This window comes from Choloepus didactylus, chromosome 6 (assembly GCF_015220235.1).
Source record: "Choloepus didactylus isolate mChoDid1 chromosome 6, mChoDid1.pri, whole genome shotgun sequence".
Taxonomy (NCBI): domain Eukaryota; kingdom Metazoa; phylum Chordata; class Mammalia; order Pilosa; family Megalonychidae; genus Choloepus; species Choloepus didactylus.
In genome coordinates this window covers 111,513,635-111,801,992 of record NC_051312.1, presented here as the reverse complement: position 1 = coordinate 111,801,992, position 288,358 = coordinate 111,513,635, and the positions used below count along the sequence as shown (strand labels likewise).

The 288,358-nt window shown below is 37.0% G+C and overlaps 3 protein-coding genes and 1 pseudogene across 7 annotated transcripts in view; 2 read left to right on the top strand and 2 right to left on the bottom strand.

Moving 5' to 3' along the window:
* The first annotated feature begins 48,471 nt into the window (after nt 1–48,471).
* MTMR2 (myotubularin related protein 2) lies at nt 48,472–191,836 on the top strand. 3 transcript variants are annotated; one of them, XM_037841181.1, is made up of 16 exons: nt 48,473–48,807; nt 60,569–60,639; nt 87,261–87,366; nt 131,881–131,956; nt 136,658–136,752; nt 136,928–137,038; nt 141,410–141,511; nt 142,593–142,676; nt 164,246–164,395; nt 165,196–165,384; nt 178,799–178,984; nt 181,413–181,619; nt 184,711–184,803; nt 187,741–187,854; nt 189,631–189,807; nt 190,527–191,836. In XM_037841181.1, the coding sequence occupies exons 4-16, from the start codon at nt 131,911–131,913 to the stop codon at nt 190,686–190,688; spliced, it is 1,716 nt and encodes a 571-aa protein (XP_037697109.1). In that variant the 5' UTR covers nt 48,473–48,807; nt 60,569–60,639; nt 87,261–87,366; nt 131,881–131,910; the 3' UTR covers nt 190,689–191,836. The 3 variants fall into 3 exon arrangements, with proteins under 3 accessions (XP_037697108.1, XP_037697109.1, XP_037697110.1); XM_037841182.1 differs by lacking the exon at nt 48,473–48,807 and adding an exon at nt 48,964–48,988; XM_037841180.1 differs by lacking the exon at nt 60,569–60,639 and having other exon boundaries at nt 48,472–48,807.
* On the bottom strand, nt 145,148–145,243 carry LOC119538889 (annotated as a pseudogene).
* A 1,655-nt stretch (nt 191,837–193,491) lies between the features above and the next one.
* Nucleotides 193,492–236,086, bottom strand: CEP57 (centrosomal protein 57; the record flags this gene model as incomplete). The annotated part of the gene is made up of 10 exons (XM_037839781.1): nt 193,492–196,453; nt 198,130–198,274; nt 198,865–199,106; nt 204,693–204,770; nt 205,287–205,394; nt 208,985–209,062; nt 209,660–209,776; nt 218,224–218,345; nt 218,682–218,861; nt 235,897–236,086. Coding segments are annotated over 10 exons (1,494 nt in total), but the record flags the coding sequence as incomplete, so codon positions are not given.
* Nucleotides 236,087–272,688: 36,602 nt separating this feature from the next.
* FAM76B (family with sequence similarity 76 member B) overlaps nt 272,689–288,358 on the top strand; it is a 17,418-nt gene continuing 1,748 nt past the window's right edge. The window contains exons 1-10 of one of the 3 annotated variants that reach the window (XM_037841172.1): nt 272,689–272,850; nt 273,661–273,725; nt 274,606–274,660; nt 275,683–275,838; nt 276,995–277,179; nt 280,215–280,262; nt 280,448–280,528; nt 281,170–281,305; nt 283,989–284,090; nt 285,794–288,026. In XM_037841172.1, coding sequence (XP_037697100.1) covers nt 272,764–272,850; nt 273,661–273,725; nt 274,606–274,660; nt 275,683–275,838; nt 276,995–277,179; nt 280,215–280,262; nt 280,448–280,528; nt 281,170–281,305; nt 283,989–284,090; nt 285,794–285,808 — 930 coding nt within the window. In that variant the 5' untranslated portion in view covers nt 272,689–272,763 and the 3' untranslated portion in view covers nt 285,809–288,026. The other 2 variants (XM_037841170.1, XM_037841169.1) reach the window with 2 other exon arrangements.

The window sequence follows — 288,358 nt, the reverse complement described above, 5'->3', positions numbered from 1 at the left end:
CAAAGTTGTTTGCACTCATCTCTTTTTCCCCTTCATTTCCCTATGCAAGTTTCCTTTATGTAAACTTTGCTGACCCCAAAACATATATGTGAATTCTACATATTTTGAAACTATAAACCTGAAATAGAAAAAAAAAGTATTTTTGCTGGTGTTTCTTCTCTGCTATTAAATTACTGCTAAGCATGTCCTGTTGTTTTGTTTTGTTTTGTTTTGTTTTTCGAGATTTCTTCTTCTCTTCTCAGTTAAAAAAATCATTATTTAATTAACCCTGAGAGCTTCGGAGTGTATGAACAGCATTTAACAACATAGCATTGTGTTGATAGAGTCCAAGATTTGGAATTTAAACACTCAGATCCAAATATCTCTATTATACAGAGATTCAAAGATCTCTTGTGGTAATTCAAAGAATGTTGTTAATTTTTCATCCTTGTCCTCCTACACAGATGCTTTGTTTTGGACTATTAAGGTATTGGAAATCACAAATTATGTGAAAGCATTGAAAGAAATGAACATGCCTTTTAGAAATAAGCCTAGACATGAACAGATTGCTTGGAAAGGGAAGGAATACGAGTATATCCTGCCAGGAGAACACATTCTTCAGGAAGTCATTCCTCGTCCAAAACACAGTTTGCAGTGAATACCATTTTTCCATGTGATTAGGTAGTGTTCTCAAGAGCACCATCAAATCAAATCAAGAATTTTCTTATATAGCATTCATTCATTGTAATATATATTTATTGAATGCCTACTTTGTGCCAAAAACTTTTCTAGATGTTTAGGACATGTCAGGAGACAAAACAGACAAGGATTCCTCTATGGAGCTTACATCCAACTGTGGTGACAGATAAGTAATAGGTATAATAAATAAGTAAATTGTATGAAAAAATTAGAAGAAATGAGGAAGATGTAAGTGCAGGGGTATATGTGCAATCTTTAATAGGATATTCAAGGTATGCCTCCAGAAGGAGACACTTGAGCAAAGATTTGAAGGTGGCGTGAGAGCATTAATATTAGGTTGGGAAAGTTGTCAGCAAGAATGTGTCATAATCATTTCGCTATGATGAGAGAAAGAACAAAAAGCAGCTTCAAGTTATTTTGACTCAATTTTATCTTCAATTCTGAATGTTTCGAAGTGATCACAACTCTAAATGAAGTTATGTGGGTTTTTTATTTGTTTTCAGTCCAAAACGTAAGTTTCATTTAAGGTGAAAGAGATGTGGCTGCCTCTTATAACCCCTTTAGTTATCGTGCATTGGAGCAGAACTGCAGTAGGTGACCTTGAAAGTATAAGCAACTCACACCATATAAATGTGATAAACGTTAGATATCCAACATTAGACCATGAAAACTGAGGTGCCAAAGCTTGACAGTTCATACACTTTCCAGGAGATTCAATAACAATATATTAGGATGTAATCTCTTCCAAGACAAATTCATCCTTCCCAAGATGCCAGAAATCTTTTATCTGCTTCCCAATGCCTGAAGCAATATATCAAGCAGTCATGAAAATGCCATGAATGTGAAAGTAATTTTAATGAATCAAAGAAGGAAGGAAACGTCCACAGCTGTGTAGTTTAGGGACTGTGATCAAACTGAGACAAACAAACATACGCAATGCAAAATGACAACTGCTAGATTAAATAACAATCATAGAGATCGTATTACTTGAATAAATGAAGTTAATAGATTCAAACAGAGAAAGTTTTTTAAAAATTATTTCAGATAGTTCAATATGTTGATATTATTTAACATGTCCCTGAGGGCACTAGAGAAAAAAACTAGTAGCCATGGTCTTCAGTTACCATCAAACTTTTAACAATGCTTAGTTGTCTGTCCTTCATCTGACTTATACCATATGCCTCTTCTATTCTTTTAATTAATTAGATAGAGAACTACCATTCATAGGACATGTATAATGTGCCAGGCACTGTACTAGATTGTTTTACATGTATCATCTCAATCCTCACATCCCAATTTGTGTGATATATATGCATGTGCCATTGTGTGCATGTGGTAGGAGATGGACTGGAGAAGAAGGTGAATTAGCCACATTTTGCAGGAGCTCAATGTGGTTAAATGACTGCTGTAAATTCACATACCCAGGAAGTATAGAACCAGGATTTTGCTCAGGGTTTCTGGCTCTATTAAGCCATCTCTTACTTGACAGAAGTCACTATGATAACTACTATTTGCATAGCATTTTATTGTTCAAAAAGTACATTGATATATTACTTAATTATATCATGATCCTAAGATAGTTCTAATTATTTTGGTCTTCTTCAAAAGTATCGATGTATGGTATTGTTACGGCTCTGCTGATTCTGCGAACTCTGCAGAATGAACTAAAGCCACATACCTAACTTTTTGTGTGTGAACTTTCATATACTACACTTATATGAAAAATTTCTTACATTGACCTCTTATCTCATGATGAGGAAAGAAATTGCATTTTCAGTAAATACAATAATACAGATGATAGCAAATTACATAAATTCTTTCAGAGTATTTCCTCAATTATAAAATGAGGATAATAATACCTATTTATCTAGTTCACAGGATTACTGTAAAGATAAAGTGATAAAATTGCATATATAAAAGAGCTTTGAAAATTCCTTGTCATAATATTTTATATTATCTAATTATTGTTACTAAAGATCATTTTTGGGTACCTTTATAGTACGTTTGCTTCTTGATTTTCATTTTTATTTTTTATAGCTTTTCAACTTACATAAATATATGTTCGATATTAAGGGTTTATAAAGTACAAAAATATATGGAGTAGAAAGTTAAAATTCCACTCTTGTATTCCTTGATCCAAATAACTTCCTTTCAAAAAGGTAATAATGATTGCTATTAGATACTTGTTCTTACAGTATGCATTTAAATGGATTTAAATGTACTTAATTTTTTCTAAATAGATATGAATCTAACATATTTTATTTGACTTTTGGTTTTTGCTAACATTTCTTGGAGATCTTGAATAGCTGGGTAGTGGTACCTTATAATGGACAAACTACTTCCTATTTTTGTGTGTGTGTGGCTACAATGAACAACCTTGCATATACATCTTCATGCACACATAAGCAAATTTTACTAAGCTAGAATCCTAGAAATGGAATAGCTGTATCAAAGTGCATATTATCAATTTTCGTAGATAATACCAAAATATCTCTAAAAGGTGCTATGCCAGATTATACACCCTTCAACAGCAAACATCTCTTCCAAATATTATTAGCCATAAGATGTCCAGTGAATGAAAATTAGCCATTGATATTTTAATTGTCATCTTTCCTACTACCAGTTAGACATATTATTGGCCAATTGCATTTTTTTTGCTCATGAAATATCTTTTCATGTCCTTTGTCCATTTTCCTACTGGGTTTTAGCCTTTATGGTTTATAGGCACCTTCTCTATATTATGGCCATTTTGCCCCTTTTTACTTTATATGTAGCACATATTTTCTTCCAGTTTGTCACTTGTCTTTTATTTTTGTTTATGTATCATTCAACAAATCAAAATTTTGTATGTTTATACAGTCAAATTTATTAGTCCTTTCCATTTTGGTTTCTGGGTTTTCTGTCTTGCTTAAGAAGGTCTTTCCCATCCAATAATTATAAAACATAGTCTCCTATATTTTCTACTAGTACTTTTACTTTTACTGTCCATTGTGAGAAACATACAGTTAGATTTCTATTTCAAGCATATATAAAAACATAGTTCTGATGCATGAAAGCTCTATCTCTATCCATCTATTATCTATTATCTATCATATTTCTTTAATGTTTCCCACAATGGATAGCCAGTTGTATTAAGACAATTTTTTGAAGAGTCCATCCTTTCCCTACTGATTTGAAATCATTTGTATTATATAACTAATCTCTCTGTATATTTAAGTCTGCTTTTGGATGACTCTTCTATTTCATTCATTTTGCATTCTAATATTTTCTCTTATTATCATCTATCTCATAGATAGATAGATAGATAGATAGATAGATAGATAGACAGATAGACAGACATGATAGATAAGTATGCTGTAGTTGTAATAGTGGAGTACATGTTCTTTTTGCTTAAAATATCATAAACATCTTTCCATCTTTCTATACAGTTTTTCTAATTGTTTGAATGGCCATAATATTTTATTTAGATGTGTCTTATTTCTCCCCTATTACTGGACATTTCTATTGTTTCTTTCTAAACATAATGCTGAAATTAAATCTTTTCTCTCTCTATTCCTCTCTGTTTCTCTCTCTCTCTCTTAATTTTAGGCTAACTCCTTAGTAAAGGAATTACTGGATAGTTGGTATGAATATCTTTATGGATCTTGCTAAGTCATGCCGTATTACTAACAGAATTGCTTCAGTTTTCAGTGTTTTCAGTAATACATGAATGCTCTGGTTTCACTGTACTCTTGTCAGCGTTGGTATTCTTTTTCAATAATAATAATCCTATCAGAGCTGGTCAGCTGTCCCATTCCAAAGCAGCTTTATTAATCTATAAAACTATATGGAAATTTTTCATTAAACAATAACAAACAATTTACTCTGTATTGTGAGTTTGAAAATGATATACAATTTTTATAGCTTTGTGCTTCTAATTGTCAAATCGTCATACTAGACAGTGCATTGTGGACTTTGGGATAATTGAGTACCAGTCCAATGAAGACAATTTTAGATATTTACCTTTTTGGTTATCTATGGCTGTGTAATAAATCACCCCAAAATTTAGTAGTATAAAACCATTTATTATGCTCACATATTCTGAACAAGGGCACTGAGATTATTTGTCTCTGGCCCACTATATTTGGGGCTCCAGCTGGTTAACTCAAAGGCTAGGGGCGACTTAATGACTGGGGGCTGGAACTATATAAATGCTTATTTGCTCACATGTCAGGCAGATGATGCTTGTTGATGTCTATCAGCTGTAACAGTCATACATGACTTCTCTAAGTGACCTGGGATTTCTCATGACATGGTGGCTGGGTTCCAAAGGCAAGCACCCAGAGACAGTCAGGTGAAAACCATATCTTTTATCACCTGGCCTTGGAAGTTACAAAATTTCACTTCTTCTATAGTCACAGACTCACCCAGATTCAAGGGGAGAGAACATAGACCCCACCCACCTCTTGATGGAAGAGTTCAAGATCTTATTGTAAGAAGAGGATGTTGGATAGGATGTATTTATGTAAATCTCTTTGGAACATACAATCTGCTGTATTTATCATTGTACTTCAAATTTATGCTATTCTTTTTTGGCTGATATTGCAAAATATTTATGCTTGTCTTTGAAATATACAGATGCACATTTGTACTGCAGTTCTGTTTACTGTTTATGATATTATTCTGAGCTATTCTACTGTCTTTTACTCTCTATTCAAAATAACATTAAACAATATTCAGATGTTATTCTAGATTCTGTTCTTTGCTAGTGTTATCTCTTTTTGTAAGTCTGGTTTATAGATGGTTCTGCATGATATGCTGGCATAAGTCAAAAGTGGACTGATACAGCATAACAGTTCTACAAAAAAGTGGCTCTGAAGGATACTGAAGGAGGAAAATCATTCTCAGTGCCAGATTTTGAATGATACATCAGATTGTTCACTTTGCATGTAAGGAGACATGGCCAGAATTCTAATTCTATACCAGTTTATGGCTACTGCCTGTTTGGTCAAATATTCAAGTAAGTGGAAGGAATTCAGTTGGAAGACTGGTGACAAGGAAATTTGAGGAAAAGTTTATAAATACACATTTAGGAATGGGTCAAGAGTGTGAGACATTTGTGTTCCATGTGAATGTACATATAAAAGCATCCCCTAGAGAAGAGGCTTCTGATAGTCTGGTAGACAAGATGACCTATATTTTTGTTATGTCAGCAAGACTCTTTCCCAGGCACTCTGGTAGTAAAACATAGTGGAAGACGACAGCAATGCAAAATAGATGGAAACTCGATGGGTCGTATCTCTCAGTAACAAAGATTTGGATCACCCCAAATGGCAAAGAACTCCAACTAGCTGAGATGCTAGAAGAGGTCAAAGGAAACATGGAATGGGTTGTAGAAGGAATAATTATAAATCCAGTCAAAGGCTTTATGATAAATTGTGAAAATAAAGACTGTAATAGCTCCCCATACTTTCTTCCTTGCTCTCTTCTGTCTATATTTTCTTTATCCATTCATCTCCTTTTCCCTTACTACTTTATAAACTATGAGTGGTTAATTTTATTATTTAATCTTTGGTTTACAGTATATTATGGTGGGGTTGTGATTTAAATAGAGAAAGAATAAACATCACTGAGAAATAGATACAGACTGATGAGACTTTGGGTCTCCCCTTTTGGATATAAATGTGTTTTCTTCTGTATAAAGGCAGTTTCATTATAGCTGGAGGCATGTTTTTGTTGCAAATGTTATTTGGGAGTTTAAGTATCAATAGAAGGATGTTTATGAAAGTGAATAGCCAAAGGGATGAATTGTAGAAGATACAGTGTATAGGCACCCAGCCTCTTATTAGTGTGTTTTCTTGAACTGCAGAGGGTGGAAAGCTACAAAATGCATTTTTCAGACTTCCTTGTATGTAGGATTCAGGGTATCAGTTTAGTTGCAACAACAAGATACATTCATAAAAGGCTTGGAAATTGGAAGTGAAGCAGAGGCCATCAATATGCTATTGTGGCTGATTGCTAGCCTTGCAGTTATCAGTCCTTTTATCCCTGCATTGTGGCTTCCTTATAGTAATTGCTGAAGTTACAATGGCAGCATCCCAATCCCCAACTTCCCTGATTTTAGCACACATAGTAGTTTCCCTGGAAAACCTATTTATTTGTATCATTCTGAGAATCATTCCTGAAGGCCCCACCTAGAATCTATTCCTTCATCCCTTCCATGATTTTATAGGCATTTAATTCTTGTTTTAACTGTGTTGCTGTTTAAACTAGCCAGCAGAGTACAGAGGCCAGGGAAGAGATTACCAGATTTCTCAGGCATTAAATTATTCTAAAAGAGATCTTAGGTTGTTATTTTTATCTAGAACTGTCCATATGTATATAGACTAGAAGCCTAAGTTTTTGAGGAAATCATACTGACAAAGAAGCCCCAAGTACGTTCTACAAAAGCCTATGATTATCTGACAGCTAAAACAACCTGAAGGCTTACAAACCCACAACAGGAACATGGCTGCAGAACACTGTGAGTGTAATTGACATCATTGAATTATATATTTGATTGTGGTTAAAAGGAAATTTTAGGTCATACCTATGTTATCAGAATTAATTTTTTTAAAAAAAGCATAGGCCTGTACAACACAAATTGGGAATCCTAATGTCAACCATGTGTGATGATTAGGGTCATGTGTCAATTTGGCCAGGTGATGGTGTCCAGGTGTCTGGTCAAGCAAGCACTGGCCTAACGGTTATAGCAAGGACACTGTGGCTGGTTAATAAACCAGAAGGCTGGATTATTAAATCATCAGTCAATTGGCTGCAGCTGTGACTGATTACATCAATGAAAGGCTTGTCTTCCACAATGAGAGAATTCAGTCAGTTGGATTTAATTCAATCAGTTGAAGATTTTTAAGTGAGAAAGATAGAGGACCTTCACTTTGGCTACCCGGCAAAACGTTTCTTGAGGAGTTCGTCAAATACCTTCATTGGAATTGTCAGTTCACTGCCTGACCTATGGAATTTGGACTTGTACATCCCCACAGTTGTGTGAGACACTTTTATAAAATCTTATATTTATAGATATCTCTTGTTGATTCTGTTTCCCTAGAGAATGCTAACTAATACAACTTGGTACCAGGAGTGGTTCTTGAGAAACAGAATCTTAAAATGGGCTTTTACAATTGTTTTTCTACTCTGATTAGATTCAAAGGAGCTAATGGCTCCATTTCCAATAATCAAGATAGCACTGACAGTCCATGGCATGAGTTGGCAATGGAGATACACAAAATATCACTGTTTGATTCTCCTAATCATATTCTTGTAAGAAGCAAGGCTCTGGGTGACAGAGTTTTTGACACCTTCACAGAGTTTTGCAGAGTTAAGAGGTATAATGATGTTGGCTGGTTGCTCTTAAATAGGCTGGTAAAGTTATAAGAGAAAGGGATGAGCTAAAGGCTTCAAATTTGAAACTTCAGTGCTGTATGACAGATGTGAAAGTTTCTATGTGGGACCTGAAAGAAAATCTTATTTCCTATGACTACAGACTTGAGATTTCTGAAAACCAGACCCAGAGTCTCATTGCGCAAGTAGCAGATTTGCAACGTGAACTAAAATCTCAAACTTGCAGGGTGTCACTATTGAAGTAAAGGCATTGATTGGAAAAGAATGGGATCCTGAAACTTGGGATGGGGACATGTGGATTGATAATAATGGCAGTGAGGACACTGGAACCTGGATTCTGCTGACTCCTTATTAGATACATCTGTAGTGGTCTCCCCTGAGGAAACAGACCTCCCACCTCCAGTCTACCCTGAGAAGACAGCTACCCAACCTCCAGCCTGCTTTGAGAAAACAGCTTCCCCACCTCCAGTATGCCCTGAGGAGCCTGCCATCCAACCTCCACCTGAAGAGATTAACCCTTCAGTGACTGCTAAACCTGTAATCACCTCCCCTGAGGAAGCAGCCCCCCCTTCTCTGTCTGGAGAGATTAATCCTGTTTCACAAGATGAAACTGCAACAGAATGTCTTGAGGTAAATGGCTTGAGGGATACTTCTAATTCTCCTGACCCACCCCCACCACCAGTTTGCTTCAAGACCTATAACTAGACTAAAGTCCCAACGTGCCCCAAAGGGTGAGGTACGAAGTGTGACCCATGAGGAAGTATGCTATACTCCAAAAGAAATGTATGAGTTTTCCAGTTTGTACAGACAGAAATCACTGAAATACGTGTGGAAATGCATATTAAGGGTGTGGGATAACAGTGGAAGGAATATAAAGTAGGATCAGGCTGAATTTAGTGATATGGGCTCACTAAGCAGATATTCTGCATTCAGTGTTGCAGCTCAAGGGGTTAGAAAGGGCGTTAACAGTCTGTGTGGGTGGTTGGCTGAAACATGGATCAACAGGTGGCCGACATTACCTGAGGTCAAAATGCCAGAAATACCCTGGTTTAATGCAGAGGAGTGGATTCAAAGACTTAGAGAGATTGAAATGTTAGAGTGGACTTATCATGGAAGACCTGCTCACACAACCCTGGAATGTCCAGAGGACACACCTTTTACCAGGACTGTGAGGAATAAATTTGTGAGACTGGATGCATCATCCCTGAAGAGCTCTGTAGTCGACCTTCTCTGTAGGTCAGATATTACTGTGGGAACTGCTGTCACTGAGATGGAATCGTTAAACACAATGGGGATAATTGGATTCTGAGTCAGCAGAAGCCAAATGGCAGCAGTTAATCACCAAAAACAATATGGGCATGGCAACCATAATGGAAAACAGGCTCAAAGCAGCAATCAAAATAATCTGACTCTCAGAGACTTATGGCATTGGCTAGTGGATCATAGAATTCCTGTAAGTAAAATAGATGGGCAGTCTACTAAATTCTTGTTTGATTGGTATAAACAGAAGAATTCTAAGTAAAGTGAACAAAAGTCTACCTTGAATTACAAATACAGAGAGTCATGGCTCCTTATTCAATTCCCAGAGTTGAGATTGTTTACAGATCCACAGCCCCTTGAATGATGGGAAGGCTGGGGCCCTGGGGAAGGACCCTATTACAATGACAAAAATTTATACTGTTAGTTTTCCTCTCAACCTTCTCCAGGGGGATCTACAGCATTTTACCAGGGTAACTGTGCATTGGGGAAAGGAAATGATCAGATATTTCAGCGATTATTAGACACTGGTTCAGAAGTGACATTAGTTCCAGGAGATCCAAAATGTCACTCTGGTCCAGCAATCAGAGTTGGGACTTATGAAGGTCAGCTGATCAATGGAATTTTAGCTAGGTCTGTCCCACAGTGGGCACAGTGGGTCCCTGGACCCATTCTTATTACCCACTTCTGAATGCATAATTGGAGTAGACATAGTAAGCAACTGGCAGAATCCTCACATAGGTTCCCTGACTCATGGAGTGAGGGCTATTGTGGTGGGAAAGGCCAAGTGGAAGCCCCTAGAACTGCCCCTGCCTGGCAAAATAGTAAACCAGAAGCAATACCAGATTCCTGGGGGGATTTCAGAGATTAATTCCACTCCTAAGGACTTGAAGGATGCAGGGGTAGTGATTCCCACCACATCCCCATTCAACTCTCCTGTTTGGCCTGTGCAGAGAACAGATGGGTCTTGGAGGATGACAGTGGATTACTGTAACCTTCACCAGGTGGTGACTCCAATTGCAGCTGCTATTCCAGTTCTGGTATCATTGCTTGAGCAAATCAGTACATCCTTTGGTACCTGGTATGCAGGTATGGCTCTGGCAAATGCACTTTTCTCAATAGCTTTTAGTAAGGACCACCAGAAACAGTTTGCATTCAGCAGGCAATGCCAGCAGTATACATTCATTGTGCTACCTCAGGGGTATATCAACTCTCCAGCCCTGTGTCATAGTATTGTCCACAAGGATCTTGATCATTTCTCCCTCCCACAAAACATCACACTGGTCCATTATATTGATCATATCATGTTGATTGGACCTAGTGAGTAAGAAATAGCAACTACTATAAATTGTTTGGCGTTCTAGTTTGCTAATGCTGCTGGAATGTAAAACACCAGAGATGGATTGGCTTTTGTAAAAGGGGGTTTATTTGATTGCACAGTTACAGTCTTAAGGCCATAAAGTGTCCAAGGTAACACATCAGCAATCAGGTACCTTCACTGGAGGACAGCCAACAGCATCTGGAGAACCTCTGTTAGCTGGGAAGGCACGTGGGTGGTGTCTGCTCCAAAGTTCTGGGTTCAAAATAGCTTTCTCCCAGGACATCCCTCTCTAGGCTGCAGTTCCTCAAAAATGTTGCTCTTGGGGCATTTGTCCTCTCTTAGCTTCTCAGGAGCAAATCTGCTTTCAACAGCCATCTTCAAACTGTCTCTCATCTGCAGCTACTCTCTCAGCTTCTGTGCATTCTTCAAAGTGTCCCTCTTGGCTGTAGCTCCTCTTCAGAATGTCACTCTCAGCTGCACTGAGTTCCTTCTGTTTGCCAGCTCATTTATATGGCTCCAGTGATTTAATTTTGGCCCACCCTGAATGGGTGTGGTAAACCTCCATGGAAATTATCCAATCAGAATCATCATCCACAGTTGGTTGGGGTGCATTTCCATGCAAATAACCTAATCCAAATATTCCAACTTAATCCCCACTAATATGTCTGCCCCACAAGATTGAATCAAAGAATATGGCTTTTTCTGGGGGACATAATACATTCAAACCGGCACATTTGGTAAGGTATTTGCATGTGAGGAGATGGGAGATAAATCCAACAGAAATACAGGGGCCTTCCACCTCAGTAAAATATCTAGGCGTACAGTAGTGTGGGGCTTGTCAAGCTATCCCTCCTAAGGTGAAGGACAATCTGTTGCATCTGGCCTCTCCTACAACCAGAAAAAGAGACACAATGCCTAGCTGGCCTCTTTGGATTTTGGAGACAACATATTCCTCATTTGGGTGTGCTCCTCCAGCCCTTTACCAAGTGACCAGAAAGCCTAGTTTTGAGTGAGGACCAGAAAAGGATGATGCTCTGCAACAAGTCCAGGCTATTGTGCAAGCTGCTCTGCCACTTGGACCATATGATCCAGGTGATCCAGTGGTGCTGGAAGTGTCAGAGGCAAATAGAGATGCTCTTTGGAGCCTTTGGCAGGATCCTATAGGAGAATCACAAATCAGGCCCTTAGGATTTTGGAGTAAAGCCTTGCCATCCTCTGCAGATAACTACTCTCCATTTGAGAAACAGCTCTTGGCCTATTGGACCTTAGTAGAGCCAAAATGCTTAACCATGGTCCATCAAGTTACCATGAAGCCTAAGTTACCTATCATGAACAAGGTGTTGTCTGACCTGCCAAGCCATAAAGTTGGGTGTGCACAGCAGCACTCCATCATAAAATGGAAATGGTATATATAAGATAGGGCTCGAGTGGGTGCTGAAGGCACAAGTAATTTACATGAGGAAGTGGCCCAAATGCCCATGATCTCCAGTATTTCCACTTTACCTTCTCTTTTCCAGCCCACAGCTATGTCATCTTGGGGAGTTCCTTACAATCAGTTGACTGAGGAAGAGAAAACTCGGTTCTGCATGATATGCAAGCACCACCTGAAAGTGGATAGCTGCAGCACTGCAGCCCCTTTCTGGGATGTCCCTGAAGAACAGTGGTGAGGGGAAATCTTCTCAGTGGGTGGAAGTTTGAGGAGCACACCTGGTTTTTCATTTTGCTTTGAAGGAGAACTGTCCAGAGGTGCATTTGTATACTGATACATGGGCTGTTGCAAATGGTTTGGCTGAATAGTCAGGGACTTAGAAGGATCATGACTGGAAAATTGGTGACAAAGAAGTCTGGGGAAGAGTCCCCAGCTACTCCTGCCATTGCTTAATGAGCTCATGAACAAAGTGGTCATGGTGGTAGGGGTGGAGGTTATGCATGGGCTCAGCAACATGGACTTCTACTCACCAAGGCTGACCTGGCCACAGCCACTGCTGAGTGCCTAATCTGCCAGCAGCAGAGACCCACACTCAGTCCCCGATATGGCACCATTCCCCAAGGTCATCAGCCTGCTACCTGGTGGCAGGTTGATTACTGTAGACCACTTCCATCATGGAAGTGGCAGCGATTTATTCTCACTGGAATAGACAAATACTCCAGATAGGGATTTGTCTTCCCTGCATGCAATGCTTCTGCCAAAACTACCCTCCATGGACTTACGGAATGCCTTATCCAGCATCATGGTATTCCACACAGCATTGTTTCTGACCAAGGAACCTACTTCACAGCAAATGAAGTGAGGCAATGGGAACATGCTCATGGAATTTTCTGGTCTTACCTTTTCCCCAACATCCAGAGGCAGCTGGGTTGATAGAACATTGGAATGGCCTGTTGAAGACTCAATAACAGAGCCAACTAGGTGGCAATACCTTGCAGGGCTGGGGCAGTGTTCTCCAGGAGGCTGTGTATGCTCTGAATCATCATCCACTCTGTGGGGCTGTTTCTCCCATAGTCAGCATTCATGGGTCCAGGAATCAAGGGGTGGAAACAGGAGTGGCACCACTCACTATCACTCCTAGTGATCCACTATAAAAATTTTTGCTTCCTGTCCCTGCAACTTTAAGCTCTGCTGGTCTACAAGTCTTAATTCAAAAAGGAGGAGTGCTTCCACCAGGAAACACAACGATAATTCCATTGAACTGGAAGTTAAGACTGCCACCTGGCCACTTTGGGCTTCTTATGCCTCTGAATCAACAGGCAAGCAAGGGGATTTCTGTACTGGCTGGAGTGAATGTTCCTGACTATCAAGGAGAAATAGCACTGCAACTACACAGTGGAGGTAAAGAAGAGTTTTCCTGGAATACAGGAGATCCCCTAGGGCATCTCTTAGTACTACCATGCCCTGTGATTAAAGTCAATGGAAAACTGCAACAGCCCAATCCAGGCAGGACTACCAATGGCCAAGAAACTTCAGGAAAGAAGGTTTGGGTCACCCCACCAGGCAAAGAACCAAGGACAGCTGAAGTGCTTGCTGACGGTAAAAGGAATGTGGAATGGGTAGTGGAAGAATGTAGTGATAAATATGAACTATGACCACATGACCAATTTCAGAAATGAGGACTATTTTGGCATGAATATTTCCTCCTTGTTTTGTTATGAGTGTGTCTGTATTTATCTGTAAAGCAGATATCTTGGTTTTCTTCTCTATCTTATCTGTTTATCATGTGACATAAGCTGTATTATTCATTGCACAGTATTTAAGTTAAAGGAAATCAAGTTTAAGAGTTAATGTCACCCAAGGACTTGCACCCTATTCTGGAGAGATTTAGTGTGTTTCTGGTTGTATGCACTACAGCTGAGTACTGTTAGGCAAAATATATGTCTGTTATTGTTCTCCACTTAGAGATAAAGTATGGTTTAAGGTAATGTATGTAACTACCAAGTTGACAAGGAGTGGACTGTGATGGTTAGTTTCATGTGTCAACTTGGTCAGGTGATGGTGTCCAGGTGTCTGGTCAAGCAAGCACTGACCTACCCATTACTGCAAGGACATTTGTGGCTGGTTAATAAACCAGAAGGCTGGGTTATTAAATCATCAGTTGGCTACAGCTGTGACTGATTACATCAATGAAGGGTGTGTCTTCCCCAATGAGAGAGTTCAATCAACTGGATTTAATCCAGTCAGTTGAACAATTTTAAGTGAAAAAAATAGAGGACCTTCACTTCTTCTTTGACTAGCCAGCAAAGTGTTTCCTAAGGAGGTCATCAAACACCTTCACTGGAGTTGCTAGTTCACTGCCTGAGGAGTTCATTGAACACCTTCATCAGAGTTGCCAGTTCGCTGCCTGCCCTACAGAATTTGGACTCGTGCATCCCCACCGTTGCATGAGACACTTTTATAAAATCTTATGCTTATAGATATCTCTTTTTGATTCTGTTTCCCTAGAGAACTCTAACCAATACACCATGGATTATAGTTTTCTTTTTAATTAACTTTATTTATCAAAAAAAATTTTCCAAATAAAACATAGCAAAGGAATAAGAAAAAGAAATATCCTGAAATAACTTCATTGTTTCCAATATGCTCCTACCATACCACAAGAAAATTAATGAACCGTAGTCATTCTTGAGCATTCCCATATCATTAAGATTACCCTCAATATCTTATCTGTTCTTAATAGATTATTGTTCCCCCTTCACTAGATGCTGTTCCCTATATTCTACAGTATAATGCATTTTCACAAAGTTCACATTAGTGGTAACATACAATATCTCTCCTTTTGTAACTGACTTATTTCACTCAGTTAATAGTACAATTATAGTTACTAGTACAATTATAATAATATTCTTTCATTAATTATAACAAATATACCACTAATGCAAGGTGTTAATAATGGGAGGGAGATACGGGAACTCTTTATTTACTGCATGAATTTTCTGTAAACCCACAACTTCTATAATTTAAAACAAGAAAAAAGTATCTATAGAGCCCTTAAAGTTCTAAATTTTAGATCATCTAAAAAAAATAATATGCATGTCATTTAATGAACACCGTAGTTCTTTGTAACTTAAACCATAATCTGGTGATGATTAATTTCTGCAAAAAAGCACATTAAATGTTATGTATCTCATATTGTACCAAAATTAACAAAATATACATATGTATTTTAAGTTGTGAAGAACTGTCCCCTCCCTGCTCCTCACCCATAATGAATTCTCTTCAATGCCCATCTCAAATGTGTCATAGATAATAAAGGTCAAAGAAAAATCCCAGAGGGCAAAGCTAAGGGCCATAGAGGACAATGAACAAAGGTGTTCCTCCCACAAAGGAAACCAGTTGGCTACCACAGGAAATTAATAAGAAACTTACTCCATTGCTAAAACAGGAAACTTCACAATTCCTACCCACCAGTGTTTTATGATTTCTGTAGATTGGTGACTATTTCCCATTCTTCCCTTTTCTGAATCTGAATTTTGGTTATAGTTATCCTGTTTCTGATCCACTAATATCTTGTATTTGGCTATGTGAGCATATGTGTGAGTGGGAAAGAGTGTGTATATGTATATACATGTGTGTGTGTGTGTGTGTGTGTGTAGGTATATAGATAGATATGAATATTTTTTAATCTTACAGAATGCCAGACCACAAGAAGTCATGTCTGGAACTGAAGAAAAAGACTGGGCTGAGCTATATGGAGTTACTAGATGAGATTTCTAGTCTTTGACCTTGGGGAAGTAAGGTCTTTTTGTTATGAGAAAAGGGCACACAGGTTTTTGGGTGGCCACAGGGGTAGATTATATCAGAGATTATTAGTTATTCCCCAATATCCATTTCCTACATCTTATATACAGGATTTTTTGTTGGGCAAATGGCCCCTGTGGTCAGCAGAATTCTAATATCACCCTAAAGATTCTCACCTCTTGTATATGCATCCAGTATAATTGTTTGTGAATGGGATGGGCTTTCATTCTCATGATTAGGTTATGTTCTATGGCAAAGGCACAGAGATTTTGCAGAGGTAATTAAGTCCCCTGATTAGTTAACTTGGAGTTAATCAAAAGGGAGATTATCATGGGGAGGCCTGACCTCATATGAGCCCTTTAAGAGAAGGTCCATCTAGTCCCTAAAGAGAGAGATTTAAAGCAAAGGGGATTCTTCTGTTGGTCGAGAAGCAGCAGACATTTTGTGAACTGCCTGTGGAGACAGCCACGTGGCAAGGACCTGAGGGTGGCCTCCAGGAACCGAGAATGTATTCTTCCACAGTAACACCTCCAGATAAGAACACAATCTGGCCTACATCTCAGTTTCAGCCTGGTGAGACCTGGAGCAGGGGATCCAGCAAAGCCTTGCCCAGACTTCTGATCCAGAGAAACTGTGAGATAATAAGTGTGTGTCATGTTAAGCTGCTAAATTTGTAGTAATTTGTTACAAAGCAATCGAAAACTAATACAGCAACACTAAAGGTTGTGTTTCCAAGCCTCTCTTACAGTTAGGAATGTCTTGTGACTAAGTTCTGGCCAATCACACAGGAACTGAATTGAAGTGTGCAGTGTCTTGATAATTCCCTTAAAGGAAGTGATGACAGTGCTACTCACTTCTCCCATATCCCTTTCTGTGGATGGATTAGTAGTGATGTTAAGAGTTGGATGAGCCATTTTAAGCCAAGAAATAGAAATTAGAAATTGAAATCATCGATTAATAAATTAGAAGGAGACCAGAACCCTGAAGATGTCACAGAGAAATGCCATACTAGATTACAGTAACAAATGCAAAAGAAATAAACTTCAGTACTGTTTGAGCCTCTGCTAATTAGGAGTCGCTGTTGTAGAACCAATCCAACATCCCCTTTTCCTAGTGTTCTGAGAATTTTGGCCATACATTGATGTAGAATTTATCAAATGCTTTTCAATTAACATCTATTAAGATAGTTGTCTTATCTTAATAAGTTTTTTTTTGTTTTTTTTGTTTTTTTAACATTAAACCAACATTGCATTCCTGGGATAATCCCTAAGTGATCATGACGCATTATAATTTTTTACTATCCTGTAGATTTATAGTTTTTGCCCTTGGGGAATGAGTAAAGATTAGTTGTTATTTATTTTAAATTTATTTTGTCTTAACTAATATTTTGTTTAGGATTTTACTTATGTTCTTGCATATTCACAATTGAAAGATTCATATGTGAAACAAGCATCCTAAAATGAATTAGACAGTTTTCTTTCTCTTTCTATTTAATTCCTTGGAAATTTGTTAGAATTGATCCATAAAAATGTTTGTGAGAGAGGTCTTTGATTACTATTTGTGATGGTTGGGTTCATGTGCCAACTTGGCCAGGTGATAGTGTCCAGGTATCTGGTCAAGCAAGCACTGGCCTAAGCTTTACTGCAAGGACACTTGTGGCTGGTTAATGAACCAGAAGTCTCGGTTATTAAATCATCAGTCAGTTGGCTGCAGCTGTGACTGATTATATCAATGAAGGGCATGTCTTCCACAATGAGAGAATTTAGTCAGCTGGATTTAATCCAATCAGTTGAAGACTTTTAAGGAAGAAAGGCAGAGTTCCTTCATTTCTTCTTCAGCTAGCCAGCATCTCCTGAGGAGTTCACTGAACAACTTCATTGGAGTTGCCAGTTTGCTGCCTGCCCTATGGAATTTGGACTCGTGCATACCCACAGTTGCATGAGACACTTTTTTATTTTTTATTTAATTAAATTTTATTGAGATTGTTCACACGCCATGCAATCATCCAATGTGCACAATCAATTTCCCATGGTACCATCATACAGCTGTGCATCCATTATTCCAGAAAGGAAATAAAAACTAAAAAGAAAACTCAAATTCTCCCATACCCCTAACCCCCACCCCCTCCATTATTGACTCATGATATTAGTATAGTACCTTTGTTACTGTTGATGAAAGAAAGTTAAAATACTACTAACTGTAGTACATAGTTTGCAATAGGTATATTTTTCCCTATAAACCTCTCTATTATTAACTTCTAGTTATAGTGTCATACATTTGTTCTAGTTCATGAAAGATATTTCTGAAATTTGTACAGTTACTCATGAACATTGTCCACCACAGGATTCACTGTTTTATACATTCCCACATTTTAACCTCCAACTTTCCTTCTGGTGACATACATGACTTTAAGCTTCCCCTTTCCACCACATTCACACACTGGTCAGGACTGTTAGTTATTCTCAAAATAACATACTACCATCACCTCTGTCCATTTCCAAACACTAAGGTTAAACCTAGTTAAACATTCTGTTCATAATATGCAACTGTGCCCCATTCTTTAGCCTCATTCTATATCCTGGTAACTTATATTACATGTCTATGAGTTTACATATTATTAGTTCATATCAGTGAGACCATACAATATTTGTCCTTTTGTGTTTTACTTATTTTACTCAATATAGTGCCCTCAGGTTTTCTTCATAATCCTGTTTTTTTTAAGACTGTTTTGTTCACCCACCATACTTTCCATCCTTAGTAAACAATTGATGGTTCCCTGTATAATCATATATTTATGCATTCACCACCATCACCACTATCTATGTAAGGAAATCTCCATTTCTTCCACAAAGGAGGAGGAAGAGTCAAAGAAAGTAGAGAGACAAAAGAAAAAGAAAAAGAAATTTAAAAAATGACAGTTAAAAAAGCAACCAAAGGAAAGACAGAATTAAACTAAAGTAGAATAAAAGAGTCAAACAACATCACCAATGCCAAGAATCCCTTACCCCTCTCTTATATCCCCCTCTTAAATGCATTTAGCTTTAGCATATTGCCTTAGTTGTATTAAAGGAAGCATAATACAATGTTTCTATTAACTATAGACTCTAGTTTGCATTGATTGTATTTTTTTCCCCAATACCACCCCATTTTTAACACCTTGCAAGGTTGACATTCATTTGTTCTCCCTCATGAAAAAACATATTTGTACATTTTATCACAATTGTTGAGTACTCTAGGTTTCACTGAATTATACAGTCCCAGGCTTTATCTTTCCTCTTTCTTTCTGGAGTCCCACATGCTCCTAACTTTCCTCTTTCAACCATACTCACAGTCATCTTTGTTCAGTGTACTTATATTGTTGTTCTGCCATCACCCAAAACTGTGTTCCAAACCTCTCACTCCTGTCTTTTCCTGTCTATCTGTAGTGCTCCCTTTAGTATTTCCTGTAGAGCAGGTATCTTGTTCACAAACTCTCTCATTGTCTGTTTGTCAGAGAATATTTTAAACTCTCCCTCATATTCAAAGGACAGATTTGCCAGATACAGGATTCTTTTTATTTTTTTATTTTTAATTAATTTTTTGTGTATATATATATATGTGTGAGAATGTGTGTGTGTGTGTGTGTGTGTATATAATTGAGATTGTTCACATACAACTATGCAAAGATCCAAAGTGTACAATAAATTGCCCATGGTACCATCATACAGCTGTGCATCCATCACCACAATTTTTTTTCAATTTTTAGAACATTTTCATTACTCCAGAAAAGAAAGACAAAAAAAGAAACTCAAATCCTCCCATACCCCTAACCACCCTCCCCCTCCATTATTGATTCATAGTTTTGGTATAGTGCATTTGATGAAAGAATGTTAAAATACTACTAACTGTAGTATATAGTTTGCAATGGTATATATTTTTTCCTATATGCCTCTCTATTATTAACTTCTAGTAATAGTGTCATATATTTGTTCTAGTTTGTGAGAGAGATTTCTAATATTTGTATAATCATGGACATTGTCCACCACAAGATTCATGGTTTTATACATTCCCATATTTTAACCTCTAACTTTCCTTTTGGGGACACATGTGACTCTGAGCTTACCCTTTCCACCACCTTCACACACCGTTCAGCACTGTTAGTTATTTTTACAATATGCTACCATCAACTCTGTCCATTTCCAAATGTTTAAGTTCACCCTAGTTGAACATTCTGCTCATAATAAGCAACTGCTCCCTATTCTTTAGCCTCATTCTATATCCTGGTAACTTATATTTCATGTCTATGATTTTACATATTATAATTAGTTCTTATCAGTGAGACCTTGAAATATTTGCCTTTATGTTTCTGTCTTATTTCACTCAATATAGTGCCCTCAAGTTTTATTCATCAACCCATTTCTTTTAGGATGGTTTTTTTCACACACTATACATTCCATCCTAAGTAAACAATCATTGGTTCCCTATATAGTCATGTATTTATGTATTCAGCACCATCACCACTATCTATATAAGGACATCTCCATTTCTTCCACAAAGAAGGAGGAAGAGTCAAAGAATGCAGAGAGACAAAAGAAAAAGAAAAGAGGAAGAGAGAGAAAAAATGATAGCTAGAAAGCAACAAAAGGAAAGATAGCATTAACCCAAAGTAGAATAAATAGTCAGACAACATCACCAATGCCAGGAGTCCCATAGCCTTTCCCTATCCGCCCCCTATATGCATTTAGCTTTGGTATATTGCCTTTGTTATATTAAAGGAAGCATAATACAATGTTTCTGTTAATTATAGTCTCTAGTTTGCATTGATTGTATTTACCTGAAATCCCACCCTATTTTTAATGCCTTGCAATATTGACATTCATTTTTTCCCCATGTAAAAATATATTTGTGAGAGGAGGCGGGGCAAGATGGCAGACTGGTGAGCTGTATGTTTTAGTTACTCCTCCAGGAAAGTAGGTAAAAAGCCAGGAACTGCGTGGACTGGACACCACAGAGCAATCTGACTTTGGGAATACTTCATACAACACTCATGAAAATGTGGAACTGCTGAGATCAGCGAAATCTGTAAGTTTTTGCGGCCAGGGGACCCACGCCCCTCCCTGCCAGGCTCAGTCCCGGGGGAGGAGGGGCTGTCAGCTCCGGGAAGGAGAAGGGAGAACTGCAGTGGCAGCTCTTATCAGAAACTCATTCTACTGATCCAAACTCCAAACATAGATAGACTGAGACCAGACACCAGAGAATCTGAGAGCAGCCAGCCCAGCAGAGAGGAGACAGGCATAGAAAAAAAACAACACGAAAAACTCCAAAATAAAAGCGGAGGATTTTTGGAGTTCTGGTGAACATAGAAAGGGGAAGGGCCCTGAGGCGCATATGCAAATCCCGAAGAAAAGCTGATCTCTCTGCCCTGTGGACCTTTCCTTAATGGCCCTGGTTGCTTTGTCTCTTAGCATTTCAATAACCCATTAGATCTCTGAGGAGGGCCCGTTTTTTTTTTGTTGTTTTTGTTTTTGTTTTTTTAATCCTTTTTTCTTTTTCTAAAACAACTACTCTAAGAAGCCCAATACAGAAAGATTCAAAGACTTACTATTTGGGCAGGTCAAGTCAAGAGCAGAACTAGGAGAGCTCTGAGACAAAACGCAATAATCCAGTGGCTGAGAAAATTCACTAAACACTACAACTTCCCAAGAAAAGGGGGGTGTCCACTCACAGCCATCATCCTGGTGGACAGGAAACACTCCTGCCCATCGCCAGCCTCATAGCCCAGAACTGCCCCAGACAACCCAGTGTGACGGAAGTGCTTCAAATAACAGGCACACACCACAAAACTGGGCGTGGACATTAGCCTTCCCTGCAACTTCAGCTGATTGTCCCAGAGTTGGGAAGGTAGAGCAGTGTGAATTAACAAAGCCCCATTCAGCCATCATTTCAGCAGACTGGGAGCCTCCCTACACAGCCCAGCAGCCCAGAACTGCCCTGGGGGGGACGGCACTCACCTGTGACATAGCACAGTCATCCCTCAACAGAGGACCCGGGGTGCACGGCCTGGAAGAGGGGCCCACTTGCAAGTCTCAGGAGCCATACGCCAATACCAAGGACTTGTGGATCAGCGGCAGAGACAAACTGTGGCAGGACTGAACTGAAGGATTAGACTATTGCAGCAGCTTTAAAACTCTAGGATCACCAGGGAGATTTGATTGTTAGAGCCACCCCCCCCCTCCCTGACTGCCCAGAAACACGTCCCATATACAGGGCAGGCAACACCAACTACACACGTAAGCTTGGTACACAAATTGGACCCCACAAGACTCACTCCCCCACTCACCAAAAAGGCTAAGCAGGGGAGAACTGGCTTGTGGAGAACAGGTGGCTCGTGGACGCCACCTGCTGGTTAGTTAGAGAAAGTGTACTCCACGAAGCTGTAGATCTGATAAATTAGAGATAAGGACTTCAATTGGTCTACAAATCCTAAAAGAACCCTATCAAGTTCAGCAAATGCCAGGAGGCCAAAAACAACAGAAAATTATAAAGCATATGAAAAAAACAGACGATATGGATAACCCAAGCCCAAGCACCCAAATCAAAAGACCAGAAGAGACACAGCACCTAGAGCACCTACTCAAAGAACTAAAGATGAACAATGAGACCATAGTATGGGAGATAAAGGAAATCAAGAAGACCCTAGAAGAGCATAAAGAAGACATTGCAAGACTAAATAAAAAAATGGATGATCTTATGGAAATTAAAGAAACTGTTGACCAAATTAAAAAGATTCTGGACACTCATAGTACAAGACTAGAGGAAGTTGAACAACGAATCAGTGACCTCGAAGATGACAGAATGGAAAATGAAAGCATAAAAGAAAGAATGGGGAAAAAAATTGAAAAAATCGAAATGGACCTCAGGGATATGATAGATAATATGAAACGTCCGAATATAAGACTCATTGGTGTCCCAGAAGGGGAAGAAAAGGGTAAAGGTCTAGGAAGAGTATTCAAAGAAATTGTTGGGGAAAACTTCCCAAATCTTCTAAACAACATAAATACACAAATCATAAATGCTCAGCGAACTCCAAATAGAATAAATCCAAATAAACCCACTCCGAGACATATACTGATCACACTGTCAAACACAGAAGAGAAGGAGCAAGTTCTGAAAGCAGCAAGAGAAAAGCAATTCACCACATACAAAGGAAACAGCATAAGACTAAGTAGTGACTACTCAGCAGCCACCATGGAGTCAAGAAGGCAGTGGCACGATATATTTAAAATTCTGAGTGAGAAAAATTTCCAGCCAAGAATACTTTATCCAGCAAAGCTCTCCTTCAAATTTGAGGGAGAGCTTAAATTTTTCACAGACAAACAAATGCTGAGAGAATTTGCTAACAAGAGACCTGCCCTACTGGAGATACTCAAGGGAGCCCTACAGACAGAGAAACAAAGAAAGGACAGAGAGACTTGGAGAAAGGTTCAGTACTAAAGAGATTCGGTATGGGTACAATAAAGGATATTAATAGACAGAGGGGAAAAATATAACAAACATAAACCAAAGGATAAGATGGCTGATTCAAGAAATGCCTTCATGGTTTTAACGTTGAATGTAAATGGATTAAACTCCCCAATTAAAAGATATAGATTCGCAGAATGGATCAAAAAAAATGAACCATCAATATGTTGCATACAAGAGACTCATCTTAGACACAGGGACACAAAGAAACTGAAAGTGAAAGGATGGAAAAAAATATTTCATGCAAGCTACAGCCAAAAGAAAGCAGGTGTAGCAATATTAATCTCAGATAAAATAGACTTCAAATGCAGGGATGTTTTGAGAGACAAAGAAGGCCACTACGTACTAATAAAAGGGGCAATTCAACAAGAAGAAATAACAATCGTAAATGTCTATGCACCCAATCAAGGTGCCACAAAATACATGAGAGAAACACTGGCAAAACTAAAGGAAGCAATTGATGTTTCCACAATAATTGTGGGAGACTTCAACACATCACTCTCTCCTATAGATAGATCAACCAGACAGAAGACCAATAAGGAAATTGAAAACCTAAACAATCTGATAAATGAATTAGATTTAACAGACATATACAGGACATTACATCCCAAATCACCAGGATACACATACTTTTCTAGTGCTCATGGAACTTTCTCCAGAATAGATCATATGCTGGGACATAAAACAAGCCTCAATAAATTTAAAAAGATTGAAATTATTCAAAGCACATTCTCTGACCACAATGGAATACAATTAGAAGTCAATAACCATCAGAGACTTAGAAAATTCACAAATACCTGGAGGTTAAACAACACACTCCTAAACAATCAGTGGGTTAAAGAAGAAATAGCAAGAGAAATTGCTAAATATATGGAGACGAATGAAAATGAGAACACAACATACCAAAACCTATGGGATGCAGCAAAAGCAGTGCTAAGGGGGTAATTTATAGCACTAAACGCATATATTAAAAAGGAAGAAAGAGCCAAAATCAAAGAACTAATGGATCAACTGAAGAAGCTAGAAAATGAACAGCAAACCAATCCTAAACCAAATACAAGAAAAGAAATAACAAGGATTAAAGCAGAAATAAATGACATAGAGAACAAAAAAACAATAGAGAGGATAAATATCACCAAAAGTTGGTTCTTTGAGAAGATCAACAAGATTGACAAGCCCCTAGCTAGACTGACAAAATCAAAAAGAGAGAAGACCCATATAAACAAAATAATGAATGAAAAAGGTGACATAACTGCAGATCCTGAAGAAATTAAAAAAATTATAAGAGGATACTGTGAACAACTTTGTGGCAACAAACTGGATAATGTAGAGGAAATGGACAATTTCCTGGAAACACATGAACAACCTAGACTGACCAGAGAAGAAATAGAAGACCTCAACCAACCCATCACAAGCAAAGAGATCCAATCAGTCATCAAAAATCTTCCCACAAATAAATGCCCAGGGCCAGATGGCTTCACAGGGGAATTCTACCAAACTTTCCAGAAAGAACTGACACCAATCTTACTCAAACTCTTTCAAAACATTGAAGAAAATGGAAAACTACCTAACTCATTTTATGAAGCTAACATCAATCTAATACCAAAACCAGGCAAAGATGCTACAAAAAAGGAAAACTACCGGCCAATCTCCCTAATGAATATAGATGCAAAAATCCTCAACAAAATACTTGCAAATCGAATCCAAAGACACATTAAAAAAATCATACACCATGACCAAGTGGGGTTCATTCCAGGCATGCAAGGATGGTTCAACATAAGAAAATCAATCAATGTATTACAACACATTAACAAGTCAAAAGGGAAAAATCAATTGATCATCTCAATAGATGCTGAAAAAGCATTTGACAAAATCCAACATCCCTTTTTGATAAAAACACTTCAAAAGGTAGGAATTGAAGGAAACTTCCTCAACATGATAAAGAGCATATATGAAAAACCCACAGCCAGCATAGTACTCAATGGTGAGAGACTGAAAGCCTTCCCTCTAAGATCAGGAACAAGACAAGGATGCCCGCTGTCACCACTGTTATTCAACATTGTGCTGGAAGTGCTAGCCAGGGCAATCCGGCAAGACAAAGAAATAAAAGGCATCCAAATTGGAAAAGAAAAAGTAAAACTGTCATTGTTTGCAGATGATATGATCTTATATCTAGAAAACCCTGAGAAATCGACGATACAGCTACTAGAGCTAATAAACAAATTTAGCAAAGTAGCAGGATACAAGGTTAATGCACATAAGTCAGTAATGTTTCTATATGCTAGAAATGAACAAACTGAAGAGACACTCAAGAAAAAGATACCATTTTCAATAGCAACTAAGAAAATCAAGTACCTAGGAATAAACTTAACCAAAGATGTAAAAGACCTATACAAAGAAAACTACATAACTCTACTAAAAGAAATAGAAGGGGACCTTAAAAGATGGAAAAATATTCCATGTTCATGGATAGGAAGACTAAATGTCATTAAGATGTCAATTCTACCCAAACTCATCTACAGATTCAATGCAATCCCAATCAAAATTCCAACAACCTACTTTGCAGACTTGGAAAAGCTAGTTATCAAATTTATTTGGAAAGGGAAGATGCCTCGAATTGCTAAAGACACTCTAAAAAAGAAAAACGAAGTGGGAGGACTTACACTCCCTGACTTTGAAGCTTATTATAAAGCCACAGTTGCCAAAACAGCATGGTACTGGCACAAAGATAGACATATAGATCAATGGAATCGAATTGAGAATTCGGAGATAGACCCTCAGATCTATGGCCGACTGATCTTTGATAAGGCCCCCAAAGTCACTGAACTGAGTCATAATGGTCTTTTCAACAAATGGGGCTGGGAGAGTTGGATATCCATATCCAAAAGAATGAAAGAGGACCCCTACCTTACCCCCTACACAAAAATTAACTCAAAATGGACCAAAGATCTCAATATAAAAGAAAGTACCATAAAACTCCTAGAAGATAATGTAGGAAAACATCTTCAAGACCTTGTATTAGGCGGCCACTTCCTAGACTTTACACCCAAAGCACAAGCAACAAAAGAGAAAATAGATAAATGGGAACTCCTCAAGCTTAGAAGTTTCTGCACCTCAAAGGAATTTCTCAAAAAGGTAAAGAGGCAGCCAACTCAATGGCAAAAAATTTTTGGAAACCATGTATCTGACAAAAGACTGATATCTTGCATATACAAAGAAATCCTACAACTCAATGACAAAAGTACAGTCGGCCCAATTATAAAATGGGCAAAAGATATGAAAAGACAGTTCTCTGAAGAGGAAATACAAATGGCCAAGAAACACATGAAAAAATGTTCAGCTTCACTAGCTATTAGAGAGATGCAAATTAAGACCACAATGAGATACCATCTAACACCGGTTAGAATGGCTGCCATTAAACAAACAGGAAACTACAAATGCTGGAGGGGATGTGGAGAAATTGGAACTCTTATTCACTGTTGGTGGGACTGTATAATGGTTCAGCCACTCTGGAAGTCAGTCTGGCAGTTCCTTAGAAAAGTAGATATAGAGTTACCATTCGATCCAGTGATTGCACTTCTCGGTATATACCCGGAAGATCGGAAAGCAGTGACACGAACAGATATCTGCACGCCAATGTTCATAGCAGCATTATTCACAGTTGCCAAAAGATGGAAACAACCCAAATGTCCTTCAACAGATGAGTGGATAAATAAAATGTGGTATATACACACGATGGAATACTACACGGCAGTAAGAAGGAACGATCTCGTGAAACATATGACAACATGGATGAACCTTGAAGACATAATGCTGAGCGAAATAAGCCAGGCACAAAAAGAGAAATATTATATGCTACCACTAATGTGAACTTTGAAAAATGTAAAACAAATGGTTTATAATGTAGAATGTAGGGGAACTAGCAATAGAGAGCAATTAAGGAAGGGGGAACAATAATCCAAGAAGAACAGATAAGCTATTTAACGTTCTGGGGATGCCCAGGAATGACTATGGTCTGTTAATTTCTGATGGATATAGTAGGAGCAAGTTCACAGAAATGTTGCTATATTAGGTAACTTTCTTGGGGTAAAGTAGGAACATGTTGGAAGTTAAGCAGTTATCTTAGGTTAGTTGTCTTTTTCTTACTCCCTTGTTATAGTCTCTTTGAAATGTTCTTTTATTGTATGTTTGTTTTCTTTTTAACTTTTTTTTCATACAGTTGATTTAAAAAAGAAGGGAAAGTTAAAAAAAAAAAAAAGAAAAAAAAATATATTTGTATGTTTTATTACAATCTTCGAGTACCCTATGTTTCCCTGAGTTATGCAGTCCCAGTCTTTATCCTTCATCTTTTGTTCTGATGTCTCACATGGTCCCAGCCTTCCTCTTTCAACCATATTCACAGTCATCTTTGTTGAGTGTACTTACATTGCTGTGCTACTATCTCCCAAAATTGTTTTCCAAACTTCTGACTCCTGTTTTCCTTTCTGTATCCAGTGCTTCTTTTAGTGTTTCCTGTAGAGCAGGTATCTGTTTCACAATCTCTGTTATTGTCTGTTTGAGAATATTTTAAGCTCTCTCTCATATTTGAAGGACAGTTTTGCCGGATACAGGATTCATGGTTGGTGGTTTTTCTCTTTCTGTATCTTAAATATATCACATACTTCCTTCTTGCCGCCATGGTTTCTATTGAGAAATCCACACATAGTCTTCTTATCAAGCTTCCTTTGTATGTGATGGATCACTTTTCTCTTGCTGCTTTCAGGATTCTCTCTTTATCTTTGACATTTGATAATTTGATTATTAAGTGTTTTGGTGTAGGCCTATTCAGATCTATTCTGTTTGGGGTATGCTGCGCTTCTTGGATATGTAATTTTATGTCTTTCATAAGAGATGGGAAATATTCATTGATTATTTCCTCTATTACTGCTTCTGCACCTTTTCCCTTCTCTTCTCTTTCTGGGACACCCATGACATGTACCTTCATGCACTTCATGTTGTCATTCAATTCCCTGAGCCATTGCTCATATTTTTCCATTCTTTTCCCTATCTGTTCTTTTGTGTGTAGGATTTCAGGTGTCTTGTTCCCCAGTTCCTGAGTGTTTTCTGCTGCCTCTTGAATTCTGCTGTTGTATGTCTCCATTGTGTTTTTTCATCTCTTGTGTTGTTCCCTTCATTTCCATAGATTCTGCCAGTAGTTTTTTCAAACTTTTGATTTCTACCCTATGTTCACCAAGTGTTTTCTTTATATCCTTCATCTCTTTTGCCATAACTTCCCTGAATTTGTTGATTTGGTTTTTTATTTGATTTAGCATATTTCTTTGAAAATCTTTAATAGATTGTTTCATTAAAGGGAAACAATATCTCAACTGTATCTTGATTGAGGTGTAGGTTTGTTCCTTTGGGGTTTATCTCCGCCCTTCCCAGTGGAGTTTGTAGTCCTCTGTTGTCTAGGCATCTGGCTTCCCCGGTTATCCCAGATTTGCCCAGACCAGAACAGGTTCAGATCTCAGAATGTGGTTATATTCAGTTTCAAGTCTCCCTGAGAGTATATCTTCGAGTTTGAGAGACTTTCCTGTGAAGTCTCTAGTTGCTGTGCTTTTCCTAAACTGCCCAGCAGGTAGCTCCTGTCAGCCTTTCACTCCTGACTGGTGCAAAAAGTCATGGCCCCTTTAATTCTTTCATTGTTTCTGTTTTGGCTGCAGTCCCTGGTGTCTGATTTCTGAGGGAGGGGCAGACCCTTGAGCTGGGCCACACCTCCTTCCTCTTGGGGAAGATACACCCCCTAGGGAGCTATCTTCTGCATTTCAATAGTTTCTTTGTCTCTCTGGCTCTGTCAACTCAACCCCTATTTGGGTCAGAGCGCTGTGAACTGAAAATGGCTGTGGCTCCACTTAGCTACTCAGGTTGAGAGAGAGAAAAAGGGGAAGAAAGCCCCCTTTAGAGCCCATTCATGGCCTCCCAGTTTCACCTGTTGGTCAGATAGAACACTTGGTTTTCTGGGCCCCCTCTCCTGGGGCATAGCTGTTTTCCTGCTCTCTAAGGTCAGTCTCTAAAAGTGTCTGTATTTTTTTTTTCTTTTTTAATTTTTTTCCTATCCATGAGCCCCACCTCCTCTCCACTGGGACTGAACTCAGAGTACTTTGCTGCTTGTCTGTGTTTGTAGTTTGTACTCAGCAGTCTGCATTTGTTAATTAAAAGCCCAGTTGGAGCTGGTCTGAGCTATATTTGCTCACTCAGAGAATGCTGGTTTCTGCCACAGGGAGGTCCTGCCACTCAGTCTGCCATGGGGGGAGGGGTTCATGGCACAGGTATGCATTTTTTACTTACAGATTTTATGCCGTGATCTCAGACTTTCCAACCAATCCAAGTTGGTGTATGATGTGTGGACAGTCACAGTTGTCCCACAGCAGTTGTTCCAGATTATTTACTAGTTGTTCCTGGTTGTTTATTAGTTGTTCAACACCTTAACAGAGTTTTGCAGAGTTAAGAGGTATAATGATTTGACTGGTTGCTCTTAGATAGGCTGGATAAAGTTATAAGAGACAGGAATGAGCTAAAGGTTTCAAATTTGAAACTTAAGCACTGTATGACAGATGAAAAGGTTTCTATGTGTGCCCTGAAAGAAAATCTTATTTCCTGTGCTTGCAGACTAGAGATTTCTGAAAACCAGGCCTAGAGTCTCATTGTGTGAGTAGCAGATTTGCAATGTAAACTAAAATCTCAACCTTGCAGGGTATCTGGTATTAAAGTAAAGGCATTGATTGTAAAAGAATGGGATCCTGAAACTTGGGATGGGGACATATGGATTGATAATAATGGCAGTGAGGACACTGGAACCTGAATTCTGCTGAGTCTGTGTTAGATATACCTGTAGTGGTCTGCTCTGAGGAAACAGCCCCCCCACCTCCACTCTGCCCTCAGGAGATAGTTACCCAACTTCCAGCCTGCTTTCAGGAAACAGCTTCACAACCTGCAGTCTGCCCTGAGGAACCTGCCATCCAACCTCCACCTAAGGAGATTAACCCTTCAGTGCCTGCTAAACCTATAATCATATACCCTGAGGAAGCAGCCCTCACTCCTCTGTCCGGAAAGGTTAATCCTGTTTCACAAGATGAAACTGCAACAGTGTCCTGAGGTAAATGGCTTGGGGGATACTTCTAATTCTTTTCATGACCCACCCCCACCACCAGTCTGCTTCAAGACCTATAACTAGACTAAAGTCCCAACAGGCCCCAAAGGGTGAGGTATAAAGTGTTGTCAATAAAAGGAAGTATGCTGTACTCCAAAAGAAATGTATGAGTTTTCCAATTTATACAGACAGAAATCAGTGGAATATGTGCGGGAGTGGAGTGTATACTAAGGGTGTGGGATAATGGTGGAAGAAATATAAATTTACTGATATGGACCCACTAAGAGATTCTACATTCAGTGTTGTAGCTTAAGGGGTTAGAAAGGATGTTAACCATTTGTTTGGGTGGTTGGCTGAAACATGGATGAAAAGGTGGCTGACATTACCTGAGGTCAAAATGCCAGAAATGCCCTGGTATAATGTAGATGAGGGGATTCAAAGGCTTAGAGAGATTGGAATGTTAGAGTGGATTTATCATGGAAGACCTGCTCTCATACCCCTGCTCTCCAGAGGACACACCTTTTACCAGGACTGTGAGGAATAAATTTGTGAGATTAGCTCCATCATCTCTAAAAAGCTCTGTAGTCACCCTTCTCTGTAGGTCAGATATTACTGTGGGAACTGCTGTCACTGAGCTGGAATCCTTAAACACAAAGGAGATAACTGGATCTTGAGTCAGCAAAAGACATGTGGCAACAGATAATCACCAAAGTCGAGGTGGGCATGGCTACCATAATAGAAAACAGGCTCAAAGCAGCAGTCAAAATAATCTGACTTGGCAAAGGCTTACAGCATTGGCTAGTAGATCATGGAGGACCTAGTAGTAAAATAGATGGGCAGTGTGCCGGTTTGAGTGTATTGTGTCCCCCAAATGCCATTATCTTTGTGGTCTTGTGTGGGGCAGAAGTTTTGGTGCTGGTTAGATTTGCTTGGAGTGTGCCCCACCCAGCTGTGGGAGATAATTTTGATGAGATGTTCCCATGGAGGCGTGGCCCCACCCATTCGGGGTGGGCCTTGATCAGTGGAGCTATATAAATGAGCTGACTCAAAGAGGAAAGAGAGTGCAGCTGGGAGTGATGTTTTGAAGAGAAGCAAGCTTGCTAGAAAGGAACGTCCTGGGAGAAAGCCGTTTTGAGGCCGGAGCTTTGGAGCAGACGCTGGCTGCCTTCCCAGCTAACAGAGGTTTTCCGGACGCCATTGGCCATCCTCCGGTGAAGGTGCCCGATTGCTGATGTGTTGTCTTGGATGCTTTGTGGCCTTAAGACTGTAACTGTGTAGTGAAATAAACCCCCGTTTTATAAAAGCTTATCCATCTCTGGTGTTTTGCATTCTGCAGCATTAGCAAACTAGAACAGGCAGTCTACTAAATTCTTGTTTGATCTGTTTAAGCAGAGGAATTCTAGGTCATGTGAACAAAAGTCTACATTGAACTACAAAAACACAGAGTCACAGCCTGTTAATCAATTCCCAGACTTGAAACAGTTTATAGATCCAGAGCACATTGAATGAGGGAAAGGTGGGTACCCTTGGGGAAGGACCCTGTTACAATGACAAAAATTTATACTATTAATCTTCCTTCCATCCTTCCCCAGGGGGACCTGTGGCCTTTTGCCAGGGTAAATGTGCCTTGGGGAAAAGGAGATGATCAGATATTTCAGGGATTATTAGACACTGATTCAGAAGTGGCATTCATTCCAGGAGACCCAAAATGTCACTCTGGTTCACCAGTCAGAGTTGGGGCTTATGGAACTGAGGTGATTTATGGAGTTTAACTCAGATCCATCTCAAGTGGGCCCAGTGGGTCCCTGGACTGATTCTGTGGTTATTTCCCTGGTTTTTAAATGCATAATTGGAATAGATGTAGTCAGCAACTGGTAGAATCCTCACATTGGTTCCCTGACTCATAGAGTGAGGGCTGTTATGGTGGGAGAGGCCAAGTGGAAGCCCCTAGAACTACCCCTGCCTAGCAAAATAGTAAAACAGAAGCAATACTGGATTCCTGGAGGGATTGTAGAGATTAATGCCACTCTTAAGGACTTGAAGGATGCAGGGGTGGTGATTCCAACCACATCCCCATTCAACTCTCCTATTTGGCCTGTGCAGAAAACAGATGGGTCTTGGAGGAGATAGTGGATTATTGTAACCTTTACCAGGTGGTGACTCCAATTGCAGCTGCTGTTCCAGATGTGGTATCACTGCATGAACAAATCAGCCATCCCCTGGTACCTGGTATGCAACTATGGAATTGGCAAATGCATTTTTCTCAATAACTTTTAGTAAGGACCATCAGAAACATTTGAATTCAGCTGGCAAAACCAGAAGTATACATTTACTTTGCTACCTCAGGGGTATACCAACTCTCCAGCCCTATGTCATAATATTGTCCACAGGGATCTTGATCATTTTTCCCTCCCACAAGACATCACACTAGTCCATTATATTGATGATATCATGTTGATTGGACCTAGTGAGCAAGAAGTAGCAACTACTCAAGATTTGTTGGAAAGGTATTTGCGTGTCAGAGGATGGGAGATAAATCCAACAAAAATACAGGGGACTTCCACCTCAGTAAAATATCTAGGTATCCAGTGGTGCGGGGCTTGTCAAGATATCCCTTCTAAGGTGAAGGATAAGCTGCTGCATCTGGCCCCTCCTGCGACCAAAAAAGAGGCACAATGCTTAGTTGGCTTCTTTGGATTTTGGGGACAACATATTCCTCATTTGGGTGTGCTATTCTGGCCCATTTACTGAGTGACCAGAAAAGCTTCAAGTTTTGAGTGGGGACTGGAAAAAGGTGAGGCTCTGCGACAGGTCTAACCTGCTGTTCAAGCTGCTCTGCCACTTGGACCATATGGACCATATGATCCAACTGACCCAGTTGTGCTGGAAGTGTCAGTGGCAAATAGAGATGCTGTTTGGAGCATTTGGCAGGCTCCTATAGGAGAATCACAACTCAGGCCCTTAGGATTTTGGAGTAAAGCCTTATCATCCTCTGCAGATATCTACTCTCCATTTGAGAAACAGCTTTTGGTCCTCTATTGGGCCTTAGTAGAGGCAGAACACTTAACCATGGGCCACCAAGTTACCATGAGACCTGAGTTACCTATCATGTGTTGGGTGTTGTCTGACCCACCAAGCCATAAAGTTGGGCGTGCACAGGAGCACTCCATCATAAAATGGAAATGGTATATAGGTGATAGAGCTCAAGCAGATCCTCAAGGCACAACTAAATTACATTAGGAAGTTGCCAAAATGCCTGTTGCCCCCCACTCCTTCCACCTTACCTTGTCTTTCCCAGCCCACAGCTTGGCATCTTGGGGAGTTCCTTATAATAGTTGACTGAGGAAGAGAAAACTCAGGCCTGGTTTAAATGAGGACTATGATGGCATGAATATTTCCTCCTTGTTTTGTTATGAGTATGCTTGCATTTATCTCTAAAGCAAATATCTTTGTTTTATTCTCTATCTTATCCCTTTATCATGTGACATAAGCTGTATTGTTCATTTTGCAGTATTTAAGTTTAAGGAAATCAAGTTTAAGAGTCAATGTCACCCAAGGGCTTGCATCCTATTCTGGAGAGATGTAGTGTGTTTCTGGTTGTACACAGGTATTGTTAGGCCAAATGTATGTCTGTTATTATTCTCTATTTAGAGATAAAGTGTGGTTTAAGGTGATGTGTATATCTGCCAAGTTGACAAGAGTTGGACTGTGATGCTTAGGTTCATGTGCCAACTTGGCCAGGTGATGGTGTCCAGGTGTCTGGTCAGCAAGCACTGGCCTAACCACTACTGCAAGGACATTTGTGGCTGGTTAATAAACCAGAAGGCTGGGTTATTAAATCATCAACCAGTTGACTGCAGCTGTGACTGATTATATCAATGAAGGGCATGTCTTCTGCAATGAGAGAATTTAATCAGCTGGATTTAATCCAATCATTTGAAGACTTTTAAGAGAGGGAGAGGACCTTCACTTCTTTGGCTCACCAGTGAAGTGTTTCCTGTCACTCACTGAACACCTTCATCAGAGTCGTCAGTTCACTGCCTGAGGATTTCATCGAACACCTTCATCAGAGTTGCCAGTTTGCTACCTGAGAAGTACAATGAACACTTTCATTGGAGTTGCCAGCTTTCTGCCTCATCTATGGAATTTGGACTTGTGCATACCCACAGTTGCCTGAGACACTTTTATAAAGTCTTATATTTATAGATATCTCTTGTTGATTCTGTTTCCCTAGAGAACCCTAACTAATACACTATTTTAATTTGTATATTTTCCATTTCTTATTTAGCAATTTTAGCACTTTTTAAAAATTTCCAATTTTTTTTTAAGATTCAAAATGTTTGGTGTGGAGATGTCCATAAAATTCTTTTATTATATTTAATCCACGGTTATTTCTCCTTGGTCATTTTCTTTATAGATCATTTCCATCTTCTCTCTGGTTTTCTTGCTAGAAGATTATTTTATTAACTTTTTGCAATATCTAGCTTTTAGTTTTGGATTGTTGCTATATTATATTATAATATCTTTATATTAAACTCTACATTTATCTTTATTATTTCTTACCAATTTGTTTCTATGGTTTTACTCTATTCTTCTTCTAATTTCTGTAATTGAATAGTACATTTGTTTTGAGATTTTCTTATTTTCCAATAATTAATTTCTATGTATTTTTTCTAAGTGTTTCAGAAGTTTTTACCCACAGTTTTTTTGGGAGGGGGGTTCTTTTTTGACCCCCTTGTTCCAACCCCTGGTAGCCATTAATCTCCTTTCTGTGTCTACAGATTTTTTTCTATTAGAGAAGTTGTAGGTTTACAGAAAAATCAAGCATAAATTACAGAGTTCACATAAATAACCCTGTTATTTACACTTTGCTTTTGTGTGGTACAGTTGTTATAATTCATGAAAGAACATTTTTATAATTATACTTTTAACTATAGACCCATAGTGTTCTCATTGTCATTAAGGTTTTTTGTTGTCGTTTATTAGAGAAATTGTGGGTTTACAGAATAATCATGCATAAAATACAGGATTCCCATATAACACCCTATTATTAACATTGGTGTGGAACATCTGTTAGAATTGATGGTAACACATTTTTATAATAGTACTATTAACTATAGTTCATGGTTTAACTTAGTGTAGTGTTTGTATAATGTAGTTCCATGTGTTTTTATCAAATTTATTCTGTTACTATATATATATATATTCTACCATTTCCCCTTTAAATCACATTCAGATATATATTTCAGTGTTGACAATTACATTCACAATGTTGTGCTACCATCATCAACCATCCATTGTCAGAACATTTCCATCACTCCAAATAGGAATCTTGTACACTTTAAGACTTAACTTTCCATTCTCTATCCCCACACTATATTCTAAATTCTGACTCCATCAGTTCGCTTATTCTAAGTATTTCAAATCAGTGAACTTATGTAATATTTGTCCTTTTTTCTGGCTTATTTAAATTAACATGGTGTCTTTAAGCTTCATTCATACTGTCAATGTATCAGGACTTCATTCCTTTTAAAGCCTGAATAATATTCCATTATATGTAATTACCACATTTTATTTGCCCATTCATCAGTTGAAGGACACTTGAGTTTCTTCTATTCTTTTGGCAATTTTGAGTTATGCCACTCGTCTGGTTTGCTAATGCTGCCATTATGCAAAATACCGGAAATGGACTGGCTTTTTTTAAGGGCAGGGTGTTATTTGGTGACAGAGTTATAGTCTTAAGGCCATAAAAATGTCCAAGCTAAGGCATCAGCAATAGTGTACCTTCACAGAAGAATGGCCAGTGGCATCGGGAACACCTCTGTTGTCTGGGAAGGCATGTGCCTGGCATCTTCTTCCTTTGCTCCCAGGCTGTGTTTCAAAACGGCATTCTCCAAAATGTCTGTCTTAGCTGCAGCTTCTTGGGGCAAACTCTGGGCTAGTATCTCCAAAGCATCAGCAAAAGTTTGCTTTCAATGGCCATTCCAAAATGTCTCTCTAAGCTGCAGCCAGTGTCAGGGTTCGGCAATTCCAAGCATCTCTGAGCTAAGCCAGCAGGCGTCTGGGCCTGTACCAGTGTTTTTAAAGGACTCTAGTAAACTAATCAAGTCTCACACTGAGTGAGCAGGGCCACACCTCCATGGAAATAATCTACTCAAAGTTATCACTCACAATTGGGCATGTCACATCTCCATGGAAACAACCTAATCCAAATATCCCATAAGACTGGATTAAAAGAGCATGGCTTTTTCTTGGGAGATATAATATATCCAAACTGGCACAACCACTTTGGGTAAATATCTGTTTGAGACTCTGCTTTCAGTTCTTCGGGTATATCTAGTAGTGGGATTGCTGGGTCATATGGTAAATATATATTAGGTTTCTGAGGAACTGTCTTCCATAGTGGCTGCACCATTTTACATTGCCAAGAGCAATGAATGAATGCTTCTAATACTTGTATCCTCTCCAACACTTATTTTCTGTGTTTAAAATAGCAGCCATTCTAATGGGTGTGAAATGGTACCTCATTGTGGTTTTGATTTGCATTTCCCTAATGGCTACTGAGGTTGAGCAACTTTTCACATGCTTTCTGCCATTTGTATATTCAAGTCTTTTGTCCATTTTTAAATTAGATTGTTTTTCTTTTTGTTGCTAAGTTGAAGGATTTCTTATATATTCTGGATATGAAACCTTTGTTGGATCTGTGGTTTCCAAATATTGTCCCCCATTGTGTAGTTTGTCAGTTTACTTTCATGGTAAATTTCTTTGAGGTACAAAAGTTTTTAACTTTGATGGGTCCCATTCATCTGTATTTTCTTTTGTTGCTTGTGCTTGGGTATAATGTCTAAGAAAGCATTGCCTAACACAAAGTCCTGAAGATGCTTCCCTACATTTTCTTCTATGAGTGTGATAGTTCTGGCCCTTATATTTAGGTTTTTGAATGATTTTGAGTTGAATTTTGTATAAGCTGTGAGGTAGGGGTCCTCCTTTTTTTGCAAATGGAGATCCAGTTTTCCCAACACCATTTATTGAAGATACTATTCTTTCCCAATTTAGTGGTCTTTGCCACCTTTGAATTAAAAAATCAGTTGGCCATAAATGTAAGGGTTGACTTCTGAGCTTTCAATTAAATTCCATTGGCCTATATGTCTGTCCTTTTGCCAGTACCATGCTGTTTTGATTACCATGCTGTGGCTTAATAAAAAGTTTTCAGATTGGCAAATCTGAGTCCTCAAACTTCATTCTTCTTTTTCAAATGGCTTTAGCTATTTGGGACTCCCTACCCTTACATATATATTTGACTATTGGCTTTTCCATTTCTGAAAAGAAGGTTGTTGGAATTTTGATTGGGATTGCATTGAATCTATAAATTGCTTTGTGTAGTATTGGCATCTTAACAATATTTAGTCTTCCAATCCATGAACACAGAATGCCCTTCCATTTATTTAGGTCTTCTTTGATTTCTTTTAGCAATGTTTTGTAGTTTTCTTTGTACAAGCCCTTTAACTCCTTGGTTATATTTACAACTAAATATTTGATTCTTTTAATTGCTATTGTGCATGGAATTTTTTTCTTGATTTCTTCTTCTGTTTGTTCATTGCTTGTGTATATAAACATTAACGATTTTGGATGTTGATCTTTAACCCTTCCACTTTGCTGAATTCACTTATTAGCTTTAGGAGTTTTGTTGTGGATTTTTTCTTCCATTCTGTTAATTTCGTGTATTACATTAATTGATTTTCTTGTGTTGAACACTCTGGCATACCAGGGATAAATCCTGCTTGATCATGGTGTATAATATATTGCTATTTTTTTAAGGATTTTTGCATCTATACTCATAAGAGATATTGGTCTGTAATTTTCTTTTCTTTTGGCATCTTTATCTGGCTTTGGTATGAGGGTGATGTTGGCTTCATAGAATGTATTAAGGGGTGTTCCCTCCTCTTAAAATTTTTGAAAGGGCTTGAGAAGAATTGGAGTTAAGTATTGTTGGAATTTTGGGTAAAATTTCCCTTTGAAGCCAAATGGTCCTGGGTTTTTCTTTGTTGGAAGGCTTTGGATTACTGATTCAATCTCAGTAATAGCAATTGGTTTCTTGAGATCTTCTATTTCCTAAGTCAGTGGAGGTTGTTGCTGTGTTCCTTTTCATCTAGATTATCTAATTCATTGATGTACAGTTGTTCATAGCATCCTCTTATATTCCTTTTCATTTCATCAGAGTTGGTAATAATGTCCCCCTTTCCACTGCTGGTTTTTGTTGTTTGTATTCTCTCTCTCTTTTTCTTCATCAGTCTAGCTAAAGGTTTGTCAATTTCATTGATCTTTTCAGAGACCAAGTTTTTGGTTTTGTTGATTCTCTCTATTGTTTTTTTGCTTGTTTGTTTTGTTTTGGTCTCTATCTCTGCTCTAATATTTGTTATTTCCTTCCTTCTGCTTGCTTTGGATTTAATTTGATATTCTTATTCTTCCAGTTTTGAGATTAGGTCTCTGATTTGAAGTCTTTCTTCTTTTTAATGTCAGAATTTAGAGCTATAGATTTGTCTCTCAGCACTTCCTTTGCTGGATCTCATAAGTTTTGATATGTTGTATTTTCATTTTCAGTTGCCTCAAGGTATTTCCTTATTTACCTTGTGATTTCCTCTTTAACACATTTATTTTTAAAGAGTATGTTGTTTAATTTCTACAAATTTTGAATTTCCCTTTTCTCCCTCTGTTATTGATTTCTAGCTTTCTTCCATCATGGTCAGAGAAAACCCATCAAATGATTTCAGTATTTTTTAACATATTGAGACTTGTTTTGTGACCTAAGATATGGTCTATCTTGGAGAATTATCCATGTGTACTCAAGAAAAATGTGCATTCTGTTGTTGTTGGGTGATTTGTTCTATATATGTCTGTTAGGTCTATTTGGTTTAGAGTATCATTCAAGTCTTATATTTCCTTACTGATCTTCTGACAAGATGTTCTGTCCATTACTGAAAGTAGTGTATTAATGTAGAACCATCAATATCTCTCTTCAATTCCATCAGTATTTGCTTCATATATTTTGAGGCTCTTCCATTAGGTGCATATATATTTATAATTGTTACACCTTGTTGAATTGGCCCCTTTATCAGTATATAATGACCATCTTTGTCCCTTATAACAGTTTTTTAAAGTCTATTTTATTATATATTAGTTTAGCTAGTCCAGGTCTCTTTTGGTTACTAACTACATAGTATATTTTTTCCATCCTCTAACTTTCAACCTACATGTGTCTTTGAATATGAGATGTGTCTTACAGACAGCATATAGTTCAGTCACGCTTTTTTATTCATTATGCCAATCTCTGCCTTTTGACTGGAGAGTTTAACCTATTTACATTTAAAGTCCATCATGGGACAGCAATTTGTTCTCACTGGAATAGACACATACTCCAGATATGGGTTTGCTTTCCCTGCATGGAATGCTTCTGCCAAAACTACCATCCATGGACTTATGGAATGTCTTATCCACCATCATTGTATTCCACACAGTGTTGCTTCTGACTAATCAACCCACTTCACAGCAAATGAAGTGAGGCAATGGGAGCACGCTCATGGAATTCTCTGGTCTTACCATGTTCCCCATCATCCAGAGGAACCTGAGTTGATAGAATGGTGGAATGACCTGTTGAAGACTCAATTACAGTGCCAACTAGATGGCAATACCTTGCAGGGCTGGGCAGTGTTCTCCAGGACGCTGTGTATGCTCTGAATCATCACCCACTCTATGGAGAAAATTTCTCCCATAGTCAGGATTTGTGGGTCCAGGAATCAAGGGGTAGAAACAGGAGTGGCACCACTCACTATCACTCCTAGTGATCCACTATAAAAATTTTTGCTTCCTGTCCCTGCAACTTTAAGCTCTGCTGGTCTACAAGTCTTAATTCAAAAAGGAGGAGTCCTTCCACCAGGAAACACAACAATAATTCCATTGAACTGGAAGTTAAGACTGCCACCTGGCCAGTTTGGGATTCTTATGCCTCTGAATCAACAGTCAAGGAAGGGGATTATTGTACTGGTTGTGGTGATTGATACTGACTATCAAGGAGAAATAGCACTGCATCTTCACAATGGAGATAAAAAAGAGTTTTTCTGGAATACAGGAGATTCCCTAGGGCGTCCCTTAGTACTACCATGCCCTGTGATTTAAGTCAATGGAAAACTGCAACAACCCAATCCAAGCAGGACTACCAGTGGCCAAGAGACTTCAGGAATGAAGGTTTGGGTTATGCCACCAGGCAAAGAACCATGGTCAGCTGAAGTGCTTGCTGAGGGTAAAGGGAATATGGAATGGGTAGTGGAAGAGGGTAGTGATAAATATGAACTATGACCATGTGACCAGTTACAAAAATGAGGACTATGATGGCGTGAATATTTCCTCCTTGTTTTATTATGGGTATGATTGTATTTGTCTGTAAAAGAAATGTCTTTGTTTTCTTTTCTGTCTTATACCCTTGTCATATGACATAAGTTGTATTATTCATTTCACAGTATTTAAGTTAAAGGAAATCAAGTTTAAGAGTTATTGTCACTCAAGGACTTGCACCCTATTCTGGAGAAATTTAGTGTATTTGAGGTTGTATGCAAGACAACTAAGTATTGTTAGGTGAAATATATGTATGTTATTGTTCTCTATTTAGAGATAAAGTATGGTTTAAGGTGATGTATATAACTGCCAAGTTGACAATGGTTGGACTGTGATGGTTAGGTTCATGTGTCAGCTTGTCCAGGTGATGGTACCAGCTGTCTGGTCAAGCAAGCACTGGCCTAACCATTTCTGCAAGGACATTTGTGGCTGGTTAATAAACCAGAAGACTGGTTTATTAAATCATCAGTGAATTGACTGCAACTGTGACTGATTATATCAATGAAGGATGTGTCTTCTTCAATGAGAGAATTCAATCAGCTGAGTTTAATCCAATCAGTTGAAGATTTTTAAGGAAGAGCAGGAGAGGACCTTCACTTCTTCTTCAGCTAGCCAGTGAAGGATTTCCTGAGGAGTTCATTGAATACTTTCATTGGATTTGCTAGCTCACTGCCTGAGGATTTCATCGAACACCTTCTTTGGAATTGCCAATTCAGTGCCTGAAGAGCTCACCAAATACCTTCATTGGAGTTGCCAGTTAGCTGCCTCCCCTATGGAATTTGGAATCGTGCATCCCCACAGTTGTGTGAGACACTTTCCTAAAATCTTATATTCATAGATATCTTTTCTTAATTCTATTTCCCTAGAGAACCCTAACTAATAAAGAGTGTTAGTTTGTTCCTTTGATTGTGCCATATCTTCCTGTTTCCTGATGTGGCTTGTGACTTTTGTTGTCTTGGCATGCAATTTTCTTGATTAGTTTATTCTGGATGTTTCTGTCTCTCTTTTACCTAGGGTTGTCTTGTTGGTTGTCTTTGATTTATATATTTTCTTTGTTTCTTTTGCTTGTCAGTTGTCGGATTGGCTGCGCTCACTCAGTATTCCCCCCAAATCAGGCAACCGATGTGGCCTGCCACAGGAATGGGAGGTAGGCACTGGGCACCCAAGCAAATTCCCTGTGTGTTATAATATAAATCTGCTGGCCTCCAGTGGTGCTCTATTTTCCACCGTCCAGGAAGACCTGTATTTGTTTAGATCCTTGCTTTTACTGTTGGGTCTTCAGTATTCCTCAGCCAAAATAGGGCTGGATTTCCTTACAGGATGTGTAGACCAGCTACTGTCATCCTATGAAAGGGTGTGGAACATCTTTTTAAAGGTGTTGTTACTCCCTTGCACTTTTCAGACTGTCCAGTAGATGGCGCTGTTTGGTAACTTACTAGTCCTCAGAAGCTGCTTTGCTTCCAAGTACAGGCTATGTCTACACAGGTGTGCTAAAGCTGCAGGTTTCCTATGTCCTCACTTTGCCAGCCAAAATCTGGCTTGATGTGGTGTTCCACCTGTGACAAAGTAGTCCCTCAACTGACTCAGTACTCCAGCCTTCCCCAAGACAAAGAAACAGCCACCAGCTACTGCTTCCCTCAGGGTGGGGGAAGGGCTTTCAGACCCAGGGCTGTAAACAGTCTTTGTCCATGTTTTCTCAGTCTCTTTTGCCTTCACTGACATGGACCTGATAATGTCATCCCCTGTCCCCTGGGTCTTCAAACAGTGGAGGTATGTCTCACTGCTGTGAGAGCTTTTATATTCTGTGTCTGTGGTGGAAGGGGTCCTGTGTGCTGATTCTGTGCCTTTCCCACACTGAAAGTGAGTGAGGAGGAGGGAAGAGGACTGGCTGGTCTGGGAAGGAAGCTTCTTACCTGATATTTCTTCTTTCTTCAATTCGGCATTTGCAGGGTCCTTCTCCAGTCTATATCCTCCCCCATAGTTTCAAACAATTCAGAATTGTCCTTTTTTTCATTGAATCTCTGGAGAGGAGTTTTCAGTAGCTATTTATGTCGCCATGTTGATGATGTCCCATATTGTACATTTTAATATTTTAAAATGTTACTTCTGGGATTTATTCCTTGAGAAGTCTGTTTCTTGATTTTGTAATCAGTTGGTGCTAAGGCAGAGATTTTCTTGAGCTCCGGCCCTCCTACCAGGAAGGTCTACCATGGGCAAATGTAGAGTGCAGGTTCCTACCTGTCTTTTCTGGGCTTGTATCTTTTCCTGGGCTTGCGCTTGTTAGCTGTTTTGGGTTTCCACTGTTTATGGGAGTTTGAATGCCCCCTCTATTTCCCAGGAATCAGACCTCCCTCTCCTCAGTGTTTGATGCAGGCAAACCTTTGCCTCAGGCTGTCTGCCTTTATAATTTCTTACATTCCTTTCCTTGTCTCAAGCTGCTTTTACTTGGAGGGCAAATTCTGGAAGGTGGAGCCCACTGGAACTCTAGAGAGGAGTTTCCCAAGTCAGTCTTTCCTAGCTGAAACAGGGCTAGGGACCCATGAAAGGGGCATGACTGGCTCCAAACTACCCTGGTGAGAGGTTCTGGAAAGGTATCGGGAGCTTCTTCTAGGTCTCCCCAAAGCTGAGCTTTTTTGACTTGCCCAGCAAATGCAGCCCTTGCACTTTTCCCTTGGAGCCCTGAGGAAGCATAGCATCTTTAAGTCTCTTCCACCACTGCCTTTGTCTGGGGTGGGTTGGAAAAATGACTGCCCCCAAAGCTGAGACCCTAGTGATCCAAAGATGCTTATCAAAAGCTGTGATCATCAATCACCTATGACTACCCCTGGTCTTGGGGAAGAGGATTTTTAAGTTTCTTTGTGTCACCAGGGAATTAGCCAGGGGCTGGACACCATGGAGGCCTGCTGCAAGAGTGAGGGATGGGTGTTGTTAACTGCTGTGCAGAAAGAGAAATTTACTAATCTTTACCGTAATTTGCAAGACTCTTTCTGTTCTTCCCCCTCTTCCCTGGATGCTGTACAGTGTTTTTCTGGCCTCGTAAGTTTCAAAATAGTTATTTCAGACAGATCCTGCCTTTTAAATAGTTGTTCTGGTGAAAGGACTGAAACCTGTAGCTTCCTAGTTTTCCTTCTTCCCACAATCCTTGGATCTTTTTTATATGTTTGATTTCTCTGCTGAGTTTCATTATCTTTTCATTGATGACAATGTATTTACCTCTGTCTCATTGAACATAGTTATATTAGCTTCTTTAGAGTCATTGTCTGGTAATTGCAATATCTGCGTCATTTAAGTTTAGCCTCTCTGATTATTTTTTCCTTTGGAATGGGTCCCCTTTTCTTGGTACACTGTATATCAACTAATTTTGGATTGTGTCCTGAACATTATGAATGTTATGTTGTAAAGTCTTTGGATTCTGGTATGTTACTCTGGAAAGTGCTGATGCTTTTGTTTTAGCAGGAAATTAACTTGGTTAGAGACAAAATGAAAACTCTCCCTTGCTCACAGAGGGTAATAACTCAAATGTCACTTCAGTTCTTTTATCTGGGCTATTTTTGTGTTTTCTTTTTTTTATCTTGGCTTCTTACATTCTACCTTTGTATTTTATTCAAATCAAAGTAAGGTTTAGGCAGGTGTTCAGGCAGAATTAATATACAGAATGTGGGGCTCCCCTTTTCTGCCTTTCTTTTTTGGAATACTTGCCTCCCTCTCTAGCTGCCCTGGGCTGCCCTCCCTGGTTCTTCAGGCCAGAAAGATAGCAGGCTTTCTATGCGGGTTCGTACCACCCTGCACTGCACTGTGATTTTGGCCTGCCCATAGGTCAAAGCCACCAAATATGGGAAACTCACTCTGTGTTGGTTGCTTCCTCCAAATTTTGACTCCTCTCAAAAATATGCCTGCTTCTGTTCACTCTCCAAAGCCCTCAGGTAGTTGTTTTTTTTTGTGTCTTGTCTAGAGTTTATAGTTGGAACTCCCAAAACCAAAGTAATAAAAAAATTACATTTTTGGATAGATTAATTCATTCAAATTCATGCATGTCTGATATTTCTAAGGCTCATGTTTTTGGCATACTAGTTTTAAGAGAAGCAGGTGTATTCCTCTACTTATCTATTCATAACTCACAAACTTACTGTTTATTTCCCTATTATGATTCAGATCTTCTAATAAGTAGCCTCTGATAAGCTGATGGGTAGTAAACCCATAGATAAAAATCAGTGGTATTCAAATTTTGATCCACCAACCTGTACCAGTCCATGAACTGTTTGTTGCCAGTTCATGATTAGATAAGGAGAGAAACTTATGCAACTTTTACAAGAGTAATTTTATATGTTAAATCTACTAAAAAAAGGCCTTGTATTTTGTAAGCCTTTGCTTTTTAAAAATTCCATTTTTTCTATTAATTAGTTTTTCTTATATTTTAAACAATATTGGTTGTTAACATTTTAGAAATTAAAAACAGAACAAGACAAAATAGTTTGAGAAATACTGGCCTAAATTACAAATAAGAAAATTACTTTTTAAGGAAGGCTTCAAGTTAACCATTTAATGGGAGAGATGGGTCTAAACTGAAATTTTTTTCAGCAGTTTTATTGAGATATATTCACATATCATATAATCCATCCAAAGTTTAACAATCAGTGGTTCACAGTATCATCACATTAGATTAATCTGAATATAGCAACAGTGCCTGCATTACCTAGGTAGGATAGGTTGAAATGCAGAAAGCCCTAAGAAAGTTGATTTATCTTGGGTATATGTCATAGTAGCCAACACAGAAGTAAAGGAATTCAGCATTAATTTAACTTTCAGTTGAGATTAAAGTATACTTTGCTTGTTTTTCACTCGGAGAATTTGCTGTTTTACCATTTAGGTTAGAAGTAAAGCAGTGAGTTCAGCAGAAGAACAAGTGATGATAGTAATGGACCCATTTGCTGAGAGTCTACTATGCAACAGACTCTGCATAGAGATAAACAACCCATTATGTAGATATTTTTAATCCCTTTTTTAGAGACAAAAAACTGAGAAGCCACTTAACCAAAGTCATAGAGCAAGAAAGCGACAGAACCAGGATTCCAGTGCAGGTTTGTCTGGTTCTATACTGCTGTCTGTTAATCACTAGATAGACTGTATACAAATTATTATACTATCTGGCAGATGGTTTCAAGTGCTCTATTACCAATGCTAGAGACAAACTGGGGAGGAGAAAGTACATGGGTCTCCCATTCAAAGGTTCATCAGAGTTTATACTTTGGTAATCTACGTCAAAGTATCAGGTTATAATGAGTTAGTACTTCAGAAGACAGGTAGAGATGGGGAAGAAATAGGCAATTTCGTTTATGAATCACTGCAGATGTTTTTGTTTGCTAAAGTGTCTCTTTCTGACTACCTAATTTCTTTGCCTATCAGAAGAGTATAATTAAGGGCTCACTGAAAATCATAGAAATAAAAATGATTGATTGCTATCCTGTCCCTACCAAGCTGGATAATGAGATAGAAAGGGTAAGCCTTTATGCTGAAACATGTATTTGTTAATAAGTATTTCTAGCTTAGGCTGAGCACAACTATGCTAAGTTGTTCTGGGAATGAACTTGTATGTTATTATTTCACCGATCCTATATACTTTAAGATTTTCTTACAACACCAATTGTTCAGTGTATATTAAATCTAGCTTAAACTGATACGATAATTCTATTTATCCTGAGAAGGAGGTTTTCAAGGATTCATTGTCTAATATTTTATAGAAATAATCTTTGCATAATTTTACACCCCATACATGAGGTGACTGGGATTCAGTCTTAATCAGAAAAATTCCTTTATGGTGTCCTTTCTATGTCCTTCCTGTGTCTTCCATAACAGAAAATTACTGCTGAAGCATTTCCCCTTTACCCAATTCCTGCTTTCTTATCACAGTTCTATCTCTCTACCCTCCCTTCCTGCTCTGCATGGGAATTTGAGAGGGCAGGGAAAGAGCACTAAAAATTTGCCCTCTAACACCTCTACATTTGGTAGTATATGTGTCTAATTCTTTTTGCACATTTATTAATTCCCTTTCCATTTCCTCTTCCATAGCTCTTTGCCTGGATAATGGATTAACGCCAAATTGTTTTTTGTCCACAGACACTTCTTGACCAGATAAATCCCTCCAATCCAAATCTCAGTAGGACTGAAAGTTTGAGCTTCTTCTTTAGTTACTCAACAATGCTGGGCCAGCAGGAAATATATACCTGTGACATACTTTTTCCATTACCTTTTCCCTACCAACCACTTCTTACTTCTCTGCCACCATTCCTGTATCTTTTCCCTCAAAAAAGCAGCCATTTATCAAGGTTCTGTTTGAAATTATGTACATTAGTCCATTCCATCCTAATTTAACCAAGAAATTAAGCTTTAACAGATGATTATGATAACTGAATCATTATATAGATGCCTTTTTCTTTCTAGTATATTGTAGAATATCCAAAAGGAAATACCTGAAATTACTGAAACCAAATGAATTGCAAATTGTAAGAACCTCTTGACTGGTCCTGCTTGTACTCCCTTATCCTGTTTTACAACTTTAGGGTCTTATGATGTCAAAGACAACCCCCTAATGACAGAAGTTGAGTCAGCCCAGAACTAACTGCTGACTACAGTGTAGTTATTTGTTATTATGGCTATTCTAGCTTAGTTCTAGCTTAGCTCTACTCCTTTACATTTGTACGGTGTAGTTACTTGTTATTGTAATGGTTATTCCAACTTAGTTCTAGCATCTCCTTTAGCTCCACTCCTTTACATTTGTAAATTATAGTTGCTTATACTTACTATTGTAATGGTAACAAATCCATCTCCCCTTTTTTTGAATCCATAAAAACCTAAACTCCTTAGACTGAGGGAGACAGATTTTAGGCCGATAGGTCAGATGTTCTCCTTACTTCACTTAGCAATAAACGTTCCTTTTGAAACCCAGGTGTCATATATCGACTTTTCTGTACATGGGGCAGAGAACCCTACCTTTGACTGGTATCACTAACAGCCCTATGAAGTAGGTACTAACAGTAGCTAATATTAACTGGGTGCTTACTATGTGCCTAACAATGTTTTAAGCACTTTACACGTATCCAGTAATCTAATCTGTGAGGCTATTTGACAGATAAGGAAGTTGATGACCATCATGCCCTGGGTTACAGTGCAGGTAACTGGTAGTCAGAATTTGAATCCATGTCTGACTGGCTCTAAAGCAGCCTTCAAATACTCCATTCTCACCCCCAAAATAATTATTTTCAGCCCCACATTTGGTAACCTTTCACCCTATCATCTCCCATCCTTATCCTTCAAGCCTCCTTATAGTTTTTCTCCCTCTCTGTTCCTCCACGTCCTTTCCTTTCATTCTACTGCACGTCCTCTATTCCTATCCTCTCATTTTCCTTGACCTCCTACATTCCCGCGCTCTCAGATCCTTGTTTTTTCCTTCTCTCGAGACCCTCGTCTCTAGCATTCCTTATTCCTCACTCGTTTTCCCAAGGTTTCCCTTTCTCGCACAGGGTCCATATCCCTCCCGCCTCACGGGACGCTATCACCCCAAGAGCCTACACCTGGCTGTCACAGAGCCCTAAGGCCGCGCCGAGGAACGTAACGAACGTAGCACGTGCCGGCCAGTATCTAAGAAGCGCCGCGGGGTCCTCCAGCTCCCCGGTAGCCCCTGAGCGCGGTGCAGTCTGGGGAAACATGGCCGCTTCCGGTCTCCCTCTCGGGCTGGCGCTCGTCTAACAGCTGCCCCTGTCCGGCGTACTCCGCCCTCCGTTCCTCCCGCCCGGTCACCGCGGAGGTCGTTTCAGCCTTTCCCTTTTGCTGCCCTCGCCGCGCCATGGAGAAGAGCTCGAGTTGCGAGAGTCTTGGCTCTCAGCTGGCTGCGGCTGCACGGCCGCCCAGCGTGGATTCCCTGTCCAGGTAACCCGGACCCGGGCCCCGCCCCGCTTTTCATCCCAGGGAAATGGCGAGGGGCTGTAGATCGGCCGTATGGCGCCCCAACTCTCAGATGCCAGCTTTTGAAGATTGCGCCGGAATTTCTTTCCAGGGAGTTGGGAACCACTTATTCTCTCTGTTCTGGGCCATAGAGGCTGTGTAAAAGGTTAAAAATGCGCTGCTTCTTTACGGGCTCCTCTACCTTTCGTATTCCGATACAGTTTTCTCAGGCGTCGAGGTAGCCTCAGTTCATTACTTTCCCTTTCTCTTATTCTTTCTCAAATATTTTTTTTTTGTTTAGTCTTTCCCCTACTCTTTTTCTCGCCATTTCCTCCCTGCCTTTCTCATTCTTTACCCCTCTTTCCAGTCCCATCATCCAGTCTTTCTTCTTCCATATTTTATTTCTTTGGTTTTTGGTTTCTTGCCCAACCCTTTCTTCTCGTTCCTTTTCCTTCCTTCCTTTTCCCCCTTTTCCCTTCACTCTGATTCATTCTTCTCTTCCCAACTTTGTTTAAATGTGCTTCTCTTTTCTAAATCCCGCAGCTGAAAGTCAGTGTCTAGGAATCTTGAGTAGTCCTTACTACCGAGTGATGGGTTTAAGAACGCAAATTGAGTGATGGTTTTCTTCCTTCTGGGCTACCGGTTCTCCAGGTTGCCATTTCTCTTGTACCAGACGGAATTTTTATCCTGGAATTTTGAGGAGGACGTTAGTTTATGCAGTCCTGCAGAAAGCTTTTATGAATATTAGGTAGACATGTTTTGGATGCAGTCTTTTTCTTTGATTTTAAAATAGTCGTTTAAAATTTTTAGGGAGTGTTAGAAGACTTGTTATACAGCCATAATGAAAGCAGGCTCTTTTTCATTGAAAAGTAATCTAATTGTTATTATACGGCTGTCAGATACTAAACTGCCGTGTGAAGAATAATACAGTTTTCATTTTTTCCCTTGAATAAATTGAAGTTGCTGTTTTTTAATTCAATTTGGGCTCTGCTAAATATGGGCAGTGCTGCCATTTTTTTTTCCTGTGGGTATTAAGTACCTTCATGGGGAATCATTGGCTGATCCCATCATTCTAAGTAGATTCTCTTTGTAAGCAGTCATAGCCCCCTGCCCACCCCTTTTTTCAGAGTCCTTACCAAGCACACTGCAATTGTTGGTTTGTCTTCTCTGTTAGGCTATAAACTACTTAAGGCAAGGACATGTAATCATTTTCGTATCTCCAGCACTTATCATAGAATTGGCGGGTCATAGGTGCACAGTAAGTGGTATTTAAAATTTGTAGATTGAATTATCCAGGAGAGAAAGATTTTTTTGCATTTGGTTATGTATGTGATACATTTATTTCAAGTATTTTTAAAAATTCTGTATTTATTGCCATGAAATTTAGAAAGCCTAGTATTTACATGCTCAGCTGTAAAATCCCCCATTTAGAAAGCAGGTTGGAAAAATTAAGATTTTATGGGAAGGTTACAAATGACAACTATGGTTCAGAATAGAATATGAAGAAAGCAAATGAGGCAATCAGTGATCTCATCCAAGGGCAGAACCCTTAGAACCACCGGAGGCAGCATAATACATTAGAACTGGAGTACTGGAAGTCAGGAGGCTCAGCTTCTGAAGTCCCTGACTCAGCTAGCTATGTGGCCTGTATTACTTCACCTTTGTAGTCTACAGATTCCTCATCTTTTAAGATAAGGGGGTTGATGTAGAAAATCTGTAAGATCTTTGCAGTTCTGAAATTCTATCACTCTTCATCTTATTGAAATACTTATTAAGATGAATGCACTTACCAATGACTAAGCTATTTCCTTTACAAATAACCTTTGTTATAGATTTTTGAAATTAACAGTCAATAAGTGTTATCTAGTATTATTACAGACTAATGTACCTACTTGACTTTGTCACTTTAACATTTCCTAAAAAATATTAGGAAGCAGTTTTTTATTAAATGTTTATTTCCTAGAAAAAGAGGAAACCCAGCAACTTTAGGTAGATGCTTCTGTATGTATTTTTAACTTACTATTGAAAAGTTATGTAAATGACATGAATTTGAGAAAATTCAAAACTTTTTGAAATAACTTTGACTAAACTAGTCTCATTTTCTATGGACAAAAATATAAGTGTGACCCCTGTTTTCCACCGGGGAATGCCAGCTTTCCTTACTCTTCTCTGGAAGAGTGATAATATTTATTGAATGTCTCCTCTATAGAAGTTATCCCGCTAAATCTTTTCATAACTTTTATTTCATTAATCACCATACTCGTTTGTGGCACTCTTTAACACTGTAGAATAACTGCATCCTAAGCACTACTTAGAAAGGCTAGGTGACTATCACAGGTGATTCTAATACATGCTCAGGTTTGAGAACCATGGCTAAGTTCTCTAGATTGCTTTTACTTTTATTCTGTTAGCCTATGAAAAAGCAAAATATAAATGTTTAAACTGTATTGTCTGAGCCTTTTGCAGAAATGCCATCCTTAAATTGTAGTTCATTTTTATGCTTTCTGTTTTTATACAGTGACTGGATTAGGAAACTACCTTAAGAATTTGATTTGATATCTCCAGCAAAATAATGGTTAATTATACTGTTCAGTGTGTCCCAGAATGTCTTTTACACAGTAAATTGACATAAATTTTTGCTGAGTTTAGCTCCAAGAAAAATGTTTATATAAAAAATTATGTGTTTCCTGGTTGTTAGAAAATGAAAATTATGTAACTGCAGCTTTCCTTTCACCTTAGCAAAAAATGTCAGATTATAGCTGAAACTTGTAATCTACTCATCCCTAGTTTTTCCAAGTACTTAAATTAGATGAACTCAGTTTAAATATGTGTACTGTTTAAATGTGTATTTTTAAGTTGCTTTAAGCCCTCTGGGAAGTAGGAAGGATATAAATTTGAAAAATAATGCATTAGCCCGTATTGTTGATGCCCATTGTTTTTATTTTTTATTTTTTTTTAATGAAAGAAGTAGGTTTACAGAAAATTCATGCATAAAATACAGAGTTCCTATATACTACCCTATTATTAACATCTTTCATTAGTGTGGTACATTTGTTGCAATGCCCATTGTTTTTGAAAATGACACTATTGAAGTTGGATGAATGCTGTAGTTCATATAATGTGAACTATGTATGTCTGCAGTCATTTCAGAGTTGCTCTTGCTATTAGCTTTGCCTCCTAGATTATGATGGGCCTGCCTTTGATCACAAAAGAGCATTTCCATTCTTTATATGATACCCAGGCAGCAGTTTCTTAATCACCTATAGTTCTCACCTTGTATCCTTATAAAAAGTTGTTTTCCTTAGTGAGTTCTGCTTAGTATTGCCTGACTTCAGTGAACTGCTTAGCAGTTCTTGTATATTTTGCTATCGTTCATTCTTCATATGTGTCTAGCCCTGCAAAGAGAGTTCTAAAAAATAAAAAAATTCTCTTCAGCAAACAGTCTGGTTATATTCCATAATTTTGTTCTTGATGTAAGTGTAACATGTTAGAATACAGATAAAACAATGCTGTAGGCTAGATGTGACAGCTGTGGTAGGACTGAGCCTCAAAACTGTATTTATACAGCAGAATTTTACCCTGTGTTAGTATGCCTTCTTAGTCTGGTTTTTCATTATTCAGTTTGAATTTTCTGCTTGAGAGGGTTTCATTGATCACTTTTGACTATGCATAATCAAATGCTAAGATATCTAGTGGCTAATAGGTGTCAGTGAGTATTTGAATAAAGGAATGTTAACTAAATGATCACCACCTTTTTATATGTTGTTCTCACTCAAAGGATTAAAAAGGGTTTTCCTCTATTGAATTTGGCTTTACCAGTCGCAGTCTCCAGGTTCAAGCTGGTTATTCTTGAAACCTCTTGACATGCTTATCTGATTTTATAGACTTTGTTATCTTTTCTGGGCCCAGTTCTCTATATAATAATCTTGAAGATATTATGTCCCCTTCGCCTACCTGTTTTTCCAGCTGCTACTCTTGATTATTTTGGTCCATTTCTTTCTAACTTATCTTGTCATCATTTTATTTAATGTGTATTTCTTTCATTCTTCATATATACTCATGCTGTTATTATTACAGGCACCACTTGTTTGTCTTAGATAATTTTGGTTATATGAGTTGATTTCTAGTCCATGAGTTCTAAAAAATGCCCGTTGTTTTTATTTTTTATTTTTTAGCATCTTATTTTTACATTTAGCTTATGTAAAAAAAAAAAAAAATCAGAGAGGACCATCTATATACTCAAGTAGTCCCCAACCAACAGCATTTTAAAATTTCATGTGTTCTTCAGATTATCATTTGAAAGCAGCAAATCCTGTATTGTTTCCATGATTTTCTTCTTTTGCAGTTTTATTGAGATATATTCGCATACCATACAAACCATCTGAAGTGTATAATCACTGGCTCATAGTATCATCACATAGTTGAACATTCATCACCACAATCAATTTTAGAACATTTTCTTTACCACCTCCCCCCCAAAAAAAACCCAAAAAACAAAAAACATCCCGTACCCTTAACCCCTCACCCCCAATATTGATCCTTAGTGTTGGTGTGGTACATTTGTTACTGTTGATGAAAGAATATTAAAATGCTACTGTTAACTATAGTCCATAGATTGCAATAGGTGCATTTTCCCCATATAAAACTCTAACTCCTTGAACATTTGTTCTAGATCATGAAGGAACTTTTTATATTTGTGCTGTTAATCATAGTCATTGTACACCACAGGGTTCACTGTTATACAGTCCCATGTTTTAATCTCTAGCTTTCCTTCTCATGATATGTATGAGTCTAAACTTCCCGTTTAAATCATAATCACACACATAATTCAGTGTTGTTAATTACACTCACCATATTGTGGTACCATGACCTCTATCCATTTCCAAACATTTAAATTCAACCTAGCTGAAAATGCTGAATATATTCAGCACCCATTCCCCATTCTCGAGCCTCATTCTATCTTCTGGTAACCTGTATTCTAGATTTTATCTCTATGAGTTTACATATTATAATTAGTTCATATTAGTGAGATCATACAATATTTGTCCTTTTGTGTCTGACTTATTTCATTCAACATGTCTTCAGTGATCATCCGTGTTGTCACATGCTTTAGGACATCATTCTTATTGTTGAATAATATTCCATCGTATGTGTATACCATACTTTGTTTATCCATTTATCAGTTGATGGACACTTGGGTTGTTTCCATCTTTTGGCACTTGTGAATGATGCCTCTAGGAACATCAGTGTGCAAATGTTTGAACACGTCCCTGCTTTCAGTTCTTCTGGGTGTATACCTAGTAGCAGGATTGCCAGATCATATGGCAACTCTATAATTAGCTTCCTGAGGAACTGCCAGACCGTATTCCACAGTGGCTGCACCATTTTACATCCCCGCCAGCTTGAATAAGTGTTCCTATTCCTCCATATCCTCTCCAACACTTGTAGTTTTCTGTTTGTTTAATAGCCGCCATTCTAGTAGGTGTGAGATGATATCTCATTGTGGTTTTGATTTGCATTTCCCTAATAGCTAGTGAAGATGAGCATCTTCCCATGTGCTTTTTAGCCATTTGTATTTCCTCTTTGGAAAAATGTCCATTCATGTCTTTTGCCCATTTTTTAATTGGGCTGTTTGTCTTTTCATTGTTTTGTTGCAGGATTTCTTTATATATTCTGGTTGTCAAACCCTTATCAGATATGTGGTTTCCAAATATTTTCTCCCATTGAATCGGCTGCCTTTTCACAAAGTCCTTTGAAAATACAGAAGTATTCAATTTTGAGAGTTTCCATAATTTTTGATGATACTTATAGCCAGAAGAGGCCAAAGAGTTTCCAGTATTTCTAAAACACATTTTGTTGCAAGGTCTCATCTCTAGTTTTAGCCTCAAGGTCACTGTGAGATATGTCAGTAGGAAATGTGTACTTGGGTTGTTTTTTCCAGTAGAAGTGATGGATTTGTGTCCGTTCACACATTCTTACCCATTCCCCTTGTGATTCTTGGCATGCCTTCTGCGGCAGCTGGCCAAGATTAATGATAGAAACTATAGCTGTGGAACAAAGTGAAGCTAACATTGAAGCTTCAGTCTTGCCCTTATTAGCATCTTGCATCAGAAATTGAATATTGATGGACTAAAAATTGGTTATCTTTGATACCATTATTCTGGGACCCTAAAAGAACTTTTAAGTTCTGTTAGAGAAGACTCAACATTATTGTGAACTAATCTCTGATTATTGTCTGGATTTTTCAGAAGAAACATTTAAAGAGATTAGTTACTAATCAAAGGTATTCAGATTAGTACTGAAACTGAGATTGAGTCCTGTATACTTTTTCTGCTTTTCTCCTTATGCTATCATCAGTGATCTTCTAGTAATGTAGATCACTGGTTTTGAATGTGGTCCCCAAACCAGTAGCATTAGCATCCCTTGGAAATTTGTTTAAAACGCAAATTCTCAGGCACCACTTCAGACCCAACTGAATCAAAAACTCTGGGGGTGGGGCTGATAGTTTGTGTTTTGAAGAGCCCTACAGGTGATTCTGAAGCATGCTAAAGTTTGAGAACCATCGCCTTGCATCTTTTACTAGTTGGTGCCTAGTAATTCCGTCAACGGTTATTTGAAATGGTTTAAGTTAAGTTAGGTCTGTCTTGTTAGAGCTTTTATAAGCCTGTTACTTGGTAGCTTTTTTGTGAAAATGCTGACTGAAGTAGTGGAAGGTAAAAGTCATCTCTTGTAGATTTATTATATCTGATTTTTTGGAAATTTTCTGAGGCCTTGTGTGTTTCAGCCATCAGTAACATAAATCAGAAATACATGTTTTAGACTTTTTCTTAATAATGGAGCCTAGGCAAGATCCATGAGTGGTATCATGCATTTTTTAAAAAGTACTGTGAAGAAGAACTTCCAGGAGGCAATCAACTGAACTAGTAAAGTCTTGATTATGCCCAAAGGAAGGAAATAAGCTGGATACAGATGTCCAGAGAGCAGTATGTTTATTTTGGAAAGCTGCCAAGTTAATACTATTGTATTTGAAATCACTAGGGCCAAAGGTTACATGTGACTCAGGATTTGACCAGTTGAAGTCCTCCAGATTTTAGTGAGGAATACTTTCCCTTTTTAAGGAAATTGGTTTTGACCCTGTAGAACATATTTTTGTGCGTAGTATAATGTTAGTAAAATTGGTGGATAGAATTAAAAACTGTTAGAGAGGTGATAGGATAAGGAGTGATTTTTATAAACCTGCTTTCCATAGGAAATCAGTTTAAAAATGGAACTTTGAAAAAAGAAAATATTTGGTGTACAAAGTTATTAAAATAAAAGGGACAATGGGAGATGCCCTTTTAATGAAAATAACCTCAATTCCCTTTCCTATAGCTTTATTACAGAACTAATTGTGCTTACCCCTCCTAATGTGTTTCTATATATGTACCAATATTATCATCATGGTAGACCATTAATGAGCAAGCTTCCTCTTTCCCAACCCAAGTAAATAGGACCCATGAGCAGTAATCACTGATGAATTTTCTTTCTTTCAAAGACTCTTTTGAGAGTATGTGATGTGACTGACTCTTAGATTCTTTATATACATTTTTTTGTCTAGATTAAATAAGAGCAGATACTATGTTTAAATATAATTTAAAAGATAACTTAAAATATGTTTTAGTTTATATACTTCAAAAAAATCTAAATCCTGGTATTTGGAAAACCTTTTCTTATTTTATTTTTTAAACTTAAGGTTTAGGTTAAGCATCGTATAACAGAAAATCCAAACTAACAGTGGCTTAAAACAAGACATAATTTTATTTTTTCTCCACAGAAATCCTGGAGATAGTCAGTACATGTCTGGTATGATGGATCTGAAGTACTGAGGACATAGACTCTAGTTTAAGTCTCTTTCGTTCCTAAGATTACCTTATGAACCATAATTGCTGTTGAATCTCTAGCCATTGCGTATTCATTCCAGTCAAAAGGAAGGAGGAATTGAAGAAGAATATACCCCCTCTCTTTAAAGGAAACTTTTTTAGAAGTCATATATAGTTTTTAGCTTACATCCAGTTGGCCATACTAGCCACAGTGAAAGCTAGAATACGTAGTCTATTCTGGTGGGCATTGTACCATGCTAATAATGGGGAGTTTTGTCACTAAGGAATAAAGAGATAATGGGAACTGGAGATAATCTGCCAGTTAACTTCTCCCATGAAATACAAACAAATAATTTAAAATGGAGAAAGAAAATTTCCAGTTAAAGTCAGTAACACTTCATATATGCTAGAGAGACTCTTAGATTTGCAAATGCAGTGTACAAAATAGAAAATACACTAAAAGAGAGAGGTGATATATTTTAGCAGACCAAAAGAAAGAATTGTGTCTTGAAATACTCTAAACTCTAATTTTTAAAATTTTCTACTTTTTTGCATATTATCTTGGGCCACATTTTTATAATCCTAAGTTAGGACCATAAAATGAAAATGATAACATTTAATAACTGCTAGATCATTCAGTGAAGGGCAAATAGAAATCAAATGAAGAATTTTCAGCTGTGCTATCTTTTTTATTTCATTTGAAGAGCTCAAGAAATTGGATGGTAAAGTAGCAGTGGTGTTAAGGATGATGGCCTGCCATCATCTTCTTTAGTTTGGAGTATATTTTAAAGCCAAATATCCAGGTGTTTTATCTCACTCCTACCCCCCTCTTACCCCCCCCCCCCCCCCCCAGAATTTTGCATGAGGTTTTATTTAGGTATTTTCTCTCATTTCAGTTCTAAACGTATGGTCTCTTTAAGGGAAACAAAGCTGGTTATTTTAGGCCAGGCTAGTTTATGATTGCTTTTGTCAATATTTTCTGTTGGTTTTTATATCCTTGACCTAACATTTTCATTGAAATATGCATTCTTTTCAGCTAACTTAATATTGGTATTTTAGGCATATAATTTCAAACATAAGGAGTTTAATCATTTGGGAGTGAGTAGAGGAGGATGGATAGACCTCTTCTGGATTGATACAGCTTGTATTAATTGGACTTATGGGATTAATAGACATGAGTCATAACTATATCTCCCTTTTCAACAGAATTGCTTTTTTTTGTATTTTCTATTGTGAAATATAACATATGCAGAAAAGTGATAGATTCAAAGTACAGTTTGACAAGTAGTTATAGAGCAAATTTCAAAGTATAGTTTGACTTACAGTTCCACAATTTCAGATATTTCCTTCTGACTGTTTTAATACACTAGAAGCTAAAAAGAAATATTATATGATGATTCAGTAGTCATAATCATTTGTTGAATCCTGACTTCTCAGTTACAACTCCTTCCTCTCATATGATCATTCTCTCAATCTACAGGGATATTTGGTCAATGACCATTCTAACTTCATGTTGAAAGGGGTGTCAACATTATGGGGTAGGGGAGTGCCATTGGTTGATGTTCTGGGAGAAAGTTTCAGGCCTTATCTGGCATAGGGACGATCTGGAGAGTTTAAGTTTCTGAATAATAAACTTAATAAGTAAAACTTCTAGAGAGTCTTAAATAGAGCTGGGTTTTTTTAGGGTTTTCAGGAATACTGTTGGTTGGGGCTTGACATAACTGTGGGAATTTGCAATATCTGGTTGAAGCTTGCATAGGAGTAACTCCGAAATGACTTCTTGACTATATGTGAAATCTCTTAGCCACTGAAACCTCATTTTGTAACTTTTGTTTTCACCCTTTTGGTCAAGAAGGCATTGTCAATCCCATGATGCCAGGGCAAGGCTCATCCCTGGGAGTTATGTTCCATGTTGTCAGGGAGGCTTACACCCCTGGGAGTCATGTCCCATGTAGGGGGGAGGGTAATGAGTTAATTTGCAGAGTTGTTTTAGAGAGAGAGGCCACATCTGAGCAACAAAAGAGGTTTGTTGGGGGTGAATCTTAGGCATAGTTATAAGTAGGCTTAGCTTCGCCATTGGAGAGATAAGTTTCATAAGGGCAAGCCTCTAGATTGAGGGCTTGGCTTATTAAATTGGGAGCCCTATTGCTTAAGAGAATAGCAGGAATTTCCCAGGTGGGGAAGTTTAATAGTTCCACGTGTTTCCCTAGTCCCTCAAGGGAACTTTGAAAATACTTTTTTATTTTCTGCCCAAAATATTCTGGGATGTATTGGGGTATTACATAAGACTACAGAATAACAGGATTTCTTTCCCTATTCTAGGTTCCATGTAATTATGTTATTTAACTAAACTGACCAGAAAGGTTAAATTAGATAGCATGCAACAGAAAATATAAATTGTGTACCAAATAAACCTCTCTTCCTTTGGTCTCACATGGAATTTGGAGTTTTAAAATACAATCAGTCATTCTTTACCGTGTATTCTAATTTACCTTAGTCTTAACCATGTCCGTTTCATTCTTATCTCTAATGTAGTCTGATCTCTTTTACTTCTTTAACTGTTACTGTATGGAGTAATGCGGACTTTCAGAGCTGCAGAACCTCAAAGGACTTTGCAAATACTTTTTTATTATCTGCCTAAAATACTCTGGAATGTATCAGGGTTTTACTTTAAGCTATACGGAATCACCTGTTCTCATTCTGTATTCTGGGTGCCATCTATTTAGGCTGTTTAATTAACCTGGCCAGAGAGGTTAAGTTAGATAGTGTGTTACAGAAAATTTAAATTTGGGCAAAATAAACATCTATTCTTTTGGTCCCACCCAGAAGTTGAAATTTTAAAAGACAGACAATATCATCCTTAACCCTGTATAACAGAATTGATTTTAATGATAGCAGCAGGTGAACAATTGTTCAAGTAGGGCTTTTGTTGGGGAATAACTTTGCCTGATGATGGTCTATGCCTTAATTTTTGTGAGCTGAGCCAAGATGTCCAGCAAAGGTCACAAATAAAACTTCATATGATACTGATGTCTTCTGTTATTGATATTGGGCAACATTCTTCCATTATAATCAAAGGCAGTACCTAAAAATAGAAACACCTGAGATAAGAGTGACTATCATATATATGGGGGTCCTGTATTGGAGTTTTGCTTTTCAAGTGGTAGGTTGTTGTAATAGTAAATTAACAGTATTAATATTAATAAAAATAACAATATTATAAACAATAGCATTTCATGTGTAGTGAGTGTTTGCTATGTGCTGGTATGGTGCTTAATCCCGCATATGCATTTTCTTATATAATTGTCACCACAGCCATGTACAGTAGTAAGTATTATTGTTTCCATTTTACACACAAGGAAACTGAAGATTAGAGAGAGCAGTTTGACATTTGAACCCAGGTCTGTTTGACTTCAGAGTGTATGCTGTAAAGAACTGATCATGCCTGAAAAATGGCACTGCAGATCCAGACCAAAGAAGTCCTATTACAGGTTGATTGAGTGGTAGGGATAAGAACCTGACTTTCCTTGGCCAGCTGTCCTGCTAAGCTGGAAAGGGCTAAGAAAGATAATACATTATTAAGTTGAGAGTGTTTCTCTATGGAGATGATTTTCTCTTGCTTTGAATGTTTTATTCTTCTGACAGAAGGAAGGATGATTTTTTTCTTTGCCTAATTATTAAGAAGGTAGTATCATTTTCATGAAAAAACGATACAGTTTTACCTTTTGAAGATCAGATAAATTGTGAAGGAAGTAAACATGATTCCAGAGGCCCCTCCCCCCACCCACTTACCCTTCCCATAGGCTTTACAGAATAATTTAGTATAATTTATTGTAGGGTTCCTTAAATATCTGAATTCCCCTAAGTTCCTTTGTGTTTGTTTACAGTTAATGTGTTAAGAGCCATTGACATTTGAAGATCATCAGAAGTGAAGATAAAACATCTCAAAAATTATAATGTAAGTGAATGGGAAACATGGAAATAAAAACGGACAAAAGTTAATATTGCCAACAGTATTTCTGGAAATCCATATATTATTCCTAATGAAATTTAAGTATATGAGTGATCAGTGATTTCAAACTTCAGTCCTAATTCCAAGTCCCAGTCCTTAAAATTCTGTGTTCTCCTCTACCTGGGGGTAGCATTCATGAAGTTTTCTTCATCTGATAATTTTCCATTAGAATTCTTTTGGTTTCAACTTACCACTTTTTTCCTTTTCTGCCTTAATATTTTGCAGTTTGGCTTGGGAAGAAGGTGACAAATGATCGTGTTCTATTTAAAATTGTATAGAGACTAAGGTCTTCTCTTTCCAGCTGCTGATGTACATTATATATTTTAACCAGTTTTAATTTTACTACCTTTTATATGTCTCTTACAAAAAATACGCTCAGTTAGCTAGTTAGCCTTCTTCCTTCCTCACATCCTCACCTCCTTCCTTTCTTCCCTCCCTGTCTCCCTCCTTTCCTTCCTCAAATATTTGTTTCAAATTTTAAATATTTGTTTAGCATCAACTCCACCCTGCACATTATGCTATATCCTGAATTCCTAAGAGCTTGGTGCTGAGACCAGTTATATCATCTGTTTTTATACCATTAGGGACATTAGAGATCATCTAATTAGTGTTTTCTCAACTGTGTCTGAGGACCACTTCAGTAACTGGTGGTGCTTGGTGAGAATTGAGCTTCCTAGGTCCCAGCCCAGACATTCTGAATCACTGGGAGTGGGCCCAAGAATCTACTTAAAGTTTGAGAACCACTGATCTGGATGCTTTTCAGATTCTAGTCTGCTCCATAAGTTTACACATGAGGGAACTGACCTAAAGAAGTTCTCATTCAAAGACATATTGTTAGAAGGCCAGGAAAGGTTGTTTTTGTTTCCACCAAGATCACGGAGCTATTTAGTACCAGAGCTGGTCTCCTGACCCCCAGTTCTAGACTTTACCAAGTCACTTCATGATTTTTGTTAGGCTAGACAGCCTTACTATGTTTCATGTCTGTAGACCCCTCTCCTGATACCATATATAAAATCATAACCAATTCATTACAGGTCCTGGAAAAAATATCTAAAAGCACGTATGGGTTATGTGTGTGAAGAACATGTACTGTTTCTTCAACTTTTAGTCAGATATGTGACAAATTCTGATTTTGAAATCACTGGTGGGCTGAAGGGGAAACTGGTAGTCCAGGTAGAAGAAAAAACATGTTTTGCTTTGCCTTGTTTTGTTTCCACAGCTCTCTGCCTACCTGAAATTTAAGCTTTATGATTCAGAAAAGCATAATCTGGTTTTATTTTTGAATGACTGTAGCTAGAATAGTATTTTTAAAATAGTTACTTGATAAACTCTACTATGAATAGTTTCCTGTTTAAAGTTGGGCTTTTCCTTTGGATTCTGTGAAGTATACCTTTAGGGAGTGATTGTATTCACTTTGTATACAATCTGATATTTTATATACTGAGCCAGAGGGCTTAAATAGTTGAAGTTATTTTACATTTATAATACCACATAGTGATAACTGATACTCACAATGTTCTGAAGGACTGAGATTCTAAAGTATTTTCAAAACTAAAAGAGTTTGAATTAATTTTAGTATGATTTTAGTATTGTGTGTATTTTATATTGTATTATATATATTATATTGATAGTTACTGAATTTTAACCCTACATTATTAAATGTAACTCTCCTCATTTATTTGAAATATTGTGCAGTTCTCAAATTACTAGTACATTTGACCATAAAATGTTATTACCCATTTTTTTCTGGATATTTTGGGCCACATTTTAAATTATAATAATTTAATAAATGATATCCTTAAATAGCATATTCATTTCTCATAAGCTTGTTTTATTTTGTGATTATATATTTTCTTTTAAATGCTTTTCTTGTTCTTTTTGTAACCATAGACTCAGAATCATAAAGATAATAGCTCTGTTAAGGAATCTCAGCTGTTATGTTGGCTAATTACCTCTTTTTTTTATGTTGGGACACTAAGGTTAAGGAACTTGCCAGCAGTTGGAAGTTTTAGGAATGTTAAACTTGTGAATAAACAATGACAGTTATTATAATTCTATGATGGTTTTTGTGAACTGCTTTGAAACTGTGAAGTGCCACACAAATGTAAATTTTATTATTACTGCTGTGATATGTCCATTGAGGTTCCTTAGGATTTAATTGAGAATGCTTACTGTTGTTTAATTTAAAATCAGAAAAAAGTACATTTACTTGTCACTTGGTATGTTTTCTCATTTCTTTGTGCTCAGATTTTATTGTAGTCTCTAAGTACATGGTACTAAAATAGATACAGATTACCTAAAATTTCTCTTTGACTGCACTAGTCCAGATTGCCACTCTGTGTAATTACATGAAATACTCAGCATAGTATGTCTATGTTGGAAGACTTTGTCAATAATTTTCTGTCGAAGAAAATGGTGAATGATTGAATCTGAGTGTTCAGTATTATTCCTCAATGTAATCAATGGGGATAATGGTAATGTTGACATATTTTGGTGTACTTTTTAGTTACAAACCTGTTTTACTTATGTCATCTCAGTTTTTTCTCAGTCCTGTGAGGGAGGTGGGTGTTATAGGGCCTTGCTGGATAGATGAGTAACTGAGACCCAGATAGTTGACACAGTTGTTCAGGGTCCCCTGCTTATAGGAGATGAAACTGGAATTCAGAATTTGTTTCTATATGCCATGCTGTTTCTGCTGCCCAGTATAGATCATAGTATGGAAGTGTTAAAAGTTTTATGGGGTATGCATTTTGTTATTTGGAAGAAATTCTAACTACTGGAAAATTGATGATAATTCCAACTTGTCCACCCAGCCTAATTATTTAGTACATACTTCTCTTTAGAAGATTGACTCCTTCTGCTACTCTTAAGATACTTAAAAGAGATGCAGGTATGTTTTGGATAAAGGATATATTCTCAGCATGGCTACCATCATGTGGTACCTTGGTTCCTTTATCTTGAAAAAGAGAAAAATGATACCTGCTCTCCTACCTTTAAAAGATTGTTGTGAAGCTCAAATACAATAATTGATGATAATGATGACAATAATAAAAATTTTCGTAATAGTTATCCCCTATGTCGTGTTTAGTATGTGCTAGGCTCTGTTTTAAGTGTTTTACATATTTTCATATAATCCTCATGACAGTCCTGCCAGCTCTAAGAATTATCATCACCCCCATTTTATGAATGAGGAAAATGAGCCAGAGAGAGGAAAATGAGCCACAGAGAGGATAGGTAACTTTCTTAGGTCACACAACTGGTAGGTGGTGGAACCAGAATTCAGGAACAGGCAGTCTAGCCTGAGAGTTGGTAATATGTATGGAATAAAATGTGTATGATGGCACTTTGACATTTGTGAAGCATTTGACAATGCTAATGTAAAGTATTGTTATTTGAAAACTTTAAAAAAATAGATGTTCATCCTCGTCGTGCAGATAGAAAAGCAGGAAAAGACAACAGCAAGCAAGGAAAAAACACCTCTCTGTTGTTTATGCTTTCTAACAGTCAGCTAATCTGGTAAATAAGAAACAGTGTTCAGTATTACGGATGGAAGCCCATGGCAGGTATGACGCATGGAGTGATGCCAGCACATTAGATTTTTGATTTCATATCTTTGAGTTAGAGAGAGAAAGAGACTTTTCTTTTCCTACTAAATGTTCTAACTCAGTGTCTGGAAATAACACTTGTGTTAACTTCCCTTATATAACTTTGAAACTTATGCAAAATATTATGTCATTAGACTGAAAGGGTAGTGACAGATTAATAATAATAATTAGTTTTGCTCTGTCTTGCATAAACAAAAACAGATCTATCTACATGGCCCACAGAATGGTTATGTAACATTCTGATTTTAATAATGAATTCATATTTGCATTGTGCGGTGAGAAAATTGCGTGAGATCATTTATCAAGACATGAATTCTCTGTGTGTTCTCTATAATTGTGCTAAAAGAACAGACATTGATTGAATGGATCAACTCCCCTTTTTTAGTGTTTCTGTCCTTATACTTAATTTGGGATGGAAGTGTTTGTTTCTAAAAGGAAATGCAGCTTCCAGGTATTGTTCTTTGAGCTATAATAATCTGACCAGTTTTCAGACTAGTGAGATATTTCTTTCAGCTAACCTGATAAACAAAGAACTTTTTCCTTCTAGGCTACTTATAAAGCCCTAAGTTTTAACTTCTACTAATTATCATCTGAGCTTGAATCAGATTTTTGAAGGGATTCTGAGATGCCCCTTTAAGGAGCTGCTGGGGGTGTTAGTATTGGTACTGGGACTCAAGGTCCCTCAATGTCCTCAAATCCTTACCCCAGAGCCCCATGGATGCACTCATTTCTGCTAGAATACTTTGGCTTTTATCTGTTGTATTTATTTACATTTCTGATAAGATCTTCTTTGAAGAAATGATTCTCTGAAGAAAACAAAGACTTATGCAAACCATTTTCCATACAACCTGTGTTTTCAGATTTGCTGCTGCATTATAAAATAACATCCTGATTTTTAGTTTGGGAAATACAGTTGATAGACCTGGAAATAAAATAAAACAAATTAAAGTGTATCCAGGGTCATGTGTACCTTAGAATCTTGGGATGTTCCAAACCAAGTGCCAACATGTGCCTGTTTGAAGGCTGTCCCAAAGCTCAAATCCCCTTTGTTTCTCTGAAGAAGACAAATGAAATCTCTTATTTCTGTCAATCAGATGCTATGATAATAAGGCCATTTATGCCATCTCATTTATCCTGTACATTTATTAAGTTAAAAAACACAGGGCATTGCTTTTTAAAAATAATTATATTCTGTAAATAAATTTGTCTTTGGGGTTGTATTTCTCTTTTGGGGATCCTGCAAATATTCTGACAGTAAGTCTTTTGTGTCCAAAATACTTTATAAACACTGCAGGCCTTTTATTATTTTTAAAAAATAAAATCTACAACAGAATGACTAATTGAATGTGAACCGTGCTTATGACACTAGTCCATTGTGTTAGTATTGAGAGCAAAATTTGCATTCCTAGAAAAGCTTGTTTACAATCAAAATATAGAATGCATTCTTTAATGTTCTTGAGCAAATGCTTATATATGTGCTTAGGACATTACTTACAGGAAAATGCTTTTTATAAAGAACCCTTTCTTTCCATGGAATACTGAAGTAAAATTGAATTGGCAGTAGGAGAGACAGCGTTTAAATAAGGCAAGTGGTTTAGATCTTATTGTAATAACCAGAGCTAAAAATCTACGGGAAAGCAAAAGATACACAACTCTCAAATCCTCTGGAGTCATTTGTTTACTAGGATATATGAAAAGATAATTGACTTGTTTTCCAGGTATTTTGAATTAAGAATATATAATGCTGTTCTTTGTTTATCCTGCATCTTTACCTTTCAGAAGTTTTTATTTTTGTAAGAAATGTTTTTATTGGATTTTGCGATACTAGATCAGGAGAATGAAAAGGTATATAATTATATTTATGGTAGCTGTTAATGCTTGGATTTTATTTTTTGTTCATTATTGTGAAGTGCCTTCAAGTATCAGTGTGATTGACAATCAAGTAGTGGTAATTCTATTAACAGTCCAGCAATCCATGAACAAGCCAGCAAATTAGTATAGGTGGAAAAAAGGTCATGCTTTGCTAAAGGTTATGCTGAAAAATAGTGGTGGTGGAATTGGTTTTGTGAATAAAATTTGGGTCATTCTTCTGCTTGAATATAGCAGAAGTTATGTGTGTGTGTATATATATGTGTATGTGTATTATATATAAAAGTAGTATAATATGTATATATAAGTACATACATACTTATTTGTTTTTTTCCCTCTAATGTTTATGCTTTTTGTTAAGTGGTTAATCAGTTAATTAAAACTTTATTTTTTAAAGTTGAAAAATTTGTGTATTTAGTTTTCTTAGTGCAAATGATTTTATTGTTCAAATCTGATTAAAAAGTACTTTTATGGCCAAGTGTTTTGCCTCATTTTAATTTAATTAGTAGACTCCTTCTTAGAAAGAGACCTTTATTTCTTATTTCTTCCTACTGTAATACCTTCTAAAAGAGGATGCTATTTTATTTTCATGGTGCTATTTGTTGACCACTTTCTACCGGCTAACTGTTAGCACCGAACTTTCCATAGATCATCTTCTTTGAACCTTTTTACAATTTTATAAGGTATCGTCCTCATTTCAGACATACAGTAAGAAATTCAATTGAGTAACTTGCCTGAGTTATTTGGTAAGTGATGGAACTGAGTCTGTGTGACTCTGAAGCCCATGTTTTTAACCACTAAGCTCTTGGCTGCATTTTCTGTTCTCTTCGGACTTTCCATTGCAGCCTTTCTCACACTGTATTATTTTTATGAGGTACTACATATCTGGCATTCATTAGACTGTAAGTCTCTTAATGCACTGAATGTGTTTTCAACTCTCTTCTAGTGCATTGTGATGTCAGTAAATGTTTGTGAAAGGGAGGGGAGGGTAAGAAAAAGATTTAGGAGGTCCCTGCTCCCCAAATGGGGGGGAAGACTGGGAAAAGTCAGAGGGAAGGTGGCTAAGAGGCCTTTAGTTTGAGGTGGAAGGTCTTTGTTTCCATCTTTTAAAGGAAGCTGAGGAAGTGCTTTGCAGCATGGGAATATTTGGGAGTGATAAGTGAACATCCTGCCATCTGGAGACAGGTTCTCTACCATCATAGCATTAACAGATCCAGTAGTATTGAGAAAAGGAGTACTTCTAAAATAGGTACCAAAATTTGTTTGTTTATGCATAGTTTTCTTAATTTACAAGTATTTACCCTCATTAATACTCAAGCATAACTAAAAAATCCCAAATCTAAATAAAACAAAAAATAGAAAAATGGAGAGTGGTTTCTTATTTAATGATGCTACTTTGAAAAGCATTTAGAGGAGTAATCCCTCTCACTCCCCCTGACCCCCCATTATTAGTTTGTATAACTGTTAAACTGTATGCTACACTTTGAAACAGTAGAGCTCTTGAGACCAAAAGGGTAGAGCATTGCTCTTAGAAACAGTGTAGCAAAGGAAAAAGACATTCTGTTATAATAACAGCTAACCAATAAATGTGTGGAAATGACTAAGAGTCAGATGATGGTATTTCTGTTTTGATCTTGTGGTGGCAAGAAAACTCTGTCACTCTTGCTGAGATAGGGCAGGCTTGTGTTTATGTGTATTCATTTGGTTATTTTTTGGATCCAGAGGTTAACATTTTAATAATATTGGCTTGATTCTTTTAAATTAGAATAAAGAGAATAATATAGTTTAAGGTGGAATGAGTAAGTAAAAGAGAGGCAAAGTTTAGTAAGAGTGATTTCCCATTTACAAGGGCCATGGTTCTGTGAATTTGTATTTGTGAATGTAAATAGTTTGCATTTTCATATAATTTTTATCTGTGCTTCCTAAGGGTTGATAATAAATCAGGATTTAGTACATTAGAATACTTTTAGTAGAATATAATTACAGTTTTTTTTGAAGAGGTATTTTGAGCCTCTAGGGTAAAGGAGTTGATATAAACATGAATAAGTATATATGTATAAAGTATAATTGGTATTATTAGCGAGAACAGTCAAGGGTGCTGGTTATACTGTGATCAGATTTGTTGCTTTGAAAAATATTCTCTTTAGAATAACTTTGTTAATTTACAATATGTGTGTTTTGTTTGTAAATATTTTTTGACATAGCATTCTTGACTTAGCTGGATAAAGATGCTTTTGAGGGGAGGGATTATGTATTATAATTGTTTTTGTTTCAAAGTACATTTAACTCACCATTTTTCTGAATCTTATTACTTGAAGATTATCCAGGGCCTGGAAAATTTCTATTTATTTTTGATTTAGATATGTGAGCCATGTCAGTACTATTTTGCAGATCCATTAAAGGATTTCTAGGAGCAGAATGGAATCATGATTATAATTTATTAAGAACTATTCTGGTGAAACGTTTGGGCAGAAAAAGTACCCATATAATTGGGGATGAGGAACAAATTTCCATGATGCTACACGTGTGAGAGACCTTTCTGTGGGGAAAGTTTATGCAGGAAAACTAGGAAACAACGTTGAAGGATGAGTCTTTGAATCACATTTTCAAATGAAACAATTGTGTGTGTGTGTGTGTGTGTGTGTGTGTGTGTAGGGTTGGAGCGGCATTTTGGCTATCAAGAAGTGAAAGGGATATTAAAAGTGGCAAAATCCAGGATAATTAATATTTCCAATATTTAGAACTGTAATTCTTCAATTCATCTGTAGTACTAGGACTTTATGTCTGTGCTCTGAATCATGAAATCTTAAATTTGAACTTCGAGAGCATCTTATATAGCAACTCCAGCTCTCAAATCTCCTTATGGCCATTGATAGAAGTCAACATTGACAAGGCCCTTACTTCGTCAACACTTCCTGCTTCATTTTAGGAACCACTCTCATAATGAAAATACATCTTTTAGGATATAGAAAATGAATCTTTATTTATGTAGCCTTTCAGTTAAATGGATTATGGATATTGGAGAATGACTGTTTAGTTGGAAAACATTGGGAAAAAATCTGTTTTTTGGGAATGGGTGGAATCTAGTGATTAATGCAGAACTATAGAATGGCCTTGATTTGATTTGAAGAGTAACATAATTATTTTAATCTTGACTATTTGAAATTATTACAGAATTAAGCATCATTTAAAAAAAGTATATTTGGACCATGAACCCATGAATTTTTATGTCGTTACATTTTTGTTCTCAAATACCATCCAATTTGGCTTTTGTCAAAAATAAGGTGATATGATTTCTTTTGACATTTTGTGACTTTTCCACAAGTCTTCTTTGCAATGAAAGATTTGATTTTCTGAATTATTTCTTCATTTTATGGGTTTTCCCTATAAATCAGCTATCCCTCTAAATTACCTTAATGTGAATAGATCTGGCCTCCCATTTTGTTGCTGTTATTTTTAATATAATGGATATATTATAAATACTAATCTCTAAAAGAGTTCTGACTTTTAAATAAGATGCCATGGTAAACAGGCTTTACTGAGTTTGTGCCTTTTACTAAACTAGAAAACATAAACTTACTTAAAAACATTAACAAAGCACCAATTAAAAATAACTATGAATTAAAGATGAATGTGCTGAGGGGGACCTGCATCCAGGAGGAATGGCATTAATCTATAAAGTCTTCCTGAGAAGATACCTTTTGTGTCTTAGCTCCGTAAGTGTTTGTTTTTTGCCCTAAATGTAAGTCTTAAGCATTTTAGTGGTAACATTATTTTCCACTTTTACACATTGTCAGTTGCAGGATGCTGTCTACCCCCATCCCCCTTTTTAGCAGTGATTTTTATCTGTAAAAGACTCTTATAGTTTATACAGCATTATAACAGCATTTTCCCTTGGACTTTATAACCACCAGTGAGATAAGTAGAGCAGGTATTATTGTTCCTATTTTGCGGTATGAAATTGGAGGGGCTAAATAGCTGTCCATGATTTATAAGACCTGATTTTTCTTTTTCTTCTTGTAACTTCAACTTATATGCCTAGTTTTTGTCCCCTTGAGGCAATATCCCTACCATTGAGAGTGCAAGGTCTAGACACTGGGAATATAGACGTGAACAAAACACACAAAACCTCAAATCCTCAAAGCTCTTATATTTTAAGGGAAGTGTCAGCGACCAGAGAGTAAATAAATGAAACAAAAAGTTTATCAAAGGACAGTAAGTATTCTGGGAGAAATAATAAAGGGTGTAGATTTTGAGCTATTTGCAATTTTAAATCAAATAGTCAGGGAAGATGTCACTAAGAAGCTGGCATTTGGGGGAAAAAAAAAAAGTGAAGGAAGTGAAAGGGAAAATATGGGGCAGTTTAGGAGGAAAGAGGTATAGGCAGACATAATGGAAGGTATAAAGGTCCTGAAGTCAGAATTTGCCTGATGTGTTTGAGGAACAGCAAGGAGGACTGTGTGGCTAAAGTATAAGGGAGCAAGAGGGAGAATAGTAGATGAGGTCAGGGAGGGTGGAGGTGGGAGGCAGACTGTGAAGGTTTTGTAGGCTGTTTTAAGGACTTCAGCTTTTATTCTGAGTAACATGAGAAGGCATTGAAAGGTTTTGAGCAGAGGAGTGACTATGATCAGGTGTTGTAAAAGGATCACTCTGGCTGCTGTGTTGAGAATATACCGGGGAGCAGAAGCAAGGAGACTGGTTTATAGGCAGTTGAAATCATCCAGAGGGAAGTTGATTGTAGAAATGATGATGATAGCAGAAGAGGAGAGAAGTGATTGAATGTTGGACATGTTTTGAAGGTACAGCCAACAGGATTTCCTGACTGGTTGTATGTGTTATGTAGTAGAGAGAAGAGTCAAAAATGACTTCAGAGTCTTTGGGCCAAGAAAGAAGGATAGAATTATCATTTGCTAAGATGGGGAAGGCTGTTGTTGGACCTGATTTCAGAGAGAAAAGCAGGAGTTTGGTTTTGGGTGTATTGGATGTCCATGTGGAGATGTTAAATAAATAGGTTGTTGGAATCAGGAGTTTAAGAGAGAAATCTGGGATAGAGCTATATATTTGGGTCTATCAACTTAGAGATGTTATATTTAAAGCTGATATTCTGGATGAGAATATTAAGGAGGGGAGGTGTACGTCAAGAAGTTAAAAGGTACAAGGGCTAAAAGTTGAGGTTGAGAAGGTAAGAAGAAATCATTACTGGAGACCTGAGAGAAGAAGTGGCTAGTGAGATAGGAGAAAAACCCTAAGAATCAAGTACTGAAAGTGTTTCAAGAAGGAGGGAGTGGTCAACTATTTTAAATGCTATTGCTAGATGAGGACTAAGTATTGAAAGTGGGATTTAACAAAGTGGAGGTTATTGATGACCTTGGCAAGACCAATTTTCTTGGTATGATGGAACCAAAAGCTTGATTGAAATGGGTTCAAGAGAGAATGAGAGAAGAGGAATTGGAAGCAGTGAGTACAGACGTCTCTTTCAAGGAGTTTTGCTGTAAAGAAGCTTATAGAAATGAACTAGTGTCTAGAAAGTTTACATGGAGAGAAGTAATAGCATGTTTTCATGCTGGTAGGAATGACTGAGTAGAGAGGGAGATTTTTTATGATGTAGGAGCCAAAGGGAAGAATTGCTGTAGAGATTTTCTTGAGTAGGCAATAGTGGATGGGATCAAATTGTTGGACCAGCTTTAGATAAGAGAATGGCTGATTTCTCCATAGTGAGAGAAGGGAAGGCAGAGTAAATGTGTACAAATGCCCATAGGCCATAGTTTGGGGATCTTGTGGAAGATCTTTATTGATTGCTTCTATTTTTTACCAGTGAAATAGGAAGATAGGTCATCTTCTAAGATTCAGGATGGAGAAGGTTGATGGAAGGTGAAGAAAGATATGAAATAGTTGTTGTGATGTATTATCTCCCCCAAGATGCCATGTTCTTTGAGGCAATCTTGTGGTGGCAGACATATTAGTGTTGATTAGATTGGAACCTATTTATTGGGTGTTTCCATGGAGATGTGATTCAGTCAACTGTGGGCAAGACCTTTCATTGGATAATTTCCATGGAGTGTTACCCTATTCATTCAGGGTGGGTCTTAATTAAATCACCAGTGTCATATAAAAGAACTGACAAACAGAAGGAACTCAGAGCAGCTTAGAGAGACATTTTGAAGACAGCCGTTTAAAGCTGATGCTGACATTTTGGAGAATGCCATTTTGACACCCAACCTGGGAGCAAGCAGACGCCAGCCATGTGCCTTCCCACCTAACAGAGATTTTCTGGATGCCAATGGCCTTTCTCCAGTGAAGGTACCCTATTGTTGATGACTCACCTTGGATACTTTATGGCCTTAAGACTGTAACTTTGTAACCAAATAAAACCCCTTTATAAAAGCCAATCCGTTCCTGGTGTTTTGCAAAACAGCAGCATTAGCAAACTAGAACAGTTGTCTAAAAGGGTGGCAGAGTGTATGGACCTAGAGAAATGTAGTCTGATTGTTGAGCAGTGTTAAGAGCTGAGTTGAATGGTCATGAATTCAAAGTGAATCCAGATAGTAAGATTGTATGTTTTTCTTTAGACTCATTCAACTGTATGGGTGCAGGTCTGGAGTAGGCAGAAAGTTGGTTTTAACCAGCATTTGAATGTTGCCAGCTAAGTACCATGAAGCAAGCAAGAGCAAGGGAGTGATTATATACTGAAGGACCATTTAACCAGATTAGCAAAGAGGGGTGAAGACCTGAAATAGAGTCAATGAAAGGTGGTAGGAACAGTGGAAGTCTTGATAGGATTGAGCAATTAAAGGTGCTGCCTGGGGTACTAGAGAGAATGAGCTGTTGGTCTAAGCACTGGTATTACCCTAAGCACTGGCATTACCAGGTAATTGGTAATGCCAGTGCTTAGGGTTTGGTCATAGAGAAGAATGGCCGAGGTAAAGCAGAAGACACAATATTGTAGGAATGGAGGTCAAAGAACTGAGAAGACAGGATGTTGGAATGCTCATTTGTATGGATATTGAAATCAATAACAATTAAGGCAGTTGTGGTATTGGAAAGAACAATGGTGAGCCTGAAGCTAACCTTTCAAGAATGAGGGAAGGTGACTTACATATTGGTAGATGAGTTCAACAAGGAGCTAGTTGGGTGGTGTGCTGGTTTGAAGCTGTTAGGTACTTCAGAAAAAGCCACATTCTTTTAATCCATTCCTGTGGGTGCAGACCTGTTGTGGGTGGGACCTTTTGATTAGGTTGTTTCAATTGAGATGTGACGCACCCAATTCAAGGTGGGTCTCAATCCTTTACTGGAATCCTTTGTAAGGATGAAAAACAAAAAGGCTAGAGAGCCCAGAGAGAGAAACACCCAGAGAAGTTTGGAGAGAGCTTGGAAAGAAAAAGCCCTCGGAGGAGCTGAGAGAGCCACTGAAACTAGAAACTGAAAGCAAAGGAACCCAGGAGTAAAGGACCAGCAGTCGCCAGCCATGTGCCTTCCCATGTGACAGAGGTGTCTCAGGTGCTGGCAGCCTTCAGAGTCCTGGTATTATGCTGTTGATGCCTCAGTTTGGATATTTTTGTGGCCTAAGAACTGTCAATTTTAAGTTAATCCCTGTTACAAAAGTCAGTCCATTTCTGGTATATTGCATTTTGGCAGCTTTAGAAAACTGAAACAGGTAGTATAGTCTGATGAGGTGAGATTAAAAGTTTGGGGTTTTTTAGGGAGAGAGAATAGTCTGAAAGTGGCAATAAGAAACAAGACCCAGTTTCCATGCCCAGTCTTGGGGGAGGGGTGTAGGAGAGAAAATAACCTCCGTTTCAGAGGACTGTAGGGGGAGCCTTGTCCAAGTTTTCATTTGAACAAAAGGTAAAGAGACTATTTAAAGAAGTGATTGGAAATAGAGGACATTTTAAAGATGATTTACCTTTAAATCCAGAAGCATGGTAGTTGGAGATGAATGGGAGATGGGTCAGAAGAGATTAGTAGGATAAGGGATGACCTGCAAGTTCCAAGCTTCTCGTGGGAACTGTGAAAACAGAGATAAAGGGCATGTTGAAGTTAGTCCTTACACTTTTAAGACAGCTTATTGTGAGGCTGTGAGTATTGAGGAGGGGGAGGTGAGGTTCTAAAGGAGCTCTCACTATTCCGGAACCTCCTCTTCACTCTTGCCAATGGTGTTGGGGAGGTCAGAGAGATAGAGGGGCAGTCTTACTCCTACTGAGCACTTGGATTTCTGATGTTCTCTCTTGATTACTCATAGAGGCCAGGGGTTGAAGTAAATTGGTGGTTTTATCTGGAGCACAATGAACTGAATATATGACCAATTATGTGAGGTAGATACTATTATCATCTCATTTTACATGTAAAGAAAGGCTCAGAGAGGTAGAACATGTTGTCCAAGGTCAAGTGACTACTGAGTAGTGGAGTAGAGGGAAATGAAGTCATCTTAAACAGTAAAATAGATGAAGAGTCAAGGAACAGTAAAATTCCATGAGATTAAAAAAAAAAAAATCAGTTGTTTCAAACTAGATAGATGTGATGGTTTCACAATGTTGTGAATGTACTAAATGCCACTGAGTGGTACATTTTAAAATGGTCAATTTTATGTTATGTAAATTGCACCTCTAAAAATTTTGAATTAAAAATGGGGGGAAGAGATCAATGATTGTCATTGGACACTTTTAAAAAAAATTATTTTCAGATCCTACAATATCAGTTGGAATCTTACTGAATTTTTAATGGGGGACTAAATTAACAGCTGAGTTTTTTCAATTTGTAATGTGTTCCTTGTGATTGTTGTACACACACACACACATATACATAAAGACCTCTTCCAAAGAGACTGGATGGAACAATTAAGAGTACAGGAGGAAGGACTGGCCTTGGACCTGGGAAGCTTTATATCATCTAAGATGGGAAGGAAGAGTAGGTGTGGATGTATATTGTGCTGAGGGAGGGACTGGAAGTATCAATTTTTTCATTCATATTAGATTAGTGTTTCTAAAAAATTACATAGGCAGTGTTAACATGCTAATAGATTTAACATATCTTATTAATAAATCCAATGGATTTTTCTCTTATTTTCCTTGACTGCTTTGAAATGTTGAATACTGTTAACCACCAATTTGGAAAATGCTTCTTGGCTTTCACTAAACTTTACCCTTGATTTTCTCATCCCTCTGAACATTTTTTCCCCCATTTCTCTACCTCAGGTTTCTGTGCAAATGGATGTAGTTTCATTCACTATATCTCAAATATCTTCTTGCTTTATAGCCTTTCTCTGGACTACATGATTCACTTTCATGGACTTCGATATCAACTAGCTGATCTCTTCAAGAATTGTCAACAACTGCATTTTGAGCAGCTTGATGAACAGTTCCACTTGGATGTTTTACAGTCACTTCGGTCTCAAGAACATCAAAATCCATTGCATTATTTCCACACACCCTATTCACATCTGCTCTTTCTTCTCTGTTTCCTCTGTCATTATGTGGCCAATTCTAATTGCCTGTTAAGTGATCTAGCTTCCTGTTACAGTAGCTTATTACCTGATCTAACTTACAGAATTTTCCCCCCACTCCATATTCCATAAATCAAACAGAATATCAGTCTGCTTATAGACTTAATCATGTAACACTTGCCAAGAAATGTTTGCTAGCTCCCTGTTGCCTACAGAATAAAATCTGAGCTCTTAGCATCATATCCAGGTTTCTTCATAGAATGTATCCTCAGCCTTTTGTGCCATGAACCATAAGGCCAGTGATGGTAGGTTCCCCCAAATAATCTTTTATTTGCGTATGCTGTTTTCTGTCTGGTGTGTTTTTACTCCCCTACTTAACCTATCAATTCTACTAGTAGGTCAGTGTCCAGCAAAAATGGCACATCTTTCAAGCCTGTCAACGTTTCCCAGCCACATTTAATCCTTTCCTCCTCTATACTTCTATAGTATTTTTTAAAACCATTCTGAAAGCATTCATTACAATCAGATTCATAGATAAATAGGCATCTGCTTAAATAGGCATCCCCTATTATTGCATGTATCTTTACTGTCCACCCATCCAACACAGAGTAAGCATAAATCAACATTGCCTGAATGAATGATCGGGTAAAATCTTAAATCCCTTGGTTTACTAGTCTAATTTGTGCTAAATGTTGCCATATGGATGCCTTGCTGCCTCCTCAATCTTAACAATTCCAAGATAACTCATTACCTTCCCCATCTTCCCTGAACTCCCCCTTTTCTTCTTTATTCCCTAATTTGGCGTTATTAGTTTTTCAGTCAGCAACACTTGTGATCATGTTTTGACTCTTCTTTCTCTCTTGCCATTCATATCAAGTTAGCTGCCAAGTTCTGTCGATTGTCTTCATAGTGTCCTTTACATCCACTCCTTCTATTTACTTTTTATTGCTAGTCCAGGCCCTCAGTACCTCTGACTTGAATAGTGTATAATAGCTCCTAACAGATTTTCCTGTTCTTATAATCCATTCTTTGACCTACCTAAAAAGCACAGAAACTTTCAGTGGCTTCTCACTGCTTACTAAATATCAATGTATTTTTCAGGACCTTCTACAGTCTAATCCAAACCTACCTTTACAGGCTCGTCTATGATTGCACTTTATAGATACACTGTACTCCAACCAACGTGGTCTACCTCTTATATTAGCTTTAACATGCCCTGAATTTTCTACTTTTTTGTACTTTTTTGTATTCTTCCTTTGCTTTGTGTAATTGTTCTCCTTTTTCATGTGTTGAACCACTTCTGCCTTCTCGCTAGCCTCAAATGACACCTCTTCCATAAAGCCTTTCTTGGGCCTCTAAATTAAAGCTGTATATGAGCTTTTCCATCTCCAAATACCCAAGTGCTTTGTTTCTCCCTCTCTCACCCATTTATCATGTTCTACTTTGTGTTGTGCTTTTGTGTGTTAAGCCCCACTGCTGGAGTGAAAGCTCATTAAAGGCAGCAGCCCTGTCTTTTTTATTTATTTCTGTATCTCTAGGAGTTCCTGGAACAGGAGTATCTTGCATATAGTAGGAGCTAAGAAAGTATTGTTAAATTATACTGAGTTGGGAAAACCAAAATAATATGCTATGAAGGGAGGTGAGAATTTATAGAATTGGAACTGAGATTGTTTTTTTGCAATTAGGGGGTCATTGGTAGTTAGAGAAAGAACCATTTTATGGGATTGTTAGAGGCAGAAGCCAGATTGCAGGAGATTAAGGAATGAGTGGGTTCTGAGAAAATGGAACCAGGGAGGATAGACCGTTTGCTGAAATGTTAGAAGGTGGTTGAACTCTAAGAAATGGAGTATGGTCAGCAGATTTGGGAAGAGACTTATTAAGGAAAACCACATGCACTTGAAAGAAAAAATGAGTGTGCTATCAGAAATGCAAGTCCCAAGATTATTCCAAATCATGCGTTTCCATTTTTCACCTTGGCGCAGAAGAAGTGCTTCACAGGAGTCAGGCCATTGATGCTAATAAACAGTTCTAGTGTGCTGGTGTCACAAGGTTAGAGTAAGTGTGCTAATCACAGAATAAGAATTCTTGTAAACATAATCCTGGCTGGCACTGCCAAGGGTGATGTTCTTGAGCCAATTAAATTTACATGCCTATGTTCCACTGTAGTCTGATTAAGTTATTTATTTAGAGAGAAGAGTCACTGAGCCAAATATATATATATTTAGGAGATCTCTTTCCCCTGAATTATTGCCTGTATATTTTTAATTGAGACCTTTGAAATACAGTCATAACTTAGCTAAATTAAAATATTTTTCAAGTGTATTTTAAAAGATAGGCATTTCTGGTAAAGTCACATTATATGAAAACAATGAAAATAAAGTTGTGGCTTATATTTCTTGATAGCATGCCATTTCCATCTCTCTATAAGCAGAGGTGTTAAATTTGTACAGTGATATTTCAGAGCCCCTGAAATGAGCCTGGGTTTTGGATTAGTTCTCAATTGACTGTATTTTACATAAATATTTTCTTAAAGACTTTATTGTATGTAAGAAATACAGTATTGGGATATTTCTATTTCTCTTATATTCTGTGTCTTAATATTCAGGATTAAGGCTGTGATTACGTAATTGTATTTAAAAGGAAGAAGATTTCACATATAGTGCTATTTTAGCCTATGAGCTCATGTCTGTGTGTGTGTGTGTGTGTGTGTGTGTATTATAAATTTTGGGACAGTTTAATATAATTTTTCAATATTCTTTTATATTGTGCAGATATTACAAAAAGTAATGTACTCATTCCAGAAACCCTGGACTGCATTAAATCTAAAAGGGGTCATCTAGACCAGATTTCTAACCTTAAAGTCCCTAAAATTGTAAGCGATTCAGGAAACAGCTTTTATGAGATTCTCAAAGAGCTATATGACCACCAAAGAGTTAAGAACTACTAAAAATAGTCTATTCAGTTCATTTCAAAGATAATGAAACTGAAATGGGGAGTGAGGATTAAGTGGCTAAAGGATACTGCAGGTAACTAGAAAGGACTAAAATTCTGGTTTTTCAGTTTCCTAATTACTCCTCCTTTATCCCAGTGGAAATTACATATGGTTAAAAAGCATTTCCCACAAGTTTTTTGAGAATTATTTTGTCATTCACTTAAGAGGTAGCCCCAGTGACCAAAGTAGTCTTTTGATGGAAATGGCACATTATATGTGGTATATAAGATAATGTACACACACTAACTGCAGAAGGAAAACTAGGGGTGGAATTGCTGGATCATGTGGTAAATCTCTTTAACCTTTTAAAGTTAAACTGCCATACTGTTTTCCAAAGTGGCTACACCATGTTACTTTCACACCAGTAGCGGGACTTCACCTTTCGTAAATCGTTACCAAAACTTACTATTGTCTGTCTTTTTAAAAAAGAAATATGCCCACTATGTAATGGATCAATATCCGCAACAATAAATCAATATAAACATAGTAAATCATTGGTAAACATAACTATAACTGAATGCAAATGGAAAGGTTGCTAGAATGACTAGAATCATTGTAAGGAACCAATAAGAACACCTTAGGACTGGTCTTCTGTGGGAAATGAACCTCAACAGAAGTTTTATGTGGCAAAGACAGCAGTTGATCAGGAAAAAAGAGAGTGTGGAGACTAAATCAAAAGATACTCAAATTAGAAAGTGATAGGAGTCTGGTTCTCATGACCAGTGGCAAAGGACAGGTTGGCCTAGCTTGTGACAATGTAAACTAGAACTAGTAGTATTAGGTATAGTGGTTCAGTGGTAGAGTGCCTTGACGCTTTGAAAGCTGCAATTATGAGATTTAATTTGATTCAGAGGCATTTGGGTGTTAGTATAAGCACCTTCGTCAAAATGAATTTAAGTGCTAAGGAATTGTTAGAGTGATACTTGGAGAAAATTATTCTTGTAGATTTGAATATATGATATTTGAAAGACTGAGACTGACATTCTTGAGTGAACCTGGGTGTAAGCTCATTCTAGCTGGACTCAGCCAAGGCTTATTGAGCTAGAGAGGGAAGACTTAGACATGAAAACAGGAAAGAAAAATCATATTCAATGTGAAAGAAAGAAGGGAAGAAAAAGGAAAATGTAAATTGATTCTTGTATAACTGGAGTGTCGGTCAAGTTGTAGTTAACAGTTTGGGAATGTAGTTCTGTAGAAAACTATAATAGGCAAAATAAACATTCAATTTCTACTCATTTTCTCAGAGAGAGGTTATTATTGATGACATAATTAGGTCATATCTTCCACTGGGACTGTCCTGTCCTTTTTGGTACCTTTAAGGGCTTTAGAGCTTTTTTGTGGAAGAAAATACTCTTACCAGTTTCAAAGTAGAAATCTTTAACTTCAAGATTTTATGAGACACACCTTTGATAACTTTCATTTTCTATGACAGACTTAAGTTTTAAGCTGCATTTACAGTGCCAAGATACATATTTCCATAGTGAGAATAATATTCATTTTTCTAATGCTTCTAACATAATATTGTCCCAGTGATGTAATTTCTTATTTTGTAAGCATTAGGTCTTTAATTGTAGTTCTTGCTGTTTATTCCCCCCAGTGAATATAGGGTTATAATTACTGGTGGGTATTTGTAGTCTCATTCCTGATATATATCAGCTTGAAGATAGTATTGATGAAAGGTGAAACGGCAACATTTGCTATTGTAATTTTATCTACGCAGCTAATCTGATATGGGGTAATATGTGTTCAGTAACACTTCAGTTGTCATAAATAATAATAGGTAACACTTGTACCAGTTTTTTTTTTGCACACTTTACATGTTTTCATGCAAACAAGGTGCGGAAACCATCTTCTGTAGTAAAGAAGGAATCTCATTTCACTTATATGTAATAATTAGAATATACAAGTTCATAGAGTCAGAAATTAGAATACACTTTACCAGGCACAGGGTGGGAATGGGGAATGGGTGGTTAATGCTTAATTGATAGAGTTTCTGTTTGGAATGATGGAAAAGTTTTGGTCATGGATGGTGTTGATAATAGCACAACATTATGAATGTAATTAACACCACTGAACGGTATACTTGAAAATGGTTTAAATGGGAAATTTTATGTTGTGTATTGCTAATAAAATAAAAATTAAAAAAAATCTCAGAACAGTAAACAATAACAAATATCTGAGAAGAGGAGCTTGTAGGGGAGTAAATGCAATGAAATGTTACAGGTATTATGATGGAACTATGTACAGTGTATTGTAAAGGAAGTAGTAGTCATGTCTACACAATGGATAGAGGCAAAGAGGGCAGGATAGGGTGTGAAGGACATTACAGGCAAAGATGAGGGTTAGCAAAGACACAGGCTAGAAAGGGCTAGAGAACCTAGGAAATCTGCAGGTTGTTTGTAATAGCTTCAGATGAGTAAGAGCTACAATTGGCTATGTAGAACAAGGACCAGATCATGGAAGATTTTGGGTATTATGCTAAGGGGTTTGGGCTTGATTCTGTAGGCAGTGAGGAGTCATTGAAGATTTAAGCAAGGGAGTGATAGGATATATCTGTGCTTTTGAAAGATCACTTTGATGTGGATTTGGGATGTTATATTGAGTGAGTGGGAAAAAAAGAGACTGGTGATTGACAGTTGTCCGGGGAAGAGGTATTAAGACAATACTACTAAGGATGGGAGAGGGGATACATTAAAGAGATAGTAGGGAAATAGGTTCTTCAAGCCTCTGGATTAATTGGATGTAATGGATTTGGGAGAAAGATGGTGTTGGCTTAGGAAAATCACTTGGGAAATGAGAGTGTTGCATTGGCCTAGCTGATGTTTCCAAATATGAGCCTTTAGGGTCTCTAATTGAAGATTTCTCCATTAGTAGCCAAGCTTAGCCCAGGGGAAGGCAGGTGGTTATATTGGTCCAAATTTAGGGGTTAGCATGGCAGTTGTGGCCAAAGCATAAGGATGTAAGGGCATCGAGGGTTTGCTGAGAGAATATAAAATGTTACAGTATACATTCAGGTTGGACAGGGAGAGAAATGAAGTAGAGAGGGAAGAGCAGTGAATCATGAAAGACAATGAGAAATGGAGAGCTGAGGGACTAATTGTCTCCATTATGTAAAAGATTAGATGAAGGGAAAGTTAGGGAAGTGAGATATTTGGAAGGATAGCATAAATTGTGGAGGTAGAGTAGTTACCAGAAATGAAAAAGTCCAGGGCGTGACTACATTGTTGAAATGGGAATGTGGATGAGGGACATAGGAATTGAGTAATTTTGAGCTAGATTGTTGCTAGCTTATCCTTATGGACATTAAAATTCCCATGATGATGGCAGCTTTGGAGTAGAAAGAAGACTGAACCAGATGAAAAAGCCGTAGTAAGTGAGGAGGAGTGACTAAAAGATGAATGGATGATAGTAACAAGGAGGTTATTTACTCAAATGGCATGAACCGCAGAGGAGAAGGCGTTTGTATGTGAAGATGGAAAAGCAATGAGTGGGGGGAGCTGGGGAATTGCCAGTTTCACCTTTGGGCTTTGTTATATGTAGGAGAAGGAAGAATCCTCTAGATAAACCTTTAGGGAAATGGAGTCCCGGGGAGTTATCAATTGAAGCAAAGAGATGGAAGGGAGAATTCTCTTGAAGATGTAAGAGAGGTTTACTTTGGAATAAAGATTCCAGTGTAAAGCTTAGGAAGAGAGTCAGTAGCTTAAGGAAGACTTGGATAAGGAACATAGGTTGGAAAAACATATAATACTATGATAATGAACATGTGTAACAGAAGAGTTGATTAGAAGGTCTGTCCTTTTATCATTATTATTATTATTATTATTATTATATTGAAGATTTACAGAAAAATCGTGCAGAAAATAAGTAAAAGTCTGGCATTTTTGAAGAAGGGACCAGGATGACAAGGATAATGGGAATGTTTGGATTGACTATGGTCAGGGTTTTGGACCTAAGAAATCTGAGCACTGAAGTGGTATTGGTTACTTAATGAAGTTAGCAGACTGTGATCTTTTCTCTGAGTTCAAATGTCTTGCTGATTACAAAATTTTTCTTCTCTTGAAGTTTATAATTTAAAAAGGAAGATGTCCATGTAAACAAAGATCTCTAAACTAGTGTGGAATGTGTTAAGTGCAATAATAGACAAAAGACAATGAAAGCATTGAGATCTGAGGAAGATTTCTTGCAAAACTGGCTTTTAAACTGGGACTAAAAGAGTAGGGTAGGATGTCAATAAATGAATTGGGGTAAAGGGGCATTCTGTTCTAGAATGGTGTGAGGAAGGGTATATGAATTCAAGAAAATGCAGAGCTTATTTGTGCAATAGTTTGTAGAAGGTAAACAGAGAGAGCTTGCCCAAAGGAGAAATGGAAAAAACCAGTGGAAACTAGATTATGTTATAGCAGTAGCCATGGAGATTAGAAGTATGCAATATAGCCAGTGTGACAGAAAGAAAAAATAACTACAGAAAATAGAGCTCTGCATTATAGTGTGCCTTACAACCACCTTAACACATACACCTAACCCCCGCCCACCCCCCATACTCTATATCCCTTCTCAAGAAAGAAGAAAATGACCAAAGCCAAATAGATGTTCTAGAATGATTTTTAAAAAATGTAAGTTTCAGGCCTTGGGGGTCAGTACCCAGGTAGCTGTATGGCCATCCACCACAATCATCTGTCTGCATGTGTACTTGCATCCCAGCACCAGAGTTGACCTCTTTAATACTGATTGTAATTCATCCAGAACTGGGTAAGTTATATTAAAATGTATCCTGTTTAAGAAATATCTTAGATTTTTGTACAGTAAAATTTTAAAGTTTGGTTCTTCCAACAGGTCAGATGCTCAGAAATAAAGAAACCTTTTACATTTCCAGAATCTCTAATTCCCTAATGAATTAGGGGTCATGATACAGCATTAAAAACGTTTGCAACCTTGCATTTTTGTGCAGGGCTGCATTGGGTAGATAGGAAGAGGAGATAAAGAAAATCTTATTTATATATTTGTGTTAACTGTGTGATGGTTTGAAGCTGTATGTACCCAAGAAAAACATGTTCTTAAAGTTAACCCATTCCTCTGGCTGTAAACCCATTGTAAGTAGGACCTTTTGATGAGGATCCTTCAGTTAAGGTGTGCCCCACCTCATTCAGGATAGGTTTTAATCTTGTTACTGGAATCCTTTGTAAATGGAATGAATATAGAGAGAGAAAGAGAGAGAGACAGTGAGAGAGAAAGCCACAGAAGCAAGAAGCTGACATCATTGAAACCTGGAAGAGAATGAAAAGACCAGCAGATACTGCCATGTGTCTTGCCATGTGGCAGAGAAGCCAAGGATCGCCGGCAGCTGGTCTTTGGGAAGAAAGCATCACCTTGGTGATGCCTTGATTTGGACATTTTCTTGGCCTCAAAACTGTAAGCTGGTAAATTCCTATTCAATCAAACCATTTCATGGTATTTGCTTTAAGCAGCCTAGGAAACAAAACACCCTGCTTACCCATTTCTTCTTGTCTGCTGTTATGGACTTTGGGAGGAAAAGGGAAAAGTACTTAACTTTCTAAAGTCACACACAGAAGAGAATTGCATTAATATCCCAATTTAACTAATGTGGATAGGATTCCTTAGGGAATTGTCACCATGCCTTTTGATTCTAAGGAATTGTACCTTCCACAGCAAACATCAGCCAGTCTTTCTTGTTGCTAAAATTCTGCAGTTTTCACATAATCCTGATACCTTTCGGTTGTGGGACAAAGGGTGTATGACTGTAATAATCACAAGAACAGTACTGTGATATAACTCCATCTCACTCCCCCTCTATCTCCTCATTGCTGACCTGGCATTTAAAGCATTTGATAGACTGGTTCTATTGAAATACATGTAAACACTTACTCAGGTATAAATAGCATCCTTGACTATAATATCTATCCATGTGTATGCATGTCTGAGAATAGAAGTTAATAATTAAAGGCTCTTTTGCCACACTTTGGCTTGGAAGACTGATTCTGTGAATCTGTGACTGCAAGGTATTCGTTGCAGAACCTGGTTTTGTTTGCTATTTTATTTCTCTTAGATTTATTTACTTCATATTTTGGCTCTAAAGAGACATTTGGTTTCTTAGTGATACTTGGTACAATATTCTAATATTATATTCTAGAGAATACACTACACATAATTTCAAGTTGTGTTTCATTGACTTTTAAGAGTTTTTTCATTTCTCTTGGAAAGTCATATGCATATAGAGTATTACACATTAGAATGTGTCCAAAATAGACTTTATGAGGTATTGATTGCAGTTAGAATTGTGTTTGGCTGTACAGAATAGAAAACCCTATTACAGTGAATTTAAAAATTGGAGCTAATTTATTTTATATAACAAGAATTTCAGAGAGTTGCTGGTATGGCTGTAGCTGCTCAATGATGTGAAGACCTGTACTCTTTTTTTTTAACTTCCTATTTTTAGTAGGCCGCCGATTGCTCATGTTTACAAGATGGCTACAGTATTTTCAGGCTTTACATTTGCATTCCAGGCAAGAGGAAGTGGTAAGGGTGAAGCACTGTCTTGCCATTTCTGCTCCCCTTTATTAAGAAAATAAAAGGTGTCTGTAACCACTAGCAGACTTTTTTTATTTTTTTTTATTTTTTAACTATCAAAAAATTAAACCAAAAAACCCACACAAACATTTCAACAAAACAAGGGATTAAGAAAAACAAATAACCTAAAATAACTACTTTGCTTCCAACATGTTCCTACCATACCCCAAGAAAATTAATAAACCATATCTAAACAAAGGAAGAAGAAAAACAAATAATCTAAAATAACTACATCACTAGCAGACTTCTAAATTTCATTGACCAAAATTGTGTCACATGTCTCTCCTAGCCACAAGGGAACAGAAAGCAAGATGAGCACTAACTGCCCTGAGTAAAGTCCAGCAAGAAAGGCACAGTATTATCTCTAAAGGTTGATTGTTTTGTCTATTATTTTAATGCAGATGGCATTTAATTACTCAGAAATTGACTATCCCCTCCCCCCCTAAAAAAAAAGAAGAAAAGAAAGAAAAACATTCTTAGTCTATCAGTTTTTCTTTCCTTACATTATAAAACTAGATAATTGTAAAAAAAAAAATAGACAATTTCTTATGACTTCTCCTTTGTATAATATAGTTTTTGGATATAAACAAATAACCACAATCATACTTTGATATACTAAGTAAAATAAAGGGGTGCTTGATTTGAAAAAAATAAATGTTTCCGCTAGAGTAGTTCTTCATCCATTTAATGAAGTGGCAATTTCTTTAAATAATTTAGTTATTGTTATAGGCATGTTTATAGTGAACAAGTTTATTTTAAAACCAAAATGTCATTCCTAAATATTATCACAATGTCAATATTTGATTATTTCATCAAAATCTAATGATAAAATTTTTATTTTTGGTATGAGGAAGACATTTTAATAGGAATGGGGTTGTAGAAAAATACATTTTTTTTAATCGAAACACTGAACTTCAATTCAGTGTCTGAGATTTTCCCACCACTGATTTTTCTTACTTTAAATAATAACTTTCTTTTACTGATAAAAGGAAATTATGTGAATCATTCAGTTTGTGGCATAGTATGTTGTCATTATGCTTTTGAATTTAATGTAATACCTGTTAACAATATATGTAGGCACTGAAGTGGCTGTTTTGGAGAACGAAAAAGAAGTAAAAGACATAATCCTTGCTCTTGGGGCACTTAAAATTTAGTTGGAGGGAAAAAATGTTTATGAATCAGTAAATAATAAAAGGTAGTATGTAATCAGTTACCAAAACTTTTATAGAAATTTAAGAAAATAAAAATAACTAGATTGTGGTTACTTAAGATTGTATAATGGAAAAAGTGGATAGTTAAGAGAGGCATGTTAGAAGTGTGGAGTTTGACTTGGTGGAAAGGTACAGTGTAAGTACAAAGCAGGCCCATCTTTCTGTTCTTATCTTCTGCTCTTTTGCTTATCAAGCTCTACTGAGCTAGTTATAGTTTCTCAAATGTTCCATGCTCTTTGATACTTCTGTACATTTGCAGTGCTCTTTGTTTGTTTTTGGAATCCCCTTATTTGTCAGTTTGGCAATTTGCTGCTTGTCTTTCAAGACTCGGTTCATACATCATCTCCGCTGGAAACTCTTCCCTGACGTTTCCAGGCAGTTAAGTGCTTCCTTTCTTTCTCTCCTGTGGCACCTTATAGATTCTTCTTTTAGAACCATTATCACATTGTACAGTTTTTTTTTACTTATCTCTTTCTGTTACAAGCTTGTGAACTTCATGAACACAAGTACTGTGTCATATTTATCTCCAAATTATAGTGCCTGGTACAGTGTTTAGCACATTGGACCACTCAGTGAATGCTCATTAGAACAGATGGGTGGGTGAATGGATAGATAAAAGAAAGGAATTAGCTTGGAGTGTGTTCATTATTACTGGGGAAGTCTGTCCTTAGGGAATATGGGTGGTAAGACTACTTAACTCTGTAGAACTAGAGTTTGTAATTTATCAGTATTTGGAGATAAAGCAAAGTACGATAGTTGACAAATGGGAATTTCAGTAAACAATGAGGTTGTATAATAAATAACATTTCTGAAATTGGTCTTTAAAGCCCCCATTTTCAAATGTACTCTGCTTTTGTATTTTGTAGTGCCTCCACTTCTCATTCAGAGAATTCAGTGCATACAAAATCAGCTTCTGTCATATCATCAGATTCCATTTCAACTTCTGCAGACAACTTTTCTCCTGATTTAAGGGTACGTAGACTGTTTTTATATTCTGATGAAATATTTGTGTTAGTTATTTTTGGCGAATGCTATCAATATGACCTTCAATTAAGTATAAAATATTGATGGAGTCGTCTCAAAGACCAGATTCTTACAAAATATCTTAGAAAAGGCCAGCAAATATGGAATTCTTCCTTATTTGTAAAAGAAAAATATGTAGTTCATCTCCAAGTTTGATAACTTTTATGTTCTTTGTCAAAAGATAATTAGTGAACATCTTTGTGATAAATAAGATTTTTATAATTATTCCCATAATAATGACCAATAATATAGCTCACATTTATTTTGTGTGTCAAACATTAAGTGTTGTACAGGAATTATTTCTTGTAATACTACTACAGATTCTGTGAGGTACTACTATTATCATTACCATTTTACAGATGGTGACTCATAGATTATCAGGTCTCATAGCTAATGAAATAGTATTGTTAATATTTCAACCCATGCAGTCAGGTCCTAGAGCCAAATCACTTAAACACTATGCTATCGTGCACCCACATCTCATTATAGTTTGCAAGCATTCCTTATTAAAGATCTTATTTTTATGAAATTATTCATATCAGCAGTATCCTGTAACATTTTGTGCATTTTTGAATTCATCTGTTTTTCTATAATTGTTTGCCTGTGAATGATGGAGCAAATGAATTTCATGGGTAGCGCTAATCCTCTAACCTTACTTCTTAATCTTCTGTTCCAGTCAAGTGGCTGTTTTCTCAGTGGTTACACTTACACGATGTTTTTTTGTTTGTTTGTTTTGTTTTGCACAAAAGTACTTTAATTGACGGTATACAATTTTCCAAAATACATTTTTTAAGAAAATGCAGTAATCAACTACAGTCTTCACAAATGAATTTCTTAGTAAATTCCAGTGTACTTCAGACCCCTGTCTACTAGGCCACATGCTCCCCCAGTCTCCTGCACAAACTATGTTTAACATTTGCTGATAACAAAAAAACCCTCATAAATATTAGTCCTCTCTTTTCACTAAGTTTGGGTTTTCACCAAATCTCAGTGAATCAGCTAATGACAGTGTGATAAAAAGTATGCCATTGCTCTTCTCTTACCCATTCTACTTCCCCATTCTTGTTCCCTTTGACCCTTAGTACTGCTAATAGAAATTCCATATGTAAAAGCTCATTCATATACTGCTTCTTAGCAGAAAGAATTGTTCATTTAAGTTACACTTGTACATTGTTAACTAAAACATTGTTTTCATTAATGAAGTTTTGCTGTTGAGCCTATATTGAGAATATATCTTATTCATCTATTTCATTTTCAAAACAGAATCCAACAGATCTGAGAAGATGGATTATAAACATCTATAAAGGCTTTTGCATATTTGTCATTAGTTTAGTAAAATTTCATGAAATACTAGGATGAATATAGCATGATTTTAAACATCACTAAAATTTGTGAAGACTTATCCTCATAATCTGGATATATGTTTTACTAATGATGGAGGCATCATAATATCATTAGCTTTTATCGCAAGGCATAGCATGCATTTGGGGCAGGTTCATTGTTAACAGCAGTGGATATAAATCCATTGTTGCCCTTCCTTAATTTGTTATTGTTTAAAATACACATTATCTATATACTGTTGTTTGTTCATCAGTTTAATGAAAATTTACTAATGGCCTATAGTTTTCTTGATAATTTTGAAATTGGATGGCCTACTTTGGTTAGATCTTATTAGCTCATCATTATTTTTAACTTCCATTGTGACTGATGAAGAGCTCATACTAGGAATGGGAGAAATGTCACTTCTGCCACTTACCTATGCTTACATTATTAATATAATATTGTACCTGCTGATTCTTGGGATGAAATGTTTTAAACATTTTGTATATTCTTGTGAAGGTTAGTTTACTTCAACAACATAACTTGGCACATATGTGAACTGCGGTACATCTCGAGATGTATTCTCAACTCCTGTGCATGCAGATCCCCTTCATTTCCTCAGAACACCATTTCGTATCATAAATAACAAGTGACTGGCTTACATGTGGAAAAATGAGTGTCCTAGTGTTAATTTGTATATAAAAATTAGCATTTTTTCTTATGTTTTATTAAACTTGAAATTTAGACCAGTTTTAGAGTTACAGAAAAATTGTAAAGATAGTACAGAGAGTTCCCATATAATCCACACCCAGTTACCCGTTAGTAACATCTTACATTAATATGGTATGTTTGCTACACGTAATGAACCAATATTGATACATTATTATTAACTAAAGTCCTACTTTATTCAGATTTCCTTAGTTTTTACCTAGTGACTTTGTTTTTGTTCCGTAGTCCCATCCAACCTACTGTATTACATTTAGTAGTCATGTCTGCTTAAGCTCCTTTTGGCTGTGACAGTTTTCTCACACTTTCCCTGTTTTTAATGACTTGATAATTTTGAAGAGTATTTGCAAGGTATTTTGTAGAATGTCAGATGTTTTACCCTTGATTAGGCTGGGATTATATGCTTTGGGCAGGAAGTGCCATTTTCATCACATCTTAACTAACAATGTGATTTATCACCGTTGATGTTAACCTTGATTATCTGGCTGAAGTAGTGTTTGTTAGGTTTCTCCATTGTAAAGATACTCTTTTCTTCTCCCCTCTTTTTTATAACATACTTTTTGGCAGGAAGTCACTATGTACAGCCCACACTTAAGGAGTGCTCTGCTAGGCTCCATCTCCTTGAGGTTGGTACCTCTACATAAATTTTTGGAATTCTTCTGCATGGAAGATTTGACTCTTCTTCCCCATTTATTTAGCTGTTCAATCATTTATATCAGTACAGACTTATGGATATTTATTTTATATTTCATGTTATCATCCACTACTATTTTTGTTTATTTTGTTGCTCAGATTGTTCCATCTTTGACCATTGGGAATTCTTTCATTCGGCTCTTGTCTCTTTGACATGCTCCCATCATTGTGGAGTTTTTTTGAATACTCTCTTGCTTTCTTGTATGTTTCTTACCCTAATCCTAGAATGATCATCTGTTTCTCCAAGGTGCATTGATTCTTTTTATTATATGTTAGATACCAAGATTTGGGTGCTAGGTGAGCTCATTTTCTTATTTTTTTAGGCTCCCTCCCCCCAAAAAAGTAACAGTGCTTTTGTTTCCCTTCTGAAGCTGAAAGATCATCTTGCACCCACCCTATTTGGAGATAATATTATGGCTAGAGTAATCATATTTGCAAGTTTCTCCGGGATAGACCTGTTTTATGCCTGTTGTCTCCTTAGGTTTGACATTTGTCCAGGACAGAGGTGTCCTGATTTGTATAATAAATTACATGGTTACCTTAGCAGTAGGGTACAAAGGCAATATGCTGAATTTATACATCAGCTCCATTATTGCAGAAATTGTTTCTATGTATCTGCCTTAATGCCTTACTAATTCAGCATCCGTCACCGCTTAATGGACCTTCAGAGAATTTTTATTGGATGAATGCACAGATAGTTGATAAATATTAAATTAAGGAGAAGATAGTTTCAGGAACAAAAGTTAGCTGTCCTTTCCAAAGTAGAGTTCCCAAAGGAGTAGAGGAAAAAATGGAAAGGTGATCTGTTTAGGCTGTCTGTTATTCTATTTCCTTATTTTTTTACTTGAGCTACATAGTCTTTTTTTCACTTGAGGGTTGGGGAGCAATGAAAAATTACATTGAATGTTGGTGTATTTTAAAGATGCAGCTGATTTCAAATATATAAGTATGTGTTTTGGAGATGGGAGAGTGGGATGTACTTTTAATAACGGAACCAAATTCAGCCTGCTACTGTGATAGCCATTTTTACATGCCTTGACTCATTTACCTTTCACAGCAATCCTGTGAGACAGATACTGCTGTCCCAAATGATAGATGAGAAACCTAATATTCAGAAGGATGATTTAAATAACATGCTTAAAGCAAGGTGTAGCCTTTAGTTGATCACAGTCCAGTCATACTTTTGTACAGCACTCTACCTAAAGAGATTGTACTCACATGATTTTGCTGGTAAGTTTTTCCAAATGCTGTGAGAATCTCTTAAGAAATATCTTTTATACATTTTTTTTGGTGGAAATAGGGGATTTCAGTATTAGTTTTTTAATAAATGAGAATCATTTTTCTAAATAATCAGAAAAAGAGGGTTTTTGTAATAAAATTTTACTACCTCCCCTTCTTCCATGCCCCCCTTTTTATTAGTTGATCTACTTTTAGTATGTATATCTTTAGTAGCCATAAAATGTGGGTGTTATAGGTAGAACTAACTGCATAAATAGCTGTGTGTTGCATTTTGACCAACCATGGTTTGGCTCTATGTGTGGCGATAGGGTATGGTATGTAGTTTTGAAAATCACCATCCACAGATGATTTGAAGTTGGTTAACCTCTGTTTTGTGTTCTCCACATAGCCTCACTATTTATCCCTGCTCTGAGTCTCAATGTTTTATAAGCTCCTTTAGTAACAGCTATCAAATAAAGTGTGGAAAAGGCAATGTATTAAAAAGCTAATCCAATTTCATTAAAAGTATTAAATCAAATTATATAGATTTTTCAGCTACCAGTACTGTACAATTACACTTTCCTGAAAGAAGAACATCTCTTTTTAGTAGATTAACAGCTACTAAAGGATTTGTTCAAACAAGATTTTCTTGTCCAGCCACTGCTCTTGATGCTTCCATCAACCTCAGACCAAGGATTTCTCACCCTTGGTTCAGTTAACATGAAAACTCGTTTTTCAATGCAAATGACTTTTAAAGACACCTACTGTGGAAACAATCTCTTTCCTGCTCACTTCCTCAGTGCAACATGTAAATAATAGAACTGGCCATCTGGAACAAAATGATCGCTGTGTAAAACTGCTGTGTTCCCATCCGCTGTTGTATACATTTCTTATTTACAGTTTTCATTTATGTTATATATATATATAAATATATATTGTATATATATGCAACATTTTATATTTTTCATGGATACATTTTTATCATTTCAAAAAATGTGTATTACACATTTCTTGGACTATTTTTTTAGCTGTTATTCGATTATGCATTTTGTATACTCATATGGTATTTAGTAATAAAATTCTTCCTATGTATTACTTCAAAAAAAAAAAAAATTTTGTTCAAACAAGATTTGTTGCCTTTGCATCAGTAAGGCAGATTGGAAAGTCGTTTGGGACATGGAACTAATCTAGATATCCATTCTATTTGTATTACTTTTCACCTTGTTAGCCTTGTTTATTATGGAGAAAACCTTATACAATTATAATCTGGTCGATGTATTTCTGAAAAATTGAGCACAAATCCAGGCTTGGTAAATCGAATCATGTTTTCTCAGTGACATAATTGCAGAACATTTTCTCTTTGCTTCATTTGCTCTTCATTGGCAGTAACACCTATTTATTTTCATTAAAAACACTTTTTTAAAATAATCATTTTATAAAGGATTTTAATAATGCAAAGTATAATTTTTAAATAAATGTGCAATTTTTAAAATTAGGCTTTCTTTTTTTAAAATTTTTTTTTAATCAGAGTGAGTTTACGGAACAATTATGCATAACATACAGGATTCCCGTATACCACACCACCACCATCACTTACATTGATGTGGAAAATTTGTTACAGTTGATGTTGACACCCTTTTTGTAATTCTGTTTTTTAACAGTAGTTACATTTGTTACAATTGTTCAAAGATTATTAAAGTAGTACTATAATTATTGTCCATAGTTTATGTAGGGGTATTTTTTCCCCATATTCCCAAACTATTATTATTATTATTTTTTTTCATGCTTGTCTTTATTTTATTACTTATCTACTTCATATATTGGATAAAGGGGGTGTCAGTCACAAGGTTTTTACAATCATATGGTCACTAGATGAAAGCTATATGGTTATACAATCATTATCAAAGATCAAGGCTACTGGATTACAGTTCAGCAATTTCAGGTATTTCCTTCTGGCTATTCCAATGCACTAGCAAGTAAAAAGAAACAGCCATATAATGATTCAGTGGTCATAATAATTTGCTAAATCCTAAAAATTAGGCTTTCTTTAAATGGAACATATTTTAAAGGTTTGCCACTTAGTGAAATTAAGAACCTAGGTAATTTGCATCTGATTTGTTTATTTGCTCACTGAAGTATAATTCATAAAATACAGGATTTTAAAATTCAGATTCACAGCTCTATTATTTATAAAGTATAACTTGTATAGTTTCGGGCTTTAATGGAAGGATGTCCCTCAAACGGTGGTGATTGACAGAAATATAAATTAAAATGCATGCTATGCAGTATTTCCTTTACTTTGTGAAACCCATGATGCAGCATTTGTACTGATGTTTGTCTATAGTTTAGAATTAAAAATTAAAAAAATTAAAATGGAATTATATTTTGTGTATTTTATGTCTTCATTTTAGAAGGCCTGCTTGACCTCAGAAAACATATGAAAAATAGTATATTGGAATTGAATCATGTAACTTACAAAAGACCTGTTTAGGTCTTAATCCTCGTTCCTGTGGGTGCAAACCCATTTATAAATAGGATCTTTAAATATGTTATTATTAGTTAATAAGTTAAGGTTTGGACTCATTTGTGAATGGGATCTTCAAAGATCCTATTTAGAGTAAGTCAAATTGAGTCAGGGTGGGCCTTAATCCATATGACTGGAGTCTATAAGCAAAGGAAATTTGGACACAGTCAGTTGGGAGAAGCCAGAAGCCAGGAGAAGCCAGACGTCAGTAGAATCAGAGGAGCAGATACAAGGAGAGATTGCCATGTGGTGGAAGATTGCCTGAATGCTTGAGACTCTGGGAGAAAGCCTGGACTTGTAGCCTCCAAAACCATAAGACAAAAAACTCTTGTTGTTAAAGCCAACCCACTAAGTGGTATTTGTCATAGCGGCTCTGGAAAATTAAGACATACAGTGATACTTTGGGTTTTGTTCTTAAATATCTATCCCTGTCTTGAAATATTTAATAGGCTTGAATCAGGCAAAAGTAGTTATCCCTTCAGAATTTGTGTTATATTATTCATATGTTACGAACCAAGGTTGGAGGGTACTGGATTATTTCTTATGTAGAGTGTGCCCATGAATGTGAAATTGTCACGTTCTTGAAAGTATGCAAATTTAATCAGAATGTTGTTAAGGCTCATAGATAGAGCAGCTGTTAGGTATAGACAATGAACTTGCCTACCACACATGATCATTTCAATAATGGGAGAAAAAATTTTGGTTGATTGCTGATTAACACCCCCCCACCCCCCACCCCACCCCCGAACATCAACTTTTAATAACCTGGGAATTGAAATCAACAGCCTTAGCCAGATAAAGTATATCTGCCCAAACTCCACAATAAGCCTCATACTTAATGGTGAAATTTCTTTTAACTTAGAAATATGATAATGATTACTGTCACCACTTTTTTTTGCTTTTCCCTTTCACCAACACACCTAGAGGAACAGAAAGGTTTGTTTCCTTTTCTCTGGCATTTCTGGTCATTTATAGTTTGGGTCTTGTGAGGCTCCACATGGTTTGGGTCAGAAGTGTGCTACTTTGTTTCCTCCATACCTCACCTGGGCTAGACACTATCTATATGGTTATCTGATGGAAAATCTAAGAAAATCCTTATGCAAGTTATCAGACCTAATAAGATAGTTCAGCACTGTTGCTGGATATCAATAGTGCGTCTGTACGTCCACAAAAAAAATTTAGAAAATGTGATTTAAAACAGATCCCAGTCACAAAAGCAAACAAACTATACATTACATGTGCAAGAGCTTTATAGAGAAGTTATAAGACTTTATTTAAAAGCCTAAAAGAATAAATAAATGGATTAGTAAAGCTATTAGTCTAGAAATGTCAAATATTTTCAACTCAGTTAATTCAATATGAGTTCAAACAAATTTAGCAAGTTTGTTTTGCAGAACTTGGCAAGCTGATCCTAAAATTTGTGAGAAGAGTAAAAGGTTAAGATTACCCAAGAGAAAAAATGAAATGGGGGATTTCACCCAATCCTAAATAATGCGAAAGTAATTAGAACAGTTTAATTAGCATAGGAATAGGCTGAGATACATGAGAAAGTTAAGGAACAGACTGAGGATATGGGAACTCTCTCCATGAGAGAGTTGATATAACAAAACATTGGGTTAAGTATGGAATATTTGGTAATTGATGCTGGGTTAGCCATATTGAAATAAAAAAAGTATGTCCTACCTCACATATATACAGACATAAAATTTATTAGTTTGAAAATCTAAATTTGAAAGCAAATCTTAAAAATTTTATAAGAAAATATGTGATGATAGTTTCCTGGCTGCTGAAACAAACAGCATGCAATGGGCTGGCTTAAACAACAGATGTTTATTGGCTCACGATTTTGAGACTAGAAGTCCAAAATCAAGGCATCATCAAGTTGATGCTTTCTCCCAGAAGACTGTGGTGTTCTGGGACTGGCTGCTATCAGTGCATAGTCTTTGGCTTTTCTGTCACATGGCAGTGCACTGGGGACCTCTCTTGGCTTTTCTGGGTTCTGGTGACTTCTGGCTTCTACCCAGTGTGTTCTCTGTGTGTCTGAATTTCATTCTGCTTATAAATGACTCCACTAATAGGAGAAAGAACCAACTTGATTCATTTGGGGCACACCTTGACTGATGTAACCTCATCAAAACAGGAATGGATTAAGATTAAGAACACGTTTTTTTGGGGTACATAACTCCAAGCCACCATACCTCTCTCATGCACACAGTTTTCCTATTATTAACACTTTGTATTAGTGTGGTACCTTTGTTAAAATTGGTGAAAGAATATTATTGTAATTGTAGTATTAACAGTAGTCCATATTTTACTTTCATACTCACTGTGTTGTATAGTCCTATTTTTTTAAAAAAATTTTGTTATAGTAAATTATATACAAACATTAAAATTTCCTCCTTTAACCACATTCAAAATAATTCATTGGTGGTAATTACACTCACAGTGTTGTACTACCATCACCACCATCCATTACCAAAACTTTTCTATCTCACAAAACAGAAGTTCTGTACCAATTAAGCATGAATCCTCCATTCCCTACCCCCATCCTGGGCCCTGGAACCTGTATTCTAGTTTCTGATGCCATGATTTTCTTATTCTAATTATTTCATATCAATGAGATCATATAGTATTTGTTTGTCCTTTTGTGTCTGGCATATTTCACTCAGCATGGTGTCTTCAGGGTTCATCCTTGTTATTGCATGTATCAGCACTCGTCCTTTTTAAGGCTGAATAATATTCCATTATATGTGTAGACCACATTTTGTCTGTTGATTCATCTGTTGATGGATACTTGGGTTGCTTCCATCTTTGGGAATTGTGAATACTGCAGCAACGAACATCTATGTGCAAGTATCTGTTCAAGTGGCAGCTTTCAGTTCTTTTGGGTATATACCTAGAAGTGGGATGGCCAGTTCATATGGTAATTCTACACTTAAGTTACTGAGGAAGTGCCAAACTGTTTTCTACAGAGGCTGTACCATTTTACACAGCCACCCACAGTGAACAAGTGTTCCTGATTCTCCACATCTTCTCCAACATTTATTTTCAATTTTTTTTTAATAGTAGCAATTTTAGTGGGTAGTAAATAGTATCCATTGTGGTTTTGATTTGCATTTCCCTGATGATTAATGGTGTTGAGTATCTTTTCGTGTGTTTTTTGGCCATTTGTATATTTTTGTAGAAATGTCCGTTTAAGTATTTTTCCCATTTTTAAATTAGGTTGTCTTTTTGTTGTTGAATTGTAGGATTTTTTTTAATACAAGTTTTTAATTGTGAAATTTAACGTGTACTGAACAGTGATAACTTTCAAAGTATGATTTAACAGGTAGTTTGAGAGCAAATTTCAAAGAATGTTATGGGTTACAGTGACACAGTTTCAGTTATTTTTTTATTGTGAAATATACGATATATACAGAAAGATAATAACTTTCAAAGTAAAATTTAACAAGTAGCTATAGAACAGATTTCAAAGAGTGCTATGGGTTACAGTTCCACCATTTCAGTTACTTCCTTCTAGCTATTCTAATGCCATAGCATCTAAAAAATATATTTATATATTCAGTATTCATGAGCCTTTGTTAAATCATATCTGTTGCTGCTCCTTTCTCTCGTTTAATCACTTCCTTGATCTTCAGGGGTGTCTAGGCTTATAAAGAGGTGTTGACATTATGGGGAAGGGGGCTGCATCTGGTTGATGTTCTTAAAGAGGCTCTTCTGGGTTTTAGGACTTGTCTGGCATAGGAACATTGGTGGATTTAATTTTCTGAAAAATATACATAGTGAAACTTTTATAGAGTCTCAAATAGGGACCTAGGTGTTTTGGGACTCCTGTTGGTTAGGGCTTAGCATACTATGGCCATTTGGGATATCTAGCTGGAGCTTGCATAAGAATAGCTTCCAGATAGGCTCTCAAATCTATTTGAAATCTCTTAGCCACCGTAACCTTATTTTAAGGCATTTTCAATCCCTGAATACCAGGGCCATGCTCATTCCTGGGAGTTGCCAGATTTAAAAAAAATATTCTGAATATTAAACCCTTATTAGATATGTGGTTTCCAAATATTTTCTCCCATTCTGCAGGTTGTATTTTATTTTCATAATGGAGCCTGTTGAGCAAAAATTTTGAATTTTGATGTAGTCTAATTTATCTATTTTTTTCTTTTGTTGTTCATGCTTTTGGTATAAAGTCTAAGAAAATATTTTCTAACAAGGTCTTGAAGATGTTTCCCTATGTTTTTGTCTGGGAGTTTGTACTTTTGGTTCTTCAGTTAGATCTTTGATCCATTTTGAGTTAGTTTTTTATATGAAGTGAGGCAGAGGTCCACCTTCATTCTTTTGCAGATGGATATCCATTTTTCCTACACCGTTTGAAGAGACTCTTCTTTCCCCTGTTGAGTGGACTTGTCATCCTTGTCAAAATCAGCTGGCCATAAATGTTAGAATTTATTTCTGAACTCCGTTTGATTCTGTTTGTTTGAATGTCTGTCATTGTGCCAGTTCCATGGTGTCTTGATTACTGTAGACTTGTAATAACTTTTTCAATCTGGAGGTGTGCATCCTCCACCTTTATTCTTTTTTTCCAAGATGTGTTTGGCTATTCAGGGTTCCTTACACTTAAGTATAAATTTGATGATTGTCTTCTCCGTTTCTTGGATTGTGTTGAATCTCCAAATTGCTTTGGGTAGAACTGACGTCTTAAGAATGTTTAGTCTTCCAATCTGTGAACATGGAGTGTACTTCCATTTATTTAGGTCTTTGATATCTTTAGCAGTGTTTTTTAGTTTTCCTTATATAAGTTCTTTACATCCTTGGTTAATTTTATTACTAGACACTTGATTCTTTTAGTTTCTTTTGAAAATGGATTTTTTCCCCTTGATTTCCTTTTCAGATTGTTTAGTCCTAGTGTATAGATACACTACTGATTTTTGCATACTTATCTTACACCCTGCCACCTTGCTGAATTTGTTTATAAGCTTTAGAAGTTTTATTGTGGATTTTTCAGTATTTTTTATATATAGGACTATGTCATCTGCAAATAGGGAAAGTTTTACTCCTTCCTTTCCAATGTGGATTCCTTCTATTTCTTTTTCTTTCCCAAGTTCTCTGGGTATAACTTCCTGTTCGGTGTTAAATAACGGTAGTAACAGTGGTCATCTTTGTCTTGTTTCTGATCTTAGACAGAAAGCTTTAGTCTTTCACCGTTGAGTATGATGTTAGTTATAGATTTTTCATATATGCCTTTTGTCATGTTGAGGAAGTTTACTTCTATTCCTAATTTTTAAGTTTTTTTTTTTGTTTTTTTTTGTTTTTTTTTTTTAATAAAGAAGGGGTGCTGGATTTGTCAAATTCTTTTTCATGCCTCAGTTGAGATGGTCGTATTTTTTCTCCTTTGATCTATTAATGTGGTGTATTATGTTAATTGATTTTCTTATGTTGAATCACTCTTTCATAACTGGGATAAATCCCACTCAATTATGGTGTATAATTCTTAATGTACTGTTAAATTCAATTTGTTAGTATTTTGTTGAGGATTTTTGCATCTATATTGATAAGGGTTATTGGTCTGTAATTTCTTTTCCTGTGGTATCTTTATCTGACTTTGGTATTTGGGTGATGTTGACCTCATAGAATGAGTTGGGGAGCGTTCCCTCCTGTTAAATTTTTGGGAAAAGTTTGAGGATTGATGTTCTTGGAATGGATATAAAATTCACCAGTGATCTTGGGCTTTTCTTTGTTGGGAGATTGCTGATTACTGATTCAGTCTTTTGTTAGTTTTCTGTTGAAATCTTCTGTTTCTTGTGAGTCAGTAGAGGTAATTTGTGTGTTTTTAGGAGTTTGTCCATTTAATGTTGGTTATCTAATTTGTTGGCATACAGTTGTTCATATATCCTCTTATAATCCTTTTTATCTTTGAGGTCAGTAGTTGTGTTCCTCCTTTCATTTCCAATGTAAGTTATTTGTGTCCTCTCTTTTTCTTTGTCTGATTAGGAAAGGTTTGTTGATTTTCTTAATATTTTCAAATAACCAACTTTTGTTTTCTTTGATTGTCTCTATTGTTGTTATTCTTTATTTTAAAAATCTCTAATCTTTGTTGTATTCTTCCTTTGGCTCACTATGGGTTTAGTTTGCTCTTCTTTTTTAGATCCTCAAATTGTAAGGCTGTGTTTCTGATTTGAGGTCTTTCCTCTTTTTTAGTGTAAACATCTAGGAAATTTAATGTAGATTTCTCTCTCAGCATTGCCTTTGCTGCATCTCATAAGTTTTGGTATGTTGTGTTTTTGTTTTTGTTCACCTCAAGATTATTTCCTAATTTCCCTTGTTGATTTCTTCTTTGACCCATTGGTTTATGAATGTGCTAATTTCCACATTTTATGACTTTTCCAGTTCCCTCTCTGTTATTGATTTCTAGCTTCATTACATTGTGGTTAGAGAAGATACATTGCATGATTTCAGTGTTTTAAAATTTATTGTTATGTTTTGTGACTGACCCTGTTGTCTTTCCTGGAGAATGACACATGTGCACTAGAGAAGAATGTGTAGTCTGCTGTTAGGTAAAATGTTCTATAGATGACTGATGGGTTAAGTTGGATTATCTGACTTTTTATGTCTTTTGTTTCCCTATTGCTCTGTCTAGACGTTGTGTCTACTATTAAAAGTGGTTTATTGAACTCCTCTAGCATTAATGTAGAACTGTGTATTTCTCCCTTTCAATCTGTTAATATTTGCTTCATATATTTTGGGACTCTGCCATTAGGTGCATAAATATTTATAATTGTTATGCTTTTATGTTGAGTCAGTTCCTCTGTCAGTATATAGTGACCCTCTTTCTCTCTTGTAACAGTGTTTGACTTAGTCTGTTTTATCTATTACTATAGCTATTGCAGCTCTCATTTGGTTAACAATTGCATAGTATAAATATTTTCCATTTTTTCACTTTGAACCTTTGAATTTAATGTGAGGGTATTGAAAACAGCATATATTTGAGCCATGCTTTTTTCTTTTTTAAATCTTCTTTGACTGGCTGCCTTTTTAACCAGAGAGTTTAATCCATTTACATTTAACGTATCTACTGATAATGCAGGACTTTATTCTCCTTTTTGGTATTTGGTCTTTGTAAGTCTTATGCCTTTCCCCCCCTCATTTCTTCCATTAATGATTACTTTCATACTTATTTGATTTTTTCTACTGTACCATTTTGATTCCCTTCTCATTTCTTACTGTATGTGTGTGTGTATATTTTTTAATGCAATTTTTAAAAAATTCATTTTATTGAGATATATTCACATACCACGCAGTCATATAAAACAAATCGTACATTTGATTGTTCAACAGTACCATTACATAGTTGTACATTCATTACCAAAATCAGTCCCCGGCACCCTCATTACCACACACACAAAAATAACCAGAATGATAATTAAAGTGAAAAAGAGCAACCAAAGTAAAAAAGAACACTGGGCGCCCTTGTCCGTCTGTTTGTTTGTTTCCTACCCCCACCTTTCCACTCATCCATCCACAAACTAGACAAACGGGAGTGTGATCCCTGTGGCCCCCCCAATCCCACTGTCCCCTCTCATAAGCCACATTTTTTTTTTTTTTTTTTTTTTTTGTGTGTGTGTTTTAACTGGAGATTTTGGTCTATTTACGTTTATTACAGATGTATGTAATTACAGAATTGATTTTTATAACATTTTTATGTTACTTGTGCTACTTTTTTTTTTTTTTTAATCTTCATTTTATTGAGATATATTCACATACCACGCAGTCATACAAAACAAATCGTACTTTCGATTGTTTACAGTACCATTACATAGTGGTACATTCATCACCCAAATCAATCCCTGACACCTTCATTAGCACACACACAAAAATAACAAGAATAATAATTAGAGTGAACAAGAGCAATTGAAGTAAAAAAGAACACTGGGTACCTTTGTCTGTTTGTTTCCTTCCCCTATTTGTCTACTCATCCATCCATAAACTAGACAAAGTGGAGTGTGGTCCTTATGGCTTTCCCAATCCCATTGTCACCCCTCATAAGCTACATTTTTATACAACTGTCTTCGAGATTCATGGGTTCTGGGTTGTAGTTTGATAGTTTCAGGTATCCACCACCAGCTACCCCAATTCCTTAGAACCTAAAAAGGGCTGTCTAAAGTGTGCGTAAGAGTGCCCACCAGAGTGACCTCTCGGCTCCTTTTGGATTCTCTCTGCCACTGAAGCTTATTTCATTTCCTTTCACATCCCCCTTTTGGTCAAGAAGATGTTCTCCGTCCCACGAAGCCGGGTCTACATTCCTCTCCGGGAGTCATATTCCACGTTGCCAGGGAGATTCACTCCCCTGGGTGTCTGATCCCACGTAGGGGGGAGGGCAGTGACTTCACCTTTCAAGTTGGCTTAGCTAGAGAGACAGGGCCACATCTGAGCAACAAAGAGGCGTTCGGGAGGAGGCTCTTAGGCACAATTATAGGGAGGCCTGGCCTCTCCTTTGCAGCAACCGTCTTCCCAAGGGTAAAACCTATGGTAGAGGGCTCAATCCATCAAACCACCCGTCCCCTATGTCTGTGGGCATGTTAGCAACCATCGAGGTAGGGCAGGCCAATACCCCTGCATTCTCCACCAGCTCCTCAAGGGGGCTCTGCATATTTTTTCCTTGTTTTTTTTTTTTAAACTTTTTTTTGTTTTCTAAATCAACTGTATGAAAAATAAAAAAAATTAAAAAAGAATAAAAAAAAAACATACAATAAAAGAACATTTCAAAGAGACCATAACAAGGGAGTAAGAAAAAGACAACTAACCTAAGATAACTACTTTACTTCCAACGTGTTCTTACTCTACCCCAAGAAAGTAACCTAATATAGCAACATTTCTGTGAACTTGTTCCTACTGTACCCATCAGAAATTAACAGACCATAGTCATTCCTGGGCATACCCAGAACATTAAATTTACCATGATAGCTTATCTGTTCTTCTTGGATTATTGTTTCCCCTTCCTTAATTGCTCTCTATCACTAGTTCCCCTACATTCTACATTATAAACCGTTCGTTTTACATTTTTCAAAGTTCACATTAGTGGTAGCATATAATATTTGTCTTTTTGTGCCTAGCTTATTTCGCTAAGCATTATGTCTTCAAGGTTCTTCCGTGTTGTCATGTGTTTCACAACATTGTTCCTTCTTACTGCTGTGTAGTATTCCATCGTGTGTATATACCACATTTTATTTATCCACTCATCTGTTGAGGGACATTTGGGTTGTTTCCATCTGTTGGCAATTGTGAATAATGCTGCTATGAACATTGTCGTGCAGCTATCAGTTCGTGTCACTGCTTTCCGATCTTCCGGGTGTATACCAAGAAGTACAATCGCTGGATCGAAGGGTATCTCTATATCTAGTTTTCTAAGGAACTGCCAGACTGACTTCCAGAGTGGCTGAACCATTATACAGTCCCACCAACAATGAATAAGAGTTCCAATTTCTCCACATCCCCTCCAGCATTTGTAGTTTCCTGTTTGTTTAATGGCAGCCATTCTAATTGGTGTTAGATGGTATCTCATTGTGGTCTTAATTTGCATCTCTCTAATAGCTAGTGAAGCTGAACATTTTTTCATGTGTTTCTTGGCCATCTGTATTTCCTCTTCAGAGAACTGTCTTTTCATATCTTTTGCCCATTTTATAATTGGCCTGTCTGTACTATCGTCATTGAGTTGTAGGATTTCTTTATATATGCAAGATATCAGTCTTTTGTCAGATACATGGTTTCCAAAAATTTTTTCCCATTGAGTTGGCTGCCTCTTTACCTTTTAGAGAAATTCCTTTGAGGTGCAGAAACTTCTAAGCTTGAGGAGTTCCCATTTATCTATTTTTTCTTTTGTTGCTTGTGCTTTGGGTGTAAAGTCTAGGAAGTGTCTGCGTAATACAAGGTCTTGAAGATGTTTTCCTGTATTATCTTCTAGGAGTTTTATGGTGCTTTCTTTTATATTGAGATCTTTGATCCATTTTGAGTTAATTTTTATGTAGGGTGTGAGGTAGGGGTCCTCTTTCATTCTTTTGGCTATGAATATCCAACTCTCCCAGCCCCATTTGTTGAAAAGACCATTATGACCCAGTTCAGTTACTTTGGGGGCCTTATCAAAGATCAGTCGGCCGTAGATCCTGGGGGTCTATCTCCGAATTCTCAATTCGATTCCATTGATCTATATGTCTATCTTTGTGCCAGTACCATGCTGTTTTGACAACTGTGGCTTTATAATAAGCTTCAAAGTCAGGGAGTGTAAGTTCTCCCACTTGGTTTTTCTTTTTTAGAGTGACTTTAGCAATTCGAGGCATCTTCCCTTTCCAAAAAAATTTGATAACTAGCTTTTCCAAGTCTGCAAAGTAGGTTGTTGGAATTTTGATTGGTATTGCATTGAATCTGTAGATGTGTTTGGGTAGAATTGACATCTTAATGACATTTAGCCTTCCTATCCATGAACATGGAATATTTTTCCATCTTTTAAGGTACCCTTCTATTTATTCTAGTAGAGTTATGTAGTTTTCTTTGTATAGGTCTTTTACATCTTTGGTTAAGTTTATTCCTAGGTACTTGATTTTTTTAGTTGCTATTGAAAATGGTGTGTTTTTCTTGAGTGTCTCTTCAGTTTGTTCATTTCTAGCATATAGAAACATAACTGACTTATGTGCATTAATCTTGTATCCTGCTACTTTGCTAAATTTGTTTATTAGCTCTAGTAGCTGTATCGTCAATTTCTCGGGGTTTTCCAGATATAAGATCCTATCACCTGCAAACAATGACAGTTTTACTTCTTCCTTTCCAATTTGGATGCCTTTTATTTCTTTGTCTTGCTGGATTGCCTGGCTAGCACTTCTAGCACAATGTTGAATAACAGTGGTGACAGCGGGCATCCTTGTCTTGTTCCTGATCTTAGGGGGAAGGCTTTCAGTCTCTCACCCTTGAGTGCTATGCTGGCTGTGGGTTTTTCATATATGCTCTTTATCATATTGAGGAAGTTTCCTTTAATTCCTACCTTTTGAAGTGTTTTTATCAAAAACGGATGTTGGATTTTGTCAAATGCTTTTTCAGCATCTATTGAGATGATCATTTGATTTTTCCCTTTTGATTTATTAATGTGTTGTAATACATTGATTGATTTTCTTATCTTGAACCATCCTTGCATGCCTGGAATGAACCCCACTTGGTCATGGTGTATGATTTTTTTAATGTGTCTTTGGATTCGATGTGCAAGTATTTTGTTGAGGATTTTTGCATCTATATTCATTAAGGAGTTTGGCCGGTAGTTTTCCTTTTTTGTAGCATCTTTGCCTGTTTTGGTATTAGATTGATGTTAGCTTCATAAAATGAGTTAGGTAGTGTTCCATTTTCTTCCATGTTTTGAAAGAGTTTAAGTAAGATTGGTGTCAATTCTTTTTGGAAAGTTTGGTAGAATTCTCCTGTGAAGCCATCTGGCCCTGGGCATTTATTTGTGGGAAGCTTTTTGATGACTGATTGGATCTCTTTGATTGTGATTGGTTGGTTGAGGTCTTCTATTTCTTCTCTCGTCAGTCTAGGTTGTTCATATGTTTCCAGGAAATTGTCCATTTCCTCTACATTATCCAGTTTGTTGCCATACAGTTGTTCATAGTACCCTCTTATAATTTTTTTAATTTCCTCGGGATCTGCAGTAATGTCACCTTTCTCATTCATTATTTTGTTTATATAGGTCTTCTCTCTTTTTGATTTTGTCAGTCTAGCTAGGGGCTTGTCAATCTTGTTGATCTTCTGAAAGAACCAACTTTTGGTGATATTTATCCTCTCTATTGTTTTTTTGTTCTCTATGTCATTTATTTCTGCTTTAATCCTTGCTATTTCTTTTCTTCTACTTGGTTTAGGATTGGTTTGCTGTTCATTTTCTAGCTTTTACGGTTGATCCATTAGTTCTTTGATTTTGGCTCTTTCTTCCTTTTTAATATATGTGTTTGTGCTATAAATTTTCCCCTCAGTACCGCTTTTGCTGCATCCCATAGGTTTTGGTATGTTGTGTTCTCATTTTCATTCGTCTCTATATATTTAGCAATTTCTCTTGCTATTTATTCTTTAACCCACTGATTGTTTAGGAGTGCATTGTTTAACCTCCAGGTATTTGTGAATTTTCTAAGTCTCTTAGGGTTATTGACTTCTAATTGTATTCCATTGTGGTCAGAAAATGTGCTTTGAATAATTTCAGTCTTTTTAAATTTATTGAGCCTTGTTTTATGTCCCAGCATATGATCTATTCTGGAAAAAGTCCCGTGAGCACTAGAGAAGTATGTGTATCCTGGTGATTTGGGATGTAATGTTCTATATATGTCTGTTAAATCCTTCATTTATCAGATTGTTTAAGCTTTCAGTTTCCTTATTGGTCTTTTGTCTGGTTGATCTATCTATAGGAGAGAGTGATATGTTGAAGTCTCCCAGAATTATTGTGGAAACATCAATTGCTTCCTTTAGTTTTGCCAGTGTTTCTCTCATGTATTTTGTGGCACCTTGATTGGGTGCATAAACATTTATGATTGTTATTTCTTCTTGTTGAATTGCCCCTTTTATTAGTATGTAGTGTCCTTCTTTGTCTCTCAAAACATCCCTGCATTTAAAGTCTGTTTTATCTGAGATTAATATTGCTACACCTGCTTTCTTTTGGCTGTAGCTTGCATGAAATATTTTTTTCCATCCTTTCACTTTCAATTTCTTTGTGTCCCTGTGTCAAAGATAAGTCTCTTGTATGCAGCATATTGATGGTTCATTTTTTTGATCCATTCTGCAAATCTATACCTTTTAATTGGTGAGTTTAATCCATTTACATTCAATGTTATAACCATGAAGGCATTTCTTGAATCAGCCATCTTATCCTTTGGTTTATGTTTGTCGTATATTTTTTTCCCTTTCTCTATTAATATCCTTTAATGTACCCATACCGAATCTCTTTAGTACTGAACCTTTCTCCAAGTCTCTCTGTCCTTTCTTTGTTTCTCTGTCTGTAGGGCTCCCTTTAGCATGTCCAGTAGGACACGTCTCTTGTTAGCAAATTCTCTCAGCATTTGTTTGTCTGTGAAAAATTCAAGCTCTCCCTCAAATTTGAAGGAGAGCTTTGCTGGATAAAGTATTCTTGGTTGGAAATTTTTCTCTCTCAGAATTTTAAATATGTTGTGCCACTGCCTTCTTGCCTCCATGGTGGCTGCTGAGTAGTCACTACTTAGTCTTATGCTGTTTCCTTTGTATGTGGTGAATTGCTTTTCTCTTGCTGCTTTCAGAGCTTGCTCCTTCTCTTCCGTATTTGACAGTGTGATCAGAATATGTCTCGGAGTGGGTTTATTTGAATTTATTCTATTTGGAGTTCTCTGGGCATTTATGATTTGTGTATTTATGTTGTTTAGAAGATTTGGGAAGTTTTCCCCAACAATTTCTTTGAATACTCTTCCTAGACCTTTACCCTTTTCTTCCCTTTCTGGAACACCAATGAGTCTTATATTTGGACGTTTTATTTTATCTATCATATCCCTGAGGTCCATTTCGATTTTTTCGAATTTTTTCCCCATTCTTTCTTTTGTGCTTTCATTTTCCATTCTATCATCTTCCAGGTCGCTGGTTCATTGTTCACCTTCCTCTAGTCTTGTACTATGAGTATCCAGAATCTTTTTAATTTGGTCAACAGTTTCTTTAATTTCCATAAGATCATCTATTTTTTTATTTAGTCTTGCAATGTCTTCTTTTTTTTTTTTTTTTAATCATCATTTTATTGAGATATATTCACATACCACGCAGTCATACAAAACAAATTGTACTTTCGATTGTTCACAGTACCATTACATAGTTGTACATTCATCACCTAAATCAATCCCTGACACCTTCATTAGCACACACACAAAAATAACAAGAATAATAATTAGAGTGAAAAAGAGCAATTGAAGTAAAAAAGAACACTGGGTACCTTTGTCTGTTTGTTTGCTTCCCCTACTTTTCTACACATCCATCCATAAACTAGAGAAAGTGGAGTTTGGTCCTTATGGCATTCCCAATCCCACTGTCACCCCTCATAAGCTACATTTTTATACAACTGTCTTCGAGATTCATGGGTTCTGGGTTGTAGTTTAATAGTTTCAGGTATCCTCCACCAGCTACCCCAATTCTTTAGAACCTAAAAAAGGTTGTCTAAAGTGTGCGTAAGAGTGCCCACCAGAGTGATCTCTCGGCTCGTTTTGGAATCTCTCTGCCACTGAAGCTTATTTCATTTCCTTTCACATCCCCCTTTTGGTCAAGAAGATGTTCTCCATCCCACGATGCCGGGTCTACATTCCTCCCCGGGAGTCATATTCCACGTTGCCAGGGAGATTCACTTCCCTGGGTGTCTGATCCCACGTAGGGGGGAGGGCAGTGATTTCACCTTTCAAGTTGGCTTAGCCAGAGAGAGAGGGCCACATCTGAGCAACAAAGAGGCATTCAGGAGGAGACTCTTAGGCACAAATACAGGGAGGCCTAGCCTCTCCTTTGCAGCAACCGTCTTCCCAAGGGTAAAACTTATGGTAGAGGGCTCAACCCATCAAACCACCAGTCCCCTATGTCTGTGATCATGTTAGCAACCATGGAGGTGGGGTAGGCGAATACCCCTGCATTCTCCACAGGCTCCTCAAGGGGGCACTACATCTTTTTTTTTTTTTTTCCTTGTTTGTCTTTTTTCTTTCTTTTTTTTTTTTTTTTTTAACTTTCACTTCTTTTTTAAATCAACTGTATGAAAAAAAAAGTTAAAAAGAAAACAAACATACAATAAAAGAACATTTCAAAGAGACCATAACAAGGGAGTAAGAAAAAGACAACTAACCTAAGATAACTGCTTAACTTCCAACATGTTCCTACTTTACCCCAAGAAAGTTACATAATATAGCAACATTTCAGTGAACTTGTTCCTACTACATCCATCAGAAATTAACAGACCATAGTCATTTCTGGGCATCCCCAGAACGTTAAATAGCTTATCTGTTCTTCTTGGATTATTGTTCCCCCTTCCTTAATTGCTCTCTACTGCTAGTTCCCCTACATTCTACATTGCAGTGTCTTCTTTATGCTCTTCTAGGGTCTTCTTGATGTCCTTTATATCCTATTCCATGCTTTTCTTGATGTCCTTTATATCCCGTGCCATGGTCTCATCGTTCATCTTTAGTTCTTTAATTAGTTGCTCTAAGTACTGTATTTCTTCTGATCTTTTGATTTGGGTGCTTGGGCTTGGGTTATCCATATCGTCTGGTTTTTTCATATGCTTTAAATTTTTCTGTTGTTTTTGGCCTCTTGGCATTTGCCTAACTTGATAGAGTTCTGTTAGGATTTGTAGACCAATTGAAATCCTTATCTCTAATTTGTCAGGTCTACAGCTTCGTGGAGTACACTTAATGTGACTAACCAGCAGGTGGCGTCTGCGAGCCACCTGTTCCCCTCAAGCCAGTTCTCCCCTGGTTTGCCTCTGTGGTGAGTGGGGGAGTAAGTCTTGTGGCGTCCAGTTGGTGTACCAAGCTTGCGTGTGTAATTTGTGTTGCCCGCCCTGTATAAGGGGCATGTGTATGGGCCGTCAGGGAGGGGGGCAGCTCTAACAACCAAATCTCCCTGCTGTTCCTGGAGTTTTAAAGCTGCTGCAATAGTCTAATCCTTCAGTTCAGTCCTGCCACAGTTTGTCTCTGCCACTGACCCACAAGTCCTTGGTATTGGCATGTGGCCCCTGAGAGTTGTGAGTGGGTCTCTCTTCCAGGCCTTTCACCCCCTGGTCCTCTGTTGAGGGATGACTGTGCTGTGTCACAGGTGAGTGCTGTCCCCGCAGGATGGTTCCAGTCTGCTGAAATGATGGCTGAATGGGGCTTGTTAATTCCCACTGCTCCACCTTCCCAAGCCTGGGACAACCAGCTGAGAAGGCAGGGAAGGCTAATGTCCACGCCCAATTTTGTGTTGTATGCGTGTTATTGTAAGTACTTCCGTCACATTCGGTTGTCTGGGGCAGCTCTGGGCTATGGGGCCGGTGACTGGCAGGAGTGTTTCCTGTCCACCAGGATGATGGCTGTGAGAGGACACCCCCCTTTTCTTGGGAAGTTGTGGTGTTTAGTGATTTTTCTCAGCCACTGGTTTATTGCCTTTTGTCTCAGAGCTCTCAGTTCTGCTTTTGTCTTGACCTGCCCAAATTGCAAGTCTTTCTTTCTGTTTTGGGCTTCTTAGAGGAATTGTTTTAGAAAATGAAAAAAGATTTAAAAAAAAGAAAAGAAAGGGGCCCTCTTGTCAGATCTAATGCGTTACTGAAATGCTAAGAGACAAAGCACTTAGGGCTATTAAGGAAAGATCCAGGGGGCAGAGAGATCAGTTTTTCTTCGGGTTTTGCAAATGAGCCTGCAGGCCTGAGCTCTGCCCTTACCCTTTCTATGTTCACCAGAACTCCAAAAAGCATCTGCTTTTATTTTTGAGTTTGTCTTGCTGTTTTTTTGCTATGCCTATCTCCTCTCTGCTGGGCTGGCTGCTCTCAGATTCTCTGGTGTCTGGTCTCAGTCTGTCTATGGTTGGAGTTTGGATCAGTAGAATGAGTTTCCGATAAGAGCTGCCACTGCCGTTCTCCCTTCTCCTTCCCGGTGCTGACAGCCCCTCCTCCCACAGGACTGAGCCTGTCAAGGAGGGGCGTGGGTCCCCTGGCCGCAAAAACTTACAGATTTCACTGATTTCAGCGGTTCCACGTTTTCATGAGTATTGTATGAAGTATGCCCAAAGTCGGATTGCTGTGCGGTGTCCAGTCCACGCAGTTCCTGGCTTTCTACCTACTTCCCTGGAGGAGTAACTAAAACATACACGTCACCAATCCACCATCTTGCCCCGCCTCTTAATGCAATTTTGTTAACATATATTCACCCACCATATAATCCATCCAAAGTATATAATCAGTGGTTCACAGTATCATCAAATCATTGTGCATTCATTGCCACTGTCAATTTTAGAACATTTTCATTATTCCAAAATAAAGAGAAAAAGAAAAAGAACACCCAAAACATGCCATACCTCTTATTACCACCCCCCATCCCCACTATTTATATATTTTTCAGTCTTTATTTTATTACTCATCTGCCCATGCACTGGATAAAAGAATTGCCAGTTGCAAGGTTTTCACAGTCACATGGTCACACAATAAAAGCTCTGTAGTTATATAATCATCAAGAATCAAGTCTGCTGGATTACAGTCCAACAGATTCAGGTCTACTGAATTGCAGTTCAACAGATTCACGTATTTCCTTCTAGCTATTCTAATACATTAGAAACTAAAAAGGAATATCTATATAATACGTAAGAATAATGTATATAATTTAATAATCTTTATAATAATCTAATAATCATTATCCTTCCAGAGTGGTTGTACCATTCTACATTCCCACTGGCAACGAATAACTGTGCCTCTTTCTCCACATCCTTTCCAGCACTTGTAGTTTTGCTGGATATAAAATTCTTGGTTGATGATTTTTCTCTTTCAATATCTGAAATATATCATACCACTGCCTTCTCACCTCCATGGTTTCTACTGAGAAATCTGCACATAGTCTTATTGATCTTCGCCTCTATGTGATGGATTGCTTTTTTCTTGCTGCTTACAGAATTCTCTACTTGTCTTTTGGACGTTTGATAATCTGATTATTAAGTGTCTTGGCATAAATATTTGGATCTATTCTGTTTGGAGTTCTCTGCGCTTCTTGGAGCTGTAATTTTACTTTCATAAGAGATGGGAAATTTTCAGTGAATGTTTCCTCCATTATTGCCTCTGCCCCCTCTTCCCTTCTCTTCCCCTTGCAGGACACCCATGGCATGTACATTCATGTACTTCATGTTGTCACTCAGTTCCCTGAGATGTTGCTCATATTTCTCCACTCTTTTCCCCATCTGTTCTTTTGTGTGTAGGGTTTCAGATGTCCTGTTGTCCAGTTCATGAATCTTTTCTTCTGCTTCTTAAATCTGCTGCTGTATGTCACCATTGTGTCTTTTATCTCTTGTGTTGTGCTTTTCATGCCCATAAGTTCTGCCAATTGGTGTTTCAAACTTTTGATTTCTTCCTTGTGTTCGCACAATGGCTTCTTTATATCCTTCATTTCTTTTGCCATCTCTTCCCTAAAGTTGAATTGAATTTTGGATTGACTTATGAGATTTGTTTGATTAATAATTAGTTGTTTCAATTCCTGTATCTCAGTTGAAGTATAAGTTTGTTTCTTCGATTGGGCCATATCTTCGTTTTTCCTAATGTGACTCGTAATTTTTTTTTGTCTAGGCATCTGATTTCCTTAATTACCCCAGTCAGATTTTCCCAGACCAGATGGGCCCAGGTCTCAGAAGGAAGGTATAGTCAGTATCACGTTTCCCTGAGCATGAGACCGAGCAGGTTATCTGACTTTCCTCTGAGCCCTCTGGGCTCTGCTTTTCTTATCCTGTCCAGCAGGTAACACTTGTCAGCCTGTAGCTCCCCACTGGTGTAAAGAGGTGTGTTCCCTTTAATTCTCAGGGGACCCTGTCCTGGTCAGGGGCCAAGGATGTCAGAAGCCAAGCTTAAGTTGTTTCCGTTTTTTTGCCCCCCCTTTGCCCCCTCCCAGTCCCTGAGATCGAATTCTCTGAGGGAGGGAAGCCACTTGAGCTGTGCCCTGGCTTCTTTTTCATAGGGAGGGTACTCCCTTTAGGGAGTTAATCTGCTACACTTGAATTCTTCCTTTCTCCCACTGGCTCTCTTAACTCTATCTTTGCCTGGGTCAGCACTGACAGTTGAAAATGCCTGAGACTTTCTTAATGAGCTACTTGGAATGGGAGAAGAAAAGAGAAAGAGATAAAGCCCCTTTTCAGAGACAAACCCAGCCCCCCAGTTTCGCAGGTTGACTGGTGTTGGTACCTGGTTCTCTGTGCCCCTTTTCTTGGGACACAGCCATTTTCCAGTGTTCTGAGCTCAGGTGTCTCCAAAAGCCTGTGTTTTTATTTATTTTTTATTGTTTTTCTGTCAGCCCCACCTCCTCTCTGCTGGGAGTGACTTCGGGGTTCCTTTCCTGCTTGCCCTGGGTTTATCTGTGCTTGTAGCTTGTATTCAGTAGTCCAGATTTGTTTATTAAAACTGCATTTGGAGCATAGTTGAGTTACTTTCCCTCATTCCAGGTAGCCTGCTTCTTTTTTCCACAGGAAAGTATTACATCTCAGCCTGCTGTGCCAGTGGGAAAGGGTGCCAGCTCCGCAGATTGGGGAGCTTTACTTACAGTTCTGTGCTGCGATTGCAGCCATTCCACCCATTCCAGGCTAGTGTACGATATATGTCGTCATGGATGTTTCCCAACATTTACTATTGTTCCAGACAATTTGCTAGATGTTCCTGGCTATTTGCTAGTTGCTCTAGAGGACTAACTAAATTCCAGACCTCTGTATGCTGCCGTCTTGCCCCACCTTGTAGGCTGCCTTTTTACTTTCCTGAAAAGTTCTTGGGTGCACAAAAGTATTCAATTTTGAGGAGATCTCATTTATCTATTTCTTCTTTCATTGCTCATGTTTTGGGTGTAAGGTTTAAGAAACCACCTCCTATTATAAGATCTTTAAGATATTTCCTTACATTTTCATGTAAATGTCTTATGGCCTTAGCTCTAATGTTTAGGTCTTTGATCCATTTAGAGTTAACTTTTGTATAAGATGTGGGTTTGGGGTCCTTTGTCATTCTTCTGGATATAGATATCCAATTCTCCAAGCACCAGTTGTTGAAGAGGCTGCTTTGTCAGAGATGGGTAGACATGACCGCCTTATGAAAGATCAATTGACCATAGATGAGAGGATCTAATTCTGAAAACTCAAATCGATTTCATTGGTCAGTATATCTATCTTTATGCCAGTACCTTGCTGTTTTGCCCACTGTAGCTTTGTAATATGCTTTGAAGTCAGGTTGTGTGAGACCTCCCACTTCATTTTTCTTTCTCAAGATATTTTAGCTATTTGGGGCACCCTGCCCTTCCAAAGAAATTTGATTATTGGTTTTTCTATTTCTTCATTGTAAGTTGTTGGTTTTTAATTGGTATTACACTGAATCTAGAAATCATTTCAGGTAGAATTGACAACTATATTTAGTCTTCCAATCCATGAACATGGTGTGTCCTTCAATTTACTTCAGTCTTCCTAGATTTCTTTTAGCATTTTTTTGTAGTTTTCTGTATATAGGTCTTTTATGTCCTTTGTTAAGTTTATTCATAAATATTTGATTCTTTGGTTGCTATTGTAAATGGAATTTTTTTAATTGGTTTTCTCCTCAGGTTGCTCCTTACTAGTGTATAGAAACACTACTGATATTTGTGTGTTGATCTTGTATCCTGCAAATTTACTGTACTAATTTATTAGCTCTGGTAGCTTTACTGTAGATTTTTCAGGATTTTCTACATATAGGATCATGTCATCTGCAAACTGTGAACATTTTACTTCTTCCTTTCCAACTTGGATGCCTTTTATTTCTTTTTCTTACCTACTTGCTCTAGTTAGAACTTCCAGCAGAATGTTGAATAGCAGTGGTGACAGTGGACATCCTAGTCTTGTTCCTAATCTTAGATGGAAAACTTTCCATCTTTCCCCATTGTTAGCTGTGGGTTTTTCATACATTCCCCTTATCATGTTGAGGAAGTTTTCTCCTATTCATATCCTTTGAAGTGTGTTCATCAAGTAAGGATGTTGAGTTTTGTCAAATGCCTTTTCTGCATCAATCGAGATGATAGTGTGGTTTTTCCCCTTTGATTTATTGATGTGGTGTGTTAACGTTAATTGATTTTCTTGTGTTGAACCAGCCTTGCATACTTGGAATAAAACCCACTTGGTCATGGTGTATAATTCTTTTAATGTGCTACTGGATTCTATTTGCAAGTGTTTTTTTGAGGATTTTTTGCATCTATATTCATTAGAGATTTGTCTGTAATTTTCTTGTAGTATCTTTGTCTGGCTTTGGTATTAGGGCAATGTTGGCTTCATAGAATGAGTTAGGTAGTTTTCCTTTGTCTTCAATTGTTAGAGTTTGAGCAGGATTGGTACTAATTCTTGAATGCTTGGTAGAATTCACGTGTGAAACTATCTGGTCCTGGACTTTTGTTTTTTTGTGAGATTTTTGATGACTGATTTGTCTCTTTACTTGTCATTGGTTTGTTGAGATCTTCTATTTTCTTCTTGAATCATGCTTTTCTAGGAAGTTGTCATTTTGTCTAAGTTGTCTAGTTTATTTGCATATAGTTGCTCATAGTATCTTCTTATTATCTCTTCATTATCAGTAGTTATGTTCCCCCTCCAATTTCTGATTTTACTTATTTGAATCCTCTCTTTCTTTTTCCTTTGTCAGCATAGCTAAGGGTCCATTGATTTTATTGAATTTCTCAAAGAACTCACTTCTGGTTTTTGTTGATTCTTTCTAATGTTTTCAAGTTCTTTTTTTTAAAATTCAGTTTTATTGAGATGTATTAACATACCATACAATCATCCATGCTGTACAATCAACTGTTCACAGTACTATCATATAGTTGTGCGTTCATCACCCCAATCTATATTTGAACATTTTCCTTACACCAGAAAGATCAGAATAAGAATAAAAACTAAAAGTAAAAAAGAACACCCAAATCATCCCCCCCAAGCCACCCTATTTTTCATTTAGTTTTTGTCCCCATTTTTCTACTCAACCATCCATACACTGGATAAAGGGAGTATGATCCACCAGGTTTTGACAATCACACTGTCACCCCTTGTAATCTACATTGTTATAGAATCATCTTCAAGAGTCAAGGCTACTGGGTTGGAGTTTGGTAGTTTCAGGTATTTACTTCTAGCTATTCCGATACATTAAAACCTAAAAAGTGTTATCTATATAGTGTGTAAGAATGTCCACCAGAGTGACCTCTCGACTCCATTTGAAATCTCTTAGCCACTGAAGCTTTCTTTTGTTTCATTTCTCATCCCCTTTTTGGTCAAGAAGATGTTCTCAATCCCATGATGCTGGGTCCAGATTCATCCCTGGGAGTCATATCCTGCATTGCCAGGGACATTTACACCCCTGGGAGTCAGGTCCCACGTAGCGGGGAGGGCAGTGAGATCACTTGCCAAGGTGGCTTAGTTAGAGAGAGAGGGCCACATCTGAGCAACAAAGTGGTACTCAGGGGGAGACTCTTAGGCATAATTATAAGCAGGCTTAGCCTCTCCTTTGCAGTAACAAGCTTCATAGGGGCAAGCCCCAAGACAGAGGACTCAGCATATGAAGCCATCAGTCCCCAGTGTTTGTGAGAACATCAGCAACAATCCAGGTGAGGAAGTGCAACACCTCCGCGTCCTCCCCCAGCTCCTCAGGGGACCCTGAACATATGTTTTTATTCTCCACCTAAATTACTTTGGGATGTGTTGTAATTTCACTCTAACCTATACAGACCTACCATATTTCACTTCCTATTCAAAGTTTCATGTAATTGTGGTGTTTGAACAAACTGACTGTGGAAGTTATATTGTTTAGAAAATAAACATCTCTTCCATTGGTCTCACATGGAAGTTGAAGTTTTAACATGCAGTCAGTTTCAGCCTTTACCCTTTGGCCTGATTTGCCCTAGTCTTAACCAGATCTTCCTCATTCATATCTTTAATTGAAGTCTGGGCTCTTTTTCAGCTTGTTTTTTGTTTTGTTTTGTTTTGTTTTGAACAGTTGCTGTATGCATTAATACTGACATTCATATCTGCCAAGCTCTTGCTCTGAGTTTCAGGTGTCACACAGATACCCAATGTTCCAGAGACCAATCAGGTTATACACATCTCAGAGTTTGGAGATAACCATTACAATTCAGGAATAGATTTGACTGCTGTAAGAGTTTACAATCTAGGGACCATTACAATAATCATTTCCCTGTTAGGCTGTGCTCTAAGATTCAATTCTGAATTTACACATTGTAGTTAGTGCATATTGGTGAGGCATTATGGTGTTTGCCTTTGTTTCTGGCGTACTTCACTCAAAATGCTCTTCATTTATTTCTGCTCTAATCTTTGTCATTTCTTTCTTTATATTTGCTTTTGTGTTAGTTTGCTGTTCTTTAGTTTCTCTACGTGAGCAGTTAAGTCCTCAATTTTTGCTCTTTCTTCTTTGTTAACATAGCCATTTAGGGCAATAAATTTCCTTCTCAGCACTGCTTTGATGCATTCCATAAGTTTTGATATGTTATGTTCTCATTTTCATTTGCCTTGAGATATTTACTGATTTCTCTTGTAATTTCTTTCTTGACCCACTGGTTGTTTACAGAATTGAATGTTTAAAAAATAAACAGAGCCAGTCCCCAGCCCCACCCCGGGTTTGCCAGTCAAGAACCAGAGTTGGGACCTGGCTCTCTGTGCCCCTTTTCTTGGGGAACAGCCCTTTTCTAGTATTTTGTGTGCAGCCAACTCGAAACACCTCTGTTTGTTTCTCCATCCACCTCTTTTCTTCAGAGAGGGATCTCTGGGTTCCTTTCCTCCTTCTCTTGGTTTATTTGTGCTTGGAACTTGTAGTCAGCAGTCCGAAATTGTTAATTTAATCTGCAGTTGGAGCTTGGTTATCTTTCTCCTAGTAGAGAATACCTTATCTTTCTCCTTATCTTTCTCCTAGTAGAGAATGCTTCTTTTTCCTACAGGGAAGTGACTTCAAAACATCCTGCTGTGCTAGCGGGGGAGGGGCACCAGCCTCCACAGATTGGGAGACTTACTTACAGTTCTGTGCTGTGATCTCAGTCCTTCTACCCATTCTAAGACTCATATATATATTTTTCATATATTTTTTTGTATTTATCATGGGGCTAAATTTAACATCCTAAGTCTGCAATGCAAAATTTAACTTCAAATTTAACGTTAAATTTGCAATGCTAAATTTAACATCCTAAGTCTACAATGAAGTCTGATTTGATACCACGTTAACTTTAATGGCATACACATACACTGTTTCTATACCCCTCTGTCCCCCCACTTTTCAGAGTAAAAGCTTCTCAACTCTTTTCACCATGAGCTTATGATATAAAAGTTGGTTTCAGTGACTTTTTTTTTGTCTTGTCTTCTATAGTCCCACAGTATGCTTATTGGGTTTGTAATTGTTCTGATGTGATTTGTTTATATTATTAATCCCATTAATGTCTAAAAGAATAAAAGCTCTGGATATATTTAAAGTTTTATAAAAAGAACCAAATAATTTTGGTAAAAACAATCAGGTGTTTTTGTTACCAACCTAACTTCAGTGGCATACACATACACTGTTTCTAAACCCCTGTGATTTCATATTTCATACTTGGTGACTATGGTTCACATCTTTTCTGACTGCCTCTCGTTTGTGTACTTTGCTGATCCTCCCTCCACAGCTAAATCGAGTGATCCTAAAGTGTCTTTCATTGCTTGTCTTTTTTTCCTTCCCCCTCCCTTTCCTTTTTTCCCTATGCTCCTTCTTTCTCACGGCTTCACTGTCATCTCTTTATGGATGACTCTTGATATCTTTACCTCTGGTCCTGATCTCTCAGCCTCTGGTCCCTCATGTTGGTTGGCTTGCTATATAGTTGTACTGTATACTATATGTCATGCCATGATCATAGTTTAAGAATAGTCATACATCTTGGTTCAAGTTCAGCATACAGTGGAATATATATGTCACCTTGGGAAAGTTGTTCAACTTCTGGAAGGGTCAGTTATCCCATTTATAAATGGGAATAAGAAAACTTATCTTCCAGGGTGACATTAGCATTTAAATGAGTGGTAATCTTCTAAAAGCCCTGTATGAACTGGGCTGGTTCATGATAATGTTTTCCTTGGTAGGGGGCAAAATGAAATTAAGTTGAGATAATATTTTATCTACTTATCTTCTATTTTATTTTATTTTTGGCAGATACTCTGTTATAAGCCATCCTTTATTGAGAAAAACTGTTCTTTTCACAAAATTATCCTTTTAAATTTTTGGTTTTAAAAATCTCCTTTTATGAAATGATATTGCTAATAGATAGTAGCCATTATTATGGTTATTATAATGTTTTCAGTTATGGCAAGCCTTATATCCATCCTCCAGAGTTTTCTCTGCAGTTGTGCTGGTCTTGAAATTCAAAAGTTTGATGAGCACCTAACTATGTCATAGAAATGTGGGGCTAGTGTGATAACCAGTAAGGATGGAAACATAGGTTGGGGCTATAATAGGGCTGTGAGTGGGGATAGAAAGAGGAGACTTTCTTGTAAAGTCTCTTGTAGTTGAAAATAGATTGAATGTGAGGGTCAAGAGAGCAGTAAAATATGACTTGGATGATGGATAGAGTGATGTGTTACCCTTTAATGATAAAGGATTTTTCTAGAGATTTTTGCAAGAAACGGAAGGAGCTAACATTTATTGAATTGTCCCTTGTGCCAAGAATCATAAGACACCCATGTTACCTTTGTGTTTTAGGAATAGCCTGTATTTTAAGATTTAAATTTTAAAGTTTTTCCCTTGAGATGAGGTGATTGATGCTTTCCAGATTGTTTTCCTTTACATACTCATCTTTTGTCTTGTTGCATCATTGATAGTGATGTGATGTTGTTCAACTTTTACTAGTTTTGATTTTAGCCAAAAACCAAATTGTCCTTGACTGTGTTATAAAAAGAAAATGCTTCCCTGTGCTCAAATTTGTATGTATTTGCAAATGTGTAACCAATAAGATCTATCCCAGGTGCTAAGATGTAGCTTTCCCCTGTTCAGATTTTTGTTTGTACGATTCATTTGTCCACTTTGTGGTTTGTCAGTCAAGTTGTATAAAAAATAGAATAACATTCAATTGATGTAAATAATTTTCTTTGTTTTTTGTAATTAACAGTAATATTTATTTTTAAATTTTTTGATAAATAAAGTTAAAAATTAACAGTTTTCTTTAGTAGAATTATCCAAGGAAGAATATGTTAGTTTTAATTTTTTTCTTCAGAGTTTTAGCATATAAAGAAACTGGGGTGCTTTGTAACTTCTACAGACCAATTTTTCCCTTTCAGGTGATTATTACTTACTGCTTTGCAGATTTCAGAAAAATTCTTTCCTGCTTTTTTATCATCTGACCATTCCATGTGAAAACTAATAGCCATACCAATATTAAGTGATACGAGAGAGGGAAAAGGAGAGGGAGAATGTATTTTTAGAGAGGAGGAAAAAAACACTATGTGAATGTTATTATGACAGTGAAGATTCTGGTAATGCTTACATTAAGCTGTTATATATATATTTTTAATTGAGGTTGTTCACATACCATACAATTTATCCAAAGATCCAAAGTGTACAAGTCAGTTTCCCCTGGTACCGTTATACAGCTGTGCATCTATCACCACAATTAATTTTTTTTTCCAATTTTTAGAACATTTTCATTACTCCAGAAAAGAAAAAAAGACAAAAAAAGGAAACTCAGATCCTCCCATTCCTCTAACCACCCCCCCTCCATTGTTGATTCATAGTATGGTATAGTACATTTGTTACTGTTGATGAAAGAATGTTAAAATACGAACTGTAGTATATAGTTTGCAATAAGTATATATATATATTTTTAATAATTCAGTTTTATTGAGATATTCATATACCATACAGTCATACAAAGTGTACAATCAATTGTTCACAGTACCACCATATAGTTGTGCATCCATCGCCAAAATTAATTTTTGAACATTTTTCATTACCACACACAGAAAAGTAATAAGAATAAAAATTAAAGTGAAAAAGAACAATTAAAGTAAAAAAGATCACTGAGCCCTTTTTTTTTTTTTTTTGCCCGTTTTTCTACTCATCCATCCATACACTGGACAAAGGGGAGTATGATGTACATGGCTTTCCCAATCACCTTGTCACCCCTCATAAACTACATTTTTATACAGTCATCTTCAAGATTCAAGGGTTCTGGGTTGTAGTTTGATAGTTTCAGGTGTTTACTGCTAGCTATTCCAATTCAGTAGAACCTAAAAAGGGTTATCTATATTATGCGTAAGAGTGCTCACCAGAGTGACCTCTCGGCTCTTTTGGAATCAGCCACTGAAACTTATTTCATTTCATTTCACATCCCCCTTTTGGTCAAGAAGATGTTCTCCCTCCCACAATGCCGGGTCCACATTCCTCCATGGGAGTCATATTCCACGTTGCCAGGGGTATTTACACCCCTGGGTGTCAGATCCCATGTAGGGGGGAGGGCAGTGATTTCATCTGCCAAGTTGGCTTAGCTATATAACTATAGTATATGGTTTGCAGTAGGTATATTTTTTCCCGTATATGCCCCTCTATTATTAACTTCTAGTTATAGTGACATACATTTGTTCTGGTTCATGAAAGAGATTTCTAATATTTGTACAGTTAATCATGGACATTGCCCACCACAAGGTTCACTGTTTTATACATTCCCATATTTTAACTTCGAACTTTCCTTCTGGTGACATACATGACTCTGAGCTTCCCCTTTCCTCCACAGTCACACACCATTCAGCACTGTTAGTTATTCTTATAAAGTGCTACCATCATCTCTGTCCATTTCCAAACATTTAAGTTCAACCTAGTTGAACATTCTGCTCATAATAAGCAGCCACTCCCCATTCTTTAGCCTTGTTCTATATCCTGATAACTTATATTTCATGTCTCTGGGTTTACGTCTTATAATTAGTTCATATCAGTAAGACCCTGCAATATTTATCTTTATGTGTCTGACTTATTTCACTCAATGTGGTGCCCTCAAGGTTTCTTCATCAACCCATTTTTTTTAAAAACAGTTTTGTTCACACACTGTACGTTCTGCCTTGAGTAAACAATTGATGGTTCCCTTAGTCATGTATTTATGTATTCAGCACCATTACCACTATCTGTATAGGGACATCTCCATTATTTTCACAAGGCAGGAGGAAGAGTGAAAGAAGATAGAGAGATAAAAGAAAAATAAAAAAAAGAAAGAAAAAAAATGACAGCTGGGAAGTAACAAGAGGAAAGATAGCATTAAACTAAACTAGAATAAGGAGCCAGACAGCATTACAAATGCCAAGAGTCCCATACCCCTCCCTTATGTCTCCCACTTCTATGCATTTAGCTTTGGTGTATTGCCTTTGTTACAAAAAAGGATGTATAGTACAATGTTCCTGTTAATTATAGTCTCTAGTTTGCATTGATTGTATTTTTCCCCCAGTACCTCCCTATTTTTAACACCTTGCAAGGTTGACATTCATTTGTTCTCCCTTATGAAAAAACGTATTTGTACATTTTATCACAATTGTTGAGCACTCTAGGTTTCACTGAGTTACACAGTCCCAGTCTTTATCGTTCCTCTTTCCTTCTGGTGTCCCACATGCTCCTAACCATCCTCTTTAAACCATACTGACAGTCATCTTTGTTCAGTGTACTTACATTGCTGTGCTACCATCTCCCAAAATTGTGCTCTAAACCTCTCACTTCTGTCTTGTCCTGTCTGTAGCTCTCCCTTTAGTATTTCCTGTAGCACAGGTATCTTGTTCACAAACTCTGTCATTGTCTGTTTGTCAGAGAATATTTTAAGCTCTCCCTCATATTTGAAGGACAGTTTTGCCGGATATAGGATTCTTGGTTGCGGTTTTTCTCCTTCGGTATCTTAAATATATCACATCACTTCCCTCTTGCCTCCATGGTTTCTGCTGAGAAATCTGTGCATAGTCTTATCAAGCTTCCTTTATATGTGATGGATTGCTTTTCTGTTGCTGCTTTCAGGATTCTCTGTCTGTCTTTGACATTTGATAATCTGATTATTAAGTGCGTTGGCGTAGGCCTATTCAGATGTATTCTGTCTGTGGTATGCTGCACTTCTTGGGTCTGTAATTTTATATCTTTCATAAGAGATTATAAATTTTCATTGATTATTTCCTCTTTTATTGCTTCTGCCCCTTTTCCTTCTCTTCTCCCTCTGGGATACCCATGACACGTACATTCAAGCGTTTCATATTGTCATTCAGTTCCCTGAGACGTTGCTCATATTTTTCCATTCTTTTCCCCATCTGTTCTTCTGTGTGTAGGATTTTTAGGTGTCTTGTTCTCCATTTCCTGAGTGTTTTCTTCTGCCTCTTGAGATCTGCTGTTGTACATCTCCATTGTGTCTTTCATCTCTTGTGTTCTGTCTTTCATTTCCATAGATTCTGCCAGTTGTTTTTTTGAACTTTCAATTTCTACCTTATGTATGCCCAGTGTTTTCGTTATACGCTTCATCTCTTTTGCCATATCTTCCCTAAACTTTTTGAATTGATTTAGCCTTAGTTGTTTCAATTTCTGTATGTCAGTTGAAGTGTAAGTTTGTTCCTTGGACTGGGCCATGACTTCGTTTTTCTTAATGTAGGTTGTAGTTTTCTGTTGTCTAGGCATCTGGTTTCCTTGGTTACCCCAATCAGGTGTTTCCAGACCAGAACTGGCTCAGGTTCCAGAAGGAGGAAATATTCAGCACAAGTTTTCCCTGAGGGTGTGTCTTAGAATATTGCTACATCCTGTGATGCCTCAAGGTGCTGTGCTTTTTCTAACCTGCCTAGCAGGTGGCGCCTCAGCCTGTCGCTCCAAACTGGTGTAAGGAGGTGTGGCCCCTTTAATCTCAGCTTAAGTTGTTTCTGGTTTGATTGTTTTCCCCCAGGCTCTGGGGTCTGGTTCTGAATGGAAGGTTGGTAGCAGAGCTGGGCACCACCTCTTTCCTCTTAGGGAAGATACACCTGCTAGGGAATTTTCATTTGCATTTGAATAGTCTCTTTGTCCTTATGACTCTGCTGTCTCCACCTTTGTCTGGGTCAGAGAGCTGGGAACTGAAAATGGCTTGAGTCTCTCCATTGCAGAGTGCTGCAAACTGAAAATGGCTGAGGCTTTCTCCGTTGAGCTGCTAAGGTTGATGGAGAGAAAAAGGGACAGAAAGCCCCCTTTCAGGGTCAGTCCATGGCTCCCCTTTTCACCCGTCGGCCAGAGATAGCATCCGGTCCTCTGGGCTCCCCATCCCAAGACAAAGAAGTCCCCTGGCTCTTCAAGGTCAGTCGTCACTAAAAGCCTCTGGCTGCTTGTTGGGGATTTGCAGCTTGCATTAAGCAGTCCACGTTTGCCAATTAAAACCCTAGTTGGAGCTGGTCTGAGGTACATTTGCTTGTTCAGAGAGTGCTGCTCTCTATCACAGCGAGGCTTTGCAGTTTGTATTGCCATGGGGTCAGGGGGCTCCTGGCTTGGGTCCACAGTTTCTACTCACAAATTCCACACTGCAGTCTCAGGCATTCCTCCCAATCCAGGTTGGTGCGCAATGTGTGGACAGTCACGGTTTTCCCCCAGCAGTTATTCCAGATCATTTACTAGTTGTTCCTGGTTGTTTATTTGTTGCTTCGGGGGGACTAACTAATTTCCACTCCTCTTTGTGCCGCCATCTTCTTCTGTCCAAGCTATTACATTTTAACAGGATCTTGCAAATCCCTTCATGGTACATTTATATCGATTTATCCTTGCAGACCTGTAAGGTGGATATTAATACTATCTTTACATAAATGATGAAACTAAGATTCAAAGAGGTTAGTAGTGAATGTGATTTTTGTGGGGAGGATAGTTAGGATATGAAATGTAAGTCTTGGTCAGGTTTTGTTTTAATGATTAAAACAAAGAACAACACCCCACAAATTCCTTATATGTAAGTTTTAATTTGGATTCCACTGTTTTAGCTTGCTTACAGCATCAGGTAATTTTTTTTCCTTTTGTCAGAGGACACATTCCTGAGACGCTGCATATCTGAAAATGACTGCTGTTGCCATGAAATATATTAAAGAGTTCACAACACTTCCTTCAAAGCTCTGATGACATTTTGTTACTGTCTTCTAGATAAATCTGATGCTAAATCTGATGTACAAGGATTCTTTCACATCCTCCCCAACTCTTGTTATTTTCTGTTGTTTTAATAGTAGTCATTCTAAGGGTGGGTGAAGTAGTATCCTTTTTTTTTTTTTTTTTTTTTTTAAATTTTTATTTTAAACTTCCTTACTTTGAAATACTTTCAAACTTACAGGACAATTACAAAAATAATACAAACCTCATACAGAGAATTCCAACACACCCCTAACCCCCCAGATGCCCACATTTACCAGTTTTAACATTTTGCCACATTTGCCCTACCATTCTAGCTAGCAGTCCATCAATCTATCAGTACATCTATCTGTCTGTCTGTCCATCAATCCATTTTCTGACCAGTTGAGTGTAGGTTGCATACGTCATGCTCCTTGAACACTTAACACTGCCATATACCTTTCCTGAGAACAAGGATATTCACTTATGTATTCACATTAAGTGCAGTTATCAAGTTCTAAAAATTTAACATTGATATAAAGCTTACAGTCTGTTCTTTGTATTGTTGAATGTCTTTTCCTTGCTCTCCACAGAACTTGTTAGGATCTCTCATAGGGCTGATCTAGTGGTAACAAATTCCTTAGCTTTTGTTTGCCTGGGAATGTCTTACTTTGTCTCTCATTTCTCATTTTTTAAATCATATTTTTAAATTGTAGAATATAACATATATTCATAGAAGTGATAACTTTCCAAGTGAAATTTAACAAGTAGAGAACAAATTTCAAAGAATATTATAGGTTACTGTTCCACAGTTCCAGTTATTTCCTTATTATGAAATATAAGGTATATATAAAAAAGGTAATATCTTTCAAAGTATGCTTTAACAAGTAGTTATGTAGGAAATTTCCAAAGTTGTTATGAGTTATAGTACCATAGTTTCAGTTATTTCTTTATTGTGAAATATAGCATATATACAAAAAGGTGTTAGCTTTCAAATTACAATTTAACAAGTAGCTATAGAACATGTTTCAAAGGATGCTATGTGTTACAGTTACACCATTTCAGTTCTTTCTGTCTAGCTATTTAAATACCCCAGCAACAAAAATTATATAAAGATTCAATATTCATAATCTTTTGTTAAATTCCATCTTGTCTTTTGCTTCCCCTTCCTCTGGTTTAATCACTTTCCCGATCATCAGGGATGTCTAGGCAGTGACCACCCTAACCTGTTCATGTTGAAAAGGGGTGTCAACTTTATGAGCAAAGGGGACACATCTAGTTGATGTTCTTGAAGGAGGCTATTGCCTCTGGGTTTTGGGACTTAGCTGACTTAGGAGTTCTCTGAAGAATTTAAGTTTCTGAAGGATAAACTTCGTGAGCAAAACCTTTATAGAGTCTCAGATAGGGTTCCGGGTATTCTTTAAGGTTTTCAGGACTCCTGTTGACTTGGGCTTGTCATCCTGTGGTTATTTGGCATATCTAGGTGAAGCTTACATAGGAGTAACCTCCAGAACAGATTCTTGACTCTATTTGAATTCTCTTACCATTGAAACTTTATTTTGTTGCCTTCCTTCCCTCCTTTTGGTCAAAAAGGCATTCTCAGTCCCTCAATGCCAGGGTCAGGCTCATTCGTGGAATCTGTGTCTCAATTCACCAGGAAGACTCATTCATCTGAGGGGTCCTGTCCCACGTCAGGGTGATAAATTTATTTGCAGAATTAGGCCTAGAGAGAAAAAGTCCACATCTGAGCAACAAAAGAGGTTCTCTGGAGGTTACTCTCTGTGCTGATTTGAATGTATTATGTCCCCCAGAAAAAGCCATATTTTTTGATGCAGTCTTGTGATAACTCTGATGAGATATTTCCATGGAGGCACCCATTCAGGGTGGGCCTTGATCACTGGAGCCATATAAATGAGCTGACAGGCAGAGGAAACTCAGTGCAGCTGAGAGTGAACTTTTGAAGAGGACTACAGCCAAGAGGGACACTTTGAAGAAAGGACAGGAGCTGCAGATGAGAGAGAGTTTGAAGATGGCCATTGAAAGCAGACTTCTGCTCCAGAGAAGCTGAGAGGACAAATATCCCAAGTGCAACTAAGAGTGACATTTTTGAGGAACTGCAGCCTAGAGAGGAACATTTGGGGAGAAAGCCATTTTGAAACTAGAACTTTGGAGCGGGCGCCAGCCACATGCCTTCCCAGCTAACAGAGGTTTTCCGGACACCATTGGCCATCCTCAGTGAAGGTATCTGATGCTGATGAGTTACCTCAGACACTTTATGGCCTTAAGACTGTAACTGTGTAACCAAATAAACCGCCTTTTATAAAAGCCAATCCATCTCTGATGTTTTACATTCTGGCAGCATTAGCAAACTAGAACACTCTCCCATTTTGGTTGTGGTTTGCATTTGTGTAATGGCTTCTGTCCAGCATCTTTTCATGTTCCTATTGGCCATATGTGTATATTCTTTGGATAAATGTCTATTCAAGTCCTTGGCCCATTTTTTTTTTTTTCATTCAAAATTTCAAAAAGCATTTTATTAAAAGTCAGAACAGATGTTAAGGTACAAAATACATCATTTTTTTCAAACAAAATCATTCAAATAGTTATAGTCTACATTTAAAGCAAATTATTCCAAATTGTGCAGTAATTTAATCTTTTTAAATAGAAAAATACAATCTCTTAAACTCCTAAACTTTCCCCCAAATAAAAGAATGCTTTTCTAGTTCTGGATGAGTTGCTTAATGCAGCGATGTATACTCCCTCAAAAATCTACTTTTATCACTTGTACACATTCAGATATTTAGGACTTTAATAACCACTAAGTCAAGCTCCTTTCGTACAGGTAAATGCCTGGTGTTTTTTTTTTTGTTTGTTTGTTTTGTTTTTTACACAGTGCATGCTAGTGACCTAGAACTAGCATACCATCTTCAGCTTGCAACCGGTCATGCATGGACCAATGCTACAAACTCCATCACTTAGGAAAAAGGATATAAAAATCAACCTTAAATGCCCATTTTTTATGTTTTCAGTCTTGACATCATAGTAGTGCAAATGCTGTGTGGTATCGTGGGGGAAAGTTGGTCTCTACAGGTTATGGCAGATTTAAAAAACTTTTTTTTTACAGGAAAAGTATAGAAACATCCTAACATCTCACAGGCTGAAAAAAATTCACATATTCACCTATTTTTCCGTATCTTTGAAGTTAACTAACTGTCCTGTAAAGCTGATATTTAAATATTAATTTAATTCAAATCATAAAAATTCCCCCTTAAGCAAGTTTCACAAGAACTTATAAGCACTTTGCCCAGGAGCATGTCACAGGGGACCCCTACCCGCAGTCCCCTCCATTACTGGAAAGACCGACTTGGCAGCACCCCAAGGGAACATCCAAAAGGAGCCTTGAGGGCCTTGGTGGCCCGAGCTGGGGGCCGGGGCGTTCCTACCCCATCTCTGATGAACCAGCTTGGCCCTCAGGCAGCCGCCTATCTGTTTATACACTGGGCCAGGAAGCCCTTCATAGGGGCCCCAATTCCCTCAGTCAGCAGACATCAGCAGACGACCCAATTATCCCACAAGTGGCAGACTCAGCAAGACCTTTGAAAACTAGGATTCTTGATGGTGGCTACTAGGAGGGAATCCAGCATCTGGAGAGAGGGGAGAGGACCAGTTCTCCAGGCTGCAGGGGGAAGGGTTTCCGCAAACACCACTCAATTCACATCAGCGTCGGTCTCGCCGGCTCCCACACTTGCCACCAACCCCACCCACCGAATGTGCAGTCCTTCTTGCCGTTTCGAAATTGAATGAGAGCCACATGAGCTTGGGGGTATAAGATGAAAGTGTGGGCCATGGTCACCAGCTCTAAGATGGCCTCACCAAGCACAGATACACCAAACCCAGGACAGACACATCTGCTGGGCCCTCGCTGGCTGGGAGGCCCCTACTGGGCAGAATCGAAACAAGGAATGGAACCTACAATTGGACATTAGATATTCTCTTCCAGATGGATGACCCAGTTGGCCCATTTTTAAAAATTGGGTTGTTTATCTTTTTGTTGTTGAGTTGTTGTTCCTTATATATCCTGGATGTTGAACCCTTGTCAGATACAGGGTTTCCAAATGTTTTCTTCCATTGTGTAGGTTGTCTTTTCATTCTCTTGATTATGTCTTTAGTTGCACAAAAGTTTTCCTTCTGATGAAGTTCAGTTTATTTTTTTCCTTTTTGCTTATGCTTTTGGTATAAAGTCTAAGAATCTATTGCCTAAAACAAGGTCCTGCAGATATTCACCTATGTTAATATAGTTTTAATTCTTATATTGAGGTCTTTAACCCATTTCAAGTTAATTTTTATATATATGATGTGAGGTCAGGACACACTTTATTCTGTTGCAGGTGGATAGTCAATTTTCTTAACACCATTTGTGGAAGAGACTATTGCTTTTCCCATTGAGAGGACTTGGCATCAAGTAGAAAGCAAGTTGGCCATAGATGTGAGGGTCTGGATTGAGATGTGCTATAAGTGCTAAATATGCACTGAATTTTGAAGACCTTACGTGAAAAAAAGAATTTAAAATAGCTCATTAATACCTTCTGTTTATTGTATGCTGAAATAACATTTTGTGTATATTGGATTAAATAAAATTATTATTATTACAATTAACTTCACCTTTTTCTTTTTAATATGGCTGCTAGACAAATAAAAATTACATATATTGCTCACATTTCATTTCTGTTGGCTCTTCAAGAGTGTATAAGATGTGATACTTCTGTAAGAGTCTTTTAGGGAAGAGGACAGATGGATAGGCTGTTAGAGTAGTGTGGTAAGTTCTGTATGGGAGTTCATGAATAGACTTCTAACACCCTTTTGAGGGCCTCAGAAGATGATCTTTAAGCCAGTAGCATTACCTTGTTTTTAATTCCTTTTTCCTTCTTTTGAGGTCTTTTACATCAACTTTTTGAATGTAAGGAAATAATAGTCAAAAATTAATTAAAAATTATTTTGGAGAGTTTTTCTAGTGGTTTGATTCTTAGTCTAATGAAACAAATCATGGTTGAAGTTTAAGGACTGAGTCTTCTCACAGAGACTGTCATTTTGTGCCTTTCCTCCAAACGCTGGCTTAGACAACCAAAAGATGGTAGTACCCTTTGCTAAGTATGGCACACAGATCAGTTTTAGGTCTTTTGAATGCAAGGTATCTGTGTGATATCCAGGATTAATATTAAGCAGTTGGATATATTGAACTGGAACTCAAAAAGAATCTCAACTGGCAGTATAACGTTAGTTGAAATCATAGGTGAATATGAGATCATCAGGAAGTGAGTCAAGTGAGAAATGGGTCTAGTATAAACCTCTGAAGAACAGAGAAGTAGAGGAAAAAGAGTCGAGGTCATTGAGAAAGAATGGTCAGAGAGGGAAGAATTTCATCTGGATAGTGTGGTCTTTCAAAAAGCAGGCAGATGTCGACAGTGTCAAATGTGGCTAAGTGATAATGGAAAGTAAATACTGAAAAATGTTCATTGTCTTTAACAATTGGGAGGTTATTGGGTAGAAAGCAGGTTCCTTGCAAAGTGTTGGGGTAGGAGGCAACGGCAGGTTATTGTACATTGAAGAATTATTGGGAATGAAGAATTGTAGACAAGGTATACAAGCTACTCTTACTGTGTGTTAGTGAAGGCGTGGGTGGGGAGGCTCTTGATAGCTAGAGGGGGAAATACTTGGCACACTGAGTTGTGTGAGTGTGTGTGTGTGTGTGTCTGTGTATTTGTCTTCTCTGGATTGTAACCTGGTGGGTTCTATATCTTTGCATTCTTGGATTCTAGTGCAGCATCCTTTACAATGTATCTACTCTGTAATAGTTGTTATGATTGTAATTTAGTTAGCATTTCTTTTTCAACAAGCATAGATGCTTTGCCAACATCATTTCCAAACAGTAGGCATGCAACAACATGGATGAACCTTGAGGACATTATCTTAAGTGAAATAAATCAAACACAAAGGACAAATATTGTATTATCTCACTGATACAAACTAAATATAATACATAAAGTCGTAGACATAAAATATAAAATATAGGTTACCAGGATATAGAATGAGGCTAAAGAATGGGCAGGGGTTGCTTAATATGGGCAGAATATTTAGGTTGAACTTAGTTTGGAATTGGACAGAGGTGACGGTAGCACATTATTGTGAGAATAATTAATAGTAGTAAATGGTGTGTGAATCTGGTGGAAGGGGGAATTTTTAAGTCTATATATGTAACCAGAAGGAAAGTTGGAGGTTAGACATGGGAATGTATAATACAGTGAATCTTGAGGCAGACTATGACTGCGATTAACTCTACAAATATAAAAAAAAAAAAATTGGAAAGTTCCTTCATGAGCTAGAACATATGTGCGACACTATTACAAGTAGTTAATAATAAAGGGATATATGGGGAAAATGTACCTATTATAAACTATGGACTAGAGTAAGCAGTAATATTTTAATATTCTTTCATCAACAGTAACAAATGTATCACAACAATACTGTGGGTCAACAATAGGGCATATGGGAGGATTTGGGTTGTATTTTTTACTCTTATTTTCTGGAATAATGAAAATGTTCTAAAGTTAACCATGGGGATGTATGCACAACTATGTGATTATACTGTGAGCCACTGATTGTATACTTTGGATGGTTTGTACGATATGAGAATATATCTCAAAAAAATTGCCAAAAAAAACTCCATAAGGGCTTTCATTTTATCAAAGTTTAACTCTACTGTAGCCTTTCAGCCTCTCTTAATGGAGAGTATGGGCTTTGAAGTCAAACAGAAGTATAATTCAAATCTTCATTCTGATAGTTATCTCTGTGTCACTTTGAACAAGTTAATTACCACTTTTGGCCTGTTTTTCCTGAGCTGTGAAATGGGATAATAACACTTCCCTCATAGGGCTGTGGTTGGATTCAAAAAGAAAACATGTGAAGTGTTTTGTATAATACCTGATACAAAGCAGTAAATTCTTTCTAGAAAAACAACCTCACATGTTATGCATGGCAACTACAGTTTAGCATTTGATTTAAAGTGGTATATGTGATATAATGTTAGAACTTTAAATAAGAGCAAGCGTACTTGGTTGAAATTAATTGAAAAATTAGCCTTTGATTTAAAATGTTTCTTCTGTTGATCCCTCTTCCAAACCAGGTCCTGAGGGAGTCTAACAAATTAGCAGAAATGGAAGAACCACCCTTGCTTCCAGGAGAAAATATTAAAGACATGGGTCTGTAATGGTATTTTTTGTTTACTTTTCTTCTCCTTTTTGACTGTACAAACTCTTTAATACTCTCAGTATACAGAGAATAGGCTGACTATCACAGAGATACCTCCAGCCTTCCTAGCATCTTACTTTGTTTTATAAGCCTAAGCCTGTACCTGTTTATAGTGTTCATATTTGGACTATTGGGAAATATGCATATTGAATTACATTTCACTTCTCTAGTTTGCTTTACTTTCTTTGAAGTAGATGGCTTTTTTTTTGTTTTTAACTGTTGCTCAATTCCATGCAAAAAATTGCATTATTTTGAATTACTACATGCAGATGTTGGGTTGCCTAGGTAAAAACATTGAATTATCACTTTGTACAAGTAGTTTTTCTTAAGGCACACTCTTTCACTTGCCTCCTTTATTTTTTTCCTACTCTGAATGAATGTATGTCAATATTTGGATGGAAATATTTCACCTCCATGGCCAAGCAAGCAGGTTGATACATGTGCCTTTCTCTGGCTTACAGAGCTAAAACATTTACTTATATTAATATGGACTAGAAACTGGAAGTGAACATTTAAACTATTTTTTTGTTCTAATGCTTTTACTTTATTTCATCTGTATAGGTACTCTACAAAATACCAGTAGATTTTGAGAAATAATATATGAAGAGAATAATTAAATAGTTTCTTAGCCAAAGTAGACACCATCTTTTATTTTATTATAAATCAGAATTAAAAAAAAGAATTTAAATGCTTAGTTTTTGCTGGCTAGGTATTATTTCCTTGCATATAAATAAGCTAAAGTGGTGGAGCCATCCTCCAAATGACTCATTATTTCTTATAGTAAATTTAATTTCTTAGCACTTAGCATGGTATTTGTTTCTTTTTGCTCTTGACCCTTGATTAGATACCTCCCCAGTCTCTTTTTTACCCCAGTCAGTCTCTAGTTCTGCTAAACTACTGATTTATATTGTACATTATCTGCACTTTATATTATACAACAATAGTTATCATTACTGAGTGCTTGCTGTTTCATTTAATCATCCTCACAGTAATCTTCTGAGACAGATATTAAACTCATTTTGTTTATGAGGATGCTAAGGCATAGAGACATAACTACTTAGTAAAGTTAGAGCTAGCACTGTGACAGTTTTTTTTTACCCTTCAAACCTAAAGCTCATGCTATTTATCCATGCATATTTATCTATTATGATAAATTGCCTTATAAAAGACTCTCCAGTTACCACTCAGTCTCTTTTGCACTCCTTTTCCTTTAAAGTCACACTCCCTAGTAGTTCATCCATGACTCTCTTCCTTCCTATGTACTCTCTTTGAATGACCATATTTAAATTAGTAGCTTCACCTTCCACTTATATGCTGAGGAGTCCAAAATTGTTTATTTCATGTCCTGACACATATAAAGAAATGCCTTTAAGGCATATGTCTTTGGATGTCCCATAGGAACTTTATATCCAACATTTCTAAAATTGTCATTCTCTTTAACCTCAAACTTAACTCCTTTTTCCTGCATTCTCTTTCTTTGTTAACATCAGTGCCAATTTTCTAGTCACTGAAGTCAGAAACCTGGGAGTCATTGTAGACTGCTCTTTTTTCTGAACTCTAAAATACAATTAGTTACCAGATCTGGAGGAGTCAGTCCCTAACAATTTCTTGAATTTGTTTTCTCCTCTCCATTTTCATAAGCCCTTGGTATTATATCTATGTATAATGAATTTCAGGTATTTAGGAGAAATTTCAAGTAGAGTTATCTCATAAGTAGATATGAGAGCTTACAAGAAAGATCTGGGCTGGAGGTCCCTATTTGGGAATCATCAGAACATAGATATTAGTTGAAAATGGGAGGATGAACATAACCAAGAAAGTGTATGATGTGAGAAGAAGACTAAGTGCACAGCTTCAGTAAATGCTAACATTTTATAATTTTACAGAATTACAGAAGAGAACTGAGAAAGAGTAAAGAGAGTGTGGTATGAGATAAATTAGGCGAGAGCCAGACTTGACACTTAACCATTGCCCAGAAATGTGCTTTACTTTCCCACTTTTGTGTCTTGGAGTAGGCTTTCCTTCTGCATTGAGTGCTATCTCACCATCTCTACCCCTATGAAGGATAACTGCCACTGGTGCAAAACTCACAGGCCTATATTCCTTGAACACCTCTCTGCCCTCATAGATAGTGACCTTTCCCATCTGTACATTACTTAGAGGATGTTTTTGTGCCTCTCTTCTGCACGGTCACATGCTCTTATATATTACATTTATTGGTATTTTTTTCTTATCTTCCTCTCCAATATGTATTCTTTTCAAGGTCAGTTTTTGTATACCTCACAGAGTCCACTATGGATTGTTCCTGTATAAACTTAGTGAAAATTTGACAGGAAGAATAAGTATCAGATTTTTTGGTACCACTAGGCAGAATTATAGTAAATTTTAGAGTAATATCTATCTAATATATTGAATAAAATATCCTGATTCAAAATCATCTATATATACTTGATTCTTGTGTAAAAAACTAAATTTAATAGAGAATGTATAAAGTATAAGGCTAGGGCAACATTGCATATTTCACTTTGTGAAAAAGACCTTGGAGTTTGGTTGGCTTAATGTATGTCTTAGTTGTTAGCTAAGTTTAGTTTTAGTTGGCTCAATTTACAATTTAGATGTTTCTGTAATAATTATGGTGGTAGGAACATCAACTGAATGTCTCAGGGAAAGAATAGTCTCAGAGTATTGTGACCTCACCACGTTAGGAATAGGAGGTAGCCCCAGACTATAGTAATTCAGCCTTTAACACAGGAGGCAGATGTTAAACAGACTGCTACCTTAGTGGCTTAGCATTGTGATAGGAGAGGAAGCATGATGTGGTGGAATGAATTTTTAATATGTAATCAGAAGAACTGTACTCAGGTCTTAATCTTAGCAGTTACTGGTTCTGAGACATTAGGCAATTCATTTTCTTTCTCTCAGCTCCAGTAGTCCCCTCTAAAAATTTATAGATAATTACAGTCCCTATCTTTATGGGTTGTTATAAAGGTTGAAGTATTTTCTAAACTCCGATGTGTTAAGCCACCAATGCTGGTTGTTATTCTGCCCTTTACTCTTGTAAAGTTCCTAGTCACAGTCTCCCTTCTACTTGATACAAACTCTGCTAATCATAACCTCTCTTCATAGTGACTTAGCTGCCACTAGCCAGAGAAGGGAGGATAGAGGGGACAGACCAAAGCAGAGCCTAATGGTGATAATATACAATCAGTATAAACACTTATATTTGTAATTTTAGAAGTACTTTCATGTATACTATCTCATGAATTTAGAAGAAAGGGAAAGGTATAGTAAAAAAAAGTAAAAGACCTATCCTGCAGTGGAATATAGAATGATAAGATGATTTTCTTGAGTGAATAAGGAAACTGTCTCTGGAAAGAATCCAGAAGTGTTTTTAGTAAATCAAATGAAGCCTTCCTCATTGAGGTGAAAATTCATAAGGGCAAGAAAATGTGAGCAAGGCAAGTTTGTGTGTCTTTATATAATGATGGGTTTATTTGATTTTAAAAGCTTCCCTCTAATAAACCATCCATCAGAAACTATGATTTAAAATTATGGAGTTCATACTTGAATGTTCCCAAGGGAACTATTTTGAAAGTTAGAAATGTTTGTTAAAGATCAGTCTCATTTCAAATTCTATACAAAGCAGTCAGTCCTTCAAAGTGATGAGTAAGAAGCAAAGTCAGGAAGTTTCAATACCTTATTAAACATATTTTTCATGGCCCTACATTTTCTCAGAAGCCCCTTGAAAGTTCTTAGAACTTTGCCATGTCAAAGAAGTGCACCTTGCTTCCTTGGAATGATGAAGATATTTCTTTATTTGGTGATTTGCTGCAATAATGATTTAACAGGAATTTATGAATATTTAATGATGTTAAAACTTTGTATTGGACATTATCAGCTCTACCATATTAAATGATATTTTGAGCTAATGATAGCTGAATTAACTTGTTTAATCAATTGATGCATGTTTTTAAAAAGCATGATTCTGTTTAGGTTTAGTTATATAAAATGAGGCTTGTGATGATTTCTCTACAAAGTTGGACATCGTTTGCTTAGTCAGGAGTGTATTACCCTCTTACTTTAGTATTATTTCTCTCAGAAATCATGTTTGATATACATTTCATTTCCCCTACAATAATTTCCTCAGAAAACTTATATGATTAGGAGTTTTTGGTATTAGGTTTTTTGGGTATAAAATTTTTAGAGGGATGTTGACAAACAAGACTGGCCAGAGGAAGACAGCAGATTGGTGAGATGGTCTAGAAACTGTTAAGAGGAATACAATTCTGCCTTGAGATGTTTTACTGTTGTTACCACTGTTACCAAATACCTTCCCGACTGCTCTCACTACCACACCTGTTTTATCCAAGAGGGATAGTGGCCACCTTTGTTTCCTTCTCTTCTGTCTCAGAGAGGGAGAGAATCCCTCTTCCTCTTCAATTCTTCCTATTTTTTTCTGCATTCCTTCCGCACATTTCTTCATGCTTGAAAGCTTAGATTAGGCTTCTGAAGTCTCCTTAAATCATAGATTCAGTGATTTTTGAGCATATTAGTCTAGCTATCAGATTTCTATTCAGTTTTATTTGTGAAAAGATTGGAATGCAGTTTTAATAATGCACAATGTATAGTAAAACTGGACTTTTTCTTTTCAGCCAAAGATGTAACTTATATATGCCCATTCACTGGTGCTGTACGAGGAACTCTGACTGTTACAAATTACAGGTTATATTTCAAAAGCATGGAACGGGTAAGACTTGTTTATTGGATTAGATTTTGTATGTACATTTGTGTGTTATTTGCCAGCTTTGCTCATTTTTGATAATTTCTGATTAAAGGATATCTGATTAAGATTTTTCTCAGCTGTAATTATGTAGTGTCAGTTGCTCAGTTTTAATTAAGTAATTTTTCTTTCCTTTCTTTAGGATCCTCCATTTGTTTTAGATGCTTCTCTTGGTGTGATAAGTAGAGTAGAAAAAATTGGTGGTGCTTCCAGTCGAGGTGAAAATTCTTATGGACTAGAAATTGTATGCAAGGTAAATTTTATAATATGTATATGATTTTATTTGATTTGGAAAAGTTTTCTTTTAAATAGAGCCCATGTTTGGAAACTGGTTTCAAAAATATCAAGTCAATTTCATACAAAAACATCATTCCTAGTAGAAAAATAACATTCAGGAGCAATATAGAGAAAAGTTGCTCTGTCATGAATTACTCTTGAATTCTTTTGGGCCCAATTCAGTCTAGTTTGCAATTTTCTCATATGTCCCCCTTCCAGTTTTCAGGATCCTATTTCTTCCCAATCAGTGCCTTTACTTTAAGCAAGGTTGAGAATTCAGTTTGCATTGTAAACTTACTCACACTCTGAGACTCTGTGTTTGGTTTTCAGAAATGTCCACTCTGTGGATACAGGAGGCACACATAGAAGCTTTCATGTCATTTATGTGGTGCTTGAGCTGGGAATTTGAAGTCCTAAGCTCATCCTTTCCTTTTTCTACTTTCTCTAGCACATTTAGGAGAAACAAGCCAATCCCATTATATTTGTTAGTTTGACACATATGTTCTAAGGTCAAATACACAGTCACCCAAAACCTTGTCTCATACAAGTATTTGATTAGAAATGTTCAGTGGTGATATTTTGTGTACCTCTGTTATCTCATCATGCCATGGACTATCCATGTGTCCTCTTTACCACTGGAAGTAGAGTCATTTGTGCCTTGCAGTGTAATCAGATTAAAGAAACAGTCCTGAAAACTCAAGAACCAATTCAGAACTCATCCTTAAATTCTATTCCTCTAGAACCACCACTTCTACCAAAGTCTGTATTAGTTAGGATTCTCCAGGGAAACAGATCCAACAGGGTGTGTGTGTGTGTGTGTGTGTGTGTGTGTGTAAATAAATAGATTTGTTATAAGGCATTGGTTCACCTGATTGTGGAGGCTGATAAGTCTGAATTCTATAGGGCAGGCAAGCCCACAGGTTGGAATCTAAGGGACAAATGAAGGGTGCAGTTTTGAAGTAGAATTCCTTCTTTTCCCCGGAATCCTCAGTTCTTTTCATTTAGACTTCCAACTGATTGGATGAGGCCCACCCACATTATGGAGGGTCATCTCCTTTACTTGAAGGCAACTGACTATAGATGGAAATCCTATTTACAGAATATCTTCACAGCAATATCTAGGCTAGTGTTTGAACAAACAACTAGACACCATAAGGTAGCCAAGTTGACACATGAAATTAACCATCATGATTAAAAATTCATAGCATCTTATTTTCATAATGACCATCTTAAATGTGCATAGTACTTTATGGGACACAAAGTACTTTCACCTTCATTATTTCACCTTGAGCCTCGTAAAAAAATCCTGTGAGGCAGACAGTATTATCTTTAATTTACAAATTAAAAACATGTGGCTCTGAACAATTAAGGCATAGTACTTTCTTGTGGAAAACTAGATATGATATATTCATCACCTGACTTAGATTCTAACTTCCCTATTGAAACAGTGGTGGGAAAAATTGATATTGTAGACCTTTGCTATTTTCTAATCCACTAGCATTCTTTAAATGCATTGATATTTATATGAAACTTAGATCTTATTTGTTACATCTTATTCACTAAGTTATAGATATTTAATACCATGTACCACTTCTACAGGACACAGTTCTTAGTATGACCTAATTAACACCCATACAAACCTCAGTTCTTGATGACTTTTTTTTTAATTTGCTGTTCTGCTGGTGCCAAAAGTAAAAGCAACAGCACATTCATAATTCAAGATACTTTCTTATGCTAATATGGGAAATTTTGTTATCTGTTATTAAAACTAATGACTTTACAATTATTTTTTGCTTTCCATTAAAGTCAGAAGGGCTCTGATGAGTGTGAAGCTGTCAACCATGTGCCACACACTGTCTCTGAATCACTTGTCTTTAGTATAATAGTAAACATAGCATAGAATATACAAGGAGAAGAGAGAGGGTGACTTTGAAATCTTAATTTTTTAAATGTATTATTTTCCATGAAACAAGACCATTACCAACAAATCAAACATTTGTAGGGCCCCTGCTGTGGTACTTTCATGTAGCTCTGTGGTTAGAGATTCTAAGTACCTCTACTAGTTGTAGAGATATTTTCTGGGAGGGAAAAAAAAACCTTCAGGCTAAGTTTCCTTAGATGTTTTTTTAAATTTTTTTTTTTGTTTTATTTTAATTTTTTTAAAATTTTCTTTGTTTTTTTAATTCAATTTTATTGAGATATATTCACATACCATACATACCAGAAAGCCATACAAAGCGTACAATCAGCTGTTCACAGTATCATTATAGTTGTGCATTCACCAGAATTAATTTTTGGACGTTTTCATTACCACATACACAAAAATAATAATAATAAAAATTAAAGTGAAAAAGAACAATTAAAGTAAAAGAGAACACTGGGTGCCCTTTTTTTTTTGCCCCCGTTTTTCTACTCATCCATCCGAACACTTGACGAAGGGGAGTTGGTCAGTATGACTTTCCTAATCACATTGTCACCCCCCTCATAAGCTACATTTTTATACAATCATCTTGAAGATTCTCATTCATTTCACATCCCCCTTTTGGTCAAGAAGATGTTCTCCATCCCACGATGCTGGGTCTAGATTCCTCCCCGGGAGTCATATTCCACGTTGCCAGGGAGATTCACACCCCTGGGAGTCAGATCCCATGTAGAGGGGAGGGCAGTGATTTCACCTGCCAAGTTGACTTAGCTAGAGAGAGAGGGCCACATCTGAGCAACAAAGAGGCATTTGGGAGGAGGCTCTTAGGCACAATTGTAGGGAGGCCTAGCCTCTCCTTTGCAGTTAACAGTCTTCCCAAGGGCCAGGCCCATGGTAGGGGGCTCAGCCCATCAACCCCACGAGTCCTCAATGTCTGTGAGCAGGATGTTTGTTTTAAAAGATAGCGAAAGTAGCATTCTAGTTTTGAATCAGATTTATGATACTGTTTTACTTTGTTTATGTACTGTAGGTGCAGTGGCTCCCTTTGTACAGTGGGCCTACATACGTGGCCATTTTTTTATCCATTGATTGGACTTAGTGTGTAATTTTGATATTTTTAATCTTGTTCTAATGAGATAAATACTCTCTTGGAAGGTAATATCAATTATTTATTTCTGACATATTGGTTATTTTTAAAAACTTTTTTGATACATTTTCCATCACCAAGAATATAGCCTTAAATTAGAACATGATACCTATATAAAAAAACTTGTTGCTATGAGCAGTGGAGCATCCCTTTGTTCAGTTTTACAAAATTAGGTATAATAAAGCTATTTTGAATTATGCCTAGGTTAAAACATTTAAATAGAATTGGTATTCTTGGAATTATTTTTAATCCCACATTTTTTCTAAATGTTGCTAAGATGTCAGTAAACCAGAACATGGATATTTGCATTCAGCCTGGGCATAGAAAATTTGCTAGAGGACAAATACTACTAGTCTTTAGACTCAACCTTAGAGTCCAGATGATACTAACTAAATTATTCAGAATTCACCTGCCTGAAGCTATAACAGCAAAAGCAAGAGCAAGAAAAGAAAAAAAAGGAGATAAATGGGACTTTATCAAAATTAAAAACTTTTGTGCACTGACATATTGTTGGTTGAAGAACTTGGACATGGAGGAAGACCTTTAAGCAGAAATTGGTTGTGTCACTCGAGCAGCAGGAGACTGATGAAGAAAAGGTCCAATGGAAATGAGTCATGGAAAAGGATGGTAGGCAGGAAAATAATCAGCAGACATAATGGGAATGAAGACACATATGAAACGCAGTAACAGCTAATCAAATTGTTTTTGTTTGTTTTGTTTTTCACTATGTATACAATCTAACATTTCCCCTTTTGATCACATTCATATATCTATTTCAGTGCTTTTAATTGCATTCACAGTATTGTGCTACAGTCACCTCCATTCATTACCAAAACATTTCCGTCAATCCAAATAGGACCCTATACATTTTAGGTATAGGTTTTTAATAGGGAAATTCATAACAGAAAATGGGCATTCAAAGGAAAAAGACATATGCCAGTAGTGTGTATCAGTCAGGATATTAAGTTTCAGATATAATAATATTGCTAATCTCTAGTGCCTGTATCAAATGTTGGCTCCTTCACTGGCCTATTTTGAGTCCATATGCAGAGATCAATTTTCTATCATTTGAATTCTATCTTATGTTAGAGTACTTCGTGTTTCTTCATATTTATCCAAATAAATCATTTTAAGTTTCCTGCCTCCAGCATCTGTTGTCTCATATATTTTTGTGGTCACATTCACACATCTTAACCTTTTACATGATAATTTTAAGTAACCTTGTTTATTCATTAAATAAAAAGTGAACAGTGATTGATTTGGATCTAAATATTTTCTAGGATATCCGGAATTTACGGTTTGCTCATAAACCTGAGGGGCGAACAAGAAGATCCATATTTGAGAATCTAATGAAATATGCATTCCCTGTCTCTAATAACCTGGTAAAAATATTTCTTATCTTTGAAAAATCTATATTATAATTGTTGGTGTCATGTAAAGAAACTTGTGTAGACTATGTAGGATCTTGTCATTTAGTCCCTGCTTTGCCGTTTAACCAGATGTGTAATTTAGATTTAATCTAATCTTTGGACCAATTTCTTCAGGTATGAAATGAGGAGACTAGATTAGCTGATTTTTTAGGTCCATTTCAGCATTAACACTTTCTAATTCTATGATCTTTCTAATTCTGTGATCTAATTCTATGATTAAAAGCTATATGTAGTCTTTGGATTTGAAATCTTTGTTATTGGGTGCTCAGAGTAAAGACTAGCAACTTTGGGAAAGAAGGGAGGGCAAACACTGGGTTACTACTGTGTGCTGCTAACAATCTAAGCTCCCTCATTTATGTTATATCATTTAAACAGTAGGCATTGTTTAATTTAGAGATGAAACTAGGAGAGGGTAAGCAGTTAACTCAAGGGCATAGCTAATAGGGAATAGAATTTAGAATCAACACTGGTCTTCTGATTCCAGTTTTATTATTTTTATTATATCATAGTTGTTTCTGCCATTCTGTCTATAAAAATGATAAATTTAAATGGTCCTTTTTTTTTTAGTACCCAGATCACTAATTGCATGCCAAAACATTAAAAGCTTATTTAACATGCTTCAGAAAATGTAACATAAATGTGAAACTTCAGAGCTGTTCAACTGCTGGTGTATGTGCCATCAAATTGGTTAATTTATATCAGAATATGTCTTTGTCATATAATGTCTTTCATTATTTAGAAGTAAACTTAAAGCAGCTATCAAAGGTATCTTTAGGAAGTAAGATGATGATAACATTTGATGAACCCATCATGGTGGGTCTCTGTGCTTTTCCATGTTTGGAAAATATAAGAAATAATAAATTTTCAAAATCACAAGACAAAAACTAAATCAGCAATATAAAAAAGGACATCAAATAGAAAGTACCTTTGCAAATAAGTTAGTGAAAACTTTGGGTACAATAAGGATATATTTCTGATTCATTACCTCCTTAAATATCTTTTTCAGCAGTTAACTCTATTTGCTTTTTTGTAGTCCCTCTTTGCTTTTGAATACAAAGAAGTATTTCCTGAAAATGGGTGGAAGCTATATGATCCTCTTTTAGAGTACAGAAGGCAGGTATGTATTTCTTTACTTTGAATTACGATATGTTATTTTTATAAAGGAAATTTCATGAGTAAAGTCTTTCTCTTCTGTGTGTGTTTAATGAAGGCTAATCCTATTTATTTGGCTGCCTTTCAATTTCTTTTTAACTACTTTTCAGAATATGTTAATGGTCTTTTATGAATTTTTACTTATCTAAGAGTTTACAAGTACGGCAGTTTATTTTAAAAATGTTTAATATTTAAAAAAATAGAATTGTAACCATATTTAGTTTTTAATATTCTTAGGGCCATTCCATATTTTTCACTTAGATTTTTTTCTTAAGCTTTTTATTTTGAAATAACTTTAAATTTATAGGATAGTTACAAAAATAACACAAAACCCATATAGAAAATCCAACATTGGTACCTCTACCCCACCCCCAGATACCTAGATCCACCAATTTTAACAGTTGCTACAATCACTATACTATTCCATCCATCCATCCATCCATCCATCCATCCATCCATTCATGTGTCTTACCAGTTTTCGAAACGTTTGAGAGTAGGTTGTGTACATTATTCTCCTTGAACACATAATGCTTCCATGTGCATTTCCTAAGACAGATGTTCTTTTATGTAGCTACCTTATATACAGTTGTCAAGTTCAAGAACTTTAACACTGATATAGAACTTTCAGTCTATATCCCAGTTTTTTCATATGTCTCAAAAATGTCCTTTTGGACCTTTTCACCTCTACTAATACTTCTAGTCCAAAATCAGGATCATAGTGCATTTAATTGTCATTGTCTCTTCATTTGCCTTTTTTTTTTTTTTTTCAAATTGTGGAAACATATATATAACATAAACTTTCCCATTTCAACCACTCCCAAGCCTACCATTCAGTGGGATTAATCACATTCACAGTGTTGATCTACCTTCACCATCATCCATTACCAGAACTTTCTCATCACCACAAACAGAAACCATATACCCATTACACATTAACTCAGTATTATTGCTGCTGTTGATCCCTGAGAACCTATGAACTTGCATATTCTCGCTATTTCATATAAGTGGAATCATACAGTATCTGTCCCTTTTTGTCTGACTTACGTCACTCAACATAATGTCTTCAAGGTTCACCCATGTCGTTCACCCAGAACGTCATTCCTTTTTAAGGCTGAGTACTATTCTATTATATATGTAACCACATTTTGCTTATCCATTCATCTGCTGAGAGACATTTGGATTGCTTTGACCTTTTGTTTATTGTGAATAAGGCTGCTATGAACATTGGTATATAAATATCTTTTCAAATCCCTGCTTTCAGTTCTTCTGGGTCTATACATAGAAGTGGGATTGCCAGATTGTATGGTAATTCTGTACTTAAGTTACTGAGGAACTACCAAATTATTTTCCATAGTGGCTACACCAATTTACATTCCCATGAACAATGTACAAGGGTTCCTATTTCTCTGCATCCTTGTCAGCACTTATTTTCTGTTTTTTTTTTTTTTAATAGCCTTTCTGACGGGTGTGAAGTGGTTTCTTATTGTGGTTTTATTTGCATTTTCCTAAGGGCTAATAATGTTGAGCAGCTTTTCATGTGTTTATTGCCCATTTATATATCTTCTTTGGAGAAATATGTATTCAAGTCCTTTGCCTATTTTTAATTGGGTTGTCTTTTTGTTGTTGCATCTTAACAGTTCTTTGTATTCTGGATAATAAGCCCTTATCCAGTTTATGGTTTGAAACTATTTTGTCCCATTACGTTGGTTGTCTTTTCACTTTCTTGATAATTTCCTCCAGTGCACAAAAGTTTTTAATTTTGATGAGTCCCATGTATCTCCTTTTTTTTTTTTTTTTTCTTCTCTTGCTTTTTGCTGTTCTATCTAAAGATCCATTGCTGAATCCCAGATCATGAATATTTGCCCCTAATATCCAGTTTTTCCAGCACCATTTATTGAAGAGATTTTTCTTTCTCTGTTGCTTGTACTTAGCACCCTTATCAAAAATCAATTGGTCATAGATGTGTGGGTCTGTTTCTGGACTTTCACTTCTGTTCCACTCATCTGTTTGTCTGTCTTCGTGCTAGTACCATACTATCGCTTTGGAGTACAGTTTGAAATCAGAAGTGTGAGTCCTCCAACCCTGTTCTTTTTCAAGATTGTTTTGGCTATTTGGGGGCCCTTGCCAGTTCCATTGAATTTATGGATTGGTTTTTTTCATGTCTGCAAAAAGGCTGCTGCGGTTTTGATAGGGATTGCATTGAATTTGTATATTGCTTTGGGTAATATTCATATTTTAACAATATTAACTCTTTGAATCTATGAACATGGGATGTCTTGCCATGTATTTAGATCCTCTTTAGTTTCTTTTAGCAGTTATAAAAATCTTTTGTATCCTTGGTTCAATTTATTCCTAGATATTTTATTCTTCTAGATGCTATTGTAAATGGAATTTTTTCTTAATTTCTTTTTTGGATTTTTCACTCCTAGTGTATAGGAACACAATTACTTTTTTTTTTTTTTTTTTTTAGGGGCCATGCTAATCTTCTCTGTATCGTTCCAATTTTAGTATATGTGCTGCCGAAGCGAGCACCACAATTACTTTTTGTGTGTTGATCTTGTACATTGCCACTTTGCTGAAGTAAATTAGTTGCTATAATAATTTTCTTGTGGATTCCTTTGGATTTTTTATATATAAGATCATGTCACTGCAAATAGAGATAGTTTTTTGAGGTTTTCTATGTCTTCTCAGGTCAATTTGGGTAATTGGTATATATCTAGAAATTTTTCCATTTCTTCTCAATTATCTAGTTTGTTGGCATAGAGTTGTTCATAATATTCTCTTTAATCCTTTTTATATTTGTAAGGTCAGTAGTGATACCACCATTTTCCTTTCTGATTTTATTGATTTGTGTCTTTTCTCTTTTTTTCTTTGTCAGCCTAGCTAAAGGTTTGTCAATTTTGATTTTCTTTCAAAGAACCAACAGTTTGCTTTGTTTATTCTCTCAATCATTTTTCTGTCTCCACTCTAATCTTAATTATTTCCTTTTTCTGCTATCTTTGGGTTTACTTTGCTCTTATTTTTTTAGTTCCTCAATATATAAAGTTAGGTTATTAATTTGAGGTCTTTCTTCTTTTTTAATATAGACATTCATAGCTGTAAATTTCTCTCTGAGCATTGTCTTCACTGTATCCCATGCATTTTGGGATGTTGTGCCTTTTTCTCCTTTGTCTCTAAGAATTTTCTAATTTCCCTTGTAAATTCATCTTTAACCCATTGGTGATGTAAGAATGTGCTATTTAATTTCCATGTATTTTTAAATTTTCCACTTTTCCATTGGCTGTTGGTTTCTAGCTTAATTCCATTGTGGTCAGAGAAGTTAATTTTTATAATTTCAATACTTAAAAATTTATTGAGACTTCTCTTGTGCCCTAACATGTTGTGTATCCTAGACAGTGATCCATGTGTAGTTTAAAAGAAGGTTTATTCTTCTGTTGGTGGTGAAGTGTTGTATATATGTTGGTGATTTTTAGTGTTATTCAGTTCCCCTGTTCCCTTGTCGGTCTTCTGTTTGGATGTTCTATTCAGTATTGAAAGTGGTGTTTTGAAATCTTCAACTATTAAAGAACTGTCAGTGTTTCCTGCATAAACAGCAGGTGTCCTGCTGTGAGGTGCATATATGTTTACATTTGTTAAATAATCTTGTTGAATTGACACTTTTATTGATATATAATGTCCTATACAAAGAAGGTTTACAGTTTTTGACTTAAAGTCTATTTTGTCTGATGTTAATATAGCCACTTCAGCGCTCTTTTTATTATTCTTTGCATGAAATATTTTTTTTCAAGTCTTTCACTTTTAACCACTTTGTATCTATGGATCTTAGATGGGTCTCTTGTAAACAGCATATAATTGGGTCATGCTTCTTTGTCCATTCTGCCAATCTGTGCCTTTCGATTGGAGAGTTTAATGCATTTACATTCAAGGTAATGACTGACAAGGCAAGTTATACTCCTGCCATTTTGCTAATTATTTTTTGTAATTCTTATAACTTTTTCTCCTTCCTTTCCTCCAAAATTACCTTCCTTTTTGTTTAGATGATCTTTTAAAATGAGCTAATTTGAATTACTTATCTTCTGTGTAGGTTTTTTGTTTTTGTTTTTTTGACCACAAACTGAGTTTTATTAACTGCAAGTATTTCATGTATGTACACATTTTTCCTCTTTCAAAGTCTTTAACTGCCAAAATTACCCTTACAGACTACAAATATTGTAAAATGTGTTTGATTATTAATTTATAAAATTTACCCGTGAAATGTTACATTCTGTCTGGAGTCTTTGAAATGATATTTTGAGAGTTTATTTACAATCATTGAAAGCAGATGGTTCTATAAACCTTACAAGTAATCACAGGCTCCTTAAACTCACAACATACATCTATTTCAAGGCTAACTAGAAGCCCATTTTCTTCAAAAATAATTTTCGGCTACTTTTTCATAAAAATATAAAAGACTTAGCATTCATAGTTTTTATTATGAAAATATAAATATAGTTTTTTTATTGAAGCCAAACTCAAGATTTTTCTGCAAATGATACTACTTTCCAAAAACTTTAAAAGGCATCACAGAATAATGTGATGTTAAACCAAATTGTCTCGTCACCACAAAGTATTTTACTTTTAAGAAATATTGTGCAGTATTTCCTTTTAAACCTGACCTTTATGTGAGATGTCAATTGTGTATGTGCTATGTAAACACACCAGATTTAATCCAAGTCATTCATATTCATGCAGTAGACTGTCATATGTGACCAGTTACCATATACAGTCATACAGTAATTACAGAAATGGCAAAGGCAATCTTTATGAAAGACAAAAAAAAAATCTTTTTAATAAAAGGCAACCAACACTACCCTAATTTTCTGCAAAAATTACCTCTTCCTCCTACCTCTTTTCTCCTTTAAATGATACCTTTTATAGCGTGCCATTACACAAAGATATTTGTATCACTTTTACTTAAGATAGATTTTTATATGGTTGCTTTCTTTTTTGATATGCTGAATTTATCAAAAGGCACCAAGATTAGACTCCTAAATAGTTTCCAGTTTTTGCCCTTTTTGAGGTTCCTCTAGAATGATTTTCCTCAGACAAGTGTGACTCTGAGAACATAAGGAACCGCTGAATGATACAACAAGCGATGTGAAACTTGTACCATTCCAAAGGTGTAAATATATAAGTTCCTTGAACTTTTCATTTAGGACAAGAAGTCATAGAAACTTTTCTGAATGTAAACATAAAAATAGAGCACATTTATCAACAGTAGGAAAACTTATAACCTTACAATAGCATGGTATTAACTCTTGCAGAATAACACATAGCCAAAAGCATTAGAAATTCATTGTCTGATATTCTGATGCATTATTCTGAAAACAGGTCTGATAGATACATACCTGTGTAGGTTTTTAAAGATTCTTTTTCTTATGGGGGAATATATTTAGCATCCTAAATCTATTGCAATTTCATTTGTGTTGATTCCAATTTGACTTCAATAGCCAACACATACCCTGTACCTGTATCTCTCTGTCACTTCCTTTTATTTTCTTTTCACAAATTACATCTTTATGCATTGTGTGCCCAGTAACAAAGATTATTTGTTTTTTTATGCAATTGAATGTTCAGCCTTATAAGAAGTAAAAGACTGTGTTACAAATGAAAAATGAAATAATAGTGGCATCTATATTTACCCATATTGTTACTTAAATAGAGATCTTTATTTTTTCATATACAATCAGGTTATTGTCTAGTATCTTTTCCTTTCAGTATGAAAAGCATTTCCTATATGTCCAGTGTAGTGGTAATGAACTCCTTCAATTTTTTTTTTTTTTCTGTCTGGAAAGGTTTGTTTTCCCTCATTTTTGAAGCTTTTCCAGGTGTATTATTCTTGGGTAACAGTTCTTTTCTTTCAGTACTTTAAATATATCCTCTACTGCATTCTGATCTTCATGATTTCTATTGAGAAATTGATATTATTGTTTCTCTCTTATTGTTTCAAGATTTTGTCTTTGTCTTTGGTATTCTACAGTTTCTTTATAATGTATCTTTGTGTAGGTCTGTTTGGGTTCATTGAGTATCTTGGATTTATATATTCATATCTTTCATCAGATTTGGGAAGTTTTCAGCCATTATTTCTTCAAATGTTTTGTTGGTTCATTTATCTTTCCCTTCTGCTTCTGGAACCCCTACAATGTGTATGTTGTATGCTTGATGATGTTCCACAGGTTCCTCAGGTTATGTTCATTCTTTTTCCATTCTTTTTCTTTCTTCTCATCAACCTGGACAATTTTAATTATTTATTTTCAGGTTAACTGGTGCTTGCTTTGCCTCCAATCTGCTTGTGTAACCCTCTATTAAATTTTTTATTTCAGCTATTGTACTTTTGAGTTCCAGAATTTCCATTTGGTTCTTCTCTGAAATTTCTATCTCGTTACTGAAAATTTAATTTTGTTCATATATTTTGTTTTCCTGATTTCCCTTAGAACATTTCCTTTAGTTCATAGATTCTATTTATGAAAGTTGTTCTAAGGTCTTTTAATTTCCTAGCTGCTGATACAAATGCCATATAATGGGTTGGCTTAACAACAGGAATTTATTGGCTCATGGTTTCAGAGGCTAGAAGGCTTGCTTCCTCGTGGGGTCGGTATCTTCTGGCTGGCTGACAATCTTTCGTGTTCTTTGACTGTTCTGTCATATGCAGCACACATGCGATGTGTTTTCCTTTCTCCTCTGTGTTCCCTTAACTTCCACCTTCTGGTTGCTCTGTGTGGCATCTCTCTGCTTTTGACTTCCACTTTGCTTATTATAGATTCTGGTAATCTAGGATTAAAGCCTGTGATGGTTTGAAGATGTATGGACCCCAGAAAAAATAATGTTCTTAAAGCTAATCCATTCCTGTGGGTGTAGACTTATTGTGGATGGGACCTTTTGATTAGGTTATTTCAGTTGAGGTATGCTCCAGGTGGGTCTTAATCCTCTTACTGGAGTCCTTTATAAGAAACTATAAGAGAGAAGGAATCAGACAGAAGCTTAAAGGGAGAAACACACAGAAGATCAGAAAGAAAGCCACAGAGCAGCCAGAAGTTGAAAGGAGAGAAGGACCAACAGATGCCACCATGTGCCATGCCATGTGACAAGAGGAGTTGTGGATCATTAGCAGCGTGTCTTCAGGAAGCAGGTATCATCCTGTTGATGCCTTGATTTGGACATTTTCACAGCTTCAGAACTGTAAACTTGTAAGCTAATAAATTCCCCATTGTTACAAGTCTGTCCTTTCTGGTATATTGCATTTCAGCAACTTTAGCAAAATAAAACAAAGCCCACCCTGACTTAGTTGGGCTACACCTTACCTGAAATAACATTTTGAAGAGATCTTATTTAAAATGGGATGCCACCCACTAGAATGCAGTTCAAGACCTCTTATATGTTCAAACTGCTGGGGTACACAATCCTTTTCCCATCAATGTTTGATTAGTAATTCCAGACACTTAGCTTCCTTTTAAATATTTTCCATCAAGTTCTTTTTTTCCTGTGACTGTGTTACACTTTCCCTCTCCTCATAGGTTTTCTAGTTTTTTGTTGAGAACTGAATGAACTGAATGTTCTGAGAGTTATGTTGTGGTCACTCTGGAAATGTAGTTGTTCTACTCTTCTGTCTGCTGGACCAAGAAGAAGAAAAAGAAAAAAAATAATAAAAAGGGAAAGAAAGAGGACACAAAAATAGAAAAAAAATTCCTAACACTCACCCCCCCCCCAAAAAAAAAAGGGGAGAAAAAAGAAAAGGAAAAACGAGGTGCACTTTCTTTCCAGTCTCTTTGTATGTGCCAATGGGATGCCGAAGCTGCTGCTTTTGAGGCCAAATATAGACCAGTGTCCCTGCTCATCCCTCAGGGATCTGCCAGAGTCCAAACCACCAAACAGAGAAAGAAAAAACCAACCAATCATAAAAGAGAAAAACAGGTGCATTGCCTCTTTATGTCCTAGTAGATGCTGATATAAGACCAGAAGTTGCTGCTGCCAGAAGAAACCGAGGTTAGAAACTGCACTGAGCCCTTAGGAATCCGCCAGAGTAAACAACTTAAGGGTTTTTTTCCAAGGAACAAGAAGTGCACTAGTTCTTTAAGTCCAGGTAGATGTTGGTGTGAGGCCAGAAGTCACTACTGCTGCCTTCAAGAAGTCTTAAATCTAGGTCTGGGCCCTTAGGGTCTGCCTACCAGGAAAGACACACAGAAAAAGGAAAAGAAAAAGAAAACCAGCTCAAAAGGTGCACTACCTCTTTATAAGCTAGTGGATGCTGGTGGGAGGCTGGAAGTGCCGCTGAGGGTGAGGTCATAACTGAGACCAGTTTCCACACAGGTCACTCAGGGATCTCTCAACCCCAGCTTTCGGAGGAAGAATTTCTCTGTCAGCTCTCTCCACATCTGGCCACTTGCAGAATCCTGACTCTGTTGCCACAGCCATTTCTGCAGCAGCTGCTGCAAGACTAAGAAATGGCGACTGGCCATTTGTTCATGCTTTCACTTAGCTGAACTCTTGGCAGCCTCTTGCTTCCTCTGGTATTCCTGTAGTTTTCTAAATTCCCATTCTTGTTCCAAAGTTACCACCTAGTTAATTCCCATCTTTTTTCCAGCTCATTCATTTTCCTAGTGGAGGGAATGATTTGTAAAATTTCCTATTCCACCATTTTGTGCTTGCCCTCCAAAAAACTATCCTAATAGTTCTACATTTAATTTACCTCCACATAAAGGTTTTTTGGTCTGTTTTTTATTTTTTTGTTTTTTTCCCCTGATACACGAACCTTTATTTAGGGCTTACTTACGGGGGTGCGGGGTGTAGAGATCATAACGGCTCTCTCTTACCGGGTGGATGCAGCATTCAGCAAGCAGGCAAAACCCTGCGATTAAAGAGGCCGGCCAAGCTAGTTACAAGGGTTTGAGACAAAGACATTCCTAAGGGTGTAAGCGCAGCAACAGAGTTTTGTGACTTGGGGGTATGGTGGTGGTGGTGGTGATCTGTAGATAACCACAGGAGTGTCAGGAAGGAAGTAAACTATAGATTAACACTTGACAGCAGGAGGTCTGGGGACCATAGATGAATGCTTATTCAAATCTTGGTGCAAGACTTTTACATTTACATACTTTGTCAGACTTTACATTTACATCTTGCTCCTTTGTGAGACCATGAGTTCTTACCTACTGCCTACTTCCCATTTTAAAGTTACATTTTAAGGTTAATTTACAATTTTCTGCTCTACTGGTTTACAAAGATGATAGGTTACACGTTAGCTGCCCAGGTCACGCAGGCTGCTATGTGCCAAGCTCCACAGGCCTGTTTTGCTTAGGTCAGGGGCTACTACAGTCCACCCCCACACAGCAGTCTGTGCGGACCATAGGACAAGCATTGCATCCATAATCCACAACAGGAATATAAACAACAGAGTACAAGTAAACCACTACATATGGACAGTAATCCTATTAATAAGTGGCACCATGGCTGAGTTAAAGAATTAAACCATTTGGACAAAGGATCATCAGATAAATGATCAGCACTTTGTATGTAATTTTGCATATGATCAAAAGAGTTTGTGTTACATTTTATGAATCATCAGGTATATATATATATGTTGAATATTAATTGGAGCATAAGTATTGCCTTGGGCAGCAGTTAGAATATCTAATGCCATTCTGTTTTGCAAAACTACTTTTCTAAGTTGTGAGGTTTCAACATTAAGCAGTGATATAGTTTTTACTATTTTCCAACTTTGACCTCAGAAATAAATTTCCCTTTCTGCAACTTCCTGTATTCATTCAGGTTTTGGCCTACGTTTTCTTTTTTTTTCCCTTCCTTCTGAAATAGTCATTTAGGATAAAACTACTTTCTTTTTTTCCTTTTAATAAAAAACATGCTTTATACTAACCTTTTATATTTAAGTTATTAAAATAATTTTGGAAACTTTTCAAGCAAACATTTGACAACATACTATTACATTAAAATTAAACATGTTAGAATAATGCTAAATACTTTAGTTAATACATTATTGAAACAGTAATACACAATTTTCTAACAAGAATTAACAGCACACGTAGGCATTAAACTGGATGGCTGAGTGGTTTAACAATATATAAGCTGAGTTTTTGTTAGTAGATAGAAGAGTTCCAAGTAGAGGGTGGGGGTGGTGGGAGCCCTTCGGGGTCAGATATACAGTCAGTTTGGGGCATAATGAGTGTTTGCAAAGTTATGCATAGAGTTCCCTGGGGGTGGGGGCCTGGATGGGTAATACAAATAACATTTTTTTTTTTTTAACTATAGTCTCTGGTTTGCATTGATTGTATTTTTACCCCAATACCAGCCTATTTTTAACACCTTGCAAGTTTGACATTCATTTGTTCTCCCTCATGCAAAAACGCATTTATATATTATATCACAATTGTTGAGCACTCTAGGTTTCACTGAGTTATACAGTCCTAGTTTTTATCTTACCTTTTTCCTTCTGTTGTCCCACATGCTCCTAACCTTCCTCTTTCAATTATACTCACAGTCATCTTTGTTTCAGTGTACTTACATTGCTGTGCTACTATCACTCAAATTGTGTTCCAAACCTCTCACTCCTGTCTTTTCCTATCTGTCTGTAGTGCTCCCTTTAGTATTTCCTGTAGCACAGGTATCTTGTTCAAAAACTCTGTCATTGTCTGTTTGTCAGAGAATATTTTAAACTCTCCCTCATATGTGAAGGACAGTTTGGTCAGATATAGGATTTTTGGTTGGCGGTTTTTCTCTTTCAGTATCTTAAATATGTCACACCGCTTCCTTCTCGCCTCCATGGTTTCTACTGAGAAATCTGCACATAGTCTTATCAAGCTTCCTTTGTATGTGATGGATGGATTGCTTTTCTCTTGATGCTTTCAAAATTCTCTCTTTATCTTTGACATTGGATAATCTGATTATTATGTGTCTTGGCGTAGGCCTATTCAGATCTGTTCTTTTTGGGGTTCGTCCCACTTCTTGGATCTGTAATTTTATGTCTTTCATAAGAGATGGGAAATTTTCATTGATTATTTCCTCTATTATTGCTTCTGCCCCTTTTTCCTTCTGGGACGCCCATGACACATGCATTCATGCGTTTCATGTTATCCTCCAATTCCCAGAGACATTGCTCATATTTTTCCATTCTTCTCCCTATCTCTTCTTTTGTGTGTAGGATTTCAGGTGTCTTGTTCTGCAGTTCCTAAGTGTTTTCTTCTGCCTCTTGAGATCTGCTGTTGTATTTCTCCACTGTGTTTTTCATCTCTTGTGCTGTGCCTTTCATTTCCATAGATTCTGCCAGTTATTTTCTCAAACTTTTGATTTCTACCTTATGTTCACCCAGTGTTTTCTTTATAGCCTTTGTCTCTTTTGTTATAGCTTCCCTGAACTCGTTGATTCGGTGTTTGATTTGATTTAGCATAATTCTTTGAAAATCTTTAATAGATTGTTTTATTAAAATGAAACAGTATCTCAACTGTATCTAGATTGAGGTGTAAGTTTGTTCCTCTGATTGGGCCATATCTTCATTTTTCCTAGTATAGATCGTAGTTTTCTGTTGTCTAGGCATCTGGTTTCCTTGATTACCCCAGTCAGATTTTCCCAGACCAGCATGGGTTCAGGTCTCAGAATGGGGTTATATTCAGGGTGTATCTTAGAGGAATGACAGACTTTCCTGTGAGGTTTCCAGTCACTGTGCTTTTCCTAACCTGCCCAGCAGGTGGCGCCTGTCAGCCTGTTTCTTCTGACTGGTTTCTGTTATGGCTCTTTTCCCCCAGATTCTGGGATCTGGTTCTGAAGGGAAAGCTGGGCCTAACCTCCTTACTCTTAGGGAAGATAAAGCCCCTAGGGATTCATCATCTGCATTTGACTAATCTCTCTGTTATCTCCACCCCTGTCTGGGTCAGAGTGCTGTGAACTGAAAATGGCTGTGGCTCTCTCTTTTGAGCCCCTCTGGTTGAGAGAGAGAAAATGGGACAGAAAGCCCCCTTTTGGAGCCAGTACATGGCCCCAGTTTCACTCGTTGGCCAGAGGTAACACCTAGTCTTCTGGGCTTCCCCTCCCAGTACAGATGAGTCTTCTGGGTTCTTTAAGATCAGTCATCACTAAAAGCCTCTATCTGCTTGTTGGGGGTTTGTAGCTTGTATTCAGCAGTCTACATTTGTTAATTAAAACCCCAGTTGGAGCTCAGCTGAGTTATATTCACTTGCTCTGCTCACTCGCTTGCTCGCTCGCTCGCTTGCTGGCTGGGAGAGTGCTGCTAGTTTCTAGTACAGCAAGGCTTTTCAGCAAAGCCTGCCATGGGGGGAGGGGGCTCTCAGCATGGTTCCACAGCTTTTACTTACAGATTTCATGCTTTGGTCTCAGGCACTTCACCCAATCCAGGTTGGTATAGGATGTGTAGACAGTCACGGTTTTCTCCTGGCAGTTATTCCAAATTATTTACTAGCTGTTCCTGGCTGTTTATTTGTTTATCCAGGGTACTAACTAAATTCTGCTCCTCTCTATGCTGCCATCTTGCTCCTCCTCCTCAATACAAATAACTTGCGTTCTGTGTAATTTTAATGCCTCATGGGCTTAGGATTCTCAATCAGCAGTGGCGGCATGGCCAGAACCAGAGTGAATTGACCTTATTTTCCCAATTTTAGTGTCTGTGGCACAGGCAAGAGTAAATTGTTTTGTTACCTTGCTGCGATTGTAAGATTCCTGATCCCTTTACGTGAATTCACGGAGCTTGCATGGACCCAGTGATTACCATCTTGAGAGGAGCGGGGGCAGCCTCCCCAGGCCTGGAGTTCATACTGATGAGTGTTGAATACAGTTGTGGAGTCCATTGCTGTAGGGAAATTTTATCCTCTTTCAAGTGATCCTTTAAAAAGCCATTCATTCTCTCAACTCTGCCACAGTGGGGCTGTAGGGCAGGTGGAATATCAAGAGGACATAATGTTTGGTAGCCCAGGCTTGGGTTAGCTGCTTGGTAAGTGAGGTCCTTCTATCACTGTCCACATGTGTGGGGACCCCAAAGAGAGCACTTAACTTCTCTAGGCTACGTATAGTAGCTCATTGGTTAGCTTTTCCTACTGAGAAAGCTAATATAAGTCTTGTAGTCATGTCTACGGCCATAAAAGCATACCTTGCACCTTCAGATAGAGGAAGCGGCCCAATATAGTCCACTTGCCACCAGGTAACAGGAATTTGGTTTCAGCCAGTGTGCCCAAGTTGGTGAGGGAGCATTCTGGGCTGTTGCAGCGAGTGGGAAGGACAGGCATCTACTGTCTCCTTTAGTTCTTGTCAGGTGGTGGGTAACTGAAACTGCTGCACCAGTTTCCACAGGATATGATGTCCTTGATGCCCAGTTTTCCAGTGCAGCCATTCAGCCTCTTTATGTATCATTGGTCTTAGGCTGCAGAATTTTGCTAGGGCATTAGCTTCTTTGTTACCTGGTAATGAATTGGTGTTGTGGGCAGAGATATGAAAAATGGTTACCTTGCAGTTGTGGCCGACAGTCCAGATGTCTTCCTGCCACATGGTGTCAGTACTGGGCTGGACAGCCACGGCCCTCCAGGTAGCAGGTTGCCCATGTGCTGATCCATCAGTATACCATGCTTCCTTGTCCATCACCGGTGGGCGTGGGGCAGGAAGTAGAGTGTGCTGCTTTTCCACATAGGAAACTGGTTCTAACATTTCATGCATCTCTGCACTTAAAGAGCTGTTGTCAAAAATGCTGCATTGTAGGAGGTAGGCTTTCCATTTTGTCAGTGTGCTCACTTGAGCACTCCCCAAATGGGGTTTGTTTATAGTGTCCCGTAACCACCCCATGGTGGGCCATCTGTAAAGTCACTGGGCACCTTTGAGTTAGTCCTTTGAGTGGTAACAGAGCATTATAAGCTTTGCACAATTGTTTTTCCAAAGGGATGTATCTGAGTTCTGTGCCTTTCCATAGTTGGTACCATAATCTAATAGGTACACATTTAGCCTGTTGCCTTTGCCTCAAACCCCACCCAAAGCCAATATTGCCACTGGCCACATCCAACTTACAGGGTATACGGGGTCCGTCCCCTTAAAGCCTGTGCTTGCATGATAGTTTGCTTAGTTTTTTTAAACACAGTCTGCCATAGAAAATCCCATTCCCATGATTTCCCTTTTCTAATTAGGGTGTACAAAGGTTTTTAAATTCGTACTAAGTAGAGTATAAACAGTTTCCGATAACCTAATAATCCAAGAAAAGCTATTAATTGTTTAGGAGTAAGCAGTGTAGGATACCTCTGTGTTTTAACAACAGCTGAAGGAATAGCTTTAGTTTTACCCACAACCGGACAATACCCAAGAACATCATAGAGTTGTCAGGCTGTGCTGGAGGTTTCCATATTTTTAAATCTTGAGCTGTTCAACCATGGAAAAAAGTGGGACTGTGACGGTATCCTTGTGGAAGCACAACAAAGGTCCATTGTTGTCTTTCCCATGTGAAGGTGGTCGCAGGTTGGCTGGAGGGATCTAAAGATAAACTAAATAAAATATTAGCAAGATTTAACACAAAGTGAAACTGGCATAATTGAGTACTTATATCCTGCAACAAGGTAGTTGTATTTGGCACAGCTGCAAAGGAGGAGTTACTGTATTAAGTTTGCTGTAATTAATAGTCATTTGCCAGGCACCATTAGGTTTTTTCATTGGCCAGACAGGGCTGTTAAATGGACCTGTTAGTTTATACTGATATATTTCCACAGTACATCTTGGGTAAGGCACCTTTTGATCAGGAGCTGCTGCTAGAGCAGCAGCAGCTGCCGTGCTGTCTTCCCTCCTTGGGGAAATCTGGGTATTGAATTTGCTGTTTTAACCTTTTGTTGGACCAAAGGTTGAACATGCTTACTTTTCTCAATTTTAATTTCCCAGACTGGGGCTTATCATTTTTTGAGGAATCAACAGGGTACCACACTTTAGGGTCCCAGTTAGGGGAAGCTAGGATATGCCTGACTTGCCCTTTGGGCCGCTTATGCCCTCTTACTCTAATATACTGGCATGCCAGTATTTCTAAACTTTTATCCAGAGTGTTTTTCAATTCTGCTTGTGCTAGCCTCATATCTCTTTCTCACTTTAATTCATTCTCCAGGTGGTGCACAGCTGCTTTAGCTACTAAAGCTTCCTCAGTAGCAGCATGTACAGCTTCCAACAATGGCCAGCCTACCGTGGCAGTGATTTGGTGGCCCTTTTTCTCTTTATGAGTCCCCATTTCTCTTTCTGAATCCCTAGTGCTCCTGCGGCCTGCAGCAGGACAGCTACTAATCCCCCAGGAGAGGTGCTTGGAGGGCCCCATCCATCCAGGAGAGTAGCCATGGCCCCCCACACTGAAGTCCCAGGCCACCCCGGTATCCCTCCCAGGGCATCAGAATTGGGGGTCTCTTTGGTCTCCTGGCTGGTGGCTATTTGATCCTCCCGGCTGTGGTCACCAATTGTTGCAGCCCGTGAGGGCGTTGTCAGTCCAGAGGCCAAAAAAGACAGACGCCATTTTCTGATACATGAACCTCTATTTGGGGCTTACTTATGGGGTAGAGGAGGCAGTGTAGAGATCATAATGGCTCTCTCTCACAGGTTGGGTGCAACATTCAGCAGGCAGGCAAAACCAGGTGACACAAAGTTTTGAAAATTTTACATCTTGACGGAAGACACTATACTTTTATGTTTTGCTAAGGACAGCATTGATTTACTTTGGTCGGTAATCATTATAGGAATACCTTCCTCTATATTTTGACATGAATTCATATCTGACATAGTATTCTGTATGCAAATTAAAAGTTAACTCCTATTAGTAGCCTTTTTCTTGTAATTTCAACCCTATTTTGAGTCAATTCAATTTGATAAATATTTATTGAACATCTGCTGTACCCCTTAATTAATCATGACTTCATTCTGCTGTTAGCTTGTTTTGTAATTTCTTCACCAGTGTTGTAAGCCTTTGGAGAGATCATCTCTCTTGTTTCTTTAGTATTTTTCATGATCCAAGAGGGTAAATATTAACATCTGTTTACTCATTGCTATATGATTAGCATGTAGTACAGTGCCTAGCACAGAGTAGGCAGTCGAGAAATATCTATTGAATGAATGAAGGAAGGAAGGAAGGAAGGAATCCTAGGAGGCCATTCTGCTCATGGTATGTATTCTGTAAATATTTGTCAACCAACAAGTTTCCTGCATTATTGATTTTACTTAAACACTTACTTGGTACATATATATTAATTCATTTGATTGTCATAATAAGGTATTAAGTGCGTGAACCAGGATTTGACTCCAGGCAGTCTGCCTCCAGAGTCCATACTCTTCACCAATATACTACAGACTTTTTTCAATATCAAAATCAGTTATATTTTCCTTGGGTTTCTGCTGCTGAGTGGCTATCACTTCTTGCAGAGAAAGATGTCCAGAATTTCATCTTTTACTAGGGGATGTGTATATTTGTATTAATTAGATAATTGGAAGAATAAAATTTAAAAATTGACTACAATCATAAACTGAGGAGGACATACAAAAATCCTATTTATATTTCACGTAGATTGCATGTTATAGGATAGTTTGAAATCTAATAAGTCATACACATAAGTGAGTTGATAATAGATTGAATTACTTTGGTGGCCTCAGCATAAGGATGATAGAAATAGAAGCATAATTTCTCCTTGAAGGGAAGTGGGGTCTGATGACCACCCTCTTCAATATTTTAAGAGAGGATTTATTTAGAGTAAGAGTAACCTTGAATTAAACCAGATCTTGACTAGATATGAAGCCTAGATTTGTGTAATCTGCGTGTTCCAGTTGAAGGTTTGCACTTGAATTCAAGTGAGCCTGTATTAGTAGTGTCCTTAGGTCTTTAGCAGAAATAATCAATGTTGAACTCAGTGGACAGGTATAACTGCAGGTTAGATAAAGCTGAAGAGAAAATGAATGAATTGTAAGATAGGTGAGAAGAAATTGTCCAGAACAAATTATAAGTATAAACAAAATGTGGAACATACAGAGAAGAGGGCATATGACATAGAAACTGTGGTAAGAAGTTCTAACATGTTTAAGTGGTGGAGTCTCAGAAGAAGATAATAGAAAGGGGGCATAAATAACATAGGAGGTAATGACAGCAAGTTCTCAAGCTGATGAAAGATAATCTACAGAATCAACAAGCTTAATTAATCTCAAGCAAGATTAGTGTAAAAGAATTCCACATTTGTATACATCACTGTTGAATTATAGAATATCAACATTGATGCTTTTGATAAATAATCTAACAGTCTAACTTTTGATTTTTTTTTTTTCTGGGTGCTTTTAAGCTTAAAAAAAAGAAAAGTTAGACTATTAGATTATTTATCAAAAGCATCAATGGAAGCTAGAAGACAGTATAATTTTACCTTTTTGTGTTGAAATAAAATAACTGCCATTTTAGAGTTTATACCCAGTGAGTAAATCCTTCAGAAATGAAGGTGAAGTAGAAATGCTTTAAGACAAACAAAACCAAAGAGGGTAAATCAGAAAGAATCATGTTCTTAAAGCTAATCCATTCCTGTGGATGTTTGCCTGTTGGTGGGACCTTTTGGTTAGGTTATTTCAATTGAGGCATGTCCCAGGTGAGGGTCATTGTAATTCAGGTTTTAGACTTTTGTTCACTTGACGTAGAACTCTTCTGCTTATAAAAATCAAGAGTTTAGTCGACTGTCCATCTATTTTACTTCTAGGTACCCCATGATCTACTAGCCAGTGACCTGTGAGTCAGACTATTTTGATTATTGCTTTTGTGGAAGGGGCACTTCCTAAATCTGGGTTCTTCGCTCAGTGCAGCCAATAAAAGTCATACCAAATCAGGCTGAGGGAAAGAGGGTTTATTTACACTGGTGGGAGGACGGGGTGGGGAGTATTTCCCAAATCAGCCTCCCCAAAGTGATTTTTCAGTTGGCTTTTATACCCATCAGAGACAGAGAGAGATAATCATCTTAGTTAACAGGTTACAGAGGTCTGGGGAATTTTGGTAGTTTATCCTACTTCCTCCAGGATTTACATCCTGTGACACCTGGGAAGTGCCTCCAGTCTAGGGAGAGAGAGGAAAGGCTTATTCATATCTGGGAGGTTTGGGGCAATAGATTAAAGCTTATTTAGGTCTTGGTGCAGACTTTACATTCATATATTGCTCCTTTGTGAGATTAAGAGCTTTCATTATAGCCTGCTTTCAGCTTTGAAGGTTACATTTTAAGGGTACTTTACAATTTCCAGCTTGCCTACAGTTTTGAGATTATATTAAAAAGTTTCTGTTATACTTTGAGTTTGCTTTCCATTATGGTAGCCATGCCCACCTTGTCTTTGGGGATTAAATGCTGCCATGTGGCTTCTGCTATTGTGTTTAAGGATTCCAGTTCAGCAACAGCAGTTCCCACAGTAATATCTGACTTACAGAGAAGAGTGATGACAGAGTTCTTCAGAGATGATGGAGTTATTCTTACAAAATTATTCCTCACAGTCCTGCTGAAAGGTGTGTTCTCTGAACATTCCTGGGGTGGGTGAGCAGGTCTTACATGTAAATCTATTCTAACATTCTAGTCTCTCTAAGTCTTTGGATCCCCTCATCTGTATTATACTAGGGCAACTCTGGCATTTGACCTCAGGTAATGTGGGCCACCCTTTGTCAACCAACCACCTTGTCAAAGCCCTTTCTAACTAACCCCTTGAATCCAGAATCTCTGCTTATAGTGGGCCCATATCTATAAATTCAGCCTGATCAAACTTTATTTTCCTTCCACCATTATCTCACACCCTTAATATCCATCCTCACACATATTCTCCTGATTTCTATGTAAGAAAATTCACGCGGTTCTTTTGGAGTATAGCATACCTCCTCATGGGTCATACTTTGTACCTCAACTTTTTGGGACCTGTTGGGACTTCAGTCTAGTTATAGGTCTGGAAGAAAAGAGGAGTGATAGGGGTGGGTCAGGAGAAGACGTAGAAGTGTCTTATAAGCCAATTACCTCAGGGCATTCCCTTGCAGTTTCATCTGGTGACAGAGGATTAATCTCTAGACAGAGGAGTGAAGGCTCTTTCCTCAGAGGTGGTTACAGGTTTATCAGGCACTGTAGGGTTAATTTCTTCAGGTAGAGGTTGGATGGCAGATTCCTCAGGGCAGGCTGGAGGAAGGGTGGTGGTTTCCTCAGGGCAGGCCATTACAGGTTTATCTGGCAAAGACTTAGCAGAATCTTGGGTTTCAGTGTCCCCACTACTGTCCTTATCAACCAACATGTCCCCATTTCGATTTTCAGGATCCCATTACTTTCCTATTAATGCCCTCACTTTAACAGCAAGCACCCTGCAAGGTTGGGAATTTAGTTTACCTTGTAATTCTGTCATTCACACCATGAAGCTCTGGGTTTGGTTTACAAAGATCTCAACACTATGGCTACAGGAAGTTAAGATTTTCTTTCAGGGCACACAGAAACTTTCACATCCTTCATGTGGTGAAGTTGCAAACTTGAAGCCTTCAGCTCATCCCTTTTTTTATAACTGTATCTAGTATATTTAGGAACAGCCAGCCAACATCATAACTTTTACTCCACAAAACTGGGAGATGTCAAAAACACTTTCACTCCATAGCCTTGCCTCTTATAAGCATTTGAGTAGCTGAATCAAGTGGTGATATTTTGCATACCTCTATTGCCAGCTCATACTAGGGACTATCAGTGCCATCTTGATTACTGGAAATAGAGTCATTAGTGCCTTTAAATCTAATCAGAGTAGAGAACCAATTGCAAAAACCACAGAACCAATTCAGAAATCCCATTTTTACAATTCTGTTTCTCAAGAACCACTCCTAGTACCAAAGCTGTATTAGTCAGGGTTCTCTAGGGAAACAGAACCAATAGGAGGTATTTGAAAATATTATGAGATTTATAAAACCGTCTCATGCAACTATGGGGATGCACGAGTCCAAATTCCATAGGACAGGCTGCAAGCTGGGAACTCAGATGAAGGTTTTCAGTGAATTCCCTAGGAGAAGCTGGCTAGCTGAGGTAGAGATGAAAATTTTCTCTTCTGACTGCTGAAATCATCACTTCTCCTTTTAAAGCCTTCAATTGATTGATTGAAACATCTCTCATTACTGAAGGCAGTCTCCTCAGTTGATTGTAGATGTAATCAGCCATAGATGCAATCAACTTACTGATGTTTTAAGTCCATGAAATGTCCTCACAGTAACAGTTTGGCCATTGCTTGCTTGACCAAACAACTGGGCACCGTTATCTGGCCAAGTTGGCACATGAACCTAACCATCACAGGCTTAAGTACAATGTAAGGTGCTAATGAAGAAACAGAGCATGAATAATATTTACACTATGAATAATATTTACCACTTGGATACTAGATGAGTATTTTCTCTCCTTAATTTTAATAACTTTGTGGGTATTCTGGCAACAGCTTGAGAAATACTGCTTCAAAGGAGTGTGCATTCTGCCCTTCAATTTCAGATTTTTGTAACAATTTAAGTGAACCAGAATAGTAATTTTTCTTGAGGTACAATGTAGTTTTATATGAAAAGGATAGATTTGGCATTTATATGGTTCCCCTACTCTATTTTTTGATGTTTAGCTTTGGTCAAGTTACAGTCTGTGCCATGGTTTCTTCATTTATAAAATGAAGTTAACAAAACCTGACTATAATAATTTGTATATGCATAAAGAGGCGGGTATAGTGCCTACGCATAGCAGGTGCTCATTAAGTGTATTTCACATATAATTTTGTGTCTTTCCATTGTCTTTTTCTGTTTGATGCCATGATTTGAGTTGTCAGGAATCAAAACTTAAAAATACATTTTAATACATTTTAATTCTAACTATTTAATATAATGGTTTCTTTTTTTATGGAATGGAGGATGGAAAATTCCAAGTGTCTTATTAAATAATCTTACATGTATGGTAGTACTCTGTAAAATAGCTGGTCATGACCACATGAGAGCTTAATTATTGATGTTTTCTCCCCCAATGCATTTTTAAAAGATAAGTTTTCCTCTTGCCTGTTTCTCTTCTTTTTGCCTTTCATTACTTCGTATTTTCTTATTAGTACTTTAGGAGTAAAAAATTCACTTTAGTTATGTAAGTGATAACTATGTTATATAGCATTCTGCTGGGACACTTGGATGAATGACAGTGAAATCAGTCATCCAATCAAACAGAATAAAACTGTGTTCTCTGCTAAGAAAGAACATTGTATTCTTCCTGTTTTCCTTCCTTCCCCCAGCATATGCATTACACAGACCCAGCGCTCAATCAATATTTAATGAATTAATGAATCCATTAACATAAAATTGGATGCCAAAATGAATACTGAGATCCCTGTGTAGACTGTCTAATCCTGAAATCCTGGTCACCAGAGACAGCAATAACTATTTGAGCAGCTTCAGCAATGTACAGTGGAGATGAGAGAGGTTGAAAAGGATGGCTTCTCTTCTGATACCTTTTCATATTTTAGTTAGGTTATAATTTGCTTTCTGTTTTATTTCTTGTATAGGGAATTCCTAATGAAAGCTGGAGAATAACAAAGATAAATGAACGATATGAGCAGAGTGATACATACCCTGCCCTCTTGGTTGTGCCAGCAAATATTCCTGATGAAGAATTAAAGAGAGTGGCATCCTTCAGATCAAGGGGCCGGATCCCAGTAAGTAGGAAGCTGTGATGAGACTTTGCAGATGCTTTTGTACTGTACATAATGGTGAGATTAATGAATGGAGAAATGGAGGAGTGGAGAGGTCACACATAAAGCAGAGCACAAACAAGTCTGTAGGTTAAAAGTAGCTACAGCAGCAGTTTGTTTTCATTGGGGATATTGGATATTGAGATTTAGTAAAAGTAAACCTGGAGGAAAGTCTTAAAGAGTTTTCTGGAGAGCATGCCATGGGAATTAGAGAACTGCACAGAGTTGCATGATTCTTAACTGGAAAAGAAAGTTGGCCCAGTATATTCACTTTTTTATTACGCACTCTTTAGTCTTGGTAATATATATTCTTTTCCTTTAAGTTCTAGAGAGAAAACTGCAAATTTATCATGAATGACTGGATTCTAGAAACATCAGCTCGTTAAATTTAGGTACAAAATTCATGGGTTCTGAAGACCTTACAGTTAGGCTGTTTTGCTGATGTATTAATAAAACTTGAAAAGTGGGGTTTACCTAGCCCCCTTTTAATGTATGTGTGTGTGTGTGTTTTTCCTGAAGACAATACTTCTCAACAATCTGTGATTTTCATAAGTCAATAGCATTCAAAATCAAAACCAAGTTTTCCAGATGCCAGAGTTGGCTTTAAAGAAAGGTGATGATTTTTTCCTAGCAGCCTCAGGTATCCTTTCATGTCCAGGCTTTGAATCCATTTAGAAAGCAGAGCTTTATAGAACAGAGTTATTGAGAAAAATTATAAACAGAGAAGTATATAAAGAATGTGTCACCATTTTTCCCCCTTTAAGGTTTTATCATGGATTCATCCTGAAAGTCAAGCCACAATCACTCGATGTAGCCAGCCCATGGTAGGAGTGAGTGGAAAGCGCAGCAAGGAGGATGAAAAATACCTTCAAGCCATCATGGATTCCAATGCCCAGTCTCATAAAATCTTTATATTTGATGCCCGGCCTAGTGTTAATGCTGTTGCCAATAAGGTGAGATTGTCTCACTTTCAATAACTAAGACTTAATAACAGTATAATATTAAGATTTTAGTAACAGTTTCATAAATCTGCCGCTGTTTGGCACGGGCCACAGTGTAGAGAAAAGGGTGCAGACTCGAGAATGGTAACAGTGGAGCTAATCCTGGCTCTCCTACTTGATCTTTTGTGGCTTTGAGTTATTTAATCTTTTTAGATCTCAATTTGTTCATTTGTAAAATAATAATAGTAATAGCTAACAAGGTTGTTTTAGGGGTAAAAAAATCATATAATAAAAGATAGTGAATAACACTGCCCTTGGTTACATAATAAATAGGTGCTTAGTAATATTAGTTTCCTTCTCCCTTATATGAACTTTACAACAGATTGAGCCTATGACTGACTGGAGTTCCTGTTAAATACTGTAATCGTAATAGTGAAACTGTTCCAAGGGGCCATGGTGCCATCTCCCTAACTTCCCTCCACCTGTATAAGTTATTCAGCTCCTGAAGAATTTGCAATTAGCTATATCAGTATTCCTGATTTCTGCTGTAGAATAAGTGTTCGCATTGTGGAAGTAGAAAATCTGGTTCAGTTGACAAAATCTACCATGGGAGAAGGAAAGAGAAGGTACTACTTCGTTTTTTAAAAATTACATCTTTTTATGCCCCAGTAAGCAATATATATACATTATAGAAGAATTAACTCATGCTGATAAGAAAAAAGAAGAAAATATTTTAAAACAACCAAAACCCTGAAACTAAGAGAGAAACATCATTAAACCTTAGTTATCCTTCCAGACCTGTGTATGTATATATGCACACATATACTTGAAACAAAAATGGGATGATTGTGACTTCCTTTTTTAAATTGATACTTTATCTTTGTCCACAAATATTCATTTTCTATGGAATTATAACTAATAATAGCAATTGTTGGATATTTGGGTTATTTCTGATTTATTTTTTTCTTGCTATTGTAAACAGTGCTGAGATAGTTACCCTTTTAAATCACTGGTAAAGCATGTATCTAATTATTTCCATACTGTTTAGCTTTATGAGGGCATTGTGAGTTCTAGGCATTCCCTTTAAACTTAAAAACATTCTGCCTTAAAGGAGACTGCGGAGGGGCATAACAGCCTAAACTATTATCAGTTACTATTTTAGTTATAAGACATAAAGATAAAATGAGATAACGTGTATAAAGCCCATAGCCCAGGATCTGGCATGTATTCTTCCAGTATTTTCCTCCATCCTAAGCATCATGAACTAGCAGGAATGAGGTTTAGGATTGTTTTCTAGGAGAGAAGACAGAGAGAGGAATATGAGGCAGAAAGGGGGATAGGATAAAATACTGGATTTCTCATCCTATTTTTTAAATTATTCCCCAACATATCACACTGTGGAAACCTCTTCCTTTTTAACCTGCAGAAATATACATCCTTGTTATAATAAACGTTTTTTACCTGCATAGCAACATATTCTTTTATAGTTTAATGAATCATTGTGAAAAATGCCCTTGTAACCATGACCTATGTCAAGAATTTAAACTTTGCCAGCTACTAAGCCCTTCATGTGGGCCCTACCCAAATCAAAATCACCTTCTACTCCCACCAAAAGTTAACTACTACCCTAATTTTTTATAGTAATCACTTCCTTGCATTTCCAAAGTATTACCAAGGTATATATTCCTAGACTTAGTTTAATATTACTTTTTTAAAAAATTATATTCAATGTCTTTTAAATCTCTTAGTCCATAATTCTCTTGCCATTTTTTTTTTTTCTTAAATTTTATCGGTAATTTCCCATAGTCTGGATTTTGCTGATTGCATGCTCTTTCTGTGGTTCAACTTTCTTCTTTCCTCTGAATTTTCTTCAAATTTGGCAGATAATTCCAGAGACTTATTTGAATTCAGGTTCAGTAACTTTGGCAAGGCTATCAGGAATCACATGATTTCTGTTTGTTTCTCCTTTTTCGTATGTTAGCAGCTACTGATTCTCAGTGCCTAGATACATTAATTCACTGGGAGTTGCAAAAGAGTAATATTACAATATTATGATTTCTCTTTAAGCTATTAGTTGAACTCTTTCTATAAAGTAACACTTTGTATTTTAGTTCAGTTATATAAGAAAGGCAGGATAAGTGCTTCTTTCACTTATTTACTGTTTTTTCCCAGTAAGGAATTTACTCTGTGTTATTCCTTGAAGGTGAATAATTTTTTTTTTAAGTATCATCACAAAGTTATATATTAAAACATACTGATATTTTCTAATCTATTACAAAGAATATATTTTTGAAGTTACATTCTCTTGGTCAGTGAGAGCCTTCTCAAGTTGTCTCCTGAGTCCTTTGACATGATCCATAGTAGTCTTTGCTATCTGAAGATGTTCCACATTCATCTTGTACATTTTTTTCCCCAGACTTAGAATAGCCATTTCTTCCAGAAGCTCTGGTTTCTGTTAGTGGGAAATGGTATTTCAGATCATAATCTAGGTGCTACGGACGCTCATTTGCTACTGGGTTGGTCACTGTTTCTACATCTTTTCAGTGGACAGAGCTTGGAAATAATTATAAATCTTAAGATAAAGTAGTTCTTGAGTTATTTAAATTCAGCACTAAAGAGTTTTTACTTAACTTCTACATTATATGTATTTTCTGTCTTCAACATCAACGATCCTGGTTTTCAAGGACATAGGGGATGATTAAATTAGTATGTTCGACCATTACTCGTTTGTTTTATCCCACCACATTCTCAGAATAACATCAACACTACCACCACCAATACAATTATTGAAAAGATAAGGTTTTTTTTTTTTTGCATTTGCTTTCCCAATTATCCCCCCCCCTTCTAAAAAAATAGTTGGTTGCTCTCAACCAATTCTTATGTTGATGTCTCATTAGTGTTTTTTGTTTATTTATTTATTTGTTCTGAAGTTATTCTCTAGTAGATAATTCACCAGGGGCTCATGGGAACAATATTCTATGAGTACTTGCATACTGACAGCAATTCGTGTCCTTTATGTAAGTCAGTTTTGCTGAATATTAAATCCTTGGCTCACATTTTGTTTCTTTGAGTATCTTAAATACATTGCGTCATTTTCCTTTGGCATAAAGTTTCAAAAATTCTGATAAACTAAATTTATTTCCCTTATAAGCTCTTTTTTTGCCTGGATGTCTAAATGATTTTTTTTTCTATGAGTCCATTTATTTTGTCAGAATGTTTTCATGTTGGGTGTTCTGGGTATTCTCAGGTACACCTGATACTTTCTCAACATGTAGTTTCCTATTTTTTCTTTTAATTTCATGAACTTTTTTTTTTTAAATTGTAGTTTTTAGTATTTATTGTTTTCTTGTTTGGGCTTTCTTCTTCAGGGACTCCTGGTTATTCATATGTTTGCTCTTTGTTTATCTTCAATATTTACCACTCTCTTTAATCCTTTCTGTGTCTTAATTTCTTCTCGGTTTTTTAAGATTTCCCTTTTCACTTGCTATTACTTTCAAGTTCTTATCTGTTGTATTTATTTATTCTTCTGTTCTAATTTAGTCATTCCTGAATTGATTTTCTTTTATTTCTAATTTGTTTCTGGGTTCTATCACTTCATTTCTGAGTTTTTCTCATTCTGATTTCTCTTATCATTTTTTAAATGTCTTTTAATTTGCTTGAAGATAGCTTTCAGTTTTTATCTTATTTGGTCATGGTCTGTAGGAATGTGTTATTCTGCTGCTTATTCTCTTTTTAATATAGCTTTTATAGGATTTGACCTCAATCCTTTTTTTTTTTTTTTTTTATCATTTTATTGACATATATTCACATACCACGCAGTCGTACAAAACAAATCGTACTTTCGATTGTTTACAGTACCATTACGTAGTTGTACATTCATCACCTAAATCAATCCCTGACACCTTCATTAGCACACACACAAAAATAACAAGAATAATAATTAGAGTGAAAAAGAGCAATTGAAGTAAAAAAGAACACTGGGTACCTTTGTCTGTTTGTTTCCTTCCCCTATTTTTCTACTCGTCCATCCATAAACTAGACAAAGTGGAGTGTGGTCCTTATGGCTTTCCCAATCCCATTGTCACCCCTCATAAGCTACATTTTTATACATCTGTCTTCGAGATTCATGGGTTCTGGGTTGTAGTTTGATAGTTTCAGGTATCCACCACCAGCTACCCCAATTCTTTAGAACCTAAAAAGGGTTGTCTAAAGTGTGCGTAAGAGTGCCCACCAGAGTGACCTCTCGGCTCGTTTTGGAATCTCTCTGCCACTGAAGCTTATTTCATTTCCTTTCACATCCCCCTTTTGGTCAAGAAGATGTTCTCCGTCCCACGATGCCGGGTCTACATTCCTCCCCGGGAGTCATATTCCCCGTTGCCAGGGAGATTCACTCCCCTGGGTGTCTGATCCCACGTAGGGGGGAGGGCAGTGATTTCACCTTTCAAGTTGGCTTAGCCAGAGAGAGAGGGCCACATCTGAGCAACAAAGAGGCATTCAGGAGGAGACTCTTAGGCACAAATATAGGGAGGCCTAGCCTCTCCTTTGCAGCAACCGTCTTCCCAAGGGTAAAACTTATGGTAGAGGGCTCAACCCATCAAACCACCAGTCCCCTATGTCTGTGGTCATGTTAGCAACCATGGAGGTGGGGTAGGCGAATACCCCTGCATTCTCCACAGGCTCCTCAAGGGGGCACTACATCATTTTTTTTCCTTGTTTTTCTTTCTTTCTTTTTTTTTTTTTAACTTTCCCTTCTTTTTTTTTTTTTTTTTTTTTTTTTGCTGGATATGTTGTCCTAGTTTATTTTTGCTGCTCATTGTCTTTGACCAATTTACAATTCTACAAATTTACAATTCTACAACTGATAGCAATGCAAACAATTCTTGCCTATAGACATGCAAATATATTTTGTCCAGTGGAGGAGTAATTGACCTCCCACACTTCCCAGGAAGAAGTAAGTTTTGCATCTATTAAGCAAATACATTTTAGCATTCCTTGGGGCCCATATTTGTGTCCGATCTTTATGTCTCCCTTGGGCTGGTTATAACTTCTTGCTGTTTCCTAATTAACCTATGAGTTAAGCAAAATCTTTGACATCTATTCATTTTATTTTATTTTATTTTATTTTTTATCATCATTTTATTGAGATATATTCACATACCACGCAGTCATACAAAACAAATTGTACTTTCGATTGTTTACAGTACCATTGCATAGTTGTACATTCATCACCTAAATCAATCCCTGACACCTTCATTAGCACACACACAAAAATAACAAGAATAATAATTAGAGTGAAAAAGAGCAATTGAAGTAAAAAAGAACACTGGGTACCTTTGTCTGTTTGTTTCCTTCCCCTACTTTTCTACACATCCATCCATAAACTAGACAAAGTGGAGTTTGGTCCTTATGGCATTCCCCATCCCATTGTCACCCCTCATAAGCTACATTTTTATACAACTGTCTTCGAGATTCATGGGTTCTGGGTTGTAGTTTAATAGTTTCAGGTATCCACCACCAGCTACCCCAATTCTTTAGAACCTAAAAAAGGTTGTCTAAAGTGTGCATAAGAGTGCCCACCAGAGTGATCTCTCGGCTCGTTTTGGAATCTCTCTGCCACTGAAGCTTATTTCATTTCCTTTCACATCCCCCTTTTGGTCAAGAAGATGTTCTCCATCCCACGATGCCGGGTCTACATTCCTCCCCGGGAGTCATATTCCACGTTGCCCGGGAGATTCACTTCCCTGGGTGTCTGATCCCACGTAGGGGGGAGGGCAGTGATTTCACCTTTCAAGTTGGCTTAGCCAGAGAGAGAGGGCCACATCTGAGCAACAAAGAGGCATTCAGGAGGAGACTCTTAGGCACAAATACAGGGAGGCCTAGCCTCTCCTTTGCAGCAACCGTCTTCCCAAGGGTAAAACTTATGGTAGAGGGCTCAACCGATCAAACTACCAGTCCCCTATGTCTGTGGTCATGTTAGCAACCATGGAGGTGGGGTAGGCGAATACCCCTGCATTCTCCACAGGCTCCTCAAGGGGGCACTACATCTTTTTTTTTTTTTTCCTTGTTTGTCTTTCTTTTTTTTTTTTTTTTTTTTTTAACTTTCCCTTCTTTTTTAAATCAACTGTATGAAAAAAAAAGTTGAAAACAAACATACAATAAAAGAACATTTCAAAGAGACCATAGCAAGGGAGTAAGAAAAAGACAACTAACCTAAGATAACTGCTTAACTTCCAACATGTTCCTACTTTACCCCAAGAAATTTACATAATATAGCAACATTTCAGTGAACTTGTTCCTACTACATCCATCAAAAATTAACAGACCATAGTCATTTCTGGGCATCCCCAGAACGTTAAATAGCTTATCTGTTCTTCTTGGATTATTGTTCCCCCTTCCTTAATTGCTCTCTACTGCTAGTTCCCCTACATTCTACATTATAAACCATTTGTTTTACATTTTTCAAAGTTCACATTAGTGGTAGCATATAATATTTCTCTTTTTGTGCCTGGCTTATTTCGCTCAGCATTATGTCTTCAAGGTTCATCCATGTTGTCATATGTTTCACCAGATCGTTCCTTCTTACTGCCGCGTAGTATTCCATCGTGTGTATATACCACATTTTATTTATCCACTCATCTGTTGAAGGACATTTGGGTTGTTTCCATCTCTTGGCAATTGTGAATAATGCTGCTATGAACATTGGCGTGCAGATATCTGTTCGTGTCACTGCTTTCCGATCTTCCGGGTATATACCGAGAAGTGCAATCGCCGGATCGAATGGTAGCTCTATATCTAGTTTTCTAAGGAACTGCCAGACTGACTTCCAGAGTGGCTGAACCATTATACAGTCCCACCAACAGTGAATAAGAGTTCCAATTTCTCCACATCCTCTCCAGCATTTGTAGTTTCCTGTTTGTTTAATGGCAGCCATTCTAACCGGTGTTAGATGGTATCTCATTGTGGTTTTAATTTGCATCTCTCTAATAGCTAGTGAAGCTGAACATTTTTTCATGTGTTTCTTGGCCATTTGTATTTCCTCTTCAGAGAACTGTCTTTTCATATCTTTTGCCCATTTTATAATTGGGCTGTCTGTACTATTGAGTTGTAGGATTTCTTTGTATATGCAAGATATCAGTCTTTTGTCAAATACATGGTTTCCAAAAATTTTTTCCCATTGAGTTGGCTGCCTCTTTACCTTTTTGAGAAATTCCTTTGAGGTGCAGAAACTTCTAAGCTTGAGGAGTTCCCATTTATCTATTTTCTCTTTTGTTGCTTGTGCTTTGGGTGTAAAGTCTAGGAAGTGGCCGCCTAATACAAGGTCTTGAAGATGTTTTCCTACATTATCTTCTAGGAGTTTTATGGTACTTTCTTTTATATTGAGATCTTTGGTCCATTTTGAGTTAATTTTTGTGTAGGGGGTGAGGTAGGGGTCCTCTTTCATTCTTTTGGATATGGATATCCAACTCTCCCAGCCCCATTTGTTGAAAAGACCATTATGGCTCAGTTCATTGACTTTGGGGGCCTTATCAAAGATCAGTCGGCCATAGATCTGAGGGTCTATCTCCGAATTCTCAATTCGATTCCATTGATCTATATGTCTATCTTTGTGCCAGTACCATGCTGTTTTGGCAACTGTGGCTTTATAATAAGCTTCAAAGTCAGGGAGTGTAAGTCCTCCCACTTCGTTTTTCTTTTTTAGAGTGTCTTTAGCAATTCAAGGCATCTTCCCTTTCCAAATAAATTTGATAGCTAGCTTTTCCAAGTCTGCAAAGTAGGTTGTTGGAATTTTGATTGGGATTGCATTGAATTTGTAGATGAGTTTGGGTAGAATTGACATCTTAATGACATTTAGCCTTCCTATCCATGAACATGGAATATTTTTCCATCTTTTAAGGTCCCCTTCTATTTCTTTTAGTAGAGTTATGTAGTTTTCTTTGTATAGGTCTTTTACATCTTTGGTTAAGTTTATTCCTAGGTACTTGATTTTTTTAGTTGCTATTGAAAATGGTATCTTTTTCTTGAGTGTCTCTTCAGTTTGTTCATTTCTAGCATATAGAAACATTACTGACTTATGTGCATTAATCTTGTATCCCGCTACTTTGCTAAATTTGTTTATTAGCTCTAGTAGCTGTATCGTCGATTTCTCAGGGTTTTCTAGATATAAGATCATATCATCTGCAAACAATGACAGTTTTACTTCTTCTTTTCCAATTTGGATGCCTTTTATTTCTTTGTCTTGCCGGATTGCCCTGGCTAGCACTTCCAGCACAATGTTGAATAACAGTGGTGACAGCGGGCATCCTTGTCTTGTTCCTGATCTTAGAGGGAAGGCTTTCAGTCTCTCACCATTGAGTACTATGCTGGCTGTGGGTTTTTCATATATGCTCTTTATCATGTTGAGGAAGTTTCCTTCAATTCCTACCTTTTGAAGTGTTTTTATCAAAAAGGGATGTTGGATTTTGTCAAATGCTTTTTCAGCATCTATTGAGATGATCAATTGATTTTTCCCTTTCGAGTTTTTAATGTGTTGTAATACATTGATTGTTTTTCTTATGTTGAACCATCCTTGCATGCCTGGAATGAACCCCACTTGGTCATGGTGTATGATTTTTTTAATGTGTCTTTGGATTCGAATTGCAAGTATTGTGTTGAGGATTTTTGCATCTATATTCATTAGGGAGATTGGCCGGTAGTTTTCCTTTTTTGTAGTATCTTTGCCTGGTTTTGGTATTAGATTGATGTTAGCTTCATAAAATGAGTTAGGTAGTGTTCCATTTTCTTCAATGTTTTGAAAGAGTTTGAGTAAGATTGGTGTCAGTTCTTTCTGGAAAGTTTGGTAGAATTCCCCTGTGAAGCCATCTGGCCCTGGGCATTTATTTGTGGGAAGATTTTTGATGACTGATTGGATCTCTTTGCTTGTGATGGGTTGGTTGAGTTCTTCTATTTCTTCTCTGGTCAGTCTAGGTTGTTCATATGTTTCCAGGAAATTGTCCATTTCTTCTACATTGTCCAGTTTATTGCCATACAGTTGTTCATAATATCCTCTTATAATTTTTTTAATTTCTTCAGGATCTGCAGTTATGTCACCTTTTTCATTCATTATTTTGTTTATATGGGTCTTCTCTGTTTTTGATTTTGTCAGTCTAGCTAGGGGCTTGTCAATCTTGTTGATCTTCTCAAAGAACCAACTTTTGGTGATATTTATCCTCTCTATTGTTTTTTTGTTCTCTATGTCATTTATTTCTGCTTTAATCCTTGTTATTTCTTTTCTTGTACTTGGTTTAGGATTGGTTTGCTGTTCATTTTCTAGCTTCTTCAGTTGATCCATTAGTTCTTTGATTTTGGCTCTTTCTTCCTTTTTAATATATGCGTTTAGTGCTATAAATTTCCCCCTTAGCACTGCTTTTGCTGCATCCCATAGGTTTTGGTATGTTGTGTTCTCATTTTCGTTCGTCTCTATATATTTAGCAATTTCTCTTGCTATTTCTTCTTTAACCCACTGATTGTTTAGGAGTGTGTTGTTTAACCTCCAGGTATTTGTGAATTTTCTAAGTCTCTGATGGTTATTGACTTCTAATTGTTTTCCATTTTGGTCAGAGAATGTGCTTTGAATAATTTCAATCTTTTTAAATTTATTGAGGCTTGTTTTATGTCCCAGCATATGATCTATTCTGGAGAAAGTTCCGTGAGCACTAGAAAAGTATGTGTATCCTGGTGATTTGGGATGTAATGTCCTGTATATGTCTGTTAAATCTAATTCATTTATCAGATTGTTTAGGTTTTCAATTTCCTTATTGGTCTTCTGTCTGGTTGATCTATCTATAGGAGAGAGTGATGTGTTGAAGTCTCCCACAATTACTGTGGAAACATCAATTGCTTCCTTTAGTTTTGCCAGTGTTTCTCTCATGTATTTTGTGGCACCTTGATTGGGTGCATAGACATTTACGATTGTTATTTCTTCTTGCTGAATTGCCCCTTTTATTAGTATGTAGTAGCCTTCTTTGTCTCTCAACCTCAATCCTTTTTTGTTATTATTACATGAAGTTAGTTTTCTGAACTTCCAGCAGGGTGCATGGTTCAGTTAGGTGTCGCTTAGACATTTTTTGTCCAGCTTCACTGAGCTTCCTCTTTTGTTGTTTTTATGTAGTATTAAAAAATATGGGGGCTTGCTGAGATTTCCTGGCTTACTCTCTTCACTCCCACTGACAGCTCCACCCCCGTCCCCACCCTCACATTCATACTCTCATCTGGACCTCGTCACTGGTTTGTCTCTTTACACCTCAGACCTATGATCTCCCTTAGAAAAGGCCTGAGCTTTATCAGGTGGTGGTGATTCAGTCAGTTAGGGCTTCATCAAGTAACCTCCCACTAGTATAGGGACAGAAAATAGTTTAAAAGAGCACTCAAGACAGGAATTCAACTTCAATACACTTTTACTAAAGGAGCACCTAAGGTAAAAGGAACAAGTTTACAATGTAAAAATTAATTGATACATTGTCAAGCCTGGGAGCCCCTGCTCCTCCAGATGCAGCTGGACATGAGATCAGAGAGCTCCCCCTTGTCTGAATTACAGAGTATATATAGCATTTTTTATTTACATTCAAATCGTATTCTGTTTTTACATTTGAACCATGAGTGGTAAACGAAGCGTTGTGATCCACGTGAATGTGAAGCGGCTTGATCCAGGAGTGGTTCAAGATTGAAGGAGGGTATCTACAGCCTTATCAGAGACTTAGCCTTGAATGTCTGCAAAACTCTGATAATGTTTCTACTAATTAAGCTATGACTTCTGTAAGAGCATACTTTTTACTTATATAAAATCTAAAAATTAGAAGAGGTTACTATTACTTATTGCTAACTTATTAATATAGTTTTATTTCATTCTGTGATTAGTTTGGCCATTACATCATATTGATAAACATACATTTGATTAAAACTGTATTCAACTCTGCTACATTACTTACAGCTTCTCTATGATTGAAGTAATAGCTGCAGCCCAGTCCTGTTTTCTTTTCACACAGAGGACCAGATGGTTACATCTAAGAAGGTTGAGAAGGCCTTTCTACTTTTTATCATTTGGAAATTGTACTTGAGTGTTTGTAAGTGTAAGTTTTGTTAAATATGCTTCTTTATCAGAAGGAATAACTGCTTCTTCACTATCAGAACAAAACGCCCTGCTTAATTGCAATTTCACTCCTCTCAGAAAGGATCTCTGGCTGGTCAGGCGAGTTCATAAAGGTTAGACTGCGTAAGCCTCTTTAACTGATTAGCTGTTAGAATGGACAAAACTCCTGTCAGTTTCAGCTGCACTTCTTAAAGTTGTGCATTCCTGTAGTTTTGGAAGAACAACAAAACAAGAAAGCAGAACAAATACTAAATACTATAACACTCTGGGGATTTTCCTGTTCTCGGGTCCATCATATGCCCATTGCTTTCTTCTACTTCCTTCGTCACACTGGTAGCATCAGATCCTGTGGCTCTTGGTGTTTGCTCTACCTGTTGGTATTTTGGGGTTTGACGGGATAGCCTTGTTCTGTTTTAAATTATGTCTGTGGGTTTTGATTTCACTATCTAGTTGCTCTATTTTTTTGGTAACTGCTTTATCAAGAAAGAATTCACATGCCATAAGATTCACCCTTTCAAAGTGTACAATTCCACGTTTTTAGTACATCCACAAAATTGTACAACCATCACTATTCTAATTCCAGAGCATTTCCACTGTTTTTGTGACAGGTTCTTTGTTGCTGATACCACTGCCATCTTCCACATCCATTTTCAACACTGTTAATTTTTTAGCTCTGTCAGCCCTGACTGCGAGCTGTTTCTTAGATTATCAGTGTCAGAAAGGAAGCCCAAACGTCTGTTCTTTTGGCAATTTGTCATTGGTAGTGAGTTTTCAAAGGTGTGAGTCTCGTGATCACTTAATTTTATATAACTACAGTGGCTGCTCCAGTATTTTCTTAATTTGTTTCTATTGGTGCTTTAGGTAGCATAGTTGTTTTTTTTTTTTCATAATGCAAGTAAGAGAATATTTATTCATAAGAGAAAAAAATTCAATCCAGAAACATTAGGTTCTCCTTTCCAGCAAGAGCTTATTTTTGGACGCACCAAATATTTTCTCATATTTTACATCTCTGTGTTCTGTAGATGTGTCTATGAAGATAATAGGGTACACTACAGGATTGTGTGCCTTTATACTTGTTCTTTTTATTTAAAAAGAATTATGTTGTTAAATAGAAGCCAGTCATCATGATTGCAAAGCATTTTGCAAATACTAAGATGAGGTGGAGAGGAAGGGAGGAGAAGCAGCACAGGCCAGTGGTGTACCAGACAGATGTTGTGCCAGTTTGAATGTATTATGTCCCCCAAACACCATTATCTTTGATGCAGTCTTGTGGGGCAGACATTTTAGTGATTAGATTGGAATTCTTTGAGTGTTTCCATGGAATGTGCCCCACCCAACTGGAGGTGATAACTCTGATTAGATATTTCCATGGGGGCATGGCCCCACCCATTCAGGGTGGTCCTTGATCAGTGGAGCCATATAAATGAGCTGACAGGCAGAGGGAACTCAGTACAGCTGTGAGTGATGTTTTGAAGAGGAGCCACAGCCAAGAAGGACACTTTGAAGAAAGCACAGGAGCTGCAGATGAGAGACAGTTTGAAGATGGCTGTTGAAAGCAAACTCTTGCTTCAGAGAAGCTGAGAGAGGACAAATATCCCAAGTGCAACTAAGAGTGACATTTTTGAGGAACTGCAGCCTAGAGAGGAACGTCCTGGGAGAAAGCCATTTTGAAACCAGAACTTTGGAGCAGACACCAGCCACATGCCTTCCCAGCTATAGAGGTTTTCCGGACACCATTGGCCATCCTCCAGTGAAGGTACCCGACTGCTGATGTGTTACCTTGGACACTTTATGGCCTAAAGACTGTAACTGTGTAACCAAATAAACCCCCTTTTATAAAAGCCAATCCATCTCTGGTGTTTTGCATTCCAGCAGCATTAGCAAACTAGAACAGATGTGGTCCCTGCAAATGGAGCGTGAAGCCTGGTGAATTAAGTAAGTATGAAGGGAAGTCTTCTGTAGGAAGTTATGGCGAGGATTTGAAATATGGGTATAGAAAATTAAGTGCTTTAAAAATTAAAAATATCTTCATATATTTTATCGTATTTAATTTTTAGCAGCCATATAAGGAAATCAGAGTAAAGTATATATTCCTATTTTACAAAGCAGAGCATGAGGTAGAGAGTGGTTGTGGTAAGTGGCCCTGAGCCATCCACATTGTCCCACAGGATTTTCTTAGTCACCAGTAATATGAATCATCTTGTATGCAACTGAATATTTTATGACACTTTTTCATGGATGCCCAAATACAATGGATGTGCATTCATTTTATGATGTCCTGTGTTGTGTGCCTTTTTCCAGGCAAAGGGAGGAGGTTATGAAAGTGAAGATGCCTATCAAAATGCAGAACTAATTTTTCTGGATATCCACAATATTCATGTTATGAGAGAATCATTACGAAAACTTAAGGAAATTGTGTACCCCAACATTGAGGAAACTCACTGGTTATCTAACTTGGAATCTACTCACTGGCTAGAACATATTAAGGTGTGTATATGTTACTATTTTCTTATATTATTATAGAGTACCAAACAAGGACTTTCTCTGCTCTTTTGTCTATAGTTACTCTTTCCCTATGCTTGAAATCAACATGAAGGCATATTTCTAAACGTGAATAATTGACAACTGCTTTGATAATTAGAAATACTTCTAAATTTTGATATTTGACTGATTCAGTTCCCTATAATGTGCATTTGGTTCTCTTGTACTTACCTCTTGCCCTCTGCTTTCCATCCTTTCTAAATTCTGCCTATCCTTCACATCCTAGTTCATATTTCACTTCTTCAGTGAAGTCTTTCCAGATCACATCCATTTCCATTTTCTCTTTACTTTACTTTTCCCCCCATTTCATCAGGTACTACCCTCTACTTCATGTAGTTGCTTTAGGGTGTAAACCTAAGTATATTTTTTAACTCACGGAGACCAGGAATAGATAAATCACATTTCTTGTATCCCCCCTCATGAGCTAGGGCAGCATTTTATGTATGAATAGTAGGCATCCAATAAATTACCTGTTGTATGATTTGTGAAGTTAAAACCATGCTAGTAAGGGAAATCAAGTGGAGTAGTTGGATGAAGGATGCCATCTGAGTCCTAAATGATTTGGAGACCACCATGTAAACACTGATTTGCTTTACATGCCAATATGTTTGAAAACCAAACTGTTCTTTCCGTTCATACAGCTATACATGTTTTCAGATATGGTCTGAATTTCAGTAACATAACTTATCAAAATATAGATTTATATAACCAACATATATATAAATATTATGAAATAATATTAAATTTGATCTTTCATGCTAGGAAGGAGCAAACTTGTACTCACATTAAAACTTTTAAAATTCAGAAAAAATTGAAGGCCAAACTGATCTAATGAGAATTATAACCTTAGACTATTTTTATTACTGTTTATCTTCCAGAAGCTTAGAAGATTGAATGTAGCAAAGCTTAAATGTAGCAATTTGAGAACATGTTGTGCATGTGGCCTTTCAAAGTGTATCATGTGTAGCTACCTCATTTGGAACTAACGTAATTTGCTGTATTCCCTTATAAAAACACCAGGTCACTTCATTAGCAGGTAGAACGTTCTCTCCATAACAGATCAGGTGTCCCTAGAGTTATAAGAGATAGGTTTGTGCCTGGAATACTCCCTCCTCTCTCAATCGTCACATCCACAAAGCTTACCCACTTACTTTCTTCAGGTATCTTCTCAAACATCACTTTCTTAGAAAGCCCCTTCCCAACTACTCTATACAAAATGACAGTTCTACTGGCACTCCCTATACCCTGTATGGAGCTTATTGCCATATGCCATACTGTTTGATGAATGAGTAAATTACATATGGTGACCACTTTAGATAACTCTCCCTAGTCAGTCTTAACTTTCGAACTCTTCTGAGCCTTTGGGTCAGTGATTCTTAATTCTGGATATGATTTGAATCATGGGTGGAACTTGTTTTAAATACTGAATTGGGATCACTGGCTAATGGGACCCAGGCAACTTTTTTTTTTTTTTTTTTTTAATGCTCACAGATGACAGATTAATCAAGGTTGAGCTTGCTTCAGAGTAACCCATGTCCAGAATATGCCTGCAGTTAGGATCAAAGGGATGCTATAATAGAATTTTCCAAGCCCAGTAAACTATTTTCTTTAATTCTGACCAACATTTGTGGATCTTTAAGTATGATCTGGCCATTGCAGAGAATGGGACACTATCATCCATTTTAAAAAAAATCTAATTTCAGTCTAGTTTTACTGAAGATCAGTTTCGGGGAAGTTATTTTGCAGAATCTGTGTGTACTTAAGTGCTAAACTTATTTCAGATTCCAGTTAAATTGACATAATTATATATTGATTTAATGAATTTTCAAGCACACCTGTATTATAGCAAAGTAACTAATGATTTACAATGCTTGCTCTGTGCTATGTGACTTGTATGAAAATCTTTGGTTAGAACAATAACATAAATACTACAGAGTATTTTAGAAGAGATTCAGTTTTATTGCTTTTAGGTACTTCATTCTAATTTGCTAAGTAAGCATTTTTTTTAAGTAATAAGGATTCTATTGGCATACATTTTTAAATAGATGATATTGGAATATTTGAAGATTGTTAGAAACATGTATCTTTAGAATGTAATTCTTCCTTTTTCTTATTCATATTGTCAATTTGTTTAGCACCAAAATACATTTCATTTGGATATTTCCTTGTGCAAATTCATTAGGATTTGCACTGAAGTTTTGTTTTGTTTTTTTTTTTTTTTTTCAGTTTTAAAAGCAAAACTTACACATCTACCAGTTACAAAAATTCTTTATAGGAAGACACAGATGTTTTTTCTTCCCATGTTACTGAGACAGCTATCTAGCCCTAACAAATCTCTATTATTTTAATGTCATTAAGAAAATATATTTTCCAGCTTATTCTTGCAGGGGCTCTTAGGATTGCTGACAAGGTAGAGTCGGGGAAGACGTCTGTGGTAGTACACTGCAGTGATGGTTGGGACCGCACAGCTCAGCTAACTTCCCTGGCCATGCTCATGTTGGATGGATACTATAGAACCATCCAAGGATTTGAAGTCCTTGTGGAGAAAGAATGGCTAAGTTTTGGACATCGATTTCAACTAGTGAGTAAAGAACATGGACTCTTCTTGTTTCACCTACATCTCATGTAAGGCATGTGAAAATAATGCCTTTTATTCATTAGGTGTTCATCTAAAAACTGATCATTCATTCTAAGGGAGTAAACTTCTCAAGAGAACTTTGCTTTGGAAAGCATTAGGATATTCTACTATAACTCTACAGTCTTGAGCTGGGGTTGGCAATTTGTCAGGCTTCTGACCCAACCTCTTCTGTGATCTCTATCAGGAAACATTAGTTATCATTCAGATACTTTCATGGGTTTTTCTACCTACAAATGACAGTTCGTATTAGTACAAATGGTCCTGGAATTGTACAAGGCACTTCTGCCTTTCCTGTAGACTTAACAGTATTTGAAAGTAGCTGTAGCCCATGTCACCCAGTTTTCAGTTCTTCATGCTAAACATTTTCTTTTTTTTAAATAATTTCTTATACTAACCCTTATCACCCCCATTGTCCTATGGCCGTTGTTCATGGTTTTTTATAAGTGTGGTACACAGAACCTAACCACAGTTTCTTAAATAGAGGAACAGGCTATTATATATCCCTTTTAAAAGATACACACTTTTGCATTGCTTCTTTGTTAAATCAAACTTTGGATTCATGGAGATTTTAATTAAAAATATGTTCGCATGGTTTTCAGCTGTGCTTCTGCCAAGCTCAGTAGTAGATAAAACACTAAATTTGGAATCAGAAAATTTGGGAGTAGTACTCATATGGGCTCGGTCTTCTCATGTGCATATTGCCCATATGTTAATTTTAATTACAGAATTGTGAGAGGGAGGAGTAGGAACATTTTCCCAGTTAAGAGGAACATAGTGAACAAAAAGGGTGGAGATGAGCATGGCAAGAGTAGACTTGAGGGAGGGGTGGGTTTAGAGAATTGTATAGAGGGCAGCCAGACTGTCATAGGCCTTGAAGCTACCAAGTGCTTGGGTTCCAGACAGGCATTTCCCCAGAATGGCTGAAAGACTTTCTGAAAGATGTTTGCCCAGATGCTGTCTCTAATGTTAAGCTTCAGTATCCAGTAGTTACTGGGGCATACCAGCAATGTTCATAAACTACTGAGAAGAACAGGCACTTAAAAGTTGGTATACTCTTTTGAACTTGTACTGTTAAATAAAATTGGGCATCTGTGATATCTATTCTGAGGGTTCACGTTTTTCAGTGCATTGCAAAGTGTACTTATGAAAAGACCATTAAAAATCCCCTTACTTCAAAGAAAGAAGTTTTAGTCGGCCAAAGTTACACGTTTATATAACGTGGTCAAAACAATTTGATTGTTTGAAGTTGCTGTGGACTCCCAAAATTGCTAATTCCCCCCCCCCCCCAGTTGTTATCTAAAAGCAGAATGTTAACATGTCAAGGACATCCTTTCATAAGATTATGCTCATATGGGTAACGTAGGGCCATGATTCTCAAACTTTTTTTCAGGACCCCTTCATACTCCTTTCACCTGAAAGAACTTTATATAGTTTATTTCTGTCAATATTTGCCATATTAGCAATTAAAGAAAAATTTTAAATGTTAAAGTAACAAACCTATATGTTAACATAATATTTTAATGAAAAGTAACTATTTTCCAAAACAAAAAGAAAATTTAAAAAGAATGGCATTGTTATACCTTTTTTTAGTTTCTTTAATTTTTGGCTTAATAGAAGATAGCTGAACTTTCTTATCTGCTTCTGCATTCAGTCTGTCATGGTATGTTTTGTTGTTTGACGTATATAAAGAAAATCTGACCACACAGAGAAATGTAGGAATCAAAGCCAAAGTATTTTAACATTTTTTTTCAGATAATTATGGATATTCTTCTTTGATACTATAACAAAACATGGCATGTGGTGGTTTCTTAGAGGCTAGTTCTAATGTGAAATCTGAAACCAAATCAATGAATTTTTTTGTATTTTTTCCATTAAATTCCATTAGTCTGTCTTGCAATTTGAATAGATTTTTTACCCATGCATGTATTGGTTATTTAGAAAATACTGGCTCACTGAGTTACATACTTTGAAAAGCTGACTTTTCATTATACAATATCATAGAATCACATTGGTTAATGTCAGCACTGATTTTATCAGGCAAGTCTTGAAGTATTTGTCAAGCTGATGGTGGCAATTTTTACTCAAAAGCCTAGATATTACCATTTTTTCCTTGAAATGACAGGTTCACTTTGTTGATTTAAAAAAAGTGTCTGCCATAATATGTCAAGTAAAAATGATGTTCTGTGAAAAAAGTGGGTTTTTCCCCACCCACTGCAGGGCAGTGGTAGGGCAAAATACAGTATCTCTTAGTGCAGTTTGATAACTACCTTGCTTCATTCATACTAAGGCACCAGAAGTTTTGTCCATCACTTTTGCACCCTTAATGCAAGTGTCAATATACTGAAAAAGTCAAATAATGTCTTATTATGGAAATAGTCTTGACCTCATAGTCCTCGCCCCTGCCTCCCCGCTACCCCTTGAAATCCACGGACCACACTTTTAGAATCACTGTTTTAGGATAAGGGCTGCAGGGTTCCTTGAACTGAGAGGACATTCCCTTATTTTAGACATCTGGGACAAAGGTCCTCAGAGTAGAAAGACCTGAGAAAAGTGGGTCACAGCATACTTGGAGGGCTGACATCAAGATTCTTTAAAGGTCTCGAAAGGTTTGTGCAAATGTTCCTCCTAATAAAGACACTATGGAGTTAAGGTAGGATGAGGTCCCCTCTGTACACTGGCATAGTTCTGCAAATCATATCTCCAGGACAAATATCTAGCCTCTTAGGTCTAATTGCTCCTATTCTCCATTATCAACATGTTAGGATCCAGGCTTCATTTATTAAGCATAGTGGTAATTTCTGCTATAAACAGCTCATGTCAAAAAAATCTGGCACTTTGTACATCAAGATGTTAACAGAGATTTCTGCCTGATAGGATCAAGGGTGATTTTTACTTTTTTGGCTTGCTTTTAAAAGCTTTTCTGAATTTTTTTTTTAATTGAGCAAATGCTACTTTCATTGGAAAATAAAAATTAGTTTTTTAAGAAAGGGAAATTCCACAAAGTTCATGTAATATTTCACTGTCTTTGCTTCAGAGAGTTGGCCATGGAGATAAGAATCATGCAGACGCAGACAGATCGCCTGTTTTCCTTCAGTTCATTGACTGTGTCTGGCAAATGACAAGACAGGTAACTTATCTGGGGTATATATTCTAACATATGTCCTTCAAGCTTTACAGTCCAAGTTGGGAAATTTGTTCACTTTTATCTTACACTTCATATAAAATGGAAATTCTTATAGGGTTTCTAGGTGATAGTGCTATTATTTATTGCCACAATATGAATTAAGTTAAAGGTCATTATCTGGGAGGTAGTATTGATAATTTTACTGCATTAGCACTTCAACCTGCATGGCATTTGCAATAGCCTTTGTTTTGAACAATTAACGTTAAATAATGGCAACGTATCAGCTTTAGGAGCTCATCTATACACAGAATGCTAAGGAGGTAGAGAAATAGTCTAGGTAACTCAAGCATAAAAAAATCATTTTAGGAGGGAAATGTGTTTAAATGGAAATTGTGACAAGGAAGGTATGGAATAGATTCAGTTCCTGTTATTAGGCAATGAGAGAGCTATTATGTTTTTTAGACTTTATATCAATTTTCTAATTGATGTATTTGCAACGTTAATGTAAATGGACTTAGTCTTTTGGAAAGACACCAGAAGAGCTTGAAAAATACTTGGCTTATGGGGTTATTCACTAATGAGGCAAGAGGTCAGTGTCTGAAAAATATGACTTGCCGCTACTCAAGAAAAGTCACCTCAAAACCCAAAAGTTGGATGCTGCTCGTTGGCATGTGACTTAATTATATATATTCTCAACTGGAGGTCTGATTTATTTTTAATACTGTCACATGAATGTAAAGTAGGACGATTGCTGGCTCATCCTGGCCTTAGGACTACATTTTGCTTCAATAAAATAAGACACTAGTTCATTAAAAGAAAATGTTGCTCCTCAAAGTGTGATATATCTGTTATAGTTCTTTTTTGTTGTTGTTTACCCTCGGTGGATTATTCTGAGTCCTGCTGAATAGGTTAAATGAAATAATGTAGTAAATATGTTCACAATATGAGGAGGCTGGTATTTTAACAAATACAGTTCAGTTTTTTCTATAAATTAGGCCCCTGGTGTGTGTGGGGTTTAGGGGGGTGTAGTGGGAATGATACGTAATTAGCTTAATAGTGTTTACTACTTTTTGGAGTAGGATGGAGTTTTTCCTTTGGAATTAACTGCCTTTGAGCCTATATATCAGCTACACTGGCCCCTCTGAATTTTTGGGGGGGTGGGGGTGTGTGTGACCAAAAACAATAGGATCCACCTTTGATCATTACCATATTGTTTTTTTAATCCTAATTTTAAGTCTGTATTACTAAATAGAAAATCAGTTTAAATTGCTTGATAGAACTTAAGATAACTAGAAGTAAAATAAAGACTGATCACTATAATGTTATGTTTTTCTTTGTTTTTTCTGAACATAGAACATATTACTCATAAAACTTATTAGCAGCAATCAGCTTTATAAATAATGTATGCTAGTACAGACTTAAATAACACATTTGTCAAAATGGAACCAATTATGTTGTAATTAGCCAGTTTTACGCCAATCCTCCTACTCCTGTCCATCCCTTCATTCATGCCTTTGGGAAGCCTTTGAAGGGCTCTTCAGGTTTTAAGTGTGCAGAGAGAACAAAACATTCCTCTTCTGCTCAGGATTTTAAAAACAAAAAAAAAAGCAACAGCAACAGTTAGTGGTTTACAATTTTAGTTTAAGTGTGAGGAAACACCCACTGATGAAGAGGTTTCTTTACAACTGAGCTACTAGTTTTGCCAAGAAGAAAAGACAAAAAACTAATCTCAGGCTTAGCTCCTTTAGATGGATATTTAGTAAGTCAATATGCATTTGTATTTGTCTAAGAAATGCAGACTGTTAAGAGTATGTAACAAATATAGCAAATGGGATTTATTTTTAAGTCAATGAATGGGATCAGTTATTTTCTTAAAATTAATTGGCTTTTTGTTGGCATATGCTTGATTGCCTGCTTCATTTAGCTTCACAGCCACAAAAATTATTATTCAAGGCACAGTAGTTATCCTTTCTTATTTGAGGAGGGAAGTTTGCCACTTCACCCTGCCTATAGCTTCCTAAAATTTATAAAAATTCCAAGGCAAATTTTTTTCATCTCTAGCCCTTCTGCATGCAGCACGCTATTTTTCTCCTCTGTTGGGTTGGGATCTTTCTAAGAAATGAAAACTGTTCATTTCCCCAATCTACAATCCAAAAATTACTGGAATTCCTTTTCACAGCCCTTTAATTCACTCTTCCATAGAAGCTTTTGAATAATCCATCCTGTCCATCTAATATTTGGAAATTAAACTAAACTTTACCTTTCCGGACTGTGTAATTCTTACCTTTCAAGAGTCCACCAAAATTGTACTGTTTGTGTAAAATTAAGACATCCAATCAAGTTGTGCCTTGGGTTAAAAAAGAGGGTGAATTTCCTTTTTGTTAGAAAGTTGCTGTCAAAACACTAGATTACAGAGGGATTCTGTCCAGTTTGACTGGATAGTCCTTGAAAAGAGTAATAAGTTAACTTGTTAATGCTGCATATCTGCCTTGGATATTTTGAGGCACTGCTGACATTTTCTGGAAACATTATTTTTTGTGTAAATCCTGAAAACAAAACTATGTTCTTGAAAGTTTAAGGAAAAATCATACTGTGTTGTTTTTGGTCATCTTTGGCAAAGAAAGACCAGAGTTGCCACAGTTGTCTAGGTCCACATTCCACACCCTGCAAGTTCAGGGCTAACAGATAGAAGGTACAGAAACAGCAAACCATTCATACTATTGCCCCATGTGAGAAGACTCAGGGAGAAAATAGTTCTTCAGTGGTAAAGTGATTTTGAACAGAAGACCAAGCAAATAATGCAGTAATGCCTTAGAAATATGTTTGAATATCATTTAACTTAACTTTAAAAACTACACAAAGGATCTACCCATGTACAGGGATGGGTATACTTGAAAAAAAATGTCTGAATTTTGTGTTTTTGTGGTGTTCAATTTGCAGTTTCCTACAGCATTTGAATTCAATGAGTATTTTCTCATTACCATTTTGGACCACCTATATAGCTGTTTATTTGGAACATTCCTCTGCAACAGTGAACAGCAGAGAGGAAAAGAGGTAAAATATGAGCCATGTTCCTTTCTGTCCACCCGCACCACACGCTTTTTCCTAGTAGAATGCATTTTGTGTTGGGTTTCAACTGAAGAGTTGTTTTTTTGGATAATTTTCTTGCTGTATTTTATTTTATGTGCTCTAATGTGACTACTTCCTTCCATACATCTGAAACTGATCTATGTTAAAGTGTCTCTGTCATAAGGCTTAAGGTGCCAGTTAGCTGTCAGCTGAGTTCATGGGTGGCACAAATAGTGTCTGCTGAAGAGAATTTAATATGTGGAATCTTAGGAGCACCTTGCAGGATGGACATCCTTCAAAGCAGGTGCAGAGAAATAGCTAATTAGCAGAAAATATATATTTGAATGAATAAATGAGCAGCTGAAATCCCAAAACACATTCTGCATTTAAATGGGATATTTTAGGTCAAGATTTTTTTTAAAATTATAATAGTGTAAAAAAATATTAAGAAAAGTACACTTTTCCATTTTCCCACTTCTCAGAGATATGACTATTAAGTGGTTGGTATGTATTAGGGAGTGATGCTATAAGGATTACATTTCATGTTTACTTCCATCTTCCTCAAAATACATCTGTTTATGTATAGACAGCTTACTCAATCAGCTTGATTGTTGTCTCCCTCCAGGGATCAATTTTCATTTTAAAAAATGTGGATATATGAATGAGCTATTTTATATTTGTCTGAAAAACATAGTAGGGAGGAAGGCTACTTGGGCTGAAATCTTGGATCTGTCACTTTATTTACAAACCTTGGGCAAGTTAATTTCTGCCTCTTTAAAACAGGAATGGTAGTACTTATATTGTAAAGATAAAATAAATGAAACCATACAGAATACAAGTAACTGCCATGTATTAAATGTGCCCTAGACTATGAACTCCTTGAAGGTAGGTATTAAATTTTTTTATTCACTAGTGTATTTTCAGTATGCACATATCTTATATGCAATAATTTATTAAATGTTAGATAACTAGCTAAGGTGCTTTCATTTTGTGCACAGTAGGCACTAATGCTTTATTGAATGTTATATAATAGCAAAGATACTTTCATCCTTTGAGAACACTAATGGAATTTGCTACATCCTGAATTCTAAATTTTTTTTGATATAGTTACATACCATAAAAATTACTTTTTTAAAAGTTTACAGTTAGGGTTTTTAGTATATTCAGAGTTATATAACCATTAACACTAATGTCAGGACATTTTCATCACCACCACCACCACCCTATCCCCTGAAAGAAACCCTATAACCATTAGTAGTCACTCCCCATTCTCCTCTTCCCCCCAGCCTCTGGCAAACAGTAACCTACTTTGTCTGTCTGGGTTTGCCTCTTCTGTACATTTCATATAAATAGAATTGCACACTATGTGGCCTTTTTGTCTTTTTAAATGTAACATACTGTTTTCAAGATTCACCCATATTGTAGTATGTATCAGTATTTCATTCCTTTTTATAGATATATCAGTTAATGCTCTCATCAACTGATGGATATTTGGGTTATTTCTACCTTTTGACTATTATAAATAGTGCTGCTATGATACAAGTTTGTGTTAGTGTTTTCAGTTCTTTTGGACATAAAATTAGGAGTGGAATTAGGTCATATGGTACCTATATGTCTAACTTTTTGAGGAACTGCAGAATGTTTTCCAATATTCTGATTTTAGTGTAAGCAGGGCTATTACTAAAGTGCAAAGGTCCTTCCCTCTAAAGAGATTAAAAATAACTTGTGTGGTAGAAAATCTTCATCTATTTTTTATTACAGAATCTTCCCAAAAGGACTGTGTCACTGTGGTCTTACATAAATAGTCAGCTTGAAGACTTCACTAATCCTCTCTATGGGAGCTATTCCAATCATGTCCTTTATCCAGTAGCCAGCATGCGCCACCTAGAGCTCTGGGTGGGGTATTACATAAGATGGAATCCACGGATGAAGCCACAGGTATATTCTTCCAATATACAATGGGAGGTTTCATTAAATGTAACTTTATAAATTGTTTGTACCCTTTAAAGCAACTGGAAAATTGATACGTGCATATTCAAAACTTTCCCCTCTACCCATTATAATTTAAATCATATAGTAGAAAAAGCATCTACACAGCGATAATCGGTATACTGAGTTTTTATCCTGACTTTACTTACATGACTTGGACAAATCTCTATTTTATCTCTTAAATGAAGGTGCTGGGTGAGATAACTTCTAGAGGTCTTGTCACTTTAACATGTTGGAGAAATTTGCTTCAGCAGAGTTCAAAGGCTACCACAGTTCAGGTCCATTTTGAAATATGTTGTAGAATATTTACTGGAGGTGTTTAAAAGTAAACAGTGTACAACTTTGAGTATCAGCTTTTAAAACTGTCTTGTTGTTTATTGTATTTGGCAAAGTACCAATTCCGATTTTAATACCTGCCTTCTCTGGAGATACCTGGGGACATTGGGAACACCCATAAAATATACATTGGTCTCAACAGAGTCTGTAAGTCACTGAATTTAACTTCCACTGATGCATAGGAAAGGTGGGATTGGGCCCCATAGCTTAAAAAGCACACACCGAAACATCTGCAACATTTAGGGAATGAACTATACCAGAATGATTTGATTTCAGATTTGTTCAGGATTGCCTAACTAACTGAATAATTGTATGATCTTTTGCTCTTGTAGGAGCCCATTCACAACAGATACAAAGAACTTCTTGCTAAACGAGCAGAGCTTCAAAAAAAAGTTGAAGAACTACAGAGAGAGATTTCCAACAGATCAACTTCATCGTCAGAAAGAGCCAGTTCTCCTGCACAGTGTGTCACTCCTGTTCAAACTGTTGTATGAAAGGACTATTAAATAGATTACCATTGCTACGAACTCTTGAATACAATGGCAGCTTTATGAGTAAAAGTATTCTCAAGTTAGCACCCATCTGTGAGAGAAAGTTCAGTCACTATTTATTTTAAATCTCTCTAGGCTATGTTTAGAACTGTAGCAGTGCAGGTGGCTTACGTGAAATAATCCCATACATAATTATATAACACTAATCTTATAAGGCACCCAAAGGATATTAAAAATGCTTCTTTTCTGTACCTGCAGTGGGAACAGTGGGAACAAGTTTTTTAAAAGAAAAATACTGTCTTAGAAATTTTGGCATCTGGTAAAACTGAACAACAAATCACTTAGAAAGGACAGAGCTCATTAACAAGGGAATAGAATCACTGTGTTAAAACCAAATCAACACTATCAACACTGAGATTGTGTAGCTTGGGCCTTGTGGTACACTCCCCTTCCCCCAATGGGGTTTTCTATTATATTGTAATTCACTTACTTTGATCACTTACAACATGCACATTTTTCATACAGTGGTTAAAAACTATTGCTGTATTGATATACTTAAGATGTATTAGATACCTTTCAAAAATGATGCCTTATAGAAGTAGAGGTGAGGTACTGGGATGAGGGGGGATATTGGTAGCTGTCCAGTAGTTTCAGGAATTCTGTCCACATCCTTCAGATTAGCTTCCATTTACCCAACTATCAGAAACATCGTGAAAGATATTTTTAAAAATTCATCTACTCACCATTTAACTTCTGTGGGCAGGAAAAATGTAAGTTTTGAGGCAATATTTAAAAATTTTACTAGAATTGATTTCCCCCTTAAGTCTGTATAAATAGCTTATGGTGAGAAAAAGTACTATACTCTTGTATTACATGAAATATTTTACTACTATTCCCTTTGGCAAATTCTTTAATTCCACTAAATGACTAAGTCTACCAAAGAACCTTTTTGCATGTGAAGATGTATTACAGTCTCAATGTCAGTAAAGAAAATCTTGCTTCACTGTTTTTCTGTTACAGTAAGAGCTTGGCACTAGTATAAACATTTGACTCCCTGATGTCTATTTTACTCTATATTAAAGAGCCATATATAATGTACTAAAAGAGCTTCTTGTCCCTTGGATCTTTAATTAAAAGAAAATTTCAACTGACTTTTTAAAACTTTTATCACAAGTTGTTTGCCTTACCTTTCCTTTGCAAAGAGCTGTCTTTGGCACTCCATCCAAAAGAAAATACTCAATTTGCATGTATTTTCCTCCAATTAACAAGTGAAAAAATACTATCATTTGAACCCTAACCCTGCTCATGGTCTTGCAATGTCTACTTCTAATAGTACAGTAAATACTAGCAAAATTGGTATAAAATTTTTTTTTGTCAAAAAAATTGAGTATTTAGAGTATTTCACACATTCTTTCTTTTCCATTCCACCACTGTCCTCATTTAAAACCTTATCATCTTGTTCTGATTCCAAAAGTCAAGATAATAGAGAAAATGAAAACCCAACTCCACAGAATTTAAAGTTTCTCTCAATACCTTCATACGCACTTCAAATTCTGTTCGAAGGCCAGGACTATCGAAGTGCAAATCCATCACCTCTCTGCTTAAAACTTCCAATGACTCCTTTTTACCTTCTATAGCGAAGTCTCCAGCACTGGGTACATACACTCGAATATTTAAAGTAGTGCTTTGGTACAGGTGGAGTGGGGGCAATATTAGCATTCTTTATATATTTATTTACATAAACAAAACTAGTATTTGGTTTGGCAACGATGTTTTATAATATACAAGTACACACCTGTATTTGTTTGGTTTCAGATCACCCCCCAATAAAGCAAGTCACACAAGTTTTTTTTAGTTTCCCATTGCATATGAAAGTTATATTTTATACCATACTGTAGTCTATTAAGTGTGCAAAAGCATTATGTCTAAAAAAAAAATACAATGTATGTACCTTAATTAAAAAAATATTTTTTTGCTAAAAAATACTAATCATCATCTGAGCCTTCAATGAGTTATAATCTTTTTGCTGTTGGAGGGTCTTGCGTTGATGTTGATGGCTGCTGACTGATCAAGGTGATGGTTGTTGAAGGTTGGGGTGGCTGTGGCAATTTCTTAAAAGAAGACAACAATGAAGTCTGCAACATTGGTTGACTCATCCTGTTGTGAAAAGATTTCTCTGAAAATGCAATTTTGTTTGATGGCATTTTGCCCACAGAACTTCTTTCAAAGCTGGAGTCAATCCTTTCAAATCCTACCACTGCTTTATCAACTACATTGACATCATCTTCTAAATTCTTTGTTGTCATTTCAACACCAGGAGTAGATTCCATCTCAAGAAACCACTCTCTTTGCTCATCCCCTAAGAAGGAACTCCTCTTCCATTAAAGTGTTATCCTGAGATTGCAGCAATTCAGTCACATCTTCAGGCTCCACTTCTAATTCTCTTGCTATTTTCCACCAAATCTGCAGCTGCTTTCTCCACTGAAATCTTGAAGCCCTAAGTCATCCACTAGAATCCATTTCTTCCAAACTTCTGTTAAGGTTAGTATTTTTACCTGTTCCCATGAATCACAAATGTTCTTAATGGTACCTGAAATGGTGAATCCTTTCCAGAAGGCTTTCTATTGGCTTTGCCCAGATCCATCAGAGGAATCACTATCTATGGCAGCTACAGCCTTAGGAAGACTCCTATTTTCACTTGAACACTTAGAGGCCATTGTAGGGCTAGTAACTGGCCTAATTTCAATATTGTTTAGCATAGGGAGGCCTGAGGAGAAGGAGAGAGACAGAGAATGGCCATTTGGTGGGCAGTCAAAACACACACGTTTATTAAGTTCACCATCTTATATGTCCACAGTTCATAGTGCCCCAAAACAATTACAACAGTAACATCAACGATTATTGATCACATCACCGTAACAGATATTATCATGAAAAACTTTGAAATATTGCAAGAATTATCAAAATGTGATGCAGAGACACAAAGTGAGCACATGCTGTTTGAAAAATGGCACCAACAGACTTGCTCGACGCAGGATTGCCACAAACCTCCAACTTGTAAAAACCCAATTTTCTGTGAAGCGCAATAAAACGAGGTATGCCTGCATATATACATCTATAAATATTGGTTGTCAGGTACACTTTCTTCTTTTTCATCAGAGGCACAAAGTTTAAAGACCTGTAGTATCAAGTCCAAGCTTCTTAGCTTCCTGTGACCTGGTTTCTGCCAACCCCTCTATTCTCTGTGTACCTCAACTTTTATGTAATACTACTTACTCAGCTATTCACAATTTCCCACCTCCCTGCTTTTGTTCACTCTATCTTATCTCCCTGGAACAAAGTTCTTCCTTGTGGCTCCTTGTCTTTAAAGTTTAGACACCATCTCCTCTTTCCCCAGGAAGTTATCCTTGATTTATCCACACTCCTCTCCACATGCTTCCCCTTCTTCCTCTGAGCTCTCACAGCAATGTGCAGACACTATTACTACTACATTCATCACATCTGTATTGAAATAAACAATTCACATGTTTACTACCAAGCCTATAAACATACCTTTCCTTCTCAGTTTGGTATCCACGTGAGCATCTTACACATACGAAGATACAAGTGTGTGTTTGAAATGCCTGGCAGTAAAGCTCTGCTACAACAAAAATGAATGGATGACAATGTAACTATTCTTTGGCTATAAATCTGAGATACAGAAACTGAAGCAGTATTTTTTTTTTCTTACCAGAAGGTGTCAAAAGCTGCAGTGGGTATTTCAGTTTGAATCTTAGCTGAAGGATGGGGTGGATTTCACAACCATTAAGCCCCTCTTCTAATGAGGACTTGCAGCCGCTACAATTCAAGTGATAGTTATACAGTGTTATAACCTGAAACTCAAATGAATAAGGAGGTAAAAGTTTAATAATTGTCATAGTGGTTGAGACACAAGACAAACTTGCGATGTCATCAGATGAGTAATTCTTACCTTCCTTGGGTCTCATCAATCTGATGATGCTACAGACATGGTTATCAGAAAATTACACAGGTAAGCAACAGGTTACATAAAATTTCAAGAGATTCACAAATACCCCAAATTAAGAACGCCAACTGTAGAAAATTAATTTGATAAGAGGCCTGAGAAACCTAGTGTCCAGAGAGCCACTACAATTCATGCTGGCTGTCTAGATAATCCTAGAACTCCATGTGCTTCAATCTATGTTCTCAATTCCAGGGGAAGCATAAAAAGGAATTCCTTTAATATGTGATCATGTTCACTAGCACTCCGTATTTTATCACATGCTTTGAGATTCTCTTTGGGCTTAGTGTCTATATAAGCACGAGAATGGAAAGTAAATGATGTACTAAATATCAATATATTCTTGTTTCTCAGTATGTGTTAATGTCATATTTGGAAATGCCTTTTTTTGAAGAGTACAACAAATGAAGCCTTTGTTAACAGGCTGTTAAGGAAAGTTTCAATGTTTCCTTAAAACAAACTGCTTTATTAAAGTTCAGTGGCAAATTTATAAAAAGTTAACATCTATTGATCTATTCAGATTTATGATTTACATTATTAACACAATTGTGTGTGTACAGTTAATGCTGCACCCATACTGTAAATAAAATATCCAAGGGATTCCTTAAGTTTCAGGATTAAAACCCATAATGCCTTGTTTGAATAGCATGATTACAAACAGGTATTACTTAAATAATAGGAAATGTATATGCTGTACACAACACCCCCTTGCCCTCCCATTCTCACTTTATTCCAAAATCTCATTTACTTCATTAACAATTTGTTTATACTTTTAACTAAAAATTAAAATTCATACATAATTTTTACAGGTAGCTGATTTAAAAGATTGTGTCTTTTTTTTTTTTTCTTGTAACAATGGATTAAAAAGCAATACAAGTGTATTTAATAATGATCAATGTTTGGATTAAAAAAAACCAAAACAATAGGGAGGGTAAATGTTGAGAAGGAAATGAGTTCTTTTTACTTAGCAACTGAGAAGATACCATTGGAGGACTTGAATCCTCTTAACCATGTATAAATATTTAAATATAGAAAACCTCCACCAACAGCCAAAATAAAGTATATTTAATGGTGTATTGGAAAAGGAAAATGGGCACTTCACGCCAGGGAAAGATTTAAAAATGAGACTTTTCAAGCAAACACTTCCTATGGGACAGCCTCACATTTTGATAATTTAAATTTAGATATATGAAACTATTTTAAAAAATCACAACCACAAGGAAAAAAATTGGTAATTTGTTTACAAAGTGCAATATATCAGTAAAGCAAATCAATCTCAAACAAAGAAGCAGAGTATGTATGGCTTCTCAGCCTTTAAAAATCCCCTGGCTTCCATTTAAATGGTTTAACTCTTACCTCCTAACACAAGAAGCCTCTTTATAAAACTTGAGCCCCTTAACACCTGTTACTAATTAATTCCAACAGCCGAGACTATGAGACCTGGAAAATAAACTGTCAACATCCAATTGATGAGGTACAGATTATCTGAATAAAATTTATGAGCTGGTACCAGTCAGTAATCCCAACACAAACTATTGCTTTGCAATGAATTCTGTATGGTTTGCATGTCCTTCAATAACTGAAGATTTTTCTTGCTTTTTTCTCCAGGTCTCAGTTTGGCAAAGTCCTTCTTATTTGTGGTCCCTGTGGTTCCAGAAGAACGGCTGCTGCTGTTTCCTTCTTCATCAAGAGGCTTTTTGGTGGCTCTTGATTCCTTTTTTTGCTTCTCTGTCTTCTGTTTCTCTAGCTACACCAAATAACCAAGGCAGGGAAAAAAAGGAGAGATTAATGAAAATATTCTCTTCTGACAACCAATACCTTTAGTTCTCATATTAACTAAAACTCCAATAATATCCTCTAGGTATTTTTTAAAGGCTTCAAAAATCTGTACTAGTCATTTAATACTAAAAAAAAAATTGGGTGGGGGGAGGGGGGTACCAATCTGTATAAGAATCTGTGGGGCATTACAAAAATACTTACTGTCTGCCTTCCAAGTACTTAAAACATATAATGATATACAAAGAAGTAAGCAAAAGTAAATGCATCAATTCTGCTGTTACGTAGTGTTGCCAAAGTGCAGAGGAGGGTGAATGAGAAGGAAGAGGTTGGGAAAAGGTCTCATGGAAGAGGCAAAAAAATTTGACACAGGAAACTGAAGAATAGGAAGGATTTAATAAGAGAGGAGAAAGGCATTCTAGAAATTAGTCTGAACAGGCAAAGAAGCATGTCTCATTCATAAAGAGATGAAGTAGTAAATATATTAATGTTATAAAGGATTTAACATTCTTATTCTATTACCATTATTTTTAGAATAATTTAAAATAGCAAGTTCTATTTTTACTTTAGCTGAATGGCTACTGGCATGTTGGTATTCCATCAGAATAAAGGCTAAGGTACAAGAAACAAATTATAGCATTATTCCTACAGGAATCATTTGCCTGTAATTTTTTTTTTTTTCCCATGAATTTTGGAAAAGGTGCTTAAAAGCCCAGGCTTTGGTGTTGGAAAGACTCAAGTTTGTATCCCAGTTCTACCAGTGAGCTAGCAAATCGCTTAATTTCACTGAGGATATGCCTACTTCTCTGGAAACTCAAACCAGTTTCCTCATCTAGCAAATGAGAACAATACAACCACGTCGCAAGGCTTCCGTAAGAATTAAGTAAGATAACATTCTCAAGACACTCAGCATTGTGCCTATGACATGGCAACCAATCAATAAATTGCAGCCAAACCTCTTCTGCAACCATCCTTCAAACCCCTCTCCCTTCATATCAAGGAACAAGGAGCCCTGATACTTCTACTTGTAAACGTACCTCTAATCTGTCCACTTCTCTTTAAGACTATAGTCACTGTTTGGGCCCACAGGACCACTGCCTCTATCTAACTGAGGTTAGTGTAGTGCTTAGCTGGTCTCCCAGACTCATCCTTCCCAGCTCCAGCAGTCACAGTGTTCTCATAAGTACATGAATGGTTGTTACTCCCCTGATAAAAACCCTTGAGTGTTATTTCCCATTGCACTTAGTAGACACTAAATAAAGTTTTATTTATTTAACATAATTAGTAATTAGTATAAAGTTTTTTCCCCATCTGATATTCCTTTAGAAATTAAGTATTTCTAGGTGGTCTTTTTAAAGACTTGGGCAAACCTAGAACCATTTAAATTAATCATGGAAGTGTATTCATGTGATAAGAGATATGAATATTAAATATATTCAGTACTTCAAAAATATATCTGAGATTGTCGTTTCTAGCTTGCTCAACACCAATTCTTAATAATGAATTAATTTAGTGTCTTCAGGAAAGAACTAACTCCTGTAGCTCCCTAGCTATGATATATGAGTTGGATGATATTGTAAACATATTGGGAAGTCAAGTTTATTTTTTTAATTTTCAGAAACTTGAGTGAAGGAAAAAATGAGTTACCTGGGCTTGATATTTTCGAACTTTAGTTATTTGATTGGCTTTTGCCTCCATCCTTCCCACTAATGCTTCCAGTTCACACTCTAAGTCCTCTTTCAGTTCAACAGTTGGTGATTCCTGAATAAGTTTTGATAGCTGCTGGTGATCACTATACACAAAGCAAAGGTGAGACTTGATTAAGTTTCCCTAATTTCACAGTTAAGTCCACTATATCTTACTCACCATAGGGCTACAACTCTGTACATTAAAACATGACTAAACTTGTTTCATAACTGAGCAACAAATTATCAAATGATCAGTGATAGTTTAAAAATTAAGAAAGGCACTAGAAATAAATGGAAAGAGTTCTTAATTTCAAAGAGCTAATCATTTATAGTCCTCCTTTCCCCTCTAGACTATTGTACAGAAAGTCTAAAAGGATCTTGTTCTTTAAACACTCACATCATAACTTATCAGTTAAGTTGAGCTAAACTCAAGTTCCCAAACATGGAAACAACACTTAAATGTCAGCTTTGGTATTCAAAACATTTAACAGTATCAGAAAAAGGGAGAGGTTTCACGCATATTCAGTTCTATTTGTTAAAATCCCAACAACTTGTTCAGAGCCTGGTGCAAAGACTGTGCTCAACAACTATTTGCTGAACAAACAAAAAGTAGGATTAATAAAGTCACCAAGAAATAAAAAATAACCTGGGTTTAGAACTAAGTATAATTAAAAACACAAAAACCAGAACTCACAAGCTCATCTGCCCAAATTCATCCTGTAAAGTCTGCAAGACTTCTGACAACTCTTCATTAATACTGCTGGAGGAGGGAGGTGTTACTGGCAGCTTCTTACTTTTAGCACTTCGTGAAGATGCTTGCTTTGCCAAAGGAACATTGTTGACTACGCGATCGTTGCACAAGGCTTTACTGTGTTGCTTCATTAGATGCAAGACATGCTGAACATTGGCTACCACCGCATGGCTAGGACTGGTGGACTATTCAGAGAAAAACCATAAAAGCAAGATGCAATTGAAGCTATATCCTCTAAATCTGTTTTCTTTTCCCATTCCTAACCTGGGTATAAAGAATTTCTCCACCACCCCTCCCTGAAACTACAATGTAAATGTCCTTGTCTACAGTCAGTCAATTACTAAGCCTCATCAATTTGACCTCCCAAATATCTCAAAACTCCACCTCTTACTCTCCACACTATTGTCAGTCACCTGATTTATGCACTCATTTCTACTGGCCAAAGGAAGAATAACCCAATAGTCTCTCTGCTCCCAATCTCATCTGTCTCTAACTCCATATGACTATCAGTTCATCTCCTAAAATACGATTCGGATCATGGTGTTCTATTTGAAATCCTCTGATGTAAACCTACTGACTATAATGTTCAAACTCCTTAGCCCTATATTATTGAACTGCAACCTACATTCTCTGGTCTCATATCCTATCATCTCCTATTAATTTTTATTATTAGGACAAACCATACTTGCAGCACATACCATTTGTTTTGTGTGGCAACTTTTACATCATTCTTTAAAACTCAGTTCAAATGTATCATTTTAAAGGGTTCCTTAAAACTTCCTGGCGATTAACTGGTGTCTTCTCAGTTCACCTATAGCAGTTTCTGCATATCTCTATTATACCATTTATCACATGATATTGCAATTTTATTTCCATATCTACTTCACCTATTAATCGGTGTAAGTAGGAACCATTATTCATTTCTCTATCCTTGACTAATAGGAAGCACTAACTACATGTTTTATTACATAAGCAATATAAAGAGGAAAACCCTGGCAGCATTCTCAGATTTTTTTTTGTTTTTGTTTTGAATACTAAGCAACATTCTCAATGTACTATTCCAGTTTACAAACAGGTGGCTGGGCTGACATGGCTCCAGAAGCATCATCTACACAGCATGTTTAAAATGCAGATTCCAAGGCAACAGTCCAAACTTAATCCATGTGGGATTAGGACTAGGAAATGTGTATTTTTAAGTCCACTAGTTGATTCTGAGCAGCCAGATTTGGAAACCACTGTGCTAATCAGATGTTGTTCTTATCTTAGTTTCTATTGTTAGGTAGCAAACCGAATCCAGCAAGATATAAAAAGAATTACATACCACATCTAAGTAGGGTTTATTCCAGGTATGCAAGGCTGGTTCAACATTCAAAAATCAATGTAATCCAACACATCAACACATAAAGAAGAAACATCATATGATCCTATCATTTGATGAAGGAAAAGCATCTGTCAAAATTCAACACCCTTCAAGGTATAAACATTCAGCAAACTAGGGAACAGAAGGAAATTTCAAGTTAAAAAGCATGGACAAAAAATCTGCAGCTAATATCATACCTAAGATGAAAGACCAAAAGCTATTCCCTTAAGGCTAGTAAAAAGGCACTCTTAGAATGGTACCAGAAATTCTAGCCAACACAGTAAGCCAAGAAAGGAAATAAAAGGCATACAAATTTAAAGGAAGAAATAAAATTGTCCAAGAAATCCATAAAACAATTCCTAAGACTAAGTGAATTTAGCCTAGTCGCAAGATAGAAGATAAACATACAAAAACCAAGCGTACTTTTATATACTAACAATCCTGTAGAAACCAGAGTTAAAAATTCAATACCATTTACAATCAAAAAAAAATAGAATACTTGGGCATAAATCTAATAAAAACAGGTTCAGGACTTGTACACTGACAACTGCAAAACACTGATGAAAGAAACCAAAGACAATCTAAATAAATGACATAACAAGTTCATAGGCTGGAAGACTGACTCCACAAGGATGTCAATCTCCCCAAACTGATCCACAGCTTTATCACAATTCCTATCAAGATTTCAGCAAGATTTTTTGTAGATATGAATGGATCATAGATTTAAATGAAAACTGTAAGACTTTAAAATTTTTAGAAGAGAACATAGGAGAAACTTGTCAGGACTTAGGTCTAGGCAAAGAATTCTTAATGACATCAAAAGCACAATCCATAAAAGCAAAACAAAAGAGAACAAAAAACCATCCAACAACCAACTAGATTTCATCAAAGTGAAGACTTCTGCCTCTGAAAGACTAAAGAAGATGAAAAGATAAGCTTATAGGCTGGGAGAAAATATTTGAGAGCCACCTATCTGATAAATGACTCACATCTAGACTATATAAAGCAATCTCAAAACAACATTATAAATGCAACAATCAAATTAAGAAATGGACAAGAGACATAAAACAGACATTTGCCCAAAACATCATTAGCCATTAGGGAAATGCAAATTAAAACCTCTGTGAGATATCACTGGAAACCTATCAGAGCAGCTAAAATAAAAAATGATAATACCAAATGCTGGAAAGGATGCAGAGAAAGTAGATATCTCAAACATTACTGGTGGGAATGTAAAATGGTACCGACATTCTGGAAAACAATTTGGCAGTTACCTAAAAAATAAAACATACATTTACCATATAATCCAGTAGCTGCATGCCTGGATACTTAGTCCAGAGAAATGGAAATTTATATCCACACAAAAACCTGTATATAAATTTGCATACCTGTTTTACTGGTAAAAACCAAAAATTGGAAACAACCTGAATGTCCTTCAATGGGTAAATGGTTAAGACAAACTATTCATAGAATACTATTCAGCAATAAAAAGAAAAGAACTAAAGATACACAACAACCTGATGGATTTCAAGGGCATTATGCTGGGTAAAAATGTCAATCTAAAAGGGTCACTTACTGCCTGAATCCCTTTATATAAATTCTTCAAATGACAACATTTAAATTGAGACAATGTGGTATAATAGTCACAAATCTACACATAACAAAACTGGACAGAACTACACATACAGACACACAAGTGCTTGTAAAACTAGAGAAATCTGAATGAAGCCTGTGGATTGGGCCAATGTCAATTTCGTGGTTTTGATATTGTATTATAGTTATGAAAGATGTTATCATTGGGAGAAAACCAGGTGAAAGGTACCTGGGATCTTTCTGTATTATTGTTTTTAACTTTCTGTGAATCTATAAACATGTCAAAATAAAAGTTAATCCATTTTTTTTAATCAAAAGATAAATCCAATTATAATTACACAGTAGTGGTATACATTCTCCCTTTTAAGTAGCATTGTCACCTACAATCTTAATTAGCAAAAACCAAAGTAATGGGTCTCATTAACAGTTTTAAATGTTGATAAACGTGGTGTTTATTTCAAGGGTGAAAATGTGTTTAATCTTGAAGATCACTGTTTCACTCATAACACGCAATATTGATCCACCATATTAACTGTTTATGTAGGCAACGTATAGTTTTTGAAATTCTTTTTTCTGTTGTTTTCTGATATTTATTACCATAATTTAATATTATTATTAAATTTATTATTAAATTTAATAATAAAAAAAGTGGGACTCATATTTCATGCCTTTTTAATTTCATTTTTCTAGTAAATCATTTTTACTGCATTTTACAAATGCCCTGATCTATCAAAGTGGAATTAAAAGTAAAAACTAGTCCTTCATAATAAATAACTTGAAAAACACTCAGCTAGGTGACTGCACATTCTTAGCTGGTTGAATAGTCCTTCCTAGAGTACAAATGAACAACCAGTAGCTACAAAGGGAGAGATCAGGTTGAAAAGCCCTGTCTTCGAACCTGTCCTGTTCAACCTATCCATGACTTTCATGACAATAATCAAAGATAGAGAATCATATTTGGGGATAATGGAAGATTGAACTAGGTTCTATAAGGGACAGGGTGAATCTATTCCCGTAAATTTCATTTAATTAAAAATTCTGTACTAAGGACAGACAACAAAAAGCAAATCAACTCCACAAAGGACCCCTCTGATTACTCACATAGGCTGAAGCAAAGTTTCTTCAGTTAACTCTAGAGTTAATGGGTGAAACAGATGATGCGGCTGCCGCCCCTAACATTAACATGATGCCAAGCTGAATTAACAGACTATCTAGAACAATGACAAAGACCTAGTTTATGCTAGTCAGATTATGCTTAGAGAACTACATTCAGTTTAGACAGGGAACAGACTTATGAGGTGGTAAAGAAACTCAAAAGTCACAACCCTTGATGTGAAGAAAAAGGAGATATTTATGACCTAGGACAGAATAAGGAGGTGATAAGATAAGGCTATCTTAAAAAATTTTTATGTTTTCCTGTAGACAAGGGTTAATTTGTTCTGTGAAGATCACTGAAGGCAGAAAAAGACCAATGAGTAGAATTTATGAAGCGGTAGATTTCAGTTTACTAAGGAAGAAGTTTCAAATAAAGCTGTCCAGAAATGTGATGAGCTGTTTGAAGTGTGTGAGGGCTCATCAGTAGATGTATTCAAACACAGTAGATGACCATCAATCTGGATGTTATGTAATGAAAACACTGTGTGGAGAACTGTACTATCTAAATGGGTCCCACATTAAACTGAGACTATGAAACACGTTAAAAGTACTTTTTGTGTCCCATACCCACAGAATTCTGATTCAGTAGGTTTGTGGTGGGGCTTGGTAATATGCTTTTTCAAAATGCATGTGTGCTCAGTGATTCTGATGCAACTTGGTAATATGCTTTTTCAAAATGCATGCGTACTCAGTGATTCTGATGCAACTGACCAGCCTTTGAGAACCACAGGAGTTAACCTGTTTCTCACCCAGCCCAAAGACTTTATGATAAAGCAAAAGAGACAGCTCAGTAAGAGAAAGAGATAAAGGAAGTAGCACAGGTCAAAAGATGGTCGAATATCCAAAAAGAGATTAAAGTTAGGGCAAAACAGAGCATAGAGACAATGGAATACTTTTAAGTAATTTCTGCCTTACATATCTACAAAGAACAGAGGAAAAGCTAGGAAATGGTTCATTCCCCAAGCTTTTACTGAAGGCTTATTGTTGGTTTAAAATAAATAAATATAAAAAACAAATAAACAAAATAAAAATTCAAAAGAACATCTACTCCCCAAGCCTATCAAGCTCACAATCAAGTGGGATTTGAAGGGCATCTATAGATAAAACCAACAGCAAAACAGTTCATGTAAAAGTAGTATAAACTAACACAGAGTTAAGAATTTATTAGAACTCACTCAATATTTGCTGGTATTTGAAAAAAGTATCTCTATATTAAGCGTTAAAGGAACATAAGATTTAAGTCTCTGCATGGCTGCTTCTTGGAGAAAGAGTTCTAGAAGTGATCTGGATGTGAGGACAAATAAGATATTATATCAATCATCCAACTAAATCATCAAGATTGATACTAAAAGTCCAATGCTACAACTATACTATTTATTTCCTTGACGTCTATTGGCAACCACACCTTCTCCAAACCAGGGTGTCTGCTTTTGTTCATGGCTCCTCCTCTTCCACATATACTAGCTAATGTAAAGTGTCCCTCCCTGATCCCTCTGACCCATAAAATCTCCCCCTACCTCATTCTCATTCTTAAATCAGTATGATCCACACTGGTAAAGGAAGCAGGAAAATGTTTCCACCATTTACAAGCATACAGGCAGATAAGTAGATTGAATTCAAAGATCTAAGTTCTACAAAAATATCCAACATTCTATCTACTCACCTTTCCAGCTACAAATGGCATATCACCCAAGCATAGTCTATAATGTGGCTGTACAGGAAAATAGTTCCTAGAACCTCTCTGAAAGGAAACAAAAACAATTACATGTTGATAAAAGCTGACTATATATGACTAACCTGAAAATTCAGCTTACTTCTGGGCCACTTCTTGTCTTATCAATATTGACATTATGATCTCAAGTGCCTAACAACTCTTATCAACATGTATTCAGTACTATCTAAGAAACGCTAGGAAAGAAAAAATGGCATCTGACAAAGAAACACTTGCATTTTAAGGAGAGAAAAAATATACATATTCATAAAAAATATTTAAGAGCAAAAGGTAATTAATTGGAATACTGAATAATAATACTAATATTTGTGCAGTGCTTTGTAGTTTCAAAATATATTATATCACTATCAGGGTAAAATTTAGAAGTAGGTAATATTTATCCCCATTTATCTAATGAAGAAACTGAGAATGAAAGTGTTCTACTTTCCCATCATTTTAGTACCACACAGTTTAAAAGTGTTTTTACATAAATTATAATCAAGCAATAATCCACATATTGACTTATTTGGGTCTCTGTTTTCATACCTTTTCTGGTGGCTTTGACTTCTTTTTTTTAATTTTTCTTGCACTGGGAACATATGGAGATACCTTATCTTCTAAGATAAGTCTATTTGTTTCTAGACCAGTCTGCAACTAGAAAAAACAGGAGAGCTTAAAGTTAATGATGTAGAAATAAAAGCTTCCATTCAAACCCGAGATTTGCCATGTAAAAAGCCAGCAAAAACCAGTAATATCTGAGTGCAAAACACATCACAGCTGTGTATGTCTTGAACTGATCTGTCAACCTTTGTCAACTATTTAAAATCAATACACCAGTCTTTTATTTCATCTTGAATTGCTGTGCTGTAACTCCAAACTGATGTCTTAGTATTTTCTTCTTTTCACAAACGGCATTTACCACAGTGCCAAGCACAAAGCAGCCAGACAGCAAAATACATTTCTTCATTTTTAAAACACTCATGCACTTACAATATAAGAAAAATAAACTGGAAATTAACATCCAAAAGAATTGGAAAGTAGGTCAGTGAATTTTTTTTAATACCTTTTCTTCAGAAGTTTAGTAACTCTACACTAATTTAAAAGTAATTTCCTATCTAGACAGTAGAAATTTCATAAGCAATTATATGCTGGTTTGAATGTATTATGTCTGCCAGAAAAAGCCATATTCTTTGATGCAGTCCTGTGGGGCAGACATATTAGTGGGGATTAAGTTGGAACGTTTAGATTAGGTTGTTTGCATGGAAATGCCCCCCCACCCAAATGTAGGTGATAACTCTGATTGGATAATTTCCATGGAGGTGTTGGCCCGCCCATTGGGTGGATCTGAATTAAATTACTGGTGCACTATATAAGATCAGACAGAAGAAGCAAGCTTGCTACAGCCAAGAGGGACACTTTGAAGAAGCACAGGAGCTGCAGATGAGAGACATTTTGAAGACGGCCATTGAAAGCAGACTCTTGCTCCGGAGAAGCTAAGAGAGGACAAAATACCCCAAGTACAACTAAGAGTGACATTTTTGAGGAACTGCAGCCTAGAGATGAACGTCCTGGGAGAAAGCCATTTTGAAACCAGAAATTTGGAGCAGACGCCAGCCACGTGCCTTTCCAGCTAACAGAGGTTTTCCGGACACCATTGGCCATCCTCCAGTGAAGGTACTCGATTGCTCATGTGTTACCTTGGACACTTTATGGCCTTAAGACTGTAACTGTGTAACCAAATAGACTCCCTTTTATAAAAGCCAATCCATCTCTGGTGCTTTGCATTCTGGCAGCATTAGCAAACTGGAACAAATTACTAAGGATTTCAAAAAAGGACTGCTATTTTCCCTAAACCAACATACTTATTTCCTTAAAATTCTAGAATAATGTTTTTCAAACCTGCCTATGTGTTAAAACTGTTTTGAGGTTTATGAGAAAAATTCAGATTGTTAGGCTCTTCTCTAGACCTCATGATTTTGACCATCCCAGGTTGGTGAAATCTGTATTTAAAAAGTATTCTAAAAGTTCTCCAGGAAATTATGAAAGAGTTAGAACACTCAGAACCACTGGATTACTGAAAAGAAATATTGTGATTAAAATTGACTAGATAAAATTCAATGAGCAGAGAATTACTACTCTAGAAGATCTATGATGCCAATGAGTATGAACAGCATACAAAAGAACAATTTTTTTAACATTTTAAATTCCACCTTATTTAGTACTTCCCAGTAGTTATTTCACATTTGGTAGATTTTTAACATTATTGTTTCATTATCTTTTATCCACTTGATTTTCCCCAAAGTAAGATATAAAGTGAAAATACTTTATCAATGGTAAAATCCAGACTCAGAATGGTTAAATAATTTGCCCAAGGATACATAAATTAGAACCACATATCCCTGGCCATTGTTCTTCTACTACAATAATGCTCACCATCAGAGCTCAAAATCTTTACTGATATTATTTTATCAGCAATAACTGATTCGGTCCCTATTTTCGCCTATTAAATGAAAAAGAATGCAAAACCATCATAAAATAATGGAGTTGTATAATTTTGCATTTTGTTTATAATGGAACTCAATACTACAATGTCTATAAAGAAAATCTAAAAGTTTTCATGTTATAGGTGAGGACACAGGAAAGTAGCCTACTCTAAAATGGAAATGAGCAGAGAAACCAAGTGTTACGGATTGAATTGTGTCCCACAAATGGTAAGTTCAAGTCCTAACCCCTGGAACCTGTCAATATGACCTTATTTGAAATTAAAGTCGTTGCAGATGGAATAAGCCAAGTTAAAATCAGGTCTCAGTTGAGTAGGGTGGGCCCTTAATCCACTACTATGAGTATGTCCTTAAAAAAAGAGTAGAAGCAGCACCCACAGATACAAGGGACAACACCATGTGACAACAGAGCTACAAATCAAAGAAGGCAAGAAGTGCCAGCAAACCACCAGAAGCTAGGAATAGGCAAGGAAGGATTCTCCCTTACAGGTTAAAGAGGGAGCATGGCCCTTACAACACCTTTCTCAGACTTCTCATGTACAGAACTGTGAGACAATAAATTTTTGTTGTTTTTAAGTCATCTAGTTTATGGTACTGTTATGACAGCCCTAGTAAACTAGTATACCAAGTAATTTCAAAATCTGTTGGGGGTCAGAAAGAAAGCCATGTGGCTACATAACTCAGAGTATTAAGGGAAAAAAAATACAAATTTACAAACTGAACATAAGGCAAATATTTAATATTAGAAAAGGAAAATAGATCAGCTTTAATAAAGAATATGATAATGAATTCAGAGAAATACTGGAAGAAGATAACAACAATGAGGCAATAAAACACCTATACTCCTACAGTCACATACATGAAGTGAGCCTTGGACACCGCTGGCATCTGATCACAGACTGACCTGCAGAGAGGCTCTACTCCTAATTGTTTTGGAGTCAGGACCTGCATCTTGTGTTAATATTATTATGAAAAAAGACAATGTCAGTGTTATGAAACCTAAAGACTTAGGAAGGGGGAGAACATCTGGGAGTTGCTTGAATAAATACACTCATAAGGGAAGAGTCTTCAGTAATAAACAGAAATATTTTACTGAGTCTATAAATAAGACTTTATGGGAACAGCAGTCTTGCTATACCTTCTAGAAATGCAGTTCTGATTGGTATATATAAAGTCAAAGATTTTTGTGAATCCATACTACCTCATCTACTCTTACCTGCTGGCCAGGGTATGGGATAAAACCCAAGACTAGGAATGAATAGAGCTCATTTTCCTGATATGGTGGCTTCTGTGATTTGCCCTGGACCACTAGCTACTGAAGCAGCCCGCTACACTTCAACTTCTATCCTAGTTCCTTCAGGCCACCAAGGAAAGGAAGCACCTAAAAGGAGGATATTAAAAGATGGCTTTCGAATATATCTGATAGCGATCCATGGTAAGAAACAAGTTTTATATGATTATTCACCTTATAATGTATACGGTTTCTGTTATTTTCTAGTCTACTGAATCTTTTTAAAATTCTGACTGAAAATCCTCAATTTGAAAAAGTCTAAAGAATTGTTCAAATTTTACTCCTTGTAAAAATACAGGTTCATGATTTTCTGTTAAGCTAGGTCTAAGAATTTATATATTAGAAATTCTAAAATAGAAATAATCTATGAATGTCTGAATTTAATAATTTCTCTCTCTCTATAAAGAGTAGTAAGAAACATGGGGAGCCCACATGTTTGCATTTAAACTTACTTGGGCTGCCTTAACTTGCATACGTTTCCTTTCCTGTTCTTCTTCACGGAGTTTTGCTTCCAACTCTTCCATTTTTTTCTATAGATAAAAATTTTAAAAAGGATTATAATGAAAAAAAAAAGTCTCAGTGTCTACTGGTAAAATTTTAACCTAGCAGAATAGGAAACATATCTTAAAATTTTAGCATAGCAAAACTTATGAGTTTATTCTAGTAATGGCTCCAGGCTTGCCAGCACCCATAACACTCTCCTTTATGACCAATTATTAGTTGATTGTGAGGTAGCTGGACAGAACTCTGGGTAAAATCTATGGCTAAAGAACAGAACTCTGTATGAAGGTAAACAGGCCATGGGTCAATCTGTAACTTCTACCTCAGTGGTGTTAAAATATCTCCTAAGGGAAAAAATTAAAACTAAAACTAGTTCAGAGAACAGTTAAAGGATACTCAAAATATTTATTCTTTCAGCATTTTCAAACAGCTCTCTCCTCATGCCCACAAAGACGATAAAATGTCAACATTATCTACAAACATGTATTTCTTTTTTAAACTTCTATGTATTTCTTTGCAAATAAAGTTCATCTTTATTTTTATAAATATTCAGTGCTATAAAATAATCAATTTTACAAAAAAAATTGGTATTATTGTGTTAATGAGTACAAAAGACATTCACTGACTTCTGCAATGGCCTGCATGGTAGTAAGTTTGTTATACTCCTGTTCAAGAATATCCAATTTTTCAAGTTGGCTCTGAACGTGTGTTTGATCATGTTGTCGTTCTCTTTCTAGGGAAACCTGGGAAACAACATTAAATACAGCATGATAATTTGACAATCAAAACTCTGAAAATCAACTAACCACTGAGTGTATCCTAGAATGCACTGTAAGCTATTTGTCTGGCTTTCCATGGAACTACTTAAGATACCACAGAAGATTTCTAGGAAAATAATAAGATAAAATTACAAGAATATCAATAAGTACAAGTGGAATCCTGTTTTTTACTAAATAATATTATTTATAGCATTTGGTTCTATATAGTGAGAATATGGATCCTAGGATAGTAGGGATTTCCTGTACATATAAGCAACACACATGAGCGCGCACACACAAATACTTCCAATTAGTCTGCTCCTCTTGAGTAGCCAATTATGATTTGGGTATTTCTCACTTCATCATCTCTAAATCCTATATATATTAAAAATTATTGTTTCTTTCCAGGTTTTGGGACAAAGATTTCAAAAAAATGCCTCCTCTATAAATTTAAGGACTGAGAGTCACAAGGTAAACCGTTAAAATAGAATAAGAAGTGGAAATATGCTAAATTGAGGTCTCTTGGTAAAAATCTACCCTTATAAATAGAGTATGTTCATATACAAGTTTATGAAATAGATATCATACCAGTAGAACTTTAAGAATGGCAAATGCAAGTCAATAATTATCAGGAATTTGTATCCACTACTTAACACTTCAGTATTTAATTTTAAATTGGCACAAATCATGTTTTATTTCCAATACTGGAACTATTCTTATTAAACTATCCTTATTAAAGATGCTATTTAAATAAGGGTTATAATCCAAAGACATTTATTTTTAGGTTTAATAGCTGTCTCCTAGATATACTGGTCAAGACTACTTATAGTTGTCTTATAGAAGCTTTGTTATCTGAGCACTGGAAAATCCCAATTGAAAGAATGACTGAATATAGTCTTTTGCCATTTCCAGTCAATATGGAGGACTGAATTAACCCCCTCCTTCCCCATCCTATCAATTTCATTAAAATGTTATTATAGACAAACAGAAGGACCCCCTAGCAGCTGATAGTGACATTTTGGAGAGCGGCTGAGAGAGACATGTTGGAGATGGCTGCTGAAAGCAGACTTTTGCTGATACTTTGGAGATGCTAGTCCAGTGTTTGCTCCAGAGAAGCTAAGTGAGGACAATATGCCCCAAGAGCAATATTCTGAAAAACACAAAGGAGCTGAGAGAGGAGTGGAACACAATCCGGGATCAGCAAATGCCAGCCACGTGCTTTCCCAGCTAACAGAGGTTTTCCAGATGCCACTGGCCTTCTTTAAGTGAAGGTATACTTGTGTTGATGCATTAATTTGGACATTTTCGGACTGGTGAGCTGTATGTTTTAGTTACTCCTCCAGGAAAGTAGGTAGAAAGCCAGGAACTGCGTGGACTGGACACCACAGAGCAATCTGACTTTGGGCATACTTCATACAACACTCATGAAAATGTCGAACTGCTGAGATCAGTGAAATCTGTAAGTTTTGCGGCCAGGGGACCCGCGCCCCTCCCTGCCAGGCTCAGTCCCGTGGGAGGAGGGGCTGTCAGCTCTGGGAAGGAGAAGGGAGAACTGCAGTGGCAGCCCTTATCGGAAACTCATTCCACTGATCCAAACTCCAACCATAGATAGACTGAGACCAGACACCAGAGAATCTGAGAGCAGCCAGCCCAGCAGAGAGGAGACAGGCATAGAAAAAAAAAAAACAACACGAAAAACTCCAAAATAAAAGCAGAGGATTTTTGGAGTTCTGGTGAACACAGAAAGGGGAAGGGCGGAGCTCAGGCCTTGAGGCGCATATGCAAATCCCGAAGAAAAGCTGATCTCTCTGCCCTGTGGACCTTTCCTTAATGGCCCTGGTTGCTTTGTCTCTTAGCATTTCAATAACCCATTAGATCTCTGAGGAGGGCCCTTTATTTTATTTTATTTTATTTTTTAATCCTTTTTTCTTTTTCTAAAACAACTACTCTAAGAAGCCCAATACAGAAAGCTTCAAAGACTTTCAATTTGGGCACTTCAAGTCAAGAGCAGAACTAAGAGAGCTCTGAGACAAAAGGCAATAATCCAGTGGCTGAGAAAATTCACTAAACACCACAACTTCCCAAGAAAAGGGGGGTGTCTGCTCACAGCCACCATCCTGGTGGACAGGAAACACTCCTGCCCATCGCCAGCCCCATAGCCCAGAGCTGCCCCACACAACCCAGTGTGACGGAAGTGCTTCAAATAACAGGCACACACCACAAAACTGGGCATGGACATTAGCCTTCCCTGCAACCTCTGCTGATTGTCCCAGAGTTGGGAAGGTGGAGCAGTGTGAATTAACAAAGCCCCACTCAGCCATCATTTGAGCAGACTGGGAGCCTCCCTACACAGCCCAGCAGCCCAGAACTGCCCTGGGGGGACGGCACACACCTGTGACATAGCACAGTCATCCCTCAACAGAGGACCCGGGGTGCACGGCCTGGAAGAGGGGCCCACTTGCAAGTCTCAGGAGCCATACGCCAATACCAAGGACTTGTGGGTCAGTGGCAGAGACAAACTGTGGCAGGACTGAACTGAAGGATTAGACTATTGCAGCAGCTTTAAAACTCTAGGATCACCAGGGAGATTTGATTGTTAGGGCCACTCCTCCTCCCCGACTGCCCAGAAACACACCCCACATACAGGGCAGGCAACACCAACTACACACGCAAGCTTGGTACACCAATTGGGCCCCACAAGACTCACTCCCCCACTCACCAAAAAGGCTAAGCAGGGGAGAACTGGCTTGTGGAGAACAGGTGGCTCGTGGACGCCACCTGCTGGTTAGAGAAAGTGTACTCCACGAAGCTGTAGATCTGATAAATTAGAGATAAGGACTTCAATAGGTCTACAAACCCTAAAAGAACCCTATCAAGTTCAGCAAATGCCACGAGGCCAAAAACAACAGAAAATTATAAAGCATATGAAAAAACCAGACGATATGGACAACCCAAGCCCAAGCACCCAAATCAAAAGGCCAGAAGAGACACAGCACCTAGAGCAGCTACTTAAAGAACTAAAGATGAACAATGAGACCACAGTAAGGGATATAAAGGAAATCAAGAAGACTCTAGAAGAGCATAAAGAAGACATTGCAAGACTAAATAAAAAAATGGATGATCTTATGGAAATTAAAACTGTTGACCAAATTAAAAAGATTCTGGACACTCATAGTACAAGACTAGAGGAAGTTGAACAACGAATCAGTGACCTGGAAGATGACAGAATGGAAAATGAAAGCATAAAAGAAAGAATGGGGAAAAAAATTGAAAAAATCGAAATGGACCTCAGGGATATGATAGATAACATGAAACGTCCAAATATAAGACTCATTGGTGTCCCAGAAGGGGAAGAAAAGGGTAAAGGTCTAGGAAGAGTATTCAAAGAAATTGTTGGGGAAAACTTCCCGAATCTTCTAAACAACATAAATACACAAATCATAAATGCTCAGCGAACTCCAAATAGAATAAATCCAAATAAACCCACTCCGAGACATATACTGATCACACTGTCAAACACAGAAGAGAAGGAGCAAGTTCTGAAAGCAGCAAGAGAAAAGCAATTCACCACATACAAAGGAAACAGCATAAGACTAAGTAGTGACTACTCAGCAGCCACCATGGAGGCGAGAAGGCAGTGGCACGATATATTTAAAATTCTGAGAAAAATTTCCAGCCAAGAATACTTTATCCAGCAAAGCTCTCCTTCAAATTTGAGGGAGAGCTTAAATTTTTCACAGACAAACAAATGCTGAGAGAATTTGCTAACAAGAGACCTGCCCTACTGGAGATACTAAAGGGAGCCCTACAGACAGAGAAACAAAGACAGGACAGAGAGACTTGGAGAAAGGTTCAGTACTAAAGAGATTCGGTATGGGTACAATAAAGGATATTAATAGAGACAGGGAAAAATATGGCAAACATAATCCAAAGGATAAGATGGCCGATTCAAGAAATGGCTTCACGGTTTTAACGTTGAATGTAAATGGATTAAACTCCCCAATTAAAAGATATAGATTCGCAGAATGGATCAAAAAAAATGAACCATCAATATGTTGCATATAAGAGACTCATCTTAGACACAGGGACACAAAGAAACTGAAAGTGAAAGGATGGAAAAAAATATTTCATGCAAGCTACAGCCAAAAGAAAGCAGGTGTAGCAATATTAATCTCAGATAAAATAGACTTCAAATGCAGGGATGTTTTGAGAGACAAAGAAGGCCACTACATACTAATAAAAGGGGCAATTCAGCAAGAAGAAATAACAATCGTAAATGTCTATGCACCCAATCAAGGTGCCACAAAATACATGAGAGAAACACTGGCAAAACTAAAGGAAGCAACTGATGTTTCCACAATAATTGTGGGAGACTTCAACACATCACTCTCTCCTATAGATAGATCAACCAGACAGAAGACCAATAAGGAAATTGAAAACCTAAACAATCTGATAAATGAATTAGATTTAACAGACATATACAGGACATTACATCCCAAATCACCAGGATACACATACTTTTCTAGTGCTCATGGAACCTTCTCCAGAATAGATCATATGCTGGGACATAAAACAAGCCTCAATAAATTTAAAAAGATTGAAATTATTCAAAGCACATTCTCTGACCACAATGGAATACAATTAGAAGTCAATAACCATCAGAGACTTAGAAAATTCACAAATACCTGGAGGTTAAACAACACACTCCTAAACAATCAGTGGGTTAAAGAAGAAACAGCAAGAGAAATTGCTAAATATATAGAGACGAATGAAAATGAGAACACAACATACCAAAACCTATGGGATGCAGCAAAAGCAGTGCTAAGGGGGAAATTTATAGCACTAAATGCATATATTAAAAAGGAAGAAAGAGCCAAAATCAAAGAACTAATGGATCAACTGAAGAAGCTAGAAAATGAACAGCAAACCAATCCTAAACCAAGTAGAAGAAAAGAAATAACAAGGATTAAAGCAGAAATAAATGACATAGAGAACAAAAAAACAATAGAGAGGATAAATATCACCAAAAGTTGGTTCTTTGAGAAGATCAACAAGATTGACAAGCCCCTAGCTAGACTGACAAAATCAAAAAGAGAGAAGACCCATATAAACAAAATAATGAATGAAAAAGGTGACATAACTGCAGATCCTGAAGAAGTTAAAAAAATTATAAGAGGATATTATGAACAACTGTATGGCAACAAACTGGACAATGTAGAAGAAATGGACAATTTCCTGGAAACATATGAACAACCTAGACTGACCAGAGAAGAAACAGAAGACCTCAACCAACCCATCACAAGCAAAGAGATCCAATCAGTCATCAAAAATCTTCCCACAAATAAATGCCCAGGGCCAGATGGCTTCACAGGGGAATTCTACCAAACTTTCCAGAAAGAACTGACACCAATCTTACTCAAACTCTTTCAAAACACTGAAGAAAAGGGAACACTACCTAACTCATTTTATGAAGCTAACATCAATCTAATACCAAAACCAGGCAAAGATGCTACAAAAAAGGAAAACTACCGGCCAATCTCCCTAATGAATATAGATGCAAAAATCCTCAACAAAGTACTTGCAAATCGAATCCAAAGACACATTAAAAAAATCATACACCATGACCAAGTGGGGTTCATTCCAGGCATGCAAGGATGGTTCAACATAAGAAAAACAATCAATGTATTACAACACATTAAAAACTCAAAAGGGAAAAATCAATTGATCATCTCAATAGATGCTGAAAAAGCATTTGACAAAATCCAACATCCCTTTTTGATAAAAACACTTCAAAAGGTAGGAATTGAAGGAAACTTCCTCAACATGATAAAAAGCATATATGAAAAACCCACAGCCAGCATAGTACTCAATGGTGAGAGACTGAAAGCCTTCCCTCTAAGATCAGGAACAAGACAAGGATGCCCGCTGTCACCACTGTTATTCAACATTGTGCTGGAAGTGCTAGCCAGGGCAATCCGGCAAGACAAAGAAATAAAAGGCATCCAAATTGGAAAAGAAGAAGTAAAACTGTCATTGTTTGCAGATGATATGATCTTATATCTAGAAAACCCTGAGAAATTGACAATACAGCTAAAAAAAAAAAAAATGTTATTATAAAACATAGTAATAATAATAACAAATTCTTACATATAAAATCTGGAAGCAAGAAAGGGAACTCTCCAGACACAAAAAAGAAAAAGGAACTCAAAGGCAGTATACTGAAGGAACACTGAAGTCAAATTTCACATGAGGCTGTACAGGAGTCTTGGTAAATAAGATGTGCAGAGGCACAACATAAAATCTCTGGCAATGTACAATCTGCATGATATAAGAATCCCAAGCCAATAAATTAACATAAATCTGGACCAGAACCAGTGAAACTCACCAAGACCCCACAAAGTCAAATCCATAACTGCCTTATAAGGCCAAATATATAACTTAGGAAGTGTCAGATTCTCAAGGTAAACAACTCTAAAGTGTATGAGCTCACCAAAAAAAAAATGTACAGTTACTATAAGGAAACAAAATACCATAAGGAAGAATCAGCAGATGCAACAACAGAAAGGATTAACACTATGAGAACTTTGGATAATTTTTTTAAAACTTGAGAATTGCTCACAGTGTTCAAAGAGATAAAAGGAAGGAATAAAAACCATAAAGAATAGCATGAAATAACAAAAATAGGTAGATTGAAAAAGACCCAATGGGAAATGAAAAAATATGATCACTGAAATAAACTCAATGGCACAGCAAGAGAGCTTTAATGTAAATAATTAATTAATGGGGCATCCTGTCAAATATTGTTATACTATTGTTCAAATAATTCTTTTAAGTCTAATCTCTCCAACTAGGACTGAAAGGTGACAGAGTAGAAAGCTTATATAATATTTCTTTTTCACAATGTCAAGTATCCAGTATAATATTAGGTATATAGGAAATTTTTAAATTTTGCATACAAGCTACGATGCCCAGAAATTGTGGTATTCATGATGAACACAAATTCCAAGTTCTAAATAGGAAAAGGAGTGAGGGATGTTTTAAAAATGATATTCAAGACTGATATTGTATGTGTTTTCTCTCAAATGTGCAAGTTACTTAAATAAAAAGGCATTTGATGTGACATAGCAAAATATTTTCCTGAAAATAACAATTGTACAGTTTTACAAAGTGTAAAGAACCTTCAAATCTGCTATCTGAGTCTTTAAACAAACAAGGGGTACAGAGATACATACTATAATTATTCACAGTTTACAATGTATGCTTAAAGTTAAAATGACTTTTAAAAGATCACAGACTAACTGTGGAGCTAAGCCTTGAGTCCAGATCTCTTTTCAAATCCTAGCACTTTCCATCTTGTGTCTAACAGAAAACAATTATGTATCGGAAAAAATTTCTATAGGAGCAGCTCAACTAAAACACAGGTAACTCCAACAGTCTTTTTCAAATTAAAGTAAAATGCTACCAAATACAAAATAAAGAAGAAAGCCGATTGAACCTTCAGACCCTGAACCAGTTTATATACATTATGTCCCCAGAAAAAGCCATATTCTTAAACGCAATCTTGTGGGGACAGACATATTAGTGTAGATTAAGTTGGAAACTTTGGATTAGGTTGTTTCCATGGAGATGTGACCCACCCAAGTGTAGGTGATAGCTCTGATTAGATCATTCTCATGGAGGTATGGCCCCACCCATTCAGCATGGGCCTTGATTAGTTTACTGGAGCACTATATAGGCTCAGACAGGCAAGAGCTTGCTACAGCCAAGGGGAATGCTTTGAAGGACACACAGGAGCTGAGAGAGCAGCCGCAGGTAAGAGACACATTTTGAAGACAGCCATTGGAAGCTGACAGTGGCATTTTGGAGAACGCCATTTTGAAACACAACTTGGGAGCAAGCGGACCCCAGCCACGTGCCTTCTGAGCTAACAGGTTTTCTGGATGCCAATGACCTTTCTCCAGTGAAGGTACCTGATTGCTGATGTCCTACCTTAGACACTTTATGGCCATAAGACTGTAACTGTGTAAGCAAAATAAACCGCCTTTATAAAAGCCAATCCATTTCTGGTGTTTTGCATTCTGGCAGCATTAGCAAACCGGAACAGACACCATAACTGATCCCAAGTAATTTCAGTCCTGGGCAGTTACACTGTACAAAAGCAGAAACTATCAAAGCTGTGCGCAGAGAACATAGCAGTTTGTGTGAGGGTCAGCCCAAAAGGAAATCTTCTGATATCTCTGCTAGAAAAGAAAACAAATCACATTTTTCTCAAAGCTTACACTAATAGTTTTCCAAAATGAACTGATGCTACTAGCAAAGATTATTTCAGATTACCTGAGAAATAATTTTAACAGTCTTCACTGAGAAAAAGGACTAACTTCATTTTCTCCATAACTAACTGTTCATGAGTACAAATCTATGAGGAACCATACCTGTTTCTCTAATACAGATGTCCTCTCCATTTCAGCATGCTTTATCATATTTCTCATGTATTCCAACTGTTTTTCTAAAAGATTACATTTATTTTCTGCAGCTAACAACTGAGATGTCAGTTCTAAAAAGAATACACAAGAGAAGCAGAAATCAGCTCACACATATAATAGTTTTAACAAGGTATTTGAAGAGAAACTGAATCTACTACTTCCCAGTAGCCCAAGAAGCCTTTCCAGATTACCTAAGTCATTCTCTTTTTGTATGTTAGTCAAATTTACCTTGCATTCAGTTGGTAAATATCAGTAGTACGTGTCATCAGTACGTGCTCCTCAAAAATGTACCTGAGTACAAGGCAATTTTGTAGTGCTCAAAAGAAATCACTAGCGTGAAATTTCTTTTAGAATATTTTACAGTACACTTTTGATACATATTTCATTTCTTTCATAATTAAACATACCTTGATTGTGCTTTGATTCTTCATTCTTTGAATTCTCCCTTTCTTGTATCTGTTCATCCAGTACCTTCTTATATTCACTTGTTTCTCTAGACAAAGTTTTCACACTTTCTTCTGCCTGAATCCTTTCAAGTTCCAAACGTCGAATCTTTTCTTGAAGATTCTTCAGAGCGGAAAATATGGCTGCCAAATACAAACAATGACACTGTAACAATATATATGGAGAAATATCACTCAAAAAGAATAAACTTATTTAAATGAAAAATGAATTTGATGGGTTCAGTGGAAAATCACTCTTTGGGTACTATAAAGCGTTAATCATTATCTTATAATCGATGTTTTTTTTTAAATACACTTAAAAAGAATTTTTTAAAATTTGATTTTTTTTCAGATTTTATTGATATATTCATTTATCATATGTACCATCCAAATTATAGAACCAATACCTCCCATCTCATCCCTTAGTTGTACAATCATCACACTCACTTTTAGACCATTTTCATTACTCCAAAAAGAAAATTATGAGATAGACATAAAAAAAATAAAACCCCAAAGATCCCATATCCCCTACTATTGACCTCTAGTATTGGTGTGGTACACCAGTGTTCTAGTTTGTAATGCTGCCAGAATGCAAAACACCAGAGATGGATTGGCTTTTATAAAAGGGGGTTTATTTGGTTACACAGTTACAGTCTTAAGGCCATAAAGTGTCCAAGGTAACACATCAGCAATTGGGTACCTTCACTGGAGGATGGCCAATGGCGTCCAGAAACCTCTGTTAGCTGGGAAGGCACGTGGCTGGCGTCTGCTCCAAAGTTCTGGTTTCAAAATGGCTTTCTCCCAGGACGTTCCTCAAAAATGTCACTCTTAATTGCACTTGGGGTATTTGTCCTCTCTTAGCTTCTCTGGAGCAAGAGTCTGCTTCCAATGGCTGTCTTCAAAATGTCTCTCATCTGCAGCTCCTGTGCTTTCTTCAAAGTGCCCTCCTTGGCTGTACATCCTCTTCAAAATGTCACTCACAGCTGCACTGAGTTCCTTCTGTTTGCCAGCTCATTTATATGGCTCCACTGATCAAGGCCCACCTTGAATGGGTGGGGCCACACCTCCATGGAAATTATCTCATCCGAGTTATCACCTACAGTTGGGTGGGGGGCATTTCCATGCAAACAACCTAATCCAAATATTCCAACTTAATCCCCACTAATATGTCTGCCCCACAAGAGTGCAACAAAGAATATGGCCTTTTCTGGGGGATATAATACATTCAAACTGGCACAACCAGTTACTGTTGATGAAAGAATTTTAAGGTTTTACTGTTAACTATAGCCCATGGCTTGCAATAGGTATTCCCCTCACATACCATTCTATTATTAATTCTCTGTACCAGTGTCATACATCTGTGCCAGTTCATGCAAATACTTATTTAAATTTGTACTGTTAATCTGTGACATACATGACTCTAAACAACCCCTTTCAACCACAATCACTACAATACAGCACTATTCCTTACATTCCCACTAACAAGCTACCTGTACCCCGTATTTCCAAACATTTTAAGTTCAACCTCATTACACATTATGAACATATTAGGTTACCACTCCCCCTTCTCTAACTTCTGTTTCTAGGTATCCTATATTCCACTTTAAGACTCTGAGTTTACATATTCTAGTTAGTTCATATTAGTGAAATCATACAATATCTGACTTATTTCACTCAGCATTATATCCTCAAGGTTCAGCCACGATGTTGTCTGCTTCAGGACCTGATTTCTTACTGCTGCATAATGTTCCATCGTATGTATATACCACATTTTGTTTATCAAATGGGCATTTGAATTGTTTCCATCTTTTGGCAATTGTGAATAATGCTGCTATGCTATGAACATCGGTGTGCAAATGTCTGTTCGTGTCCCTGCTTTCAGGTCTTCTTGGTATATACCAACTAGCAGAATTGCCAGGTAACGTGGCAACTCAGTATTTAGTTTTCTGAGGAACCGCCAAACTCTCTTCCACAGCAGCTGTACCATTTTACATTCCCACCAGCTGTGAATAAGTGATCCTATTTCTCCACATCCTCTCCAATACCTGTAGTCTCCTGTTAACAGCGGCCATTCTAGTAGGTGTGAGATATTTCATTGTGATTTGCAATTCCCAAATAGCTAATGAAGATAAATATTTTTTCATGTGCTTTTTAGCCATTTGTATTTCCTCTTCGGAGAAATGTTTATTCGTACCTTTTGCCCATTTTATAATCGGGTTGTTTGTTCTTTTTTGTTGAGTTGTAGGACTTCTTTATATATACTGGAAATCAAACCCTTATCAGATACATGGTTACCAAATATTCTCTCCCACTGAGTTGGCTGCTTTTTCACCCTTTTGACAAAGTCCTCTGAAGCACAGAAGTTTTCAATCTTGAAGATTTCCCATTTACTACTTTTTCTTTTGTTGCTTGTGCTTTGGGTGTAAGGTCTAAGAAGCTACTTCCTATCATTAAGTCTTGAAGATGTCTCCCTACATTTTCTTCTAGGAGGTTTTATGGTAGTTCTTATATTTAGCTCTTCAATCCACTTTGAGTTGATTTTCTGTATAGGGTGTGAGGGATGGGTCCTCTTTCATTCCTTTGGATATGGATATCCAGTTCTCCCAGAACCATTATTGAAGAGACTATTCTGTCCCAGTTCAGTGGATTTGGGGGTGTTGTCAAAAAGGAGGATCTTTTTCTGAACACTCAATTCGATTCCATTGATCAATGTCTATCTTTGTGCCAGTACCTTGCTGTTTTGACCACTGTTGCTTTATCAGCTTGAAAGTCAGGAAGTGTAAGACCTCCCATTTCATTCTTCTTTGTCAGGATATTTTTGGCTCCTCGTGACCCCTTTCCCTTTCAAATAAATTTGACAACTTTTCCAATTCTGCAAAGTAGGTTGTTGGAACTTTGATTGGTACTGCAATGAGTTTGTAGACCAATTTGAGTAGAACTGACATCTTAACTATATTGAATCTCTTGTGATTGGTTTGTTGAGGTCTTCTATTTCTTCTTGAGTCAGAATAGGATGTTTGTGTGTTTCTAAGAAATTGTCCATTTCATCTAAGTTGTCTAGCTTGTTGCCATCCAGTTGTACACAGTATCCTCTTATGATCTTTTTATTTCTTCAGGATCAATCGTGATAACTTCACATTCATTTCTGACTTTATTTATTTGCCTCTTCTCTGACTTCGTCACTCTAGCTAAGGGTTTGTCAAGCTTGATCTTTTCAAGGAATCAACTTGGGTTTTATTGATTCTGTTGCATTTTTGTTCTCCAATTCATTTATTTCCACTTTAATCTTTGTTACTTAATTTCTTCTAGTTGCTTTAGGGTTGGTGTCAGTTTGCTGCTCTTTCTCTAGCTTCATTGGTTGGTCAGTTAGGCCTTTGGTTTTAGCTCTTTCTTCCTTTTTAATGTAAGCATTTTAGAGCTATAAATTTCCCTCTCAGCACTGCTTTCACAGAATTCCGTATGTTGTGATATGTTGTATTTCTGTTTCATTAGTATCCAGATACTTTTTAATTTCTCTCGGCAATTTCTTCTTGGACCCACTGATTTAGTTTAAGAGTATGTTATTTAACCTCCATGTTTGTGAAAGTTCCAGTTCTTTGGTATTTGATTTCCAACTTCATTCCACTGTGTGTGGAGAATGTGCTTTGAATAATTTCAGTCTTTTCAAAATTATTAAGACCCGTTTTGTGTCTCAGCATATGGTCTAACCTGGAGAATTTTCTATGAGCACTTGAGACGAATGTATATCTTGCTGTTTGGGGATACAATGATCTATATATGTCTGTTGGGTTTAATTCATTTATCATTATTATTTAGGTTCACTATTTCCCTGTTGATCCTCTGTCTAGTTCTGTTTATTGAAGACAGTGATGTGTTTAAGTCTCCCACTGTTAATGCAGAAACATCTATTGTTCCCTTCAGTTTTGCCAGTGTTTGCCTTATGTATTTTGGAGCACCTTGATTGGGTGCATAGATATTTATGATTGCTATTTCTTCTTGGTAGATTATCCCTTTTACTAATACTAATACAACAAAGTGTCCTTCCTTGTCTCTTATAACATCTGTGCATGTAAAGTCTATTTTTCTGATATTACTATAGCTATTCCTGCTTTTTTTTTTTAGTTATTACTTACTTGGAATATCTTTTTCCATCAATTCACTTTCAGCCTATTTGTATCCTTGGGTCTAAAGTCAGTCTCTTATAAACATATACATGGATTTTTTTTAATCTGTTCTGCCAATCTGTGTCTTTTTATTGGGGAATTTAGTCCGTTAACATCCAATGTTTTTACTGCAAAAGCTGTCCTTGCTTCATCCATTCTATCCTTTGGGTTTAAATAATCAAATCTAGTATTTTTCTCTCTTTTTATCCTTTAGTTACCCTTACTGATATAATTATCGTTTCTATACTCTCCTCAGGTCTCTCTCTCCTGTCTTTATTCTTCAGGTGACAGCTCCCTTAGTATTTCTCTCCGGGTAGGTCTCTTGTTAACAAATTCTCTCAGCATTGATCTGTGACAATTTTAAACTCTCCCTCACTTTTGAAAGACGGGTTTGTTGAATCAAGAATTTCTGGCTGACAATTCTTCTCTTTCAGCATCTTAAATATATCATACCACTGCCTTCTGGCCTCCATAGTGCTCGACAAGTAAGCAGTACCTGGTCTTATGTGACTTCCTTTGTATGTGGTGAATCTCTTTTCTCTTGCTGCTCTCAGGACTCTTTCCTCTTCAGCATTAGATAGTCTAATTAGTATGTGTCTTGGAGTGTGTCTATTTGGATTTATTATATTTAGAGTTTGTTAAGCTTCTTTGATTTGCATAATTGTCTTTTATAAGGGTTGAGAAGTTTTCCCTAATTACCTCAAATAATTTTCATAGCCCTTTTCTTCTTCTGGGACACCAACGATTTGTCTAGTTGCACACTTCATGTTGCCTGTCATTTCCCTGAGCACAAGTACACATTTTTCCATCTCTTTCACCATTTGTTCCTTTGTGTATTTGAATTCAGTTGCTCTGTCCTCTAGTTTGCTTATTCTTTCTTCTGCCTCCTCAAATCTGCTGTTGTGTGTCTCTAGTATATTTTTAATTTGGTCTATAGTATTTTTCAATTCTGTTATATCTATTTTTCTACTTATTCTTTCAAATTCTTCTTTATGCCATTCTAGTGTCTTCTTGATATACTTTATCTCTCTAACCATCTCACTGAAATTAGGAGATTTGTATGAACATTTTTGATTAGTTGTTCCAAATTCTGTGTCTCCTCTGGATTTTTATTTTGATCATTTGGCTTGGCCATATCTTCTTTCTTCTTCATATGGTTTGTGACTTTCTCTTGTTGATTTCTTGGCATTTGATTATTTGATAAAGTTATTTTGAAAGTTGGTTTCCTTTACTCATCTAATATTTTGTTTTTACTTGGGTTTGCACTGAAGGTCTCCTTTGGCACTTGGTTTTGTTTGTAATTCCCAGCCAAACCAAGGTCAGGGCCTATCTCAGGAGGAGCAGCACCTTTCAAAAGTCTAGTAGAGGCTGAGCAGAGAAGCAGCTGGTCAGTCTGTACTTTTCCTGTCTTCCCAGCAGATGGTGCTGTTGGGCCACTCTTCCCCATAACCCCACCTCTCCCAGAGTACAGCAGCCCACTGGGCAGGGTCCAGAACACGTTTAGAATCCAGTTAAGGTTGCAGGCCCTAAGACGTGCTGTAAGCTGCTGGCTCCAGGGGTGGGGGATGGGCACTGTGAACCATGGCAAAGACTCCGGCTTGTAGGTGCAATGGGTCTGGTGATTCCTAGACTCCTGTGCAGAAAGACTCTGGGCTGCCGGACTGGGAGGTTCAACTTCACCAGCCAGCAGCTGGCACAGGAGTACACTGCTTTTTGCCACTCAGCAAGATGACGTCAGGTGTGAGGGAAGGGTGCCTGGCATTGCAATGCAGCTCCCTCACCCTCACCTCTCTGCCTGTGTATGCAGTGAGCGCCCTAAGGCCCTGTGGAGAAAAGATCCAGACAGTGGGACCCGGAGTTGTCCCTCTCACTGGCCAATTGCCAGATCAGCTCTGCATCCCCCCTCCTCCTGAAAGGGGGCTTCCTAGACTCCCCTAAATCCAAGCACCTGCAGCAATCTGCTTCAGGTGTGGGTAGGCACTGGGCACTGCAGCAGGGCCTCTCTATGTGGCTAAGATGAGTCTACTGGCTCCCAGATTCCTGCGTGGGGATGCTAGGCTGTGGGACTGAGAGGATTGCCTCCCCCACCTCTCTGAAACAGAGGTTTGTCACTTTTCAGCGGCCTGCTCTGGCTGTTACACAGTGGTGGACCTTAGGGATGATCATAATTGAATATGCCCACCCCAATTTCTCAGTCCTATTTTCTCCGCTTTTCCATCCAGGTCTTCCTTATATAATGTAGAGGTCCTTCTGATCATCTGGACTTAGGAACTGCTGCTTTGGTCATTTGCTGCCTGTTCTCTAGTTGTTTTAAGGTGGAGGAGTGAGTTCTCACTATCCTATTCCTTCATCTTCCTGGAAGTCTCCCCAAGAATTTGTTTTTGAGTTACTGAAATGTGCTAAGTACTCAAGTGAAAAACCCTAATTACTATGGTAAAAACATTTCAAAATTTTGTAAAATGTAACTATTTAGCTAATTATACAAAATTCACATAATTGTCCCAAAGCATATTATTAACTTTCTTAATATTCTTCTATTCTATAACAGGATCACAGGTAGAATCCAACTGTAGAGTTAAAAATATTCAAGCACTAAAAAGGACTTTTTCCCTGCATTTTTTCATTACTTAAGAAAAAAACTAAGCACTCTCTAAACTCCTCCCAAAAAGTTTGTTTCCGATTATAAAAGTAATACATATTCACTGTAGGAAATGTAGAAGGCACAAGAAAATACAATGAAGAGAAGAACAGTTGACAATCCTTCTACTTAGAGATAATGACTTATTTTTGGCTATATCCTTCAATCTTTTTCTGTATGTGTGGAATAAATTGACAGCAAAATTTCCCTAAGTTCTGTTTTTCACTTTTGTATTATTATACTGTGAACATTCCCTGATACATTCAGATAGTCTTAAAAGATTATTTCCTTATAAGCCAGAATCAGTTCAACTTAAAACTCAAAAGCTGTTGGTAAGCCATGTTTTCTGCTACGCAGAATTTCTGAAGTTTCAGAGGATGAAGACAACATGTAGCTAGAAGTGACAAAAGAGAGGATGGCAAGAGAAAAGTGCTGGCAGTTTTTGAGTGCCTGGTTCTTGTTCTTGAAAACCCACCTCCATACTTGCCCTTCCTGTTCTTTGGTTGTTCAATCTTCCCTGGCATTTTATAAACCAAAAAGATTGCCTCTTTGCCAAAACTAGTTCAGATGGGGAGTTTTTATCAGTAATAACTAAGAAATTTTAACTGCACCTTCTCTAAGCTCTTTTTTTAAAAAAAAACTAGTTCTTTATAAAGATAGAACATGAATTTATTCTACAGTCACTAACTTTATATTTTTAAAATATTTACATACTCCAAGACACTTACTGATCAGTCTGTCCAATGTCAAAGACAAAGAGAGGATTCAGAAAGCAGCAAGAGAAAGGCAATCCATCACATACAAGGGAAGTTCAATAAGACTATGTTCGGATTTCTCCACAGAAACCTTGGAGGCAAGAAGGCAGTGGTATGACATATTTAAGATACTTTAAAAGAAAAACAACCAATAAGAAATCTATAGCAGGCAAAACTGTCCTTCAAAATGAGGGAGAGATTAAAATATTTTGAGACAAATAGTCACTGAAAGTTTGTGAATAAGAGACTGGCGCTACAAGAAACACTAAAGGGAGTGCCACAGGCTGATAGGAAAAGACAAGAGGGAGAGGTTTGGAAAAGAGTGTAGAAATGACGACTATCAGGATGGGTGAAAGGAGAGAATAAAATAAGATATGACATATAAAATCCAAAAGGCAAAATGGTATAAGTACTGCCCTTACAGTAGTAACACTAAATGTTAATGGACTGAACTCCCCAATAAAGAGACAGACTGGCAGAATGGATTAAAAAACAGGACCCATCTATATGCTGTCTACAAGAAACTCACTTTCGACACAAAGATGAAAATAGGTTGGAAGTTAAAGGTTGGAAAAAGGTATTTTAAGCAAACAACAACCAAGAAAAAGCCGGAGTAGCTATATTAATATCAGACAAATCAGATTTCAAATGTAAAACAATTAAGAGAGACAAAGAATGACACTATATATTAATAAAAGGGACAATTCATCAAGAAGACATAACTATCATAAATATTTATGCACTGAGCCAGAGTGCCCCAAAATACATAAGGCAACACTGACAACACTGAAGGGAGAAGTGGATACCTCTAAAATAATAGTTGGAGACTTCAATACACTGCTTTCGTTAATGGATAGAACATCTAAACAGATCAATAAGGAAACAGAGATGCTGAATTGTTCAATATATAACTAGACCTGACATTTATAGAACACCACACCCTACATCAGGATACATATTTTCTCAAAATATATACATATAAACACACATATAGACAAGCACAGAAACACTCATAACTGAATTCATTTTCTATGTCAAAAATGAAATTTTATGAGGGAATATGATAAACTGAATTACTAATACCCCAATTTAGATATGCTCTTAATTTTATTCACATTCCTCTGAAATGTGAACCTATTGTAAATAGTATCTCTCGAAGATACTATTTTTTATTAAGGAGTGGCCCAACTGAATGAGGGTAGTTCTTAATCCAGATTATTGGAGGCCTTATAAAGAGAAAGTCACAGAGGAGATGAAGGGTGAAGTAAAGGGATGAGGAGAGGATACCGCCATGTGACAGGAAAGCCAAGGAACCCCAAGAATTGCTAGGGAGCCAGGATGCTATCAACCCGGGAAGGAAGCAAGCCTTCTAGTCTCCAAAACTGAGACAATTAACTCCTGTTGTCTAAACCAACCCATTATGTGGTATTTGGCATAGCAGCCTGGAAAACTAAGTTAGGGAGTTAATAAAAGGAACATGGCAAAATTTTACTTCATCCCCTATTTCCTACTTCTAATTCTTCTTTGGGATTTTTTTTTTATTTTTATCAATCAAAACAATTTACCACAAACAGAATAAAGAAGTAAATATGAGATGCTGCCTTCTATTAAGTAAGAATTAAGAGATTTACAAAATGCAAAATACCATTCTTCTTAGTATGTTTCATTAAAATTGGAAAACAGTTACTTTTCTTTAAAATATTTTTGTATACATGTAATGGCTTTATTAGGATTCCCTAATCCTAATAAAAGAAAAAACCTGACAACCAAATACTTTAGAGGGACAGAGAAGAAAGGCAGTATATTATCAATACCCAAAATAAAGCTTGTTACTTGATTCTTCCTCTCCCACCAGTCACAATAATGTGGCTTTCCAATTGGTACGGCAGGCCAAGAGTGGCCTGGGGCTTTCACCAATTTATCTCAGCAGGCTGTACATATATTGCCAATTTATTTTCCACGTTCAAAAAAAAACGGAAAACCAGCCTAGTAATAGACTGTTCCAACAGCCTTACAGATACTTGTTTCAGAAGTCTAAGCCTTTCTCCACATTATTGCCACCTGAAGTATACTGAACAAATAATCTGCGCAATGGGTTTTACTAAAAGTCTTTGGAATTATACGGGTTACCATTTTTGTTTAAAAGGCTCTAAAGATATTATAAATATTTAAAAGACAGTAATAATTTAATTTTCTTGCTCATTACTTTTCCAGCTAAAATTCAAAATGAATATTAGAATGCAAACTATAAGAAATATAATCTAACTCTTTCCATGACATTAATCCAATTATATTTTCAGAGTGATTGTTAGACAGCTAAAGTGCAATGTATTCAAAATCAGACATCATTCATTCTTGAATATCTGAGGCTCCACTGAACTATCAAGGAAATACTGGGAACAAAAACCATTTTGAAATAAAAAAGACTGGATGCAACACCTAGTTTTCTATTAAGAGCCTTGTAGCAATAGTAATAGTGAAAATGTTAAAATAATCATCCCTGAGAAGTGTCTTTATCTGCAAATTTTGAGTATATGTACCTCATATGATTTTTGTGAGGATTAAATGAAATGCATTTGCTTTATCTAGAATGCTATCATTTCATTAATTTTTTAGTTGTGTTTGATCACTAATGACGTAATATTTATTAACAAACATCTAGATAAAAGAAGTTATATTTTGGCCACATTATAGGTTAAACAGGTGTTTGTAAGTTAGTTTTGGAAATTTTCTGTTTCAACTGGGAAATACACTATAAATATACTGAAAAATAGCACCAGAATGAAACTGCATTTTATACACTGTAGACTGGCTGTTTAATAAAATACTAGGTAGATAATAATATCCAATTATAGTTACCAATATAATTCCTAGACCATAATAGGGGCTCTTAAAAAGTGTTTGCTGAAATATATTTTAACTGTCAGAGTCTAGTGTCATTTAAGAATTGTAATACCTGACACTCTATTCATTTACTAGCCACCTCCTATTGATAAGATACTATGTCTCAATATGATAGTGATAAAATAATTTAATAGTTCATAAAAAAATTAATAAGGAGCTACATGTCACAATAGAACAGATAAAATCTTGGCAATTTCAAGAAGTAACTTGTTAATATCAAAATTATGTAACAATTTAACCTAGATTAAAAAATAACTGAAGACCACAGTGGAGCAAAACTATGAGTTTCAGCAATAACTCATTTTTTTTTTTTAATCTTCATTTTATTGAGATATATTCGTATACCACGCAGTCATACAAAACAAATCGTACTTTCGATTGTTCACAGTACCATTACATAGTTGTACATTCATCACCCAAATCAATCCCTGACACCTTCATTAGCACACACACAAGAATAACAAGAATAATAATAGCAATAACTCATTTTTATTTAAAAACAAGCAAATAATAAAATGCAACAGGCTTCCATTCGAGCGAGATGGCAGTGTAAGAAGCTCCATGGTGCCAATATCCCACAGAATTGTTGAACAGTTAAAGGGTTGCAGTAACTGGGTGAATGCCAAATCAAGAATGGTAGGCAAAGCTCATGGAATCCTTGCTGGCTCTTTCCCCAACCATTCCTCAGCACTTTGGAGCCACTCAGTGTTTCCACCATGAGTTCCTGACCCTGTTCCAGAGGAAGAGTAACATCTATGCACATAATGGAGTACCTGTATGTCAGTGCCAATCTATCAGGTAGCCTAAAAAAATGAACCAGGAAACCCCTCTCCTTTCCCTCTCTGAGAATTTGTCCTGCAGGCAGAAGCAGCTTACTGACAGCTAAAACAGTGTAAGAAACAAGTCAGAGCCACCTGGGGAAAAGGATTACCGGGCTTTATGTCATACAATACAGCACACCAAGGAAGGAGAAAAAAATCCATTTCATAGGGAGCAAAATATTTTTTAAGTCTTTTTCCAGTATATCCAAAGTGTGGTCTTCTTTGTGGACGGTTTTTAAATTTTAAATTTTTTGTTCAAGGAGATAAAAGGATATAAAAGATAAAAGAAAGGATATTATCAGAACAATGCATGAATACTACGAAAATCTCAATAAAGAGAGAGAAAATTTTAAAAGGACCCAAACAGAAATACAGCAGTTGAAGACCACAATAACTGACACAAAAAATTCCACAGAGGGTTTCAACATCAAATTGGAGCTTGCAAAGGAAAGAATTAGTGAATTCAAATACCAGACAATTGACATGATTCAGAATGAGAAGCAAAAAGAAAAAAGAATAAGAAAAGCAAACAAGAAATCTGTGGGATTACAAAATTCCTATGAGGGAAAAAGGTCATTATATACTGATAAAGAGGTCAATTCAACAGAAAAGCATAATAATTATAAATATATATACACCTACTGGCAGAATCCCAAAATATATGAAGGAAATATTGACAGATTTGAAGGGAGAAATAGGTGGTTTTACCTTAATACTAGGATACTCTTGGGATACTCATCAGGCATTAAGGGAGCCCCAAAAGGAGAAGGAAAAGAGAAGGGGCAGAAGGAAGTCAAAGAAGTAATGACAGAGAACTTCCCAAACTTAGCAAAAGACATGAACATGCACATTTAAGCAATCCAGAGAACACTAAACAGGATAAACTTGAAGAAAAATACAGCCAATCACATAGTGATCAAATTGTTAAATGCAAAGGCCACTTTCTTCACTGAAGAACACCAATGGCATCTGGAAAACCTGATGGCTGGGAAGGCACGTGGCTGGTATCTGCTGATCCCGGGTTGTGTTCCAGCTCTCTCTCAGCTCCTACGCATTCTTCAAAATGTTGCTCTTGGGGTGTTATGTCCTCTCTTAGCTTCTCCAGAGCTTTCAATGGCCGTCTCCAAAATGTCTCTCTTGGCTGCATCAGTGAGCTCCTTCTATCTTAGCTCTTATAGGTCTCCAGTGAATTAAGACTCATGCTGAATCAAAGGCATTACCCATAGTTGAGTGAGTCACACCTCCATGGAAACAATGCAATCCAAAGATTACAACCTAATCAACATTAATACTTCTGCCCCAGAAGGCTGCATTAAAGAACACGGCATTTGAAGGGACCTAAAACATCCAAATCGCACACCCACCGTCACCACTGTTATTCGACACTGTACTGGAAATTCTAAAAAAGCAATTAGACAAGAAAAAAGAAATAAAACGCATAAAAGTTGTAAAAGGAGAAATAACACTTTTCCTATTTGCAGATAATACGATCCTATATACAGAAAATCCAGAAAAATCCACAATAAAGCTCCCAGAGCTAATAGATGAATTCAACAAAGTGGAAGGGTACAACATTGACACTCAAAAATCAGTATTTCTATACACTGACAAAACACAATAAGCAGAAATCAAGAAAAAAATTCCACTTATTATAGCAACTAAAAGAATCAAATACCTAGGAATAAATTTACCCAAGGATGTAAAGGACTTGTACCCAGAAAACTATAAGACACTACTAAGAGAAATCAAAGACCTAAATAAATTTGAAGGACATTTTCGCATTTACTGTTAAGATGTCAATTCTACCCAAAGCAATTTACAGATTCAATGCAATTCCAATCAAAATTCTAGCAACCTTCTTTACAGAAACGGAATAGCCAATTATCAAATTTATATGAAAGGATAAGGGGTCCTGAACAGCCAAAATCATTTTGAAGAACAAAACCGAAGGACTCACCTTGAAGAATGAAGTTGAAGGATCCATACTTCCTGTTCTTAAAACTTATTACAAAGCCACAGTATTCAAAACAGGATGGTACTGGCACAGGATAGATAATATAGACCAGTGTAACTGAACTGAGAGCTCAGAAATTAACCCTCACATTTATGGCCAACTGATTTTTGACACGGATGCAAAGACCACTCAACTGGGAAGGAACACTCTTTGGTGGTGCTGGGAAAAATGGATCTCCATTTGCAAAAGAATCAAGGTGGACCACTACTTCACATCATACACAGAAATTTAACTGAAAATGGATCAACGACTAAACGTAAGAGCCAAAACTATCATACTCATAGGAGAAAACATAGGCAAGCATCTTCAGGACCCTGTGTTAGGCAATGGTTTCTTAAACTTTATACCCAAAACACAAACAACAAAAGAAAAAATGGGTAAATGGAACCTCATCAAAATTAAAACCTTTTGTTCCTCAAAGGATTTTATTATGAATGTAAAACAACAACCTACACAATGAGAGAAAATATTTGGAAACCACATCTCCAATAATGCTTTATTATTTAGAAAAGTTAAAGAAATCTTTCAATTAAACATCAGAAAGGCTCACAACCTAATTTTTAAAAAGGCAAAAAACTTGAATAGACATTTCTACAAAGATATACAAATAGCCAGGAAGCACATGAAAAGATGCTATTAGGGAAATGCAAATCAAAACCAAAATGAGATACCATTTCACATACACTAGAATGGCTACTAGTAAACAAACAGAAAATTACAAGCATTGGAGAGGATATGGAGAAACAGGAACACTCATTCACTGCTGGTGGCAATGCAAAATGGTGCAGCCACTGTGAAAGACGGTTTGGTCATTCCTGAAAAAGTTTAAGTATAAAATTACCATATAACCTGGAATCCCACTTCTAGGTATATGCACAAAACAACTGAAAGCAGAGACTCAACCAGATATTTGCACACTAATGTTCATAGCAGCATTATTCACAATTGCCAAAAGGTAGATGCAACCCAGGTGTCCATCAACTGGCAAAAAATTAACAAAATGTGGTATATATACACAATGGAATATTATTCAGTCACAAAAAAGGAATGAAACATGCAAAAACGTCAATGAATCTTGAAGACATCATGTTGCATGAAATAAGCCAGACATAAAAGGACAAATATTATATGAATTCACTGATAGGAGCGGGGACAGGAAATAGAAACACTGAAGCCTTAACTCCCTATGTGGAACAATGGGAATGTTTTAATAATGACTGGTGCTATTGGTGGCAGAACATTGTGAATATAATTAACAGCACTGAAATATATACCTGAATGTAGTTAAAAGGGGAAACGTTAGGTTGCATATATGGTACTAGAATAAAAATTAAAAAAAAAAAAAAAAAAAATCCACGGAACTACACAACAAACAGTGAGCCATTAAGTCAAACCATGGACTACAGTTAATAGTACAATTATAAAAATGTGCTTTCATCAATTGTAACAAACGTACCACATCAACGCAAGGTGTTAATAACAGGGTGGTGCGCTGGTTTGGATGTAATACGTCCCCCAAACACCATGTTCTTTGATGCAGTCTTGTGGGGGCAGAATTATTAATGTTGATTAGGTTAGAATTTGGAAAAGGTTGTTTCCATGGAGATGTAACCTACCCAATTACGGGTAATATCTTTGATTAGATTATTTCCCTGGAAAGGTGGTCCTGCCCATTCAGTGTGGGTCTTAATTAAATCACTGGAGTCCTACAAGAGAACACAGCCAGAAAAAGCTCAATGCTGCAGCTGAGACATTTTGGAGACAGCTCTTGAAAGCAGACTTTTGCTAGCCCAGAGTTTGCTTCAGAGAAGCTAAGTGAGATGACGCCCAAAGTTTTCCCAGAGATATGCTAAGACAGGACCTCCAGGTGCTTAGAGAGAAATGACCTGGGAGAAAGAAACAAGAATGCACAGGAGCTGAGAGAGGAGCTGGAACACAACTTAGGATCAGCAGATGCCAGCCACGTGCCTTCTCAGCTAACAGAGGTTTTCTGGATGCCATCGGTCATCCTGCAGTGAAGGTACCCTATTGTTGATGCCTTAGCTTGGACATTTTCATGGCCTTAAGACTGTAACTTTGTAACCAAATAAACCCCCTTTAAAAAAAGCCAATCCATTTCTGGTATTTTGTATAACGGCAGCATTAGCAAACCGGAACAGGTGGCATGTGGGAATCCAGTATTTTCTGTATTTTATGATTGTTCTGTAAACCCACAAGTTCTTTAATAAAAATAAATAAATAAAAAATAAACAAGAGAAAAACAATGTGAGATAGTAAATATGCTTTTTCAAAGCACTGCATTGTGGTATATTTAAGCAATGTCTCAGGATAATCATTATCATCCATTATACTTTTACACTGTATTTTGCAAAGTATCAATCCATTGATACCTACCTTCCAATATGGGATGGACAGACACAGAACCAATCACCAACCAACATCCTCCCCTCCCCAAAAGTGAAGGTATGAACTAAAGAACCAAGAGAGTTCAGAAGAGAGATTTGGGGAAGGGCAGGGAATATGTATTGGGGAACATGGCAGAAAGTAAAGAAAACTTCTCAGAAGAAATAATATATCAAATCTGAACTTTAAGAAATGAGTACAGTTCTACCAGAGGAAGAAAATGTCAATAAGAGTGCACGGTATGTGAAAAGCTCGCAAACTTGATACGGACGGTATGTTAGGCAGAATGAATACCCAAAGATATCCATGCCCTAATTCCTGGAACCTGTTACTACTCTTCATTAGAGTGGCAAAAAGGAATTTTTGCAGATTTAATTAAGGTTATGGATCTTAAGGTAATGACAGTATTCCTGATTATCCAAGTAGGCCCAATCTTATATGAGCCTTTAATTCTCTGTAGCTGTGGATAGAGATGAAGCAGCAGGAGAAGTCAAGGGATTTGAAGGATGAAAGACCCTAACCCACCACAGCTGGAGGAAAACATAAGGAAAGCATGAGAAGGAATGCTAGCAGCCTTTAGCAATACTGACTTGGCCCTGGCTGACAACCAGCACATAAATGGAAACCTCTGTCCTACAGCCACAAGGAACTGAATTTGGCCAAAAACCTGAATAAGTTTTGGAAGTAGATTCTCCCCCACAGCCTCCAATAGGGAACACAGTACAGCAGACACCCTAATTTTGGCCTTGTGACACCCTAAGCAGGGGGTCCAGCTGAGCCTGCCTAGTCTTCTGACCTACGGAAATTGTGAGATAATAAATTTGTGGTCTTAAGCTAAGTTTTTAGTAATATGGCAGCAAGAAAACAATACAGACGGCAAGTTCTAGGAACAAACTAATTTCAGAGGTGCCAAGCAAAGGATATGCATACAGGTAAGAATGGAAGAGAAGCAAAGGTTTGAAGTTGGTAAGGCAGGTAGGGTCCAGGTTACAAAAATATCTAAGACTTTCTGATGAAAGCCATGGATAAGTGCTGAAACTCTTTTTAAAAGTGGGAGAGATGACAAGACAACAATATATGGCAGAAATTTTGGAGACCATGGACAGGGAGATTAGTTAGGCGTTTATTTCAATTATCTATACAAAACATGAGAGCCTGAACCAAAGCAATGAGAATGAAAAGAGACAGGTTTTTGGGAAATTTCAGAAGCAGAAACATAAGTTTTGGTTCTTGACTGATGTCGGAGATTGCAGAGCAATCAGAGATGACTCAATGATTTTAGTTTTGGTGATCTGGTGGATGATGGTACTAACAATCAGGATAAGGAAAACAAGAAAAACATTATACTTTGAGGAGGTTAACAGCAGGAAGTAAAGGTAAAAGTACACTTTCTCCTTCTAATTTAAAAATAAATGGAAGAAACAAGAAATTTTAAGCAGCAATTAAACACAAATAGGGTCTACTTTATTAGGCTCCATTACCTCTGCTGTTGCTTTCTGGATAGGCAAATGTAGGCTTATTTGGAGAGCGTCGTACATCACTATTAAGAAAAGGCTTATCAGGAGGATATACTACATATGGAGATGAAGAATGACGAACCAAATTACCATTGGACCTTGATGATTCAGCTAGGATGTTCTGAAAAATAAAAATACAGAAATTATCTTTCAAATTTTAAAATACAAATAGCACGCGACTATATATTTTCATGACAGAGAATTGGACTACCCATATATTCCACTGCTAGGAACAGTAAACAGAGTATAAAGTAATGATTCCTTAAAAAAACAAAAGACTTTTACAGTATTTCATATTTGTCTAAATGCAGCCTTTCCCACACTATTAAAGTAAATAATGTCCACACACCTTGAATACAGAAATATTTAAATATGGCACTCACAATTTAATTAATACACTAATTTTAATAATATGTACTATAAAATGTACATTCAGAAAATATTATCTTTTCACAGGACCAGAAACTGCTACAGATCACTGAATTAGTTTATTCAAAATCCAGTAAATATAATTCCTGAATATTTATAAAATGTTCAAAACTGTGGCATACAGGAAGAAAATAAGACATGGTAATTGCCTTAAAGAATTTATGTTTGGTTAGGAGAAAAAGAGGAAACAATTAGAAAACATTAAAGTTTATCAAACACTCAAATTAAAAACTTAATTCCACATATACACCATTCTGCCATGAATGGGAATCCGCCAAATAGAGGATTATGTTACAAATGATACTTTTCAACCCCAGGGATGCTAACAGTGGAATTTTGTTTTTTGTAGGTGACTTCCTGTTGGCAGTTGGACTAGAGTGGGAGAAATAACTGACAAGCTGAGGGCTAAGGTGAAAGACATAACTACTAGCTATTCAAAATTCAATTTTTCTTCTTCAAATGGCAACAACAAATTAGGTTTTCAACTCTTAACTTTGGCAAAATATGACTATTTATGAAGTACTAGAATAATGTGCACCCAAAAAAGTACAAAGGAGCATAGCCATTTAAAATAACCAGTAAAAACCTTACTGGGACAAACAAAAGCCATCAAAATTCCCATAGTATCTAAACCTTATTAAAACTGAAGACTCTAATTCAGTGTTTAAAAAAAAACAAAAAAAAAACATGAAATTTGTCAGCAAATACTAAATATACACTGCGGCTGTAAAAATTAAAGAAAGGGGCAGTGCTTAGAAGGCAGGAACATAGCTAAAAAGTGCTATTTGAGTATATACACAACACTGGTTAATTGTAATTAGCAGAGGAGAGTGTGACTATGATAGCTGAAAGAGGAAGGCTAGAGTTATGTACACCACCAGAAGGAAAGCTAGAGGATAAAAACTGAGACTGTATATAACAGCAAAACCCCAAGTGGACAATGATGGTGGTTAACTGTATAAATCTGAGAGTTCTCACATGAACTAGAACAAACTTACATCACTCTTACAAGGTGTTAATAATAAGGTATTATATGGGGAAAACTACAATTAATGTGAACTAAGGTATATAGTTAACAGTAACACTAATACTCTTTCATTAATTGTAACAAAGGCACTATACTAAAGCTAAATGTCACTAATAGGGGAAAGTAAGGGGTACTGGATTTCTTTTCGAAAGAAATGGGAATGTTTGCATATTGATTGTGGTAGTGAATGTGTAACTATGTGATTATACCAACAGCCACTGACTGTACACTTAGGATAGACTGTATAGTGTGTGAATAAAACTGTTAAAAAAAATTCTCCCTGATTGAGATTTTTTCCACTAACTATATAACCCGCTATAATTAAAATTATATTTAAAACAAAAATCAATCAGAAGGCACTGGCGTATTCTTCCTATACCTAATTACTATGTGTGACAGATCACAATGTCTTAGCAAAAGACTTACAAATGATGAAACATGTAGACAAGCTAAGAGAATTAGTTCAGGAGGCCAAGAGGAAACATTCTAGGGATCAGTAAATAAATCAGTAAATAACTTTCCAAGACAATGGAGACGTAGCCCAGCTCTAGCGGCAACCCTCCTTTGGGGCACTCAGACCATAGGAGCTGGAGTTCAGAGGCCAGCTGTATTCAGTCACGCTCCTGACAGGGTCAGGGTCACCGGGAAAACTAAAGGCACTGCACCTCCTCACACTGGTGGGGGAGTTGTGGGCTGGCAAGCGCCACCTGCTGGACAGCATAGAAAAAGCACAGAGTATAAAGGTCTCACAGGAGGGTCTCATTCTCAAGGAAACTCCACACCCTCCTCCTGAGACCTGAGCCGCTCTTGACGGGGAAAACCTGACTGGGGTTGACCATATCTGAAGAGACGCTCACACAGAAAGGCTACACAGAGTCAGGGCAAGAAACAGAAAAAAACAAGAGATGAAAAACTCTGGTCAACTAAATAGAATCTAAGTTAGAGGTCTAGAATAAGCTGAACTGAACACCAAAGGTTGGAGAACAAAGCCAAACAACAAGAAATACCTAGGTAAAAGAGTAAAAATGAACTCCAGAATAAACTAATCAAGACAGTCAGATGCTTAGACAGCTTAAGATAACAAGCCATACTAGGAAACACAAAAATATGGACCAGCAAAAGGAACAAACTAATAGTTCAACCAAGATAAAGGAGTTGAAGCAATTATTGCTAAAACAATTCAATGAACTGAAGGAAGAACAGATGTTCAAACAAATCTAAATCAATTCAAAATTCAAGTCAATGAACTGAGGGATAATAGAGCAAAAGAGATGAAGGATACAAGGAGGACACTGGATGACCATAAAGAAAAATTCATAAACTTGAAAAAACAAGTGGCAGAACTTATGGGAATTAAGGGCATAATGGAGGAGATGAAAAAGACAATAGAGGGATACAACAATAGATTTGAACAGGCAGAAGAAAGGATCAGTGAATTGGAAGACCAGACATCTGAATTCACACAAACAAAAGAACAGATGGCGAAAAGAACGAAAAAATAAGACCAGGGTCGTAGGAGCTGAGTGAGAACACGAAGCACACAAACATACGTATTATGGGTGTCCTAGAGGGAGAAGATAGGGGAAAACGAGAAGAAAGAATAATAGAAGAAATAATCACTGAAAATTTCCCAACTCTTATGAAAGACAGAAAATTACAGATTCAAGAAGTACAGCATACCCCAAACACAAGAGATCCCAATATACCTACTCCACAACACTTACTGATTAGATTGTCCAATGTCAAAGACAAAGAGAGGATTCTAAAAGCAGCAAGAAAAAAGCAATCCATCAAATACAAGGGGAGCTTGATAAGACTATATACAGATTTCTCTGCAGAAACCATGGAGGTGAGAAGACAGTGGTATGATATATTTAAGATGCTGAAAGAGAACTGCCAAGCAAGAATTCTATATCTGGCAAAACTGTCATTCAAAAATGAAGGAGATTAAAATATTTTTACACAAATGACACTGAGAAAGTTTGTGAATAAGAGACTGGCGCTGCAAGAAATACTAAAGGGAGTGTTACAGACTGACAGGAACTAAGACAGGAGAAAGAAGTTTGGAGAAGAGTGTAGAAATGAAGTTGATCAGGAAGGGTAAAAGGAGAGAGAGGAAAAAATAAGACATGACATATAAAATACAAAATACAAATTGGTAGAAGAAAGTACTGCCCTTACAGTAATAACACTAAATGTTAATGGATTAAGCTCCCCAATAAAAAGACACAGACAGGCAGAATGGATTAAAAACCAGGACCCGTCTATATGCTGTCTACAAGAAACTCACTTTTGACATAAGGACAAAAAAAGGCTGAAAGTTAAATGTTGGAAAAAGATATTTCATGCAAACAGCAACGAGAAAAAAGTGGGAGAAGCTATATTGATATCAGACAAATTAGACTTCAAACATAAAACAATTAAGAGACAGAGAAAGAAACTGTATATTAATAAAAGGGTCAATTCATCAAGAAAACATAACAATCATCAATATTTATGCACCAAGACAGAGTGCCCCAAAATTCATGAGGCAAACACTGAGAACACTGAAAGGAGAAGCAGATACCTCTACAATAATTGTTGGAGACTTCAACACATTGCTGTCATCAATACAGAACATCTAGACAGAGTATCAATAAGGAAACAGAGACATTAAATTATATGATAAATGAACTAGACTTGACAGACATTTATAGAACACTACACTCCACAACAGCAGGATACACATTTTTTCTCAAGTGCTCATGGAACATTCTCTAGGACAGACCACACGTTGGGTCACAAAGCAAGTCTCAACAAATTTAAAAATACTGATATTATAAAACATACTTTCTTGGATCATAATGGAATGAAGTGGGAAAGCTAACTATAAATTTGTCATATGACCCAGCTATTCCATTACTAGGTATATACTAAGAGGAACTGAAAGTTAAGAGACGAATAGACATTTGTAAACTGGTATTTATCGCAGCATTATTCACATTAGCCAAGAGATGGAAACAGCCCAAATGTCCATCAATGGACAAGTGGATAAACAAACTGTGGTACGTACACATGATGGAATATTATGCAGCTGTAAGACAGAACAAAGACATGGAACATATAATAATGTGGATGAACACTGAGGACATCATGTTGAGTGAAGTTAGCCAGAAACAAAAAAACAAATACTGGATGGTCTCAGTAATAGGAAATAACATTAATAAGGAAACTTTGACAGTCAAAAGCTGGTAACACAGGCTACCAGGAGATACACAGAGGGTAGAGATTGGGCATTTGATGCTGAAGGACTACAGAATGTTCAGCAGGATCAATTGCATAGACCCAGAAATAGATAGCATAATACTGTGTGACGGTAGCACAATATTGTAACCACACTGAACAAAGAAGTCCATGAGTAAAGCTGAAAGAGGTGGGCTAGGGGCATGAATGATACCTGAGGTAAAGCTAGAAGATAAAAAGACTGGGACTGTTTAATTTAGCAAAAACTGGAGTGGTCAAGAATTGTGACTAAATGTACAAATATAAAACTGTTCTTGCATGTGGAGAACAAACGCATGTCAACCATGCAGAGTGTTGGAAAGGGGATGTTACTGGGGAAAAATATAATCAAAGCAAACTGGAGTCTATGGTCAATAGCAACAATGTAATATGCTTCCATTAAATGTAACAAAGGCAATATACCAAAGCTAAATTTGTATGAGAGGGGGGATATAAAGGAGGTATATGGGATTCTTGCTAGTGCTGTTGTCTGGCCCTACTATTGTATTGTATGATATTTTATTTTCATTATTTTTTATTATTCATTAAAGAAAACTTTTTATTCGTAGTAATCAATATGTTCAAGTGCTGACTGTGATGATAAATGGACAACTATATGATGATACCATGAACAACTAATGGTACTTTGGGGATAATCACATGGTTTGTGAATACAGCTCTATTAAATTGTATGGAAAAATATAAACAGGGATAAAAGTGCTGGAGAAAACATGAAGAGAAGGATGTATGTATTTACTGTCAGTTAGAAGATAGAATGGTATAGCCTTTCTGAAGGACAGTGGGGGTGGTTCTACACGAAGCTAAGTATGTGAGTGCCATAAGGTTCTGCAACCTCATTAGGGGGCATTTACTTGGAGGATCTGAGAGAAGGGACATGAATGGACATTTGCACACTGGTGTTATGGAGAGAATATGCATGATTTGCAATGGGTGGAGCTGGCCTAAGAGTACATTAACTGAGGAACAGAATGGTGAACTGTGGTGTGTGCATACAATGGAATATTGAGCAACTGTAAGGAGTGAAGGTATGAGACACTGAATGAGGTGAACGGAACTTGTAGACAGCATTTTGAGTGAACTACGCCAGACATAAATGCAAACACTATAATGTATCACCAATATGGACTAACTATGATGTGTAAACTCAGAACTGATTCTTAGACCAAAGCCTAATGGGAGAGATTATTTTAACGGTCCCTAGATTGTAAGCTGTTATAGCAGTCACATCTATTCCTGAATTGTAATGGCTATCTCACTCTGAGATGCTGATCCCTTTGTGTATAAGCTGACCAATTCCTGGAACTTTGGCTACCTGTGTGACACCTGAAACTCAGAGCTAGAATTCGGCAGCTATGAATGTCAGTATTAGCACATACAGGAACTGTTAAAAAAGCTGAAAAAGAATCCAGACTTCAACTAGAGATATGAATGAAGCAGATGTGGTTAGGACTAGGGCAAATAGGGCCAAAAAGTAAAGGGACAATACTCACTGTGTTTCAAAACCTCAAATTGCACGTGAAACCAAGGGAAGAGATGTTCAGTTACTGCAAGCGCTATATTTCCTGAACAATTTAACTTGTAGAGTTTGTTCAAATACCATAATTACATGGAACTTTTAACAGGTAGTGAGACCTGGTAGGTTTGCATAGGTTACTGTGAAATAGCGATACATCCCAAAGTAATTTGGGCAGAGAATAAAAATATATGTGCAGGACCCCTCTGAGGAGCCAGGGGAAAATGCAGAAGTGTTGGACTTCCTCACCTGGATTATTGCTGATGTTCTCACAAACATTGAGGACTGGTGGTTTGATGTGCCGAGCCCTCTCTCACAGGACTTGCCCTTATAAGGCTCATCACTGCAAAGGAGAGGCTGAACCTGGTTATAACTGTGCCTAAGAGTCTCCCCCTGAGTACCTCTTTGTTGCTCAGATGTGGCCCTCCCTCTCTAGCTAAGCCAACTCGGCGGGTGAACTCACTGCCCTCCCCACTATGTGGGATCTGACTCCCAGGGGTGTAAATCTCCCTGGCAACGTGGGATATGACTCTTGGGGATGAATCTGGACCTGACACCTTGGGACTGAGAACACCTTCTTGACCAAAAGGAGGATGAGAAATGAAACGAAATAGTTTCAGTGGCTGAGAGATTTCAAATGGAGTCGAGAGGTCCTTCTGGTGGGCACTCTTATGCACTATATAGATAATCCTTTTTAGATTTTAGTGCAGTGAAATAGCTAGAAATAAATACCTGAAACTATCAAACTACAACCCAGTAGCCTTGAGTCTTGAAGACAATTGTATAGCAATGCAGCTTACAAGGGCTGACAATGTGACTGTGAAAGCCTTGCGGATCGCAGTCCTTTTATCCAGTGTATGGATGGATGAGTAGAAAAATGGGGACAAAAAACTAAATGATAAACAGGGTGGGAAGGAGGGGATGATTTGGGTGTTCTTTTCTACTTCTATTTTTTCTTCTTTTTTTCACTTTTTATGGCACAAGGAAAATGTTCAAAAAATTGGGGTGACGAATGCACAACGATATGATGGTACTGTGAACAATTGATTGTACACTTTTGATGACTGTATGTTATGTGAATATATCTCAAAAATCAATTAAAAATAATAAAACATTATGTGATTTGCCCACTCCCCTTTGCAGAATCAGGACAATCACAAAAGAACTCATCAACGTACCTTCATCTGTACCCTCCCCTGAAACAATCAATGAGCTCTAAGTAATGGACCTGGCTGGCCATGCAAAGCTTTGGTTCTTATAATTAAGACACCTCAAACTTAACGTATCTTAGCAAATTCTTGAATCCACTTCCAACACCTACTCCCCTCCAGTGTACCACAATAAATGGCACCATCAATTATCCAGCTGCTCAGGCCAGAACTCTTGGATGGAATCATCTTTTATACATCTCATATCCAATCTTTCAGTAAATCTAGTTGAGGCTGTCTTTCAAATAAATCCAGAAACTCTCCAACTTCTCATGGCTTCTACTGCACTACCTTGGTTGCCAGCCATCAAGATCTTTCCTCTAGAAAGACTGAGAACACTTTCTTGACCAAAAGGGGGATGAGAAATGAAACAAAATAAAGTTTCAGTGGCTGAGAGATTCCAGATGGAGTCGAGATGTCATTCTGGTGGCCACTCTCATGCACTATATAGATAATCCTTTTTAGGTTTTAGTGAGCCTCCTAACCAATCTGTGCTTCCACTCTTCTCGATATCCCCCAGTCTATTCTCCAAATAGCTGTAATGACACTTTTAAAAAAGTAAATTAATTCACAGTAATACATCTAACCAAAGGCTAACCCTGTCCTCATTTTCTGTCATTTTTTCAAATCTCTCCTCACTATTTTCTGACCACACTGACTACCTTTTGGATTTCTAACATACACAGTACACTCCATTTTCATTTGTTATATTCACTCTGCCTGGAAAGCTTCTGTTCCTCACTTCCTTCAGATATCTGCTCAAATGTCTGGCAGTGAGGCCTTTCCTGACCACACAATTTAAAATAGCACCTTTCTGTCGCTCTCTCTCTCTCTCTCCTCTTTAAATTTTTCCAAAAGGCTTATTACTACCTGATATATATATATATATATTTACTATCTGTATGTTGTCCTCATTAGAGTTTAAGTTCCAATAAAGACACTCAACAAACCTGTTGATTAAACTGTTGAATGAAATATACAATTTCTCCACAAAACAGAACTGTAAATTTATAAAAGATTATCCTATACAATAGTTATTACAACCCCTTGAGAGACAATCAAAGGCTTCTGATTTCCTTTATATCAGACAAATAGCAAAAAATAGCATAAATGCCATAGAAAGCCTGAATAGGAAGGGGTTAACATAGCAGGTTCTGGATGTTATCTATACGAAGACCTGCTTGCAAGATTGGCTTTTGACTAGTGTCTGGAAACTTGGATTCTGGGAAGGTTCCCATTACTGCCACCACTGGTGTCAGCAATGCCCAAACCACCCTGGTTTAATGATTTCCTAGAAGGACTGACAGGACTTGCACACAGTCATACTCATGGCTATGAGTTGTTAGAGCAGGATACACAGCACATAATCAGCAAAGCAAAGACACAAGGGTGAAGTCTGGAAGAAACCAGGCACCAGCTTCAGAGTCCTCTCCCAGTGGAGTCGCTCAGGACATGCATATTCTTCTACCAACTAATTGTGACAATACATGTTTAGTGTTGTGTATGAGAGAAAAATCAATAAAGACTCAGTGCCCGAGGGTTTTTTTTTGGGGGGGGGGGGGTGGCTAGTCACATTCCTGACTCCCAGAAGTAAAGAAGGCATTCAGCATCAGCATAAGCAACATTTTTGTACGAACAGTTTAAGCACAATGAGCCACTCTTATCTTTTAGGGAAAATATTTTATCATTGTAGGGGACTGTTTACCATTCAAGTTCCCAGACGCTAGCCAAGGGCCAGTCTTGACAAAAATGTGTATTATTTGCCTTATTTTAAAATAGAACATGCAACATGACTAGAAGGAATCAAATAGAAAATTTAAACACAACAGAGGAGGTTGGAACTTGTCAAACTGGCAAATGAAATTCAGATGCATTTAAAAGAACACTGATTCAGATTAGGATAGTCAAGGAAAGTTTCTGATAGTGCTGAAATCAATGCTGAGCCTTGTAGATCGACTTGAATTCTCAAAGGCAAACTTGTTTCCAGGTTAATGAATTCATTAATTTAGGAGAAAAACAGTTTGTATACACAAGTTGAAGGAGAAAAAATGGGGAACTACAGTCAAGGTCCAATGGTAGAGACACTTAATGTACATTTATGAGCAGATAGAAACATAACCAACAAAATAGTTTTAGGGAATCAATTTGAATTTCACAAAATATTCAAATAACAAATAATTCAAACTTTACATAAGCACTTCAAAAGAACAAAAAAAGTGAAAGCAATTAATTTTATGACTCTATCTTGATACCAAAATCAGGCAAGAAAGGAAAACTATAGGATATTATTTCCTCAATAAAAATTTTAAAATCCCAAACAAAAATTTTAGCAAAGTATACCCAACTACACAAAAAGAATTAAACCGTATGATTAAGTTCGGGTTATTCCAGGAATACAACACAGGATGAAAAACAGAACATCTTTTATTGTAATCCATCCCATCATAGTGAAAAGCCACATGAACAGCTCCATAAATGTAAAACAGCAGTCAATAAAATCAGTATCCAGACATTATGTTAAAAACAACAACACTATTTTCTTATACTAATTTAAAAAATGTACAAGAAACCCAGGGAAAACATACTCAACGGTGAGAAATTAAGAACGTTTCTTTTTTTCTTTTAATTCAATTTTATTGAGACACAGTCACATATCATACAATCATCTACGGTATACAATCATTTATTCACAGTACCATTAGACAGTCGTGCATTCATCACCAAAATAAATTTTTGAACATTTTCATTACCACACAAAAAAATAATAAGAATAAAAGTTAAAAAGAACACCCAAAACATCCCATACTCCCAATCCCTCCCTATTATTCATTTACTTTTTGTCCTCATTTTTCTATTCATCTGTCCATACACTGGATAAAGGGAGTTGGAGCCACAAAGTTTTCACAATCACATGGTCACACAGTGTAAGTTATATAGTTATACAATCATCTTCAAGAATAAAGGCTACTGGGTTGCAGTTCAATTGTTTCAGGCATTTCCTTCTAGCTATTCCAATATACTAAAAACTAAAAAGGGATATCTAAATAATGCATAAGAATAACCTCCAGAATGACCTCTCGACTCTATTTGGGATCTCTCAGCCACTGCACCTTTATCTTGTTTCTTTTCCCCTTTATGGTCCAAGAAGGTTTTCCCAATCCCACGATGCCAGGGCCAACCTCATCCCCACAAGTCATGTCCCACATTGCCAGAGAGATTTACACCCCAGAGAGTCATGTCCCACTTACGGGGGAGGGCAGTTAGTTTACCTGCAGAGTTGGCTTAGAGAGAGGCCACATTTGAGCAACAAAAGTAGTTCTCTGAGGGTGACTCTCAGGCACAATTTTAAGTAGGCTTAGCCTCTCCTTTGCAGTAATAAACTTTATAAGGGCAAACTCTGAGATCGAGGGCTCAACCTTCTAAACTGGTAGCCCCCAATGCTTGTGACAATATTATAAATTCAAGTATTATAAATTCAAATTATAAATTCAAGTTTGCAAAGTTTGCTTTGCAAATACATTTTTATTCTCTGCTCAACTTACTCTTGGATGTATTGGGGGGGTCACACTAACCTGTACAAACCAATCTGATTTCACTCCCTATTCAATGTTCATGTAACTAGGCTGTTTGACTAAACTGACCATACAAGTTAAATCATATAGTGTGTTACAAAAAAAATACAGACTTTGCACCTAATAAACATCTTTTCCTTTGGTCTCACACAGAAGTTGAAGTTTTAAAAACACCATCAATATCATCCTTTAACATTTAGTCTGATTTACCTTAATCCTAACCAAGTCCATTTCGTTCATATCTCTAACTGACGTCTGATCTCTTTTCTCAGACTCTTTAACATTTGCTGTATGAGGTAATGCTGATATTCATGGTTGCCGGACTCTGGCTCTTGAGTCTCATGTGTCATGCTGATACCCAAAGTTCCAGGGACTGACTAGGTTATACACAAAGAGCTCAGTATCTCAGAATTTAGAAATAGCCATTACACTCAGGAAGAGATATAACTGCTGTAAGAGTTTACAATCTAGGAACCTTTACAATAAGCCTTCCCCTGACAACCTATGCTCTGACTCAATTCTCAGAGTCTGCACATTATAGTTAGTCCATATTAGTAAGGCATAATATTTTTCTATTTCTGTTTTTTTTTCACTCAACATACTGTCCTTGATGTCCATTCACCTCACAACTTCACTCTTTCTTGTAGCAGCTCAATGTTCCATTGTATGAATACACCACAGTTCACCATTCCATTCATCAGTCAATGTACCATTAGGCCACCTCCACCCAATACAAATTGTGAATAGTGACACCATAAACCCCACTGTGCAAATGTCCATTCATGTTCCTCTTTTCAGTTCTTCCAAGCATATACCCAACAACTGAGTTGCAGGACCATATGGGAACCCCATGCTTAACTTCCTGTGGAGCCACCACACTGTCCTCCAGATGGGCTGCACCATTCTACTTCCCCACAATGGTGATTAGGTACATTCCTTTCTCCACATTTTCTCCAGCACTTGTATCCTTCTAGTTTTTAGACAGTTTTATTCACACACCATACATTCCATCCTAAGAAACCCATCAATGGTTCCCTGTATAATCACATAATTATGCATTTACCAACACTATCTATATAAGGCCATTTCCATTTCTTCCACAAAGAAAGAGGAAGAAGTGAAAAGAGTAAAAAGAAAAAAAGCAAAAGAAATGACAAGCAGCAACAAAAGAAACAATAAAATTAAAATAAAACACAATAAAAAAGACACCACCACCAACACCCAGAATCCCATACCCCTCCCTTATATCCCCCTCTTATAGACATTTAGCTTTGGTAGATTGCCTTTGTTACAATTAATGTAAAAATATTACAATGTTACTGTTAACTACAGACTCTAGTTTGCATTGAGTGTATTTTTTCACCAATACTACCCCATCTTTAACACCTTGCAAAGTTGACATTCATTTGTTCTCCTTCACGTAAAAACATTCTATTTGTACCTTTAATCACAACCATTGACCACTCCAGGTTTCACTGAGTTATAAAGTCCCAGTCTTTATCTTCTATCTTTCCTTCTGGTGTCCTACATGTCCCTAACATTCCTCTTTCAACCATACTCACAGTAATCTTTGTTCAGTGTACTTACAGTATTGTGCTACCATCACCCAATATTCTGCTCCAAACTTCTCTTCTCTCCTGTCTTTTCCTATCTGCCTGTAATGCTCCCTTTAGTATTTCCTGCAGAGCAGGGATCTTGTTCACAAGCTCTCTCACTATCTTTTTGTCTCAGAATATTTTTAAACTCTCCCTCATTTTTGAAGGACAGTTTTACCAGATACAGAATTCGTGGTTGGCAGTTTTCTCTTTCAGTATCTTAACTAAATCATACCACTGCCTTCTCCCCTCCATGGTTACTACTGAGAAATCTGCACATAGTCTTATCAAGCTCCCCTTGTATGTGTGGAATGCTTTTCTGTTGCTGCTTTCAGAATTCTGTCTTTGATATTTGATAATCTGATTATTAAGTGTCTTGTCGTAGGTCTTTCGGATCTATTCTTTCTGGGATATGCTGCGTTTCTTGGATCTGTAATTTTATACCTTTCCTAAGAGATGGGAAATTTTCATTGATTGTTTCCTCCATTATTTTTTCAGCCCCTTTTCCCTTCTCTCCTTCTGGGACACCAATGACATGTACATTCATGCATTTCATATTGTCATTCAATTCCCTGAGACCCTGCTCATATTTTTTCCATTCTTTTCTCTATCTCTTCTTTTGTGTGTAGGATTTCAGCCATCTTGTCCTCCAGTTCATGAATCCTTTCTTCTGTCTCTTCAAATCTGCTGTTGTATGTCTCCATTGTGTTTTTCATCTCTCGTATTGTGCCTTTCATTCCGATAAGTTTTGCCAATTGTTTTTTCAAACCTTTGACTTCTTCCTTATGTTTGCCTAATGTCTTATTTATATCCTTCATCTCTTTTGCCATATCTTCCCTCAACTCATTGATTTGATTTCTGATTTGGTTTAACATGTTTATTTGAAGATCTTTAATTAGTTGTTTCAACTCCTGTATCTCATTTGAAGTGTAAATTTGTTCCTTTGACTGGGCCATATCTTCATTTTTCCTAATGTGACTTGTAATTTTTTGTTGTCTAGGCATCTGGTTTCCTTGATTACCCCAATCAAATTTTCCCAGACCAGATGAGCCCAGGTCTCAGGAGGAAGGTGTAATCAGCAACACGTTTCCCTGAGGATGAGACTCAGAAGACTGTCAGACTTTCCTGTGAGGCCTCTAGACTGTGCTTTTCCTATCCTGCCCTGCAGGTGGTGCCTCTCAGCCCATAGCTCCCCACTGGTATTAAGAAGTGCGGTCCCTTTAATTCTCAGTGGACACAGTCCTGGACAGAATATTCCTTTTAAAATCAAGAAACAAGACAAAAAATCTCTACTACTGCAAATTCTAGCTAAAATAGTAATGCAGTTTGTAGCCTGTACATTTAAGATTATGAAAAGAAATAATAAACATTGTGATTCAAAAGGAAGAATCCCAACTTCAAAGACTATGAGAGTGTAAACATGAAATGCCAAAGAACCTCAAACATTAAAGTTAATGGGAGGTTATAGTAAGATTGCTGTGCAGTACTGATATCCAGAAATCAATAATAATTCTATACAGTAGTTTAAAAATGTAATTTAATATATATTACAGAATAAAAAAATAATTAGAAGTAAATTCAATAAAAAATGTGCAAGACCTAAAATTGCATGAGTTTACTGAAAAATGTTAAAAATCTAAATAAATAGAGTAATGTAACATGCTCATGGATACAGGGCTGAATATCTTAAGAAACATCAGTTATTCTCCAATTGAACTAAAAATTCAGTGAACTTTAATCCAAATTCCAATAGGAGATTCTATAAGTTATACAGAAGAGCAGCGAAGAAACAAAAATAGGTAAGATTCTTTTGAAGAACAAGTTGTACACCTGCCTCAGACAAATTAAAAGGAGAATTACTGAATACTGACATAGGGACAGATAAATACAATGGAACAGTGACCAGGAACACAGACTTATGTAGAAAATTAATATATTGACAGAACTGGAATTGCAAACCACCAGAGAAAGGAAGAGTTTCAAACAAATAGTGCTGGAACAATTGTTTATCCTAAGTAGAAACATTAAATTCCTTCACAACCTCAAACCACACAATTTCAAGTAAAGTAAGGATTTAAAAGCTCCCAACTTTAAAAGTTATAGAGGAAAATACAGGAGACACCAATAAACTTCACAGTTAAGGAAGAATTTCTTAAAATAAGAAATAAAAACCACCAACCACAAGCAGCAAAACTAATTAATTTTAATACATTAAAATTGAGAACTTCTATTAGTCAAAAGATAAAAAGACAAGCTACAAACAGGTATATTTGGAATAACTAACAGAACAAAAATTAACATCCAGAATATATACAGAATACATTTAAGTCAACAAGAAAAGGCAACCCACTTAAAAATAGACATAAGATACTAACAGGCATTTTACAGAAGGAAAAAAAAAATGCCACAAAAGTAAACATATGACAAAAAAAGCACAACCTTACCACTGATCAGAGGTACCTAAATCAGAACCAGAACTCAGGATAGTAGTCACATCCCAACCAGGAAAAACTTAAAAGTTGGACAATACTACCCGTTAAAGAGGTATGGAGTAAGCGGACTGCTGATGAGAATGTAAACTAGTACAATGGCTTTGGAAAACAAGTTACTATTACCAGGTAGAGCTGAAGATGCACATTTCACTCACAGGCATATTTATTGAATGCTAACGTTTTCTTAGAAAGAGGGTAGGGATTAGGTAATTGATGCTTAAGGAGTACAGAATGTTTAATAAGGTTGATTGTCAACGTTTGGAAATGGATAGGATGATACAGAGTGATGGTAGCACAATACTCCAAACAATTAACAAAGCTGAGTGTGAGTATGGTTGAAAGAGGAAGGCTAGGGTCACGTATGTCACTAGATAGCTAGAGGATGCAAAACTGGGACTGTATAATTTAGCAAAACCTAGAGTACAGCATGACAGTGGTTAACAGTACAAATATAAAAAAGTTCTTACATGAACAAATGTATGTCACTATTACAAGGTGTTAATAATAGGGTGGTATATGGGAGATCATATAATTAATGCAAACTAAGTTCTATATAGATAATAGCTACACTGTAATATTCTCTCATTAATTATAACAAAGGCACCATACCAAAGCTAAATGTCAATAATGTGATATAAGCGGGTAATGGATTTTTTCCAGAAGAAATGGGAAAAGTCTCATATTGATTGTGGTGATGAATGCATAACTATGTGATTATCCCAGGAGCCAATGACTGTACACTTAGGATGGATTCTATGGTGTGTGCATAAAACTGTTGTTCTAGCTTGCTAATGCTGCCAGAATGGAAAATGCTAGAGACTGACTGGCTTTTATAAAGGGGGGTTTATTTGGTTACACAGTTACAGTCTTAAGGCCATAAAGTGTCCAAGGTAACACATCGGCAATTGGGTACCTTCACTGGAGGATGGCCAATGGTGTCCGGAAAACCTCTGTTAGCTGGGAAGGCACGTGGCTGGAGTCTGCTCCAAAGTTCTGGTTTCAAAATGGCTTTCTCCCAGGACGTTCCTCTCTAGGCTGCAGTTCCTCAAAAATGTCACTCTTAGTTGCACTTGGAGTATTCGTCCTCTCTTAGCTTCTCTGGAGCAAGAGTCTGCTTTCAACGGCCGTCTTCAAACTGTCTCTCATCTGCAGCTCCTGTGCTTTCTTCAAAATGTCCCTCTTGGCTGTAGATCCTCTTGAAAGCATCACTCACAGCTGCACTGAGTTCCCTCTGCCTCTCAGCTCATTTATATAGCACCACTGATCAAGGCCCACCCTGAATGGATGGGGCCACACCTCCATGGAAACATCTAATCAGTTATCACCTACAGTTGGGTGGGGCACATCTCATGGAAACACTCAACTACAAATCTAATTAACACTGATAAGTCTGCCCACACAAGATTACATCAAAGATAATGGCATTTTGGGGGACATAATACATTCAAACCGGCACAGCTGTCTTAAAAAAAAATGAAACCGCATCAGACACTAAATGTATTCCACAATTCACTACTGAGGTGTAACCAATAACCCAACTTGCAGTTTGAAAAATCACTGCCCTCATACTTTCTCGTCTCTGGACCCCTTTACATTCTTAAAAATTACTGAAGACCCAAGAAGGGCTTTTGTTTCTGTGAGTATGTTAACCAATAGTTACTGTATTAAAAGTTAAAACTGAGAAATTTTCTGGATATAAACGGATTCATTTAAAAATAATACACAGGCAGGGCACAATGGTAGAGCAGTGAGATGTGGGTTTTAGTTACTCCTCTGGGGCAGCTGGTAGATAGCCAGGAACTGCGTGGACCAGACACAGCAGAGGAATTTGAGTTGGGAAACACATCATACAGCACTCAAGAGCGTGTAGAGCAGCTGAGATCAGCGAAACCTGTACAGACAGGGGGACTGCGCCCCTCCCTGCCAGGCACAATCCCGAGGTAGGAGGGGCCGTCAGTGCTGGGAACCGAGGGAGAACTACAGTTACAGAACTGATTAAAAAACTCAGACTGCTAAACAAAAACTCCAACCATAGATAAGCTGACACCAGACAACAGAGAATTGGGGAACAGTCAGACCAGCGGATAGGAGATAGGTCTAGCAAAAACAGCAAAAAAACAAAAATAAAAACAGAGAGTTTTGGAGTTTGGGGTGAACACAATACAGAGGAGGGCTGGGTTCAAATAGAATCAGGCACATATGCAAACCCAGGAGCCCAGGGCCCTTCTCTGAAAAGCTGGTTTTTCTGGTTTCTCGATTTTTCCTCAATCGCCTTCAACTCCTTGTCTTTCTGCATTTCAATACCCCATCAAACTGCAAGGACTGAATTAAAGGGCTTTTCTTTAAATAGTCTATACTGGGCCTACTTACATCTGGTGACAGAGAAAATTTGCTAAAGACTGTAACTTTCCAAGAAAAGGGGGGCACGGCCCAGATCCAGTGGCAGCCCTCCTTTGGGGAACTCAGACCCCAGGGGCTTGAATTCAGAAACAAGCTTCAGTCAGCCACACCCCCAACAAGGTCAGGGTCACCAGGAGAACTAAAGGCACCACAACTCCTTACACTGGTGGTGGAGCTGCAGGTTGGCAAGTGCCACATGCTGGACAGCATAGGAAAAGCACAGTCTAAAGGCCTCACAGGAGACTCTCATTCTCAAGGAAACTCCATACCCTCCTCCTGAGACCTGGGCCTCTCTGGAGGAAAACCTGACTGCGATTCACCATATCTGAGGAGACACTCATACAAAAAGGCTACATAGAGTCAGGGCAAAAACAGAAAAACAAGAGGTGAAAACTCTCATCAACTAAATAGAACCTAAGTTAGAGGCCTAGAATAAGCTAAACTATACACCAAATGTTAGAGAACAACCCAACCAACAAGAAAACCCTAGGTAAAAGAATGAAAAGGAGCTCCAGAAGAAACTAATCAAGAAAGTCAGATGCCTAGAAAGCTCAAGATAATGAGCCATATTAGGAAACACAAAAATATGAACCAGTCAAAGGAACAAAATAATAGTTCAACAGAAAGAGGAATTGTGCCAACTAATGCTAAATCAATTCAATGAACTGAAGGAAAAACTAATTAAAGATGTTCAAACAAACCTCCTAAATCAATTCAAAACTCAAGTCAATAAACTGAGGGAAGTGACAGTAAAAGACATGAAGAATATAAGGAAAACACAAGAAGACTGTAAAGAATTCATAAACTTGAAAAAACAAATGGCAGAACTTATGGGAATTAAGGGCATAATGGAGGAGATGAAAAAGACAATGGAGGCACACAACAGTAGATTTGAACAGGCAAAAGAAAGGATCAGTGAATTGGTGGACCAGACATTTGAATTCATACACCCAAAAGAACAGATGGTGAAAAGAACGGCAATAAACAAGCAGGGTCTTAGGGAGCTAAGTGACAACATGAAGCACACAAACACATGTGTTGTGGGTGGCCCAGAGGGAGAAGGGTGGGAAAGGGGGACAGAAAGAACAATATAACATATAATCACTGAAAATTTCCCAACTGTCATGAAAGAAAATTACAGATTCAAAAATTACAGCACACCCCAAACAGAACAGATCCTAACAGAACTACTCCACAACATTTGCTGATCAGATTGCCCAATGTCAAAGACAGAGAATTATGAAAGCAGCAAGAAAAAAGCAATCCATCACACACAAGGGAGGCTTGATTAGACTATGCACAGATTTCTCTGCAGAAACCATGGTGGCCAAAAGAGAGTGGTACGATATATTTAAGATGCTGAAAGAAAAGAACTGCCAACCAAGAATTTTATAACCAGCAAAACTGTCCTCCAAAAATGAGGGAGAGATTAAAACATTTTCAGACAGACAGACACTGAGAGAATTTGTGAATAAGAGACCAGCGCTCCAAGAAATACTAAAGGGAGTGCTACAGATTGATAGGAAAAGACAAGAGAGGTTTGGAGAAGAGTGTAGAAATGAAGTTGATCAGGAAGGGTAAAAGGAGAGAGAGGAAAAAATAAGACATGACATATAAAATACAAAATACAAATTGGTAGAAGAAAGTACTGCCCTTACAGTAATAACACTAAATGTTAACGGATTAAGCACCCCAATAAAAAGACACAGATTGGCAAAATGGATTAAAAAACAAGACCTATCTATATGCTGTCTACAAGAAACTCATTTTAGATATAAGGACAAAAATAGGCTGAAAGAAAAAGATATTTCATGGAAACAGCAACCAGAAAAAAGCAGGAATAGCTGTATTAATATCAGATTAATTAGACTTCAAAAGTAAAACAATTAAAAGAGACATTGAAGGACACTATATATTAATAAAAGGGTCAATTCATCAAGAAAACATAACAATAATTATGCACCAAGCCAGAAGTGCCCCAAAATTCATGAGGCAAACACTGAGAACACTGAAAGGAGAAGATAACTCTACAACGATAGTTGGAAACTTCAATACACCACTCTCATCAACGGATAAAACATCTATACAGAGGACCAATAAGGAAACAGAGAGGTGAAATTACATGAGAAATGAACTACACTTGACAGACATTTATAAAACACCGCACCCCACAACAGCAGGATACACATTTTTCTCAAATGTGCATGGAACATTCTCTAGGATAGACCACATGTTGGGTCACAAAGCAAGCCTCAACAAATTTAAAAATATTGATATTATAAAAAACACTTTCTTGGATCATAATGGAATGAACTCACAAACAAATAACAGGTAAAAGATTGTAAAATACACAAATATGTGGAGACTAAACAACACACACTTAGAAAACCAGAGAGTAAAGGAAGAAATTACAGGAGAAATTAGTAAATACCTCAAGGCAAATGACAATGAAAACACAACATATCAAAACACATGGGATACAGCAGAGGTGGGTCTGAGAGGGAAATGTATTGCCCTAAATGCCTATATTAAAAGAGGAGAGCAAAAATTGAGGAATTAACGTTCCACCTGGAGGAACTAGAGAAAGAACAGCAAACTAACCCCAAAGCAAACAGAAGGGAAGAAATAACAGAGATTAGAGCAAAAATAAATGAACCTGAGAACAGGAAAACAATAGGGAGAATCAACAAAACCAGAAGTTGGTTCTTCAAGAAAATTAACAAAATTGATGGACCTATAGTTAGGCTAACAAGAGAGAGTAGCGTGCACAAATGCAAGTAAAACTTTCACTTTTTGCAGATGACATGATTCTATGTGTAGAAAATCCAGAAAAATCTACAGCAAAGTTATTAGAACTTATCAATGAATACAGCAAAGTGGTAGACTACAAGATCAACACGCAAAATCTGTAGTGTTCCTATACACAATAATATGCAACAAGAAGTCAAGAAAAAAATTCCATTTACAATAGCAATGAAAAGAACCAACAATTAAGGAATAAAGTTAAAAGAAGGCCACAAAACACCTATACAAAAAAAAAATAACAAGAAAATCAAACAGGACCTAAAAAAATGGAAGAATATACTGTGTTCATGGATTGGAAAACTAAATACAATTAAGATGTCAATTCTACCTAAACTGATTCATACATTCAATGCAATACCAATTAAAATCCCAACAACTTACTTTGCAGAAATAGAAAAACCAATAACCAAATTTATTTGGAAGGGCAAGGTGTCCCAAATAGCCAAAAATATCTTAAGAGGAATAAAATGGGAGGTCTCATACTACCTGACTCTGAAGCATATTACAAAGCTACAGTGCTCAAAACAGCATGGTACTGGCATAAGGATAGAAATACCAACTAATGGAATGGAATTGAGTGTTCAGAAATAGATTCTTGCATCTACAGACAACTGATCTTTGATAAGGCAGTCAAGCCAAAGCAACTGGGACAGAGCAGCCTCTTCAATAAACAGTGTTTGGAGAACTGGGTATCTGTTTCCAAAAGAATGAAAGAGGACCCCTATCTCACACCTTACACAAAAACTAACTCAACATTGATCAAAGAGATAAACATTAGCTCTAGGACCATAAGACTCTTAGAAGAAAATGCAGGGCAATTTCTTTTTTTTTTTTTTTTTTTTTTTTCATTTTTATTGAGATTGTTCAGATACCATACAATTATCCAAAGATCCAAAGTGTACAATCACTTGCCCCTGGGTACCCTCATACAGCTGTGCATCCATCACCACACTTAATTTTTGTTCAATTTTTAGAAACTTTTCATTACTCTAGACAAGAAATAAAGTGAAAGATGAAAAAAGAAAAAAAGAAAAGGAAACTCTAAACCTCCCCTATCCCTAACCAACCCCCCTCAATTGTTGACTCCTAGTATTGATATAGTACGCTTGTTACTGTTTATGAAAAAATGTTGAAATACTACTAACTGTAGTATATAGTTTGTAATAGGTATATAGTTCTTCCCTATATGCCCCTCTATCATTAACTTCTAATTGTATTGTCATACATTTGTTCTGGTTCATGAAGTGATTTCTAGTATTTGTACAGTTGATCATGGACACTGCCCACCATAGGATTCAGTTTTATACATTTCCATCTTTTGACCTCCAACTTTCCTTCTGGTGACATATATGACTCAGAGCTTCCCCTTTCCACCTCATTCACACACCAGGCTGTGCTGTTAGTTATTCTCACATCTTGCTACCAACACCCCTGTTCATTTCCAAACATTTAAGTTCATCCTAATTGAACATTCTGCTCATACTAAGCAAGAGCATCTACATTTCTTCCACAAGGCAGGAGGGAGAGTCAAAGAAGGTAGAGAGGCAAAAGAAAGAGGAAACAAAAAAATGACAGCTAGGAAGCAGCAAAAGGAAAAATAACCTTAAATCAAAGTAGAATAAAGAATCAGACAATACCACCAATGTCAAGTGTCTAACATGCCTCCCCTATCCCCCCCTCTTATCTGCATTCACCTTGGTATATCACCTTTGTTACATTAAAGGAAGCATAATACAATGATTCTATTAGTTACAGTCTCTAGTTTATGCTGATTGCATCCCTCCCCCAATGCCTCCCCATTTTTAACACCTTGCAAGGTTGACATTTGCTTGTTCTCCCTCATAAAAGAACATATTTGTACATTTTATCACAATTGTTGAATACTCTAGATTTCACCAAGTTACACAGTCCCAGTCGTTATCTTTCCTCCTTTCTTGTGGTGTCTCACATGCTCCCCATCTTCCTTTCTCATCCGTATTCATAGTTACCTTTGTTCAGTGTACTTACATTGTTGTGCTACCATCTCCCAAAATTGTGTTCCAAACCACACAATCCTGTCTTCTGCCACCCTGTAGTGCTCCCTTTAGTATTTCCTGTAGGGCAGGTGTCTTGTTCACATAGTCTCTCATTGTCTGTTTGTCAGAGAATATTTTGAGCTCTCCCTCGTATTTGAAGGACAGCTTTGCTGGATACAGGATTCTTGGTTGGTGGTTTTTCTCTTTCAGTATCTTAAATATATCACACCACTTCCTTCTTGCCTCCATAGTTTCTGCTGAGAGATCTGCACATAGTCTTATTAAGCTTCCTTTGTATGTAATGGATTGCTTTTCTCTTGCTGCTTTCAGGATTCTCTCTTTGTCTTTGACATTTGATAATCTGATTATTAAGTGTCTTGGCGTAGGCCTATTCATATCTCTTCTGTTTGGAGTACGCTGCACTTCTTGGATCTGTAATTTTATGTCTTTCATAAGAGATGGGAAATTTTCATTAATTATTTCCTCTATTATTGCTTCTGCCCCCTCTCCCTTCTCTTCTCCTTCTGGGACACCAATGATATGTACATTATTGTACTTTGTTTCATACCTGAGTTCCCGGAGACGTTGCTCATATTTTTTCATTCTTTTCTCCATCTGCTCCTTTGCGTGTAGGCTTTCAGGTGTTTTGTTCTCCAGTTACTGAGTGTTTTCTTCTGCCTCTTGAGATCTGCTGTTGTATGTTTCCATTGTGTCTTTCATCTCTTGTGTTGTGCCTTTCATTTCCATAGATTCTACTAGTAGGTTTTTTGAACTTTTGATTTCTGCCGTATACATGTCCAGTGCTTCCTTTACAGCCTCTATCTCTTTTGCAATATCTTCTCTAAACTTTTTGAATTGATTTAGCATTAGTTGTTTAAATTCCTGTATCTCAGTTGAAGTGTACGTTTGTTCCTTTGACTGGACCATAACTTCGTTTTTCTTAGTGTAGGTTGCAATTTTCTGTTGTCTAGGCATGGTTTCCTTGGTTATCCAAATCAGGTTTTCCCAGACCAGAACAGGCTCAGGTCCCAGAGGGAAGAAATATCCAGTATCTGGTTTCCCTGCGGGTGTGTCTTAGAAAATTGCTCCACCCTTTGATGCCTCGGGTCACTGTGCTTTTCTGCCCAGCAGGTGATGCCTGTTAGCCTATAATTCTTGACTGGTGTGAGGAGGTATGGCCATGTTCCCACAGGCTCTGGGGTCTGGTTCTGAATGGAAAGGGCCCCACCCCTTTCCTCCTAGAGAAGACAGAGCCCCCACGTGGAGGACATTAGCATTTCAATGGTCTCGCTCTCTGTTTGTGGTGTCTCCACCCTTCCCAGAGTCACAGCCCTGGAAACTGAAAATGACTGGGGCTTTCTCCACTGAGCCAAAAAAGAAACAGATAGTCCCCACTCAGACCCAGTCCAAGGCGACCCTCCGGCTCTCCCAGGTCAGTCGTCACCCAAAGCCTCTGTCTGTTTTTTGGGGATTTGTACCTGTAGTGAGCAGTTCACACTCGCTACTTAAAACCCCAGTTGGAGCTCAGCTGAGCTGTATTCGCTTGCTGGGAGAGAGCTTCTCTCTGGCACCACGAGGCTCCACAGCTCGGGCTATGGGGGAGGGGGTCTCCCGACCTGGTTCCGCAGGTTTTACTTACAGATTTTATGCTGTGTTCTCGGGCATTCCTCCCAATTCAGGTTGGTGTATGATGAATGGATGGTCTCGTTTGTCACCCCGCAGTTATTCTGGGTTATTTACTAGTTGTTTCTGGTTTTTTGTAGTTGTTCCAGGGGGACTACTTAGCTTCCACTCCTCTCTATGCCGTCATCTTGCCCGAGTCCCTCGCAGGGCAATTTCTTAAAGATCTTGTGATAGGAGGTGGTTTCCCAGACCTTACAATCAAGGTGCGCACAACCAAAGAACAGACAAATGGGATCTCCTCAAAACTAAACACTTTTGTACATCAAAGAACTTTGTCAGAAAGGTAAAAAGGCAGTCTACACAATGGGAGACAATATTTGGAAGCCATATGTTAGATAAGGGTTTAATATCCTGAATATATAAAGCGATCCCACAACTCAACAACAGAAAGGCAAAGAACCCAATTAAAAAAATGGGCAAAAGACATGGACAGACACTTTTCTGAAGAGGAAATACAAATGGCTCAAAAACATATGAAAAAATGCTCAACTTCACTGGCTATTAGGGAAATGCAAATCAAAACCACAATGAGATATCATCTCACACCTACTGGAAGGGCCATTATCCAAAAAAAACAGAAAATGACAAGTGCTGGAGAGGACGTGGAGAAAGAGGCACACTTATTCACCGTTGGTGGGAATACAGAATGGTGAAAACACTCTGGAAGACAGTGTGGCAATTCCTCAGGAAGCTAACTATAGATCTGCCATATGACCCAACTATTCCATTACTAGGCATACATTCAGAGGAACTGAAAGTTAAGACACAAACGGACATTTGTAAACTGATGTTTATTGCGGCATTATTCACAATAGCCGAGGGATGGAAACAGCCCAAATATACATCAACAGATGAGTCGATAAACAAATTGTGGTACGTACACATGATGGAATATTATGCAGCTGTAAGAGAGAACAAAGACATGGAACATATAATAAGGTAGATAAACCTTGAGGACATCATGTTGCGCGAAGTTAGCCAGAAACAAAAAGACAAACACTGTATGGTCTCACTAATATGAACTAACATTAATAAGCAAGCTTTGAGAGTTAAAAGCTGGTAGCACAGGCTATCAGGAGATACACAGAAGGTAGAGATTGGGCATTTGATGCTGAAGGACTACAGAATGTTCAGCATGATCAATTGTATAGACCCAGAAACAGATAGCATAAATACTGTGTGATGGTAGCACAATATTGTAATTATACTCAATAAAGATGTACACGAGTAACGGTGAAACAGGTGGGCTAGGAGCATGTATGTCACCTGAGGTAAAGCTAGAAGATAAAGACTGGGACTGTTTAACTTAGCAAAAACTGGAGTGGTCAAGGATTGTAACTAAATATACAAATATAAAACTGTTCTTGCATGTGGGAGAACAAACACATGTCAACCAGGCAGAGTGTTGGAAAGCGTATGATAGTGGGGAAAAAATATAATCAAAGCAAACTGGAGTCTACAGTCAACAGTAACACTGTAATATGCTTCCATTAAATGTAACAAAACCAATATATCAAAGCTAAGTAAGTATGAGAGTGGGATATAAGGGAGGAATATGGGATTCTTGGTAGTGGTATTGCTGTCTCACCCTACTGTTGTATTGTATTGTATGATATTTTATTTTTATTATCTTTTTTATTATTCATTGAAATACACTTTTTTGGGTAATAATATGTTCAAGTGTTGACTGTGGTGATAAATGCACAACATGCATTTATCATGATGATACCATGAACAACTGATTGTATAATGTGGCTAATTATATGGTATGTGAATACAGCTCTATAAAATTATACGGAAAAATACAAACAAGGATAAAGGTGCTAGAGAAAACATGGAGAGAGGGATATACGTGTTTACTGTTGGTGAAGAGGCAGAATGGTATAGGCTTTCGGGAGGATAGTGGGGTGAAGAAGCTAAGCATGTGGGTGCCATAAGGTCCTGCAACTTCATTAGGGGGATTTACTTGGAGGATCTGAGAGCAGAGACATGAATGGACATTTGCACACTGGTGTTTATGGACAGAATATACATGATTTCCAATGGGTGGAGGTGGCCTAAGGGTACACCAACTGAGGAACAGAATGGTGAACTGTGGTGTGTGCATACAATGATATACTGAGCAACTGTGAGAAGGAGTGAAGGTGTGAGACACGCAACAAGGTGAATGGAACCTGAAGACAGTATTTTGAGTGAACTACATCAGAAACAAAGGCAAACACTATAATGTCTCACCAATATAGACTAACTACAATGTGTAATTCAGAATCGAACCTTAGAGCACGGCTTATCAGGGGAATGTTTATTGTAACGGTCCCTAGATGGTAAGTTCTTACAGCAGTCACATCTATTCCTGAATTGTAATGGCTATCTCCAGATTCCGAAATGCTGCTCCCTTCTGTGTATAACCTGATTTATCCCTGGAACTTTGGCTACCTGTGTGACATCTGAAACTCAGAGCTAGAACTTGGCAGATACGAATGTCAGCATTAGCACATATAGCAACTGTCACAAAAGCTGAAAAAGAATTCAGACTACAACAAGAGATATGAATGAAGCAGATGTGGTTAGGACTAGGGCAAACTGGGCCAAATGGTAAAGGACAATACCGACTGCATTTTAAAACTTCAAATTCCATGTGAGACCAAGGGAAGAGATGTTTAGTTGGTGCAAGATCTTTATTTCCTAAACAATTTAACTCGCACAGTTTGTTCAAATACTGTAATTACATGGAACTTTTAACAGGAAGTGAGACCTGACTGGTGTGTATTGAGTTAATGTAAAATAGAAACATCCCAAAGTAATTTGGACAGAGAAAAAAAATATATATGCAGGCCCTGCCTGAGGAGCTGGGGGAAAATGCAGAGTTGTTGGGCTTCGTCACCTGGATTGTTGCTGATGTTCTCACAAACACTGAGGACTGGCAGTTTGATGTGCCAAGCCCTCTGTCACCGGATTTGCCCTTACGAGGCTCGTCTCTACAAAGGCGAGGCTGAATCTGGTTATAATTGTGCCTGAGAGTCTCCCCCTGAGTACCTCTTTGTTGCTCAGATGTGGCCCTCCCTCTCTAGCTAAGCCAACTCAGTGGGTGAACTCACTGCCCCCCCCCCACATGGGATCTGACTCCCAGGGGTATGTATCCCTGCAATGTGGGATATGACTCCAGAGTATGAATCTGGACCTGATGTCATGGGATTGAGAACATCTTCTTGACCAAAAGAGGGATGTGAAATGAGATGAAATAAAGTTTCAGTGGCTTAGAGATTCCAGATGGATTTGAGAGGTCACTCTGGTGGGCATTCTTATGCAGTATATAGATAACCCTTTTTAGGTTTTAATGCATCAGAATAGCTAGAAATAAATACCTGAAACTCTCAAACTATAACCCAGTAGCCTTGAGTCTTGAAGACGATTGTATAGCAACACACCTTATCAGAAGTGACAGTGTGATTGTGAAAACCTTATAGATCACACTTCCTTTATCCAGTGCACGGACGGATGAGTAGAACAATGGGGACAAAAAACTACATGAATAATAGGGTGGGGAGTTGTTTTGGGTGTTCTTCTTGACTTTTATTTTTATTCTTATTTTTGCTTTCTCTTGCACAAGGAAAATATTCAAAAAATAGATGGGGGTGATGAATGTACAACTATATGATGCTACAGTCAACAACTGATTGTACACTTGGATGACTGTATGATATGTGAATATACCTCAATAAAATTGAATAAAAAAATTCAGGAAAAAAGTAGAAGGCAACAGGTGATGTTAATTTCATAACATAAATATATATACAAAGATTTCAATATGTAACCAGTATCAAAAATTTATTAGCTAGATGTTTTTTTTAAAAATTAAATTTTCTGTAGCACACTATCTAATTTAACCTGTTTGGTCAATGTAATTAAATAATATAATTACATAGAACCTCAAACAGGGAATGAGGTTATATTATTCTGTACAGGTTAATGTAATATCCCAATACACTCCAGAGTATTTGGGGCAGAAAATAAAGTATCTGCAAAGTCCCCTTAAGGGCTGGGGGGAAACGTAAAAATATTAAACTTCACTAGCCACAGAATTCCTGACATTCTCTCAAGCATTACGGACCCCCAATTTAACAAGCCAAGACTTCAATCTTGAGGCTTGTCCTTATGAAACTTATTTCTGCAATGTCAAAGATTAGCCTACTCATAATTATGCCTAAGAATCACCCCAAAGAACATCTTTTGTTGCTCAGATGTGGACTCACTCTCTAAACCAACTCTGCAAACAAACTCACTACCCTCCCCTCTACGTGGGACAGGACTCCTAGAGGTGTTAAGTCTCCCTGGCAATGTGAGACTGAGTCCCAGGAATGAGAATGGCCCCGGCATTATGGGATTTATAATGTCTACTTGACAAAAAGGCGGAAAAGAAATGAAACAAAATAAAATTTACAGTGGCTAAGAGATTTCAAACAGAGTTGAGAGGTTAATCTGGAGGATACTCTTACGCAAGATCCAGCCAGATATTGAAAATTGACAGTATGCCAAGCCCCAACCAACAGTATTCCTGAACACCCTAAAGAATAACTTGGGCTCTATTTAGGACCCTATAAAAGTTTTTCTTAGTAAGTTTCTTTTTTCAGAAGCTTAAGGCCTCCAAATTGTTCCCATGCCAGATGGGCCCTGAAACCCAGAGGTATCAGTCTCCTCAAGAACATCAACCATTTCCATTCCTCTATCCCCTAAAGTCCACACCACTTTCCAGCACAAAGAAGTTAAAATGATCAGTGCCCAGACTCCCAGGGGTGTAAATCTCCCTGGCAACGTAGGATATGACTCCTGGGGATGAATCTGGACCCGGCATTGTGGGATTGAGAACATCTTCTTGACCAAAAGGGGGATGCGAAATGAAATGAAATAAAGCTTCAGTGGCTGAGAGATTTCAAATGGAGTCAAGAAGTCACTTTGGTGGACATTCTTACACATTATCTAGATAACGCTTTTTAGGTTTTATTGTATTGGAGTAGCTAGGAGTAAATACCTGAAACTACCAAACTCCAAACCATTAGCCTTGGCTCTTGAAGATGATTGTATAACAATGTAGATTACAAGGGGTTACAGTGTGATTGTGAAAACCCTGTGGATTGTACTCCCTTTATCCAGTGTATGGATGGATGAGTAGATAAATGGGCACAAAAACTAAATGAAAAATAGGGTGGGATGGGGGGATGATTTGGGTGTTTTTTTTTATTTTTTATTCTTATTCTGATTCTTTCTGGTATAAGGAAAATATTCAAAAATAGATTGGGGTGATGAATGCACAACTATATGATGGCACTGTGAACAGCTGATTGTACACCATGGATGATTGTATGGTATGTGATTATATCTCAATAAAACCGAATTTAAAATAAAAAAAAAAAATGTTCAGTGCCCAGATGTCCCTGAAGACTGAGAGAACGACCAAATGAGAGTAAGGAGGTGTAACTGAGACATTAGGATTTAACAAATGATTATGACAGACTAAATATATAAAGATTGCTTTATAGTTTCTAGTGTATTAAAATAGCTAGAAGAAAATACCTGAAATTGTTGAACTGTAATCCAGTAGCATTGATCTTTGATAATGACTGTATAACTACATAGTTTTAACTGTGGGACTGTGTGATTGTAAAAACTTTGTGACTGACACTTCTTTTATTCAGTGTGTGCAGATGAGTAACAAAAAGAGAAAAATAAAAATAATGGGAGTATAAGGGATATGGGATATTTTGGGTTATCTTTTTTATTTCTATTTCTTTTTTTGGAATAATGAAAATGTTCTAAAATTGATTGCGGTGATGAATGCACAATTATATGATAATACTATGAGCCACTGATTGTATACTGTGCTGGTCTGGATGTATTACATCTCCCAAAACACCATCAACTTTGATGCAGTCTTGCATGGGCAGGAAACGTACTGGTGTTGATTGGGTTGGAAAGTTTTGATTGGATGTTTCTGTGGAGATGTGATCACTCAGCGGTGGGCGAGATCTTTCACTGGATAATTTCCATGGAGGTGTGGCCCCGCCCACTCAGCATGGGCCTTGCTTAGTTTACTGGAGTGCTATATAAGCTCAGGCAGAAGGAGTGAGCCTGCTATAGCCAAGAGGGACACTTCGAAGAATGCACAGAAGCTGAGAGAGGAGCTGAAGCTTACAGAGACATTTTGGAGATGGCCTCTGAAAGCAGACTTTTGCTCCGGAGAAGCTAAGAGAGGACAAATGCCCCAAGAGCAACTGAGAGTGACATTTTGGAGAGAAGCTGAAGCCTAGAGAGGAACGTCCTGGGAGAAAACCATTTTGAAACCAGAACTCCGGAGCAGACGCCAGCCACGTGCCTTCCAAGCTAACAGCAGTTTTCTGGATGCCACTGGCCATCCTTCGGTGAAGGTACCCCCTTACCTTGGACACTTTATGGCCTTAAGACTGTAACTTCGTAACCAAATAAATGCCCCTTATAAAAGCCAATCCACTTCTGGTATTTTGCATTCCAGCAGCATTAGGAAACCAGAACATGTACTTTAGATATATGGTGTGTGGACATATCTCAATAAAATCATATTAAAAATGTTAAAAATCACATTAAAAAAGTTAAAAAAAATATATACCCATGACATAACAAATATTTTTTTCAGTGAAAAAAAAATAACTATATCATCCAAATTTAGGAAAAGAATGGCACTGTTTTACATTTTTGTTTATCTGTTTAAATTTGACTTAAAAGAAGGCAGCTGGATTCTCATATCTCTTCTGCCTTCAATCTGTTGCAAAGTGCTGTTTTGGCTGATGCAGATGTATATAAAGAAAATGTGATCTCCCAGTACCTGACAGTTGGCCAGACTGAGAGGTTAAGGGCACAGTCCTCCAGATTCCCAAGTCCTCTCACAACTTCTCACTCCAAAAGCAAGGAATCATGGTCCAACTACAAAGTGAGAAATAGGAGTCCATGCAAGACCACTGTTACTTCTGATACTAATCGCAAGTTTGGGGTGAGTCCATGCAAGGCCACTGTTACTTCTGATATCAAACCCAAGTTTGGGGTGGGGACGACGTGCTCCTGAAGCCACCCTCAGGTTCAATAATTAGCTAGAATGACTCATAATATACTCATGATTAGCTTATTACAGGAGAAAGACACCAGCCAAAGGAAGAGATGCATAGGGCAGTATGGGAGGGTTTTAAATGCAAAGCTTCCACTGTCTTCAGAAAGTGTTAACCTCACATTAATATGTGACAATATGCACAAACTATTGCCAGTCTTTCAACTTTCAGTGCCCAGACTTTTTAATGAGGCGTGATTATGTAAGCACGATTGACTGATGATTAACCATGTGGTCCCAGGGGCCCACCATAAATAGCAATGCCACTCCCAACATTTTGGAAATTCTGAGTGTATAGAGATGACCTCCCAGGAGTGGGTAACAAATTCCAGACCTCTCTTCGAACAAGGCAAAATTCTTTACTACATACACACTGTTATGTGGTTGATAAGGAAGGACCTTGTCAACTGCCTGAGATCTCAGGGACCCCCAAGAGATCCTCAGACCACACTTTGAGAACTGCTGCTTTAGAAAAACTTTTCACATGTGAAATGATTTACATACATAGAATATACAGTCAGGATTATTTATAAGAGCTAGCAAACAAATGAACAACATAACCTAAAAACCCCGTAGTCCATCAAGAAGTACAAGTGAATAAATATTATATATACATGCACATATCAACACAGATGATTCTCAAAAACTTAAGGTTGAGAGAAAAAGCAAGCCACAAAGGAATATAAACAATATGATCCAGTTTATATAAAAATAGATAAAAAAGGATAGGAATACATCTGTATGTGAAAAAACGATAAAAGAATGGGAAAAGCATCATGGCTAAAAGGAGGGGCTCTGGAGCCAAATTGCCTGGGTTCAAATTCAAGCTCTGTCATTTACTAGTTATGTAACTTTAATGCCAACCTCACAAGTGAGGAGTAACCTTAAGTGTGGATTAAGTTAATTAACATACGAAAAATGCTTAACTCTATGCTTGCCAGTTAGTACCATATAAGTATTAGATATTATCGTAATCTAAAAATTTATGGTAGTGGTCGTATGTGTGTGAAGGAAGATGTAAAAGGGGCATGAAAGTATTCATTTTATTATTCTCTAAAATAAATCACATATACATATATATTTAACTTTATAAAAAGTGCCATAAGGGCACTGACCATGGTTATTGGGAAAATAAAAAGGACCAACATGAAAAAACATGCTTCTGTGTTTCAACTCTATGCTGCCTGTATTTTTAATTCGGCATTAATTCCATCATACCCAATCATAATTGTTTTCCTGCTCTCTCCACTAATGAGTGATACAAAGTAATCCCTCACTAAATGCTACCTGCTTTTGCTACTTTTACTGCTACTGCAGCAGTGAATGAACACTTAAAAAGACCAATTCAAACCCATCATCTACTTCCATGTTGATCATATCTGAAATTTACAGGGTAAGTGACTGTGTATCTGTCAAAAATCATTGCCTAGTAAAAGCATCGCCATTCATTATCGTTAGCTCCATTCCAATTTTATCAATGTCAAATACATATGAGGTTTTAATCCTCTCAACCCTGATGTCTGATACTAGTAGTCTTCCTGAGTTCATGCTGTGGTGTTACAAAGTCTTTTTATGCCATGTCTTAGATTATAATCAGCTGTTAAACTAAAGCATTCTTTTTTATTCTGCGGGTCATGTTGGAATTGCAGCCTTATTTTAAATGGACAGGAAAGTTTCTAAGTAGGGCCATCTCTTATGCACTGAGAAACAGACTCAATTTGGCCATTTTTGCTTTGAGACATAGCTTCAAAATTAGACATTTTGATGTAGAAGGTCAAGTTAATTGAGACAATAGTTATAATCTGATTTGTCAAGGATCCTAGATATTCTTAGTGTACTCTGCATTTAGAACACACTTAAATCTGAGCTTACTACATAAAAATGTTTCCTGTTAAACACTTTGGGATTTCTGTGGAGAGGCAATCATAAGGACTAAGGGTTGAGCACATCCCAGTGCCCAGTGCCACTGCTCAGCTGCAAAGAGTGCAACTCAATTCCACATTTTAAAGGGTCCTTCAACCTCAAAGTGCTGTTTTAAGAGCACATCTTTTCCCAATTAAGTTTAATTATCATATCTCTGATACTGAAAATCTCAACCATCTACTGAAAGACCTCCAATTGTCTAAAAGTTCCTCTTTTATCTTCCCTTTTTCTGACATAATTCCTGAATAAACTTCAATTGCCTCTTAATCTCCACTGATCTCTCTGCAGACTTATTACCCTCTTTTCCCAAAACCCTGAAAGTTACTTCTGGCCTCATTATCACAAATCCTAAGAACAATCATAGAAACCTGAAACTGAAGAAAAACATGACTTCCTCAAGGTAACTCCACTCTCTTAGCTTTCTTTACACTCTCGCCCCCTTAGCTTCTATGACAGTACTTTACCCTGATATTTTCAATCTTCTTCTGTACCAGATTTCACATAAGAACCTCCAAAATCATGGTTTTACCTACTTTTCCAATTCATCCCACCAACATACTGCCATATTACCCTACTTATTCCAAGTTACTTCGTTTCCTGAAAACTCCTATTATCTTAACACATACCCCCAAAATGCCTATAGTGCCTTTATTTCCTCTTCCTCCTATTCTGGCAGCAAGCCCTTAAAATTCCTGCACCATGAAACTCCATCTTCTCTTCTAGAAAACCTTATCTGCTGTGGCCCTCTCTCTCTGGCTAAGCCAACTTGAAAGGTGAAATCACTGCCCTCCCCCCTACGTGGGACCAGACACCCAGGGGAGTGAATCTCCCTGGCAACGTGGAATATGACTCCCGGAGAGGAATGTAGACCCGGCATCGTGGGATGGAGAACATCTTCTTGACCAAAAGGGGGATGTGAAAGGAAATGAAATAAGCTTCAGTGGCAGAGAGATTCCAAAACGAGCCGAGAGATCACTCTGGTGGGCACTCTTACGCACACTTTAGACAACCTTTTTTAGGTTCTAAAGAATTGGGGTAGCTGGTGGTGGATACCTGAAACTATTAAACTACAACCCAGAACCCATGAATCTCGAAGACAGTTGTATAAAAATGTAGCTTATGAGGGGTGACAATGGGATTGGGAATGCCATAAGGACCAAACTCCACTTTGTCTAGTTTATGGATGGATGTGTAGAAAAGTAGGGGAAGGAAACAAACAGACAAAGGTACCCAGTGTTCTTTTTTACTTCAATTGCTCTTTTTCACTCTAATTATTATTCTTGTTATTTTTGTGTGTGTGCTAATGAAGGTGTCAGGGATTGATTTAGGTGATGAATATACAACTATGTAATGGTACTGTAAACAATCGAAAGTACAATTTGTTTTGTATGACTGCGTGGTATGTGAATATATCTCAATAAAATGATGATAAAAAAAAAAAAAAAAAAGCAGATTTTGAAAACCTTATCTGCCTACCCAAGCACTGCCAATCACTCTTGCTTAAGATTATTCTAGCATAGTAGCATTTATCAAACTGTAGTGTGTAGTAATCATCTAATTACATGTTGTTTCTAGTCAATGTTTTGCTCCTTCAGAGCAGCCGTTCTATTCTATTCATCTGTGTAACCTCAGGGCCTAACACGATGCCAGGCACTCAGCACTGGCTGAATAAAGAGAAAATGGCTCCAACTGGAACCTTGTCACATTTACTTCCCATCTATTCCCAATGGGGCAGTCCCCAAACCACTAAGCATTACACATTTCAATTCAACTAAGTGACTGAAATGGGGAACTCATCCTAAATATTGTTTTTGCCTCAGCAAGGGCCACCAGGTAGAAAACATGAAGAAAACATGTATTAAAATATCTACAATACAGAAAAGCACGTGAAAACAGCCATTTACACACTGCAGCCCTAGTAATAAAGTGGGGAGTGGGAAGCGCGCGCTTCTCTCTACGAGGAACACGGAACAAAGATACTGGGAAGAGAGGAGGCAGAGAGTTCCTGCAGACAGAAGAAGACAGCATAGGCAATAACGAGAAGGCACTTGAGGAACCGCGGACTACTCAAAAGCTATTAAACAGACTGGCGCGCCTACCTGGTCTCGGCAAGTTTCCAAAGGGGCCGTTACACCCACGTGACCAAAGCAGCTATGCTTTCGCTGGCCAGAGGGTGGGTACAGTCTTCCTAGCCGAGTCCAGGCAACATACGGCAACCTGGACTCCTAGGCCCACATGGGTGTAGAGAGAGGGGCCGGACCAGCCCTTGTTTTACTGGAAGCCAGAAGGTGCACCCTCAACACAGAAGCAGCGGACGCCGGGCTAGCAATGAGCGATCTAGGCACTCGCCCGCGTCCCCGGCACTCCCTGAGGATGGGATGAGGGGTAGAGCCGAGAGTGCTCTAAAGCGTGAGGAAAAGGGAAGAGGCGCCAAGTAGGACCAACCTGAAGCCCATTCGAAGATCAACAGTTTCTTACCGAGAAATGAGAATCAGAAGTCGCAGAAACCGACGCCGCCGCCATCTTTCTCCCTGTCCAGCAGGCCTCCGCAGTTCCGGAACGGTCTGGGTTCTTGTGCTCTTCTTCAAGATTTGCGAGTCGCCCACCAGGGGCGACCCCAAGCCCAGCCCCTGATGGAAGGGGCGAGGGAGCTGGTGCCAGGTCTAGAAACCCCTGCCACACACCCCCACCAGGACGTCCAAACTCAGAGCACACGCCGACAAGGCAGCACGTCCTGACGGACGTCTTGGACAGCCAATCAAAAGAGCGGACGCCTTCTTGTAGTAGGAGAAAATCCGCCTCTTCCCCCGGTGATGTCACAAGGTAGCACGTAACTGAGTCTACCGGGAGCCGATAACACTGCGAGCTACTAGACCTCTACGAGGGGACTTTGCAAAGGGCAAACCTTCTTAAGGAAGAAACGTGGGCCAGAGTTTGTGATGTTCTCTCCGGTGGCAATTGAGTCGAATGATTGAAACAGAGTAGAAACGAATGCGAACTTCAAACACGCCATCATTTCTCTCGGGTTAAAAGCAGGAGAGAGCGTGGGCTTTGACTTGGGGACGCTTCTCCAGGTGAAGTACTTACCTTCTGGCCAATAACAAATAGGATTAGGAGGGGCTTAACGGTTCGGTCCAATAGAAGTCAAGCAAAAGAGAGAATAAAGACAGCAAACCTGTCAAGAACACTTGCCCTATTGAGCTGGGGAGCTTTCACCCAAACCTGGGACTGGCTGCTAGAAATACGTGCGACCCAAGCCTTAGGGCGGGGCGGATTTAAAGCAGATTGCGCGCGCCGAGAGCGTCGGGCTGTTATTGGCCAGCAACTTCCGCCCTTTGTGGGAGCGCCCTGCGTAGCCGGGGCGAGGAGTTGGGAGGAACGACCGAGTGACGCGGTAACCTCCGCGGCCAATCGGGGACGGGGAAGAGAGGCCGAGAAGGAAGCGGATCCGCTGCCGCGCAGCTAAGCCGCATTGAACTACCCGCTTCGTCTCCCTCCGCCGCTATCGGGACCTAAGCGGGAGAGGCTGGGAGAGCGTTGTTGGGTGGGCTGGGGCGGAAGTGGAGGCGGAGGGAGACGGCGGCGTAGCCCGCGGGGCCTGGTGCTCTCCCGGCCAGGCCTGGTGGGCTCGAGGCAGGGGAGGGGGAGGAGGAGGAGCCCGCGGCCCAGGCGGTGGCGGCGCCTGAGTCTGCCGTAGGGCTCCGCCTCGTAGCGGGCGGCGGCGGCGGCGGAGGAGGAGGAGACTGAGGAGCAGGATGGCGGCCTCGGCCCTGTACGCCTGCACCAAGTGTACCCAGCGTTATCCATTCGAGGAGCTCTCCCAGGGGCAGCAACTCTGTAAGGTCCGTGGGCGCCGGGCAGCGGACTGGCGGGGTTTCCTCTACCGTAGCCCGAGGGAGCTGGGTGTCCGCTGCACTGCAGCCCCGCTCTCTTCGGCGCTTTGGAATTGAGGGGTCTGGAGCCTTCGCCTCCCTCCCGGGGATCCCTTTATCCAAGGGCCTGTATATCAGCCGGGAAAGGGCCCTGAGAGAGAGACAGAATCCTCCCTTCTTCCAGGAGGTCCAGGAGGGGCTGGGCCCCAGCAACGTTTGGGGGTCTTAGGGGTGGGGCTGAGTGAGGCAGCCACCTGTCTATGCCGCAGAGACCCTGGGATGGAGATGTTTTCATCTCGGTGTTCTGCCTGGTCTGTCCTCTCTTTCCACCAGGAGGCAGGGGACAGTTTTTGCACTTTCTTAGTAGGAATCTGAAGCTGCAAAGCTGATGGCATCCTTCTTCCCTGTTCAGGAAAGCGAAGCGACTGGCTTGGGACAGAATGCTCTATGATTTGGAGCTCTTTCCATCCCAGTAAAGCCGGGATGCTGTCTGTGAGCAACGGTGCAAAAGAAGTAGTTTCACATTTAACCATTCCTTGAAACAGGCCCTGACAGCTTTCTTAATTTATTTGTAACATACTCCCATATCTAATAAAGACAAAGACACCTATGCCTTCCCTAAGGAATTATATTGTAATTGGACAGTTATATGATAAATCCCCCAATTGTCCACGTTAGGAGACAGGTTTTATTGATGCTTTAGATATTTGACTAAGCTGGGTAATAAGTGAGATTTGGGACTTTGAGATAGATGTTGACTAGAGTGTTGTTTTATTACAGGAATGTCGGATTGCGCATCCAATTGTAAAATGTACTTACTGCAGATCAGAATTTCAACAAGAAAGGTTTGTATATTTGAGCAGTTTTTGATTGTTAAAGACAAAGCATTGTCTCTTAGGAATACTTGGAGATGGTAATCCTGTATGTAGTAAAATATTTTTTAAAATTGTTTAGCTTCTTAAATTTTAATTTGTAAACCTTTTATACATGGTGGGAGAGAGAATATTGACAAAAACAATGGCTATATTTTACAACTAGCCTTCAGCGTACACATAAGGAAATAAGGAATAAAGTATGTAGAAAAATATACATCTTTGCTATGAAAACGTACATTTCTTAAGTTATTATAAACTGTTTTAAAATGGTTAAACGTTAGTGCTGACATGGATCTGAGGAAAGTTCTATAGTGTTAACCAGTACCTTCCTTCCAGGAATGAAGTCTAGTAACTTGTTACCAGTGGAAGAACAGCACATGCTTTTTAACAGAGCAATTCCACTTTGAGAACACACACAAGAAAATAGCCTAAAAGAAGAATAAATAATTTCTCCGTAAGGTGTGGACATCATAATAGTGGAGAATGGCCCAGTGGAAGGTTAGGAAAGGCACTGATATGTAATGCTGTACAGTGATATTCTGCGGTCAGGGCAAATGTGAAGATTTTGGAACTAAGATAGGAGATGTTAGAGTTTTTGTTTCTTTTACAAAAAATACACAATAAAAAGTCTAAAAACATCTTTCCTTAGTTGTTGGAAGAAATGTGGGTAATACTGTCCTAAAAAGATCCTTGTATTTGTATTAAAAGGAAAACTATGTAGTCTATATTAGAATAATTAATTTCTGTTGCTACAAATCTTTGACTCATCCATTTGCTTTACTTGAACATTGTGCTAACTACCTCAGAAAGCTACAGAAATTTGATCATTTATATACAATTTCCTTTTCAGCAAAACTAACACAATTTGTAAGAAGTGTGCTCAAAATGTGAAGCAATTTGGGACGGTAAGTATATTTTACATGTTTATTCTATGCTGTTGTTACTGGTCAGCGTTTTTCACATAAATATATATGCCTTTTAAACATATGTATTGTAATATTCATGACGGAGATTTTCTGTAAATAGCCTGATGAGAAGATAACAAAATTTAAAAATAATGAAATTAGTACATGATTTATATATATATTAAATTTCAGTGAATTTATGAAGCTGTTTTTCCTTCCTTTAAAGATACAAATATAGCAAATTCCAGGTGATAGAGAACCTAATTATCCATAAAACTTGCATAAAAACTTTTTCCTGCTCTTCAGAATCTTAAACTATTTTTATACAATTCACATGTTCACAATAGTCACAATACTATCCTAGCACAAGTTCTGTCTTATGTCTACATGTACATTTCAATTATCATTAGTAAATACTGGCCTTAGACTATAAAATCCTGAATTAACGTTTGATTATCAAAGAATATCAAGACATGCTTGCTATAGATTGTGTTGAATATGCTCTGTGTCTTTCTTTTTTTTTTTTTGGTAAATTGAAAATTCACCTGTAGTTTATATTCATTGCCTCATGTGTATCTGCATCTGGTGAAAAGTTAATAAATTTTTGAATAAGTGATATGGTAATTAAGCTAATCGGGATATTAAATTGGTAGAAGTTCATTCCCTCAAATTCTCTCATTCTTTGAGACTTTTTTCATGTGTAGTTTTTGTGTTAAAAAATACTATGTAAATCCTTAATACATTTCTCATGATCTTATTTAAATATTCCAAGAGTAGCAGTAGAATTTCATGGCCCTTAAAATAAATATTAGTTGACTGAATAGAAACATGAAAAATGTCATTGAAGACAACAGGGCAATATACTATGATAGGGAGACATAATTGACAGAAAACATTTTTTTTTCCTATTAGTTTCCTTAATCCCAGAAATATATCTATAACATTGTGCTTGTTTTATGCAGAAATTTATAGTTCTTTTTTTTAAATATATCAATTAAAGCAGTGTCTTATCTCTTTTTCAGCCCAAACCTTGTCAGTACTGTAACATAATTGCAGCATTTATTGGCACCAAGTGTCAACGTTGTACAAATTCAGAAAAAAAATATGGACCACCTCAGACCTGTGAACAGTGCAAACAGCAGTGTGCTTTTGATCGGAAGGAAGAAGGAAGAAGAAAGGTATGTTTTATTTATGGTAAGACATCTTCTAGAAATTAAATAAAATACCAAATGAGTTTGAAGTTGTTGTAATTAATACACTACTGAGACATGATCTGTCTTTTGGGTCCCTGAAAACGGGTGGTAGATGAAAGTGCAGGAGAAGTGAGTTTTCTCCTCGTTTGTATATTAAGTACATTCATGTTGGTCAGTTGGAATTACTATACTTCAAAAAATATTATGTACTATTCTTTTATCTCCCAATGGGCTTGAGAGAATTACTAACTGCTGTTAAATAACTCCTTTCAACTGCTCAACCTTTTGATGGTTACTTGGTATTTCTCTTATGAAAAACTACTTCATGGCACATTAACAAATGTTAATTCTAATTTACTCCTGTGCCTTTTGATTCGGGCCTCATATTTGAAACCATTGTTTGTTCTTCTTTGCCTACAGCGACTTAAATAAGCATGTGTATACATGTCATGCACTTGGCATGCCTTGCTGATCAGCCATCACACAAGTCTGTTGTCTGTCAGTTTCAGTTAATGTGGATGCTGTCTCATTGAAGGGCTTCCCCAGTCTTTCCAAAGCATGTAGGCATTGTACCCTAGTCGTAAAACATGTACCTCCAGCACTTCTTGTGTTAACATACAGAAAACAAATATTTAATTTTATTTGTAGAGGTTTAGTCTTAATAATTTTGGAAAGAAGTCTCCCTCCTCCCAATATACATATAAATCATTGAGGCTCTCCTTTTTTTCTATGAATTCACAATTTTTACAGTAGTGGGAAATATGTCATCATTTTAGTAATTATATAGTAATTGAAGAATTCTGGTTAAATTAGATTAATGCTTAGATAAAATTTATTTGCAGTATATCATCAGTTTATGCATATTTTCCTGTAGTTAAAAAGGTAACATGTTTGTCTCTTCAAAGTAAAAATGTATAAAACTAGTGGGGTGTCCACATCTCATCCTCACCAATTTTATGATCCTCCAAGCAAGCATTTTCCCAACTTTCAAAAAAGTCTAATTTTACTTCCTTTTTGCAAAGTCTGTGTGTATGTGTATGTGTGTGAAATAGAGCTGTAAGCTGAGCAGTTTTATCTTTCCTGATTTTATTTAGAATCAGTTTACAGTACTTTTAATCTAATAGAAACATTTTCTTAAAAGGTTGATGGAAAGTTATTATGCTGGCTGTGTACTTTATCATACAAGAGAGTTTTACAGAAGACAAAGGAACAAAGGAAGAGCCTGGGATCATCACATTCAAATTCATCTTCGTCTCTTACTGAGAAAGACCAGCATCATTCAAAACATCATCACCATCACCATCGTCACAGCAGTAGCCATCACAAGTAAGTACTTCAAAATCATGTTTTCTAAAATCTTCCCTGGCATTTTAATGCCATATGTTGGTGTTTAACTTCTTGCAAATACTGGCTGTGTGCTAGTCCAGTTTCCATTATGCATGGAAAGCTTCTTGAGTGACTAAGATTGTTTGACCACTTTACTCAGTATATAAAATTACAAACATGGAGTGAGTTTGGCTATTTACCATAATAACAAAAGATATGACATTTAGAGAATTAATATTTAAAATTATGAGCATATCTTGAGGTCAAAAGACAAATATATCAATTAATTAACACTTCATTGATTTACATTATCAGGAGCCTCAATATTCTCTCTTTGCCCAAAGAATTGTTAGAATTTTACTTGTAAAAATTGTATTTACCTTGCTTAATTTGTTTTATTAAAAACAAATATAAAACAGTGACGAAGTATATATTCAGTCTCTTTGAATAACAGATTATAACACAATCTTTTGTGACTATAGTAGAACCATTATAAATCTTGGAGGTCCCCAAAGTGTGAGAGATAATTTTAACTAGTGGTACTTTCTAAAACATCTAGGTAAGAACCCTATTCAAATATAAACAACTTTTGATTCTTAAAATGCTCTGAGGGAAAAAAAAAAAAAAAAAAGAGATATCTTCACTTTTTATGTGTATAGGATAAAAGGTTTTTTCAGTATCATTTTAGACTTCATGGAAAAATCAAGAACACAAAACACACAGAATTAAACCTGGGAAAAAGGGACATGTTACACTCCCATTTTCAGAAAATTTATTCTTTTCTCTAAATTTCTCTTAAGTTCTGAATAGTTATTTAAAATGTAGTTCTATTTACATTTCTGGACTCTACCCAGTTTGCCCACCATTTAGAGACACATGATGATATTTTTGAAATATGTTTGTATCATTAACAAGATTTGATTCTAAATTGTAGGCAAGCACATCATAGATTATGGGGTTTTATTGAGGCACTGCTGTTGTTTTCTTCAGTTTTGCCTGTTGCCTTTGTAGTGCTTTCTATGCGTGATAAAAATGGTAGACTGCATAATGACTTCTAATATGACTATATTAAATAAATCGTGTAGTCTTTATATCAGAGTATCTCAGGGATGAAGGAACACAGATCTCCCTTGTTTTGCCTTTGGCTTTAAGAAGAAATAAGACAAAGTAACTATATCCCCATAATAGCATCTGTCAGACTTATTACTAAGACTTTGCCAAAATGTCCCTTTTCCATTGTCTTTCACAGATAATTTTTCTTAGCATGATGTGAAAGGACACAATCAGTATGTTTATAAAGATCAAATTGTCTGTAACCTAATCTTTTGAAAGAATGACAGGTTTCAAAACTGAAGAGAAAGAAGGCACTGACTTTTTTTTTTTTCTTTTTGGTTACTCAAGAAATACAAGTTAAATGACATAATAGACCATTTGATGAGGAGGCAACCAGTTTAGTACTGTCTTTAGTTGAGTAGATTAGAACCATTAAGAGGAGCATGCATATTGTAATATATGGTGATTAGAGCAAAAAAAAACAAAACTAAGCTCAAATTGGATCCAGGAATGGCCAGTCCTCAGGAAGCTAAGATTAGAATTACAAGAGTTTCTGATAAATCATTTTTGCTGTGATTGTTCTCACACTGAGATATGTATTATGTTGTTAATCCATGTGTGATTATATGACTTGCTAATGCTTATAATGAAGTTTGTGAGTGAAACAAAAGGGCAGTTCAGTTCCTCAGTAGGGTCATCATTGATTGCCATAAGTGAAGAGTAACTCCGGTTGATATAATTACAGCTATTTCCCTAACTTGGTATTTCTTTATAACTTATTCTTAAGAACGTGGTCTGTTTTTACTTTTGCTTAAAAAACTTCCACAGCCAAAACAATGGTTAATAGTATACGCACATAAATACATATATTTATTTTTACATAGTAGCACTTAGTGCATATAAACATACATAACTCATTTAATTCTTATATCCCTATGAGATATTACATGTTATACATATTATATGCATATATATGTGTGTGTATATATATATTATGCCCATTTTATAGATGAGGGAACTGAGACTCTGGAATTTTTAATGATTTGTACAAGGTCACACAACCTAGGTCTTCCAACATCTTTTAACTATACACTGTATGCCTTCTACTTTGACAGCAGCTCAGTTAAGGTATACCATATCATATGCTTTGAGGAAATTCTACATCATACAAATACATGGTGTCTGGTACATAAGAAGTGCTCTATACAGGTTGTTGAATGAATAAACTAGGCATTCTTGAAGGACTGGCTAATGTGGAAGTAAAGCAGAAGAATGTAGCATTCACTGTGATCACAAAGTGATTATTAGTATTATGTCATAATGGAAAAGAAGTAGTATTACAGCATTAATTATAAGTTAAAGTATAATCAGTTGTTATGACAGTTTCTCAGTATTTTCAGCCTTAATTCTCCAGAATACTGACTGTGGAAAGATCTAGAGACATTGGAGAGAGTTCTTAGGAAAACTAGGAAAGAGACAAAGAAATAAGATACTTCTTGATTCAACTTGACATACTAAATCTGAACAATCTGAGTTATGCCAAAGGAAAAATCTTTGTTTAGGATTATTAGGAAGGCTGCAACCTTAAATTGGGACACAGTATCTTTTGTCTGAAATATTAAGGGCACCTATTATTATGATTACCAAACTGTATAATTTTAGAACCCTTTTGTGGTGGTTTTCATGCTTACCTACCCCAGTCTTTAGTAGGATATTAAACTGAATTATGGAAGGCCTGATTAAAAAGAAAATTCGATCTGTCTTTCTTAAAATCTTAAAATGGCTAATAGTCACTTGATTAGAATTTATCTCATTGGAATGTGATTCACTCAATATGTATTAACTCAGACTGAAGACTTGATTATGCCTTTCTCTGAACAAAAGATAATAAACATATATAATTTTATTCCATTGGGAAAGGATGCTTTTAATGCAGATGTTGACTAAGTGTTGTTTTTGGATATCATTTATGTATTTTTCAGAATCAGCAATCTCAGTCCAGAACAAGAGCAGGGACTGTGGAAACAAAGGTAAATGTGTTCATATATTTTCTTAAGTATTTGGAAATGTATTTTTTTAAATGTCACATTCCTTTAACTTTGTTACTTAGTCTTTAAAAACTCTGTGGTGCTCAGTATTTTAGGAGAACAATAACTCATCATTTGGTGCCTCTGCCCTTTTTATTCTAATTATTCTTATTAATGTTTGGTTTCAGCCATAAATCCTCTGCAGCAATTCAGAATGAAACTCCAAAGAAAAAGCCCAAATTGGAATCTAAGCCATCTAATGGAGATAGGTAAAAATGAATTCCTTTAGTGTTATGAAAATTCAACAGTTGATTGATGGCCAATTATTACTAGAGAAAAGAAAAACATGTGTTTTCTACATTGGCTTCTTTGGGTCACTTCAGACAATAAACATTAAGTTTAAAAATTTTAACTTAATTTTGACAATAAGAAAGTGGCACTGAACCATTGTTCTATTAGGGGAATAAATTTGGGTTGGAAAAAAGAAAAAAAAAACTGAATAGAGAACATTCTCTTTATCTTAGTTATCCTTCAGAGAAACACATATCTAGATGTGATATTTTAAATTGACCTGCTTGGAAAGTGTTTTTAGATTTGAAATATTGTGAGCGTGACTTTGTTTTAGTTCATTAGCCAAAAGTTTGCTGATGTTACTGTACAAATTGGCTGCCTATTGCTTTACACTAGAAGTATTGACCCCCTAAAAGCTAATACTGAATTATATTTCTGCAGGTGTATGTAATGTGTGCCATTAGTAAGGTAATTTGCCAGTTGCATCCATTTCTGTCAGGTACATATTTTTTTGCATTAGCCTTAAGGATGTTTGTGGAATTGTCTAATTTATGCAATTTGAACACCTGCTAATCTTCCTTCTACTTAATTTAACTGTGTTTTACTTTTTTCTTTTTAGTAGCTCCATAAATCAGTCAGCAGATAGTGGGGGAACAGACAATTTTGTCCTTATAAGTCAACTGAAAGAAGAAGTGATGTCACTTAAGCGTCTCTTACAGCAAAGAGACCAGACCATTTTAGAAAAAGATAAAAAGGTAAGAATATGGTTCACTGAAACCTGGTAAGATTTATTTACATCTTGACTCTTGCTTCAGAATTACAAATTTTACTAGATTTCCTTTAATGATTTGGTTATGTTTGTTGTGTATGATTTCCTATAATGATTTGAATTCCAAAAGCCCAAATTTGAATCTAATGGATATAGATAAAAGTTCTCTTTCAGAATTTTAGTTCGTAGGAATTAACTTAGAGCTAACTAGAATTGTAATAATTTTTGAACATTAATTAGTCTTCAGTAAGTATAGAATTTTTAAATAGCCTAAATTTGTCTTAATTTGCAGCTGAGATAGAATATTGTGTGAACCCTTGTGATTTAAGAAAGTAATTGAATATAGAGTTTTTGATGCACTGATCTTCTATTTATTGCAATCCAAACCAAATAACTGATGGAAAGTAATGCTACGGGAATTTCCTCTTTAGTAGTCAGTGATTAGCAATAGGTCATTTTGTAGGAAGTAAATGTACCTATTAGAACTTTATGTAACAGTTAGATCAAGAGGAATTAAATCAAATATGTTGCCTATTTAGTGAAAAGAGGAATGTTAACCATATTATAGACAGATTAAGGTTGTCTTATGCTATGAAATCAGAATAGCGTAATGATGGACAAGTATAGGGCAGTGAATAGCAGCACTGAAGTCATTTAGCCATACCTAAGTTTACATCCCAGTTCTCACATTTCTTTGTGACCTTCAGTAGAGTACTTTCACCTCTTTGGGCTTTGGTTTTCTTATTTTGAAAGCAGGAACATTATTACCATCTCATGGGATGGTTGTGATGATTAAATGAAAATACAAAGTACTTACTACAGCTCCTGGTATAGCTGTTATTAATGATGTTTGGTCATTTTTAAGAATAGGGCCTATTTTTGTACTTGTTGTATGATCCTCAGACTATCTAGTTGAAACTGTATCCAACATCTTATGCAATAAGGAGACATTAAAAACATTCCTTTTGAAATTATAAATAAGACATGATTATAAATATATTTATGAAACATCCATCTCTGAGTATCCATAGCAATGAGTGCTTCAGCCTGAGCTGGCTTTTACCTCTGGCACTCAACAACTTTTATGTTATATTCACCTGTAAGTTCATGGTTAGTGGTTTTAAATTTATTTTAATCTATTTGTATCTTTGTTTACACATACTCAGTATATGAACATTAGGATTAACACAGAAGATATAAATTGGATAGTTATGGGTACCTTATTTTTATAGTTGTTTTTGATTAACAGCAGGATTTTTTAAATTAATGAGCTTTTATGAAAATTTGTTTTATACTCAATATTTTAGAGAGACTTATTGCACAAAAGCCAGGTATATCTGCATTAACCTGAATAAAAATTCAATCAAATAGTAAATTTACTGCAAAATATTGTTGATTTCAAAACCAAGTAGTAATCAATTGTGGGATATTGGCTGTTTTTTAGATTTCTGTATTTGTATAGTTAGTCAAAAGTTTTCTGCTTTTGTTAGTGTTCCTCTTTTTTTAAAAAAAAACACTTAAGGGGATTGAAATTAGTAGTGTTTTGAGGAAAATAATAATTGTAAGCCCACTATAACTACATATTTGCAAATTTATCTTTTAAAGTAAGCCTGAAACAACCAAGTTATTTTCCTCAATCTATTTCACAAATAGTTGAGTGACTTCCAAAGTCAGACATTATACTTGATCATGGGGATACAAAGATGAGGAAATGAATGAGACGTGATCCCTGTCTTGCAGAAGTTTGCAGTCTAGAGGCAATACACAATGTAGTGAATAGAATTATTATCTTATTTGAGCTGGTGTTAGTTGGCATTTCAGAACAGGAAATCCTTTGTAATTTAGAAAATCGGTAGAGAGAGAAGTCACTTATTCTTTGAATTTGACTCAAGTAAGGGTTTTTATTCAGAAAGATAAGAATATGAGAACATGACTTCCTTTCTCCCTTGTCCTTGTGCATCTTTCAGTTTACTAGCTATTAGGTTATTACAAAAAAGAACATGCAAACCTTTAAAAGCTTACTTAATGAAAACTATCTAAAAATAACCCAAAGCTTTCTTTTGTATGCTTCTGGTAATGAAATTATATAATACCATCTTTAATTTTAGTTTAAAGTCATGAGATTTTGTACTTTCATGTTTGTCATATTTATGAAAAAATTATGTGGCCTTTTTGCTCCCTGAAACTACTGACTTAGTTTCTTATATTGATAAGACTATTCCTCTTTATACTTTCCCTGTATAAAACTTTTTCCTTTTTTCATTGAAAGATTATTTTAAACCTGAAACCAGTTTTAATGTTTACTTTGTTTATATTGAAGTGAAGCACATTTTAATTGAAGCATTTTCCAAGGTATTAACCCTGAAGATTTCCTATTGGAATATTAACTGCCAAAGTCTTTGTCTAGGGAAGCCCCTTTAAAACAAAATTTAAAAAAGGCAGTTGTACTGATGGTCAGATACTACCTAAAATATTAAAATTATATTATGGTAAAATAGATGGAATTCATCATTTCACAAAATAGAAATTCTAGATAGGATTAAAAACTCAGGAAACTACTTTATAGGGTAAAGTTTGAGTTTATTGTGAAGGAATATTAAAAATGGGTTGTGTGTGTATGTATATATATATATTTTTTTTCTCTCCCCCCTCCCCCCCCAATCCCTCAGTTAACTGAACTGAAGGCAGACTTTCAGTACCAAGAGTCAAATTTGAGAACAAAGATGAACAGTATGGAAAAAGCTCACAAAGAAACTGTGGAACAATTACAGGTAAATGACACACCTTAGGTAAACTGAGTGTTAGGTAAGGAGGGCTGAACTTGTTTAATAGCATTCACTGACTTAAACTGGTATTGCTATCTCTAGTGTATGGGGATTATGCGTATGTGTATAAATTGTGTATTTTCACCTTTGGTTCTGACTTTATAATGGTTTTTAGTTCTGATGCCATTATTGTTTGGAATCACTTGAAAGGTGATTCAGTACATTAATTCTGGAAGCTTTAACCTAAACCTCAAAATGGGGTTTTCAGAGGAGGGGATACCCTTAGAGCATGTTGAATTGATATAGGACCAAAAACAATAAATCAAATTCATGAAAACAAGATCTTTAGTAAACTGTGCAGTCATTCTTCCTATTTCCTCCCTGATACTAGGAAAGGAGGTAGGTATACAAAAGCTTACCAATTCTCAGGAACTTTGAATTAAGGAAATGTATGCTGCATGCAGTGAACAAGGCAAAAGAGAGTGCACTTTAACCTTTGTATTATGATTTGCAAAGTGCCAAATAGGATTCTGCTATATGCCATGGCAGAGAATCTCTAGTGATTCACCTGAACCTCAGAGAACTGCATAGTTTACTAACAAGGATTAAAATATGCAGAACAACTGAATGGTTTGTTGTGAAGCTAAGAGTCACCACAGTTACAAAGAAAGTGGTACCTGATACCTGGCACAGAGATGGTGAGCATCCAGCATGGGTACAAATTATGACCTTATGGAAGTCTTTTCTCACCTAGGTTTTTTAAATGTAGAAATCAGACCAGTCTAAGTTAATTACATGTTCTGATTTATACATTATACAGGATTTTTAAGGTTAAGTTTTTAAGTCTTAAAAGCATAGAAGGTGCCAACACACAGGTTTCACCTGACAGGAGAGATCAGCTTGGGAAAGAAGATATTAATACTGCCCTGTTTTTTTAATGTTACATCAAGGGCTATTTGCTGTTCCTTTCTTTTGGTTTTGTATTCTTCATACTTCTTTGCAAGTAGTGTAAATTGAATAGGATTGATAAATAGATTTAGGAGCTTCCTAAAACTAGAAGTACAGATTACATGGTCTTAAACCTGATCTTACTATTACAAAGAATTTTTATGAGGAACCTATATAGGTCCTGGCACAAAGTAGGCATTCAAATAATTTGTTGAATGAGTGATGATTAATGGAAATGCCCATCTGCCCTCTATCCTGAGAGATTGTCCATATATTTTGGGCTTCTTGTACATGAATTATGCTTTTCGTCCACCAGCAAAATTATTTTTAGGTTTATGATATTATTATTTTTACCATTCAGTTATTAATGCCGAATGATTACCTGGAACAAAATATTCTGCAGGATGATCTCTGATTTAATGAGGTATAATCAAAACTCTGGAGTAAATCCAGAATGAGATGATAGAAAAACTGTAAGCAATACTTAAATATGATTTAAACTTGGTACTTCCCACTGTTGGAAAGAGCAGATTTTTTGTTTTTTTATTTGTTTTTAATCATACTTTGTAAGTACATGGAAACCTCTCTTTGACATCATAGCCTGATTGATATCTTAAGCCCACCTCCTCTTGGAAGCTAAAATTTTATACAATACAATAGTAACTAATATTTATATAGAAGTATGACATTTTTTACATGATTTTACATATATTATCTTATTTGTTCCTTACTATAAATTATGTGTTATCCCCATTTTACAGATGAAACTGTGGTGACACAATTAGTAAGTAGTGACACTGAAACCTACAAATGCTGACTCAGGCTTACTTATACTTTCTCCTGATCTTCCCTGGCTCCTACTGCCTCAGGTTACCAGCTTTCATCTTTTTCCCCCTTTTTATCAGACCACTTCCCTATATTTTTGTGTTATGGCTAGAGATAGTCTTAGTTAGGTGCCCTCTTTTTTACTGCATCCCTTTTAGCAACCAGTGTACCAGTAAGGTTCTCTACTCAGGTCAGTAAACATGGTTAGCTATATTTCTTATCTTTATGTGATAAGAAATTAAATTCTGTAATAGAAAATTTACCTTGCTAATAGCTCTGAAAACTTACGTCTTAATGACGCTTGAGAAAAGATAATGTGGCGGTTCATTTTTTAATGATTTGGTATGTCAATATAAACATTTTTATGTAACTGTAGCTTACAGATCTGGTGGAGGTCTCTGAGGCAAATTTGCAGAAATACCCTTTTTTTATGCTTTTCATTAAGTTGTACTTTAAAATTTTCTGTTTATATTTCCAACTTTAGCCAATATTATAAATTAAGTAATATGTTACATTGTTTATAATAGTGGTACAAATTAAATAATATTATACTAAGTAATATATAATAGCTAACAACAAAAAAAAATGTAACTACCACATTGACTAGGACTGGTCAGCTCAGTAGTAAAATGATTGATCATGAGTGTGCTCACTTGATTTGTCCCCTGAGTTTCTCAAACTCTTAAGTTTTAAAGGGAAAAATATACTTTTAAATACTTGGTGGTTTTCTACATTTGAAATTGAATTCAATTTGAAATTGAAGCTCTTCATTAACACCATTTCATAACCATTGAATAAGGAAACGCTGTTAATCATGCTTTTGAACATAAAAAATGATTTGATTTGCATATATAAGATAGCACTGAGAATATTTGCATTTTTGGAGGTCATGGGTGTTAACAATGGAGAGTTAAATTGGAGACGGGGGATGGAAGCCCAAAGCCTGAAAAAGGTTTATATTTCATGAAAATGCTTTAAAATGGCATACAGAGGAGGCAGATGTTATCTGATCATACCAAGGTTAGAATTAGAGTAGAAGATGAAGGTGCTGAGATTAAGAAAGCCTGTCTAGATAAAAATGTTGAGATCTGTTAAGGAAAATGGTTTTCAATCATAAGTCAAAGGATGTCTTTTAAAGATTTGTTACCTTTAGGCCAGCACTCAAGTTCCAAACTGTTTTGAAAGCTCTCCCCTTTTTGGGTCCTTATCTTAGTGCTTGATCATTATCTTAGTTCTCACAGTTAAGAGAGCTTATAAAGGGAGAAAAGGGCAGTAAAAATATGTAAATATTCACTGACACCCCTATTCAAACATTCCTCTGCCATTAAAACTAGTGACTCATAGCACATTGGCTCAGTGACAGTGTCTTTGTCAGTGATTGATGGAAGATCTGATAATAAAGTATGAATTTGGTTCAGATCATTGGCAAAGTGAAATTCTGAATCTTAGCAAAAATATATTTCAAGTTCTCGTGAAATTGAAAACTGATGATGTGTAACTGCCCAGGTAACACACAAAGCTAGGGCCAAGAGATTATATGGCAAATAAAGGAAAGAAAATCAGAAAAGGTGGTTCTGATGGGTACTCCCAAAGAAAATTTATAAAATTAAGTTAAGAGAATCCCTTTGGCAAAGTGGTAAAGTCTTTGAATATTTTGGCAAAATTGACCTTTAATGCTTGTTCTATAAAAAAAGTAAACGTCAAATGAAAGACCTTATATAGTGTGTTGGGAAATAGTGTGCTCAATTCAATAATTGATTTATTCTTTGATCTTATGAATTATAAAATATTACTTATTTTCATAGTTTTTTCACTTGATGTTTTTAAGAAAAAGGGCCAAACATTTTTCTCCCTATTTCCTCTGAAATTTGGTCCCCTTTTATAGGTGGATTCACTTTAAGTTGCCTTTTTTGTAACCAGTGGTATCTTTGGATAATAATTATATTAATACTGACATTTACTAAGGGAGCTGATAAACCAATCTAGAGTTTTCCTTCTGTATATCCCACATTAAAGATAAATTTAAATATTACCAATTCTTTCATTTAATCTTTTAGTGTTTTAGTGAAATCCTGTTATATAAATGAAAAGAACAGTAAAAATTTAGTATTCTTCAGCATAACTCTTAATATTTCAAAGATTATTTTTAATTTTGAATGTTTTTGTCTCCCACAGGCAAAAAACAGAGAACTACTCAAACAGGTTGCAGCATTGTCAAAGGGTAAAAAGTTTGACAAAAGTGGAAGCATGCTAACATCTCCTTGAGAAAGTAATTTACACATTTACTGTTTCTGTTTAATATGTACATTTGAAAAAAATTCTGTGAAGCCCTTAAATTCTGCATGGTGGAAAAATATTTTTGCACACCAAATGAGCTGGCGTGTTTCCTATTCACTTTTGTAACTGATACACAGCATTTTTTAAGTTGTCAAAACATTCAAATAAAGCTTCAACTGGTTTGAAGTAAATTTTTGATTATTTGATATCCAGGAACTTTTTTG

What these genes read in the sequence shown, in the direction of transcription:
- MTMR2 (XM_037841180.1), top strand. Translation starts at nt 48,725, where the DNA reads ATGGAGAAGAGCTCGAGTTGCGAGAGTCTTGGCTCTCAGCTGGCTGCG. An exon ending in TTTTAGAGTACAGAAGGCAG is followed by an intron (nt 142,677 to 164,245) that starts GTATGTATTTCT and finishes TTTCTTGTATAG; the next exon opens with GGAATTCCTAATGAAAGCTG. An exon ending in GATCAAGGGGCCGGATCCCA is followed by an intron (nt 164,396 to 165,195) that starts GTAAGTAGGAAG and finishes TCCCCCTTTAAG; the next exon opens with GTTTTATCATGGATTCATCC.